The sequence below is a fragment of the Hyla sarda genome, chromosome 4, assembly GCF_029499605.1.
Source record: "Hyla sarda isolate aHylSar1 chromosome 4, aHylSar1.hap1, whole genome shotgun sequence".
In the NCBI taxonomy this organism is placed as follows: Eukaryota; Metazoa; Chordata; class Amphibia; order Anura; family Hylidae; genus Hyla; species Hyla sarda.
In genome coordinates this window covers 172,240,091-172,528,448 of record NC_079192.1, presented here as the reverse complement: position 1 = coordinate 172,528,448, position 288,358 = coordinate 172,240,091, and the positions used below count along the sequence as shown (strand labels likewise).

Here is a 288,358-nt window from a genome sequence, read left to right as displayed (position 1 = left end):
GGCGGAGCTCCAGACGCCATCCGGAAGAACGCATGTCAATGCGAGTGGCAAGATGAATGAGTTCATGTAGGTTAGCAGGAGTTTCTCGTGCGGCCAGAACATCTTTAATGTTGCTGGATAGGCCTTTTTTAAAGGTCGCGCAGAGGGCCTCACTATTCCAGGACAACTCGGAAGCAAGAGCACGGAACTGAATGGCGTACTCGCCAACGGAAGAAACACCCTGGGCCAGGTTCAGCAGGGCAGTCTCGGCAGAAGAAGCTCGGGCAGGCTCCTCGAAGACACCACGGACCTCAGCGAAGAAGGACTGGACTGTGGCTGTGGCAGGATCATTGCGGTCCCAGAGCGGTGTGGCCCAAGACAAGGCCTTTCCAGAAAGGAGACCACGGCAGAGTCTAGAGTCCCCATCAAATTTGTCCGGCAGGGACAAGCAGGGGTTAGGAGCGGCCGGACGCTGCGGAGGAGTTGCAGGAGCCGGCGGAGGAGATTGTTGTTGCAGTTGCAGCTGCTGTGTCAGTGACAGCAGCTGCTGTAACTGTGACTTCAGTTGCTGTGTCACGGTGGTCAAGTATGCCAGCTGGTGATTTCGTTGGGTGATCATCGTGGAAATGTCGGCAAGACTTGACAGCGGCACCTCAGCGGAATCCATGGCCGGATCTACTGTCACGATGCCGGCTGGCAGGAGGTGGATCCTCTGTGCCAGAGAGGGATTGGCGAGGACCGTGCTAGTGGATCGGTTCTAAGTCACTACTGGTTTTCACCAGAGCCCGCCGCAAAGCGGGATGGTCTTGCTGCGGCGGTAGTGACCAGGTCGTATCCACTAGCAACGGCTCAACCTCTCTGACTGCTGAAGATAGGCGCGGTACAAGGGAGTAGACAGAAGCAAGGTCGGACGTAGCAGAAGGTCGGGGCAGGCAGCAAGGATCGTAGTCAGGGGCAACGGCAGGAGGTCTGGAACACAGGCTAGGAACAAACAAGGGAACGCTTTCACTAGGCACAAGGGCAACAAGATCCGGCCAGGGAGTGCAGGGGAAGTGAGGTATATACATGGAGTGCACAGGTGAACACACTAATTAGAACCACTGCGCCAATCAGCGGCGCAGTGGCCCTTTAAATCGCAGAGACCCGGCGCGCGCGCGCCCTAGGGAGCGGGGCCGCGCGCGCCGGGACAGGACCGACGGAGAGCGAGTCAGGTACGGGAGCCGGGGTGCGCATCGCGAGCGGGCGCCACCCGCATCGCGAATCGCATCCCGGCTGGAGGCGGTACCGCAGCGCACCCGGTCAGTGGATCTGACCGGGGCGCTGTAGTAGTGAGGATGAGGCGAGCGCTCCGGGGAGGAACGGGGACCCGGAGCGCTCGGCGTAACAGGGGCTTTATTATTTTGTCATGTTACATGGATACCTTCCTGTTTTACCATGGCACAGCAGTTTCTCAAGATGCCTGAAGATGGCGACCAGTTCTTACTTTCTTGTGTCCTGTGTCATGCATGCATTTTTTCATATTGTGTAGTGCAATGTGATTTCTGTTTATAGTCTATGCAGTACATGAATGTTTAGATAGAAGGAATCCTGTACAGTGTAGCGGACATCTAGTTTACCATCTGCAATGGTTGTAGGGTCTGCACGCACTGCTCTCCCAGTGGACTGCATTCCAAGTTAACGAAGATAATTAAAGAGTGATTTTGCTGGCTGGGAATAACATGAAATGCCTTTGTTGGTTTATGTTGGCCTGAACTTGCATTTGAAGTATTTTTTATAACCATCATCATATAATGAGATACATGCCATTAATTGCGAGATCATTGCATTGTTAAACATATAACTGTTCAATGACTCTAAGCTTTATAATCCACAGCCATGAGTGGACCAAGCTGGCATTGAAAGGGTTATCCTGGTAACATTCCTCACATTACCTCATTCCAGCTGTTTCCAGCCCCCAGGGCAAAGCTAAGGAAAGCATGAGGGGAGGGGCAGACTGTATGTGAGGGGTCCTACTGCCAGCCTGCTAACCACTCCTGGTTCTGCTAACCCCTTGACTGCCACATGTTGCTTACATGTAGATACATTTCTTTGATAAGTTACTGAAGTTCTGAGAGTTTGCACTTAAAGGACCCCCAGACTGAAAGAAACAAGATTCTATGGTCTGATTAAACCAAGATTGAGCTTTTAGGCCTCAGTTCTAAGGGTTATGTCTGGAGGAAACCAGGAAATGCTCATCACCTGCCCAATACCACCTCTACAGTGAAGCATGGTGGTGGTAGAATCATGCTGTAGTGGTATTTTTAAGTAGCTAAGGCTGCTTTAACACTACCTTTGTGCCTCGTCAAGAGCAGCCATCAAACTCTTTTTCTTCGATTTTGACGGCCATCATTTTGACAGGGTGCAATGGGCAACAGCGGGTTCTGATAGACCCCATTATAGTCAATGTCTGTTTTTCAGCGGGAGTAGCAGGAGAAAGACGGCGCAAGCTGTATCTTTTTCTCTCGCTATTTTCCCTGGCGGCCTCAATGGCCGTCCCACTACCATGTACAAATGGTGGTGTGAATGAGGCCTGAGCCAGGCAGACTGGTCAGGATTGAAGGGAAAGCTAAATGGAGCAAAGAGATATTCTTAATGAAAACCTGATCCAATGTCCTCTGTACCACAGACCAACAAGACAATGGGGAAGATTTATCAAAACCTGTGCAGAGGAAAAGTTGCTGAGTTGCCGAGAGCAACCAATCAGAAATGAAAGAAGCCATCTGATTGGTTGCTATGGGCAACTCAGCAACTTTTCCTCTGGACAGGTTTTAATAAATCTCCCCCAATGACCCTAAGCACACAGCCAAGACAACGCAGCACTGGCTTAGGGACATCTCTTTAAAAGGGTACTCTGGCGCTAAACATGTTATCCTGTATCCTGTGTCAAAAGGATAGGGGATAAGATGTTAGATCGTGGGGATCTGGCCCCTGGGGACCCCCGTTATCTCTCCTGCAGCACCCCCATTTTTCATCGAAGATCGCTCTGAGACTGATGACAGGCAGTGCAGGGGACGGAGTATTGTGACATCACGTCCCGCCCCCTTAATGCAAGTCTATGGGAGGGGGCGTGATGGCTGCAAATTATGTTTTTATATTAATATTTTATTTTTGTTTTAAAGGGGTACTCCGGTGGAAAACTTTCTTTATAAATCAACTGGTGCCAGAAAGTTAAACAGATTTGTAAATTACTTCTATTAAAAAATCTTAAAGGGGTTATCCAGGAAAAAACTTATTTTTATATATCATCTGGCTCCAGAAAGTTACAGATATGTAAATCACTTCTATTTAAAAAAATCTTAATCCTTTCAGTACTTATGAGCTTCTGAAGTTAAGGTTGTTCTTTTCTGTCTAAGTCCTCTCTGATGACACCTGTCTCGGGAAACGCCCAGTTTAGAAGCAAATTCCCATAGCAAACCTCTTCTAAACTGGGCGTTTCCCGAGACAGGTGTCATCAGAGAGCACTTAGACAGAAAAGAACAACCTTAACTTCAGAAGCTCATAACTGAAAGGATTAAGATTTTTTAATAGAAGTAATTTACAAATTTGTTTAACTTTCTGGAGCCAGTTGATAGATATAAAAAAGTTTTTGCCTGGAATACCCCTTTAATCCTTCCAGTACTTATTAGCTGCTGAATACTGCAGAGGAAATTCTATTCTTTTTGGAACACAGAGCTCTCTGCTGACATCACGAGCACAGTGCTCTCTGCTGACATCTCTGTCCATTTTAGGAACTGTCCAGAGCAGCATATGTTTGCTATGGGGATTTTCTCCTACACTGGACAGTTCACAGTTCTTAGGTGTCAGCAGAGAGCACGGTGCTCGTGATTCAGCAGAGAGCTCTGTGTTCCAAAAAGAAAAGAATTTCCTCTGCAGTATTCAGCAGCTAATAAGTAATAGAAGGAAAAACAACAAAGACGTGGTCTCAAATGGTAGGAGGTGCTCAACCCCAAATGCAGTTGTGCATATATATTGGTGGAGCAGATCCTGCCCTTGTGGTCTATTGCTAAGGGTGATCCCCAGCATAAAAATGCATGCAATGGAGGATGCCTGCAACAGACTACAAGTGCCACAATGGCCTCCTACACCAGATAAATGGTGTGGATGTGTAACAATTTGAAGTATACAATGCAGGAATTTAAGTGCACTACTGTGGTAGATGTATACAATGACACTGGCTATCCCTCAACACTGATGTTAAAATTGAGACATTCGCCAGTATATCCTTAGATGAAGGACATACCAGAGCCCACACACCAGGGGCCAATTACAGTAGCATTAGGCCGACTCGAAGCTTGCTCCCAGTTACCTCCAGTGTGACTGAACACACATACAATGGTAGGAGGGAGGCAGACCACAAGCCCCACCTAAGTTGGCTGATATGTGTTCCGGCCTCACAGGTGAACCTTAATGCTTCCTTAATAGTGATCAAGGCGCATTAAATGTGGAGTTTATACACCTCCAAGTTTAAGATTTAAACAACAGAGACATGGTCTCAAATGGCAGAAGGTGCTCAACCCCAAATGTAGTTGTGCATATATACTGGGGGAGCAGATCCTGCCCTTGTGGTCCGTTGCTAGGGGCGATCCCCAGCATAAAAATGCATACAATGGAGGATGCCTGCAACAGACTACAAGTGCCACAATGGCATCCTTCACCAGATAAACGGTGTGGATGTGTAACAATTAGATTAATACAATACAGGAATTTAGGTGCACTACTGTGGTAGATGTATACAATGACATTGGCTATCCCTCAGCACTGATGTTAAAATTGAGGCATTTGCCAGTATATCCTTCTAGTACTTTACATGAATTTAAGTGCACTACTGTGGTAGATGTATACAGTGACATTGGCTATCCCTCAGCACTGATGTTAAAATTGAGACATTTGCCAGTATATCCTTCTAGTACTTTACATGAATTTAAGTGCACTACTGTGGTAGATGTATACAGTGACATTGTATGCATTTTTATGCTGGGGATAGTCCTTAGCAACAGACCACAAGGGCAGGATCTGCTCCCCCAATATATATATACACAACTGCATTTGGGGTTGAGCACCTCCTGCCATTTGAGACCATGTCTTTGTTGTTGTTTAAATCTTAAACTTGGAGGTGTATAAACATCACATTTAATGCGCCTTGATCACTATTAAGGCAGCATTAAGGTTCACCTGTGAGGCCTGCACACATCAGCCAACTTAGGTGGGGCTTGTAGTCTGCCTCCCTCCTCCCATTGTATGTGTGCCCAGCTACACTGGAGGTTACTGGGAGTAGGCTGAAAGTCAGCCTAATGCTGCTGTAATTGCCCACTGGCCTCTGTTTTTGCTTATCACGCACAGGTAGGTTTAGTGTTAGGTCCCGTGCCACTTGAGAAACCTTGGTGTTGGTGTGCGGGCTCTGGAATGTCCTTCATCTAAGGATATACTGGCAAATGTCTAAATTTTAACATCAGTATTGAGGGATAGCCAATGTCATTGTATACATCTACCACAGTAGTGCACTTAAATTCCTGTAAAGTACTAGAAGGATTAAGATTTTTTAATAGAAGTAATTTACAAATCTGTTTAACTTTCTGGCACCAGTTGATTTAAAAAGAAAGTTTTCCACCGGCGTACCCCTTTAACCTCTACTTGTTACTTGTAGGAGTTCCAAGAGAGGGAGGAAACATGCAAGATGGATGTCCGAATTTGGATAATGTATGGGGGGCTACAGTTTTGCTGAGGCATTGGGTGGATGCCTCCCACCTCTTCCGGGATTTTGGGTTTTTAATGTGGGAGGGTCTCTTGTTGCTTAAAGGAGAACTCAAGCCAAAATTAACTTAACCGCTATCCACAGAATCTCTTTGGCACTCCCTTAGAAATGAATGAAGAGTGTGCTGTTTGCAGCAAGTGCTCCACACTGAGAGCTAGGTCCCGTTCTGAAGATCTTGGGGGTCCTGTGCATAGGGGTTAAGTTAATTTTGGCTGGCGTTCTCCTTTAATTGAACTTAATAGACATTATTTATTTTTCCATTCGACGAAGTGTTTTGTGGGTAATGCACCTTTTGAACTAACTTACTGTTACGCCGAGCGCTCCGGGTCCCCGCTCCTCCCCGGAGCGCTCGCAACATCCTCGCTACTGCAGCGCCCCGGTCAGATCTACTGACCGGGTGCGCTGCGATACCGCCCCCAGCCGGGATGCGATTCGCGATGCGGGTGGCGCCCGCTCGCGATGCGCACCCCGGCTCCCGTACCTGACTCGCTCTCCGTCGGTCCTGTCCCGGCGCGCGCGGCCCCGCTCCCTAGGGCGTGCGCGCGCCGGGTCTCTGCGATTTAAAGGGCCACTGCGCCACTGATTGGCGCAGTTGGTCTAATTAGTGTGTTCACCTGTGCACTCCCTATGTATACCTCACTTCCCCTGCACTCCCTCGCCGGATCTTGTTGCCATTGTGCCAGTGAAAGCGTTTCCTAGTGTGTTCCTAGCCTGTGTTCCAGACCTCCTGCCGTTGCCCCTGACTACGATCCTTGCTGCCTGCCCCGACCTTCTGCTACGTCCGACCTTGCTCTTGTCTACTCCCTTGTACCGCGCCTATCTTCAGCAGTCAGAGAGGTTGAGCCGTTGCTAGTGGATACGACCTGGTTACTACCGCCGCTGCAAGACCATCCCGCTTTGCGGCGGGCTCTGGTGAATACCAGTAGTAACTTAGAACCGGTCCACTAGCACGGTCCACGCCAATCCCTCTCTGGCACAGAGGATCCACCTCCTGCCAGCCGAATCGTGACAGTAGATCCGGCCATGGATCCCGCTGAAGTTCCACTGCCAGTTGTCGCCGACCTCACCACGGTGGTCGCCCAGCAGTCGCAACAGATAGCGCAACAAGGCCACCAGCTGTCTCAACTGACCGTGATGCTACAGCAGCTACTACCACAGCTTCAGCAATCATCTCCTCCGCCAGCTCCTGCACCTCCTCCGCAGCGAGTGGCCGCTTCCGGCCTACGACTATCCTTGCCGGATAAATTTGATGGGGACTCTAAGTTTTGCCGTGGCTTTCTTTCGCAATGTTCCCTGCACTTGGAGATGATGTCGGACCAGTTTCCTACTGAAAGGTCTAAGGTGGCTTTCGTAGTCAGCCTTCTGTCTGGGAAAGCTCTGTCATGGGCCACACCGCTCTGGGACCGCAATGACCCCGTCACTGCCTCTGTACACTCCTTCTTCTCGGAAATTCGAAGTGTCTTTGAGGAACCTGCCCGAGCCTCTTCTGCTGAGACTGCCCTGCTGAACCTGGTCCAGGGTAATTCTTCCGTTGGCGAGTACGCCATCCAATTCCGTACTCTTGCTTCCGAATTATCCTGGAATAATGAGGCCCTCTGCGCGACCTTTAAAAAAGGCCTATCCAGCAACATTAAAGATGTTCTGGCCGCACGAGAAATTCCTGCTAACCTGCATGAACTCATTCATCTAGCCACTCGCATTGACATGCGTTTTTCCGAAAGGAGTCAGGAGCTCCGCCAGGATATGGACTTTGTTCGCACGAGGCGTTTTTTCTCCCCGGCTCCTCTCTCCTCTGGTCCTCTGCAATCCGTTCCTGTGCCTCCTGCCGTGGAGGCTATGCAAGTTGACCGGTCTCGCTTGACACCTCAAGAGAGGACACGACGCCGCATGGAGAATCTTTGCCTGTACTGTGCCGGTACCGAACACTTCCTGAAGGATTGTCCTATCCATCCTCCCCGCCTGGAAAGACGTACGCTGACTCCGCACAAAGGTGAGACAGTTCTTGATGTCAACTCTGCTTCTCCACGCCTTACTGTGCCTGTGCGGATATCTGCCTCTACCTTCTCCTTCTCTACTATGGCCTTCTTGGATTCCGGATCTGCAGGAAATTTTATTTTGGCCTCTCTCATCAACAGGTTCAACATCCCGGTGACCAGTCTCGCCAGACCCCTCTACATCAATTGTGTTAACAATGAAAGATTGGACTGTACCGTGCGTTACCGCACGGAGCCCCTCCTAATGTGCATCGGGCCTCATCACGAAAAAATTGAGTTTTTGGTCCTCTCCAATTGCACTTCCGAAATTCTCCTTGGACTACCGTGGCTTCAACGCCATTCCCCAACCCTTGATTGGTCCACAGGAGAGATCAAGAGCTGGGGTACTTCTTGTTTCAAGGACTGTCTTAAACCGGTTCCCAGTACTCCCTGCCGTGACCCTGTGGGTCCCCCTGTAACCGGTCTCCCTAAGGCTTATATGGACTATGCTGACGTATTTTGCAAAAAACAAGCTGAGACTTTACCTCCTCACAGGCCTTATGACTGTCCTATTGACCTCCTCCCGGGCACTACTCCACCCCGGGGCAGAATTTATCCTCTGTCCGCCCCAGAGACTCTTGCTATGTCTGAATACATTCAGGAAAATTTAAAAAAGGGGTTTATCCGCAAATCCTCCTCTCCTGCCGGAGCTGGATTTTTCTTTGTGTCCAAAAAAGATGGCTCCCTACGTCCTTGCATTGATTACCGCGGACTTAATAAAATCACGGTAAAGAACCGCTACCCCCTACCTCTTATCTCAGAACTCTTTGATCGCCTTCAAGGTGCCCACATCTTTACCAAACTGGACTTAAGAGGTGCTTATAATCTCATCCGCATCAGGGAGGGGGACGAATGGAAAACTGCATTTAACACCAGAGATGGACACTTTGAGTATCTAGTCATGCCCTTTGGCCTGTGCAACGCCCCTGCCGTCTTCCAAGACTTTGTTAATGAAATTTTTCGTGATCTCTTATATTCCTGTGTTGTTGTGTATCTGGACGATATTCTGATTTTTTCTGCCAACTTAGAAGAACATCGCCAGCATGTCCGCATGGTTCTTCAGAGACTTCGAGACAATCAACTTTATGCCAAAATGGAGAAATGTCTGTTTGAATGTCAATCTCTTCCTTTCCTAGGATACTTGGTCTCTGGCCAGGGACTACAAATGGACCCAGATAAACTCTCTGCCGTCTTAGATTGGCCACGCCCCTCCGGACTCCGTGCTATCCAACGTTTTTTGGGGTTCGCCAATTATTACAGACAATTTATTCCACATTTTTCCACTATTGTGGCTCCTATCGTGGCTTTAACCAAGAAGAATGCCAATCCTAAGTCCTGGTCTCCCCAAGCGGAAGACGCATTTAAACGGCTCAAGTCTGCCTTTTCTTCTGCTCCCGTGCTCTCCAGACCTGACCCATCTAAACCCTTCCTATTGGAGGTTGATGCCTCCTCAGTGGGAGCTGGAGCGGTCCTTCTACAAAAAAATTCTTCCGGGCATGCTGTTACTTGTGGTTTTTTTTCTAGGACCTTCTCTCCGGCGGAGAGGAACTACTCCATCGGGGATTGAGAACTACTGGCCATTAAATTGGCACTTGAGGAATGGAGGCATCTGCTGGAGGGATCAAAATTTCCAGTTATCATTTACACCGATCACAAGAATCTCTCCTATCTCCAGTCTGCCCAACGGCTGAATCCTCGCCAGGCCAGGTGGTCGTTGTTCTTTGCCCGTTTTAACTTTGAAATTCATTTTCGCCCTGCCGACAAGAACATTAGGGCCGATGCTCTCTCTCGTTCCTCGGATGCCTCGGAAGTAGAGGTCTCTCCGCAACACATCATTCCTCCTGACTGTCTGATCTCCACTTCTCCAGCCTCCATCAGGCAAACTCCTCCAGGGAAGACCTTCGTTTCTCCACGCCAACGTCTCGGGATTCTCAAATGGGGTCACTCCTCCCACCTCGCAGGCCATGCGGGCATCAAAAAGTCCTTGCAACTCATCTCTCGTTTCTATTGGTGGCCGACTCTGGAGACGGATGTTGTTGATTTTGTGCGGGCCTGTACTGTCTGTGCCCGGGATAAGACTCCTCGCCAGAAGCCTGCTGGTCTCCTTCATCCTCTGCCTGTCCCCGAACAGCCTTGGTCTCTGATTGGTATGGACTTTATTACAGACTTACCCCCATCCCGTGGCAACACTGTTGTTTGGGTGGTCGTTGATCGATTTTCCAAGATGGCACATTTTATTCCTCTTCCTGGTCTTCCTTCAGCGCCTCAGTTGGCAAAACAATTTTTTGTACACATTTTTCGTCTTCACGGTTTGCCCACGCAGATCGTCTCGGATAGAGGCGTCCAATTCGTGTCAAAATTCTGGAGGGCTCTCTGTAAACAACTCAAGATTAAATTAAACTTCTCTTCTGCTTATCATCCTCAATCCAATGGGCAAGTAGAAAGAATTAACCAGGTCTTGGGTGACTATTTACGGCATTTTGTTTCCTCCCGCCAGGATGACTGGGCAGATCTTCTACCATGGGCCGAATTCTCGTACAACTTCAGAGTCTCTGAATCTTCTGCTAAATCCCCATTTTTCGTGGTGTACGGCCGTCACCCTCTTCCCCCCCTCCCTACTCCCTTGCCCTCTGGTTTGCCCGCTGTGGATGAAGTGACTCGTGATCTTTCCACCATATGGAAAGAGACCCAAAATTCTCTTTTACAGGCTTCATCTCGCATGAAAAAGTTTGCCGATAAGAAAAGAAGAGCTTCCCCCCATTTTTGCTCCCGGAGACAAGGTATGGCTCTCCGCTAAATATGTCCGCTTCCGTGTCCCCAGTTACAAACTGGGACCACGCTATCTGGGTCCTGTCAAAATCTTGTGCCAAATTAATCCTGTCTCTTACAAACTTCTTCTTCCTCCTTCTCTTCGTATTCCCAATGCCTTTCATGTCTCTCTCCTTAAACCACTCATCATCAACCGTTTCTCTCCCAAACTTGTTTCTCCCACTCCTGTTTCCGGTTCTTCTGACATCTTCTCCGTGAAGGAGATACTGGCCTCCAAGACGGTCAGAGGGAAAAAAATGTTTTTGGTTGATTGGGAGGGCTGTGGTCCTGAAGAGAGATCCTGGGAACCTGAGGACAACATCCTAGACAAAAGTCTGGTCCTCAGGTTCTCAGGCTCCAAGAAGAGGGGGAGACCCAAGGGGGGGGGTACTGTTACGCCGAGCGCTCCGGGTCCCCGCTCCTCCCCGGAGCGCTCGCAACATCCTCGCTACTGCAGCGCCCCGGTCAGATCTACTGACCGGGTGCGCTGCGATACCGCCCCCAGCCGGGATGCGATTCGCGATGCGGGTGGCGCCCGCTCGCGATGCGCACCCCGGCTCCCGTACCTGACTCGCTCTCCGTCGGTCCTGTCCCGGCGCGCGCGGCCCCGCTCCCTAGGGCACGCGCCGGGTCTCTGCGATTTAAAGGGCCACTGATTGGCGCAGTTGGTCTAATTAGTGTGTTCACCTGTGCACTCCCTATGTATACCTCACTTCCCCTGCACTCCCTCGCCGGATCTTGTTGCCATTGTGCCAGTGAAAGCGTTTCCTAGTGTGTTCCTAGCCTGTGTTCCAGACCTCCTGCCGTTGCCCCTGACTACGATCCTTGCTGCCTGCCCCGACCTTCTGCTACGTCCGACCTTGCTCTTGTCTACTCCCTTGTACCGCGCCTATCTTCAGCAGTCAGAGAGGTTGAGCCGTTGCTAGTGGATACGACCTGGTTACTACCGCCGCTGCAAGACCATCCCGCTTTGCGGCGGGCTCTGGTGAATACCAGTAGTAACTTAGAACCGGTCCACTAGCACGGTCCACGCCAATCCCTCTCTGGCACAGAGGATCCACCTCCTGCCAGCCGAATCGTGACACTTACTATGATGTAATAATAATAATAATGATAATTATGATTTAATATTAATAATTAAACTTTTTGGGCACCACTTTCACTTATGTCTAGAACCACCCTTTGTATAAATTCATCTCTGTCCGCTTCTTAGAGGAGGCTATATGACTCAATTTAGCTCTATATTAAAATACAACACAAGAAAAGACAATAGTGAAATGTGACTAGGCACTGCAGATGTAAACTAAGCTCTGTAATACACTTATTAGCCACCGTAGGAATAAACTGTCAGCCAGACAGGGGTGCTCTATGCCATAAGTTACAGTTCAACAGACAAATGGATCCAAAATAGGGCATATGAAAGACATGACAACCACCACACTGTTGTCTTGAGCAGAATATTTATTATTGTTTTGCTGGAACAGACATCAGATCAGTTAAGCTGACATGCGAGAGAGAGGGGCAGGTGCGGGGGCAAGGCTAGCCTAAAAGTGTATATGGGGGCTTATGGGGCCTAAAAGTATATATATATATGCAGGCACAGGGGGCCTAAAAGTATATATGCGGGTACAGGGGGCCTAAATGTATATATGGGGCGCAGGGGGCTTGCAATTATATAAGGGGGCACAGAGCGGTCTACAGCTATATAAGGGGCCCTGAGCTGTGTAAGAGGCCCAAAAATTTATGACGGCAGCCCTGTGTGTTGTAACCAGTGTGCCTCCAGCTGCTGCAAAACTATGATTCCCTGCATGCACACTGGTCGGGAAACACTGTCCTGTTAGGATATGTTCACACTACGTATTTTTAACTGAATCTCTACTCGCAGATTTCCACTGCTTAAATACTATATTTCGGTGGTAGGACCGTTCGACACTGTGCTGTCACATTTCAGCGCAAAATTGTCCACCGCTGAAATTCAGCAGTGTGAATGGGTCCATGGAAGACCCAATCACACTAATGTTAGGAGTTCACACCGTGGAATTCCGACGCGCAAAATAAGTAGTATGAACATACCCTTACGGTAAATGACACAAAACAAACATTGTAACATATACAATTGAATTTATCAGTGTCTGCACTAGGCACGGACTGAAACTTTTCTGGTCGGATTACTTAACCGTACCGAAGTTCCGGAGATTTTCCCTGTAACAATCCTAGCAACTGATGAAGGACTTTCACCGGGCACCAAAGATTATTAGTGGGATAAAAGTTGACTTGTATCTGTTGAGTTTTAGTACGATCAAGCAATAAATTGAACCCCGACCCAGTAGGAAGTAAGTGTCTAACAGTGTGTTGGAATTATAGTTGGTTTTAGTGAACTCACCTGGCCTAAGAAATCCATACTAACCCAGATAGATTGCTGCATTGATGAATATGCTAGCAGAAACACCAAACGGGTAGTTATCTAGTGTGAGACTAAATTGCTGAAAATTAGCTGCGGATAACGGAACTCTGGACGGGGGCCTGGGTTTCTCCATTTTCTGAATACCTTTGAGGGCTGCTCTCACCGGGTGTGCACTAACAATGGAAGGGAGACTAGGATAGCTGTGGGAACATTAATGCTGTATGCCTGCTAAATATAACCGGATGGACTTGTGAGATAACTTGAGGGATGAGTGGCAAAAGAAAACGAAAGCTAGGATATATTGTATGTCAAAGGGGCAGGGAGACGGGTGTTTGTGTTGGAAGTTGAGGAAAGCTTTCCATGCAACTTTGCATGATCTGGCGGTAGTATTGGCAAGAGAATGATTGATCAGACTTAAAGTTACGGTATAATAGCTGCTTAATCCAACATCATTGTGTTGAATGGGAGTGTTGGTGTGACCATCCTGTCTGCTTCCGGCATGACTTGATGGAAAACCTGGAGATTGAAATGTGAGAGCGCGTCAGCTGCAACATTCTCTTTCCCCTCAGTGTGAACGCACTCTACATGGAATTTGTGTAACAGAGCTGTATGTGTAAGTCTCCCGAGAAAAGACATGAAATGTAACAGTTTAGACCTGCCCTTACAAATGATGTCCCGAGTGGCCATGTTATCAGTATGAAAAACCACAGTCTGGCCCTGCCAAAGATGGCCCCATGTCTGAGCTGCTGCCACTATTGGAACAATTTCAAAAAGAGCTGATGTAGTTGAGAATTCTGGCCAAGCTAATATATCAGATGGCCAAGCTCCTGACAACCAATGTGGGCCGAAAATAGCTGAATAGCTTGCTGATGCTGCTGCATCCGAGATTACGACTGGGGAGAACTGATTAGCTTTGGGAATAAACATGGAGACCCCGTTCCATTCGGACAAATATTGATCCCACATGACTAAGTCCACTTTAGTTGCCTGATCGAGAACCACAGGGGAATCTGCATAAGGGGCTGATGGTAGCAAAGCCAATAGTCTAGAAACAAAAGCCCTCCCCTGAGGGATGATCCTCGTGGCAAAACTGAGCATCCCTAACAGGCTCTGAAGTTGCTGTCTATTGGTCACCATGGAACATTGTGAGTAACCACCCAAATATGATTCAGTTTCTTCAGTAGTAGACTAGCCTCCATGCTGATGGTATCTGGAACTACTCCTAAAAAGGTAATGGATGTTGCAGGACCTTCAAACTTCTTGTCTGCTACAGAAACATTAAGACACCGGAAGACTGACTACAGCGTCTCCAAATCCTTAGGCACACAAGAAGGATCCTCTAGCAGAAGAAAATCATCCAGATAATGCAGTAAGTTTGAACAAGACCAGGGGTTGGTTAAAATCCATTCTAAAGCTGAGGCAAAGGAGTCAAACAACCAAGGACTGCTTTTTGACCCGAAAGTCAGACAGGTCGCAAAGTTGTATTGTCCACACCACTTGATCCTGTGCCATTGCCACAGGTGTGGGCGAATTGGCAGTAATTTAAAAGCATCAGAGATGTTAGCTTTAGATGCAGGATCCGTTGAATGGCAATGTCGACAGAAGTGTATTTCAGGGTGACTTCTTCTGAGGGAATGAGAGAGTTGAGACTAGGTATGGTGGAAGAATGAGATGCGGACAAGTCGTAAATTAACCGATATTTATTTGAGAATTTACCTCATGCTACCCCAATCGGACTGACCCTCCACTGGTTGAAGAGGGCCCCCGAAAAAGGGCCAATCACAAACCCCTTAGAGACCTCTCTTCTCAACAACTAGGTTACAACCTCAGGATTGTTGGCTGCAGACTGAAGATTCCTGCATTCGAATGTATCATGTGGCAAGCATACCAGCCCTGTGTTAAAACCTTTAGCAAATCCTTTATACAAAAACTCCATGAAGTCCCGAGAAGGGTGACCACTCAAATAAGCCCTGAGGACCTCAGCATTAACCCCTCCTAGTCATGCTTCCGATCCTGACCTTTTAGGACACTGACTCTTCAGGTGAGCTCTGTGGCAAATGCAACAAATGTGCAACAACCTGCACTGGCTAAAGCGGCAAGATGAAAGGTTGAAGTTGTTGCAAATCTGAGCATTGCCCAGATAGTGGACCGGTCTGCCCAACTTATCCACCGAAGGGCCTGGCTGTGCCTTGGCAACTGTCCCACCTTCTGTGGCCGGGGTGCCATTGACTGAGCTTGAACACCAGTTTGTGGCATGAGTCGACACTGCAAAGTGGTGCCCTAAGTCCGGCAAAGTGCCTACAAAATAGCTCAGTATCCAAAACTGCCCAGTTCATACCTTGTTGAAATTGAGAAAGGGTGGCAGTTGCTTTGGCCGAAAAAGACCGATGGTAATCATAGAACGAGTATCCCCCATACTTGTACCCCAGATCTACAAATTTATGAAGATACTGATCAAGTTCAATTCTTCTATTAGGATGAGCTGTACAAATAACATCCCTGAAAAGGCCAAAGACTAACACAAATACAAGGATGTTCAATTTCCTGCTGAGCCTGAGATCCCTTGCTTTAACTGTAACGGACACTTCCCCGCAAGCAAAAGTTTTATTATCTAACACGTCTTGAGGCCACCAGGAGGGATGCCAAATTTACATCCTTTCCATCAAGGATGTCTTTCCTGATGGCCTCGGGGATGAAGTACATAGGAATAAGCCTCACAGCAGGAGGTGATGTGAAGAAGTCTCAGGAGCAATGGTGGCTACAGGAGCCGTAACCTCAGGCAACGGGGAAACCGCAGGTACCGCGGGAACCGTGGTAGTAATGGGGTTAAGAGTAATGGCTGACCCAGAAGGACCAGCAACCTCGGTGGAGGCCGCCGGTATAGAAGCACCAGTGGACTCAGAACCAACCGCCGGAGGGACTGGGCTGGCCCGAGCTTGCAATGCTACTAGCCTGCCTTGCATTTCTTGCATAGATGTAGATGTTCCATAAATTCACAGTTCTTATGGTAAAGAAGGCGTGTCGCCCCTTTAGACTAAACCTTTTCTTCTCCAGACGGAGGGAGTGCCCCCTCGTCCTTTTGGGGGGGGGGGGGGGGGGGTTAACCTGGAACAGTTTTTCTCCATATTTTTTGTATGGGCCATTTATATACTTATATACGTTTATCATATCCCCCCTTAAACGTCTCTTATCAAGACTAAACAATTGTAACTCCTTTAATCGTTCCTCGTAGCTAAAATGTTCCATGCACCATATTAGTTTAGTCGCACGTCTCTGCACCCTTTCCAGCTCCGCAGTATCCCTTTTATGGACAGATGACCAAAACTGAACAGCATATTCCAGGTGAGGCCATACCAATGCTTTATAAAGGGGGAGAATTATGTCCCTGTCCCTTGAGTCCATGCCTCTTTTGATACATGACAATATCCAGCCTGACATTGCATGCTATTCTGTAGTCTGTGATCTACAAGTACACCCAGATCCTTCTCTACCAGTGACTCTGCCAGTTTAATCCCCCCTAAGACATACGACGCATGCAGGTTATTAGTACCCAGATGCATAACTTTACATTTATCCACATTGAACCTCATTTGCCAAGTGGATGCCCAGACACTTAGTCTATCCAAGTCATCTTGTAACTTATGCACATCCTCTATAGACTGTACCGTGCTACAAAGCTTGGTGTCATCTGCAAAGATAGAAACAGAGCTGTTAATACGATCCTCTATATCATTGATAAATAAATTAAACAGCGGGCCCAGTACAGAACCTTGGGGTACACCACTGATAACCGTGGACCAATCAGAGTACGAATTATTGACCACCATTCTCTGGGTACGATCCATGAGCCAGTGTTCAATCCAGTTACAAACTAAAGTTTCCAAGCCCAAAGACCTTAACTTACCTGTCAGACGACTATGAGGGACAGTATCAAATGCTTTACCAAAATCCAGAAACACTATATCCACAGCCATTCCTCTGTCAAGGCTTCTACTCATTAGCAGAGAATGGTAACGCCTCACAAGTAGTGATAATTCGAGCAAATGCTGAAACTGCGTTGAAGAGGAAAGCAAGCGTAGATTACAGTGAGAATGAATGAAATGCTACCGACGTGAGCTTAGAGTGATAGAAAACGTAATGTAGCTTAACCTTATACGAGCTGGTGGACCCTAAGCTGCCACCGGCTATAATCCCTAACACTAGCCGACATCCACAAGCCTTAGTGATATACGTAGCAGGAGTCTACTGAAGCAGAGAACAGGGAGCTAACATAAAATAGGCCATAACCAAAAACCCCTTACTAATCCTTGAATAACATGAAATCACCAGAAACCTGACACCGGAGGAATAGGTTAACACATCACCCCTAGTAATGCTGTGTCATTGCTGAGCAGAGCGCCGGGGTATACGCCGATCACGCTGCCCTGCAAAGACACCGCGCATGCACGCGTTCCCTGTAACCATGGTGCCGCTGACAACAATACCTCCGTAGCTGAGCCGCCTATCGTGCGGCTGATTGGTGCTGCCGAGCTCCGGACCACGTGGGTAAGTAACGAGCTTATGAGCACATCACAAAAGACGCCGGCGGGTATCCCGGCACCTGAACTGAGCCGCCCACTGAACTTGGGTAAGGCTGGGGGGCGGCCGTGCTGATGCCACCAATGAACCGAAAGTAAAATAAAACCACAGCGCAGACTAGCTGCGCGCTTACCTAACCCAAGAGGGGAACGGAAATCATGGACCTCTGAAAACAGCAGACTAGAATGCCAGCACTGTCAGAAACCTAACCCCCCGAGGTCCCGCCTGATAAAGTACCAGACTCCTCCCACGAATTTGGTTAACTACTTCAGCTAACCATCACTTGTGCAAACCTCAAATTTGTGCAATAAAAAAAAATAAAAATAAAATTCTGTTCTGCAAAGCTGTCTGTGAATTGTTTTGTAGTTTTGTGGATTATGCACATAATTTGTGCTGAATTTGTGTCCGCCCAACACACAGATTCTGGACGGAAATCAAAGTCCCATTGTCTTCAATGGCAATGAATTTCCGAGCGAAATCCGCAAAAACAGGTTCAATGTTTCTTTGGACACGGGAATCAGCATTATCTGCTGAGGAAATGTGAACATAGCCTTAGAATAAGGCATGATTTATGCTTGCTTGCTTGCAGCAAGCATACATTTCAGAAGTATCCCTTTCACTGCCTGATATATTGACCCCTTTAGGACTGAGCCCTTTTTCCCCTTAAGGACTGAGCCCTTTTTTGCAATTCTGACCAGTGTCACTTTATGCATTAATAATTCTGGGATACTTTTATCGATTATTCTGATTCCGAGATTTCTTTTTTTGTGACATATTATACTTTAACATAATGGTAAATTTTCGTCGTTACTTGCATCCTTTCTTGGTGAAAGGAAAATGGATATTCGAAATAAATTTTATATTGATTCACAAATGCAATGTCTATTTTATGTTGACATCATAAAGTTGACATGTTTTTACTTTTTGAAGACATTAGAGGGCTTGAAAGTATAGCAGCAATTTTCAAAATTTTCTCAAATTTCAAAATCTGAATTTTTCAGGGACCAGTTAACTTTGAAGTGGATTTGAGGGTGCTTTCTGTGAGAAATGCCCCATAAATTACCCCATTATAGAAACTACACCCCTCAAAGTATTCACAATGACATTCAGAAAGTGTTAACCCTTTATGTGTTTCACAAGAATAGCAGCAAAGTGAAGGAGAAAAATCTAAATCTGTATTTTTTACACTAACATGTTCTTGTAGCCCCATTTTTTTCATTTTTAAAAGTATTAGGTGAACTAGCCCCCCACAATTTGTAGCCCAATTTCTCTCGAGTATGGGAGTATGGAAATGCCTCATATGTTGACATAAAGGGCTCTGGGGGCTCAGGACATGGCTTAAGAGGGAAATAGAAGCTGTGGGATTTTTTTAAAACTAATTTTGCTCTCATGGTTTTTGGGGGCAATGTTGCATTAAGGATGCCCCCATGGTGCCAGAACATCAAAATAACCCCCACATGGCATACTATTTTGGAAACTACACCCCTCAAGGAATGTAACAAGGGGTATAGTGAACCTTAACACCTCACACAGGTGTTTGACAACTTTGCGTTGAAGTTGGACATGAAAATGGAAAATTTGATTTTGAACACTAAAATGATGGTGTTAACCCAAATTTTTCTTTTTTACAAGGGGTAGTAGGAGAAAATGGACCCCACAATTTGAAGCCCAATTTCTCCCGATTAAGAAAATGCCCCATATGTGGATGTTAAGTGCTCTTCTAGCGCACTACAATGCTCAGAAGAGAAGGAGCAAAAGTTGGCTTTTTGAAAGAATTTTGCTGAAATGGTTTTTGGGGGGCACATTGCATTTAGAAAGTCCGCAGGTTGCCAGAACAGCAAATAAACCCCACATGGCATACTATTTTGGAAACTACACCCTTCAAGGAACGTAACAAGTGGTATAGTGCACCTTTAACACCTCTCAGGTGTTTGACGACTTTGACGAAGCCCAATTTCTCCTGATTAAGAAAATGCCTCATATGTGGATGTTAAGTGCTCTGCTGGTGCACTACAGGTCTTAGAACAGAAGGAACGACATTTGTCTTTTGGAGAGAGAATTTTGCTGAAATTGAAGTCGGGGGCCATATGCATTTTCAAACCTCCTTTGATGCCAGAACAGCAGAAACCCCCCACATGTGACACCATTTTGGAAACTAACGTAACAAGGGTTAGAGTGAGTCCTTACACCTCACAGGTTTTTTGAAAAATTAGATTTTTAATACTAAATTGCTGGTATTAACCAAATTTTTTTTCGTTTCACAAGTAGTAAGAGAAAAAAGCTCCACAAAATTTGTAGCCCAATTTTCTCCAGAGTAAGTATATACCCCATATATGGCGGTAAAGCACTATGCGGGTGCTAAACAGGGCTTAGGAGTGAGACAGCACCGATGAGATTCGAGGCCTAAAGTGGTGATTTGAACTGCAATGGTTGAGGGTCTGATGTAAAATCTAAAAAAAAAAATGGCAATTTTGAAACTACACCCCTCAAGGAAAGTAATTAGGGGCAGTGGCGTTGCTAGGGTTGGTGTCACCCGGTGCGGTAGAAAATGGTGTAACCCCCATACCTTCCCCCCCTCAGTAAGTTTTTAGCCTGTTGTGACAGACACCACTGTTGTAGCGCATTGTGAGAAATTCCAGTATAATAATCAGATATACCAGTTGCCACAGAATGGGAAAGTGTTAAAGAAGTTTTCACCATTTAAATATACAGCTCCCAGATTTACTTAAAGGGGTACTCCACTGGAAAACATTTTCTTTTATATCAACTGGTGCCAGAATGTTAAACAGATTTTTAAATAACTTCTATTTAAAATCTTAATCCTTACAGTACTTATAAGCTGTTGTATTCTCCACAGGAAGTTGTGTAGTTCTTTCCAGTCTGTCCACAGTGCTCTGTCTGTCCATGTTAGGAACTGTCCAGAGCAGGAGAGGTTTGCAATGGGGATTTGCTCCTACTATGGACACTTCTTGACATGGACAGAGGTGTCGGCACAGAGCACTGTGGTCAGACAGAAAATAAATTAAAAAAGAAAAGAACTTCCTGTGAATCACTTATACAGCAGCTAATAAGTACTGGAAGGATTAAGATTTTTAAGTAGAAGTAATTTATAAATCTGTTTCTGTAGCACCAGTTGATTAAACATTTTTTTTTCCAGTAGAGTAACCCTTTATGCAGTGGTGAGGTTATGCTGGGAGTTGTAGTTTCACTCATCATAACTGTAGAACTGACAAGCAACTACAGCTCTGATGGGACATAGTGAGGAGAATGTACAATGATATCAGTGACTACAGGTGACATCTTCTCTATAGTGAGGAGAATGTACAATGATATCAGTGACTACAGGTGACGTCTTCTCTATAGTGAGGAGAATACACAATGATATCAGTGACTACAGGTGACGTCTTCTCTATAGTGAGGACAATACACAATGATATCAGTGACTACAGGTGACGTCTTCTCTATAGTGAGGAGAATGTACAAAATCAGTGACTACAGGTGACTTCTCTATAGTGAGGAGAATACACAATGATATCAGTGACTACAGGTGACGTCTTCTCTATAGTGAGGAGAATACACAATGATATCAGGGACTACAGGTGACGTCTTCTCTATAGTGAGGAGAATACACAATGATATCAGTGATTACAGGGGACATCTTCTCTATAGTGAAGATAATACACAATGATATCAGTGATTACAGGTGACATCTTCTCTATAGTGAGGAGAATACACAATATCAGTGACTACAGGTGACGTCTTCTCTATAGTGAGGAGAATACACAATGATAGGGACTACAGGAGAAGTCTTCTCTATAGTGAGGAGAATGTACAATGATATCAGTGACTACAGGTGACGTCTTCTCTATAGTCTTCCCTTATCTAATTAAGATGATACATACTGCCTGGACTTGTTCCAGCTAAAATTTCTGTCTGCAGAATGTGATGCCCAGACGTCTCCTCACTATGTCAGCGCATTCTCATCCTCTATATGAAAACAATAATTATTATAAACCTGCCAGACACTGTATCCTCTAAATATAATACTACTATACACTATACTCTTTGATTATAAACCTTCCATACACCATACCCACTGAATATAATACTACCACACACTGTACAGTCTGAATATAATACCAACACATACTGTACACTCTGAATATAAATCTGCCACATACGGTACCCTCTGAATATAATACCGCGACACACTGTACCCTCTGAATATAATACTATCACATACTGTACCCTCTGAATATAAATCTGCCACATACTGTACCCTCTGAATATAAATCTGGTGGTGTTGCTAGTGGATGATGGGGGTGCTAGTACTGGGGAGGTGTTGCTGGAGGATGAATAGGGTGCTACTGGCCATCCCCCCTGGCAGTATCACTGCCATCATCCATTGGCAGGATCATTCTCCTGGCAGGAGCACCCCCATCATCCACCATCAGGATCTGCTGATGGAGGTGCTGCTGTTGGGGGGGTTTGCTGGTGGATGATGAGGGTGCTACTGCCAGGGGGGAGCATTAGGTAGGCAGCAGTTCCCCCACTTAAGGTAGGTAGCAGTTCCCCCACATTAGGTAGGAAGCAGTTCCCCACATTAGGTAGGTAGCAGTTCCCCCACATTAGGTAGCATAGATTCCCCACATTTGGTACCGGTTACCCCACATTAGGTAGCACAGATTCCACACATTAGGTAGCATAGATTCCACACATTAGGTAGCAGTTTCCCCAAATTAGGTAGCACAGATTCCCCACATTAGGTAGCAGTTTTCCCACATTATGTAGCAGCCTTCGCACATTAGGTAGCAGTTTTCCAACATTAGGTAGCAGTTTCCCCACATTAGGTAGCATAGATTCCCCACATTTGGTAGTAGTTTCCCCCCATTAGGCCGCAGGTTCCCATGCTTGTTCCCCACAATAGGTCAAAGTCTCCCGACATTAGATCGCTGGTTCAAACAAACCCCCCCTCCCCCCACACACAAAAACACACACACACACACACAGATAGAGAGAGAGACACACACACACACACACACACAGTCAGAGAGACACACACTCACAGAGACACACACACACACACACACACAGTCATACACAGTCACACACACACAGTCACACAAAGACAGCTACACACAGACAGAGATAGCGACAGACACACACACACACAGTCACACACACAGAGTCACACACAGACAGAGACACACAAACAGAGAGAGTGAGACAGACGCACACTCACCCATCAAGCGCAGCGCTCCTTCTCTCCGGGCGCTCTGCGAGTGACGTCACGTCCTCCTGCGCCGACCCTGCGGAGGGACGTCGGACCGGCGCAATAGAAGACGTGGGGGCGCAGGTCGGTTCACTGTGCAGGTGAACGGGGGGGGGGGTGGGGTGCTAGTACGGAGGCGCAACAAGTGAGGACCGGGGGGGGGTGCGGGGGATGCTATTACAGAGACAGCGCAATTGGGGGCCGGGGGGGGGGGGGGTGCTGCTAGTACGGAGACAGGCAGCGCAACTGAGGACCCGCGGCGTACCTCGTGTCACCCCATCAGGATGGTGTCACCCGGTGCGGGCCGCATCCCCCGCACCCCGGTCGCAACGCCACTGATTAGGGGAACAGTGAGTACTTATATCTCACAGGTTTTTTGAACAGTGGGCCGTAAAATGAAAAATTAGATTTTTTTTTTAAACAAAAAATGCTGGGGTTACCCAATTTTTTTTACATTTTCACAAGGGGTAATTGGAGAAATGGGGTTACAAAGTTTGGAGGGCTTTTTCTCCTGACTATGGAAACACATCGACATAAGGAGTAACATGCTGGGCGGGCGCACAACAAGGCTCAGAAGTCATAGAGGTCTGTTTGCATTTAAAGCCTATGGCAAATCAGTAGCCAACAGTTACATACATTCAGAGGAAAATGCAAAAATGAAACACCCACATGTGACACCATTACAGAAAGTACCCACCCTGAGGAATGGGTATAGGGATAAAGAGGACATTTTGAACGCACAGGTGGAAATACGACAGATCATGAGGGAGAACTCTTGGCATTTGAGGCTGATGTTTCTTACGGACCTAACAGTTACATACATTCAGAGGCAAATACATGAAAGGAACACCCACATGTGAGCCTATTACAGACAGTACACCCCCTAGGGAAGGTGTATAGGGGTGAAGTGGAGATATGGAACAGACGGGTGTTCTCTAAATTTATTTTCCCTGGGGGGGAATTTTAATACTGATATGCCAATTCCCAGAATGATGACCCAGAGTATAGCCAAAAGTAAAAATGATGCCCGCCCCAAACCCTATGCTCTGAATTATTATTCTGGGTATGTGATGTGTGTGGCCATCCCTAACTTGTTACCTCAAATGCGCACCCCGCTCAGGTGGGGAGAGAGCTGCGCATTTGAGGCACCTGCAAACCCCCAATGCTGTTGACTCTGTGTCCCATGACCCATTTTTTTGGGGGGGAAAAAAAAAATATCGGGGGTATTGGGAAAGAGGTTCATTTATTTTTATTTTTTTTTATTTTTTTTGGGGGGGGGGGTGTTTGGTTTTAAAATCTGGAAGACTATGTACTCTGGAGTCGAATTCTGGGGAATTAAAATTAGGGAAAATGATTAAAAATGTAGTGCTCCATGGAAGTGTGATATTACCTGAAGCAGTTTTAATGCAGAGGCCCGAATGATCGGGGCAAGTGTCACATTGAGTGGTGGTGTCCTTCCGAATCCCCCTCCTGTGACACACTGCATATTTTTCTGCGATCGTCCCTTCTTTCCAGTGTAAGGGATCTCACCTGGAAAGTGTTGGCCGGGGACAATCCAGGGGCCCACAGTTCCAGAAGTGCTCTGACCCTCTCCTTGGTTGCCACCAAAGATGAGGGCCTTTAGAACTACCTCTTGAAACTGCAGGAATGTCCCTGTGTTGCCAGCGTACTGGGACAGTACAAAAGAGTTGTACAAGGCAACCTGTACCATGTGGACCACAACTTGTTTTCCGCATGGGCATGTATGGCTTGAGGACTTGATCAGAAAGTTCAACTCCCCCCATATACTGATTGTAGCCAAGAATACAATCAGGCTTGAGGACTGTTGTTGTGGTACCTCACACAGGGACAGGGGTGCTGCTGTTCCCATGAATTGTGGTGAGTATAAGGATCCCTCTTGTACTTATACCTGACCAGCAAAAGGTTTTCATGGGAAAAGGCACGGGACTCGCCCTGGGGGATAGGAGCATGTAGGCGATGGGGCGGAAGGCCTCTTTGATTCTTCCAGACTGTCCCACAAGCGACCGTAGATCTGGGGGCGAGAGATACTAGCATAAAAGTTATCAACGTAAAGGTTGCAATCTCTATCTAGCAATGGGTGCAAAAGGCCCCAAACAATTTACCCGCTAACACCCAGAGTGGGGGGACATTCTGGAGGTTCAATACGGGAATGTCGTCCCCCATACACCATAAACTTGCAAGTGTACCCTAAGGTACTCTCGCAAAGTTTATACATCTACACACCATTCCGCGCTCGCTTGGTTGGGATGTATTGCCGGAAACTGATGAGAGACTCATCAATAGCGACCTCCCGCCCAGGGACATGGGCTTCCCCAAAATTTGGCCCTGAACGGATTGATGACCGGCCTGATTTTACACAGGTGGTCATACGCACGATCAGTGCGATCAGGGACACATGACGCATTATCAGCATTATGCAAACCTTTCCGAATGGCCTCGAACCGGGGACGTGCCATGGCCATACTGTAGAGCGGGGTCTGGTAAAGAATGTCCCCACTCCAGTATTGCCTAACACTGTTTTTTTTTTAACTAGACCCATATGCAACACAAGGCCCCAAAATGTCCTCATTTCGGCTGCATTGACTGGGTACTACTCATTGGGTCTAGCTAAAAATGAGCCCTGGGTTTGCGGCAACAAACTCTTGGGCGTACAGATTCATCTGCTCAACCATCAGATTGACAAAGTCGTCACTGAAAAAAAACTGAAATAGTCCATTTCAGTGAACCCGACGATGTCAATCTTGATTCCGGAGTCGCCAGCAAACTCAGGAATCACGGGCTCGTGGTCCACTGGCTGAGTCCAGACAAGTTTGCCGGTACGGGGCACCGATAAACTTGGCTGGGGGGCTTGACTAGTATGAGTGCCAGGGGGCCCGCCACACGTTTAGCAAAAAAAAGATCTATGCCTTTTGGGGGCAGACCGTAGCGACCCTGTAGGGCCAGAGTAACGCAACTAAAGGTGCTGCAGACCTGCGGACACCTACAGATAGTATGCTGGAAAAAAAGGTCTGCGCTCCCCAAAAAAAGCTGGGGCAGACCACAGCGACCCTGTAGGGCTGGGGTCACACAGATAAAGGTGCTAAGGACCTGTGGACACCTACAGATGATACGCAAAAAAAAAAAAAAAGCATTTTTTTTAACCCCTAACTGTCCCTACCTAATCGAATGCTTTTCCTGACTGCTTTCTGTGCCAGGGGGCCACAGAAAGGGGGCACTTAAACTTTTTTAGAACTCAGGGGGGAGATGGCAGTACGGGGCTCCATCCTGCACACCAGATCTCTAGGAAATGGTGGGCAGAACGGAGCAGCGTGCTCCTGATCCCACCTCCCCCCCAGTGGTGTCGCTGGGGGGGGGGGCAGAGGGGGCCAGCCCCCTAGATCAGGCCGTGCCCCCCCTTGGGCCCCCCCCCAATTTAAAATAAATAGGGATGTCCCGATGCATTGATGGCTCCGCCCCAGCACAGGAGAGGATGGGCCGAGAGCTGACAGGTCACACAGCAGAGCGGCCGCTTCATGTGAGGTGAGTGATGTCCCGTGTCCTCCCTCTCCCCCCCCTGATCAGCAGTATAACTTGGGGCTGAGTAATGTGTATGGTAGCAGTCCTGAGGGGTCACTTTCCCTCCTCCAGTGTCCACAGGTCACCAACAGGCCAGATTATCACAAAAATTTTTGGGAAAAATCGCTGCAAAAATTGCGCGTAAATCGCGGTAAAACAGCGCAATTTTTTGCCGCAATTTTTCCATAAATTGTTCTGGTAATGGGACCTGTTGGTGACCTGTGGACACTGGAGGAGGGAAAGTGACCCCTCAGGACTGCTACCATACACATTACTCAGCCCCAAGTTATACTGCTGATCCTCTGGAAGGACAACATGTGAACACACTGCTAGTTTATCATTAACCCCTCAAGGGTACATTCACATGTACAGGATCTGCTGTATATTTTTTCTGCATATTTTGTGCAGCTGATTTTGCAACCCATTAGCTTCAATAGGTAGCAAAATCAGCTGCAGAAAATATACAGCAGATCCTGTACGTGTGAACATACCCTAAGGGCTCATTCAGGGGTGGATCCACAGTGTATTTTACGCTTTTGATGTGTATACTCGCCCACATCATGGCCGCTCCTCCTGCTCTCTGAGCTAGGCCGAGAGCAGCCGCGATGTGTGCGAGTATACACATCAAAAGGTGTCTGCTCGTAGCGGAGGATTGCCGTTATGAGCAGGCACAGATGGAGGCAGCACTGTAGGGTCCATTGTCGGCGTATCCATAGCGTAAAATATGCTGGGGATCCATCCGTGTAAATGAGACCTAAGGACACAAGGCGTATGTGTATGCTCAGTGCCTGCTCCCACTGTGTTGTATAAATCATTAGCTAGAACCCTCAGCTAATGCCAGACATCACCAATCAGGCTGATGTCCGACATTAATCCTTTAGATGCCGCTATCAAAGTTGATGGTAGTGTCCAAAAGTTTTAACGCCTTAAGGACCGAGCGTTTTTCCGTTTTTGCACTTTTGTTTTTTCCTCCTCAACTTTTAAAAATCCTAACCCTTTCAATTTTGCACCTAAAAATCCATATGATGGCTTATTTTTTGCACCACCAATTCTACTTTATAATGACATCAGTCATTTACCCAAAAATCTATGGCAAAAACGGGAAAAAAAATCATTGTGTGTGTGTGTATATAAATATATATATATATAATATATATACATGCACACATGTTTTAAAATTGCCCCCCCACTTTTGTCACTGGCCCCCCTAAATATGAATGCTGGAGACGCCACTGCTCCCCCCTCGCCATACTGCAGTGATTGGTGCGGTCACTACAGCCACCCAATCACTGCTGTACTGGGGGGTGGCAACAGTGCCGCCCCCCAGTACTGTACAGATGATTGGTGGTGTATATTACACCACCGATCATAATCATTATCCGGGTCATCGGGTCACACGTGACCCAGATGACCCGGAACCGCCGCAGACCGCCGGTTAGTATTTACCAGCAATCAGTGGCAATCGCCGATATGGGGGATCCTCAGGATCCCCCATATCGGGCCCTTCAGATGTTGCCGAACTATAGCTCCTAACATGCCTGGGCAGTCTGGGCATGCTTGGAGTTGAAGTTTTGCAACATCTGGAGGGCTACAGTTTGGAGACCACTACACAGTGGTCTCCAAACTGTTCTCCTCCAGTTGTTGCATAACTACAACTCTCTACATGTCCTTGGCATGCTGGGAGTTGTAGTATTGTAACAACTGGAGGCACACTGGTTGGGAAACATTGTCTTTTTCCTAACTCAGGGTTTCCCAACCCGTGTGTCTCCTGCCATTGCAAAACTAGAACTCAAGAACTCCCAGCATGCACTGACAGACCATGCATGCTTGAAGTTGTAGTTTTGAAACAGCTGGAGGCACACAGGTAGGGAAACACTGAGTTAGGAAACAGACAGTGGTGCGGAAACACTGCGGTAGTTACCTAACTCAGTGTTTCCCAATCCCAACCAGTGTGCCTCTAGCTGTTGCAGAACTACAACTCCCAGCAAACAGTTTGTCAGTGCATGCTGGGAGTTGCAGTCCCCCCCCCCCATGTGAATGTACAGGGTACATTCACATTTACGAGGGTTTTCAGCAAGTTTCCCGCTTCAAGTTTGAGATTCGGCAAATTTTCTGCTGCAGCGGGAAACACACTGTAAACCCCAGCCCGTGTGGAGGTACCCTAAAAACCTCTACACTACACTAACGCATAATAAATAGTAAAACACTACATATACACTACACCCTTACATTGTGCCCCCCAATAAAAAAGTCTTGTACGTCAGTTTTTCCATAACTGAGCCTCCAGCGGTTGCAAAATAACAATTCCCAGTATTGTCAGACGTACAGTATTTTTGATGGAGGAGCGCTTGTAACACGCAGGACACTCCCGTGCTAAATTTGTCAGCCTGTATACTGACAGAGAGTCAAATATCCCTTCTCAGTAAGGGTTTGAATTTTGTTCCAACCCATAGATTCAATTTGTTCAAGACCATATTAGATGTTAATAAATTTGCAAGAGAACTGACGTTGCGGAGACACTTTTTTTTCCAACAGCATAGAGGAGAGCTTATCTGATGATGGGAGTAATCATATTACAGATTTAAATATGTGTGTAAATTTTACAAATTTTACAGATCAGAACAATATGCTTAGTCTTAGGTTGTTGGAGGGGGAGTCTCTTAGCACGTCAGATAAAATTGAAGGACGTCAGTATCATACCACCAACCCTGATTTCTATCCTGTGGCTTCCCGCACTGAAGCCCTGGATAGATATCAGGAGTTGGTGGAAAGGGATTTGGTAGATTTGCATGGATCTAGCATCGAGAAAAATGGTACGGGCAATCTAAACAAGGCGGAAAAGATAGCGCTCAAACAATTCACTGATAACAATTACATAGTTGTGCGCAATGCTGATAAGGGGGGCAATATCATAGTTCTCGATGCTGATCTTTATGCCAAATTGAACCTCGAAATGTTGGAAAATGTGAACATCTATAGGAGATTGAAAGAAAATCCGACACAATGGATTAAATGCAAATTAAAAAAGGTACTGAAAGAGGGGGTGGAGATGGGTGTTTTGACTGAAAAACTGGAAACATTTTTGTATGTAGAAAATCCGACAGTTCCCGTGTTTCACTCATTGCCCAAGGTCCACAAGGGACTCTTCCCCCCACCTTTAAGACCCATAGTGGCGGGGATAGGGTCCCTTGTGGAAAGGTTGGGCGAGTGGGTGGATTTTCACCTCCAACCCTTAACCAAAATCACCCCGACGTATATAAAAGACACGGGGCACACAATCATGATGCTGGAAAACATGCAATGGGATGAAAGTTTCACTTGGGTGACATGTGATGTGGTCGCTCTGTACCCTTCCATACCATGGAACAAAGGATTGGATGCACTCATTTTTTGTTTAGATCAATTTAGTACATACTCCCCTGTCCTGAAGGAATTTCTCGTATTGGCAGTAGATTTTTTATTAAATCACAATTTTTTTATGTTTGATGAGAAGTTTTTTCTTCAGGCCAGGGGAGCACCGATGGGGGCAAAGTACTCGCCATCGTTGGCAAATTTGTATATGATTTTTTGGGAAATCAATTATATTTTTACAGAAAATAATCCCTTTCATGAGTGCATCCAATGGGTGGGTCGTTATATAGACGACCTACTCATGGTATGGAAGGGTACAGAAAGACAGTTTGAACAATTTGTTCATTATATTAACAATAATGATCTAAATCTACAGTTCACTGTACAGTTGGACAAGGAAAAAATAAATTTTCTGGACGTAACCTTATATGTAGAAAATGATAGGGTCATGTTCAGACCGTATCGTAAAGATACTGCGACTAATTCTGTACTAATGGCAACATCGTGTCACCCGAAACATGTGGTACGGAACATCCCATATGGAGAACTGTGCCGTACTAAAAGAAATTGTACGTCCAATACCATCTTTTTAGATGAAATGAAACAGCTCAATCAAAGAATGGGTGAAAGGGGCTATACAAAAAATTATCTGGATAAAGCTAATAAGCGAGCACAGGATAGAGATAGGAATACCCTAGTAACCAGTAAAAATAAAAATAGGAATGGGAACAAAAACTCTGTTAAGAAAAAACCCACGTTTGTAACTGCATATAGTGCACAGTTTTTTACCATCAAACAGATTGTAACAAAATATTTACCGGTTCTTGAAGTAGATACAGTATTAAGAGAAGTCATCACAGGTGGCATTAATGTAACCCCTAGAAGAGGTCCAACATTGGGGTCGGTACTTTCACCCAGCTTATTTAGCAGTAAACCCAAGTCTGAACAGGGTAATAAAGGTTGGCTGAGATATAAAGGAAATGTGGGCTGCGGACACGGCTGCGGACACATGTAATCATATGGAAAAAACAGACCATTTTACATCCTATACTACCAATATATCATATCCAATAACAAGCTACATTAACTGTAGTACGGAATATGTAGTATATCTTGCAGCCTGTACACAATGCAGACTGCAATATGTGGGATCCACTAGCAACCAATTAAAAGTCCGTGTCCGCAGACACATCTCGGATACCAAGGGTATGAAAATAGGGGTATCTGCCTTAACCAAACACTTTATTGAATCTCATGGAGGTAACACTAATACCCTGAGCGTTAAAGGTATAGAGAGGGTTAATAAACACCCAAGAGGGGGAGATCTCAGAAAACACTTATTAAACAGGGAAACTTTCTGGATGTTTTGTTTGAAGACGATACATCCAGATGGATTGAATCGGAGATTGGATTTAATCACTGTTTACAAAATTTACTGTTTATTGGGTTTACAGTATAAGTATAATCTATCAACCCACTTGATAAAGAATGTTTTATTAGAAGAGTTTTTTATTAAAAAGTTTTTCATTAATAATAATAATAATATATCAACAACAACATGAAGACAACCATCCCAAAGCATGTATCTCCACTATATTTCCTCGGTGTGTGTTTTTCCTTAAAAGTATATTTATATAATAAAGTGATGGACTATAATGTGGATAAATTCCGGAGCAAATATCGGAGAGAATCCGGACCACTTTTTCCAACATATCTGATTTCTATCAGTCACGTGATTGTTCGCAAATACTATTTTAATGTGTCTTTAGTGTGAAGTCTTTATTCTATGACTAAGCGCATCTAAGCGCGAAACGCGTCAGAAAGACTACTTGTACCTGTTTGTCCTGTGCAACTTCAATAAACAAAAAGATTTTATTCGCATACCCAGTGCTGGACATTCGTTTGTGTTGGATCTATTGTGGAAGCCGGGGGCGGTGCCGGCGGGTCCGTGACACAGGTGTGCGCATTGCAGGAGTGAGCTGTATCTTGCTTGGATACTTCAGAGCGCTTGCATGTGGGTACACCCCATTGAAAATTCCTAATTTAAGCCTCAAATGCGAATGGTGCTCTCTCACCTCAGAGCCCTGTCCTATTTCAAGGCAACAGTTTAGGTGTATTTTTTACACTAACATGCTGGTATTGCCCCATACTATTCATTTTCACAAGAGTAAAAGGGGAAAAAAAACTCCCACAAATTTGTAACACAATTTCTCCCAAGTACGTAAATACCCCATATGTGGACGTAAAATGCTCTTCGGGTGCACAACAGGGCAAAGGAGTGAGAGCGCACCATGTACATTTGAGGCCTAAACTGGTGATTTGCACAGGGGTGGCTGCTGGTTACAGCAGTTCTGACATAAACGAAAAAAAATAAACACCCACATATGACCCCATTTCGGAAACTACCTACCTAATGGAATGTAACAAGGTGTACAGTGAGCATTTACACCCCACAGGTGTCTGACAGATTTTTGGAACAGTGGCCCGTGAAAATGAAAAATTTAATTTTCATTTGGACAGCCCACTGTTACAAAGATCTGTCAAACGCCAGTGAGGTGTAAATGCTCACTGCACCCCTTGTTACGTTCCTTGAGGGGTGTAGTTTCCTAAATAGTATGCCATGTGGGGTGTTTTTTGCTGTTCTGGCACCATGGGGGCTTCCTAAATGAAACATGCCCCCCAAAAACCATTTCAGCAAAATTCGCTCTCCAAAAGCCCAATGTCGCTCCTTCTGATCTGAGCCCTCTAGTGCACCCGCAGATCACTTTACATCCACATATGAGGTATTTCCTTACTCAAGAGAAATGGGGTTTCAAATTTTGGGGGACATTTTTACCTATTACCCCTGTGTGAAAATGAAAAATTTGACGTAATATTAGCTTTTTAGTAAAAAAAAATAAAAAAAATGTCATTTTCACGTCCAGCTTCCACGCAAAGTCCAACTTTATTGAAAATTCGTCAAACACCTGTGGGGTGTGAAGGCTCACTGTACCACTTGTTACATCCTTGAGGGGTGTAGTTTCCAAAATAGTATGCCATGTGGGGTGTTTTTTGCTGTTCTGGCACCATGGGGGCTTCCTAAATGTGACATGCCCCGCAAAAACCATTTCAGCAAAATTCGCTCTTTAAAATCTCATTGTCGCTCCTTCTCTTCTGAGCCCTCTAGTGCGCCCACAAAGCACTTTACATCCACATATGAGGTATTTCCTTACTCTAGCGAAATTGGGTTACAAATTTTGGGGGGGCTTGTTCTCCTTGTAAAAATAAAAAATATGGGTCTACAAGAACATGTTAGTGTAAAAAATGCAAATTTTGATTTTTCTCCTCCACTTTGCTGCTATTCTTGTGAAACACCTAAAGGGTTAACAAACTTTCTGAATGTCATTTTGAATACTTTGAGGGGTGCAGTTTCTTTAATGGGGTCATTTCCATGGTATTTCTCACAGAAAGGCCCCTCAAATCCACTTCAAACTTAACTGGTCCCTGAAAAATTCAGATTTAGAAATTTTCGTGAAAATTTTGAAAATTGCTGCTATACTTTGAAGTCCTCTAATGTCTTCAAAAAGTAAAAACATGTCAACTTTATGATGTCAACATAAAGTAGACATATTGTATTTGTGAATCAATATATAATTTATTTGGAATATCCATTTTCCTTACAAGCAGAGAGTTTCAAAGTTAGCAAAATGCAAATTTTTAAGATTTTCATGAAATTTTGGAATATTTCACCTAAAAAGGATGCAAATAACGACGAAAATGTACCACTATGTTAAAGTAGAATATGTCACGAACAAACAATCTCGGAATCAGAATGAAAGGTAAAAGCATCCCAGAGTTATTAATGCATATTTGCATATGTGAATATTCGCATATTCCTCCTTTTCACTTGTGGGCCAATTAGAATGATGCAAATACACTTGTCAGAGGTTATCAACAACATCCCTAGCAACCAATACTCACTGTTTTCTTCCTCGAATATGCAAAGCAGAATTCATCAGTTTTGATAAATTTCCCCCCATAGTTTATAAGTCTGGTGTATCCATGGAGACCATGTCCAATATCTGTTCCCACCCTATTTAGGGGCGATTGACAGATAACATACATAGCAGTCTGTCCATTCAAGGGCAGATGGAGTGTTCTGTTTATGTATAAACCATAAAGGACATTAAGTTAGCCACAACAGTTGCATATTTGCTTAAAAGTTGCCGATTTATTTTATTTTTACAAATAATTTGCGACTTATGAACAAATATGCTGCTTGTGCCCTATCCAAAGGATAGGGAATAAGTGTCTGATCGCAGGGGATCCGACCACTGCGACCCCCCGCGATCTCCTGCACGGCACCCTGGCACTCCCTAGGAACATGGCGTGTTGACCCCCGCATGAAGCGGTGGCTGACACGCCCCCTTCATGTATCTCTATGGGAAAGCCGGAGATACGTAGAGATACATGGGGGGGGGGGGGGGGTCGGTCGCTGCTTTGTGCGGAGGTCAACATGCTCAGTTCCTGGGGACTGCTGGAGTACCGTGCAGAAGATCAGGAAATCAGACACTTATCCTCTATACTTTGGATTGGGGATAAGTTGTCCTGCATGATAGTTCTCATTTAGGGTACGTTCACACAAGCGGATCCCCAGCGTGTATTATGCTGCGGATTCGCCTCTGAAGGACCGCTATATGCTGCCTTTTACAGGTGCCTGCGCGGAACGGCAATCCGCCCCTACGAGCAGACACACTGCGATGTGTGAGTTGCCGTGCGCTTGCGCAGTATACTCGCACATCGTGGCAGCTCTTGGCCTAGCTCATAGAGCAGGGGGAGCGGCCACGATGTGTGCAAGTACAACGCACATGCGCAGCGACTCGCATGTCACTTAAGTGTGAGCAGGCACCTTTTAAGGCAGCATACAGCGGTCCTTCAGCGGCGGATCCATGCTGGGGATCCACTCGTGTGAACGTACCCTTAGGCTAGGTTTCCACGCAGCTTTTTTTTTCTGTTTTTTTTTTTTGTAATACAGCCACTGCAGTTTTTAGCTGAAGTCAGATGTGGATCCAGCTGGAAGTGTAAGTCAGTCCTTTATATTTCCTATTCCTTTTGAATACACTTTTGGCTTTGGCTCAAAAATTGCAGTGGCAGTTTTCCAAAAAATGCCAGGAAAAAAGCCTTAGCCTTACTGAAGGACTCTAGGAAATATTTTTATAAGTACTGGAAGGATTAAGATTTTTTAATAGAAGTAATTTACAAATCTGTTTAACTTTCTGGCATCAGTTGATTTAAAAAAAACTAAAAAATAAAAGTTTCCACCGAAGTAACCCTTTAACCTCTTAAGGAGCCAGGGCGTATGGATAGGCCCTCACACCCTGGGCCTTAAGGACCCAGGGCGTATCCATACGCCCTGGCGTTTTCCGGTCCCTGCCGCGCGCCGGGCAGAGATCGGAAGCGGTTGCCTGCTGAAATGCTTCAGCAGGCATCCAGGGCAAACGCCGAGGGGGGCCAATCGCAAGGGAAATTGCCCTTGCGATCTTGCGATCTGCGGCGATACCGGGCTGATCGGGTCTCTGGGACCCGACCGCCCGGTAATTTTGCATGATCCCGGTTGTCATAGACAGCCGGGACCATGCTGAAGAATAGGAACGAGGTGGCAAGCCTGCCACCTCCTCCTATCCCCTGCGATCCGTCGGTTAGCTAACCGACCAATCGCAGGGGGGGGGGCGGTTACTTCCTCCTGCCCTGCCGGCCCCTGGAAGTCCGGAGAGGACGGGAGGAAGACCGGAGGACACGGCGGGGGATGGGGGAGTGCTGGGGCCTGGCCCCGGTACTTACCTCGTCCCTGAAGACCCGGATCCCGGCGATGAAGGCGGTGGCGACAGGTGAGTTCCTCTTCAGCCGCGGTCGGGCCCTTTACAGCAAAGCACGTCGCCGTAAAGCGACATGCATTGCTGTAATGGGGCCCTGTATACTACAACTCCAAGCATGCCCCGACAGCCCTTGGCGTCTGGGCATGCTGGGAGTTGCAGTTTTGCAACATCTGGAGGTCCACAGTTTGGAGACCACTGTGCCCTTCCAGATGTTGCAAAACTACACATCCTCAGCATGCCCTTACTGTCCAGGCATGCTGGAAGTTGTAGTTCTGTAACATCTGGCCCTTCAGATGTTGCAGAACTACAACTCCCAGCATGCCTGGACAATTTTGGCATACTGGGAGTTGTAGTTTTGCAACATCTGGAAGGGCACAGATTGGGAACCACTGTATTAGTGGTCTGCAAACTGTAGTCCTCCAGATGTTGCAAAACTACAACTCCAAGCATGCTGGGAGTTATAGTTCGGCAACATTTGGCTCTAAAGATGCTGCCGAACTACTACTTCCAGCATGCCTGAGAATGTTTGGGAATAGTGGTTTTGCAACAACTGGAGGCACACTGATTGGGAAACATTGTCTGTTTCCTAACTCAGTGTTTCCCAATCCGTGTGCCTCCAGCTGTTGCAAAACTATAACTACCAGCATGCACTGATAGACTGTGCATGCTGGGAGTGGTTGTTTTGCAACAGATTGAGGTCCCCCCCCCCTGTGAATGTACAGGGTACATTCACATGGGCAGGGGGCTTACAGTGAGTATCAGGCTGCAAGTTTGCAATGCAGCAAATTTTGCGCGGCAGCTCAAACTCGCAGCAGGAAACTCTCTGTATTCCCCCGCCCGTGTGACTGTACCCTAAAAACACTACACTACACTAACACAAAATAAAATAAAAAGTAAAAAAACACTACATATACCCCTACACAGCCCCCCTCCCCTCCCCAATAAAAATGAAAAACGTCTGGTACTCCACTGATTCCAAAATGGAGCCTCCAGCTGTTGCAAAACAACAACTCCCAGTATTGCTGGACAGCCGTTGACTGTCCAAGCATGCAGGGAGTTTTGCAACAGCTGGAGGCACCCTGTTTGGGAATCACTGGCGTAGAATACCCCTATGTCCACCCCTATGCAAATCCCTAATTCAGGCCTCAAATGCACATGGCGCTCTCACTTTGGAGCCCTGTCGTATTTCAAGGCAACAGTTTAGGGCCACATATGGGGTATCGCCGTACTTGGGAGAAATTGCCTAACAAATTTGGGGGGGCTTTTTCTCCTTTCACCCCTTATGAAAAGGTGAAGTTGGGGTCTACACCAGCATGTTAGTGTAAAAAAAAAAATTGTTTACACTAACATGCTGGTGTTGCCCTATACTTTTCATTTTGACAAGAGGTAAAAGGGAAAAAATCACCCCAAAATTTGTAATGCAATTTCTCCCGATTACGGAGATACCCCACATGTGGGTGCAAAGTGCTCTGGGGGCGCACAACAAGGCCCAGAAGGGAGAGTGCACCATGTACATTTGAGGTGATTTGCACAGGGTTGGCTGATTGTTACAGCGGTTTTGACAAAGGCAAAAAAACAAAACCCCACATGTGACCCCATTTCGGAAATTACACCCCTCACAGAATGTATTGAGGGGTGCAGTGAGAATTTACACCCCACTGGTGTCTGACAGATCTTTGGAAGAGTGGGCTGTGCAAATTAAAAATGTCGTACAGCCCACTGTTCCAAAGATCTGACAGACACCAGTGAGGGTAAATGCTCACTGTACCCCTTGTTACATTCCTCAAGGGGTCTAGTTTCCAAAATGGTATGCCATGTGGGGGTTATTTTGCTGTCCTGGCACCATAGGGGCTTCCTAAATGCGACATGCCCCCCCGAGCAAAATTTGCTCTCAAAAAGCCAAATATGACTCCTTCTCTTCTGAGCATTGTAGTTCGCCCATAGTGCACTTCAGGTCAACTTATGGGGCACCTCCATACTCAGAAGAGATGGGGTTTCAAATTTTGGGGGGTATTTTTTGCTATTAACCCTTGCAAAAATGTGAAATTTGGGGGAAACACACATTTTAGTGGAATTTTTTTTTTTATGTATGCAAAAGTCGTGAAACCCCTGTGGGGTATTAAGGCTCACTTTATTCCTTGTTACGTTCCTCAAGGGGTCTAGTTTCCAAAATGGTATGCCATGTGTTTTTTTTTGCTCTCCTGGCACCATAGGGGCTTCCTAAATGCGACACGCCCCCAAGCAAAATTTGCTCTCAAAAAGCCAAATATGACTCCTCTTCTGAGCATTGTAGTTCGCCCGTAGTGCACTTCTGGTCAATTTATGGGGTACCCCCATACTCAGAAGAGATGGGGTTACAAATTTTGGGGGGTATTTTCTGCTATTAACCCTTGCAAAAATGTGAAATATGGGGGGAAACACACATTTTAGTGAAATTTTATTTTATTTTTTACATATGCAAAAGTCGTGAAACACATGTGGGGTATTAAGGCTCACTTAATTCCTTGTTGCGTTCCTCAAGGGGTCTTGTTTCCAAAATGGTATGGCATGTTGTTTTTTTTTGCTGTTCTGGCACCATAGGGGCTTCCTAAATGCAACATGCCCCCCAAAAACCATTTCAGAAAAACGTACTCTCCAAAATCCCCTTGTCGCTCCTTCGCTTCTGAGCCCTCTACTGCGCCCGCCGAACACTTTACATAGACATATGAGGTATGTGCTTACTCGAGAGAAATTGGGCTACAAATATAAGTATACATTTTCTCCTTTTACCCCTTGTAAAAATTCAAAAATTGGGTCTATAAGAACATGCGAGTGTAAAAAATGAAGATTGTGAATTTTCTCCTTCACTTTGCTGCTATTCCTGTGAAACACCTAAAGGGTTAAAAGGCTGACCGAATATCATTTTGAATACTTTGGGGGGTGCAGTTTTTATAATGGGGTCATTTGTGGGGTATTTCTAAGATGAAGACCCTTCAAATCCACTTCAAACCTGAACTGGTCCCCTAAAAAAGTGAGTTTGGAAATTTTGTGAAAAATTGGAAAATTGCTGCTGAACTTTGAAGCCCTCTGGTGTCTTCCAAAAGTAAAAATTTGTCAATTTTATGATGCAAACATAAAGTAGACATATTGTATATGTAAATAAAAAAAAATTCTTTGGAATATCCATTTTCCTTACAAGCAGAGAATTTCAAAGTTATAAAAATACAACAATTTCAAATTTTTCATAACATTTTGGGATTTTTCACCAAGAAAGGATGCAAGTTACCAAACAATTTTACCACTATGTTAAAGTAGAATATGTCACACAAAAACAATCTCTCAATCAGAATGATAACTAAAAGCATTCCAGAGTTATTAATGTTTAAAATGACAATGTTCAGATGTTCAAAAAATGGCCGGGTACTAAGGTGTAAAATGGCCTGGTCCTTAAGAGGTTAAGCACTGATTTTCTGTGGGTCAGACTTGTGGTTACATGACCTGGTTACAGTAATGAAATGCATGGATGCAGCTTTGCTGTAGGACGAGTGATGGTGAGTGCTTCTTTAATGTAGAAATAGAGAAGGCAGTTGGGAACCTATTTATAAAGCATAATAATAATAACAATAACAACTGATTAGTATAACTAAATTGCATTATATATAGGTTAAAGAGGTAGGCTACCTATCTGCATTGGTTTCCATTTAGTGGGCTAAAGGAGGCAATGTAAAATCAGGTAGAGTGGATTGTGTTAGAAAAGGTGACCTGCACACTCTCCTCCTTCACCCTAATCCTCCTACTCCAGTGGTCTTCAACCTGCGGACCTCCAGATGTTTCAAAACTACAACTCCCAGCATGCCCGGACAGCCGATGGCTGTCCGGGCATGCTGGGAGTTTTAGTTTTGCAACTTTTGGAGGTCCGCAGGTTGAAGACCACTGGAGTAGGAGCATTAGAGGAGGCAGCATGCCCACTTGCCTTCTCCAGGTTACATTATAGGCGGTTTAATGGAAAGTCAATATTAGTGGAGTGGGTTACAAAAAACAGCCTGTATACTCACACTCTTCAGCTGAATATAAAGTTAGCTAGAATAGAGTCAGTTAGGGAATGCAGTCTGCTCACTCACCTCTTGTAGCCCCACTACATTGTGGCCAGTCCACTGTAGTGAGAAAGGTTGGAGTGGGTTAAAGAAAGCAGTCTCCACACTTACCTACCTCCTTCAGTCCACTACATTCTAGCCAGTCTACTATATAGTCAGAGAGGTTGGAAGGGGTTAAAGGAAGCAGTCTGTACACTCACCCCCTGTAGCCCCAGTACATTATAGTCAGTTTATGGTGGACAGGATTATAGGAGGTAACGCACACACACAACTTCGTAAAATCCATGTAAAGCAGTTTCCCTTACTATTGAAGGGTTGATCGTCCCATACGTGTAATCTTGCAATAATATCCTTGTAATATGCATGTATATTATATTATGTGACGGATCCCCCCATGTAAGAGATGGCATGACTGTTTAACGCTATGTTATAAATGTCTTTTATGCTTATGTTTTGAAAACCCAATAAAAAGATTGTAAAACTAAATAAGAATACTGTGTATAAGCCACCTACACCCTCCAGCTCATTGGCTATTCTACCATCTCAGCCTACTCCATTCTAGTCCGAACCCTGCTTACATGTTGTGTAAGTGTACAGTGTGGATAATAGGGGCACTGCACAGGACAGACGAGGGAAAGTTTGGGAAGGGGCAGTGAGGAAGGAAAGGAGGGCGGAGAGAGGGGAAAGTGAGGGAGAGGGCGATGAACAGGAAGTTATAGGAGAAATGGATACAGAGAAAGGATGGAGTGACGGAGGAGACAGATAAGGAGGAGGAGGACAGGGGACCCGATCAGACTGCAAGGTTCTGCAAGTCACTGACAGACATGAACAGAATAACGGGACCTGGAGAACAAAGGATGTGACTATTAACTCCTCCTGTGCTGGAGAGCTTGAGAACCATCTGGCTGGGACCTGCAGTCTTGCCTGACTGAACCATCTTTTGCTGACCTGTAGGGCACTGTTGATCAGTCACTGGTCTGTATGACAGGAACCTGCAGCTGGACCTCCCTGAACTCTCTGCTATACATCTGTACTAAATTCTTTTACAAGACCTCAGATTTGCTCAGAGATTTTTCCTCTCACCACCTTTAAAGCCAGGAAATTCCAGTCACTGGAGTCTGTGCTCACCAAAATGTGTGTGTTCATGTGAACATTCAAGGCAAGCTGCTCTAATTCCCTTGTCTAGCTTGGCACCTTAGTACCACATTCCTCAGTCCGTCTCTGAAGAGAGGACACTAACATGGCTCTGCTAGTTCAACTGGGTCTATGTCTGTCAGGATTGTCCTTATGCTTAGGTCAGGATGGGGCAGGATGGGGACAAATGATCCAGTGGGAAGAAAGTGGAAGACGCTATCGACTGCTGAATTCAGGGTCTGAATACCAGGCTGCAGGAGAGGGCACAGGAGGAACTAGAGTTGTAGTGGATGGAGTTCGAAGTGGCGTTGACCTCCGCCGTCAAGCACCCACTTTACCACGCACTGGATCTCAGACAGTCAGGGGCAATACTCGTCACCCATTTGGATTTGGACAAGTGCCAGATAATTGGCAAGGGGGAGGAGAAACAGCTAGCACAGGTCGTTTTACTGCTTCCGCAGGGGCTGGTGGTGGAAGAGGAGGGGGTACTAGAACACGTCAGTCATCGACACAGAACTCTGTAGGACAGTCTTTTGTTTCAAGACCCCAGCCACCTTTTGTACCCCAGGCCCAGCCTGAATATTATCCCCAGACCTATGAAGAAAGCTATGGCTATTCCAGAGGTGGAGGTGGAGGGGGCTATGCAGCACAACCTCCATGGGGAGGAGGTTATGAAGATTTCTACGAGGAGCCTTCTCCACCTTTTGCCCAACCACCATATTTTGCATCCCCAGCTTTGCCTCCTCGGCAGCCAGCTCCAGTAAATCCTGTAGTGCCCCAGGATGGGCTTGACAGACGTTTTTCCCACAGTCTATTCAGAGGAAGTGATACCCCTGTAGAAAGTGATCCAGTACAACCAGCTGTAGCAGGTGGAGGTGGTGATGCCGGATTCCCCCCATATGGTGGAGTAGGTCAGGGAGAAAGCTACTACGGAGCACAAAGACCAGATTATTTCCAACCACAAAGTCGTGCAGCTAATACTCCAGTCAATGGCGGGGAGTCTCAGACTGGGCAACAAGGAAGAGCCAATGTTGGGAATGTTTTCCGTGGTGGTCAGAGAGGTGAGTTTACTACTATATCTATTTAAATTACTAGTTGAGGAGGGTGGGATTTTATTGTGGGAACTTTTGTTGAGCAAGAATTTCATATGCCATTATGCCAAGCCATATTTTTATGATCTCTTACTTAAAAGCCAACTTAAAGGAGTTGTGTGGCTTAGTACACCTATTTCAAATGCTCTATTAGGGAATTCTAATAGAGGGGTTCATCTATTAGCAGAAACCTACATTTCCCTCTGGAGGGTCCTGCATGTCTATGCATTACACAGACAGACCATTCATAGGTCTTGTGTATTCTCCATGTTCTTTATAGCACTATAGGAATATTAAACCTTTGTTGCACAGTTCCTAGATAGATTGCAACTGATCAATTGGGGTCCTAGCAGTGGGATAATCTGCTATCTGCTTAATTTTGAGGGACATCTGTAATAAAACAGGTTTGTGAAATTGAGTTTTTCTTATCCTGAGACACTGACACATGTAAACCTGTTTTCTGTTTTAGGGCTTCCTGATTTGGTTCCGGATCCAAGTTATGTTCAGGCTGCAACCTATGTCCAGCGAGCCCATCTCTATTCCCTACGTTGTGCAGCAGAGGAACGCTGCCTCTCTAGGTTTGTGCCACCAAAATAAATTTAAGTACAATTGTTTTCTTACATGCATCCAATTGTTGCAGGATTTTGCAGGAAGGCCTGCTGCATTAAAGGGGTTATCCACCATAAGGTGATTTTAGTATGTACCTGCCAGACAGTAATGAACATGCTTAGGAAGGATCTGCGTTTGTCTTGGGGCTAAATGGCTATGTTGTGAGATTACCATAATACTGTGGCTAGCTTTTTGTGAACTGGTATTTCCTGTTTGACTTTCCTTCTTTGCCTACAAATCCCATCATTCAATTTCCCTCCCTCCCACACATCAGCCACCCCACCCATTGAAACATAAATGATCTGCATCCATTCAAAAGACCTGTGGTTTTCAATCAGGGTGCCTACAGCTGTTGCATTAGTTGCAGATTGATCTCTCCACCCATTGAAGCAGACAGGCTCCCTGTCATCAGCTGACTAGTGATGTCAGGTCTCTGCCGCATTTGCAACCTAAGAAAAATCGGAGACAACGGTAACTTTGTATGCTGTTAAAAAGAAATATTCAGATGAAAATCACATAAGAATTGTGAGAAAACCGTCACACACAGGTACAGACACTATATTATGAACTACACTAACTTTACAGCCCCTGTAGCATAGTCAAATAAAAGAACTTTCTGGAATACCCCTTTAACCTGTTGGGGACGAAGGACGTATGCATACGCCCTTGCATCCTGGTACTTAAGGACGAAGGGCGTATGCATACGCCCATGGGAATTTCGGTCCCTGCCACGCTTTGGGCGGGGACCGGACCGGGGTGACTGCTGATATCGATCAGCAGGCACCCCGCGCAAATGCCCAGGGGGGTCATCCGACCCCCCCCCCCCCCCATGTCTGCGATCGGCGCAAATCGCAAGTGAATTCACACTTGCGATTTGCGGCTATTCCGGGTCATACGGGTCTATGGTGACCCAGCGACCCGGAATATAAGGGGGATCGCGATTGTCTAAGACACCCACAATCCCCTTGAAGAGATAGGAGTGAGGTGGCAGGGGTGCCACCCCTCCTATCCCTGCTATTGGGCGTCTAGAAGCTACGTCCAATAGCAGATCGGGGGCGGGGGGTTAACTTTCATTTTCCCCGTTCTGTCCACCCACAATAGGCGGGGCAGAACGGGGAAACCGAAGGGGAACAGCGCCGAAGTCCGCTTACCCTGCGGTCGAGGCTGCGGGCGACGATCGGTGTCGGAGATCGACGGGCGGCGATGTCGTGCGGCTGGCTCCCTGGATCCGACGGAAGCCGGTAAGTTGCCTAGCAACATCTAGAGAGCTACAGTTTGAGACCACTATACAGTGGTCTCTACACTGTTGCCCTCCAGATGTTGCAAAACTACAACTCCCAGCATGCCCAGACAAGCTGTTATGCTGGGATTTGTAGTTTTGCAACAGCTGGAGGGCTACAGTTTGGATATCACTGTACAGTGAACTGTGGCCCTCTAGATCTTGCAAAACAACAACTCCCAGCATGCCCACATAGCAGTTTGCTGTCTGGGCATGCTGGGATTTGTAGTTTTGCAACATCTGGAGGTCCACAGTTTGGACATCACTGTGCAGTGGTCTCTAAACTGTAGCCCTCCAGATGTTACAAAACTGCAAATCCAAGCATGCCCAAACAGCAAACAGCTGTCTCGGCATGCTGGGAGTTGTAGTTGCGTACTGTATCTCCATCTCCCAGCATGCACTTCGGCGATCAGTACATGCTGGGAGTTGTAGTTTTGCAATAGCTGGAGGGACACTGGTTGGAAAATACTGAATTAGGTTAACAAAACGCAACTGAAGGTTTTCCAACCAGTTTGCCTCCAGCTGTTGCAAAAGTACAACTCCCAGCATGCACGGTCTGTGAGTGCATGCTGGGAGTTGTAGTTTTGAAACAGCTGGAGGTTTGCCCCCCCCCCCCATGTGAATGTACAGGGTACATTCACACGGGCGAGTTTACAGTAAGTTTCCTGATTCAAGTATGAGCTGCGGCAAATTTTTCGTAGCGGTAAGCTCACTGTAAACCTCCGCCAGTGCGAATGTACCCTAAAAACACTACACTACACTAACGCATAATAAAGGGTAAAACACTACATATACACCACCTTACACTGCCCCCCTCAATAAAAATGAAAAACGTATTCAGCAGTGTTTCCAAAACGGAGCCTCCAGCTGTTGCAAAACAGCAACTCCCAGCATTTCCGGACAGCCACTGACTGTTCAGGCATGCTGGTTGTTTAGCAACACCCGGAGGCACCCTGTTTGGGAATCACTGGCATAGAGTACCCCTATGTCCACCCCTATACATCCCCTTATTTAGTCTTCAAATGCGCATGGCGCTCTCTCACTTCGGAGCCCTGTTGTATTTCAAGGACACAGTTTAGTGCCACATATGGGGTATTTCCGTACTCGGGAGAAATTGCACTACAAATTTTGAGGGGCTTTTTCTCCTTTTACATCTTATGAAAAGGAAAAGTTGGGGTCTACACCAGCCTGTTAGTGTGAAAAAAAATTTTTTTTTACACTAACATGCTGGTGTTGCCCTTTACTTTTTATTTTCACAAGAGGTAAAAGGAAAAAAAGACCCCCAAAATTTGTAACGCAATTTCTCCTGAGTACGGAAATACCCCATATGTGGGCGTAAAATGCTCTTTGGGCGCATAACAAGGCTCAGGAGTGAGTGCGCGCTATGTACATTTGAGGCCTAAATTGGTGATTTGCACAGGGGTGGCTGATTTTACAGCGGTTCTGACATAAACGCAAAAAAATACCCACATGTTACCCCATTTTGTAAACTACAATCCTCACGGAATGTAACAAGGGGTATAGTGAAATTTAACACCCCACAGGTGTTTGACGAATTTTCATTAAAGTTGAATGGGAAAATAAAAAATATATATATATACTTCACAAAAATGCTAGTGTTACCCTAAATTTTTCATTTTCACAAGGGAAAATAGGAAAAAAGCCCCCCAAAATTTGTAACCCCATTTCTTCTGAGTATATAAATACCCCATATGTGGATGTAAAGTGCTCTACGGGCAAACTACAATGCTCAGAAGAGAAGGAGCGCCATTGGGTTTTTGGAGAGAAAATTTGTCCGGAATTGAAGGCCACGTGTGTTTACAAAGACCCCATAGTGCCAGAACAAGGAACCTCCCCCACATGTGACCCCATTTTAGAAACTACACCCCTTACGGAATGTCATAAGGGGTACAGTGAGCATTTATGCCCCACAGGTGTCTGACAGATTTTTGGAACAGTGGTCCGTGAAAATGAAAAATTTAATTTTTCCTTTGCACAGCCCACTGTTCCAAAGATCTATCAAACACCAGTAGGGTGTAAATGCTCACTGTACCCCTTATTACATTCCGTGAGGTGTGTAGTTTCCCAAATGGGGTCACATGTGGGGGGGGGGTGTCCACTGTTCTGGCACCTCAGGGGGCTTTGTAAATGCACATGGCCCCCGACTTCCATTCCAAACAAATTCTCTCTCTAAAAGCTCAATGGCGCTCCATCTCTTCTGAGCATTGTAGTGCGCTTGCAGTGCACTTGACATCCACACATGGGGTATTTCCATACTCAGAAGAAATGGGCTTAAAATTTTGGGGGGGCATCTTCTCCTATTACCCCTTGTAAAAAAGTAAAATTTGTGGGAAAACCAGCATTTTAGTGAAATTTTTTTTTTCATTTACACATCCAACTTTAACAAAAAGTTGTCAAACACCTGTGGGGTGTTAAGGCTCACCGTACCCCTTGTTACGTTCCTTGAGGGGTGTAGTTTCCATAATAATATGCCATGTGTTTTTTTTTTTGCTGTCCTGGCAGCAGGGGCTTCCTAAATGTGACATGCCCCCCAAAAACCATTTCAGAAAAACTCACTCTCCAAAATCCCATTGTCGCTCCTTCCCTTCTGAGCCCACCGAACACTTGACATACACATTTGAGGTATTTCCTTTCTCGAGAGAAATTAGGTTACACATTTTGAGGATTTTTCTCCTTTTACCCCTTGTAAAATTTCAAAAACTGGGTCTACAAGAACATGCGAGTGTAAAAAATGAAGATTTTGAATTTTCTCCTTCACTTTGCTGCTATTCCTGTGAAACACCTAAAGGGTTAACACACTTACCACTTACTGAATGTCATTTTGAATACTTTGAGGGGTGCAGTTTTTATAATGGGGTCATTTATGGGGTATTTCTAATATGAAGACCCTTCAAATCCACTTCAAACCTGATCTGGTCCCTGAAAAATACAGATTTTGAAAATTTTGTGAAAAATTTTAAAATTGCTGCTGAATTTTGAAGCTTGTCTTGATGTCTTGATGTCTTCCAAAAGTAAAAACATGTCAACTTTATGATGCAAATATAAAGTAGACATATTGTATATGTGCATCAATATATAATTTATTTGGAATGTCTATTTTCCTTACAAGCAGAGAGCTTCAAAGTTAGAAAAAAGTTTAATTTTCATTTTTCATCAAATTTTTGAATTTTTCACCAAGAAATGATGCAAGTATCGACGAAAATTTACCACTACCACAAAGTAGAATATGTCACGAAAAAACATTCTCGGAATCAAATTTATAAGTAAAAGCATCCCAGAGTTATTAATGCTTAAAGTGACAGTGGTCAGATTTGCAAAAAATGCTCCCGTCCTTTGGGTCATAATGGGCTCCGTCCCCAAGGGGTTAAAGGGCATTCATGCCTCCCCGCCTCTTCCATAGAGCTTTATGGAGGGGGGCATGTCCGTCGAGCTTAATAAGCTCGATGCTATACGCATTAGCCGGCCCACAGTGCGGCAAGGCCGGTGGTGGGACCCCAGCAGTCAGGCCGCCCGTGATCAGACACTTATCCCCTATCCTGTTGAAAAGGGATAAGTGTTTTTCCGCTGCAGCTGTCCTTTAAGACTTTTAATAGAAGTAATTTACAAATCTGTTTAACTTTCTGGAACCAGCTGATTTGAGAAAAAAAAAATTCCACTGGAGTACCCCTTTAAGATTGTTTAGATATAAATGTCAGTGTTACCCATAACAACCAATGATTTTCACTTTGGAACCTGATTTGAAAAATAAAACCCAACATCTAACTGGTTGTTATATGCCACACTGATCAATGTCTCTTCTACAATGTCTTTATACATGAGTAAAATTCACATACGTAAACATCTGTAGTATGGAAGGGATCCTGCTGGTCTTCTCAAGAACTTGAAGATAGGGTGTGGTCAACATGGTAGTAGGCCTGTTGCTTGGCTGCTCCTTATTTTGTTTCCTCTTAGCTATACTTGCAGTAACTATTTGTCTCAAAGGCTAATTCATACAAATGTTTTCTTTTAGGATAGGTTCACATGTGCAGTATTGTGGCATGTGTGACCCTACCCTTAATGACATTTTCTGGAACCTTAGTATTTACCGCCTTTGCAGAGAACATTGCTGCAATACTCTGCTCAACCTCTACTAAATGCAAACTCCTCCTCAGATGTATCTAGTGATGTAAATAATGAAGAGACCACAGAACCATCCTAGCACTGCAACCCTTCAGACATGGACCAACCATCAGTTTTTTTTGTTGTCCCTTTTAAAACCTTTTTCTCCTTAGTGAACGCTAATACCACTTTTTATGATGGTCACTAAGGGGCCTTAAGCTGACCCATACACCTTTTTACAGTGATGTGGGAATAAGCCAAAACAGGTCTTTCATGCCATATAGCATGGGAGCTCAGCTATTGCATAATAGGCAGACTTCTGCTCTATCGGGACCGGAGAAGCCTCCGATCTTGGTAGATTAACCCCTTACATGCCATGGTCAAAATGTGACACTGACTGCATTTTGTAAGGAGTTTTTGGGAACCTTTTAGCCCATCGTCAAAACCTGGTGACATGATCACCAGATGCTGATAGATTTCCATGGTAATTGGGAGCCTTATGAAGACCCATGTACATGCCTCTATTTAGCCCTATATATTCAATAATGCAGTGTTTTATATACAGCCATGGCCGTAAATGTTGACACTCCTGAAATTTTTCAAGAAAATTAAGTATTTCTCACAGAAAAAAGGATTGCAGTAACATATGTTTTGCTATACACATGTTTATTCCCTTTGTGTGTATTGGAACTAAACCAAAAAAGGGAGGAAAAAGCAAATTGGACATAAGGTCACACCAAACTCCAAAAATTGTCTAGACGAAATTATTGGCACCCTTAACTTAATATTTGGTTGCACACCCTTTAGAAAAGATAACTGAAATCAGTCACTTCCTTTAACCATCAAAAAGCTTCTTACACTTCTCAGCTGGAATGTTGGACCACTCTTACTTTGCAAACTGCTCCAGGTCTCTCTTATTGGAAGGGCACCTTTTTTCCCAATGGCAATTTTAAGATCTCTCGACAGGTGTTCAATGGGATTTAGATCTGGACTCATTGCTGGCCACTTCAGAATTCTCTAGCGCTTTGTTGCCATCCATTTCTGGGTGCTTTTTGACATGTGTTTGGGGTCATTGTACTGCTGGAAGACCCAAGATCCCGTACGCAAATCCAGCTTTCTGACACTGGACTGTACAGTGCGACCCAAAATCCATTGGCAATCCTCAGATTTCATGATGCCTTGATACACATTCAAGGCACCCAGTGCCAGAGGCAGCAAAACAACCCCAAAACATCATTATAACTCCACCATATTTCATTGTAGGTACTGTGTTCTTTTCTTTGTAGGCCTCATTCCGTTTTCGGTAAACAGTAGAATGATGTGCTTTACCAAAAAGCTCTATCTTCGTCTCCTCTGTCCACAAGACGTTTTCCCAGAAGGATTTTGGCTTACTCAAGTTCATTTTGGCAAAATGTAGTTTTGGTTTTTTATGTCTCTGTGTCAGCAGTGGGGTCCTCCTGGGTCTTCTGCCATAGCGTTTCATTTCATTTAAATGTTGACAGATAGTTCGCTCTGACACTGATGCTCCCTGAGCCTTCAGGACAGCTTGAATATCTTTGGAACTTGTTTGGGGCTGCTTATCCACCATCTGGACTATCCTGCATTGACACCTTTCATAAATTTTTCTCTTCTGTCCATGCCCAGGGAGACTAGCTACAGTGCCATGGGTTGCAAACTTTTTGATAATGTTTCTCACTGTGGACAAAGGCAAATCTAGATCTCTGGAGATGGACTTCTAACCTTGAGATTGTTGATATTTTTCCACAATTTTGGTTCTCAAGTCCTCAGACAGTTCTCTTCTCCTCTTTTTGTTACCCATACTTAGTCTTTGCACTGTGTCTGTGTGTGCCACACTAAGTGAACTTCTCTCCTTTTTACCTGCTTTCAGATGTGATTTTTATATTGCCCATACCTGTTACTTGCCCCAGGTGAGTTTAAAGGAGCATCACATGCTTGAAACAATCTTGTTTTTCCACAATTTTGAAAGGGTGCCAATAACTTTGTCCAGCCCATTTTTGAGTTTAGTGCGATATTATGTCCAATTAGCTTTTTTTCCCCTCCCTTTCCCCTGCACTTCCTTGCTGGATCTTGTTGCCATTGTGCCAGTGAAAGCGTTTCCTTGTGTGTTCCTAGCCTGTGTTCCAGACCTCTTGCCGTTGCCCCTGACTACGATCCTTGCTGCCTGCCCTGACCTTCTGCTACGTCCGACCCTGCTCTTGTCTACTCCCTTGTACCGCACCTATCTCAGCAGTCAGAGAGGTTGAGCCATTGCCGGTGGATATGACCTGGTTGCTACCGCCGCTGCAAGTCCATCCCGCTTTGCGGCGGGCTCTGGTGAAAACCATTAGCAACTTAGAACCGGTCCACCAACACGGTCCACGCCAATCCCTCTCTGACACAGAGGATTCACCTCCAGCCTGCCGAATCCTGACATGTTGGTTACATACTAATTAATCCTATTAATTAGATTCTAATGCAAACATAGGGTTAGGCTTACCAACTGTACTCTCTTCTGATCTACTCAAATACATGCATGTTAAAAAGTAATGAGTGACTACTAGATTTCTGTGCTGCCACTTTTCTCAGAAGAAAATAATAAGCTATTAGCCAACACGGTCAACCCTCTCCGCTCCCTCAAACATGAAAGGCCATTGAGTTCTTCCTAAGCCAATGCCATTGTAGGTGAACCTCACATTGAATTTATTTAGAAAAAAACTGTTAAATGTGGAATAATTTCAAGCAACTGAACAGGACATTAATGAAATTTTGTAATACAAAGTTTCATTTACAGTGACAACCCTGAACTTTTAGGAGCATCTAGAGAAGTGGAGCAAATGTTTCAGGAAATACAGATAACAAAGCTTGCATACCCTTTCACCGCTGAAGGACTTTATGTTCCCAAACACATCAGCCAGTAGTTACTGAACAGTATGTACTCTTCATTATTAATTTGCAAGCAAATAGTAACTTTACTCCATTGCACTCTAATCTAATGACTGCAGTTTTACCCCAAATCCACTTTACATGTTTGATCTTTTTATTAGATATAGCTATTGGAGCAACAAATTGAAATAAACTGTATTCTTTACCAATGAAAAACATTGCTTCAAGATTTTTTATTTCTTAAAGTAGGAACACCAAGAAACTATCTTCTAAAGATCATCCCTTTCAGATGTTGCCCAGCAGACACTATAAGTCAAATTGATCTGTCAATAAACAGTGCCATTTGTCCATGAAGCTGTGAGAACCTAGTATTGTTCATTACTTTAATGAGTATGACCATCTTTGAGAACCAGTTTGATTTATATATAGATATAATAGCTGGACAAACAATAGTGCAGTACTCCAAAAAAAAAAATTGAGGTACATTTTTTGGCTCATGTTACAGCAATTTATTTGAGATATAATAGTTGGATATATAGGTAGCAACAGGAGAATACAGCAGCACACTGCTAGCACAAAGATATAGATAAAACATGAGTATATAGATAAAACATGAAAAGCTATACAGCTGTAGTGCAACAAATGAAAATATGAAATTATGAAACAGTGAGGTACTTAGCTTGCAAATTTGGCGACCAAATAGCTTGGACCGTCCCACCACAGTAAGGTGACCTCATTTTGGGACGGACCCTACACTATGAATATGCATCTGTGTGAACAGTTCAGAAGAAAGAAGAGGTGACAAGAGGTTATCCCACTAGGAGGATCCTACCGGAATGCAGGAACTCTTGACTTTGGGGACTTAACACACAAGGTACGGTACAACGTACGGTATCGGGACACCACAGAGACAAACCACCACATGTGACAATAGATATGCACAACTAAATCTTGGACTGGGTTCACACTGCATTTTTATCTCTGTTTTACAGTTTCTTTTATAGTACATTCAATTTTGCTGTATGCAAAAACATTGGCAAATGGGAAATGGATTCTGCTGTATGGCATACAGCAACATAACCCCATTGTGTATAAAATGTAATACAGTGTGGATATACATGTCTATCTATCTATCTATCTAAAGAATGTGCTGGCCAACTTATTCTTTGGTTGTATACATACGGGGGAGTGGCTACCTCCATGTTGTCTCTTGCACCCCACCCACCTCTATCAGGTGTATATAAGGTGCCTCGGATGTTTCAGATCCTGCAATGCCTGCTGAACTGTTCACACAGATGCATATTTATAGTGTAGGGTCCGTCCCAAAATGAGGTCACCTTACCGTGGTGGGACGGTCCAAGCTATTTGTCCGCCAAATTTTCAAGCTAAGTACCTCACTGTTTCATAATTTCATAATTTCATATTTTCATTTGTTGCACTACAGCTGTATAGCTTTTCATGTTTTACCTATATACTCATGTTTCATCTATATACTCATGTTTTATCTATATCTTTGTACTAGCAGTGTGCTGCTGTATTCTCCTGTTGCTGTATATTTAGCCCAGCAGCCTGCACCTGTAAGCCAGGTCCATATAATAGTTTGGAATCAATAGTGCTGGCCAACTTATTCTTTAGTTGTATTACACATACGAGGGAGTGGCTACCTCCATGTTGGCTCTTGCACCCCACCCACCTCTATCAGGTGTATATAAGGTGCCTTGGATGTTTCAGATCCTGCAATGCCTGCTGAACTGTTCACACAGATGCATATTTATAGTGTAGGGTCCGTCCCAAAATGAGGTCACCTTACCGTGGTGGGACGTTCCAAGCTATTTGGCCGCCAAATTTGCAAGTAGAGATGAGCGAACTTACAGTAAATTCGATTCGTTACAAACTTCTCGGCTTTGCAGTTGATGACTTATCCTGCGTAAATTAGTTCAGCCTTCAGGTGCTCCGGTGGGCTGGAAAAGGTGGATACATTCCTAAGAAAGAGTCTCCTAGGATTGTATCCACCTTTTTCAGCCCACCGGAGCACGTGAAAGCTGAACTAATTTATGGAGGAAAAGTCATCAACTGCCGAGCCGAGAATTTCGTGACGAATCGAATTTACTGTAAGTTCGCTCATCTCTATTTGCAAGCCAAGTACCTCACTGTTTCATAATTTCATAATTTCATATTTTCATTTGTTGCACTACAGCTGTATAGCTTTTCATGTTTTACCTATATACTCATGTTTCATCTATATACTCATGTTTTATCTATATCTTTGTACTAGCAGTGTGCTGCTGTATTCTCCTGTTGCTGTATATTTAGCCCAGCAGCCTGCACCTGTAAGCCAGGTCCATATAATAGTTTGGAATCAATAGTGCTGGCCAACTTATTCTTTGGTTAGATATATAAGTAGATATATAGGAAACCTGTCACATTAAACATGCAGTTAAATCTGTAGGCAAGATCATATAGAGCAGGCAGAACTGAGCAGTTTCAAATATAGTTTTGCTTAAAATGTTCCAGGATAACTTGTCATTTATTCATGTATACCTCTGCTCATTCTGGGCTAAATAGTCAAGTGGGTGGTCCTACTCAGTGATTGGCAGCTCTCTCTAAATGCACATTTTTATATACAGATAGCTGTCAATCACTGAGGAGAACCGTCCACTTCTCTACTTAGCCCAGAATAAGCAGAGATATACATGATTAAATGACAAGTTATCCTTTTAGGTTTCTCATAAAACTACTGTAGAAATGAATCTGCCCAGCTCCTTATGTTGCTTATTTGAGTATGTTCACATTACGGAATTTCTGTGCATGGAAAATTAACCATAACATTGGTGTAAATAGGCCTTCTGAGCGGAATTCCACATGCGTAGAATCAGTAGTGAGAACATAAACCTTTTACATATTTTTCATAATTTTTTTTAATGTGTATTTATTAAAGGTTTTCAACAAAATATGATACAATTAGGTCTATGATAATATGATAGTCAAACTGGGTAAAACCAGCAAAATGGCAAAGTCATAATATACAATTACCAAAAATCTAACTTCAACACAAAGGAGTAAAATCCTAGAAACATAACAACTCACAAAACAAATGGCAATGTATCAGTCAAATGAGACCTAAAGGTATTAAAGGGATTAACCAGCATTAAGGTTTTTTTCTAGAACTATTCTTATTTTGAAGCACACTAAAAAAAAGTTATAGGGGTCAAAACTTGGCGATGTTTAAACCAATATTATATAACTTTGTTATAGTGGAATCGTAGTGACTCATGTAATAAACTTAGCATGTCATTGTTTTTTGTTATAAACCCATAAAATTGCGTAATTTTGTCTTACAACACATGTGTGAACATACCCTTAGAATGTGAAGAGGAAAAATATGTAAGTGAAAATGTTACATTTAGGGTAGTGGTGTGGGGTCTGGAATGGGTTACCAGGCTGTGTTTTTGTTTTGTTCTAAATGTTTCTTGCTCAGTTATGCTTTTCCTTATTGGGTAAAGGAATTGTACTATTAACTGTTTGGAGAAATTATAAAGTGCCTATGGGAATCATTATATGCCATCTAAAACCACATGGCTGAGGCAATTCATAAGAACTAGGTTTCCAACAAAATGCGGGACAGATTAGGACAATTGCTGCATGTTTAGTGTTTGTTCTTTTACACCGCACAATAGTACACAGTCATTAACACATCAATTACCCTAGATTCTTAAAGGAAAACTTCTAATCTCTTTATGTAAATGGCAGAACAAAGTGGTGTGGGAGTGGTGGAAAGAAGCTGGGGAGAGCTTCACTTATGACTAAATATAGGCTTGCTATATTCTTTCAGGACTAAGGTTTTAGGTACTAGAAGTTCAGGATTGTTATATAGTGCAGCCTATTCAGCTGACACGTCTACTTTAAGATGTTTATATACTATCTTCTGATCTACTGCTGTACTTTAAATAAAGACAACATTTAGCATGTACAGAACCTCTTTAAAACACCTGTTGACCTACTTTTAATCTTCCTCTTTTGCTACATCCACTCTATATTTAGGTAAACTGATTACCCTATGGAAACGCGTTCCAGCAGTCTAAGACACACACCTCTGCCCGTGCATTTCTTCTGCATATAATATGATTTTTTTTCAGAGAATCAGACATTTACTGTATTTTACCTTCAGCATTTAATGTTGCGTTTAATGTATTTTATATATCTTGGCTTTGGCAACACATTGTATAAAACATAAAACCTATTTTCACTGCTCCCGTTTTCTTTATACTCTCTTCTCAGCTCTGCATATGCGGCAGAATCTTCAGATTATGATGTTAGAGTTCTACTTCGCTTCCCTCAAAGAGTGAAGAACCAGGGAACTGCTGATTTTTTGCCTACACGACCTCGCCAGGCATGGGAGTGGCACAGCTGCCATCAGTGAGTATAAGACATTTATTGCGTTTAAATGATTCACCTTATTATACTTTTAAAGTGTTTTTTATGGCCACTAATGCTAGCCTTAGCTACAATAATAAATGTTAACGATCCAACCTTTAAAGACGGCAGCAATTATTTTTATGTTTATTGGACTAATGTGATTTATTCAAGCCTTTGTTCTAATTATTTAGGTCTTGTTCTAATCTGTTTGGCCCTTATTGATACAATGCTATGGTATTTCCTCTGGTCTCATGAGAAAATACATATTTGGGTTGATTTACTAAGCAAATTACTTCAGAATTTTGACTTCCAGCGCACAAAAAAATGTGCTAGATTTATTCATGACATGCACAATTGTTTTGGCATAATATATTGTTATAAAGTAAGTCAGCCAAGAGTTGGCATGAAGAAAAGTGTTTAACATGTCTAGCAACATGGGGTAATATTTCCACACATCTGCTTGACAGGAATAGTTACTTCAAATCTGATTTCCCTGTCTCTTACTTTTTTAGACAGTTCCTGGCTGCAGGGTTTGTTTTTTGGAGTATTGGTCCATGTTTTTGCCTGGTTTTGGGTACACCATGAATGTTGAGTCTATTATGTTACGTCTGCCACGTGCCTTTTGTGTCTGCCCAGTCTATCTAAATGATATATTGTAGTTCTGCCTGTAGATTTTTTATGGGCCTATTGTCAGATATCTCCTCAATCTGTGTTGTGTGTTTGTCATTGTGCTTAATAAGAGCCTTTCTGCAAGACAGCTACTCATTCCTACAGGACTACTTCTGTTGTCTTCAAGACGTCACAGTCGATTGCAAAGTAAAGATCACCCATGATCCAAATAGGGCTTCAATATAACTTAAAGGGCACCACTGTGACAGGTAATAGTCCAAGGTAAAAACAAACAAACAAAAAAAAAACATCAAAACCTTGCAGAAGAATAAACACAGAATCCAGAACTAAGACTATAAATTCAAAACTAGCAAGAGGGCTTGCTAGGGGTCTACAAAATACAGTACATATAACTGTGGACATGGTTTGTATACATCACACACCAAACGTCAGGGAGGTGTGCATTGCTGGGTTGGGATTTAGGTATCAGGCTAATAAGATACTACTGTGAATTAAAACAGAAAAAGAGAGGGAGACCGGTAGTGATCATGAAAGGGACTAACGCTTAAGAAAACAACAATAAAAAGGTATAAAGAGAACTAGCCAGAGAGGAAGATAAATATGGGAATATCAGAACAGGCACATAATAGATGTTAGGTACCGCAGCTAGAAAGGATACCACAGCTTCAGAGTTCCATTCCAGTCCTAGCATTGCTTCATGGTGGATGCCATGGATGCTAAGGAAGTGATGAATGGCTCAGACGATGCATTGGAAGACTTTGCTAGCCACAGGTCACCACTGGAGTATACAAATCTTAAAGAAATGCAGAACACTTAGAGCTCGACTTGGCAATTATATTTCTTCCTGTCAGGAGATCTTAGATCTTAGACCATGCGGGGAGAGTTTCCGAGTGGTCCTCTGCTCCAGCATGTAGAACAAATGGAACCCCCAATGATGAGCGATGTTGCAATCCAGAAGAACTTTCATTAGAGGTTTCAGCAGAATGCACTGTCGGAATGTTGTATAGGACAGGTCCTGATACAATTGAAGAATATCTCTATCAAAGATGTGCTGGGAAGTCAAGATACTAGAGGCAGAGAGCTCTCTGGAGTTCCCAGCACATCGCCGAAAGTGTGTGAAGAGTGAAGTGGAGAATGGCCACTATTTTACTGGAAGTATCGGGAGAAAGTGCTTGCAGAAGGAGCGAGCTCTCGCTGTGACAGCTTGTTGCGTGCTGGAGATGAGACTCCAATGGCACATGCGCTAAGGACCTGTGTGTAAATCACACAGCGGCCCAATCACTGACTTAAAAAAGAGAGGCGTGGAGGCTCTGCAGAATTGTGTGCCCCTGGCCACCTCTACCAGACTGTTGCTAACTCCCAACAAAAGTCTGACCTTGTTGGCATCTAAGGGACTAAAGAGGACCTGTGATAACCCCCCCCCCCCAAAATTATATTTTACTGTGATTAAATAGCTTAGAGTACCTTAATTCTGATATGCCCTTCCATTCCCTAGATATGTGGGTTCATAGTTTGACAATTCAGGGAATCTGTAACACTCACGTTTCAGAAGACAGGAACCCCGGTGGATGTGGATCTGCTGGACCTGTGTGGCAGATGACCCCGACATACCAGGGAGTGGAGTTTTCACCAGAGCCCACTGCAAAGCAGGATGGACTCGCTGCAGCAGGCAGCACCCAGATCGCTACCCCTGGCACGGCTCGACCACACAGGTGGCTGAGGAGATGCAAGGCACAGGAGGGATAAGATAGCTCGTAGTCAGGATAGCAGAAGGTCAGGGCAGGCGGCACAGTAGCTTAGTAAGGACATAGCAGGGGGTCAGTAGGCAGGCGGCAGAGGAGCAAGGTCAGGTCACAGAGCAAAGGATCAGATACACGTCAAGGCAACTCTCAGGAATGCTTTCTCTCAGGCACAAGGCAACAAAGATCCGTCAGGGAAGTGTGGGAGGAGGAAGAATTTATCAATGAGCCACAGATGTACTACACTAATAGGCGCAATGGCCCTTTAAATCTTAAAGCTCCAGTGCGTGGGCACCCTATGGGACTGGGAGACGCACACTGGAGCATAGAGGCAGGAGCAGGAGAAGCACCTAGTGAGTGACGGACTGGGATTCGCATGCGGACGTGTCCCGCGCTGGGAATCCCAGCCTCGCCAGCAGCAGCAGGTAATGGGGCCATGTACTCATGGCCAGCGTGTGTGGCCGGAGTTCATAACGTAACAGAATCATCAGATAGGCATGTACTTAATTTTTATAATGGGAGGGAATATCAGGTGATGGGCAGGATTTATACAGTCCAGGGATGTGTATTAGGCATATACCCTCCTCAATGTAAAGCATTCACACCCCATCAATTTATAACCACTCCCATACCTGATATTAATGCCCTTTACTAAAATAAAGTTTTACTGTCAATTAAAAATACTTCTGACATGTCACTCAGATATGTCAATAGTTTGATTGTTGGGGTCTCAGTACTAAAACCACCATTGATCTCTAGATATAGCTGGAAAAAGTGCATATGGTGCACTTGATCTGACTTGTTGCATAAGATAGGCTCCATTGTAAGCCAGGGATGGGTTTTTTAGCTATAATATCTAATTCCCCACTGAAATTATTTCCTGATGATGCCTACTTTTCCCATGGTGCTTCTGGCTGATTAACTGTAGTTAATCTATCTAGACTGCTGGTGCTGGAGTTTACCCAGGTAAACTGATTACTCATAAGGGAGTTGAGGTCAGTTTACAGTATGTGCAGTTTTGATTTGTTTTCTTATTTAAAGTGTGTTTTTAGAGAAATATTGCCATAACGGCAAAGCGATTTGACCTATAGTCACAATTGGGGTGTTTTATGAAGATCTTCAGGCTGGGATCACACGTTGCATTTTACCACCTTTTTGAATAGTTTTTACCACGTTTTGTTTCAGTTTATCACTTTTTGGGAAAAAATGATGTGTTTTTTACCACAGTTTGTGAAATTGCAGTACATGGTGCCATTTTGCTGCAATTCATGAAAATAAAAAATAAAAAAAAAGCAGCAAAAATTCAACAAGTTAGCAGCAGCATACAGATGTAAGTGGGGAGGGGTCTATGAGCAACCAGAAGGGATCTGATAGATGATGGGATCCTGACTTTCTGTGGGTCAGGCTGGTGATCACATGCCCCAATTACAGCATTGAACTGTATAGATACAGCTGTGCTGGAATAAAACAGGTGACACTGAAGCTTTTGTGATGGTGAGTGCATGATATGAGCAAAACAAACAAAATACCTGGAATGATTCTTTAATGCAGCAATAGAGACTGAAGCCTTGACAAGAAAGTAAGTGATTATATTACAACAGCAGCTTTGGGAAGTGAAAATTTAACTTTCCTCTTGTATGGAAAATTAAAGTGATATATAAAAACTGACCTGTGATCTGAAAGGTATGGCAGCTTTTCTTTTTTGTGTTTTGTAATTATAAGAGAATTGTTTAGTGAATCCTCAGGGTATATTCATATGCTGCAGATTTGTTGCAGAAATGTCTTCTTTTTTTCTCCTTTAGCTAAAAGGGGTTTGCAGAAACCTATGTGCTTCTAGGTAAAACAACCCCACTCAAATAATTGTAATTTTGAGAGGCAGGAATTTCTGCAACACATCTCCCACCTGGGGATTTATCATACTCCCTTTGTAACAATTTTGTTTGCTAAATTATGTATTATAATCCATTCTCATGTTAAACCATAGTCAGAGCGGAATTACTGTCATTACTGTCTCTCCTGACACGGCTGTATTAGCAAAAACCTGCAATCTCCATAAAATTACCCTGCTGCAGCATCATACTCCTGTTATTCTTCATAGAAATGTATGAATAAATTGACAACCGGGTGTCTTTTTTTCCCTTTTCCATGGAGTGTGTTTCTAGTCAATGTCAATTTATTGCTGACTTTGTCAGACTGTCTGAGATTGACTGTGTTAACTTATTCCTACATGTCCCAAAGAAATAATTCAACACTAAGCACCAAAAATATGCTTCAGAATTGTTCTCTTATGGGAAATACAAATATTCACTAAGGGAACATTCACGCATACAGGATCCTGTGCAGATTTGATGTGCAGTATTTGTAACAGCAGATTAGAAACTGTGCTCAATCATTTAGTTTACATTGAAATCTGCAACAGAATATCCTGTGCATCAAATCCATGAAATGCATGAAATCTGCGTACGTGTGAACACACCCTAAAACAGACATATCAGGAAAGCTGACATGGCAAATGAAGTTATATTTATTTACTTATACTCGCTGAGTACCCGGCGTTGCCTGGTTTTTCCTTCCTAATCCCTTTCGGGGAGGAAAATAAACAAAGGAGGAAGCTTTTCACTTCATATGCAGTCCTCATATATTGTTGTCATATCCCGACCCCACATACCGTCCTCCTATCCCGTCCTCCTATCCCGACCTCCTATCCCGACCTCCTATCCCATCCTCCTTTCCCGTCCTCCTATCTTGACCTCCTATCCCATCCTCCTATCTCGACCTCCTATCCTGACCTCCTATCTAGACCTAGTATCCCGTCCTCCTATCCCGACCTCCTTTCCCGTCCTCATATCTCGACCTCCTATCTTGACCTCCTATCCCGTCCTCCTATCTCGACCTCCTATCCAAACTTCCTATCCAGACCTCCTATCCAGACCTCCTATCGCGTCCTCAAATCCCGTCCTCCTATCTTGTCCTCCTATCCTGACATCCTATCCTGACATCCTATCCTGACCTCCTATCCTGACCTCCTATCCCGACCTCCTATCCCGACCTCCTATCCCGACCTCCTATCCCGACCTCCTATCCCGTCCTCATATCTTGACCTCCAATCCCGACCTACTTTCCCGTCCTCCTATCTTGACCTCCAATCTCGATCTCCTATCCCGACCTCCTATCCTGTCCTCATATCTTGACCTCCTATCCCGACCTCCTATCCCGACCTCCTATCCCGACCTCCTATCCCGACCTCATATCTCGTCCTCATATCCCGACCTCCCATCCCGTCCTCATATCACGACTCGTAATATGTGTACCAGGTAATGAAATAGCTCCAGCCTAACGGAAATTAGATGGGAACATACATTTCCCATTGATTTGCATAGGACTTTAAAAAAAAAAACCCTGACCCTCACAAATGGGGGTAGTTAAGGGTTAAATGAACTATACTATATTTTAAGTGAACATATAAGTAACATGTGACCAAGTATTATCGAAATATCTCCAGCCGTTTGGAAGTTATGCAGTAACATATTTCCCATTGACTTGCATGGGACTTTAAACATAAGCCCTGGCAAATGGGGGTGAGTGAGGGTTAAATTACCTATCCTATGTTTGTTGTTGACATATAAGTAACATGTGTGCCAAGTTTCATGTTAATATCTTTAGCCGTTTGAAAGTTTTTGTGGAACATACATACACACATACATACATATATATGCACACACACACACACACACACACACACACATGTTGAGTTTTATATATATAGATTGGTCATCTTGCTTACACAGTGCAATCATATTCCATAGCACATACTTGGCTGAAAAAGCTAGGGCTGGAACTAGCTCTGGCTGGGGCTGAAAAGGTTTAAATAACTCCAAATTGTCAGCTGTGGGTGGATATGTAATACAGTGACCTCTGGGGGTGCAAACCAAAAACCAAAGAAAGGCAAGATTCACAATCATAGGAAAAAATACATCAGGTTGCACTCACCCAGTGACAGGACAAACTTCTTTATTTACAGTTAATGTCCGTTCATACTCGGTGCAGTGGTAGGGAGGAGCAGTCAGCAGTACGCCGACTGAGCGGCAGAGGCGGCGCTCCTTTCGCGGTCTTGTCTTCTTTCTCAGACCTGCTGGATGTCACCTGGATGCGCCGTTTTATCTGGTGCCTTCAGTGGTGTCATAACACCTGCCATTCACAAAAAACTTGGAAAGTGCACTAATAAACTGAAAAATAAAATGTGTTATGCAACATAAAGACATAATATAACTCATGCAGATAGGAATGCATTAAGCTCTTTAAGTCCTAATCTGCCCAGAGCATTAGGGCAGACTATCCAGGCTGCTTCATGCCTGCACAGAATGTTCACTTGATCATTGCTCTCCATGATGCTCTCAAGTCCTATGAATTTCAGAGCTTTGGTGTCATTCATGTGTTCTTTATTCATATGGTCATCGATTCTGCTTGCTCCAGTCCCTGCCACTAAAGAACGGAGATGTTCACGATATCTTGTGAATAAACACCTAGTTGTGGAGCCAATATAGAAGCGTCAGCACTTACACTAGAGACAATAAACTACGTTGTTTGAGCGACAACGTATGAACCCTTTATACTTGGTTCATAGCCTCCTATTCTAAAGAAGCTATTTTTAGTAGTTTGGGGACAGAATGCAAATGACCGCAGCGAAAATTACCCACTTTTTGGCTCTTTGTAAGCCAATGTTTGTTTTCTTTGGGGGTGAAAGCACTCTTTACTAATTAATTTTTTAGACTTTTTCTTCATCTGAACGCAATGATAGGTTTGTTAGCAACCTCTAGACCTATCTCAGTATCATATGCCAGTACGTCCCAAAACTAGATGGTTTTTTTATTTATTTATTTTTCAATAAAATCTGCCATTGGGCTGTATTTGAAGGCGATTTTTTTGCTTCTATGTTTGTAAATTTTTTTAATCAAAAGTTCTTGCCTCTCAACCTTCCTGACTTTCTCTAAACTTTTCTGTAGAATCTTTTTCGGATACCCTCTCATACTGAGCTGGGTTAGCAGTTCACTTGCTTTTTCCTTGAACACCTTGTTTTAGCTATTGCACCCAGTATGAATGGACGTTAACTGTAAATAAAGAAGTTTGACCTGCCACTGGGTGAGTGCAACCTAATGTCTTTTTCCCTATATTTCATAGCATTGTAGAGATTATGAGGGAGATTTATCAAAACCTGTGTAAAGGAAGAGTGCTGCAGTTGCCCATAGCAACCAATCAGATTCTTTCACAGGCCTCTTCAAAAATGAAAGACGCAATCTGATTGGCTGCTGTGTGGGCAGCTGCACCACTCTTCCTTTACACAGGTTTTGATAAACCTCCGCCATTGTCACCATTTAAGTGGACATAGGGACTCAGAACCTATAGCCTATTCAGAGAAATTACAAACATATCTACTGTGCTCATACACACCTATTTACAATCCTATGGGTCAGGGGACAAAAAGAAACTTAAGTGGCAATCCAATTGGGGTGTCAGTAGAATTTACTAACTAACCATATTCCCCTTGTGACCTGAAGAGTAGGTAAGTGCAGTACTATTTGTATAGATACATGTAAGCTAGAGAAAGGAAAGTGTGGAGCACCAGGAATGTGCACAGACATTTTGAGGGGCAGGGGCTCAAAGGAAAAAAGGGCACTCCCATGCCCCTAAGGCAGGACCAGTATACATATATAAACTTCCTCCCACCATGCAGCGCCAATGTACATACATAAATCCCTCCTCCATATGCAGGACCAATATATATATATACTCATGCAGGGTCAATATACATAAATACCCCCACATGCAGTTTTACTTTACAGTTGTTCTAAGGGCATCGTAATCAAAAGGCATCAAAAGGACAGGGGTCAGGCCTACTTTCTACACAGTGTATGCTCGTCCCTGTGGAGCATGCTCTGGATTACATGTATTACAAAGAGAACATGCATAGTAGTGAGCATAAGATGTTGCACACCAAGTTGATTTCCGCCTTATTTTGATTGGTTTATTTTTGTCCTCTAGACCATGAGAGATATAGTAAATAGGATGTCAGGGCACAGTTGTTATATTTGTTGTTCTTCTTCTAGATCTGTATTTTTGGCAGGTAGAGTTCTGCAAAAACTACATTCTATTAAAATAAAATCCCGTGAGTAAAAGCCCTATGGATTTATATTGTTTTGGTTTCCTTAGTTCCACTGATACAGTCTATCATTTTGTTTATTATTTTCAGTGTGGGAGGAATACTGAGTATCTGGAGGAAAGCCATGCAAGCACAAGGCAAACAGAACTGAATGCAGATGTTTCCTTTAGCTGGAGTCACCAGGACCCCAGTGCTGCAAGATGATAAACATAGGGAGATTTATCAAAATCTGTGCAAAGGAAGAGTTCCCCAGTTGCCCATAGCAACCAATCAGATGGCTTCTTTCATTTTTCAGAGACCTTTTTAAAAAAAAAAATACAAGAAGCTATTTGGTTGCTATGGGCAACTGCACCTCTGCACAGGTTTTGAAAAAAATCTTCCCATGAGCCACCATACTGCTGGTGCTATATATAAGCAACATAAATATATCAATATGTATCTTGCAGCTTTGCTGACAGATTCCAAGTGACAACCACTAGCATTTTTTGTAAGGCTGTGGATGAGAATAAGTAAGGCCATAGGTAAAATATGACATAAATAAAAAGATGAACAATGGCATGATACTTCAAAACCTAACCAGTTAATTACTATATATTTATCAATCACAAAATGTCTTTATACCAGTGGAAGAGATGACAATTGACTTTGGAATTTTCCATTAAAGGCACTATCACAGTATGGATGAATTCAGTCATTATGATCTGCTGGATGCCGCAACAGGACGGAAAGTGGCAGAGGGACATAAGGCCAGCTTCTGTTTGGAGGATACAACATGTGACTTTGGAAACCTCAAGAGATATGCATGTACCTCGCACACTCAGGTAGGAGACCATGTTCAATCCTCCCAGGTGAATAGTTCTACAGTACTGCCTCCAACTTATTTGCTAGAATGCAATTTCAGTTTTATATTAATTCTCTCATTTTTAAATTTTAGCCTGTGTCACTGTATGTGTCACTTTATGGCCTCTTTCACACTACCGTTATCACACGGTAGTGGGACCGCCGTTGGGGCTTGCAGGGAAAATAGCGGGAGAAAAAATACAGCTTGTGCCGTCAACGGCCGTCAAACTCAGAAAAAAAAAAGTTTGACGGCCGTTCTTGACTGGGCACAGTGGCAGTGTGTAAGAAGCCTATGTGGTAATAACTTTGAAATGCTTTTACTTAGGCTTGGTTCACACTACGATTTTAGCAATACGGGACCGTATACGGCTGGGGGGGGGGACCAAAAACCGGGCGCTCCCGTATTCCAGCCGTATCAGACCCGTATGTAATGTATTTGAATGAGCCGACCGGCATCAAACGCTGACTCCGGTCGGCTAATTTTGGCCCCATGTACGGTTTTCCCACCGGACCTAAAACCGTGGTATACCACAGTTTTAGGTCTGGATAGAGAACCGTATACAGGGCAAAAATTAGCCGACTGGAGTCAGCATTTGACGCCGGTCGGCTTATTTAAATACATTGTTGTTTGGTGTGTGGACTCCGCAGAAAGACTATACATGTTTATTCTTTCTGAGGACTCCAGAATTGAGATTTCGCTGTGTGCACGCCACAGCAGTATTCGATCAATGGGACTCCGCTGCTGCAAAATCTCTGTGCGGAATTCTAATGCTGAATTCCGCACAGAAATTCCATCCTGTGAACATACCCTCAAGGGACAAGGAGGAGAAAATGAAAATGCAAAAATGAAAATTGTCTGCGTCCATAAGGCCAAAACAGGCTGCATCCTTAAGGCTAAGTTTCCACTTGGGTTTTTTTCTGCCAGTTTTTGGAAAACTGCCACTGCAGTTTTTGAGCCAAAGCCTGAAATGTATTCAAAAGGAATAGGACATATAAAGGAAGGACTTACACTTCTCCTCCTTTATGGATCCACTTCTGACTTGGGCTCAAAAACTGCAGTGGCAGTATTCCAAAAACTGCCAGAAAAGAAAACAAGTGGAAACTTAGCCTAAAGGTTCATTACTTTTATGGTGTTCACAATGCAGTATAAATATGTTAGCTGTTGTCTGTGGGTCGATATGACTGCAGTGATAACAGATTTATATTTTTTCATATTTTATTACTTCTACACAAAATGTTATTGCCTTTTAAAATCGGTGTCTATCTTTTAGGGTCTAAGTCCTGGTTGTTATGACACATACAATGCAGACATTGACTGTCAATGGATTGATATAACAGAAGTAAAACCAGGAAACTATATACTCAAGGTAAGTTAACTAAACATATCTTCTTCTAGGTTATTATTGTATCTCATCTGCACCTATATACTGTACATGCATTAATCGATATCACTTGCCTCATAGGTAGTAGTCAACCCCAAGTACATTGTTTTGGAGTCCGATTTTACCAATAATGTGGTGCGGTGCAATATCCACTATACTGGAAGATACGTGTCAGCCACAAACTGCCGAATTACACAGTAAGAAGCCCATTTTATATTCTTCACATTTATCGTCATTACCTCCTTAATTGTCATTTGCTTGTATTTTTCACTCCTATGTATTTTGCATTCACATGGACATCATTCATTCCTCTTTATCTGCATTGCTTCATTTGTTTTCTGTTTATATGGAAATACTTCATGAAATATCTCTTCTCAACACTAGACTTTGACTAGCATTTAAACAATGTATTTTGTCGAGAAAAAAAGAATAATCCGCATGTAATAAGTAGTGCATTCCTGTCAAGCAATCCATTCCTACTCCAATTGCTTAGGCAATTTATTTACCCACTATAACAGTGTTTATCACTAAATATGTTTCAATATGATAGCAAAGTATGAGAGCAGAAAATGAATCATGGCTGCTGTAGGAAGACCAGCTAATAATCAATATTCAGTGTGCTTCTACAGCCCCTTACAGATATCATGGAAGCACCACAGGAAATGTTAAAGGGGTGCTCGGGTGGATAAAAATGTTTTCAAATCACCTGGTGCCAGAAAGTTATACGGATTTGTAAATGACTTCTATTGAAAAATCTTAGTCCATCCAGTACTTATCAGCTGTATACTACAGAGGAAGTTGTGTAGTTCTTTCCAGCCTGACCACAGTGTTCTCTGCTGACACCTTTGTCTGTGTCAGGAACTGTCCAGAGCAGGATAGGTTTGCTATGGGGGTTTGCTTCTACTCTGAACAGATCCTGACACTGACAGAGGTGTCAGCAGAGAGCACTGTGATCAGACTAGAAAGAACTACACAACTTTCTCTTAGTATACAGTAGGTGATAAGAACTAGAAGGATAAATATTTTTACATTTTTTTAATTAGAAATTATTTACAAATCTATTTAACTTTTTGTCCCCAGTTGATTTGATTTTTTTTTTGTTTTTCCTAATCAAGTAAAAAATTTATAAAATAATAGAATCACTGAAAGTTAAAGGAAAACTGTCATCAGTGTCACCACACTTACCTACTGCTACAGGCAGGTAGTGCGTGAGACACTGATGACAACCATATATACGTGTCCACGATCCGTGCTCCTGTTGTCCCGGTATCTTCATCTGTTCCCTCCATTAGGCCAGCAGGCTTGGGGCATGGGCGGGGCTACGTTACATCACTGCGCCTTTTTCTCTGCAGGGCCCTGCTGTAAATAGTGGCAGTATGACACATTGGACACAAAGTAATACCTCAAAAAATCTGGACATCATGAAAGCAAAGGGGGAGATTTATCAAAACCTGTCCAGAGGATAAGTTGCTGAGTTTCCCATAGCAACCAATCAGATCACTTCTTTCATTTTTGAAAAGGCCTCTAAAACATTTACGAAGCAATCTGATTGGTTGCTATGGGAAACTCAGCAGCTTTTCCTTTGGACAGGTTTTGATAAATCTCCCCCTACGGCTAGGTTCAGACTATGGAATCCCCGGGCAGAAAATTTCCGCCTGGAGATTCCGAGTGCGGCCAGTCGGTGCTAGAACCGCGCAGACACTGCAGTCTCCAATAGACTGCAATGTGTTCCGTGAATATTTCCGCCTGAAGAAAGAGCAACGCCATTCTTCAGGCGGAAATTTCCAAGCGGATTTTCCGTTCACAAATTCACACTTCGGAATTTGTGAAGCGGAATTTGTAAACGGAAAGCCATTCACTACACTATACATTTTAGCAAACGGAATTTCCGCCTGCAGTTTCAACTTCAAGTTTGGAGATTCTGTAATCTTTGTGAAGGGTTGCAGTGTTGTATGTGTCTAATGTTGCTTCTATCGTTTCTTCCATTGTTTTCTGTTATTACATTTAATTTATATATATCTTTTTATTTTTTTTCAAAGGTTCTGAGCAAAATCTGTAAGAAAATGATTATATATGGAAATTTTCAGACAATCCTATTTTGACAGCAAGTCAGCAACCTCCCCACCATTCCCTGTCTTGATAAGCACACTAGCAATCTTATTAATACTTGTGTGAAAACCCTCACTTTGTATACCCATGAAATAAATTCTATTATTGCCCTCCACGTAACTCAACTAGTAAAAATGTGTGGTTTACCTCTCTGTCTGTTTCTTTTGTTACCTTCCCAGTAGGTAATTTGCCAAGTAGCAAGATGTAGTCGCGCTAAAAATGTTGGCATTCTTTCATTAAAGGGGTACTTCAGTGAAAACCTTTTTTTTTTTTTTTTTTTAAATTAACTGGTGCCAGAAAGTTAAACAGATTTGTAAATTACAAAGTTAGACGAAGAGGAAAGAAGTAGCACTCACCACTGGAAGCAGTATAAAAAGTCTTGTTTGGCCGGAAGAAGCGTCAGGTCTGTGACGCGAAACTAGTTGCCGTTGGTGGTGTGCCCCCGCATCTTGAGAGCGGCTGCTCTCAGTCCCCGCGTGTGTGACCGCATTTTACCTTTCCACTCTGCCGGTGTGAATAAAGGACAAGACTTTTTATACTGCTTCCAGTGGTGAGTGCGACTTCTTTCCTCTTCGTCTAACTTTGTTATTTGAACTACTTACCTGTTTGGTCTGCACCTCCACGTAGCTAGGAAGATCTGACTTTAAGGTCACAGCAGCGCTTTTCACCCCATGCATTGAGGCTGATATATTGGACTAGCAGTGCCTGGTGCTAAACTTGTTTTTGCAAACTTCACAGATTTGTAAATTACTTCTATTAAAAAATCTTAATCCTTCCTGTACTTATTAGCTGCTGAATACCACGGCTGTCCGGGCATGCTGGGAGTTGTAGTTTTGCAACATCTGGAGGTCCGCAGGTTGAAGATCACTGTTGGGTGCAGAATCTTTTTTTTCTAGATTTTGCACCTTTAAAATTGGGTGCGTCTTATAGGGCGAAAAATTCTGTATATGTTTTAATATGTCAGTTTTTATAAATTGACCTAAATATATTGCTAATGCTAACCATCACATGTCACTGTCTTAGTGCTAGCAGGATGGAAGAGGCCAGGAAGAAGGTTATAAGGAAAAGTGTCTGTTAAGAAATTGCCTGTTTAAATGGATGAGGGAGACTGTAAAACAAAAGAAAAATTACAATGCATTCACTTTTTTCACATTTTGTTATGTTGTGACCTTGTGCGAATGTAAAATAATTTAATTTTGCCCCATCATTCTGCACTCAATACACCATAATGAGAATGTATACATTTTTGCAAACTTATAAAAAAAAAATGAAAATCTAAAATTTTACTTGAACATAAGTATTCAGGCCCTTTGTTATGACACTGGAAATTTAGCTCTGGCTCCTCCCATTCCTCTTGATCTTTAAGATGTTTTTGCACCTTGATTGAAGTTTTTTACTGTGGTAAATTCAGGTGATTGGACAAGATGTAAAAAGACACACCCCTGTCTATATAAGTTTTTTCATAGCTGATGATTATAACAGCCAAATCCAAGCCATGAGGGAAGAGAACTACTCAAAGAGCACAGGATTGTGTGGCACAGATCTGGAGGAGGGTACAAAAAAATTCTGCTGCACTGAATAACCAAGAGCTGGTTGCCCCACAAAACCAAGTAATTTGGAGGCAGCTGCCGAAACATCCACAATCCTTAGAGTATGTTCATACAGCAGAATTTCCACATAGATTCTATAATTCCACATGCGCATCTTTCAAACCTTTGTGGAATTTGTGTCGAATTCCGTACAGTTTCCTGACGAATTCCGGTGATTCCCCAGTGTACTTAAAAGGTGGACTTTATTTAATACAAAAGTTCAATTCAGTGCGAATTCTGCATGATTTCCACATGCATTCGGTACACATTCCACATAAATTCTGCATTTTGAACAGAAATTCAAGCCCCATTCACCCAAATGGGATGCCGCAGCTGAATTGTGCAAAAATATAAGACATGACTTATATTTTTGCTGAGTGCGGAATTTAGCATTTCAGTTGCGGAAAAAACTATGCGAAAATTCTGCAATGTGAATGGGACTGTGGAATCCCATTGAAGTGTATTGGCTAGAAATTCCTGTGGAATTAAAATGCGGAATTACATGCGGGAATTCTGCCCTGTGAACACACCCTTAGGGTACGTTCACACGTGCGGATTTCCGCAGCATATTTCGCTGCGGATCCGCCGCTGAAGGACCTCCTATGTGCTGGATTTACATTTGCCTGCTCAGAGTGGCAATACGCCGCTATGAGCAGACACACTGCGATGTGTGAGTCGCCGCGCACAGTATACTTGCACATCGCAGCAGCTCTCGGCCTAGCTCATTGAGCAGGCGGAGCTGCCGCGATGTGTGCGAGTACACCGCGCATGCGCGGCCACTCGCACATCGCAGTGCGCCTGCTCGGAGCGGCACATTGCTGCTCAGAGCAGACACATATAAAGACAGCAGATAGGAGGTCCTACAGCGAAATACGCGGCGAAAATCCGCACGTGTGAACGTACCCTTAGAATGGAGCCACATAACATACTAAAGCTCCTTTAGGGTGCGATCCCACACGGCGTATACGCAGCGTATTTGACTCTGCGGTAAATGTACGGCAGCAGCGGGAAATACACTGTGTATTCCTTGCTCACTATACACACAGGGCTTTCCGGCGGCAGCCCTATGCGTGTAGAGAGTTTTAGAGGCGGGGCCGTGTGCCAGCGTGACTGTGACGGGCTCCACCTCCAAAACTCACAGCACACATAGGGCTGCCGCCGGAAACCCCTGTGTGTATAGTGAGCAAGGAATACGCAGCGTATTTCCCCCTGCTGCCCTACATTTTGCACAACGTCAAATACGCTGCATATATGCCGTGTGGGAACGCACCCTTAGGCTAGGTTTCCACACAGGATTATTTTTTCTGGCATATTTTTTAAAACTGCCACTACAGGACTTAGATTTTTCCTTCCTACTGGATCCACTTCTGACTTTGGCTCATAAATAGCAGTGTCAGTTTTCCAAACAACGCCAGAAAAAAACCTATTTTTTGCAAAAACGCAAATAAAAACGCCCAATCTGCCGCATGGCCCTTTCTTTTTTTTTCTTTTTTTTTATGTGAAAAAACACTGCAGACAGATGTTATCTGCAAGTCAATAGGGAACTGCAAAATGCCATATCCACTTGCCGTTTTTCAGTTTGGTGTTTTTTTTTTTTTAAATCCTTTTGGCAGTTTTTCAAACAGACCTCTTGTTGAGACTTTGGCGTTTTTTTCAGAAAGTCTGTGGGAGTTGAAAAACGCTGTGCGGGATTTAACTTTGGTGTTTTTGCAGGCTGTTTTTATTCTTTTTTTGAACTTTATCCAAAAAAGGGATGGAGATACCTTTTTATTATATAAATTAGCAGGACGCTGGCACATGGCCCCTTCCTTTGGGGCAGCCTCCCAGTCTGATTGGGAGCACATGGTAAGTGAGCTTTTACACCTTGTTCACACTGGTGTGGGGCTGTACGGTGTCCGTTGCTGCCATGGCACCGTGTCTATGGGGAGGCGCGGCCCTGGAACTGGTCTGAGTGGCAATGGGGCTGCTCTGCCAGTGGATCATTCCCCCTGTGGGCACTGGTGTTGCGGCGGTGGTGGTCGCTGCCCAATGCTACGCCATTTTATGCTAGGGATGTTAGGGACCCACTCTAGGTGACCTTGACGACGTGGCGAGTGGGCATGTACTTTTTGATCAAAATGTATACTAACAACCTGTTACTTTTTGAATTTATGCTGAGAAGCAAGTAGATCAAAATACAAATTGTGGATGTGATCCCATGTCTGTTTTCTCAACTTGAATTTACCTTTTTTCTAAAAATGTCATAGGGTATCAAAAAAAGAGATACTGTAGTGATGGAAAAAATTGTATTTAACAATGTATATTTGTAATAATTTTTAAACAGGGATCAGTTTATGTGGGCGGGCAGGGAACTAAAAATGTAGCCGACAATAATAAAAATGTAGAAAGGGGCCATTTAAATGTAAAAATATATATTTTTTAATTATATTAAACTTTATATTAGTAATGTATTTTAATAGTGTGTGTGTGTGTGTTTAACTTTTTTCACTTTTTTTTTCTTTATTTATACATTTTTTTTAGGTAGTACTACTACTGGCCGGCCAGTGATGTGAATAAAATTCACATCACTCATTCATATTTTTCTCCCAGAGTGATGATTGGCTGGATGGTGGCAGCCAATCACTGCTCTTAGCGTGAAATATGAATCAGTGATGTGAATTCTATTCACATCACTGGCTGGCCTGAGTGTAGTGCAGAGATGCGACAGCAGGATAAAGCCACTCTGCATCTTTGCAATAGATCAGAAGTGACACCCACTGTGATCTTTCCATAACTGCAGGTACTACTGCTCCCAACATGGACCACACTCTGCTCCATGCTGAGAGATGTAGTACCTGCATTAAAAGACAGATCGCGACGGGTGTTACTTCTGACACCTGTTGCGATCTGTCTTTTAATGCATGTACTATGCTCCCAGCATGGAGCAGAGTGTGCTCCATGTTTGGAGCATTAGTACCTGCAGTTAAGGACAGATCGCAGCGGGTGTCACTCCTGATTTTCTATTGCAGAGATGCCCACCCCACCATAGCATTGTTATTGGAAAATACTAATGAGTGATGTGAATTCAATTCACAGCACTGGCCGGTTGGAGTATAGTGCAGAGATGCAAGTGCTGTATAGAGCCACAATAGATAGGATGATTGCATCGGGTGTCAGGAGTGACACCTGGGGCATTCTGTCTATTAGTACAGGTACTACTACTGCCATCATGGAACAGTCTGTACTACCTGAAAAATGTAAAAAATAGAGAAACAAAAAGTTAAACACACACGCTTTATTAACCCCTTCCCGCAGAATGACTTATATAAACGTCATGATGCGCGAACTACCAGCATAACATGACTTTTATATAAGTCATTCAGGTAACCTGGCGATGCGTGGCATCACACGGGTTAACAAGCAGAATTGCAGGTGTTAACAGCGGGAGACCACTTCTGCAAGCCCCCTCAGGACCATCTGTGAATGGTCCTGGTCAGCGATCACTGTGATTGGTCCACAGGGACCAATCACAGTGTCTCAGCTGACTTGGGGGGGCGGGGGGGGGGGGGGGTTAAAGTTAATTTCCCCCGCTCTGCCTGCCTCTAGAAGTCCAGGCAGAACAGGGGAAGATGAGAGCTGTGGTGGGGACATACTGCAGGAAAGGCACAGGGAATGGGGACTAGGGATCGGCAGCAGGCAAGTGGAGGAGGCAGCGTCGGCATCAGACAGCAGTGAAGAATGCTGTAAAGTGATCTTCAATGCTGCTTCTAGGAGTTTAAAAACTACAACTCCCAGCATGCACAGACAGCCTTTGGCTGCCTGGGCATGCTGGGAGTTGTCGTTTTGCAACATCTGAAGGGCCACAGTTTGGAGACCATTGTGCAGTGGTCGCCAATCTGTGCTCTTCCAGATGTTGCAAAAATACAACTCTCAGCATGCCCAGACAGTCCAGGTAGGCTGGGAGTTGTAGTTCTGTAACATCTGGCCCTTCAGATGGTGCTGAACTACAACTCCAAGCATGCTTGGGCAGTCTGGGCATGCCTGGAGTTGAAGTTTTGCAACATCTGGAGGGCTACAGTTTGGACACCACTACACAGTGGTCTCCAAACTGTTCTCCTCCAGTTGTTGCAAAACTACAACTCCCAGCATGCCCTTCGACTGTCTGGACATGCTGGGAGTTATAGGTTAGCAACAGATGGAGGCACACAGGTTGGGAAACACTGAGTTAGGAAACAGACAATGTTTCTCAACCAGTGACCCTTCAGTTGTTGCAAAAGAAACTCCCACATGCATGCTGGGAGTTGTAGTTAAGTAACAAACAGTGTTTTACAACAAGTGTGCCTCCAGCTGTTGCATAACTACAACCCCCAGCATGCACAGACAGTAAGGTATACACATACCCCTACAGTCCCCTCCCCAATAAAAATGTAAAACATCTGGTACGGCACTGTTTCCAAAAAGGAGCCTCCAGCTGTTGCAAAGCAACAACTCCCAGTATTGCCGGACAGCCATTGACTGTCCAGGCATGCTGGGAGTTTTGCAACAGCTGGTGGCACCCTGTTAGGGGTATTCTACTCCAGTGATTCCCAATGTCCACCCCTATGCAAATCCCTAATTTAGGCCTCAAATGCGCATGGTGCTCTCTCACGTCGGAGTCCTGTCGTATTTCAAGGCAACAGTTTAGGGCCACATATGGGGTATTTCCATGCTCGGGAGAAATTGCCTAACAAATTTTTTCACCTTTTACCCCTTATGAAAAGGTAAAGTTTGGGTCCACTCCAGCATGTTGTTGTAAAAAAAAAATTAATTTTTTTACACTAACTTGCTGATGTTGCCCCCATCCTTTTTATTTTCACAAGAGGTAAAAGGAAAAAAGTGACCATTAAAATTTGTAACGCAATTTCTCCTGAGTATGGAAATACCTCATATGTGGATGTAAAATGCTCTGCGGGCGCACAACAAGGCGCAGGAGTGAGCGCCATGTACATTTAAGGTGATTTGCTGACTTGCACAGGGGGGATGATCGTTACAGCGGTTCTGACAGAAGCACAAAAAAAAACACCCACATTTGACCCCATTTTGGAAACTACACCCCTTAAGGCTCGCTATACCCCTAACACCCCACAGGTGTTTGAAAAATTTTGGTTGAAAATAATTTTTTCACTAAAATGTTGGTGTTATCCCAAATTTTTCATTTTCACAGGGGGTAATAGAAAGAAGAAATGGTGTTACAAATTTTGGGGGGCTTTTGAGTATATAAATACCCCATATGTGGTTGTTAAGTGACCTTCTGCTGCACTATAGGGCTCAGAAGAGAGGGAGCGCCATTGGGCTTTTGGAGAGAGAATTTGGCTAGAGAGATTTGCAAAAAATGCTCCCGTCCTTAGGGTCATAATGGACTCCGTCCCCAAGGGGTTAAAGTGACAGTGGTCAGATGTGCGAAAAATGACCTCTGTTCTTAAGGGGTTAAACAAATTATTAAAATACATTACTATTAAACATTTTGAAAAAAATGTATTATAGAAAATACATTTTACATTTAAATGGCCCCTTTCTGGATTTTTATTATTGTCAGCAAAATTTTCAGATTCCTGCCGGCCCACATAAATTGATCCCTGTTTAAAAATTAATTAACATTTCATTTAAAATAAATGAATTTTGAAGGAAAAAAAAAAAAAGCCAAAAAGTAGCCAAAAAAATGCAATTTCCACTATAAAGTAAAAATGCAGGGAAAATCAGTGGCAGTTTTTTAAATAAGTAAGTGGAAACCTAGCCTTATAAAGGACTTTTTAATAAAACTTTACTTGTCTGCACTGCAGTCACCTACACCATAGGAAGATAAGGATGGTTGTACTTCAAACAGAAGATCCATTGTGCAGGGAATACAAAGTCAAAGGGTTCTTGATCACTTTGTAGTACTAAATGTTATGCAGCATATGATCATAATCCTAGAAATTTATCCTAGCAATATACCTTAATACTACAGGAATGGAATACTCCTTTAATGTTAGTTATATATGTAAAATGAAATGTAACATAGCTTCAACATAATTGTTTATTATGGTATTTGTACTATATCTGGTTGGATGGAATTTATAACAACACAAATACAACTGGAAATTTTAGTTGTATTTACACGTGTAACTCTAAGCAATACCACCTTCTTTCCTTTATTAGCAGGTTAGGTGTAAATGAAAACAATTTACAATGAATTTGTAATTAACTGTCTGAATCGGTTGTTGCAGATACCTTTTCCATTAGCCTGAAAACATTGCTGCTCTTGCTTTGTAATTTTCTCATGAGGTGGAATGTCACAATAAGAAAATAAAAAGAATGCTTTGAGTGTGCATTGATACTGTGTGTATGGTAAAGTCCACCCCTTTGTTTCATTTAGGCTAGGTTTCCACTTGTTGTATTTTTTATTTTTACAAAAAAACTAAAGATAGAAACACTGCCACAGCTTTTTCCTGTTTTGGCAGTTTTTCTGGCATTTTTTCCGGCGTCTTTCCTGGTGTGTGGAAACTGTCAAATTTGTCCCCTGTGTCAGTTTTCTCACTGCCTTCTGGGTACCACTCTATGGGTTGGATGCTGAGCGCCCGGTCCACAGTGTGTAAGGAGATGAGTGATGTACAGCATCACTACTTACCTTCCCCGGCCGTATAGCATACAGGGGTGCATAGTGTACCCGTGTATACTATACAGGAGCCGGGAATCCTGTCACCAGATTGACAGGAATCCCTGATCCTATAGCCTCTTTGGACGGTATACAGAATATACAGCTAACTATAGATAGCTGTATACAGTGTATACAGAAGATGAGGTCCACTTACCTCCCTCGCTCCCTGTCAGGTCTGTGTAGCTTCCGTCTCCTAGTGATGACGTTATTAGGGGACGGAGCTACAGACGGGAGCCAGGCTGGTAAGGGGGTGAGGCTATGTTCACATTGTCTGTTTTGTATAATGTGAACAGACCCTTCTGGCAGTGTCCTCCCATACAGGGAGACCTCAGCTGTTGCTAAACTACAACTCCTAGCAAGCCTAGACAGCAAAAAGGCTGTCTGGGCCTGCTGGGAGTTGTAGTTTTGCAACAATTGTAGGCTTTCTGTTTGGGAAGACATTGCATTATGAGCGCTCTCCGCAGTAGACAGCACCAAAAATGTCCAAACTTATTTTTTGTGTTTCTTTTTTCTTCTCGTTTCAGATTCGTGTAGGCAGATTCGGAGGTCTACTGTGAATGAACTGGATTTATTTTCCTTTTAATAAAATGGCTAACGAGGGCTGTTAAATAAAAATTTTTTTCCAATGTGTCTCGTGTTTTTTTTATTTTTTATTGAAATTTCAGGCTAAGTAGTGGAAGCTGTCTAATAGACGGATTTCATTACTAAGCTGGGGCTTAGCGTTAGCCCCCAAAACAGCTAGTGCTAACCCCCAATTATTACCCCGGTACCTACCGCCACAGGGGTGCCGGGAAGAGCCAGTTCCAACAGGCTCGGAGAATAAAAAAATAAAAATAATGGAGCTCCTAGGCCTAGGTGGTAACAGACTGGCATTATTTAGGCTGCAGAGGGCCAGTAACAATGGCCCTCACCCACCCTGGGAATGTGAGGCTGTTGCTGCTTGGTTGGTATCTGGCTGAGAATAAAAATATGGGGAACCCTATGTGTTTGTTTTTTTTACCTGTTCCTGGCACCCCTGTGGCAGTGAGTACCGGGGTAATAATTGTGGGTTAGCTCTAGCTGTTTTTGGGGTTAACGCTAAGCCCCGGCCTAGTAATGGATTCCGTCAATTAGACAGCTTCCACTACTAAGCCTGAAAACTCAATAACAAAAAAACACAACACATTGGAAAAATTATTTTATTTTAAAAAACACTCCCCCACAGCCCTCGTTAGCCATTTTATTAAAAGAAAAAAAAATCCAGTTTATCCGCAGTAGTCTTCCGAATCTGCTGTAAATCCTCTGCATATACGGATTTGAAACGAGAAAAAAAAAACACAAAAAATTAGAACAATAATGCAATGTCTTCCCTTCGGCTGTCTGGGCATGCCGGGAGCTGTAGTTTAGCAACAGCTGGAGTCTCCCTGTCTGGGAAGACACTGTCAGATGGGTCTGTTCACATTTTAGAAAATGTACAATGGGAACAGAGCCTGGCACCTGTCTGAAGTTCTGCCCCCTAACATCATCACTCGAGGGCGGAGCTACATGGACCCAGCCGGGACTGGAGGGAGGTAAGCAGACTTCGTCTTCTGTATACACTATATACAGCTATCTATAGTCCAGCAGTGTAAGTTAAATGTCACAAACCATTTTTTTTTAATATGTTGTAGTACTTATGTACTACAACATATCTCTAATATACCGTATTTATCGGGGTATACCACGCACCGGCCTATAACACGCACCCTCATTTTACCAAGGATATTTGTGTAAAAAAAGTTTTTTACCCAAATATCCATGGTAAAATGAGGGTGCGTGTGTGCGTGTGTATACCCCGATATACCCCCAGGAAAGGCAGGGGGAGAGAGGCCGTCGCTGCCCGCTTCTCTCCCCCTGCCTTTCCTGGGGTCTAGAGCCCTGCTGCCGGCCCTTTTCACCCCCTGGTTATCGGCGCCGCTGCCCGTTCTGTCCCCCTGACTATCGGTGCCGGCGCCGATAGCCAGGGGGAGAGAAGCGGCGCCGACAGCCAGGGGGAGAGAAGGGGCAGCGGCACCCATTGCCGGCGCCGCTGCCTCGTTGCCTACCCCCATCCCCGGTGGCATAATTACCTGAGTCGGGTCCGCGCTGCTGCAGGCCTCCTTCTTGCGTCCCTGCCGTCGTTGCTATGCGCTGAACGGTGCGGCGCACTGACGTCAGTGCGCCGCGCCGTGCATAGCAACGACGCTGGGGACGCACGACGGAGGCCTGCAGCAGCGCGGACCCGACTCAGGTAATTATGCCACCGGCGCCGATAACCAGGGGGTGAGAAGGGCCGACAGCAGCGCTCTAGACCCCAGGAAAGGCAGGGGGAGAGAAGCGGGCAGCGACGGCCTCTCTTCCCCTGCCTTTCCTGGGGGTGTATCGGCGTATAACACGCACACAGACTTTAGGCTAAAAATTTTAGCCTAAAAAGTGCGTGTTATACGCCGATAAATACGGTATATAAATTATTTATTTTTTGTTTAAAATATTTTACATTTGAAAACCTCCCTCCTAGTGGCCGGCTACAGCCTGATGTGATGTCACAACTTAATTAGGACCGATGTTGGCTGGGCAATCAGTCCTAATTCAGTCAGCCTGCGCTCACTCCTAGCCTGTCTATCAGACAGGCAGGAGCGAGCGCTGTTAATGCCGAGGCTGCGCGCATTGGCTCACTGGCCTCGTGCGCAGGCCGTGCCCGCCCCCAGCTGGGATGTCTTGCATGGCAGGTCGGCTCCTATACTCCTCCTCCCTGGGTAGCACATGCTGGGCCGAATCATCATTGGCGCTCATGGAGCGCCTTCTCCGGGCCCGAAGCGGGCCCCCCGTCACATTTGGGACATCCCCGTGTGCACCGAAAAATCTTTTCAGGACACAAGGATGCCCCAGTTACCTCTCTGCGGCCCCTGAAGCTCATGAAGGGACATCACTGACTTCCCGTGCATGCGCCCATAGAAGAGCGGAGCGGAGCATCAAGGAGGAGGACGCGCGCATGGTAATTCACCATTCACCAGCGGCACATCATCTTCAGTGTTCCGACCACCCCTCCTCTCTGGTCCCCTGACCTACTGCTATGGCCCATAGGCTATAGCAGTAGATCGTGACCCCGGACCAGAGGAGTGGTGGTCGGAACACTGGGGCATTAAACAGGCATACAGCCTCCAGCCATACACTGTATATGGCTGAATGCTGTATGTCTGTGGGGGAACTGTACTGCACCTAATGTGGGTAACTGTACTGCACCTAATGTGGGGGGAACTATACTGCACGTAATGTGGGGGGAACTGTACTTCACCCCAAATGTGGTGGAACTGTACTGATCCCCTAATGTGCGGGGAACTGTACTGCACCCCTAATGTGCGGGGAACTGTACTGCACCCCTAATGTGTGGGGAACTGTACTTCACCCCTAATGTGTGGGGAACTGTACTGCACCCCTAATGGGGGGGGACCGTGCTGCACCTAATGGGGGGGGGAACTGTACAGCACCCCTAATGTGCGGGGTCTTATACTGCACCTAATGTGGGGAGCTATACTGCACCTAATGTGGGGGAACTGTCGGGGGGGGGGGGGCCATCATAATGAAGTGCGCCGTCTACCAGACAGCCTTAATCTGGCCCTGAGCACAAGATCTGCTAAACAAGGAGGAGGAGACCCCAGAGCAGCCTGCCGTGCTATTGGCCGCTCATCTATGCGTGCTCCTGACAGGAATGCAGCATAGATGAGGTGAGGGCAGAAGTTGGCACCCAGCAGGCGTGAGTGACGTCGCGCCTGCTGGGGAAGTCGACTTTCGGCAGAGCTACAGCCGGCAGCAGAAGAAAAGACATTTCTAAGGTAGAAAACATTTTTTCAAAAGGCAGGGAGGCAGTTGGGGATAGATTAGCAATAGGTAGGGACAGAAAAAAAAAGTAAGATGGTGGGAGCTACTCTTTAACTCTTTCCTTGCTGGGCTGGCACATAGCGCACAGCTCAGCAAGAGGTTAAGTGAGCCAGCAATGTGTATACTGTATACACATTGCAGGCTCACTGTAAGTTCTTGCTGGGCAGTAGATATATGACCAGATCGCAGCAAGTGTCACTCCTGACACTTGCTGTGATCCCCATGTATAATGCATAAATGCAGGTAACCGCTCTTCTATGGTCCCCTGCACTGACACCTATTCATATTTCCCACAGAGAGTTGTGATTGGCTGGAACCATCTGGCCAATCACAGCTCTCTGCGGGAAATATGAATAGGTGTATATATACGGCAGTGCAGGGGACTAGTGTTGCTCACGAATATTCGCAATTCGAATATTATTCGCGAATATCGCATATTCGCGAATTCGCGAATTTCGCGAATATAGCGCTATATATTCGTAATTACGAATATTCGGGGTTTTTTTTGTTTTTTTTTTCACAGTACACATCACAGTGATCACCCCTCTCTGCTTCCAGCTTGTGTGGTGTAAAGAAGGCTCTAATACTACTGTGTGAGACTGGCGTGCGATAATTCGCATATGCGAAAATTCGCATATGCTAATTTTCGCATATGCGAATGTACGCGTATGTTAATTTTGTATATGCTAATATTCACATATGTTAATTTTCGCATACGCGAATGTTCGCATATGCGAAAATAAAACTGGAATATAACGAATATGCGAATATTCGCGAATATATGACGAATATTCGTCCATATATTCGCGAATATTCGCGAATTCGAATATGGCCTATGCCGCTCAACACTACAGGGGACCATAGAAGAGTGGCCGGCCGCATCTATACATGAGGATCGCAACGGACCTGGGGGGCGATCTGTCAATTAGTACAGGTACTACTACTCCCATCATGGAACAGTGTGTTCCATGCTGGGAGTAGTAGTACAACCGAAAAAATGTAAAAAAACACACACACATACTCCATTTTTATTATTGTGGGCTTAATTTTTAGTGCCCTACCCGCCCACATAAATTGATCTTTGTTTAAAAATGTATTAAAATGTTGTTATAAAAAAAGATACATTTCGTTAAATACAATTTTTTCCATCACTACTGTATCTTTTTACATTTTATTTAATGGTACCCTACGAAATTTTATATAATTGTACCCTCCATCACTTTTTTGGATCGCTAAAAAAGAATAAAAACCACCTGCAAAAACACCAAAGTTAAAACCCACATGGTGTTTTTCTTGGCGATTTTTTACTTCCATAGACTTCTATGGGAGGAAAATGCCAAGATTTTCTCGAAAAAACGACAAACTCTCTACAAGAGGTCGTTTTTGAAGAACTGCCAAGGAGCTCAAAATAGCCAAAAATTTATAAAAATAAAAATGCCAAAAGGATAAAAAAAAAAATGTCAAACTGAAAAACGCCAAATGGATATGGCATATTGCAGTTGGGCGTTGGGCAGAATGGGCGTTTTTATTGGTGTTTTTGCAAAAAAAAAAAAAAAACAAGTGGAAACCTAGCCTCAAGGTGGTTTAACATTTTATGAGCATGTTTTTGGTCATGATCAGCAAGAAAAAATTATGGCCGAAAATGCGCAAGTAAAATAAAATGTTCTGGAAATTTTTACGAAGTGTGAACCTGGGCTTAGAGAAAGGTGGTCAGATAAGGTAAGTGTATGTTCACACTGCAGAATTCCCGCCAAATTCCGTGAGCGGAATTACGCGCTGTGAACATCAGTGTGAATGGGTCTTCCGCGAGACCCGTTCACACTGAGGAATTTCGGCGGCAAACAATTCCGCCGCTGAAATTGTTCCGCGCAAAGAAAGAACATGTCCTTTCTTTGTGCGGAATTCCGCGAGCACTGCATAGCCGTCAATGGTGAGAGCGCAGTGCTGCGCAGTCCAGATCCCTATATCCGGTCGCCAGATGGAATCTCCGCAGTGTGAACATACCCTAAAGGAAAGGAGTTTGTTAATGGTGCATAGAAAACGTGTACATTGGTAGCTGAAGATAAATCTCATCTCCCATGTTCAGCAGTTATATTTCTGTGGCACCTAGGCTACCTGCAAGCTTGTCTGAAAAAAAAAAATAAATCTGCTTTATAGGTGGGAATATAAAAATGGACGTAACATATTTATCACTCCAGCTCATATGCAAAAAAGACATTAAGAGACAGCATACATTTTTATTTGCCAGGGCAACCCTAGCTTGTATCAATAAGAAAGTCATTTTGTGTTATTTTAACCTGGAGAAAAAGTACTGTAGAGTGCTTAGCATAAACAGTAGGAATTGTTTGTCTTAAGTCCAATTGCTTAAGTGGAGAATGCTTCAAGTCACATATCTTTTTTAAGCTTTTGGCATTTTTGCATTAATATTAGACATTCTAGAACAACTTCAAATATGGAATGCTGTGACTGCATATAAATATGGGAATTGCAAAAACAAAAGAGCTATGACAGCCACATCATGTACTAAAGGGTAGATATGTTGTTTGTGTATAATTCAATACAATACAATGATAATAAAATCTTGATCTACTATGAACTAACTATACTTGCATTATACAACCAAATAATAAGTTAGCCAGCACTATTGATTCCAAACTATTGTAAAGACCTGGCTTACTTGCATCATAGGAATAAAACACTGAACATACAAATGACAATACGTTTGCATATACCTTAGCTGCATTCATTAAAACTATATATTCCTAGTACTATACTACAGGCAATGGTTTGTTTTAGCATATTTTTTTCATCACATTCCTAGTGGCTCAGAAGTTTACATAAAAGTGGTTAGTATTTGGCAACATTGAGGGGTATGTATGAAGGCTTTTACACAGTTTTTTTACTGTGTTTTGTCACTATTTCCTTTATATATTACTTTTTGCGACAAACAGTTGCGCCAAATGGTTTAGAACATTATCACTGAATTGACGGTGTTAGTCATGATTTCAGTTAAAATCATGCATTGGTTTTGAATTCGTTAATTGCGACTTTTCGATTTGGCACAAATTTTGGCCCAAATACCTTCATGAACAATAAAAGAAGCAACCTGATTGGTTGCTAGTGGAAAATGCAACACTTTTCCAAGGCATAGGTCTGGATGAATATCCCCCCCTAATGTACAAATTAAAAACACCAAAAAAGCCCCTGGCTGTGCGAGCTTTACCTCTGTAAACCAGCCAAAGTCCCAAGGTCAGATTTAACTGCCACACAGTCAGAAAGTTCTGCTTGGAATTCTCGGGCAGGACGTGTGTGCGACAATTAATATTTTGGCGCAACTACGCTCCATTTGATGTAAAAAAAAAACATACATAAAATCACACATTAACACCATTATTGATACTTACCCCCCCCCCCCCTTGCCTTTATATTGTCCAACTTGGTTCAAATGTTTTGGGTAGCCATCCATAAGAATCTCACAATAAATGTAGATACTTTTGGCACATTACTTATGAAAGACCTGGTGTAATTCAGGGAGGATTGTAGGTCTCCTAATAATATATCTATTTTCCAGCAAGCCGTGCAAATGACTGGACAGAGCTATAGAATTGACTGTGAACAGACTTTGCCACATAATCCAGGTAGTCTTAATCCAGGTAAACCTACTAAATCTATAGAAACTATCGCCTGCAAAAAGTTGGATCCAGCAGCGAGCCAAGAAGTGAAGCACTATAGCGGCTGTATCTGGTGATCTGTGGGGTCTCAGCACCGAGACCTTGACCGATTTGACGTGTGTAACCGTATAGTTTTTTTTCCCAGTAAATAATAATGGACACAGCTACACATCAAAGCATATACAACATATTGTTTGTTGCATGTGATAAAGTAATTTCCAAAGTTTCCTGTTGATGCTGCTACCTGACTGTGCCATTTTATTACATAATTTGACACTTCATTCTCCTCTGGATCACCACATGTGCCATTTAATTCTCCTCTCCCTTGATACCTCCCTGTCCCACTTCATCTCCCCCTTGATCCCCTCCCCTGTGCCATTTTTTACCTGGCTTGTGTCTCTCAGTGGCTCAACAGGCTCAGATGTAGGCTCAGTGGCTTGGTGGGTTTGACAAGGAACGTTCTCATGGCGGCACTGATAAAACACATACTCCCGCTCCTCGTCACAACGTCAGGGGCATCACATCAGAAATCCCAGCAGTATGCTCAATGATTTAAAGTGGTCGTGGTGATGGCTGCAAGTTCAAGATCATGCACCCTGGACCGTGACCACTAAAGAACAGTGACCAGAGGCTGCTGTGGCACGGGATGGTTCTGTGACACCCTTGGGGGCTGCCGCCAACATACTAATGTGTTGCAACACAGTGTTTGAAAAAACGAACGTCGTTAGGGCTGGCTTAGCCAAAATATTATATGAAAAAGGATGCTTCCTGATGTAACTAGCTAAGAACTAATACACCCAGTAGAAACAAGACACCCTAATTAGTGATGAGCAGCATTGGCCATATTTGAATTAGTGAATATATAGACGAATATTCGTCGTATATTTGCAAATTTAGCATATTCATTATATTTGCATATTCGAGGAAGAAAACAGTGAGGGGGTGGGCAACTTTAATATTAGTTGCTAGGGATGTTGTTGATAACCTCTGACAAGTGTAATTGCTTTATTCTAATTGGCTCACAAGAAAGGAATGAATTCAAAGAAGGAATATGCGCATATGCGAAAAAGCCAATATTCATAATTTCGAATACATAGCGAATATATTCGCAATATTCGCGAATTTGCGATATTCGTGATAAAAATTTGAAATGCGAATATTCGTGCCCAACACTAACCCTAATATGGATGCAAACATACAATTATATCAAACAATATACTTTATTCAGTACAAAAACAAATTGTATAACACGACATGTTTAAAAACAAACTCTAAAGGCACAAAAAAATATGATGACAGATCTCAAAATAATCACATCAAATAACCACATATGGCAAAGGTAGTTGTACCTCCATACAAATCACAATACTGCTGTAATAGCAAAATACACAGATCCAAATGCACCCCAGGCCCCCAAAATGTGTAATATACACGTAATACAAAACTCTCCGAACTCCAGGGTAGAAGACCAGACACAAGGATGTAGTCTGACATGTCCCCCACTGAGTACCACACATTCTGTCTCCTGTGGGTGACTTCCTCATGAGTGTTATGGATTTCCAGAATCAAGAGTCATATATTTACCCATGTCCTGCTTAATGAGTGAATGAATGGGTAATGGTCGGCACTGCGGCTAGGGTCCCGGTGCACGTGTATACAAAATATCACAAATGGAAGAAATTCCCGGAACACGGTAATTGTTTTCTTTAGCTTTATTGCAGTTCACAGCTTAGCATCTGAGCTTAGCGTCTGCATGCGTTGTGGCTCCACCTGAGCCTTTCTCAACAGCTAATTACATCTTATAACATCACAGAAAGTAGGCGTACATCACTTTTAACATGATCGGCTAAGGTAGCTGCTACACAAATGGTTAACTTAAATCCAATACAAAAAAATCACATGTATATGTGTATATAAATTGATCGTTTTGTTCGGGTTTTCTTAAGGTATATTTTTTCAAGGTAAATAATTCAAAAAAGCCTCTGTTCAATCTGGAAACACAAAAATATTCCAATTAGAAAAATATTAAATGAGATGCAAAGTTTCATAGTCTCGATTGTGACCTCTAGGAGACAATGTGTCGAGGATATGTATCCAATATGCTTCTCTATGGAGAAGTAACTTTTTTATGTCACCACCGCGTCTGGGATATTGGATCTGCTCCAGTATTTGAAACCTTAATTGGGATACTGTATGTCCTTTTTGATGAAAATGATGGGGTACAGGGAGTAATAAATTATTGCATCTAATGCTAGATTTATGTAGAATTTATTCATGTGCCCATCTGTTGTAACAAAAACTCTGAATGCTAGAAATAAATTAGTCCATGCCGACATAAGCAGTGATTTGAAAATCACACACCAAAATTTTTTAGCTGCCCGCAGAAATGGCACCTTCCCATGCCTACATTGCACTCACTGCTCCAGTGTTATAAAGGGAGATCAGATCTTTCATCCACATAGAGGGACACCTTTCAAAATTAAAGGACGCTTCACATGTGATTCGTCCAATGTCATTTATGCTTTAAAATGTCCATATGGACTCATATATATTGGTGAAACCTCACAATGGATGAAGGATCGTTTGAGCAAACATAAATCTACCATGCAATAAATTATTACTCCCTGTACCCCATCATTTTCATCAAAAAGGACATACAGTATCTCAATTAAGGTTTCAAATCCTGGAGCAGATCCAATATCCCAGACGCGGCGGTGACATAAAAAAGTTACGGTACTTCTCCATAGAGTCAAATAACGTAGTGGGAACGTCTGGATACACGGATAAGGCAATATGGAATGCTTAATCTCAGGCTAGGGGCACTGAAGATCCGGCAGGGAAGTGTGGGAGGTGCAGGGACTTTATAATGTAGTGTCTGGTGTAACAACTAATTATGGGCCTACTGGCCCCTTAAATTTTAGAGCTCCTGCACACACACGCGCGTCCCCGTCTCCTAGGAGCTGAGACACAGAGGAGGAGGTGGCAGCGGATTGTGGTGAGTGATGGGCTGGGATTCACATGCGGGCATGTCCCGTAATGCGAATCCCAGCCCCCCTGGCAGTCAAGGACACAGGGACAATGCACTCATGGCCGCTGCTTGCGGCTGGAGCGCAGAGTGTGACAAGGGGTCGTGAAGCCTCTTGTGTACTCATGCTGCTGCCAGCTCTAGTCTGTGTCATTCAGTAACTACATGCTTTAGTGATGCTGCTGGTCCTAGGACATTACCTATATATATGTCTATGGTAGCACTAGGTACCATACATCTTCAATGGGAATTTCAAATTCATCTTTTATTCTTAGAGATTGTGAGGCCCTATTGTCTCCTCATCTGCCGCCAACTCCAGGCTGTGCCATTTAGACACTATATGGTCTCCTCATGCTTCAGCCATGTCCAGGCTGGCTCATTCAGCCAATATATGATTTACTGATGCTGCTGAGCCTTGGCCTGGGCCTAAAAAATTTTATGGTAGCACTAGCTATCATAAATCTTCAATTTACATTTCAAAATTCATATTTTAATCTTATGGATTTTGAAGCCCTAGTGTCTACTCATGCTGTTGCCAGCTCCAGCTTGTGTCATTCAGCAACTATATGGTCTTCTTATACTGATGCCACCTCCAGGCTCTGTCATTGTGCTGCCATGTGACATGTGACACCTTGTTAGATTTGGTCCTTTGTACCCACATGCCGGGGCCCGGGACACAAAAACTTGGGAGTTAAAATTTCTATTTCAAAATCCTCAATTTCAATTTCAAAATCTTAAATTTCTATTTAAAAATCTTAAATTTCAATGGTCTCCTCATGCTTCTGCCAACACCAGGCTGTGCCATTTAGCCACTATATGGTCTCCTCATGCTGCCAACACCTCCACGCTAGAAGAAAGTTCATCCAGCACTCAAGGTATGCAGATAAAATCAGGTCTTGCTTTATTGAATCTTCGGACAAGTCACAAACAGAGAATGTGTCTGACGCGTTTCGCACCTATGTGCTTAATCGTAGACTAACATGAATTACAAACCACACAAGTTAAAATACATGTAAAGGGGTCACATGACCCATTACGTCATTAATCAAAAAACACATACAAGACAGATAGGAAAACCAGGGATGGATGTGTCCATTGCGTCCTTCAGGGTGGCCACAGCATTATGGGGAAACTTTGTAAATACAATGAGACCCACGAAACAGCTATACATTTATGGAGTATTTCTTTTTGGGTGAAGATGGAACAGTGGGTACCCCTTCAAATTTACTTGTATTGTTGTGATTCATACATCCTTCCATATCTTCTTGTTTCATTGCTCTGGGTTACCACCTGTAGGATGCAATGCTCACATCCTCCTTTTTCTTCACATAAATAGCTTCAAATATAAAGGAAGAAAGAAAAATACAAATAATAAATGGTCAACAACAAAATCATGAATAAGATAGGGATAACATAAGAATACCATATCATTGAAAATCTATGATAATGATTACATAAAAGTTACGGACATGTTATAATTAGATCCAATCTTTTATTCAATCTTTTTGGATGTCTGGTTTCCAGAAGAAACATTCAAAATGTTCCCCTGTTATTTAGTTTTCTCCTAAGATCTCCTCCTCTAGGACCTATTTTAACCTTTTCTATCCCAGATACTTTCAGGGATCTGACATCCCCTGCATGGACGTCCCTGAAGTGCCTGGATAACATAGAGATGCCCACTCCATTATTTTTAGCATCGGATACATGTTTCCTAAACCGTGTTTTCAATAAATCACTTGTACATCCCATGTACTGTAAATTACATGTGACACAGGTGGCCACATACAACACAAATTTGGAATTACAATTAATGTAATCCATGGTGTGTACGCCACCTGTGTGACATCAGGTCAAGCTCTTGGTGATGTCCATGTGGTTACATGTCAAGCATCTCTTGTGCCCACATTTCCAGTTACCTGTGTTATTTAACCAAGTACGATGTTGGTCCTTGTTCACATTTCTATTGCTTGAAAAAAGACTTGCAGATACCGTAGATCCTATAGAAGGACCTCGCCTAGACACATTAACTATGCCATCAGATACTATTTCTATCAATATGGGGTCTGACTGCAACACAGGCATGTATTTCCATAGGCGTGCACAGCCTATTGCATTAGGGTGTGCACCCTAAAGCACAAACTCACGCCGCGCGCGTGGGTATATATATATATATATATATATATATATTTGTGCTCAGGGCTTACATTCATGCTTGTGGTTGCAACATTTGAATACAGATTATACATGACCACACATTGACTTACCAAGCGGTTGAAGTTCTTTCGTACTTGAGACTGCACCTTACATACAAACCTGTACACCTATAATAAATGAGAAAGACTAACGAAGCGGTTGAGTTGTGTCCAAAACTGCATATGAGGGCACGCCTATAGAGGGCATGCCCTATAGTGAAATGATGAAAATAAGGGCAGGTTGGGAGGGTTCCGAAAATGACTCGTACGCCCCGCCTGCATGGTGGAGGGGCTTTTTATAGTCGTGCCTCCGTCATGGCTCCGCCTAGAGGTGCGGGGGGCATGGGAATTCACGCCCCCTCACACAAATTCAGCCTTAACAGGCTTCCCACTTGTGCTCAGGGCTTAAATTCGTGCTTGTGGTTGCAACATTTGAATACAGATTATACATGACCACACATTGACTTACCAAGCGGTTGAAGTTCTTTCGTACTTGAGACTGCACCTTACATACAAACCTGTACACCTATAATAAATGAGAAAGACTAACGAGGCGGTTGAGTTGTGCCCAAAACCGCGTATGAGGGCACGCCTATAGAGGGCAAAAAAATCAAGAAGTAGAATTAATAACATTATTCCTAACCATGATGACCAAAGCCACACACTAGTCATATCTAACTCTCCTAACTGTACTAACTGAACTAGAGAAACATAGAGAGTTATGCCTGCTGGCTAGCAACCACAAGAGGCAGAGCTTGATTCTGCGAAGCCATGGTAGTCATGCCTACTACGAATGGCCCGACACTGGAAACGGGACCTGACTATGTACTAGCTGACTCGTGCCTGTTGACATACTTACTGTGCCATTGCAGAAAGGGGAAACCAATAAAGCTTGTCAGGCATGACGTGTCCTCCACTCCCTGCTAAATAAGTGGCAACAATTTCACTGTTAGTTAGTGACGCACAACCTAACTATGTGACAGACCCTCGGTAGATTTTGACAGAAAGGGGAAACCAATAAAGCTTGTCAGGCATGACGTGTCCTCCACTCCCTGCTAAATAAGTGGCAAAAATGTCACTGTTAGTTAGTGACGCACAACCTAACTATGTGACAGACCCTCGGTAGATTTTGACAGGTATTTAAATGCCCTCGTGCCTGTAGATGTGACAGTTCTTTGCGTAGACGTTTTGCCTTTGACGAGACAATCCTAATTCGAACCTCGTACCTGTAGGTGTGACAGGTCTTGAGTAACCCTTGTGTCTGTGGATGTGACGGATGTTTGCGTGATGCTGACATGCGTGGACGAGACCGGTTGATTCGAGACAGTGACCACTTGTGCGTCGTGAAATTTATAAACTCTATGACTTGTGTAAGGGAGACATTGACTATGCTGTAAATCCCCTGCAGACGTGGCAGGAGATGATGGTGTGGAACTCCTAAGTATCATGGTGTCATTGCTCTGAAGACGTGTCAGTAACAACAACCAAGTAGTGCATCCCCCTGCAGACGTGGCAGGCAATGACGGGTCTACGACTACCTATGTGTCATGATGTAGTTGCTCTGAAGACATGTCAGTAACAACTATGCAGTGCATCCCCCTGCGGACGTGGCAGGCATGACAGGTATAAAACTACCTATGTGTCATGATGTAGTTGCTCTGAAGACGTGTCAGTAACAACTACTAAGCAGTGCCTCCTCCTGCAGACGTGGCAGGTATGACGGATACAATCACCTATGTGTCGTGACATTGTTATTTTGAAGACATGTCATTATGCATAAGAATATGTCAATGATGATGACTTTTGTGCATGCCCTTGGACAAGTTGAAAGGTAACTAGTGAGTATATTACGAGATACGGACGCTTGAACTGTGACTATGTGCAGTTACTATAGTATTGTATGTGAATCATATCGACTACGGGAACCAATAGCCGGTACATCAGCTGTAGTGCAGAGCAAAATAAGCGTAGTGAAACTAATGTGTGCATGGTATGTTACCTATGGTAGTGAGAGCTTGTGAGTGACAACACTATGTAGATGAAGATGATAAGAAGCCGTCTCGTATGTGCTGACTTGTAACAGTGTACGCGAGTAATGGAATGTAACAACATGACACTGATTACTACTATACAGTACACTAAGGACAAGTGATATAATAACTATGGTCATGCACAACTAACTTAGTGAAAATACAACATGCGTGCTATGAGCCCATACACAGTGTAACTGGAGAATGCTGTAAAATGTGATTATATTCTATAGGTATGTTTAGTGTAAAACAACATACAGCAATTTGCTATGTACCGGGAAACACAATGTGATAACCAATACTACAAGCGTATGAACCGTAGAATGCTACAAGCGTATGTTCAGTGAAAACACAACATATGTATGTGTAATGGCCCAGACGTATGTGCAGAGTAACTGTTTGTGACTCTACCGTACAAGCAATGAACATCCGAACAGTATGAAGCTATGAGCTTATGTGTAGTGTACACCGTGTGAAGCTATGCGTGTATGAACAGTATGAGCTATGATCATGTGTACGATAACACAGTATGAAGCAAGATACATCAACAATTATGAGCGTACGCCCCATATAGCTACACAAGCGTATGAAATGGAAGTCACATGTGAGTGCAATACCACAACGACGAGCACATAAGCGGTGCTAGTGGTATGAGCGTTCAACCCTATGACTGTACTTGCTGTATGTGACGCAATGAGCGTATGTACTATATACAATACTGACCATGCCTGGAGTATATGACACTATGAGCGTATGTACTGTTATACAATGATGTGACCGTACCCACTGCACATAGCACTGTGAGCGTGTGTACTGCATGCCATGCTGTAACTGTACCTACTGCATATGACCCTAAGAGCGCATGTACTGTATCCAACACTGGCCATACCTGCTGCATATGACACTATGATCGTGCGTACTGTGCACAACAATAACTGTATCTACTGCGTATGATACCATGAGCGTATGTATTGCATACTACACTGTAACTGTACCTACTACATATGCCACTCTGAGCATATGTACTTCATACTGTACTGTTACTGTACCTACTGCAAATAACACCATGAGCGTATGTGCTGTACACAACACTGAACTGTAACCCTTGCATGAAACACTATAAGCGTATGTACTGTATGCAATGCTGTAACCTACCCACTGTATGTAACACTACGAGCGTATGTACTATATACGACACTGACTGTACCCACTGCATGTAACACTATGAGCGTATGTACTGTACACAACACTACAACTATACAACACTGTAATTGTACCTACTCCATGACAGTAAGAATGTATATACTGTGTACAATACTGACTGTTACCCACAGCATGACACTACGAGCGTATGTGCTGTATACAACACTGACTGTACCCACTGTATATGACACCATGGATGCACACACCACGCTCAACACTGACAGCACGCGCCGCATGCCTCGCTAAGAGCACATGCAGCACGCACGCGCAGAGCAAACGCTGCGAACGCCCCCATGCAGTGTGAAATGCTGTGACTGTATATGCGTTGTAACCTACGTGTGGTATAGAACTGCTATGTCGTAAGAGCTGTTACAGAGATGTTACAGATATGAGCGTAGGAAGCGTATAAGCAATATGCAGCATGAATGCTAAAAGTGATTATACGGTATGGATGCTATGAATGACTGCACGGTATGACAGCTATGAGTGACTGCACGGAATCACGGCTATGGGTGACTGTACGTTATGAAAGCTACGAGTGGCTGCACGGTATGAAAGCTACGAGTGACGGCATGGTATGAATGCTTATGAGTAAAAGCACAGTATGAAAGCTTATGAGTAACTGCACGGTATGAATGCTATAAATGACTGCATGGTATGAATGCTATAAATAACTGCAACGGTATAAATGCTGTGAGTGCTATGGGACAAATGATGAGGCACGGACTTTGTAATTCATGCAGGCACATGTGATGAATGTTATGCAGTGAACTCAAGGTACAACAGGACAACCAGTGTGAGCTTCCCCTGTATGGTGACACCGAGCACGCGGCCCAGAGCCACGCGACGTACCGGGGAGATCCCCGCAACATAACGGGTAAGGGATTGGCCCGGATCAACCAGAGGCCGGGGCCACAGGGGCTCTGCCCCCTCGTGCCCCATGGGAGGCAAGTGGAGGGGTGTCAGCCGGAACAACAGCGGCCAGCCCATATAGCTGGAACCGGAGGTAGCTCCGGCTGATCGGGACTGCTGACGGGGTAGGCCCCGGCCCCTTAGCACCATGCGGCCCGGCGGCCGCAGGAGCTCGGGGAGCCCAAAGGCTGCAGCAGGGCCTACAGCCCTGCTGCTATTGGCTGCCCGAGCTGTTTACCGGGAAAACTCCGCCCCCCGCAACATCTCGTGGCACGGCGGCGTCACCCCCGGCAACCGGGAGGGACGCTGGGCACGCAGCCCAGCCACAGGGAGCTAGAGGAGGAGATCCCCACAGCACCAGGTAAGGGATCGGCCCAGACCAACCAGAGGCCGTGCCACAAGAGGTCCGCCCCCTCGTGCCCCACGGGAGGCGAGCAGACGGGTCTCAGCCAGAACCACCACGGCCAGCCCGTGTAGCTGGCACCGGAGGTAGCTCCGGCTGATGGGGACTGCTGACGGGGTAGGCCCCGTCCCCCTTCACCATGCGGCTCGGCGGCCACAGGAGCCGGGGGAGCCCAAAGGCTGCAGCAGGGCCTACAGCCCTGCTGCTATTAGCTGCCTGAACGGCTTACCAGGAAACTCCGGCCTCCGCACACCACGTGGCCCGGTGACGTCCCCCCGGCAACCGGGAGGGATGCCGGGCATGCAGCCCAGCCATGGGAAGCGAGAGGAGGAGATCCCTGCAAAGGTACCAGGTAGTGAATCGGCCTGGTCTAACGGAGGCCGGTGCTACTGAGGCTCCAACCCCCTCGGCCCCCACGCATCCCGGTAGTGTTACTGCGGCTTGGGGGAGGTGGTGTGGGATGGAGCACCAGTGAGCCGCCCCGACAAGCCTGGAGGAGCCCGGAGCGGGGGAAACCTGGGGTGGGGAAGCTCCCGTCCACACCTGTGACCCCTATGAGCCGGTGCAGTGAAGGAAGGGAGGTGAGGATGAAATGAAGGCCGGGGACCCGGGCTTACCGTACTGGAACCACTCCGCCCCCTGCACACACACTCCTTCCGAAAATGACTCGTACGCCCCGCCTGCATGGTGGAGGGGCGTTTTATAGTCGTGCCTCCGTCATGGCTCCGCCTAGAAGTGCGAAGCCTTAACAGGCTTCCCACATATATATATATATATATATATATATATATATATACACACACACACACATATACACACACATACACACAAATACACTCTTGTTGCATGCGCACATACATAAACAGACCTGCACAATTTGCTCATGATCTCCATGTGAATTGCACTCAGTAAACCAGCCCAAGTCAGGTGCTCTGTGTGAACAATATGTAGTATCATGCAAGTTTAAAACAATACATCAATATTTGAATCTAAACTATCTGTATTTGAATCTAAACTATCAGTAGGTAGCCATTTTCCCCTTTAATATGTGACACAGATGGGTCTGACTGAGGCTAAACGAATGAGTAAATTAAATAAAAATGCAGCATGAAGGAAGAAGAATTAAACTCTTAGTATACATGGCTGAGGAAAAAAAATGAAATCTGAAAAATATATATAAAATAAATAAATAGCTGTTTATCATTAAAGCTGTTAAATTAAAACATTAGGGTGACTAACTAACTTGAGAATCCATAGAAAGATGGTAGCGCTAGTGTACACTATCATAATAATAATAATTATATAACCAATAAATTACACAATTTATTATAAATTGATGATTTAAAAATGAAAAAATCATCTCTAGCAGATATTTGCTGCTGTAAGCCGTTCTGGGAGAGTGGGATAACGAGAGTAATGCCGCTGGTATTGCGCAGTAACCACCTGGCCGTGCCGCCCTCACCCTTGCGTTGCCATGACACCGCCTCTGCGGGACGTTACGGAACGCTCTGCGCATGCTACAGGGGAGGTCTGGAGCATGTCCGTCCTACACTGTGCCGCAATATCGCTCGCATAGTGTAGGAGGATTGGATCGGCAGGGATACAAATGCACGGCAAGGCAGTGCAGTACGGAGGGGATAGAGCCTCAAGTTTGAGGCTTGATTAGAACAGGGACGGTTTTAGGCTTAGCGTTGTCCTGGGCAAAATCAAAAGTGGGGCCCCAAAAGTCGTAATAGCGCACTACCAGATTTGCACATTTGCACATAAAAAATATCTAAAAAGCAATTGAGAAGTCCCATCAAAACAAAAATGGTACCGATAAAAACTACAAATCACAGCGCAAAAAATTAGCCCTCATACATCCCCATATAGAGAAAAATAAAAGAGTTACAGGTATCAGAATAGTACAATTTTATATTTTTGTATAGTTCCCCCACATTAGGATGGCAGCATAGTTCCCCCACATTAGGTTGGCAGTATACCTCCCACACATAAGGTTGGCAGTATAGTTCTCCCACATTAGGTTGTAGTTTCCCACATTAGGTTGGCAGTATAGGTCCCCCCACATTAGGTTGGCAGCATAGTTCCCCCACATCAGGTTGGCAGTATAGTTCCCCCACATTAGGTAGGCAGTATAGTTCCCCACATTAGGTTGAAATTCCCCCACATTGGGTTTGCAGTAAAGTTTCCCCACATTAGGTTGGCAGTATAGTTCCCCCACATTTGGCTGTAGTTCCCCACATAATGTTGGCAGTATAGTTCCCCCCACATTAGGTTAGCAGTATAGTTCCCCCCCACATTAGGTTGGCAGTATAGTGTCCCCACATTAGGTTGTCAGTATAGTTCCCCCACATTAGGCTGTAGTTCCCCACCTAAGGTCGGCAGTATAGTTCCCCTACATTAGGTTGTAGTTCCCCCACATTAGGATGGCAGTATAAGTCCCCCCACATTAGGTTGTAGTCCCCCCACATTTGGTTGGCAGTGTAGTTCCCCCACATTAGGTTGTAGTTCTCCTACATTAGGTTGGCAGTATAGGTCCCCCCACTTTAGGTTGGCATTATAGTTCCCCCACATTAGGTGCAGTATAGTTTCCCACATTAGGTGCAGTATAGTTTCCTCACATTAGGTGCAGTATAGTTTCCCCACATTAGGTGTAGTATAGTTCCCCCACATTAGGTGCAGTATAGTTCCCCCACATTAGGTGCAGTATAGTTCCCCCACATTAGGTGCAGTATAGTTCCCCACATTAGGTGCAGTATAGTTCCCCACATTAGGTGGAGTATAGCCCCCCCCACAGACATACAGCCTTCAGCCATATACAGTATATGGCTGGAGGCTGTATACCTGTGTACTGCCCCACTTCAGTGCTCCGTCCACTGCTCCTGAGCAGCCCGCAGGGGGCCCCCTGGGGTATGGGGGCCCTGGGCAATTGCCTGGATTGCCCTGCCCTAACGCCGGCCCTGGATTAGGGTGTGACGGGGCAAACCAGGCACACCCCCTGCGCACGCCTATGTGTATTTCCTTATGATTCATTTTATTGAACTGGACACTGTATGGGGTGACAAAAAAGGGTCTTCTATTCCTCTTGTTTATATTGCCCGCTATTGTTCTCCCCATTTGTGATTGAACACTGCCTCTGTGTCTCCTGGAGTACGACACGAGTTCCATTCTGTCTATTCTGTTGTCACGATGCCGGCTGGCAGGTAGTGGATCCTCTGTGCCAGAGAGGGATTGGCGTGGACCGTGCTAGTGGATCGGTTCTAAGTCACTACTGGTTTTCACCAGAGCCCGCCGCAAAGCGGGATGGTCTTGCTGCGGCGGTAGTGACCAGGTCGTATCCACTAGCAACGGCTCAACCTCTCTGACTGCTGAAGATAGGCGCGGTACAAGGGAGTAGACAGAAGCAAGGTCGGACGTAGCAGAAGGTCGGGGCAGGCAGCAAGGATCGTAGTCAGGGGCAACGGCAGGAGGTCTGGAACACAGGCTAGGAACACACAAGGGAACGCTTTCACTGGCACAATGGCAACAAGATCCGGCGAGGGAGTGCAGGGGAAGTGAGGTATACATAGGGAGTGCACAGGTGAACACACTGATTAGAACCACTGCGCCAATCAGCGGCGCAGTGGCCCTTTAAATCGCAGAGACCCGGCGCGCGCGCGCCCTAGGGAGCGGGGCCGCACGCGCCGGGACAGGACCGACGGAGAGCGAGTCAGGTACGGGAGCCGGGGTGCGCATCGCGAGCGGGCGCCACCCGCATCGCGAATCGCATCCCGGCTGGAGGCGGTATCGCAGCGCACCCGGTCAGTGGATCTGACCGGGGCGCTGCGGAAGCGAGAGTGTAGCGAGCGCTCCGGGGAGGAGCGGGAACCCGGAGCGCTCGGCGTAACAGTACCCCCCCCCCTTGGGTCTCCCCCTCTTCTTGGAGCCTGAGAACCTGAGGACCAGATTTTTATCTAGGATATTGTCCTCAGGTTCCCAGGATCTCTCTTCAGGACCACAGCCCTCCCAGTCAACCAAAAAGAAGGTTTTTCCTCTGACCTTTTTGGAGGCCAGTATCTCCTTTACGGGAAAGATGTCAGAAGAACCGGAGACAGGAGTGGGAGAGATAAGTTTAGGAGAGAAACGGTTGATGATGAGTGGTTTAAGAAGAGAAACGTGAAAGGCATTAGGAATACGAAGAGAAGGAGGGAGAAGAAGTTTATAAGAGACAGGATTAATCTGGCACAAAATTTTGAAAGGACCAAGATAGCGTGGTCCCAATTTGTAGCTGGGAACACGGAAGCGGACATATTTAGCGGAGAGCCATACCTTGTCTCCGGGAGAAAAAATGGGGGGAGCTCTTCTTTTCTTATCAGCAAACTTCTTCATGCGTGATGAAGCCTGTAAGAGAGAATTTTGGGTCTCTTTCCATATGGTGGAAAGATCACGAGATATTTCATCCACAGCGGGTACACCAGAGGGCAAGGGAGTAGGGAGGGGGGGAAGAGGGTGACGGCCGTACACCACGAAAAATGGGGATTTGGAAGAAGATTCAGAAACTCTGAAGTTATACGAGAATTCGGCCCATGGTAGAAGATCTGCCCAGTCATCCTGGCGGGAGGAAACAAAATGCCGTAAATAATCACCCAGGACCTGGTTAATTCTTTCTACTTGCCCATTGGATTGAGGATGATAAGCAGAAGAAAAGTTTAATTTAATCTTGAGTTGTTTACAGAGAGCCCTCCAGAATTTAGACACGAATTGGACGCCTCTATCCGAGACGATCTGCGTGGGCAACCCGTGAAGACGAAAAATGTGTACAAAAAATTGTTTTGCCAACTGAGGCGCAGAAGGAAGACCAGGAAGAGGGATGAAATGTGCCATCTTGGAGAATCGATCAACGACCACCCAAACAACAGTGTTGCCACGGGATGAGGGTAAGTCTGTAATAAAGTCCATACCAATCAGAGACCAAGGCTGTTCGGGAACAGGCAGAGGATGAAGAAGACCAGCGGGCTTCTGGCGAGGAGTCTTATCCCGGGCACAGACAGTGCAGGCTCGCACAAAATCCACAACATCCGTCTCCAGAGTCGGCCACCAATAGAAACGAGAGATGAGTTGCACGGATTTCTTGATGCCCGCATGACCTGCGAGATGGGAGGAGTGACCCCATTTGAGGATTCCGAGGCGTTGGCGTGGGGAGACGAAGGTCTTCCCTGGAGGAGTTTGCCTGATGGAGGCTGGAGAAGTGGATATCAGGCAGTCAGGAGGAATGATGTGTTGCGGAGAGAGCTCTACTTCCGAGGCATCCGAGGAACGAGAGAGAGCATCGGCCCTAATGTTCTTATCGGCAAGCCGAAAGTGAATTTCAAAATTAAATCGGGCAAAGAACAGAGACCACCTGGCCTGGCGAGGATTCAGCCGTTGGGCAGACTGGAGATAGGAGAGGTTCTTGTGATCGGTGTAAATAATAACTGGAAATCTTGATCCCTCCAGCAGATGCCTCCATTCCTCAAGTGCTAATTTAATGGCTAGTAGCTCTCGATCCCCGATGGAGTAGTTCCTCTCCGCCGGAGAGAAGGTCTTAGAAAAAAAACCACAAGTAACAGCATGCCCGGAATAATTTTTTTGTAGAAGGACCGCTCCAGCTCCTACTGAGGAGGCATCAACCTCCAATAGGAAGGGTTTAGATGGGTCAGGTCTGGAGAGCACGGGAGCTGAAGAAAAGGCAGACTTGAGCTGTTTAAAGGCGTCTTCCGCTTGAGGAGGCCATGACTTAGGATTGGCATTCTTTTTGGTTAAAGCCACGATAGGAGCCACAATGGTGGAAAAATGTGGAATAAATTGTCTGTAATAATTGGCGAACCCCAAAAAACGTTGGATAGCACGGAGTCCGGAGGGGCGTGGCCAATCTAAGACGGCAGAGAGTTTGTCTGGATCCATTTGTAGTCCCTGGCCAGAGACCAAGTATCCTAGGAAAGGAAGAGATTGACATTCAAACAGACATTTCTCCATTTTGGCATAAAGTTGATTGTCACGAAGTCTCTGAAGAACCATGCGGACATGCTGGCGGTGTTCTTCTAGGTTGGCAGAAAAAATCAGGATATCGTCCAGATACACAACAACACAGGAATATAAGAGATCACAAAAAATTTCATTAACAAAGTCTTGGAAGACGGCAGGGGCGTTGCACAGGCCAAAGGGCATGACCAGATACTCAAAGTGTCCATCTCTAGTGTTAAATGCCGTTTTCCATTCATCCCCCTCTCTGATGCGGATGAGATTATAAGCACCTCTTAAGTCCAGTTTGGTAAAGATGTGGGCACCTTGGAGGCGATCAAAGAGTTCAGAGATGAGAGGTAGAGGGTAGCGGTTCTTTACCGTGATTTTATTAAGACCGCGGTAGTCAATGCAAGGACGTAGGGAGCCATCTTTTTTGGACACAAAGAAAAATCCGGCTCCGGCAGGAGAGGAGGATTTGCGGATAAAGCCCTTTTTTAAATTTTCCTGGATGTACTCAGACATAGCAAGAGTCTCTGGGGCAGAGAGAGGATAAATTCTGCCCCGGGGTGGAGTAGTGCCCGGGAGGAGGTCAATAGGACAGTCATAAGGCCTGTGAGGAGGTAGAGTCTCAGCTTGTTTTTTGCAAAAAACATCCGCAAAGTCCATATAGGCCTTAGGGAGACCGGTTACAGGGGGAACCACAGGGTCACGGCAAGGAGTACTGGTAACCGGTTTAAGGCAGTCCTTGAAACAAGAGGGACCCCAACTCTTGATCTCCCCTGTGGACCAATCCAGGGTTGGGGAATGGTGTTGAAGCCAGGGTAGTCCAAGGAGAATTTCGGAAGTGCAATTGGAGAGGACCAAAAACTCAATTTTTTTGTGGTGAGGTCCGATGCACATTAGGAGGGGTTCCGTGCGGTAACGCACGGCACAGTCCAATCTTTCATTGTTAACGCAATTGATGTAGAGAGGTCTGGCGAGACTGGTCACTGGGATGTTGAACCTGTTGATGAGAGAGGCCAAAATAAAGTTTCCTGCAGATCCGGAGTCCAAGAAGGCCTTAGTGGAGAAGGAGAAGGTAGAGGCAGATATCCGCACAGGCACAGTAAGACGTGGAGAAGCAGAGTTGACATCAAGGACTGTTTCACCTTTGTGCGGAGTCAGCGTACGTCTTTCCAGGCGGGGAGGACGGATAGGACAATCCTTCAGGAAGTGTTCGGTACCGGTACAGTACAGGCAGAGATTCTCCATGCGGCGTCGTGTCCTCTCTTGAGGTGTCAGGCGAGACCGGTCAACTTGCATAGCCTCCACGGCGGAAGGCACAGGAACGGATTGCAGAGGACCAGAGGAGAGAGGAGCCGGGGAGAAAAAACGCCTCGTGCGAACAAAGTCCATATCCTGGCGGAGCTCCTGACGCCTTTCGGAAAAACGCATGTCAATGCGAGTGGCTAGATGAATGAGTTCATGTAGGTTAGCAGGAATTTCTCGTGCGGCCAGAACATCTTTAATGTTGCTGGATAGGCCTTTTTTAAAGGTCGCGCAGAGGGCCTCATTATTCCAGGAAAGTTCTGAAGCAAGAGTACGGAATTGCACGGCGTACTCGCCAACGGAAGAATTACCATGGACCAGGTTCAGCAGGGCAGTCTCAGCAGAAGAGGCTCGGGCAGGTTCCTCAAAGACACTTCGAATTTCCGAGAAGAAGGAGTGTACAGAGGCAGTGACGGGGTCATTGCGGTCCCAGAGCGGTGTGGCCCATGACAGAGCTTTTCCAGACAGAAGGCTGACTACGAAAGCCACCTTAGACCTTTCAGTAGGAAACTGGTCCGACATCATCTCCAAGTGCAGGGAACATTGCGAAAGAAAGCCACGGCAAAACTTAGAGTCCCCATCAAATTTATCCGGCAAGGATAGTCGTAGGCCTGAGGCGGCCACTCGCTGCGGAGGAGGTGCAGGAGCTGGCGGAGGAGATGATTGCTGAAGCTGTGGTAGTAGCTGCTGTAGCATCACGGTCAGTTGAGACAGCTGGTGGCCTTGTTGCGCTATCTGTTGTGACTGCTGGGCGACCACCATGGTGAGGTCGGCGACAACTGGCAGAGGAACTTCAGCGGGATCCATGGCCGGATCTACTGTCACGATGCCGGCTGGCAGGAGGTGGATCCTCTGTGCCAGAGAGGGATTGGCGTGGACCGTGCTAGTGGACCGGTTCTAAGTCACTACTGGTATTCACCAGAGCCCGCCGCAAAGCGGGATGGTCTTGCTGCGGCGGTAGTGACCAGGTCGTATCCACTAGCAACGGCTCAACCTCTCTGACTGCTGAAGATAGGCGCGGTACAAGGGAGTAGACAGAAGCAAGGTCGGATGTAGCAGAAGGTCGGGGCAGGCAGCAAGGATCGTAGTCAGGGGCAACGGCAGGAGGTCTGGAACACAGGCTAGGAACACACAAGGGAACGCTTTCACTGGCACAATGGCAACAAGATCCGGCGAGGGAGTGCAGGGGAAGTGAGGTATACATAGGGAGTGCACAGGTGAACACACTGATTAGAACCATTGCGCCAATCAGCGGCGCAGTGGCCCTTTAAATCGCAGAGACCCGGCGCGCGCGCGCCCTAGGGAGCGGGGCCGCGCGCGCCGGGACAGGACCGACGGAGAGCGAGTCAGGTACGGGAGCCGGGGTGCGCATCGCGAGCGGGCGCCACCCGCATCGCGAATCGCATCCCGGCTGGAGGCGGTATCGCAGCGCACCCGGTCAGTGGATCTGACCGGGGCGCTGCGGGAGCGAGAGTGTAGCGAGCGCTCCGGGGAGGAGCGGGAACCCGGAGCGCTCGGCGTAACATATGCTCTCTGTTCTATTGCATACACTAGTTAGCACTTTTGCAGAGTAACCCCTGTTCTTGAACCTATTAACCCCTTAACGACGCAGGACGTAAATGTACGTCCTGGTGCGGTGGTACTTAACGCACCAGGACGTACATTTACGTCCTAAGCATAACCGCGGGCATCGGAGCGATGCCCGTGTCATGCGCGGCTGATCCCGGCTGCTGATCGCAGCCAGGGACCCGCCGGCAATGGCCGACGCCCGCGATCTCGCGGGCGTCCGCCATTAACCCCTCAGGTGCCGGGATCAATACAGATCCCGGAATCTGCGGCAGTGCGCGATTTGAATGAATGATCGGATCGCCCGCAGCGCTGCTGCGGGGATCCGATCATTCATAACGCCGCACGGAGGTCCCCTCTCCTTCCTCCGTGCGGCTCCCGGCGTCTCCTGCTCTGGTCTGTGATCGAGCAGACCAGAGCAGAAGATGACCGATAATACTGATCTGTTCTATGTCCTATACAGTATTAGCAATCATGGTATTGCTATGAATAGTCCCCTATGGGGACTATTCAAGTGTAAAAAAAAATGTAAAAAAATGTAAAAGTAAAAGTAAAAAAAAAAGGGAAAAATCCCCTTCCCCAATAAAAAAGTAAAACGTCCGTTTTTTCATATTTTACCCCAAAAAAGTGTAAACATTTTTTTTATAGACATATTTGGTATCGCCGCGTGCGTAAATGTCCGAACTATTAAAATAAAATGTTAATGATCCCGTACGGTTAACAGCGTGAACGAAAAAAAAAAAGTCCAAAATTCCTAATTTTTAATACATTTTATTTAAAAAAAATTATAAAAAATGTATTAAAAGTTTTTTATATGCAAATGTGGTATCAAAAAAAAGTACAGATCATGGCGCAAAAAATGAGCCCCCATACCGCCGCTTATACGGAAAAATAAAAAAGTTATAGGTCATCAAAATAAAGGGATTATAAACGTACTAATTTGGTTAAAAAGTTTGTGATTTTTTTAAGCGCAACAATAATATAAAAGTATGTAATAATGGGTATCATTTTAATCGTATTGACCCTCAGAATAAAGAACGCATCATTTTTACCATAAATTGTACGGCGTGAAAACGAAACCTTCCAAAATTAGCAAAATGGCGTTTTTCGTTTTAATTTCCCCACAAAAATAGTGTTTTTTGGTTGCGCCATACATTTTATGATATAATGAGTTATGTCATTACAAAGGACAACTGGTCGCGCAAAAAACAAGCCCTCATACTAGTCTGTGGATGACAATATAAAAGAGTTATGATTTTTAGAAGGCGAGGAGGAAAAAATGAAAACGTAAAAATTAAATTGTCTGAGTCCTTATGGCCAAAATGGGCTGAGTCCTTAAGGGGTTAATAAGGTCACTAGTTGCTTTTTTAAATGGCACATTTCAACAAACGGGATGTTATGTAAAACATGTCTGGGGTGACATGAGGAAGCCAACAAGACAGAATTGGTTGCTGTCTCTTTCCTGAATGGGGCGATCTCAATCTGGCTTACATTATTATAAAACATGATGTGCAAAAAATTCACTGAAGATCCACCGTAGTGGTATGTGAAACCCAGGTTGAGATCGTTGGAACTGATGTAGTGTATAAATTCCTGAAAATGACCCTCTGTACTCTTCCAGATTATTGACAGGTCATCTATAAATCACCCAATCCAATGGATTTCCTCAAAGAAAGGGTTGCTAGGGGTGAAAACAAATAGTTGTTCCCAATGAAACATAAAAATATTGGCAAAGGAAGGGGAATATTTTGCCCCCCTTGAAGCTCCCCTCGTCTGAAGAAAAAAATCGCCATCATGACGATAAATTCCTTCAGGCCAGGGGAGTTGCTACTGAACTTGTCGAGGTATATGGATAGGGCTTCCAGACCATTGTCCCACGGAATAGAAGGGTAAAAACCGATCACATCACATGTGACCCACAAAAAACCCTCTTTCCATGTAATGTTATTCAAGATGTTAATGACATGCTTAGTGTCCTGTAAGAAGGTAGGGGTCACAGTGGTGAGAGGCTGTAGGTAGTGATCTACCCTCTCCCCAAGTTTCTCCACAAGGGATCCTATTCCCGCTACAATGGATCTCAGGGGAGGTGGAAAAATACCCTTGTGGAGTTTAAGGAGTGAGTGAAACACTGGCAGGAAGGGGTTAGGAACAAGCAAATACTTTTCCAATTTATTGTCAATAGCTCCCAATTTTACTCCTTCCCTTAAGATTTTTCTTAAACCCTCCTGAAATGCTTTAGTAGGATCACCCCTTAATCTACGGTAGGTGCTTTCGTCTGAAAGAATGTAATTATTCAGTCTATGCGGGACTTTAATTCAGCAATCTGATGTCTCAGAGTCCCGTACTGTTCCGGTTCCTCACAGCTTTCAGCCCGTTGTCGCACTCTGTGCCTTTTCCCGTGCTGAGCTGTCTCTCTTTGTTGGTTTCTGGCACTAGGCTCCGACAAAATGGCCACCTCGGCACCGAGAGCTTCGGTGGGCGGGGTCTCTGGATCACGTGCGCCAGGATGTCCCGCGCTAACTTGTAGCTCCGCTGTACTGTTCGCCTCCCCCTTACTTTACATGCGCACTTCCTCCACACAGCATCGTGTGCGCAACCCCTTACTCTGGAGTATAAATCACAGTACATTAATAAAGTTCACTTCTTAGGGGGGAGTACACTTTCATTAGTGGCAATAGCAGGCACACACCCGAATCCTGTTCGTGCAACGCCAAAAAGGCTTTATGGTAGCCCTTGGGGGGGTGTATGGTAGTGGTGGCATGGTATCGGTATATGAGGGGTTAATGTTAACCCTATAGTTCGTAATGCCAGGCTGAGGGCTGGTATGCTGAGACAATGCTCCGGCCTATCGCCGCCCTTCCCAGTAACGATAGGTGCATGAAATGACTGAAGGTCCACAAGGAGATTGAACTTGAACAACTTTACTTAAGTGCTTGCGATACATCCAAGGCACAGTAACAGTCTCATACAAACAGTCCTTATATTGCTCAGTGACTGAGAGTTGTTGCGGACCTTGAGCTATCTAGAAAGTCTCTGAATTTAGGGTAGATATTTGCAGATCCGTCCGGATTTAGGGGTTATATTAGGTCCGGTGATGCTGCAGAGTGTCTGGGAATTGATACACTCTATATTCTGAATTACTCAGCCGTTGCCGCAAGGCTCGGGCCTAACTCACTGCGATAGCTGCTGCACAGGTCCTTCTCGTTTGACAGCCCAGGAACAAGAGAGAGAAAAGATGGCCGCCGCTCCCTTATATGGGCAGGGGGCGGGGTGAATCCGATTGGTCCAAACATCTGTCACTCACCATTACAGGGAGTAATGGGATTGCATACGTCACAGGGCCTCCAAAGGTCCTTAAGCAAAATACCATAGAGTTTACCTAGTCACGTGACCTGCAGGTCCTGCAACGCTATGGAACCGGTAATTAACCATTTATTTACATATATATTACTATATTTACATTACCCTTACATAAATTACTAGGCTATTAGTTGGAATAGAGGCGACAAGGGGTAGGCTACACAACAGGGATTCCTACGTCCTAGGGACTCTGGCTATGGGGACCCACACATAAATAGGTACCGTATAAGATGCGGTACCGGGATACCACACTTGCATAAGGAGAACTTGACTTTTTATGTACTCTCTCCTTTTACTTCTCCTCTATTTCTTGGCCTAGCATGGTTGCAACTCCATGCCCCGCAGTTGGATTGGAAAACTGGAGAAGTTCTTGCACCCGCATTGCAACAACCACTGTATTCAAATACATTTGGCTAAGTTGGAATCATCTTCTTGTCCTCTGCCCGGTTTGCCTTGGTTTCTTCAGGACTTTGCTGATGTCTTCAGTGAAAAACAAGCTGAAGTCCTACCACCACATCATCCCTGTGACTGTCCTATTGATTTAATGCCCAGCTCCACACCTCCCCGGGGCAGAATCTACCCTTTGTTGGTCCCTGAAACTCAGGCTATGTCTAATTACATCCAGGGGATTCTTCAGAAGGGATTTATCAGGAAGTCCTCTTGCCCTGCTGGAGCCGGGTTCTTCTTCGTGGAAAAGAAAGACGGGTTTTTGCGACCTTGCATCAACTACCGAGGCTTTTATAAATTTACAATAAAGAACCGCTACCCACTTCCTTTAATCTTTGAATTATTTGACCGTCTACGGAGTGCCAGGATCTTCTCTAAACTAGGCCTTTGTGAGGCCTATAATTTGATTTGTATACGAGAAGGGGACGAGTGGAAGACTGCGTTTAATACTCGTGATGGACATTTTGAGTATCTGGTGATTCCATTCGGACTCTGTAATGCTCCAGCAGTCTTCCAGGAGTTTGTTAATGACATTTTTTGTGACCTCCTATACACCTGTGTTGTTGTCTATTTGGATGACATTCTTGTCTACTCGCCCAATCTCCACACTCATTGTTCTCACCTCTGCCAAGTTTTATAGCGCCTCCGAGACAATCATCTCTATGCAAAATTTGAGAAGTGTACTTTTGAAAAGGCCAGCCTTCCATTTCTGGGGTATACTTTTACCAGTCAAGATCTACAAATGGATCCTAACAAGTTGTCCGCTGTACTGGATTGGCCTCGACCTCCTGGCTTGAAAGTGATTCAGCGCTTCCTCGGCTTTTCCAATTATTATTGGCAATTTATTCCACACTACTACACCTTGGTTGCCCTCATCATTTCTCTTATCATGAAAACTGCTAATCCGAAGGTCTGGACTCCTGAGGCCGAAGAAACGTTCAAATAGTTAAAATCCGCCTTTGCTTCTGCTCCTGTGTTGTCACAACCTTATCCAGGCAAGCCATTTATTTTGAAAGTGGATGCTTCTTCAGTTGGTGCAGATGCAGTTTTGACACAAAAATCAACCAAAGGAAGAACTGTAACCTGCGGATTCTTCTCTAAGACTTTCTCTCATGCAGAGAGAAATTATACAATTGGAGATGGCGAGCTCTTGGCTATTAAGTTGGCCTTGGACGAATGGCATCATCTCTTGGGTTCCTATAAAGTCAAAAAATGACTTATTCCCTTAGCTTATTCCCTCCATCTGCCCTCCTCTCTCCGGATCCCAAATTCCTTCCATGTCTCCCTCTTGAAGCCTGTCATTCACAATCATTTTTCTCAAAAGGACATCTCGCCTTCCTCCATCTCTGGTACCTCTGATGTTTTTGCTGTTAAGGAAATCCTGGATTCAAAGTTGGTCAGAGGGAAAACGCTTCTTTCTTGTGGATTGGGAAGGATTCGGTCCAGAGGAAAGGTCTTGGGAACCACAGGACAATATCTTGGACCATGACCTTCTCAAAGCTTTTCAAGCTCCGACCGTGAGCGCAGTGTCCCTGTGCCCCGTCTGCCGTTGGGGCTGGGATTCGCATCGCTGGACACCGCATGCGAATCCCAGCCCGTCACTCACCACGCTCTGCTACCACCTCCTCCTCTGTGTCTCAGCTCCGGCGCGCGCTTCCCCGTCTCCTAGGGCGCGTGAGCCGGAGCTCTGAAATTTAAAGGGCCAGTGCACCCATAATTAGTTGTTGCACCTGACACTACATTATAAAGTCCCTGCACCTCCCACACTTCCCTGCTGGATCTTCAGTGCCCCTAGCCTAACGTTCCATATTGCCTGTTTGCCTTACCCGTGTATCCAGACCTTCCCGCTATGTTATTTGACTGCACACCTTTGCCGCCTGCCTTGACCTTCTGCTATGTTTGATTACGCTACTTCCTTATGCTTTGGGACCTCGTCTTGCCCAGCTACCTGTGTGGTCGAGCCGTGTCGGGGATACCGACCTGGGTGTTGCCTGCCACAGCAAGCCCATCCTGCCTTGTGGCGGGCTCTGGTGAAGACCAGTGGTACCTTAGACTCCGTTCCCTGATATGGTCCGAGTCATCAGCCACACAGGTTAGAGGATCCACATCCAGCTCCGTAACACTCCTCATGCTTCAGCCACATCCAAGCTGTGTCATTCAGCCACTATATGGTCTCCTCCTGCTGCCAACACCTCCACGCTGTGTCATTTAGCCACTATATGGTCTTCTCATGCTGCCAACTCCTCCACGCTGTGTCATTCCGTCACTATATGGTCTCCTCATGCTTCAGCCTCATCCAAGCTTTGTTATTTAGCCACTATATGGTCTCCTTATGCTGCCAACACCTCCACGCTGTGCCATTCAGCCACTATATGGTCTCCTCATACTGATGCCACCTCCAGGCTCTGTCTTTGTGCCGCTCTGCTGCAATGATTCTAAAAGCAATGCCTATAATCTGCATGTCATTCTGAATAACAATATTATTTCACTACCCCACCACACTTCATATGCGTGTTAGAACAAAGCAAAGTGTTCTAGACCCCTATTGAGGCTCTCTGTAGTCCAGAAATAGCCGTTTTTAATATAGATTTGTGCAAATAAATTCGGATCAAAGCAATTTTTTTAGAAAAATTCAGCGAATTGGCCGAATCAAATTTTTCAAAAATTCGTTCATCTCTAATAATAACCATAGTTTTTGTATATTTCTGGTGCAGAAATATCTTTTTGCGATTTGCAAATGTCACATGATTCAGTAGAGGGGATTTTTTTCTATTGGGTTTGAAACATTTTAATTTTCAGGGATCTGTAGAGCAGGAAAACACTTACCTGGACATTGTTTATGAATCAGGTCCCATATGAGCACAGAGGTACATTAAGATGCTTATTGCTCTAGTGATAAGGCATAACTGACGACAAAAGCTTCAAATTATTAAGCTAAGATGATTATGTGTCTTAATTTTTTTTAACACAATAAACGCGTTGAAAGAATAGTCAGTAAATCTAATAATAGGTGGAGAAGGGAAGGTGACATTTTTATGCCTTGTTGTGCACATCATTGGGTTTGTTCTTTATAAGCTCTCATTCAGTATAATTCTCCTTATCTGGTCTTTCTACGCACTTGTAGCCAGTGACCTTGTTTCTCATGCTTTTATGTTAGAAAGAGTATAGGGAACGATTAGGAAAGAGAGATGTATCCTGTAGGAGGTCATACAGAGAAAGGAATTTCAATAATGTGTTTAATTGAAGTAAAAGAGCCAAGAGGAGGAGTAAAGCAGGGTCACAGATAGTTTCAGGGCTGAGGTACCAGGGGGTAGATATTCTGGCAATTGCATGTGAAATAGCTCCAATTATTATGTATATGTGAAGATTTAAAGTTCTTTTTATAAAATACTTCCCACTGGTTAGAATACATTTGCATGTAAGTATATTGCTTAAGTACCTAAGTTTGATGATAATAGATGATTTGTGGATTTTTAGACTTATTTCAATACTTTACAAGCATCCTTCTTGAATAGCTGTATATGTCATGTTTATCATTGTCCTTGAAAAATGTTTATATGACTTTGGCTGAGTTCGCACGTAGAATTGTGGTCAGTATTTTTAGCCAAGACCAGGAGTGGAACTAACACAGAGAAAAAGTATAATTAAAGGATTTGCCTACTACATACACTAAATGGATTGAGTATGATTACCTATTCAATAACAGATTGGTTCAACTTTTAGGTTGATCATAGCTTGCAGACATTGGGGAACAGATTTCACAAGGTTGCGACCTAGATCCCTAACTTCTGTAGCAGCTTCATTAGTTGAAACACATTTCATGAATGAGTGGGAGCTAAACTTACATTCTGTTCCAACATATCTCAAACATGTTCTATAAGCTTACAGTCTGGTGAAAGTGGAAGCAAAGGTAGTATGGAAAATTAATTGTCATATTTCTCCAATAACTTCTTATGGATCTAAGCCTGATGACATAGAGCATTGTCCAGTTAGATATGCGAGCAAATCGTTATCTAACAGGCCCCTATAGTACTCATCATTTCAAGGATTGTGATGTGATAACCAACTGTCCTATAGCAGATAAATGCCCCCTAGATGATAACACTGCATCACCAGCACGATGAACCACAAGAGTCCACCCATGGGATATGGCATTAAGCTTCTTATGCAAGATGTGGACCTTTCATATGATTCAACAGGAAATGGGACTCTATAGACTATAGAGAACATTCTGTCATGTGTCCAAGGTTCATTGATGTCTTTCCTTGGCCCCTGTGGAGTGTTGTTTGCAATAATGTTGAGTCAGCTGGGGCACCCTTGTCAGTCTTCACCTATTCAACCTCAGTTGACACTTCAGATGGTTATTATGCAAATTTGTCTTACTTTTCCACTATTGTACTGCTGGGTCAGTTGGTCCACTGAGGAATGTCGTTGCCGAGATAGAAAACATTTCACCTGAAACTCCCCTCTTGAAACATAGAATGTGTCAGCAGATAATAACCATTTGGCTCATCCAATATTTCTGAATACTCCTGAATAGTCCTTGTCCCTACCTATCTTATATGAAGGATGGCCTTATGCCTATCCCATGCATGCTTAAACTCCTTCACTGTATTTGCAGCTATCACTTCGAAAGGAAGGCTATTCCATGCATCCACTACTCTCTCAGTAAAGTAATACTTCCTCATATCACTTTTAAACCTTTGCCCCTCTAATTTCAAACTATATTCTCTTATGGTAGGATGAACCACATTTGATTTGCTGCTGTGTAGTCTTCTGTTAGACGTTTGTCCATTGTTCATCCAGTCTTGGTACACTATACTGTAGGTCAGATTTAGACATCAAATGTACTGTATTTTTCGCCATATAAGACGCTCCAGCATATAAGACGCACCCAATTTTAAAGCCATTGGGTGTCCGGGCATTCCAGGAGTTGTAGTTTTGCAACATCTGGAGGTCCGCAGGTTGAAGACCACTGGTATAGGAGGTAATACTCACGTGTCCCCGCCGCTCCGGACCCGTCACCGCTGCCCTGGATGTCGCCCTCCATCGCTGTTGCCGCGTCCCCGTGGTGTCCCCGTCGCTCTGGAACATCTCTGCTGCTGGGTATCTTTGCTCTCCATCGCCACCATCACGTCGCTATGCACGCCGCTCCTATTGGATGATGGGACGGCGTGCGCGACGAAGTGATGACGACTAAGGCCGAGGAGGCAGGTAAGGTCCCTCACGGTGTCCTGTAAGCTGTGCGGGACGCCGCGATTTCACCGCGGCGATCCCGAACAGCCCGGCTGAGCAGCCGGGTTAGTGTCACTTTCGCTTCAGATGCGGCGGTCAGCTTTGATCACCACGTCTGAAGGGTTAATACAGGGCATCACCGCGATCGGTGATGTCCTGTATTAGCTGCGGGTCCCGGACGTTGATGGCCACAGGGACCGCCGCGATAGGACAGGTTTTAATGTGTATTTGCCGTATAAGACGCGTCTTATGCAACGAAAAATACGGTAATTGTTTCAGAACTACTGGCACCACACCTCTGGACCCGAACAATCTGCCTGCGGTTAACCACTTAAGGACCTAGGGCGTATGGATATGCCTTGATGTCCTGGTACTTAAGGACCCAGGGCGTATCCATACGGGCTGGGACCGGGCCGGGGTGACAATAAACAGGCACCCCGCGCAAATGCCCAAGGGGGGTCATCAGACCCCCCCCTCCCGTCGGCGATCGGCGCAAATCGCAAGTGAATTCACACTTGCGATTTGCACCGATTCCGGGTCATACGGGTCTATTGTGACCCGGTGACCGGGAATAGAAGGGGGATCGTGGTTGTCTAAGACACCCACGATCCCCCTGTAGGCATAGGAGTGAGGTGGCAGGGTTGCCACCCCTCCTATCCCTGCTATTGGTCTGCTATTGATCGTCAGAGGCGACGACCAATAGCAGACCGGGGGCGGGGGGGGGGGGGGGGGATAACTTTCGTTTTCCCCGTCCTGCCCACCCACAATAGGCAGGGCAGAACGGGGAACCGAAGGGGACCGGGCACCGACGTCCACTTACCCGTCCGGAGACTGCGGCGACGTTGATCGGCGGGTGGCATGACCTGCGTCTGAAGAGGACGGCTCCCAGGATCCTACGGAAGCCGGTAAGTTGATCTGGAGGGCTACAGTCTGAGACTGTGGTCTTTAACTGTAGCCCTCCAGATGTTGCAAAACTACAACTCCCAGCATGCCCAGACAGCTGTTTGGGTATGCTGGAATATGTAGTTTTGCAACAGCTGGAGGGCTGCAGTTTGAGACCACTATACAGTGGTCTCTAAACTATATCCCTCCAGATCTCCAACCTCCAACTCCTAGCATGCCCACATAGCTGTTTGTTGTCTGGGCATGCTGGGAGTTGTAGTTTTTCAACATCTGGAGGTCCACAGTTTGGAGATCACTGTACAGTGGTCTAAAAACTGTAGCTCTCCAGATGTTGCAAAACTGCAATTCCCAGCATGCCCAGAAAGCAAACAGCTGTCTCGGCATGCTGGGAGTTGTAGTTGCGATCCCTCCCGCTGTTGCATAACTACATCTCCCAGCATGCCCTTCGGTGATTAGTACATGCTGGGAGTTGTAGTTTTGCAACAGATTGAGGCACGCTGGTTGGAAAATACTGAGTTAGGTAACAGAACCTAACTGAAGGTTTTCCAACCAGTGTGCCTCCAGCTGTTGCAAAAGTACAACTCCCAGCATGCACGGTCTGTCAGTACATGCTGGGAGTTGTAGTTTTGAAACAGCTGAAGGTTTGCCTGCATGCTGGGAGTTTAGCAACTAGTTTGTAACTGGATTGAACACTGGCTCATGGATCGTACCCAGAGAGTGGTGGTCAATGATTCGTACTCTGATTGGTTCCCGGTTATTAGTGGTGTACCACAAGGTTCAGTACTGGGCCCGCTGTTGTTTAATTTATTTATCAATGATATAGAGGATGGTATTAACAGCTCTGTTTCTATCTTTGCAGATGACACCAAGCTTTGTAGCACGGTACAGTCTATAGAGGATGTGTATAGGTTACAAGATGACTTGGATAGACTAAGTGTCTGGGCATCCACTTGGCAAATGAGGTTCAATGTGGATAAATGTAAAGTTATGCATCTGGGTACTAATAACCTGCATGCGTCGTATGTCTTAGGGGGGATTAAACTGGCAGAGTCACTGGTAGAGAAGGATCTCCGTGTACTTGTAGATCACAGACTACAGAATAGCATGCAATGTCAGGCTGCTGCTTCCAAAGCCAGCAGGATTTTGTCATGTATAAAAAGAGGCATGGACTCAAGGGACAGGGACATAATACTCCCCCTTTATAAAGCATTGGTACGACCTCACCTGGAATACGCTGTTCAGTTTTGGTCGCCTGTTCATAAAAGGGACACTGCAGAGTTGGAAAGGGTGCAGAGACGCGCGACTAAACTAATATGGGGCATGGAACATCTTAGCTATGAGGAGCGATTAAAGGAATTACAATTGTTTAGTCTTGAGAAGAGACGTTTAAGGGGGGATATGATAAATGTATATAAGTATATAAATGGCCCATACAAAAAATATGTAGAAAAACTGTTCCAGGTTAAACCCCCCCAAAGGACGAGGGGGCACTCCCTCCGTCTGGAGAAGAAAAGGTTTAGTCTAAAGGGGCGACACGCCTTCTTTACCGTGAGGACTGTGAATTTATGGAACGGTCTACCTCAGGAACTGGTCACAGCAGGAACAATTAACAGCTTTAAAACAGGGTTAGATACATTCCTGGAACAAAATAACATTAATGCTTATGCAGAATTAGAAAACAACATCCCTTCCCCTTATCCCCTTACACCCTTCACTTCAATTCCCTGGTTGGACTTGATGGACATATGTCTTTTTTCAACCATACTAACTATGTAACTATGTAACAGCTGAAGGCACCCTGTTTGGGAATCACTGGTGTAGAATACCCCTATGTCCACCCCTATGCAATCCCTAATTTAGTCCTCAAATGCGCATGGCGCTCTCTCACTTCGAAGCCCTGTCGTATTTCAAGGAAACAGTTTAGGGCCATATATGGGGTATCTCCGTACTCGGGAGAAATTGCACTACAAATTTTGGGGGTCTTTTTTTCCTTTTGCCGCTTGTGAAATAGAAAAGTTGGGGGCTACACCAGCCTGTTAGTGTAAAAAAATAAAAAAATTTACACTAACATGCTGGTGTTGCCCCATACTTTTTATTTCCACAAGCGGTAAAAGGAAAAAATACCCCCAAAATTTGTATTGCAATTTCTCCTGAGTACGGAAATACCCCAGATGTGGGCGTAAAATGCTCTGCGGGCACACAACAAGGCTCAGGAGTGAGAGTGCACCATGTACATTTGAGGCCTAAATTGCTGATTTGCACAGGGGTGGCTGCTTTTACAGCGGTTCTGACAAATGCAAAAAAAAAAAATACCCACATATGACCCCATTTTGGAAACTACACCCCTCACCGAACATGACAAGGGGTATAGTGAGCCTGAACACCCCACAGGTGTTTGACGAATTTTCATTAAAGTTGGATGGGAAAATGAAAAAAATTATATTTTTTCACTAAAATGCAGGTGTTACCCTAAATTTTTCATTTTCACAAGGGAAAATAGGAAAAAGGCCCCCCAAATTTGTAACCCCATCTCTTCTGAGTAAGAACTTACCCCATATGTGAATTTAAAGTGCTCTGTGGGCGAACTACAATGCTCAGAAGAGAAGGAGCGCCATTGGGATTTTGTAGAGAAAATTTGTCCGGAATTGAAGGCCACATGTGTTTACAAAACCCCCATAGTGCCAGAACAATGGACCCCGACACATGTGACCCCATTTTGGAAACTACACTCCTCACGTAATGTAATAAGGGGTACATTGAGAATTTACGCTCCACAGGTGTCTGACAGATTTTTGGAACAGTGGTCCGTAAAAATGAAAAATAAAAGTTTTCATTTGCACAGCCCACTGTTCCAAAGATCAGTGCGGTGTAAATACTCACTGCACCCCTTATTAAATTCTGTGAGGGGTGTAGTTTCCAAAATGGGGTCACATGTGGGGGGTTCCACTGTTCTGGCACCACGGGGGGCTTTGTAAACGCACATGGCCCCTGACTACCATTCCAAACTAATTCTCTTTCCAAAAGCTCAATGGCGCTCCTCCTCTTCTGAGCATTGTAGTTCGCCAGAAGAGCATTTTACGTCCTAACATGGGGTATTTCCATACTCAGAAGAAATGGGGTTACAAATTTTGGGGGTCATTTTCTCATATTACCCCTTGTAAAAATTTAAAATTTAGGGGAAAAACTGACTTTTTGGTAAAAAAATTTTTTTTTTCATTTACACATCCAACTTTAATGAAAAGTCGTCAAACACCTGTGGGGTGTTAAAGCTCAGCGGATCCCTTGTTACGTTCCTTGAGGGGTGTAGTTTCCAAAATAGTATGCCATGTGGGTATTTTTTGCTGTTCTGGCACCACAGCGGCTTCCTAAATGCGACATGCCCCCAAAAAAACATTTCAGCAAAAGTTGCTTTCAAAAAGCCAAATGTGACTCCTTCTCTCCTGAGCATTGTAGTTCGCCCGCAAAGCATTTTACGTCCTAACATTGGGTATTTCCATACTCAGAAGAGATGGGGTTACAAATTTGGGGGTGCATTTTCTCCCATTACCCTTTGTAAAAATGGTAAATTTGGGGGAAAAACTGCACTTTAGTGTGAAATTTTTTTTTTCATTTACACATCCGATTTTAACGAAAAGTTGTCAAACACCTGTGGGGTGTTAAGGCTAACTGGACCCCTTGTTACGTGCCTTGAGGGGTGTAGTTTCCAAAATGGTATGCCATGTGGTGTTTTCTGCTGTTCTGGCACCATAGGGGCTTTCTAAATGTGACATGCCCCCCAAAAACCATTTCAGAAAAATTCACTCTCCAAAATCCCATTGTCGCTCCTTCCCTTCTGTGCCCTCTACTGCGCCCGCCGAACACTTGACATACACATATGAGGTATTTCCTTACTCGAGAGAAATTGGGTTACAAATTTTGGGGGCTTTTTCTCCTATTACCACTTGTAAAAATTCAAAAACTGGGTCTACAAGAACATGTGAGTGTAAAAAATGAAGATTTTGAATTTTCTACTTCACTTTGCTGCTATTCCTGTGAAACACCTAAAGGGTTCAGACACTTGATGAATGTCATTTTGAATACTTTGAGGGGTGCAGTTTGTCGTTTGTGGGGTATTTCTAATATGAAGGCCCTTCAAATCCACTTCAAAACTGAACTGGTCCCTGAAAAATTTCGATTTTGAAAATGTTGTGAAAAATTGGAAAATTGCTGCTGAACTTTGAAGCCCTCTGGTGTCTTCCAAAAGTAAAAACATGTCAACTTTATGATGCAAACATAAAGTAGACATATTGTATATGTGAATCAACGTATAATTTATTTGGAATATCCATTTTCCTTATAAGCAGAGAGCTTCAAAGTAAAAAAAAATGCAAAATTTTCAATTTTTTCATCAAATTTTTGAATTTTTCACCAAGAAATGATGCAAGTATTGACAACATTTTACCACTAACATAAAGTAGAATATGTCATGAAAAAACAATCTCGGAATCAGAATATAAGGTAAAAGCATCCCAGAGTTATTAATGCTTGAAGTGACAGTGGTCAGATGTTCAAAAAATGGCTGGGTCCTTAAGGTATATTTGGGCTGGGTCCTTAAGGGGTTAAAGACACTCAAGTCACTACATTTCTGAATGACTGGCAAATGTTGCCTTCTCCTGTCCAGAGGAGAAGTCAATACATTATCTAGGTGCTGGTTGTGACAGGGCCAACATGTGATATTACGTTGTTGATCATAAGATTTCAGGTGCCAGTGTGCAATTGGTGGTCATATAAGGTAGAATTTTTGGCAAGAGTAACATTATATTAGCAAGAGAAATATGATATTAGTTTTATATAATCTTATATGATATATACAGCATATATATAATTTTACAGGCCAATATCATATACTCGATGGATATCTAAGGAAGGGGCAGAAGATAAACCTAGCTATCAAATTAACAGTCCTCATGTTTGCCCATTATTGCCTATTGAATGAAGAACATTCAGAAACTGTTAAGGCCCCATGAGTGACTTTTGGGAGGTGGGTGGCAGCCAATAAACTAATTTGGACCACATATTTTGTACACATTAACCCGAGTTTCTAAATACAGTACAGTTTTGTCTGCCTTGAAAGTGGCCATGAAAATCAACAGAATGCTCTGATTTTCTGGCAGGTTTTGTTGCTATGTTTGGATTGTGTTAATTGTACCGCAAGTCTGTTGCAATTCTGCTATGTCTCCAAAACAATAAAATTCCCAAAGGCTCAGGTTTCTCCATAGCTGCATAAATTTAGAAGCAATTTCCTGAACATGGTGTAAAGCATGGTTCTATGGAGTAGAGTATTACTTTAAAAGGGTTGTCCAGGGAGCAGAAAAGGTCCTACCTGTTTTGTTACCCAGTGCCACTCCCTGGTCATCTCTGAAGTATACTGTTCCAAGACAGGGGTGGGGGGGGGGGGGGGGGGGGGTGCTTGTCTCAATAATTGTGTGTGAGACAAGCATGATATTGCCACAACATTGGTAGCATCATGCAGCTATTGGGTTTACCCACATGCGATGATTGGGCTCTCTCCCATCTCTGAACAATATACTTCCAGGGATTTGGAATTTGGAATTTGTATCGCCCAACACCAGGGGCATGCAGTATCGGGTACGGGGGCAGGTGATTTCAGGCATTTAGCCCTGCTTCGGGCAAAGCAGTGATAAATGGCGGAGGACTTCACACACTTTGGCAAACACTGCTACATGGGACCCGGCACACATATTTAATGGGGCAACCAGTAACTAACCAGTCACTAAACTGCTACTTACATTTGCCTGCGGGTACTTCCTGGTGGAGGTACGGGCAATGAGTGAAGACATAGCATGCGCCGCGCAGGGACGTCGACGTTTTGCACAGCGCATGTGATGACATCACTTATAGTGTGCACCTCCACCAGGAAGTCCCAGCAAGCAGATATAAGTAGTGCTGTCAAGGTGGGGAATCTGTGCTACAGCTACCTAATGTAGGGAATCTGTGCTAAGGCTACCTAATGTAGGGAATCTGTGCTAAGGCTACCTAATGTGGGGAAACTGTGCTAAGGCTACCTGATGTGGGGAAACTATGCTACCTAATGTGGCAAAACTGATACTTTCCTAATGTGGGGAAATGGCTGCCTACCTAATGCTTCCCCCCCAGCAGTAACACCCCCATCATCCATCAGCTCATGCTATTACCACAGGGGGGTAGGGGGGAATGGGGGGGGGGTGTTGTTGGTGGATGATGGGGGTGCTACTGCTGGTGGGGGGTGTTGCTGGTGGATGATGAGGGGCGCATGATGGGGCATTGTATGTGAGGGGCACATGATGGGGGAATTATATGTGAGGGGGCGCATGCGGGCAAGCCTCACCCAGATGCTACCTCCAGTGGCCCCCAGATAATTTGAGTTGGAGACCCCTGATTTAAATCAACCCCTTTAAATCAAACACTGTTTTCTTGCACCATTTCATGACACATTTTCACTGGGTTGAATGTGTGCAACATAGTTACAGCTTGCAATAACATACATTTTAAAGAATTAAGATAACCCCGATTAATTTCCACAGTGTACATCTGGATACAATTTCAGAGACATTTGCTTTAATGTATGTTGCAATGGTTAACAATTCCAAATGTAGAGTTCCACACCCCTGTACCATGACATAATCAGTGAATGTGATCACAGTACAATGGTATTTTATATTCTAAAACATTTAACAAAATAGGAACAGATACTTTCTGTGTATGTGGGAAACTCTCAAGAAGGAATACATCCAAGACAAATATTTAAGACATGAAACTATGCCTGTTTCTCAGAATGACTCAATACACTAAAATATACAGCTTGCAGTTTAAATTATGACATTAATAGACTGAGGGAGTTGTACAATGCATTAGGAAAGTCTTCAGACCCCTTCAGTTTTTTCACATTTTATGTTCAAGCCTTGTGCTAAAATCAGAAAAATTCTGGTTTTCCCTTATCAATATGTACATGATATGCCATAATAAATGAAAATATGAAAACAGAATTTGAGAAAATTCATTACATTTCTGGACATAAGCATTCATACCTTGTGCTACGACACTTAAAATATAGCTCTGGGGGCCTTCCTTTTCTTTTGATCATCTTGGAGATGTTTCAACACATTGATTGAAATTTGCTAACACAAAGGCTCAAAAGGGGCCCACAAAACCCTTTCCTTAATTCCCTAATCCATAAAATGTAACTTTTACTTCATCCATATAAATAAAAAAATAATAAATATTTAATTGCACTGTACACAACAGACAATTACTGTCTAAATCTGGTGAGTCACTGTCTGCAGTACAGCGACACTAAATCTGGTGATTCTTGGTTTAAAATCCAAACACACATAGCCCCCCTGACATGTTTCACTCCTTAGAGCTTCTTCAGAGGTCTGAGGCTAATGTTTACTAGCCCAAGACTCCTGAAGAAGCTCTATGGAGCCGTAAGAAGCGCATCAAAGCGTATTATGGCCCGTTGCCGCATTGTATCTCCCCTCCACTCCCTTTTTATGTTTATGTATGCTATAAATATAAAGGAATAAAAGAAGAATTAACAACAGTTTGGTAAGTGCCAATTTTTTGGGTTATTTTCTCTTATTTTCTGACTATATAGATTGCTGCTTACTGAAGAGGAACTACAGGGACTTAACACTATACTGATCCCTGCTCCTGGCTGTGTCCTGGATGGCATCTTTGTTTGAACTGCAGTCTCTAGGGATCACCTGATGGTCACTAAAGGCTGCAGTGCAGAGGAGGCCGGGGCACAGCCAGGAGTGAGGAGGGGTGAGTGTTAAGGCTGTATTCCCACATTATGTTTGCATTGCTTTTTACCATTCATTTTTTCAGAAAAAAGGGTTAAAAAATAAATAAATAAAGTGTTAATAAATGTGATTTAACGCTTGCACAAAGACACAGAAGTCAGCACTTCAACCCCACGTATACTGGAAATACGTGTACAGCACAGACAGTGGCAGCAGAAAACCTTCATGTGGGGTGCGTGTATGGAAAATGCAGTACAGGTAATATCCAAGAGAAGAAATAATGAATCGCACTCACCGCTCCGGTATGGACAAAGCCGGTTTATTCACAAATGCAAAGACAAGGTGCAAGGTGCAGACATGGACAAGACGTGGCAACTTTCACTGAATGGGTGACAGCTGTTGCGCGTGCGCACCGGCACGCTTCCTCAGACCCTCTGGGTCTGAGGAAGGGTGTCGGTGCGCACGCGCAACAGCTGTCACCCATTCAGTGAAAGTAGCCACATCTTGTCCATGTCTGCACCTTGTATTTGTGAATAAACCGGCTTTGTCCATACCGGAACGGTGAGTGTGATTCATTATTTCTTCTCTTGGATATTAAATGTAATTTAACCCCTAATAAAAGTCTGCATCACCCCCCTTTTCCATAAAAAAACTATATAAATAAAAATAAAAATAAACATATGTGGTATCGCCGCGTGCGTAAATGTCCAAACTATAAAAATATATCATTAACTAAACCGCACGGTCAATGGTGTACATGTAAAAAAAATTCCAAAATCCGAAATAGGGTATTTTTGGTCACTTTTTATACCATAAAAAAATGAATAAAAAGCGATCAAAAAGTCAGATCAAAACAAAAATGGAACCAATAAAAACTTCAGATCATGGCGCAAAAAATGAGCACTCATACATCCCCATATGCGGTAAAATAAAAAGATTTTCCTGCATGTTGTTATGATTTTTTTCAGAAGTATGACAAAATCAAACCGAAATAAATAGGGTATCATTTTAACAGTATGTACCTATAAAATAAAGATAAGGTGTCATTTTTACTGAAAAATGCACTGTGTAGAAACGAAAGCCCCCAAAAGTTGCAAAATTAAAATTTTTTTATCAAATTTTGTCGCACAATTATTATTTTTCTGTTACGCCATGGACTTTTGGGTAAAATGACTGTCACTGCAAAGTAGAATTGGTGGCACAAAAATTAAGCCATAATATGGAATTTTAGGTGGAAAATTGAAAGGGTTATGATTTTTTAAAGGTATGGAGGAAAAAAATGAAAGTGCAAAAACTGAAAAACACTGAGTCCTTAAAGGGGTACACCGGTGGAAAACTTTTTTTTTTTTTTTAATCAACTGATGCCAGAAAGTTAAACAGATTTGTAAATTACTCCTATTAAAAAATCTTTCCGATCACCACCGCTCGCTAGGCGGTGATCGGTCCGGGATGACTGCTGATATCTATCAGCAGGCATCCCGTAGCAATGCCTAGGGGTGTCCTGAGACCCCCCCATGTCAGCGATCCCCCCCATGTTGTCAATGCAGACCGGCGATTTGCGCCGATTCCGGGCGAATTGGGTCACTGGTGACCGATTGCCCGGAAAATAAGAGTGATCGGAGCTGTCAGAGACAGCTCCAACCATTCTAAAGGATAGGAGTGAGGTGGCAGGGGTGCCACCTCCTCCTATCACCTGCCATTGGTCGATCTGGACTGACCAACCAATGGCAGTTGGGGGTGGGGGGGATGTTGTTAAAGTTAATTTCCCCAGGTACATTCACACAGGCGGGGGTTTACAGTGGCTTTCCATCTACAAGTTTGAGCTGTGGCAAATTTTGGCAAACTCACTGTGAACCCCCGCTTGTATGAATGTACCCTAAAAACACTACACTACACTAACACAAACTAAAAAGTAAAACACAACATACACACCTTTACACGTTGCCCCCCCCCCCCAATAAAAATGAAAAACTTCTCATATGGCAGTGTTTCCTAAACAGAGCCTTCAGCTGTTGCAAAACAACAACTCCCAGTATTGCCGGCCAGCCATTGACTGTTCTGGCAGGCTGTGGGTTTTGCAACAGCTGGAGGCACCCTGTTTGGGAAACACTGCCAGAGGGTTTTGGTGGAGACAGGCGCCATCCTTGTATCCGGGTCCGCCCCTATTGCAAATTCCTAATTTAGGCCTCAAATGCGCATGGTACTCTCTCACTTCAGAGCATTGTCGTATTTCAAGGCATCAGTTTAGTGCCACATTTGGGGCATTTCCGTACTCAGGAGAAATTGCGTTACAAATTTTGGGGGGATTTTTCTCCTTTTACCCCTTATGAAAAGGAAAAGTGGAAAAGTTAGAGGCTACACCAGCATGTCAGTGTAAGAAAATTTAACATTTTACACTAACATGCTGGTGTTGCCCCATACTTTTCATTTTCACAAGAGGTAAAAGGAGAAAAAGACTCTCAAAATTTGTAACACAATTTCTTCCAAGTACGGAAATACCTCATATGTGGACGTAAAATGCTCTGCGGATGCACAATACGGCTCAGGAGTGAGAGAGCGCCATGTACATTTGAGGCCTGTATTGGTGATTTGCACAGAGGTGGCTGATATCAACGCAAATAAAAAAAACACCCACATGTGACCCCATTTTGGAAACTACGCCTCTCAAGGAATGTAACAAGGGGTATAGTGAGCCTTAAAACCCCACATGTCTTTGACGAATTTTCAGTAAAGTTGGACTTGAAAATTTTAATTTTTTAATTTTTTCCCCTGAAATGCTGGTGTTACCCCAAATTTTTCATTTTCACAAGGGGTAATAGGAAAAAAACCTCCCTAAATTTGAAATACCATTTCTTCTGAGTAAGGACATACCCCATATGTGGATGTAAAGTGCTCTGTTGGTGCACTACAGGGCTCAGAAGAGAAGCGCCATTGGGCTTTTGGAGAGAGTATTAGGCTGGAATTGAAGGCCATGTGCGTTTACAAAGCCCCCATGATTCCAGAACAGTGGACACCCCCCCCAGATGTGACCCCATTTTGGAAACTACACCCTTCAAGGAATGTAACAAGTGGTGCAGTGAGCATTTACACTCACAGGTGTCTGACAGACTTTTTGAACAGTCTTCCGTAAAAATGAAAAATTTAAAGGGGTATTCCAGGAATTTTTTTTATTTGACTATGCTACAGGGGCTGTAAAGTTAGTGTAGTTCATAATATAGGGCCCGTACCTGTGTGTGACGGTTTTCTCACAATTCTTCTGTGATTTTCACCCCAATATTTATTTTTATCAGCATACAAAATGACTGTTGTCTCAGATTTTTCCCAGGTTGCAATGCGGCCGAGACCTGACTCACTAGTCAGATGATGACAGGGAGCCTGTCTGCTTCAATGGGTGGAGCAATTGCTTGGTGGGAGAGAGATCAATCTGCAACTAATGCAACAGCTGTAGGCTGTTTGAAAACCACAAGTCTTTGAATGGATGCAGCTTATTTATGTTTCAATGGGTGGGGTGGCAGATGTGTGGGAGGGAGGAAAATGGAATTGTGGGATTTGTAGTAAAAAAAAAAAAAAGAATCAAACAGGAAATACCAGTTCACAAAGAGCTAGCCACAGTATTATGGTAATCTCACAACATAGCCATTTAGCCCCAAGACAAGAAGCGCAGATCCTTCCTAAGCATGTTCATTACTATCTGGCAGGTACGTACTAAAATCACCTTATGGTGGAGAACCCCTTTAATTTTTCATTTGCACAGCCTCTTGTTCCAAAGATCTGTCAAATGCCAGTGGGGTGTAAACACTCACTGCACCACTTATAAAATTCTGTGAGAGGTGTAGTTTCCAAAATGGGGTCACATGTGGGGGGGGGTCCACTGTTCTGGCACCATGGGGGCTTTGTAAACGCACATGGCCTCCAACTTACATGCCAAACAAATTCCAAATGCCCAATGGCGCTCCTTCTCTTCTAAGCATTGTAGTTCACCTGCAGAGCACTTTATATCTACATATGATGTATTTCCGTACTCAGAAGAAATGGGGTTACAAATTTTTAGAGGGCTTTTTCTCCTGTTACCCCTTGTGAAAATGAAAAATTTGGGGTAACACCAGCATTTATTGAAAAAAAATATATATATTTTTTTGTCCCATTTTACTGAAAGTTCGTCAATCACCTGTGGGGTGTTAAGGCTCACTTTACCCCTTGATACGTTCCTTGAGGGGTGTAGTTTCCAAAATAGTATGCCATGTGGTTTGTTTTTTTTACTGTTCTGGCATCTTGGGGGCTTTCTAAATGCGACATGCCCCCCAAAAACCATTTCAGCAAAATTCTCTCTCCAAAATGCCATTGTTTCTTCCTTCCCTTCTGAGCCCACTAGTGCAGCCACAGAACACTTTACATCCACATATGAGGTATTTCCTTACTCGAGATAAAATGACTTACAAGTTTTGTGGGGCATTTTTACCTTTTACCCCTTGTAAAAATGAAAAAAAAAAATGGGGCTACAATAACATGTTAGTGTAAAAAATGGAGATTTAGATTTTTCTCCTCCATTTTGCTTCTATTCCTGTGAAATGCCTAAAGGGTTAACAAACTTTTTGAATGTCATTTTGAATACTTTGAGGGGTGCATTTTTCATAATGGGGTCCATTATAGGGGATTTCCAACATGAAGACTCTCATATTCACTTCAAAAGTTAACCGGTCCCTGAAAAATTCTGATTTTGAAATTGCTGCTATACTTTGAAGCCCTCTGATGTCTTCAAAAAGTAAAAACATGTCAACTGTATGATGCCAACATAAAGTTAACATATTGTATATGTGAATAAATATGTAATTTATTTGACATGTCCCTTTTCCTTATAAGAAAAGTGCTTCAAAGTTAGAAAAATGCAAAATGTTCAAATTTTTCCTGAAATTTTGGCATTTTTCACCAAGAAATGATGCGAGTATTGACGAAAATTTACCACTTACATAAAGAACAATATGTCCCGAAAAAACAGTCTCAGAATCAAATTTATAAGTAAAAGCATCCCAGAGTTATTAATGCATAAAGTGATAGAGGTCAGATTTAAAAATAATAATAATAATAATAATGCTCCCGTCCTTAGGGTCATAATGGGCTCTGTCCCCAAGGGGTTAAGGGGTTAAATATGCAATGTCGAAACACAGTCTTCCAATACATTTTGACCGCTCTTTCCTGCCATGGATCTGCACTTGCCTTGTTAAGATTTGCAAGTCCAGGTCCCACTTGCAGTTCACTGCCTCAAATGCTGCCTGCCAACACTAGCACAACAGGGAAGAGCCCTTTATAACAAATTTCCCAGTTTTTTTCCCAGTTTTTTTTCCAGATTTCTGCACACTGGGGACTGCGTCACATTCGATAAACTACATCAAAGACTGGCAGATTATTATTTATTTTCAATAAAATTGTCAAAAAGGGGTTGTGGGGGTATTTTTATTTTAGTAAACATTTTTTTTTTTTTTTTTTTATTCACTTTGCAGCCTTAATAGTGGGGTTGTCTAATAGATGTATCAACAATTTGACCCCATATGGGAGTCAACTAAAGCCTCTATCTAAATATGTGTTCAAATTAAAATACCTTTATTTAATTCGGGTAAGCGGTGAGTCAAAAAAACACACACTCAAAATCACTAACCCAATCACATCAGATTAATATAGGCTATGTAAATCTATACTTGTAAGTCCCTATAGACTGTTATTCTAGCCAGTCTAGTTGAACATCAATTGATGCTGTTCTCATGCACCTAAGGGGTATTATATCTATATCAAAGATCACAATAGGTGTGCCACTAACCCTTCAAGGGTGGAATACAGCTCAATATCCGGTGTTGAACTGTAACTGACACCACCAAAGTGGTGTAAACTGTGAGCCGGTCAGACAGATATTACTGTCCAGGTGACCTCGTATATAGGGACTGCCTCTTTTGTATCTATGCATCACAATACTAACACGTGTTGCACTCTCCCTGCTGTGCACCACAGGTCTGGTGCTGGTTAGGCTTATTCCACCCACTGATACATGTTTAGTGTTAATGGTTCCATGGTGTAATGGTTAGCACTCTGAATCCAGCGATCTGAGTTCAAATTTCGGTGGGACCTTTCTTTACATTCCTCTCATTACGCAGCACTGTATAATGCTTCCATGGTGTAATGGTTAGCACTTTGGACTCTGAATCCAGTGATCCAAGTTCAAATCTCAGTGGTACCTGTCTTTACATTCCTCTCATTACTCAGTACTGTTCCATGGTGTAATGGTTAGCACTCTGGGCTCTGAATCCAGTGATCTGAGTTCAAATCTCAGTTGGACCTGTCTTTACATTACTCAGTACTGTTCCATGGTGTAATGTTTAGTACTCTGAATCCAGCAATCTGAGTTCAAATCTCGGTGGGACCTTTCTTTACTTTCCTCTCATTACTCAGTACTGTACAATGGTTCCATGGTGTAATGGTTAGCACTCTGGACTCTGAATCCAGCAATCCGAGTTCAAATCTCGGTGGGACTTTTCTTCACTCTCCTCTCAGTACTGTATTAATAATGAATCCAGCGATCCGAGTTCAAATCTTGGTGGGACCTTTCCTCTCATAATATTAATGGTTCCATGGTGTAATGGTTAGCACTCTGGACTCTGAATCCAGCGATCTGAGTTCAAATCTTGGTGGGACCTTTCTTTACTTTCCTCTCATTACTCAGTACTGTATTAATATTGGCATCACTAAACACATATCAGTGGGCGGAATAAGCCTGACCTGCGGTGCACAGCAGGGAGAGTGCAACACGTGTTAGTATTGTGATCCCTATATACGAGGTCACGTGGACAGTGATATCTGTCTGACCGGCTCACAGTTTACACCACTTTGATGTTGTCAGTTACAGTTGAACACCGGATATTGAGCTGTATTCCACCCTTGAAGGGTTAGTGGCACACCTATTGTGATCTTTGATATAGATATAATACCCCTTAGTAGAGATGAGCGAACTTACAGTAAATTCGATTCGTCACAAACTTCTCGGCTCGGCAGTTGATGACTTATCCTGCATAAATTAGTTCAGCCTTCAGGTGCTCCGGTGGGCTGGAAAAGGTGGATACATTCCTAGGAAAGAGTCTCCTAGGACTGTATCCATCTTTTCCAGCAGACCGGAGCACCTGAAAGCTGAACTAATTTATGCAGGAAAAGTCATCAACTGCCGAGCCGAGAAGTTTGTGACGAATCGAATTTACTGTAAGTTTGCTCATCTCTACCCCTTAGCTCCATATGGTGCATGAGAACAGCATCAATTGATGTTCAACTAGACTGGCCAGAATAACAGTCTATAGGGACTTACAAGTATAGATTTACATATCCTATATTAATCTGATGTGATTGGGTTAGTGATTTTAAGTGTGTGTTTTATTTGACTCACCGCTTACCCGAATGAAATAAAGGTATTTTAATTTGAACACATATTTAGATAGAGGCTTTAGTTGACTCCCATATGGGGTCAAATTGTTGATACATGATGCATACCTCTGTATGTGTTTAGTGGCCCGTTGTTGTTTGTAGTCCAATAGATGGACTCCATTTCTAAACTGGGGCCTAGTGTTGGCCCATAAAATGGCTAGCACTAATCCCCCATTATTACTCTAATACCTAATACAACAGGGGTACTGCGAAGAGCATGGATATACTAGTGATACATGTCTGGGATGGTAGCAGGGTATTGCTAGGCTCTTTTCACTTTGTTAGTGCTGCTGATTGCTTTTTTTCTGTTTTTGTTTAATAAACAAATGAATTAAGAATGTGGGTTCCCTCCTCTTTTCCAATATTAGCCAGGTAAAAAAAAAAAAAAAACAAGCAGCAGCAGCAGCCTAGTACTACCAATGTGGAAAAGAGCCATTTATTAATACAGGCTTGCTACTGCCCCAGAGCTTCGGACCTGACAGTACTAAGCTATTCCCAATACCCCTGTGCTGGATGGTATTTGGGTAATAATTGGGGGTTAGCTTTAGCTTTTTCATGGGCTTACTCTAAGCCCGAGGTTAGAAAATATTTTGACAGATGTTTTGCTCCTCTACAGTAAGCCCCAAAGTTAGATGACAGCTCTGTACATCACCACTTAACCCCTTGCTTGTTGAGCTGGGTAGATACAAGTACTATGTAGGCTCTGCAGCTCGTATAAGTAATTAAAGTGCGGATTCATCCATGACAGGTGACGTCTCTTCTGGTCATCATTCTCCCAATTTCTTCTTCATCTGACTCAGATGACTATGAAGACTTTTCCCAAATGCGCTTAATGTCGCCATACTGTAATAATGTCCTTACTAATAATGCCCCAACTGTGTGCCTCACTTGCTAATAATACCTCAATTTTGCCCCCACTCATTAATAATGCCCAAACTGTGCTCCCATTCACAAAGAATGACCCAATAGTACCCACTCAGTAATATTGCTGCCTGCACCCCATGTAATGGCACTACAACGCCCCATACAGTAATAATACTCCCTGTGCTTCCATGCATGCAGTAATAATACCCTTGTTCCCACAAAAATGATGCCCACCTGCATACAATAATAATGCTTTTGTTTCTACATACAGAATGCGCTCTTTCCTCCCATGCAGTAACAATTCCCAATGTCCCTCCATGCATTATTAGTGCCTTACATTCAAACATACTGACCCCCCCTGTACCTCTATACAGTAATATTCCCCCCATACCTCCATACAGGAATAATGCCCCTATGCCTCCATACAGTAATAATGTGCTCCCATGCACTATTAATTCACGCAGTGCCCCATACAGAAATAATGCCCATTGTGCTTCCATAAACTAATAGTGCCCTCCTTGTACCTTTATACAGTGATAGTGCCCCATTCTGCATGCATAAAGTAATAGTGCCCCCTTGTGCCTACATACAATAATAATGCCTAAAGAATATGACCATATCTGCATTTTCCTGACTCCTAGGCTGTACTATTAAAAGCTATATTCAAGACTCAAGACTGTGTTTTTCTGGAATTCCAAAAGGTGTTAAGTAAAGTTTACAAGTTGTTTAATGGAATTCTAGCTTCAGAGGTCTCATATCTGGACTTTGCATGCAAGAAAATATTTCTTTTAAAAAGGACATTTGTGGGGTTTACAGAGGAACATGGGGTTAACACCACTCAGCTATGTGATATAAATCAGAAGGGTTGGATCAAGAGCATCATGGGCCTGTCGCTGGGGATTTTGGTGGGCTGCAGCGTGATAAACTGGTGTTTACTTATACTGTAAGGCCTCCCCTTTTCTCCTGTATGAAATAAGGCCTTCCCTGTGCTCCTATATAATGTAAGGCCTCCTCTCTGTTCCTATGTACTATAAGACCCCACATATGTGGCAACATGAAAAAAAAAAAAAAAAAAAACAATACTCAGCTGTCACAACCCTCCCCCATAGCTAGTCTGTGCACTGTTTCTCTGGTCCTTGCTGGTCCTCTGGTCTTCTCTCCTACGTAGGCAACGTGGGATACAAATGCTGATTATGCCAGAAGTCCTGGCAGCCAGGTGCATTAGTGTAGTTTAACTCTGTGTGCGTCTATAGGCGCACATAGAGTTAAAAAAGCTATGCTTGCTCAGAAAACCAAAATGTGTGTCCCTGATCCCCAAGCGCAGCACCCCTTTTTTTTCTGCTTCCCGAATTGGCTCTGCAACTGGACCTATTTCAGGTAGGGGCCTGGAGCAGCAGCTTCTTCAGCTCCTGTGTTTATCCAATTCTGTACATAAGGGGCTACTACCCTCATCATAGCCCACATTAATTGTTCCTGTAGCCACAACATATATATATATATATATATATATACATAAATATATATATATATATATATATATATATATATCTCCCATGCTCTACATGGATGAGGGAGGAAGGTTTTTGTGCAAGTAAGATATTAGGAATTACTATCCATGATGTCACACTTCATTACTGGTAGCTGGACAGGTTAGTAACCACCTTTCATTGACCTCTTCAGTCTTCGTCCCACATTTTTTTAAGGCAGTGTGTGGTAGCGTACTTTGTGGTAAAGCCTTGTGGGGGTGTAGGGTAGTTGGGGTGTTCCTGTTCAATATAATAAAGGGCGCTGTTAATCCTTGTCACTCGTGACGCCAGGGTGGGGGTTAAAACTCTGTAGTGAGGCTGGGCCTATCGCCACACTTCCCAAGAGCGATAGGTGAGTGTAAAATAAATGGATTGTCCACAGCAGTGCTGAACTTAAAACTTGCAGGAACTTTACTGAAGATTTTATATACATGCAGTATCGGTAACAGTCCAGATAACAGAGTCTATATAGACAGCACAGCATTGACTGACAGTGGCTTAGGACCGGAAAGTTCTCTTAAGATTAGGAGGATTGAATTTGCATAGATCCGCTGGATTTAGAGGTTGGATTGGGTCCAGAGATCTTGCGGAGATAGCGGGGAATTGTAAGAACTATCTGTCTCTAGCGCAGACCAAGGCCGCAAGGCTTTGGCCTAGTGATTGAAAGCTGCGGAGGTCCTATCTCATCCAGTGTCAGCAACCCAAGAGAGCGATCAAGATGGCGCAGCTCCCTTATATGGGCAGGGGCTGGCCATTTTGGTTTGGTCCATATCAGCTGTCACTCACCGTTACATTGCATTGTGGGTGATCACCTGACTAAAACCACCAAAGGTCCTTTAGCAAACCATAGAGTTCTGAACTAAGTCACATGACTCGCAGGTCCTGCAACGCGAAACAAGGTAGGAATATTTAATATACATCATTACATTTGTATTTACATAAATTCTAGCTTACTGAGGGGTGACTAGGGGTTAACTAAGGAAGAGGACCCCTACCGTTCCTAGGGACTCTGACTTTGGGAACTTCACCACAAGGTAACGTATGTAATACGGTACCGGGACACCAAAAACCCCCTTACTTAAAACAAGTCGACCCCGACGCCTGTCCCCTAAGGCAGAGGGACTAGGACTAGGACTGGATTACTAACTAAAATACACATCCTAACAAAATCTGAGGAAACATTAGACACCTTTACATTCTCTTGATACTCTGACTAGCATTTCGACTAGACAATTATGAAGCTATCTAGACATTTTGAAGCTATCTAGACACTTTGAAGCTTACTATACATTTTGAATCTTACTAGACATTTTGAAGCTCACTAGACATTGATGAAGCTATCTAACCTTTAGTTTCTAACTCCTTGGACATTTTTATAGCTCTCTATACATAGGCTAACTAGACATTAGTACAGCTCTCTATACCTTTAGTTTCGAGCTGGCTAAACAATTTTGAAATCTCACCACATTTTCGTTTGTTTTGCCATGATGAGTCACCTGTTAGTACACAGAAGGGTATATTGGCTTGCCTGAGGCTCTCTACCAATAAGGTTAGCTACTAGGGTCTATCGGCTACACGCTACTTACCCTTAGAACACAACAGTGTAACCTTACCTAGGTTACCTTTAGAAATACGTGTTTAATTTTAAGCTTGCAAGAGCATCTACTGGCCAGGTAGAGCATCTCACACACGTAATAAAAAGAAAAGATTAGTGTACCTAACAGTGGCAGGAATTGGATATCAATAAGCTACAATTCCTAAAATATTTTCTTGAGTGTGAGACACATTTTTTATTTTGTGTATGTACTGAGGTAGTACATTTAAGTGAGCTATTTGGTGTACTGAAAAGATAGAGGTATTACATTTAAGTGAGCAACTTGAGGTACTATGTGTGCAGGGACTGAATGTGAATCTTGATATCTTAAGAGTATTTTATTTTGTGACAGGTGCTAGCGATTGGCGACTGGAATGCTACTCTCGGAGGAGCCAGGACTGTCACCTATTTAGCAACTACTAAAACACCTTTTTAGTATTTTTATACATTTGTATGTACATGTATACAAGATGTATTTATTTACGTTTTTGTTTTTAGTTTACACGTGTATCTAGCGGACATTTCTTTCGAGTACAACACTTACTGACTTTTTATGTACACAGACACAAAGCTATCTTTTCTGTGTACAAGAACCATATACATTTTTATTATACAAGTTTACACATTTATTAACTCTCCAACAAGGTTCAGGCGCATACACCTGATAAGTGCAATTTTTAGCAAGAAAGTCTCATGCATATAGAGGTATGTACACAAAACTGGCATGTAAGGATCTGCAGTCCACCTATACTAGGAGTCTATGTTTCACGGCTGCCACAAATCATCCGGGCACAAAACTTACGAATCTCCTACTGGCTAGGAGTCTCTTGACCTGATGGTCAGGTGCAAAGCTTAATGGTTACGTTGCTGAACTTGGAACTGGAACAGTCTTCGCATAGTCCTGTTAGGCAGCCTCTCTTAAACTTGGTTACTGAAAAACAAAAGTGGTTAGCAAAGAAGAGCAATAGTCATTACTTTACAGTCCTTTTAGAAAACATTCTTCCGTACTCTTCTTGTGCCTCTTGTAGACCCCCTAGCCCTTCCAACATCAGGGGCTGGCTGGGAGTTAATGTAACTCTCCCACATCACATTGGTGAGAGTAGAATGGGTAACAGTGGGATTCAAAGTGACCAGGGGCTTACTGGTCGGGATCAAGGTTGGTGCATAAGGTTTTAGTACCATCTCCATGCCAGGAGTGGGCCAAAGCACTTTCGTCGGTACCCTGGAAGCAGGCAAACTCTCCACGTCGGAAGAGGGTCTTGGTACATATGTTGGTACCCGTGCAGGAGCCAAACTCTCATTGCTCCGAGAGGGCCTAGGTACGGTCTTTGGTGCCCGCAATTTGGGCTTACTTTCTTGGTCTTGAGCAGTTTTTGGCACTGTGCTGCAGAAAACAGATGACTGATGCTGTAGAGGCTCCTCCTCCTTGAGTACTTGGGTGGAGGCATTAGGAGCAGACCATTTCGGCCTCAGGTTAAAGGGATCCAATTCCCAATCTGTAGACGGAAAATATTTGAAGGGAAGCTGTGTTGGGGCTGTTGGTCTTGTGACCGCAGCAGCCCATTCTCCACGCAGGCTCTGGAAGGGGGTGTACTCCACTATCTCACCCACCTCCAGAGAGTAGAACTTTTTATGAAGATATGGCCTCTGTACTGCTCGCTGGTTTACGAGGATGGTTTGCCCTGTGTGGCAATCTAGGAGTGTCCCATAACCTCTGACCTTGTCGAACTTGGTCACAGTTGCTCTTCGTCGTTCTAAAGGTTCCTCCCCTTCTTGGGGGTGATCCCACTTGCGGATGTAGAGTGCTTCCATTTCTTTGGTATTCTCCTGATAACGAATTCTTTCCTCAGCAGGCAATTGCACATGCTTATGGGCGTACAGTTCTCTGTGTCGGGCCTTTAATTTGTCCATCAACTCAGGCAGCTCAGCTTCCTGACGGGCCTTTTCTCTTTGTGCGGTTGGAATCAATGGGAGTGGCTTCCCAGGTATGGGTTGTAGTACCGCGTGCATATACTCGATGAGTCCCGGTTCATCCCCAAAAATCCACTGGGGCAGATCTGGTGAGCGCGGTCGTGCACTTGGCAAGTTAGACAGGGGTATTTCAGGCTCAGGGCTGGAGGAGGAAGAAAAGGCCGCCTCTGGCGGGGTACTCACTGTAGACTCCTCCAATGGGATTTCGGCCCACGAGCCCCAAGTCCTGTGGTGAGGGGACAATCTCACCGACGATGTACCTCCAGGTGTCCCTGCGCTCTCTGCTGGAGGTGTGTCTGGCCAAGCGTTGTCATCTTCAGGCAGCGGGGGAAGATTGCAGGCCCCCTCTTTGTCTAATGACAACCGCTGCAGATGGTCGGCAAGTTCTTGGAACAGTTGGGCTGCAACCGCCACAACTTTCTGTTGCTCCGGTGCCATTTTGCTGTTCTCACCACGTGGAACGCTGCTCTGCTCCATGTCTGTACTCTCCGGCTCTCTGTGCAGACTGAAGAGGTCGCTGTGCAGGGTGTCCTTTATACTGGGCTTCCCCAAAATGGCGGCCGGCAGGAAGGATGTCATCGGTGCAGCCCCAACTTCCTGTCCTCCTAGAAACAGCTCCTCTGCTTCCAAGTTCCCTTTCGGCTGCGATTCAGCAACTTGGCAGCCACGCCCAGAGGCTGGGCGTGGTGCAGCGCGGGCCTTTTTCGCGTGCTTCTCCGGCAGCAGGTTAACTCTTTCTGTGCTGACTGGACCAGAGGATCGTATTCAGGATGTATTCATTTCGCAGTTTACACATTCTTGCTGCGAATACATTTTCGCCTCCCCCCTTACTTTTCGCTTGGCCCCCTTGTAATGCACACCACGCGCACCGCTCTTGTACACAGAACTGCGGCCTGTGACACATAAATAAAGTCTGTTATCTTGGGGGGAGTACAATTTCACTAGTGGCAACAGCAGCAGGCACACACCAGAATCCTGTTCGGACGCCAAAAAGGCTTTGTGGTAACGTACTTCGTGGTAAAGCCGTGTGAGGGTGTAGGGTATTTGGGGTGTTGCCAGGGTTAGGGTTAAAACTCTGTAGTGATGCTGGGCCTATTGCCACACTTCCCAAGAGCGATAGGTGAGTGTAAAATAAATGGATTGTCCACAGCAGTGCTGAACTTAAAACTTGCAGGAACTTTACTGAAGATTTTCTGTACATGCAGTATCGGTAACAGTCCAGATAACATATATAGACAGCACAGCATTGACTGACAGTTGCTTAGAACCGGAAAGTTCTCTTAAGATTAGGAGGATTGAATTTGCATAGATTCGCTGGATTTAGGGGTTGGATTAGGTCCAGAGATCTTGCGGAGATAGCGGGGAATTGTAAGAACTATCCGTCTCTAGCGCAGACCTAGGCCGCAAGGCTTTGGCCTAGTAATTGTCTTGAAAGTTGCGGAGGTCCTATCTCATCCAGTGTCAGCAACCCAAGAGAGCGATCAAGATGGCGCAGCTCCCTTATATGGGCAGGGGCTTGCCGTTTTGGATTGGTCCATATCAGCTGTCACTCACCGTTACATTGCATTGTGGGTGATCACCTGACTAAAATCACCAAAGGTCCTTTAGCAAACCATAGAGTTCTGAACTAAGTCACATGACTCGCAGGTCCTGCAATGCGAAACAAGGTAGGAATATTTAATATACATCATTACATTTGTATTTACATAAATTCTAGCTTACTGAGGGGTGACGAGGGGTTAACTAAGGAAGAGGACCCCTACCGTTCCTAGGGACTCTGACTTTGGGAACCTCACCACAAGGTAAAGTATGTAATACGGTACCTGGACACCAAAAACCCCCTTACTTAAAACAAATCGACTCCGACGCCTGTCCCCTAAGCAAACCATAGAGTTCTGAATTAAGTCACATGACCCACAGGTCCTGCGACGCAAAACAAGGTAAGAATATTAAATATACATTAAATATACATTAAATATACATTTGTAACAGAGAAAATAGCAAATTTCCCCAACCTCAAGGTAGGTGTTTGTATAAAATTGCAATAAGACCGTACTTCAATTATTCTATTGGTTTATTAAAAATAAATAATAACAAATTCCACTATCACAGGGCCCTTGTAGGAGAGAAAAATGTATTAAAAATACAATAAAATACAATCAATACACCACTGGATTGCTATAATAAATACTGGTTATTATGCAAAGTGATGTTCATTGAAAAATAGCAAAGGCTTTGTTGGATAAAACAGTCCTTGATAGTGTAACAATATTAGTCGTAGCACTGCTATATTGTCTCTGGTTGGATCCTTCTACATCAATTGTATCAAATGGTATTGTAAACAGAATAAATTCTTTTACCAGTTCCTTTGATGCTCCGTTACATTCAGCAATGTTTCACTGAACTGCAGATGCACTTGCAGAGAATAGGTGCTGGCGTGCACAAACGGCGGCTGGTCCTGACGGCGCAGGGACCGGGTGATGCCACCCGATGGAATCGATGGAATGTATGCAGAACCTCGTGGTTTCGGCGTCTGACGTCAGAGCTGATGCGGCCTTGAGGAGCTAGGACTGGTTGAGTGAAGACATAGATGTAGGTAAATGCTGGAGATGAATCGCTCGTTCAGAGCTGTAGGTGCTATTCAGATGATAAGTGTCCAGAGTCGTTCACCAGTGGGTATATAGCAATAAAAGTCCTTTTTGCAATAAGTGGCGTAAATTTAAAAGCAACTAGACGCGTTTCAGGGTGCTAATGTTATCCGACCCGTTCTTCAGTAGTCACTACTGCGACTGTCGCAGTTAATAAATACCAGACTACCCGTAGTCCATTTTAAAATTATTACTACGTAGTTAAGTTTTGGAAAACTTGCTTTCTCGCTTTCCAGTCAAAATGTCGCATGAAAAATCGCTTAGTCGCAGGTGCAACACTTGTGCAACATTTTTAGTAACTAAATCGCTTGATAAATGTCTGTCATTGTCTATAAACAAAAACATAGTTGACACAAATTTCATGTACAACCATATACATAGCACACATGCCATGCATACATACGCATAAGCATACACAAGCATACATTTTACATTATATATGCATATATATCCAAAAAACAATATAAACAGTGTAATGTAAAGTCATACATGCACACTGCATATTCAGTATATATACATACAACATATTGTTTAGACATATGAATACTTTAATATGTAAAACATTGTACATACACAGCATATACACAGAGTATGGTTATGGTTATGTCTGTACACTGTACATAAAGCCCAGATTTATCAAACTGCGCGAGAGAAAACATTTAGTGATTTTTCCCAGCAACCAATCACAGCTCAGCTAAAGAGCTCTGGTAAAGTGAAAGCTTAGCTGTGATTGGTCGCTTTGGGAAAATCACTCTATTTTTTTCTCTCACACAGTTTAATAAATCTGGGCCAATATTTATAATTATTTCATATACCGTACAAGCCAAATATACATACAATACAACATGCATTATACAGCCAGGAGGATAACAGTTCAGTCTATGAAGTTGCAAACTGACATCACAGGCAAGGAGCCAGACCCCCAGCACCCGCACTGCCTCCACACTACAGCAGGGGTCAGGACCTGCCTCTTTCTATGAGGAATGTCTTGCTGCTGCAAAACCAGCAAGGAACAGTATGGTCATGTGACTAAAGAGGGCAGGATACTTCTAGGAAGTGCCCCTGCGAAGGCAGCCAACGTGTATCGGCACTGCAGGCTCCAGGTAGGGCTGCCACCTTTCCCTCAGAAAAATACCGGTCATGGGTGTGGCTATGTGGGGGGGTGGAGTTACAAAAGGGGAGGGGCCAGATTGCACAGGGGCTGAGGGATCAGGGGTTTAAGAAATGGCATGGGGAATGGGAGGGGGGTTTAAGAAATGGCATAGGGGATTGGAGGGATACAATATATATGAAGGGGGAATTTTCCTATATCGCACAAAAAATTTACATTTAGAGAATACCTACCAAAACCCTATTTATGCCAGCGGCGGCGGTAGTGGTGGTGCGCGACAGCAACGCTGGCTCTCTCTGATGACGAGTGACGTCCCCCAGCGCAACGTCAGATAAACAGGCTAATCAGACAGTATCACACATGACAGATTTAGATACACAGGCTCAGCAGATAGTATCCCAAATGACAGATATAGATACACAGGATCAGCAGACAGTATCACACATGACAGAATTAGATACACAGGCTCAGCTCACAGTATCACACATGACATGATTAGATACATAGGCTCAGCAGACAGTATCGCACATGACTGGATTAGATACACAGGCTCATCAGGCAGTATCGCACATGACAGGATTAGATACACAGGCTCATCAGGCAGTATCGCACATGACAGGATTAGATACACAGGCTCATCAGGCAGTATCGCACATGACAGGATTAGATACACAGGCTCAGCAGACAGTATCGCACATGACAGGATTAGATACACAGGCTCATCAGGCAGTATCGCACATGACAGGATTAGATACACAGGCTCATCAGGCAGTATCGCACATGACAGGATTAGATACACAGGCTCATATCCCACATGACAGATTTGGATATACAGGCTCAGCAGACAGTATAACACATGACAGGATTAGATACAGAGCGCAGCAGATAGTTTCACACATTAAAACATTAAATCAGTGTTTCCCAACCAGGGTGCCTCCAGCTATTGCAAAACTACAACTCCCAGCATGCCCGGACAGCGAAAGGCTGTCTGGGCATGCTGGGAGTAATAGTTTTGCAACAGCTGGAGGCACCCTGGTTGGGAAACACTGCATTAAATACACAATTTTGCAGAGAGGTCTCACCAGTCTCTTGTCTTCACTTTCTCCTTTCCCCGGGCGGCTCCAGGTTAAGGAATGTCCGGGGTTGAGGAGGAATGGGGTGGGCAAATATTCATCCCATGGGGCCACATGAGAAACTAAAAATATTGTGGAGGGCCGGGTAGTTTTTCCCCAGATTAGGCAGCATAGTTGTCCCCCAGATTAGGAGCACAGTTGTCCCCCAGATTAGGAGCATAGCCGTCCCCCAGAGTAGGCAGCATAGTTGTCCCCCAGATTAGGCAGCATAGATGTCCCCCAGATTAGGAGCATAGTTGTCCCCCAGATCAGTATAGTTGTCCCCCAGATTACGAGCATAGTTGTCCCCCAGATCAGTATAGTTGTCCCCCAGATCAGTATAAATGTCCCCCACATTACGAGCATAGTTGTCCCCCAGATCAGTATAGTTGTCCCCCAGATCAGTATAGTTGTCCCCCAGATCAGTATAGTTGTCCCCCAGATTACGAGCATAGTTGTCCCCCAGATTACAAGCATAGTTGTCCCCCAGATTACGAGCATAGTTGTCCCCCAGATTACGAGCATAGTTGTACCCCAGATTAGGCAGCTTCCCCCCCCCACACACACACATATATACACACATATACACAGACACACATATACACACACACACACATATATACACAGACACACAGAGACACATGTACAGACACATGTAAACACAGACATATATATATACACAGACACATATATACACACAGGGGGAGATTTATCAAAACCTGTGTAGAGGAAGAGTGGTGCAGTTGCCCATAGCAACCAATCAGATCGCTTCTTTCATTTTTCACAGGCCTCTTTAAAAATGAAAGAAGCGAGCTGATTGGTTGCTATGGGCAACTGCGCCACTCTTCCTCTGCACAGGTTTTGATAAATCTCCCCAACAGACACATATAAACACAGACACATACACACACAGACACATATATACACAGACACATATACACAGACACATATATACACAGACACATATATACACAGACACTCACCCGCCCTGCGCAGCAGAGGGAGACAGGACACACGGCCTCTCCTCCTCTCCCCTCCCTGCTCTGCCTATGGAGGGTTGTAAGACTGCACGGCAGAGAGAAGGCGGGGGAGGGGGAGAGAGGAGACAGGAGGTGCACGCCCCCTCCCCAGCACTGTACAATCTCTTCCTGTCATCGCATGGAGCTCTCCCTGTCACAGGCTGGTGGTGTCAGACCTGGGCATTGTACGGCCCGACAGTCAGTGGGCTTTGTGTCGGGGGCTGAAACTGTAGTCACAGGCAAAATTTAGTTGCCTGTCATGAAAGAAGTGCTCTTCTGGGGATGCTGCTCAGTCCGCCCCTGTCAGTGAATCAAAAATACCGGCCATTGCATGGCCGGTATTTTTCATCCAAACTTACTGGCACAGCCCAGAATGTAGATGAAAATACCGGCTGTGCTGGTAAAATACCGGCAGGGTGGCAACCCTAGCTCCAGGCCCCAGCAGTAAGTCAGGCAGGGAGAGAGAAAAGGACAATACTTTCTCTTTCTCTCCCTGCTGTTTTGTTTAGTGTAAGAGAGCAGGGCACAGCTGGGCCAAAACATTCAGGGCACTTATTGTTTTATGTTTATGCCTACCAATCCTCTCTGGTATTATGTATAGGTCTATCAAAAGTCTCAACTAACATTAGATGGATATGTGCTCATATCCTAACAACTACCTGAAAGGTAATAGCCAAAAACTGTAAATTACCGAACACTCCTATCTTCACCGAGGTAATAATCTAGGTTAACCAATAAATCACAAGCTTATATACACCAGAATAAAAACACAAACTCATTGGAAAATGTGGTCATCTAGCCCACACCCCCATAGCACTGTCCAACAGTATAATATAAAAAAGGCAGATCTTTCCGACTTTCCCAAATGGAGCTGAGAAGACCGTCCTTCCTTAGTTCACAACCCAAACATCTTAACATGTAAGTGTCACAACCTCCCACCAGTACTGCACTTTGAGACAAACCACCACATGTAACAATAGATATGCACAACTAAATCTTAGGCTGGGTTCACACTGTATTTTTTATCTCTGTTTTACTGTTTCTTTTATAGTACATTCAATTTTGCTGTATGCAAAAACATTGGCAAATGGGAAATGGATTATGCTGTATGGCATACAGCAACATATTTTATTTTTAGCATCTCTTGCTGTATATGTTTTTTTCCTTTTCATGTGTATAAAATGTACACAATACAGTGTGTGTATACATATCTATCTATCTATATATATATATGTGGTCAGGACAACTATCAGAAATGAGCCCCGTAAAATTGAGGTAGACAGAGGAACCCCAGATATAGATAATAAAGGAGAATTGGGACATACATGATCAATAACCTTAAACCACTCTTGAATAGCCTTTATTGGACACCGATTATTTCCGGAAGGAAAATATTTAATGACATCAACTTTCCAAAAATAAACCAGAGGTATTGGCCTACCATGTCCAGATCCGTCCAGCCGTTCACCCGTTATCTTCATTTTTCAATATATGCAAATCATCTTCTAACTGGCACGGGCGGGGTTACTGCCTTCATCTGGAAATGTGAAGTCAGCATCGCCCGGCCCGCAGCACCGCCCAGCTTATGCATATTCATGCCCTCCCTCCGCATCTCCCTCTCCTCCCTGCTCTGTATGTGACTGCAATGCGCATGTGCCGGCTTACTGCACCTTTACTTACTACACCCTTACTGCAGCTCCACTCCGCTGGAATGAAGCTGCGCTGAAGTCGCTTCCGGGTGTACACAGGAAGCCAGCACATGCACAGTGGAGACACATACAGAGCGGGGAGGAGAGGGCATGAATTTCCTTAAGCGGCGCTGATGTCCCAGTGCCAGATGAAGGCAGTAACCCCGCCCGTGCCAGTTAGAAGATGAATTGCATGTATTGAAAAATGAAGATAACGGGCGAACGGCTGGACAGATCCGGGCATGGTAGGCATCATATTGATCCCCCCCCACTACCAGCCAGTACCTCTGGTTAGTGTGAGACCCACACCAGACCATCTTACTTTTACGAAGATAAACACCCTTGACATTATTACAACAGAACTCACTAGGTCTTAAAAACCCATAGAATGTTAAATATGTAGCTGTTTTAAAAAGCAAAATATCAAAAAACCCAAAAGGCGATCTGGATAATGCATCTGACATAGATCTAAACAACTGACCTGACACAGGTTGCTGTGTAGTGCCAACCGTATTACTGCTTTTGAATATACCTTTCAAGATAGACCAGACAGGATGGGCAGAAAACAATGATGGCTGGTCTGGATTTTCAAGAGAATAGAAATGTTGTATCCCGGAAAGATATAACTTAATGGTGTAGTGTGAGAGGTTACAATTTGAGTGGCAGAAGGCAACAAAAGAAATTAGGTATTTGACATGACCAGAGCCCTCGGGTGGATATGTAGGTCTGAAATCATTAACCTCTTGGGGACACAGGGTGTATGCATACGCCCTGCATCCCAGCTCCTTAAGGATCCCGGGTGTACGCCTGTGGAAACTCCGGTCTCCGCAGCTCACTGCGCGGGGACCACACCGGGATGCCTGCTGAAATTATTCAGCAGGCATCCCATGCCAATGCCTGGGGGGTCCTGAGATGAACTAGCCTGTGATGTAGTGAGACTAATAGTAACCTGTGAAACAGAAGCAGTGGTAGAAGGCCTATCCCTGTTTTCCATAACCTCCATTCTAGACTGAAAATCTGATACAGAAGATGACATAGAAGTAAACATAGCATGCAATTGAGTCAGAGATGTTTGGATAAAGTCTAAAGAGGCAGTCTCTTGACTAGGGCCTGCATCGTCAGAGGACAGAAGATGGAACAATTCTGCCTTCTTGGCAGAAGCTCGGTATGGAATATGTCTTCTCTGTAACTTTGTTGTGAGTTTCGGAATAGTCCACACTCTGTATGATAGTATACTGTCATGTTCTGATCATCAGGGAGAGAAGCAGTCTAGTCCATGTCCGAGGTGTGTGACATAATGCTATAAATCATAAACCCAACATAAGCCGAACTAACCCTGCACCAAAAGTCACCCAGCTTAAGAATAATGTGCCTACCGAAAGTGTTTGAGCTGCTGGTAACCAGCAATAACAGCTTGTAAATCGAGGGCAGAAATAACAAAACAATAGGTAAATGAAACATATACAGTATATACGAACCATAGTGCCTGAAGTCGTGACAGGACTTAACACCGAGTGCCTGTAGTCGTGACAGATAACAAAGAATACGCATAGTCCGTAATTGACATAGTGCCGAGCGTGACCACCGTGCCTGTAGCCGTGACAGGTAACAACCCAATTATACCCCCTGAGACCGTAAGGAAATCAAACGTAACCATCGTGCCTGTGGTCGTGACGGGTCACCTTGTGAGCGTATCGTTTATTAAAGAGAAAAACATGCAACACCATAACACCTGTAGTCGTGACAGGTAATGAGTAATGACTCAGCATGCAACCTAAAACCAGAAGCAAGCGTAACTATAATGTCTGTAATTACGTCAGGCAAGTGTATTGTACCATGATGCATTACCGTCGTGCCTGTAGTCGTAACCGTGTATTGTCTATAAAAAGAAATTACAGGTTACCCCACTGTACCACAGAGCCTATAGTCGAAATAGGTAACTGCTGATAGCATGACCATGTATCCTGAAAATGTATACCATAGCACCTCAAGATATAGTAGGTAATAGCATGACCGTAGGGCCGAAACAGCGTGACTGTGGACTCAGACTAACGCTCCGTGAACAATACCCCAAATCAGTATAACAAAGTACAGTGATCACGGATGCACCGCATACAGGCTTGAACGAAGCCCCAAACCGACCCTGCACCCCCCTTCCGCAGATTGCCCCGATCTTACTTGAAAGCCGAACACTACTATCAGAGCCCAAGTGTGCTGGCTGTAACATGCTGTTGAGAAGTGGCGTCTCGCAAGTGGAACCGGAAGTCCGGTAAATCCGCCTGATGACATGGTAGGAGGGGAAAACTAGCAGCTTATATGGAGGGGAGTTGTCCCTCCCACAAATCCGGCTAACTTAGCCTAAAACATATACATACACACTGCTCAAAAAGTTAAAGGGAACACTTAAACAACACAGTGTAACTCCAAGTCAATTCCACTTCTGTGATCTCACACTGTCCACTCAGTAAGCAACACTGATTGACAATCAATTTCACATGCTGTTATGCAAATGCAACAGTCAACAGGTGGAAATTATAGGCAATTAGCAAGACACTCCCAATAAAGGAGGGGTTTTGCAGGTGGTGACCACAGACCACTTCTCAGTTCCTATGCTTCCTGGCTGATGTTTTGGTCACTTTTCAATGCTGGTGGTGCTTTCACTCTAATGGTAGCATGAGACAGAGTCTACAACCCACACAAGTGGCTCAGGCAGTGAAGCTGATTCAGGATGGCACATCAATGTGAGCTGTGGCAAGAAGGTTTTCTGTGTCTGTCAGCGTAGTGACCAGAGCATGGAGGCGCTACCAGCAGACAGGCCAGTATATAAGAAGACCTGAAGGAGGCCGTAGGAGAGCAACAACCCAGCAGCAGGACCGCTACCTCCGCCTTTGTACAAGGAGGAGCAGGAGGAGCACTGCCAGAGCCTTGCAAATTGACCTCCAGCAGGCCACAAATGTGCATGTGTCCACTCAAACGGTCAGAAACAGACTCCATGATATCCACAGGTGGGGGTTGTGCTTACAGGACGTTTGGCATTTGCCCACAAACCCCAAGATTGGCAAATCCACCACTGGCGCCCTGTGTTCCTCACAGATGAAAGCAGGTTCACACTGAGCACATGTGACAGACGTGACAGAGTCTGGAGACACCATGGAGAACATTCTGCTGCCTGCAACAGCCTCCAGCATATCCGGTTTGGCGGCGGGTCTGTAATGGTGTGGGGTGGCATTTCTTTGGGGGGCTGCACAACCAAAGGTAGCCTGACTGCCATTAAGTACCGAGATGAGATCCTCAGACCCCTTGTGAGACGTATATAGGATAAGGTTTATTGTGACGCATTTCGGAAGGCTTACAAGATCGCCTCCTTCCTCAGGCATACAACCTACATACAGGTTGTATGCCTGAGGAAGGAGGCGATCTTGTAAGCCCTCTGAAACGCGTCGCAATAAACCTTATCCTATATACTCACGGGCTGCCCGGCCATTCTGTAAGACTCTCCTGGAAGGGGATGATGTGAAAGGCAATGCTATCCACACATCTCCCCTAGTGAAGTAAGTCTACCTCCATGTCAATTTACCTTAATTTGGTTTGACTGTTATTTTCTTCTGAACCGTCCCCGAGCGCTGATTTTTCTGTTTGTCTTTATCCACTGTTCCTGTGATGTAGATGTATATGAAGTAAAACAGTTATGATAAACATATGGAGGCAATTGATAGAACCTAAATGCTGCCTTGTTTGGTAGCTAGTAAATAGAATTGCTGATCCAAGACATGTCTAAATAAACTGTTATATTTAATACTGATTATTACTTTCTTTCTAGGTTAAAACTCTAATATACATTCGTATTTAGAAAAAGCTCTCCCCCTTCTGTGAGTACAGCTGTAACCCTGAAATCTCTCTCTGCTCAGGGCCATGTCCCTCATTCTCCTCCTTGTGTCCTTCATGTTTTCAACAGCTCTATAAGAGAAGCCCCCTTGCCCTATGACCAACAGACACCATGTTGCTCTCTCGAAGACTGTTTGTTCTTCCTTCTTTCTCTAGGCTACAGAACTACCACTCAGTGGTGAGTGAAGGCTCTGCTGTGGTCAGTTCTCAAACATCAGCAACTCCTTTGCCCTATGACCAACTGCCTGGTGACTGGAAGAAAGGATGGAGTGGCTTGTACCAGTTTTGGAAAAAGGGTGGATTCTACAACATTCATCATCTCATGGTGGAAAATTACCAGCGCTTTGGACCTATATACAGGTATGAGAGAAAGATACCACCTATTGTTATTACACCATAAATTTGATGACACAACATTACTGTTAAAGAGCCTACAGATGACAAACCACATGATAATTGCTAAATGAACCTTGTACAAACTGGAAAGATTAATACAAAGGGAGTTAACTTTACTTATGAGAAGCAAATGTTTTCATATTTTATAAAGAATCATGACTGCTGTCAGAGAATACAGATAATAGGAAACTGTTTATATTACAGACCTAAGTGAGAAAGTGAGAGATCACTGCCCAATTATTATTATTATTATTATTATTATTATTAATAATAGTAATAATAATAGAGAAGAAACAGCCATAGCTTATGTTGCATATATTAATCTGTGCAGGATATTTTAGTAAGCAAGAAGACTACTACATCACAATAATTGTACATTGAGCTAGCTGCACATAACTTACATAATTTTGACCTTTGTAACTATTATCATACAATTGACTACATCTCAAATTACACGGAACAAGTATTTCAGAGGGGTGATTCTCTTCTAGAAATTACCAGTCTGTATAGTATAGAAAAAACTGTCACAGATAAGCTAGCTGAGTATGTCAGAACAGGGTCTACAGATGTTTATTCTAATGACCTTTCCCTGCAAACATTAAAGGGGTTATACTTCACAAATGTAGAAAAGGTAATTCAAGCGTATCTAATCTGACAGGGATCTGTATTTCAAAGCCAAATTTCTTAAAACACAATTTGATCAACATATATAAGCACCCGCTCTACTTCGTAGCAACTGCTTTAAAGTGGATACTTATTTTATTGTGCAGCACTGCATGGCATCACAGCGCCTGCAGCAACCCAGCGGTTCAACAGCATAGCTGCTGTCAAGATAAGCTCACTTGACTCTGGGCCACAACCCAGCCTGACATAGCATACAGAGAGGACACCACACAGCATCAGTACCAGGTGAAAAGATTGTGTGGCCTCAGTCAGTGAACTGAGAGCGAATAGGTAGATACCCTTGTGCCATCTCCTGTGTTGGTATTAAGTAAAAAAAAAAAATATATGGGCTCCCTGCTAGTCTCCCCCAAATAATCCCTGGGTGGAGCTAGTTTATCTCTTCTCTCTTAGCTCTTGCTTCCTGCTGAGGTCCAGTGTAGTCGTGCCTAGTGTGTGTGTCCAGAGTGTTGGAAACCTCAAAGTCCAGTCCTGCAGCCACCATCATTTCAAGCAAGCTAAAGTCACAGCTTTATAAGTCAAGTCAAGTCAGTCCCTGTCATCTGTCAAGTCAGTGTGGTCTTCATTTAATTGTCCAGTCCTACTACAAGTCCCAGCAAGCCCTTAAGGTCTCTGCATGCATCACTGGTCACCTCCTTGGGCCCTGGCTGAACTGTATAGACTTTACCAACTGTTTACCCTCAGTAAAGCTACCATTGTCAGTAACTTGGCATCAGAGTCTTTATTGCCCCCGTACCTAGCCCAGGATCCAGCGGTATACCTTCGGGTGGTTATAGGCTAAACCATGCCCTGGCGTCACAAATACAAGGGGTTAATGCCATCTTCCCCTAGGGTAACAACATCTGCCCTTTCCCACACACCCCGTCACCATACAAATATATCACAACAGTCAGGACATTCATTTTACATTGATCTATTGTAGAAACATTGCTTAAAGGGGTTGTGCACCGCCCTGCCTTTCAGAGCTCCGCTCGCAGTGTCTGGAAGTTCATTACTCCGAACGCCGTGTGCGGGCTTCCATGTTTGCGGACGCCGGGCGTGACGTCACGCCCGGCCCCTCATGACGTCACGCCCGTCCCCTCAACGAAAGTCTATGGGATGGGGGCGCGACCACTGTCACGCCCCCTTCCCATAGACTTTGATAGAGGCGGTGGCCGTGAACACGGAAGCCCGCACACAGCATTCGGAGTAATGAACTTCCGGACACTGCGAACTCCGAAAGGCAGGGCAGCGCACAACCCCTTTAAACATGAGGTTCTTAGTACACATTAGCCCTGATTTACTAAGAATGGAGTGTTTATCTTGGAGTGATTTCAGGTTTACTCCGAGTATTTTTCTCCGATTTACTAATCTGACGCCCATCTCTATATTTTTTTTGTACCGCACGGACTTATAAAGCAGGGGAGCAGGTGGCATGCTCCTCCCCAGCCATATACAGTGTACTTTTACTTTTATTTTTAAATTCCCCTCCGGGAGCCTTGAATGGCCAGTACTGAGGAGCCATTCAGGGCTCCCGGCGGGTTTTCAAATAGAATCGCTGGGGGAATGTATATGTCTGGCCCCCCACAGCTTCTATATATCTTGCCCCCTGCGGCGCTATATGTCTTGTCCCCCGGCAGCGTATGTGTAAGTATACATTCCCCCTGGCAGTGCATGTGTATATATGCATTCCGCGCAGCTCATGTATATATATATATATATATATATATATATTCCCCCCCGCAGCACTATCATATACCCCCTGCAGCGCATGTATATATATATATATATATATTCCCCTCGCAGCGCTTTCATATGCCCCCCGCAGCACATGTATATATATATATATTCCCCCCGCAACGCTATCATGTCTCCCGCAGCGCATGTATATATATATATATATATTCCCCCCGCAGCACTATCATTTGCCCCCGCAGCACTATAATTGACAAGCATTCTATCAGAAGCGCATCTGGCCGGGAAGCTGGCTGCCCGATGCGCTGCTTAAAGAATACTTGTTATTCATAGCGCTGTGGCGGCATATGTGTATAGATGCACTGTGGGGCCAGATAATGTTATATGTCTGGCCCCCATAGTGCTTCTATATACATATTCCTCTGCAGCACTATGAATGACAAGTATTCTTTTAGCAGTGCATCGGGCAGCCGGCTTCCCGGCCAGATGCGCTGCCAATAGAATGCTTTTCATTCATAGCGCTGCAGAGGCATATGTATATAGAAGCACTGTGGGGGCCAGACATATAGCATTATCTGGCCCCCACGGTGCTATTGTACCCATATGCCGCCACAGCGCTATGAATGACAAGAATTCTTTAAGAAGCGCATCGGGCAGCCGGCTTCCGGGCCAGATGCGCTGCTAATAGAATGCTTGTCAATCATAGCGCTGCCGGGAGCTCATGATTGCGCTGCGGGGGTATGTATATACATGCACTGTGGGGGGCATATGATAGTGCTGCGGGGGGAATATATATATATATATATATATATATATACATGCGCTGCGGGGGGGGGGCACATGATAGCGCGGGGGTAATATATATATATATATATATATATATATATATATACATGCGCTGCGGTGGGTATATGATAGCGCAGCAGGGACAAGATATATAGAAGCTGTGGGGGGCCAGACGTATACCCCCCCAGTGATTCTATATATCTTTCCCCACCGCAGCTCTTCTATGTGAGAACTTCGCCAGGAACCCTGAATGGCTCCTCAGTACTGGCCATTCAGGGCTCCTGACGGGGAATTTAAAAATGAAAGTAAAATACACCGTAAATAGCTGGGGAGCGGAGCACGCCGCCTGGTCCCCTGCTTAATAACTTCTGATCGGATCAGGTCTCAGAAATGAGGCCTGATGCGATCAATCCCTCAGCCCCTGTACTACAACCCCCATCATGGAACACATTCTTTTCCATGATGGGGGTAGGATTCACTTGGTTTTGTGTAATTTCCTGACAGCTCAGAGCTGGCGGGTTTTGGTGAAGCAAAATTCACAGGTTTTCCTGTGTGTTTTTCATCACACTCACATTTTTGGGCTAACCCCGCCTGTTTTGAAGGGTTTAAAAAACTCTCTGTATGATGATATCTTTTGTCGGGAAATTGTGTCGCACAAAGTGTCGCATGGGTTATGCGACACAAATTTGGTCGCACAACCCGAGAAAAAGAGTCGGGTTGACATTAGTAAATCAGGGCTATTTTGTACTAACTGTAAAAGACCACTGGCCACTTCATGGCTACTTAAAGCATACCTGTCATAGTGCAACAACAACAAAAAAATTATCCATTGAAAAAGTGATATATTACTCAGTACCTAATCCTGATCATGTACCCACCTAATATTGGAACTACGACTAAATGTGGTGGAACAATACTGTCAACATAATGTTGGGGAACTACAACCTAATGTGGGGGAACTATACTGCCAACCTAATGTGGGGGAACTACAACCTAATGTGGGGGAACTATACTGCCAACCTAATGTGGGGGACTTATACTGCCAACCTAATGTGGGGGACCTTTACTGCCAACCAAATGTGGGGGAACTACAACCTAATGTGGGGGAACTATACTTCCAACCTAATGTGGGGAACTATACTGCCAGCCTAATGTTGGGGAACTACAACCTTATGTGGGGGGAAACTATTCTGCCAACCTAATGTGGGGGACCTATACTGCCAACCTAATGTGGGGGAACTATACTGCCAGCCTAATGTGGGGGAACTACAACCTAAAGTGGGAGAACTATACTGCCAACCGAATGTGGGGGAACTATAACCTAATGTGGGGGACCTATACTGCCAACCTAATGTGGGGGAACCATACTGCCAACCTAATATGGGGGACCTATACTGCTAACCTAATGTGGGGAAACTATACTGCCAACTTAATGTCAGGGAACTACAACCTAATGTGGGGCAACTGCAACCTAATGTGGGGGAACTAGAACCTAATGTGGGGGAACTATACTGTCAACCTAATGTGGGGGGAACCATACTGCCAGCCTAATGTGGGGAACTACTACCTAATGTGGGGGAACTACAACCTAATCTGGGGGAACTATACTGCCATCCTAATGTGGGGGAACTACAATCTAATGAGGGGGAACTATAATACCAACCTAATGTGGGTGACCTATACTGCCAACCTAATGTGGGGGGAACTATAATGCCAACCTAATGTGGGGGAACTACAGCCTAATATGGGATAACTATACTGCCAACCTAATGTGGGGGACCTATGCTGCCAACCTAATGTGGGGGACCTATACTGCCAACCTAATGTGGGGGAACTATACTGCCAACCTAATGTGGAGGGACTTATACAGCCAACCTAATATGGGGAGACCTATACTGCCAACCTAATGTGGGGGAACTGCAACCTAATGTGGGGGAACTACAACCTAATGTGGGGGAACTGCAACCTAATGTGGGGGAACTAGAACCTAAAGTGGGGGAACTATACTGCCAACCTAATGTGGGGGAAACCATACTGCCAGCCTAATGTAGGGGAACTACAACCTAATGTGAGGGAACTACAAACTAATGTCGGGGAACTATACTGCCATCCTAATGTGGGGGAACTATAATGCCAACCTAATGTGGGGGAACTACAACCTAATGTGCGGGAACTATACTGCCAACCTAATGTGGTTGACCTATACTGCCAACCTAATGCGGGGGAACTATAATGCCAACCTAATGTGGGGGAACTACAACCTAATGTGGGGGAACTATACTGCCAACCTAATGTGGGGGACCTATGCAGCCAACCTAATGTGGGGAAATTATACTGGCAACCTAATGTGGGGGAACTATACTGCCATCCTAATGTGGGGGAAATACAATCTAATATGGGGGAACTATAATGCCAAACTAATGTGGGGGAACTACAATCTAATGTGGGGGAACTACACTGCCAACCTAATGTAGGGGACCAATACTGCCAACCTAATGTGGGGGAACTATATTGCTAACCTAATGTGGGGAAACTATACTGCCAACCTAATGGGGGGAACTACAATCTAATGTAGGAGAACTATACTGCCAACCTAATGTGGGGGAACTACAACCTAATGTGGGGGAACTGCAACCTAATGTGGGGGAACTAGAACCTAATGTGGGGGACCTATGCTGCCAACCTAATGTGGGGGACCTTTACTGCCAACCTAATGTTGGGGAACTATACTGGCAACCTAATGTGGGGGAACTATACTGCCATCTTTATGTGGGGGAACTACAATCTAATGTGGGGGAACTAAAATGCCAACCTAATGTGGGGGAACTACAACCTAATGTGGGGGAACTATACTGCCAACCTAATGTCAGGGAACTACAACCTAATGTGGGGGAACTGCTACCTAATGTGGTGGAACTAGAACCTACTGTGGGGGAACTATACTGCCAACCTAATGGGCTAATGGGGGGGGGGGGGGAACCATACTGCCAGCCCAATGTGGGGGAACTACAACCTAATGTGGGGGAACTAAAACCTAATGTGGGGGAACTATACTGCCATCCTAATGTGGAGGAACTACAATCTAATGTGGGGAAACTATAATGCCAACCTAATGTGGGGAAACTACAACCTAATGTGGGGGAACTATACTACCAACCTAATATGGGGACCTATACTGCCAACCTAATGTGGGGGGAAATATAATGCCAACCTAATGTGGGGTAACTATACTGCCAACCTAATGTGGGGTAACTATACTGCCAACCTAATATGGGGGACCTATGCTGCCAACCTAATGTGGGAGACCTATACTGCCAACCTGATATGGGATAACTATACTGCCAACCTAATGTGGGGGACCTATGCTGCCAACCTAATGTGGGGGACCTATACTGCCAACCTAATGTGGGGGAACTATACTGCCAACCTAATGTGGAGGAACTTATACAGCCAACCTAATATGGGGAGACCTATACTGCCAACCTAATGTGGGGGAACTGCAACCTAATGTGGGGGAAATACAACCTAATGTGGGGGAACTGCAACCTAATGTGGGGGAACTAGAACCTAAAGTGGGGGAACTATACTGCCAACCTAATGTGGGGGAAACCATACTGCCAGCCTAATGTAGGGGAACTACAACCTAATGTGAGGGAACTACAAACTAATGTCGGGGAACTATACTGCCATCCTAATGTGGGGGAACTATAATGCCAACCTAATGTGGGGGAACTACAACCTAATGTGCGGGAACTATACTGCCAACCTAATGTGGTTGACCTATACTGCCAACCTAATGCGGGGGAACTATAATGCCAACCTAATGTGGGGGAACTACAACCTAATGTGGGGGAACTATACTGCCAACCTAATGTGGGGGACCTATGCAGCCAACCTAATGTGGGGGACCTTTACTGCCAACCTAATGTGGGGGAATTATACTGGCAACCTAATGTGGGGGAACTATACTGCCATCCTAATGTGGGGGAAATACAATCTAATATGGGGGAACTATAATGCCAAACTAATGTGGGGGAACTACAATCTAATGTGGGGGAACTACACTGCCAACCTAATGTAGGGGACCAATACTGCCAACATAATGTGGGGGAACTATATTGCTAACCTAATGTGGGGAAACTATACTGCCAACCTAATGGGGGGAACTACAATCTAATGTAGGAGAACTATACTGCCAACCTAATGTGGGGGAACTACAACCTAATGTGGGGGAACTGCAACCTAATGTGGGGGAACTAGAACCTAATGTGGGGGACCTATGCTGCCAACCTAATGTGGGGGACCTTTACTGCCAACCTAATGTTGGGGAACTATACTGGCAACCTAATGTGGGGGAACTATACTGCCATCTTTATGTGGGGGAACTACAATCTAATGTGGGGGAACTAAAATGCCAACCTAATGTTGGGGAACTACAACCTAATGTGGGGGAACTATACTGCCAACCTAATGTCAGGGAACTACAACCTAATGTGAGGGAACTGCTACCTAATGTGGTGGAACTAGAACCTACTGTGGGAAACTATACTGCCAACCTAATGGGCTAATGGGGGGGGGGGGGGAACCATACTGCCAGCCCAATGTGGGGGAACTACAACCTAATGTGGGGGAACTAAAACCTAATGTGGGGGAACTATACTGCCATCCTAATGTGGAGGAACTACAATCTAATGTGGGGAAACTATAATGCCAACCTAATGTGGGGAAACTACAACATAATGTGGGGGAACTATACTACCAACCTAATATGGGGACCTATACTGCCAACCTAATGTGGGGGGAAATATAATGCCAACCTAATGTGGGGTAACTATACTGCCAACCTAATGTGGGGTAACTATACTGCCAACCTAATATGGGGGACCTATGCTGCCAACCTAATGTGGGGGACCTATACTGCCAACCTGATATGGGGGAACTATACTGCCAACCTAATGTGGGGGGACCTATACTGCCAACCTAATATGGGGAGACCTATACTGTCAACCTAATATTGGGGAACTGCAACCTAATGTGGGGGAAATGCAACCTAATGTGGGGGCAACTATACTGCCAACCTAATGTAGGGGAACTATACTGCCAACCTAATGTGGGGGAACTATACTGCCAACCTAATGTTGGGGAACTAGAACCTAATGTAGGGGACCTATACTTCCAACCTAATGTAGGGGAACTACAACCTAATGTGGGGGAACTATACTGCCAACCTAATATGGGGGAACTGCAACCTAATGTGGGGGAACTATACTGCCAACCTAATATGGGGGAACTACAACCTAATGTGGGGGAACTATACTGCCAACCGAATGGGGAAGACCTATACTGAAAACGTAATGTGGGGGACCAATACTGCCAACCTAATGTCGGGGGAACCATATTACCTACCTGCGGGAACTACAAGCTAATGTGGGGGAACTGCAATCTAATGTGGGGGAAACTATACTGCCAACCTAGTGTAGGAGACCTATACTACCAACCTAATATGAGGGACCTATACTGCCAGCATAATGTGGGGGAACTACAACCTAATGTGGGGAAACTATACTGCCAACCTAATGTGGGGGAACTATACTGTCAACCAATGTGGGAGAACTAGAACCTAATGTGGGGGAACTATACTGCCAACCTAATGTGGGGGGAACTATACTGCCAGCCTAATGTGGAGGAACAACAATGTAATGTGGGGGAACTACAACCTAATGTGGGGGAACTATACGCCCAACTTAATGTGGGGGACTTATACTGCCAACCTAATGTGGGGGAACTTCAACCTAATGTGGGGGTACTATACTGCCAATCTAATGTGGGTGACCTATACTGCCAACCTAATTTGGGGGACCTATACTCCCAACCTAATGTGGGGGAACTATACTGCTAACCTAATGTGGGGAAACTATGCTGCCAACCTAATGTGGGGGAACTACAACCTAATGTGGGGGAATTATACTGCCAACCTACTCTGGGGGAACTATACTGCCAACCTATTGTGGGGGAACTATACTGCTAACCTAATGTGTGGAAACTATACTGCCAACCTAATGTGGGGGAGCTACAAGCTAATGTGGGGGACATATACTGCCAACCTAATGTGAGGAACTATACTGCCAACCTAATGTGGGGGAACTATACTGCCAACCTAATGTGGGGGAACTATACTGCCAACCTAAAGTGGGGGATTTACAACCTAATGTGGGGGAACTATACTGCCTACCTAATATGGGGGACCTATACTGCCAACCTAATGTGGTTGAACTATACTGCCAACCTAATGTGGGGGAACTATGCTGCCAACCTAATGTGGGGGAACTACAACCTAATGTGGGGGAACTATACTGCAAACCTAATGTGGGGGACTTATACTGCCAACCTAATGTGGGGGACCTATACTGCCAACCGAATGGGGAAGACCTATACTGACAACCTAATGTGGGGGACCTATACTGACAACCTAATGTGGGGGAACTACAACCTAATGTGGGGGAACTATACTTCCAACCTAATTTGGGGGACCTATACTCCCAACCTAATGTGGGGGAACTATACTGCTAACCTAATGTGGGGAAACTATGCTGCCAACCTAATGTGGGGGAACTACAACCTAATGTGGGGGAATTATACTGCCAACCTACTGTGGGGGAACTATACTGCCAACCTATTGTGGGGGAACTATACTGCTAACCTAATGTGTGGAAACTATACTGCCAACCTAATGTGGGGGAGCTACAAGCTAATGTGGGGGACATATACTGCCAACCTAATGTGAGGAACTATACTGCCAACCTAATGTGGGGGAACTATACTGCCAACCTAATGTGGGGGAACTATACTGCCAACCTAAAGTGGGGGATTTACAACCTAATGTGGGGGAACTATACTGCCTACCTAATATGGGGGACCTATACTGCCAACCTAATGTGGTTGAACTATACTGCCAACCTAATGTGGGGGAACTATGCTGCCAACCTAATGTGGGGGAACTACAACCTAATGTGGGGGAACTATACTGCAAACCTAATGTGGGGGACTTATACTGCCAACCTAATGTGGGGGACCTATACTGCCAACCGAATGGGGAAGACCTATACTGACAACCTAATGTGGGGGACCTATACTGACAACCTAATGTGGGGGAACTACAACCTAATGTGGGGGAACTATACTTCCAACCTAATTTGGGGGACCTATATTCCCAACCTAATGTGGGGGAACTATACTGCTAACCTAATGTGGGGAAACTATGCTGCCAACCTAATGTGGGGGAACTACAACCTAATGTGGGGGAATTATACTGCCAACCTACTGTGGGGGAACTATACTGCCAACCTATTGTGGGGGAACTATACTGCTAACCTAATGTGTGGAAACTATACTGCCAACCTAATGGGGGGGAGCTACAAGCTAATGTGGGGGACATATACTGCCAACCTAATGTGAGGAACTATACTGCCAACCTAATGTGGGGGAACTATACTGCCAACCTAATGTGGGGGAACTATACTGCCAACCTAAAGTGGGGGATTTACAACCTAATGTGGGGGAACTATACTGCCTACCTAATATGGGGGACCTATACTGCCAACCTAATGTGGGGGAACTATACTGCCAACCTAATGTGGGGGAACTATGCTGCCAACCTAATGTGGGGGAACTACAACCTAATGTGGGGGAACTATACTGCAAACCTAATGTGGGGGACTTATACTGCCAACCTAATGTGGGGGACCTATACTGCCAACCGAATGGGGAAGACCTATACTGACAACCTAATGTGGGGGACCTATACTGACAACCTAATGTGGGGGAACTACAACCTAATGTGGGGGAACTATACTTCCAACCTAATGTGGGGAACTATACTGCCAGCCTAATGTGGGGGAACTACAAACTAATGTGTGCGGAAACTATACTGCCAACCTAATGTGGGGGAACTATAACCTAATATGGGGGAACTATATAGCCAACGTAATGTGGGGGACCTATACTGCCAACCTAATGTGGGGGAACTATGCTGCCAACCTAATGTAGGGGAACTATAACCTAATGTGGGGGAACTATACTGCCAACCTAATGTGGGGTCCTTTACTGCCAACCTAATGTGGGGGACATATACTGCCAATCTTAATGTGGGGGACCTATACTGCAAACCTAATGTGGGGGAACTATACTGCCAACCTAATGTGGGGTAACTATAACCTAATGTGGGGGAACTATACTGCCAACCTAATGTGGCGGACCTTTACTCCAAACTAATGTGGGGGACCAATACTGCCAACCTAATGTCGGGGGAACCATACTACCTACCTGCTGTGGGGGAACAACAACCTAATGTGCCGGAAATATACTGCCAGCCTAATGTGGGGGAACTACAAGCTAATGTGGGGGAATTGCAACCTAATGTGGGGGGAAACTATACTGCCAACCTAATGTAGGAGACCTATACTACCAACCTAATGTGAGGGACCTATACTGCCAGCCTAATGTGGGGGAACTACAACCTAATGTGGGGAAACTATATTGCCAACCTAATGTGGGGGAACTATACTGTCAACCAATGTGGGGGAACTAGAACCTAATGTGGGGGAACTATACTGCAAACCTAATGTGGGGGAACTATACTGCAAGCCTAATGTGAAGGAACAACAACCTAATGTGGGGGAACTACAACCTAATGTGGAGGAACTATACTCCCAACTTAATGTGGGGGACCTATACTGCCAACCTAATGTGGAGAACTACAACCTAATGTGGGGGTACTATACTGCCAATCTAATGTGGGGGACCTATACTGCCAACCTAATTTGGGGGACCTATACTGCCAACCTAATGTGGGGGAACTATACTGCTAACCTAATGTGGGGAAACTATACTGCCAACCTAATGTGGGGGAGCTACAACCTAATGTGGGGGAACTATACTGCCAACCTAATGTGGGGGAACTATACTGCCAACCTAGTGTGGGGGAACTACTCCCTAATGTGGGAGAACTATACTGCCAACCTAATGTGGGGGAACTATACTGCCAACCTAATGTGAGGAACTATACTGCCAGCCTACTGTGGGGGGAACTACAACCTATTGTGGGAGGAACTATACTGCCTACCTAATGTGGGGGACCTATACTGCCAACCTAATGTGGGGGACCTATACTTCCAGCCAAATGTTGGGGAACTACAACCTAATGTGGGGGAACTATACTGCCAACCTAATGTGGGGGGACTTGTACTGCCAACCTAATGTGGGGGAACTATACTGCCAACCTAATGTGGGGGGACTTGTACTGCCAACCTAATGTAGGGGAAATATACTGCCAACCTAATGTGGGGGAACTACAACCTAATGTGGGGGAACTATACTGCAAACCTAATGTGGGGGACCTATACTGCCAACCTAATGTGGGGGACCTATACTGCCAACCGAATGGGGAAGACCTCTACTGACAACCTAATGTGGGGGACCTAGCTGCCAACCTAATGTGGGGGAACTACAACCTAATGTGGGGGAACTATACTTCCAACCTAATGTGGGGAACTATACTGCCAGCCTAATGTGGGGGAACTAAAACCTAATCTGTGCGGAAACTTTACTGCCAACCTAATGTGGGGGACCTATACTGCCAACCTAATGTGGGGGAACTATACTGCCAGCCTAATGTGGGGGAACTACAACCTAAAGTGGGAGAACAATACTGCCAACCTAATGTGGGGGAACTATAACCTAATGTGGGGGAACTATACAGCCACGTAATGTGGGGGACATATACTGCCAACCTAATGTGGGGGAAATATACTGCCAACCTAATGTGGGGTCCTTTACTGCCAACCTTATGTGGGGGACCTTTACTGCCAATCTTAATGTGGGGACCTATACTGCAAACCTAATGTGGGGGAACTCTACTGCCAACCTAATGTGGGGAAACTATAGCCTAATGTGGGGGACCAATACTGCCAACCTAATGTCGAGGGAACCATACTACCTACCTGCTGTGGGGGAACTACAACCTAATGTGCAGGAAATATACTGCCAGCCTAATTTGGGGGAACTACAAGCTAATGTGGGGGAACTGAAACCTAATGTGGGGGGAAACTATATTGCCAACCTAATGTAGGAGACCTATACTACCAACCTAAAGTGAGGGACCTATACTCCCAGCCAAATGTGGAGGAACTACAACCTAATGTGGGGAAACTATACTGCCAACATAATGTGGGGGAACTATACTGTCAACCAATGTGGGGGAACTAGAACCTAATGTGGGGGAATTATACTGCCAACCTAATGTGGGGGGAACTATACTGCCAGCCTAATGTGGAGGAACAACAACCTAATGTTGGGGAACTACAACCAAATGTGGGGGAAATATGCTCCCAACTTAATGTGGGGGAACTACAACCTAATGTGGGGGTACTATACTGCCAATCTAATGTGGGGGACCTATACTGCCAACCTAATTTGGGGGACCTATACTGCCAACCTAATGTGGGGGAACTACCCTGCTAACCTAATGTGGGGAAACTATACTGCCAACCTAATGAGGGAGAGCTACAACCTAATGTGGGGAAACTATACTGCCAACCTAATGTGGGTGAACTATACTGCCAACCTAGTTTGAGGGAACTACTCCCTAATGTGGGAGAACTATACTGCCAACATAATGTGGGGGAACTATACTGCCAACCTAATGTGAGGAACTATACTGCCAGCCTACTGTGGAGGAACAACAACCTAATGTGGGGGGAACTATACTGCCTACCTAATGTGGGGGACCTATACTTCCAACCTAATGTGGGGGACCTATGCTGCCAACCTAATGTGGGGGAACTATACTGGCAACCTAATGTGGGGGAACTATACTGCCATCCTAATCTGGGGGAAACTATACTGCCAACCTAATGTGGGGGAACTATCATGCCAACCTATTGTGGGGGAACTATACTGCCAACCTAATGTGGAGGAACCTATACTGCCATCCTAATGTGGGAGAACTCTACTGCCAACCTTATGTGGGGGGGGGGGGGGGGGACCTATACTGCCAACCTAATGTTGGGGAACTATACTGCCAACCTAATGTGGGGGGGACCTATACTGCCAACCTAATATGGGGGGACCTAAACTGCCAACCTAATGTGAGGGAACTATACTGCCAACCTAATGTCGGGGAACTACAACCTAATGTGGGGGAACTGCAACCTAATGTGGGGGAACAAGAGCCTAATGTGGGGGAACTATACTGCCAACCTAATGTGGGGGGAACCATACTGCCAGCCTAATGTGGGGGAACTACAACCTAATGTGGGGGAACTATAATGCCAACCTAATGTGGGGGAAACACAACCTAATGTGGAGGAACTATACTGCCAACATAATGTGGGGGGACTTGCACTGCCAACCTAATGTGGGGGAACTATACTGCCAACCTAATGTGGGGGGACCTATACTGCCAACCTGATATGGGGGAACCTAAACTGCCAACCTAATGTGGGGGAACTATACTGCCAACCTAATGTCGGGGAACTGCAACCTAATGTGGGGGAACTGCAACCTAATGTGGGTGAACTACAACCTAATGTGGGGGAACTATACTGCCAACCTAATGTGGGGGGAACCATACTGCCAGCCTAATGTGGGGGAATTACAACCTAATGTGGGGGAACTATAACCTAATGTGGGGGAACTATGCTGCCATCCTAATGTGGGGGAACTACAATCTAATATGGGGGAACTATAATGCCAACCTAATGTAGGGGAACTATACTGCCAACCTAATGTGGGAGACCTATACCACCAACCTAATGTGGGGGAACTATAATGCCAACTTAATGTGGGGGAACTACAACCTAATGTGGGGTAACTATAGTGCCAACCTAATGTGGGGGCCCTATGCTGCCAACCTAATGTGGGGGACCTATACTGCCAACCTAATGTGGGGGAACTATACTGCCAACCTAATGTGGGGGCACCTATACTGCCAACCTAATATGGGGAGACCTATACTGCAAACCTAATGTGGGGGAACTATACTGCCAACCTAATGTGGGGGAAACTATACTGCCAACCTAATGTGGGGGAACTATCATGCCAACCTAATGTGGGGAACTATACTGCCAACCTAATGTGGGGGAACCTATACTGCCAACCTAATGTGGGGTAACTATACTGCCAACCTAATGTGGGGGACCTATACTGCCAACCTAATGTGGGGGACCTAAACTGCCAACCTAATGTGGGGGAACTATACTGCCAACCTAATGTCGGGGAACTACAACCTAATGTGGGGGAACTGCAACCTAATGTGGGGGAACTAGAACCTAATGTGGGGGAACTATACTGCCAACCTAATGTGGGGGGAACCATTCTGCCAGCCTAATGTGGGGGAACTACAACCTAATGTTTGGGAACTACAACCTAATGTGGGGAAACTATACTGCCAACCTAATGTGGTGGAACTATAATGCCAACCTAATGTGGGGAAATTACAACCTAATGTGGGGAAACTATACTGCCAACCTAATGTGGGGGACCTATACTGCCAACCTAATGTGGGGGAACTATAATGCCAACCTAATGTGGGGGAACCACAACCTAATGTGGGGTAACTATACTGCCAACCTAATGTGGGGGACCTATGCTGCCAACCTAATGTGGGGGACCTATGCTGCCAACCTAATGTGGGGGAACTATACTGCCAACCTAATGTGTGGGGACCTATACTGCCAATCTAATATGGGGAGACCTATACTGCCAACCTAATTTGGGGGAACTATACTGCCAAACTAATGTGGGGGAACTGCAACCTACTGTGGGGGAACTAGAACCTAATGTGGGGGAACTATACTGCCAACCTTATGTGGGGGACGTATACTGCCAACCTAATGTGGGGGAAACTATACTGCCAACCTAATGTGGGGGAACTATCATGCCAACCTAATGTGGGGGAACTATACTGCCAACCTAATGTGGGGGAACCTATACTGCCAACCTAATGTGGGGGAACTATACTGCCAACCTAATGTGGGGGGACCTATACTGCCAACCTAATATGGGGGGGACTTAAACTGCCAACCTAATGTGGGGGAACTATACTGCCAACCTAATGTCGGGGAACTACAACCTAATATGTGGGAACTGCAACCTAATGTGGGGGAACTATACTGCCAACCTAATGTGGGGGGAACCATTCTGCCAGCCTAATGTCGGGGAACTACAACCTAATGTGGGGGAACTACAACCTAATGTGGGAGAACTATACTGCCAACCTAATGTGGGGGACCTATACTGCCAACCTAATGTGGGGGAACTACAACCTAATGTGGGGGAACTATACTGCCAACCTAATGTGGGGGACCTATACTGTAAACCTAATGTTGGGGAACTATAATGCCAACCTAATGTGGGGGAACTACAACCTAATGTTGGGTAACTATACTGCCAACCTAATTTGGGGGACCTATGCTGCCAACCTAATGTGGGGGACCTATCCTGCCAACCTAATGTGTGGGAACTATACTGCCAACCTAATTTGTGGGGACCTATACTGCCAACCTAATATGGGGAGACCTATACTGCCAGCCTAATGTGGGGGAACTATACTGCAAACCTAATGTGGGGGAACTGCAACCTACTGTGGGGGAACTAGAACCTAATGTGGGGGAACTATACTGCCAACCTAATGTGGGGGACGTATACTGCCAACCTAATGTGGGGGAACTATAATGCCAGCCTAATGTGGGGGAACTACAACCTAATGTAAGGGAACTAAAACCTAATGTGGGGGAACTATACTGCCAATCTAATGTGGAGGAACTACAATTTAATGTGGGGGAACTATAATGCCAACCTAATGTGGGGGAACTACAACCTAATGTGGGGGAACTATACTGCCAACCTAATGTGGGGGACCTATACTGCCAACCTAATGTGGGGGAACTATAATGCCAACCTAATGTGGGAGAACTACAACCTAATGTGGGGGAACTATACTACCAACCTAATGTGGGGGACCTATGCTGCCAACCTAATGTGGGGGAACTATACTGCCGTCCTAATGTGGGGGAACTACAATCTAATGTGGGGGAACTATAATGCCAACCTAATGTAGGGGAACTACAATCTAACGTTGGGAACTATACTGCCAACGTAATGTGGGAGACCTATACTGCCAACCTAATGTGGGGGAACTATACTGCCAACCTAATGTGGGACCTATTCTGCCAACCTAATGTGGGGGACCTATACTGCCAACCTAATGTATGGAACTATACTGCCAACCTAATGTGGGGGAACTACAACCTAATGTGGGAGAACTATACTGCCAACCTAATGTGGGGGATCTACAACCTAATGTGGGGGTACTATACTGCCAACCTAACGTGAGGAAACCGTACTGCCAACCTAATGTGGGGAACTATACTGCCAGCCTACTGTGGGGGAACTACAACCTAATTTGGGGGAACTATCCTGCCTACCTACTGTGGGGAAACTACAACCTAATGTGGGGGAACTATACTGCATACCTAATATGGGGGAACTACAACCTAATGTGGGGGAACTATACTGCCAGCCTAATGTGGGGAAACTACAACCTAATTTGGGGGAACTAAACTGCCTACGGAATGTGAGGGAACTACAACTTAATGTGGGGGAACTACAATCTAATGTCGGGGAACTACAACCTAATGTGGGAGACTATACTGGCAACCTAATGTGGGAGAACTATACTGCCAACCTAATGTGGGGAACTATATTGCCAACCTAATGTGGGGAAACTGCAACCTAATGTGAGGGAACTATACTGCCAACCTAATGTGGGGTAACTATATTGCCACCCTAATGTGTTCTAAGATTTAAAGGGCCAGTGCACCGTTAATTGGTGCCTGGCCCAATCAGTGTAATCACCACCAAACACTACATAAACCCATTTCCCCTTCCTGTCCATGCCGGTTCTTGTTGCCTAGTGCCCTGAGAAAGCGTTTAGTGTGTTCCCTTGCCTGTGTATCCAGATCTTCTGTCGTTGCCCCTGACTACGAACTTTGCCACCTGCCCTGACCTTCTGCTATGTCCAACCTCGCCTCTGTCTAGTCCTTGCGTACTGTGCCAGTCTCAGCTGCCAGAGAGGTCGAGTCACTACTGAGGGACACGACCTGGTAGTTACCACTGCAGCAAGTCCATCCCGCTTTGCTGCGGACTCTGGTGAACACCAGTAACTACTTAGAACCGATCCCCCAGTACAACCCGCGCCATCGCCTCTCTGGTCTAGAGGATCCACCTCCAGTGTCTTCACCAGCCGCCAGTCCGGATCCTGACTGCTGCCAACCTAATGTGGGGAAACTACAACCTAATGTGAGGGAACTTTACTGCCAACCTAATGTGGGGGAACTATATTGCCCCCCTAATGTGGGGGAATTATACTGCCAACCCAATATGGGGGAACTATACTACCAACCTAATGTGGGAAACTACAACCTAATGTGGGAGAACTATACTGCCAACCTAATGTGGGGGAACTACACTGCTAACCTAACGTGGGGGAACTATACAAAATAATAAAATTGTACTATTCTGATCCCTATAACTATTATTATCAGTATATGGGGATGTATGAGGGTAATTTTTTGCTCTGTGATTTGTAGTTATCTGTACCATTTTTGTTTTGATAGGACTTTTCAATTGCTTTTTAGATATTTTTTAATGGTATTTGAAGTGACCAAAAATGTGCAAATCTGGTTAGTGCACTATTACGACTTTTGTGGCCCCACTTTTGATTTTGCCCAGGGCCACGCTAAGGCTAAAACCGGCCCTGTTTATAACCCTGTTAAAGGAGTTGTTCGCTGCCCTGCAGTTCGGAGCTCCGCTCACAGCGTCCGGAAGTTCATTACTCTGAATGCTGTGTGCGGGCTTCCGTGTTCGCAGCCACCGGGCGTAACCTCACACCCGGCCCCTTTGTGACGTCTCGCCCGCCCCCTTGTGACGTCTCGCCCGCCCCCTCAACGAAAGTCTCAACGGACCGCTGTCACGCCCCCTTCCCATAGACTTTGGTAGAGGGGGCGGGCATGACATCAAGAGGGGGCAGGCGAGACGTCACGAAGGGGCCGGGCGTGACGTCACGCCCGGCGGCTGCGAACACGGAAGCCCGCACACAGCGTTCGGAGTAATGAACTTCCGAACGCTGTGAGCGGAGCTCCGAACTGCAGGGCAGCGCACAACCCCTTTAAGTGTTATATGCTTTACCGCTGGCCGCCAAATCAAACTCATTCACTGCATTAGAGTCTATAGGGGAGATTTATCAAAACCTGTGCTGATGAAAAGTGAAGCAGTTGCCCATACCAACCAATCAGATTGCTTCTTTCATTTTTCAGAGGCCTTTTTAAAAAGGAAAGAAGCAATCTGATTGGTTGCTATGGGTAACTGGTCAACTTGTCCTCTGCATAGGTTTGATTAATCTCCTCCTATGTGAATTAGTCAGGTTTGAATGACAGCCTGACTGTAAATTGCGATCGCAGCTTGACTCAGGACTAAAGTCCCAAGAAGGTCGGCACTGCAATCAATAGTTGGTGCCCGAGGACCAATGTAACGATAATCCAGAAGAAGAAAGGGTCCCGGCACTCAGAAGCTTATGAAATCTCAAAGGTTTTATTTATGCAACATGCATAGCATACAGGGTAGGTACGCGTTACGGCACAATAGCTTTTGTCAACCAGTACAGGTAACTGTTAGAATGCAGCTTATATAATTACATCCGGTTCACAGGTACCACGTCATTAATTACTATCATTCAAAGCACATGATGTACTGTGAAGATGTATACATATTGAAAACAATATAGAAAGAAAAAAAGTGAGAAAACGAATCATTAATAGAAAACTTTCATAGCGGAGATTTCTGTAGAGTGCAGATTCATTTCCCGCTCTGTAAAAAAATTAGCAAATATATACATTAACTCATGCCATTCAGGTCAACATATATCTATAATAATCGTGAAAGTTCATAATCGCGGTTCATACCGCGCGGCTCCAGAGTCCCTATCGGTGTATCCAAAACGCTTCCTTCTGGATGAGCAATTTTTTAATATCACCACCTCTCCGTGGTTGCACGACCTCATCAATCACCTGATACTGTAATTGAGATATAGAATGGTTTTCATTACTGAAATGTGCAGGGATAGGAAGAAGAAGGTTTTGGCATCTGATACTCGATTTATGGCGATTGATGCGATCTCCTACACGCTGGGTGGTCTCCCCAACGTATAGGAGACCGCACGGGCATTTTATTATGTATATGACATTGCGAGATTGGCATGTGAAAAATTTGGTAATGGGGAATTTTTTTCCGGAATATGGGTGTGTAATTTGATTACCTTTGATCACATTGCTACATTGGGCGCAGTTCAAACATGGATATGTACCGGTGCGTTGTGTTCCTAAAAAACTTTGACGACTTTTTTGTTTTCCACCGATGTCTGCTCTTATTAAGGTATCTTTGATGTTTTTAGATCGTTTGTTGCAGATCAACGGTGGGGTTTAAATTCTTCTATTTGGGGGTAAGACTTCTGAAGTATGTTCCAATAATTTTTTACAATCTTGTCTATTTTGAATGTGAGGGGATGGTATGTCCGAATAAATGGAATAATTTTAGTTTGCTTGTTACGTTTTTCTACATTATGAGGGTGGGAGGTAACGGTGGGTTGGAATACTTTTTTGGGGTAACCCCTTCTGCTAAATTTGTCCTCCAATTCTTTACATCTCACAGCACGTAATTCGGGGTCCGTCACTATCCTCTCTATTCTTTTTTTCTGGGAAATGGGAATAGATTTTTTCATGGAAGGGGGGTGGGCACTGGTGTAATGAAGTAAGCTATTTTTATCGGTGGGCTTACGGTATAGGTCTGTACAAAGGCCTCCTTTTCCATCTTTCTGAATGAGTGTATCCAAAAAACTGACCTGTCGTTGGTCAGCCATCATAGTAAATTTTAATTCTGCTCCAGTGTCGCATGTGGCCCCTCCCAAATGCATACAATGTCGTCAATAAATCGTCGCCAAATAATGGCATGTTTTTTAAAAAGGTCATGTGAGTACACAAATATTGATGTTCAAAATGCGACATGTATGCATTTGCATATGGAGGGGCCACGTTCGCTCCCATCGCCGAACCCCTGCATTGCAAATAGTATGTATCTTCAAACAAAAAGTAGTTCTCTCTCAGAACAATATTCAACAGGTCAAGAAAAAAGTTTTTTTGCAACTCATTATAATCACTTTGATCAAGGATCCACTTAGTGGCCTCACAACCCCTATCATGTTCAATTGCAGTGTACAAACCAACTACATCAATGGTAACTAGCCATGTTTCACCTGTTATGTTTGTTACCCCTGACAACACATTCAAGAAGTCACCGGTATCCAATAAAAATGCAGGAGTTTTCTGGATCAAAGGAGTTAACATCTTCTCCAACAAAACAGAAAGTGGGGAAAGTACAGAGTCCATGGAGGAGACAATAGGGCGTCCCTGGGGATCGACCAAACTCTTATGAACCTTGGGCAAGATATAAAATACAGGTGTTATTGGATTCTGTATTTGTAAATAAGTGCACATCTTTTCATCAATCACCCCAAGGTCCCGATGTCTCTCTACCATGGACTTAATCTTTTTTTGAGTTTTTCCCAGAGGGTTATTCTCAAGTGGTAAGTAAGTATCTGTATCGGACAGCTGCCGCATCACCTCTTTTTTGTATGAAGTGGTATCCATAATGACAATGGAACCTCCCTTGTCACCGGGTTTTATAGTAATGCTGCGGTCAGCTGCCAGATCAGATAGAGCTCGTCTCTCTAACACAGAAATGTTACCACGGACTCTGTAGTCCCCTCTCTTTATTTCTTTTACCAAATTATCAATGTCAGTTTTCACCAACTTACAATAGGTCTCCACAGGATGATAATATTTAGGAGGCATGTAATGACTTTTTTGTTTAAGATTGAAATCCTCCAATTTGAGGATTCCTGGCGATGGCACCGACTCCTCAAGTCTAGCCGAGGAGTCCTGTTGAGGTCTATCTGTGGAGAAATGGGCTTTTAAACGGATCATGCGAAAAAATCGCTCCAAGTCAATGTCCAGTTGAAAAGTATCTAATTTGTCCGTAGGACAAAATGAAAGCCCCTTTTGTAATACCCCTATCTCCACAGATGACAAGCATTTAGATGAAATGTTAATAACAATATTCTCAGAGGTTAAAGTCTCGGTATTACCTGTGACCTCGTTATCACCGGTCCGGTTGGTGCGCCGATGATGGCGGCCTCCCCGCCTCCCTGGCGTCCTCGCCTTCGCTGAAAAAAAGGGGGGCGTCGATCTCGGCGTGCCTGGAACTCGCTTCCCGAGCTGGAGGAGGAGTATCCTCCCCTGCTTTGAGAGGAGGGTCCCCGTTGTGCATATCCGGAGGTATCCCGCCATCGGTAGACTCGCTTGGCTAAGTAATCTTCTGCATCCCGTAAGAATTTCTTTCTCTTTCTTTCCTCTATATCTTTCCTCAAGGTAGTCAGTTGCACATCAAGGTTTTCTTTAAGTTTCAAAAATTCCTCCCTGTTCAAGGTGTCCCGCAATTGTTGTTCAGTCGCCTCGACTTCTTTCTTAATTTCCGTAATAGCTTTTTGCAGGCGATCAACTGTCAGTACAATTATGTCCATTGAACATTTGTTCAGAATTCTCTCAAAATCTTTGCAATAAAGCTCATCATCAGCAAATAAAGTTGGTCGTAAATTTACTCTCAAGCCGCGCGGAATCCGTTCCGTGCGAAAGTATTCTGTAAGAGTCGTATTATGCAATTCATAAGAGAGTAGACGGCGTGTATCTTTTTCCCAGGCTCGTCTCCTCAATTCATGGGAAGGTGTCTGCAGGAAATCCGCTGAAGTGGTTGTCTGTTCAATTATCCTGGAGGCTTCATCCTCGTTATAGCAATTTTTTAATATCACCACCTCTCCGTGGTTGCACGACCTCATCAATCACCTGATACTGTAATTGAGATATAGAATGGTTTTTATTACTGAAATGTGCAGGGATAGGAAGAAGAAGGTTTTGGCATCTGATACTCGATTTATGGCGATTGATGCGGTCTCCTACACGCTGGGTGGTCTCCCCAAAGTATAGGAGACCGCACGGGCATTTTATTATGTATATGACATTGCGAGATTGGCATGTGAAAAATTTGGTAATGGGGAATTTTTTCCCGGAATATGGGTGTGTAATTTGATTACCTTTGATCACATTGCTACATTGGGCGCAGTTCAAACATGGATATGTACCGGTGCATTGTGTTCCTAAAAAACTTTGACGACTTTAGCAGAAGGGGTTACCCCAAAAAAGTATTCCAAGCCACCGTTACCTCCCACCCTCATAATGTAGAAAAACGTAACAAGCAAACTAAAATTATTCCATTTATTCGGACATACCATCCCCTCACATTCAAAATAGACAAGATTGTAAAAAATTATTGGAACATACTTCAGAAGTCTTACCCCCAAATAGAAGAATTTAAAACCCCACCGTTGATCTGCAACAAACGATCTAAAAACATCAAAGATACCTTAATAAGAGCAGACATCGGTGGAAAACAAAATAGTCGTCAAAGTTTTTTAGGAACACAACGCACCGGTACATATCCATGTTTGAACTGTGCCCAATGTAGCAATGTGATCAAAGGTAATCAAATTACACACCCATATTCCGGGAAAAAATTCCCCATTACCAAATTTTTCACATGCCAATCTTGCAATGTCATATACATAATAAAATGCCCGTGCAGTCTCCTATACGTTGGGGAGACCACCCAGCGTGTAGGAGATCGCATCAATCGCCATAAATCGAGTATCAGATGCCAAAACCTTCTTCTTCCTATCCCTGCACATTTCAGTAATAAAAACCATTCTATATCTCAATTACAGTATCAGGTGATTGATGAGGTCGTGCAACCACGGAGAGGTGGTGATATTAAAAAATTGCTCATCCAGAAGGAAGCGTTTTGGATACACCGTTTAGGGACTCTGGAGCCGCACGGTATGAACCGCGATTATGAACTTTCACGATTATTATAGATATATGTTGACCTGAATGGCATGAGTTAATGTATATATTTGCTAATTTTTTTACAGAGCGGGAAATGAATCTGCACTCTACGGAAATCTCCGCTATGAAAGTTTTCTATTAATGATTCGTTTTCTCACTTTTTTTCTTTCTATATTGTTTTCAATATGTATACATCTTCACAGTACATCATGTGCTTTGAATGATAGTAATTAATGACGTGGTACCTGTGAACCGGATGTAATTATATAAGCTGCATTCTAACAGTTACCTGTACTGGTTGACAAAGGCTATTGTGCCGTAACGCGTACATACCCTGTATGCTATGCATGTTGCATAAATAAAACCTTTGAGATTTCATAAGCTTCTGAGTGCCGGGACCCTTTCTTCTTCTGTCTCAGGACTAAAACTTGGTGTGATCTAAACTTTTGACTGATTGACATGCCAAAAGTTTTTACAAATGAGTGTTATATTTAAATATATTTGAAGGTCTCCTCCGCTCTACATTTTACTAGCCTGACTTATACAGGGTGTGTCATTTATATGGATACACCTTACTAAAATGGGAATGGTTGGTGATCTTAACTTCCTGTTTGTGGCACATTAGTATATGTGAGGGGGAAACTTTTCAAGATGGGGTGTGACCATGGCGGCCATTTTGAATCCAACTTTAGTTTTTTCAATAGGAAGAGGGTCATGTGACACATCAAACTTATTGGGAATTTCTCAAGAAAAATAATGATGTGCTTGGTTTTAACATAACTTTATTCTTTCATTAGTTATTTACAAGTTTCTGACCACTTATAAAATGTGTTCAATGTGCTGCCCATTGTGTTGGATTGTCAATGCAACCTTCTTCTCCCACTCTTCACACACTGATAGCAACACCGCAGGAGAAATGCTAGCACAGGCTTCCAGTATCCGTATACACTGCTATATACTACTATATACACCGCAGGAGAAATGCTAGCACAGGCTTCCAGTATCCGTAGTTTCAGGTGCTGCACATCTCGTATCTTCACAGCATAGACAATTGCCTTCAGATGACCCCAAAGATAAAAGTCTAAGGGGGCAGATCGGGAGACCTTGGGGGCCATTAAACTGGCCCACGACGACCAATCCACTTTCCAGGAAACTGTTCATCTAGGAACGCTCGGACCTGACACCCATAATGTGGTGGTGCACCATCTTGCTGGAAAAACTCAGGGAACGTGCCAGCTTCAGTGCATAAAGAGGGGAACACATCATCATGTAGCAATTTCGCATATCCAGTGGCCTTGAGGTTTCCATTGATGAAGAATGGCCCCACTATCTTTGTACCCCGTATACCACACCATACCATCAGTTTTTGTGTTCCAACAGTCTTGGAGGGATCTATCCAATGTTGGTTAGTGTCAGACCAATAGCGGTGGTTTTGTTTGTTAACTTCACCATTCACATAAAAGTTTGCCTCATCACTGAACAAAATCTTCTGCGTAAACTGAGGGTCCTGTTCCAATTTTTGTTTTGCCCATTCTGCAGCACCTGAAACTACGGATACTGGAAGCCTGTGCTAGCATTTCTCCTGCGGTGTTGCTATCAGTGTGTGAAGAGTGGGAGAAGAGGGTTGCATTGACAATCCAACACAATGGGCAGCACATTCAACACATTTTATAAGTGGTCAGAAACTTGTAAATAACTCATGAAAGAATAAAATTACGTTAAAACCAAGCACATCATTGTTTTTCTTGGGAGATTCCCAATAAGTTTGATGTGTCACATGACCCTCTTCCTATTGAAAAAACAAAAGTTGGATTCAAAATGGCCAACTTCAAAATGGCCGCCATGGTCACCACCCATCTTGAAAAGTTTCCCCCCTCACATATACTAATGTGCCACAAACAGGAAGTTAATATCACCAACCATTCCCATTTTATTAAGGTGTATCCATATAAATGGCCCACCCTGTATATTAGAGATATGTTGTAGTACATAAGTACTATAACTTATCAAAAAAAAGTTTGATGACAGTGCCCATTTAAAACTTAAATGTAAATCAGAAGTCATCATCTTTTCACTGTCTTTATCAAGCAAAACTAATATTGTTTCCCACCTCCTCCCTTTTCAGGATAAAAACATGTTTAGGGATTTATTTTTTTTTTTTTTCTTACGAAAGTCGCACAAAAATTTGCACGTGCGCCTTAGCAATTTTTTGCTAAACTTTTGTGGGTATACATAATGTACCACTCAGCCCTCCCTAAGTCATTTTCAATTTTCACTTTGCAGTGCAATTAAAAATTGCAGGTGTAAGCCAGGTCGCAACTACGACTTTTGTGCAACCTTTTTTGCAGCCTCACTTCCCAGCCACCTGCCCGCATCTATCACCCACCTGCTAGCTATTTCGGGACTACAACTCCCAGCATGCCCTTACAGTGAGGACATGCTGGGAGTTATAGCTCCAACAGCTTGCCAGTGGGGGGTAGATACGGGCGGGTAGCCGTTGAGTGGAGCTGGCCGACAAAAATATGAAACTACTACACTGTCATTTCATTTTCCCCGCTGGAAAGTCAGGGAGGGGAACACAAGCCGCCCAATTCCCTGGCTTCCTTGTCAGCCACCCGCGCCGCACAGCAACTACTCCCAGCATGCCCTTACAGTAAGGACATGCTGAGAGTTGTAGGCGTGCAGCGCTGGCGGAAGATGCGTTGGTGGGTGACAAGCTTGTCACCCGTGTGTGCAGCACGACTACAACCCCAAGCATGCCCTTACATTAAGGATATGCTAGGAGTTGTAGTCGTGCGCCGTGGGCGGGTGACAAGCTTGTCACCTGCCCCCGCTGCTCAACTACAACTCCCAGCATGCCCTTTCAGTAAAGACATGCTGAGAGTTGTAAGGCAGGTGACAAGCTTGTCACCAGCACCCGCCGCACAACTACAATTCCCAGCATGCCCTTACTGTACGGGCATGCTAGGAGTTGTAGTCGTGCGGTAGGGGGGCAGGTGACAAGCTTGTCACCCGCCCACACATCTCCCGCCCACACCGCATTACTACAACTCCCAGCATGTCTTTACTGTAAGGGCATGCTGGGAGTTGTAGTCATGTGGCGCGGGCGGCAGGAGATGTGCGAGCGGGTGACAAACTCCCCTGGCTTGCTTGTTCCCCTCCTGCACATCTCCCACCAGCCCACTGTCACATGACTACAACTCCCACCATGCCCTTACAGTGAAGATATGTTGGGAGTTGTAGTCGTATGGTGCAGGTAGGAGATGTGCGGGAGGGTTACAATTAATGTACTAACCTATTGTCTGTGTTTTATTTCTTCTCATTTCAGATCCCTGTATCCTGTGGACTACTTCGGATTCAGTGAACTATGCCGATGACCAGCGTTTTTTGTTGGTTTAATGTTAATAAAATGGTTAAAGAGGGCTTGTGGGGTAGTGTATTTTGGAATGAACGTTTTTCAAATGTGTTTAGGCTTAGTAGTGGAGGTTATATTATAGATGGAGTCCATTACTAAGTTGGGGCTTAGCATTAGCCACAAAAACAGCTAGCGCTAACCCCCAATTATTACCCCGTTACCCACCGCCACAGAGGTGCTTGGAAGAGCTGGTACCATCAGGCCAAAATGGCGCTACTGGGCCTAGGCGGTAACAGGCTGGTGTTATTTAGGCTGGGGAGGGTCAGTAACAATGGTCCTCACCCACCCTGGTAACTTCAGGCTGTTGCTGCTTGGTTGGTATCTGGCTGAGAATAAAAATAGGGGGAACCCTATGCATTTTTTTTAAATATTTAATTATTTATGCAAAAAATGTGTGAGGTTCCCCATATTTTCATTCTCAGCCACCAACCCTCCCCAGCCTTAAAAATGCCAGTCTGTTACCGCCTAGGTCCAGTAGCGCCATTTTTGATGCTCTGGGCCAGTTGGTACGGCTCTTCACGGCACCCCTGTGGTGGTAGGTAATAATTGGGGATTAGTGCTACCTCTTTTTGAGGTTGACGTTAAGCTCTGCTTAGTAATGGACTTTGTCTAATATATGGCTTTTACTACAAAGCCTGTAAAGTAAATAAAAAAATTAAACACAACACATTTATAAAACTTTTATTTATAAAAACACTCCCCCACAAGCCCTCGTTAACCATTTTATTATTATTAAACCAAAAAAATGCTGGTCATCGTACTCCACCGAATCCGAAGTAGTCCACAGGGTACACAGATCTGAAATGAGGAGGAAAACTAACAAACAAAAAATGGGTTGTTACATTTAGGGGGGGAAAAGTTGTAATTTTTTTTTAATAAACATATATATATCTTGCACATTTTTTCACAGCTGCAACTTGAGGTGGGGTTACAAAGTGTTTGTAAATACTCATGGCAGTAGGCAGGACTCACACTGTGGTAGTAGATCCACTAGACCTGTGTGGCAGATGACGTGGGCCATGCCAGGGAGTGGAGTCTAAGGTCAGGAATACGGCAAGGCAACTCAGAAAACACTTTCACTAGGCACTAGGACAACAAAGATCTGACAGGAAGTGATGGGAGGTGCAGATATTTGCAACCAACAGTGCAGGTGCATGTACTTAATAATGCACCGGCCCTTTAAATTTTAGGGCTCCGGTGTGCACGCTCTAGAAGACGGGAGCCCGCGCGCCAACGCTGCAAGAAGACAGAAAGGACGGAGGAGGTCGGAGGTGAGTGACGGACTGGGATTTACATGCGGGCGCATCCCGCAATGCGAATCCCAGCCCCGCCAGCAGATGCAGGAAGGGAGTGCTCACAGCCAGGGTGTCTGGCCGAGTGCAGAACGTGACAGTACTCTCCCCCTTTGGTCTCCCCTTCTTTTTACGAGAAGTTCCTGAGAAGGTCACGGTCCAGGATATTCTCCTCAGGCTCCCAAGATCTTTCCTCTGGACCATAACCTTCCCAGTCAACCAGGAAGAATTGTCTCACTCTCGTGGTTTAAGTGGCAAAATTCTCCTTGGCTTTGAAAACATTTGTAGAACCAGAGACAGGCGTCGGAACAGGATTTTTTTTTTGTGAAAACAGGTTGAGTACCAGAGGTTTAAGGAGGAAGACATGAAAAGAATTGGGAATATGTAAAGAAGAAGGCAAACAGAGTTTATCTGAGACTGGATTGATTCTTTGCAAGACCTCGAATTGACCCAGGAACTGAGGACCCAGCTTATAGCTGGGAATCTTGAAGCAAATGTACCTGGAGGATAACCAAACTTTATCACTGGGAGAGAAAGACGGAGGAGGTCTTCTTTTCTTATCTGCCTGGGCTTTCATGCGTGAGGAGGCAAAAATGCTGAGTTTGTTGCTGTCACGATTCGGCTGGCAGGAGGTGGATCCTCTGTGCCAGAGAGGGATTGGCGTGGACCGTGCTAGTGGACCGGTTCTAAGTTACTACTGGTTTTCACCAGAGCCCGCCGCAAAGCGGGATGGTCTTGCAGCGGCGGTAGTAACCAGGTCGTATCCACTAGCAACGGCTCAACCTCTCTGACTGCTGAAGATAGGCGCGGTACAAGGGAGTAGACAAGAGCAAGGTCGGACGTAGCAGAAGGTCGGGGCAGGCAGCAAGGATCGTAGTCAGGGGCAACGGCAGGAGGTCTGGAACACAGGCTAGGAACACACAAGGGAACGCTTTCACTGGCACGATGGCAACAAGATCCGGCGAGGGAGTGCAGGGGAAGTGAGGTATACATAGGGAGTGCACAGGTGAACACACTGATTAGACCCACTGCGCCAATCAGCGGCGCAGTGGCCCTTTAAATCGCAGAGACCCGGCGCGCGCGCGCCCTAGGGAGCGGGGCCGCGCGCGCCGGGACAGGACCGACGGAGAGCGAGTCAGGTACGGGAGCCGGGGTGCGCATCGCGAGTGGGCGCCACCCGCATCGCGAATCGCATCCCGGCTGGGGGCGGTATCGCAGCGCACCCGGTCAGTAGATCTGACCGGGGCTCTGCAGTAGCGAGGATGTTGCGAGCGCTCCGGGGAGGAGCGGGGACCCGGAGCGCTCGGCGTAACAGTACCCCCCCCTTGGGTCTCCCCCTCTTCTTGGAGCCTGAGAACCTGAGGACCAGACTTTTGTCTAGGATGTTGTCCTCAGGTTCCCAGGATCTCTCTTCAGGTCCACAGCCCTCCCAATCAACCAAAAATAACTTTTTTCCTCTGACCGTCTTGGAGGCCAGTATCTCCTTCACTGAGAAGATGTCAGAAGAACCGGAAACAGGAGTGGGAGAAACAATTTTGGGAGAGAAACGGTTGATGATGAGTGGTTTAAGGAGAGAGACATGAAAGGCATTGGGAATACGAAGAGAAGGAGGAAGAAGAAGTTTGTAAGAGACAGGATTAATTTGGCACAAGACTTTGAAAGGACCAAGATAGCGTGGTCCCAGTTTGTAACTGGGGACACGAAAGCGGACATATTTAGCGGAGAGCCATACCTTGTCTCCGGGAGCAAAAATGGGGGGAGCTCTTCTTTTCTTATCGGCAAACTTTTTCATGCGAGATGAAGCCTGTAAAAGAGAATTTTGGGTCTCTTTCCATATGGTGGAAAGATCACGAGTCACTTCATCTACAGCGGGCAAACCAGAGGACAAGGGAATAGGGAGGGGGGGAAGAGGGTGACGGCCGTACACCACGAAAAATGGGGATTTAGCAGAAGATTCAGAGACTCTAAAGTTGTACGAGAATTCGGCCCAAGGTAGAAGATCTGCCCAGTCATCCTGGCGGGAGGAAACAAAATGCCGTAAATAGTCACCCAGGACCTGGTTAATTCTTTCTACTTGCCCATTAGATTGAGGATGATAAGCAGAAGAGAAGTTTAATTTAATCTTGAGTTGTTTACAGAGAGCCCTCCAGAATTTTGACACGAATTGGACACCTCTATCCAAGACAATCTGCGTGGGCAAACCGTGAAGACGAAAAATGTGTACAAAAAATTGTTTTGCCAACTGAAGGAAGACCAGGAAGAGGAATAAAATGTGCCATCTTGGAAAATCGATCAACGACCACCCAAGGCTCAGAGACCAAGGCTGTTCGGGGACAGGCAGAGGGTGAAGGAGACCAGCAGGCTTCTGGCGAGGAGTCTTATCCCGGGCACAGACAGTACAGGCCCGCACAAAATCAACAACATCTGTTTCCAGAGTCGGCCACCAATAGAAACGAGAGATGAGTTGCAAGGACTTTTTGATGCCCGCATGGCCTGCGAGGTGGGAGGAGTGACCCCATTTGAGAATCCCGAGACGCTGGCGTGAAGAAACAAAGGTCTTCCCTGGAGGAGTTTGCCTGATGGAGGCTGGAGAAGAGGAGATCAGACAGTCAGGAGGAATGATGTGTTGCGGAGAGACCTCTACTTCCGAGGCATCCGAGGAACGAGAGAGAGCATCGGCCCTAATGTTCTTGTCGGCAGGGCGAAAATGAATTTCAAAGTTAAAACGGGCAAAGAATAACGACCACCTGGCCTGGCAAGGATTCAGCCGTTGGGCAGACTGGAGATAGGAGAGATTCTTGTGATCGGTGAAAATGATAACTGGAAATTTTGATCCCTCCAGCAGATGCCTCCATTCCTCAAGTGCCAATTTAATGGCCAGTAGTTCTCGATCCCCGATGGAGTAGTTCCTCTCCGCCGGAGAGAAGGTCCTAGAAAAAAAACCACAAGTAACAGCATGCCCGGAAGAATTTTTTTGTAGAAGGACCGCTCCAGCTCCCACTGAGGAGGCATCAACCTCCAATAGGAAGGGTTTAGATGGGTCAGGTCTGGAGAGCACGGGAGCAGAAGAAAAGGCAGACTTGAGCCGTTTAAATGCGTCTTCCGCTTGAGGAGACCATGACTTAGGATTGGCATTCTTCTTGGTTAAAGCCACGATAGGAGCCACAATAGTGGAAAAATGTGGAATAAATTGTCTGTAATAATTGGCGAACCCCAAAAAACGTTGGATAGCACGGAGTCCGGAGGGGCGTGGCCAATCTAAGACGGCAGAGAGTTTATCTGGGTCCATTTGTAGTCCCTCGCCAGAGACCAAGTATCCTAGGAAAGGAAGAGATTGACATTCAAACAGACATTTCTCCATTTTGGCATAAAGTTGATTGTCTCGAAGTCTCTGAAGAACCATGCGGACATGCTGGCGATGTTCTTCTAAGTTGGCAGAAAAAATCAGAATATCGTCCAGATACACAACAACACAGGAATATAAGAGATCACGAAAAATTTCATTAACAAAGTCTTGGAAGACGGCAGGGGCGTTGCACAGGCCAAAGGGCATGACCAGATACTCAAAGTGTCCATCTCTGGTGTTAAATGCAGTTTTCCATTCGTCCCCCTCCCTGATGCGGATGAGATTATATGCACCTCTTAAGTCCAGTTTGGTAAAGATGTGGGCACCTTGAAGGCGATCAAAGAGTTCAGAGATGAGAGGTAGGGGGTAGCGGTTCTTTACCGTGATTTTATTAAGTCCGCGGTAATCAATGCAAGGACATAGGGAGCCATCTTTTTTGGACACAAAGAAAAATCCAGCTCCAGCAGGAGAGGAGGATTTGCGGATAAACCCCTTTTTTAAATTTTCCTGGATGTATTCAGACATAGCAAGAGTCTCTGGGGCGGACAGAGGGTAAATTCTGCCCCGGGGTGGAGTAGTGCCCGGGAGGAGGTCAATAGGACAGTCAAAAGGCCTGTGAGGGGGTAAAGTCTCAGCTTGCTTTTTGCAAAATACGTCAGCATAGTCCATATAAGCCTTAGGGAGACCGGTTACAGGAGGAACCACAGGGTCACGGCAGGGAGTACTGGGAACCGGTTTAAGACAGTCCTTGAAACAAGAAGTACCCCAGCTCTTGATCTCTCCTGTGGACCAATCAAGGGTTGGGGAATGGCGTTGAAGCCACGGTAGTCCAAGGAGAATTTGGGAAGTGCAATTGGAGAGGACCAAAACCTCAATTTTTTCGTGATGAGGTCCGATGCACATTAGGAGGGGTTCCGTGCGGTAACGCACGGCACAGTCCAATCTTTCATTGTTAACACAATTGATGTAGAGGGGTCTGGCGAGACTGGTCACAGGGATGTTGAACCTGTTGATGAGAGAGGCCAAAATAAAATTTCCTGCAGATCCGGAATCCAAGAAGGCCTTAGTAGAGAAGGAGAAGGTAGAGGCAGATATCCGCACAGGCACAGTAAGGCGTGGAGAAGCAGAGTTGACATCAAGAACTGTGTCACCTTTGTGCGGAGTCAGCGTACGTCTTTCCAGGCGGGGAGGACGGATAGGACAATCCTTCAGGAAGTGTTCGGTACCGGCACAGTACAGGCAAAGATTCTCCATGCGGCGTCGTGTCCTCTCTTGAGGTGTCAAGCGAGACCGGTCAACTTGCATAGCCTCCACGGCGGGAGGCACAGGAACGGATTGCAGAGGACCAGAGGAGAGAGGAGCCGGGGAGAAAAAACGCCTCGTGCGAACAAAGTCCATATCCTGGCGGAGCTCCTGACGCCTTTCGGAAAAACGCATGTCAATGCGAGTGGCAAGATGAATGAGTTCATGTAGGTTAGCAGGAATTTCTCGTGCGGCCAGAACATCTTTAATGTTGCTGGATAGGCCTTTTTTAAAGGTCACGCAGAGGGCCTCATTATTCCAGGATAATTCGGAAGCAAGAGTACGGAATTGGATGGCGTACTCGCCAACGGAAGAATTACCCTGGACCAGGTTCAGCAGGGCAGTCTCAGCAGAAGAGGCTCGGGCAGGTTCCTCAAAGACACTTCGAATTTCCGAGAAGAAGGAGTGTACAGAGGCAGTGACAGGGTCATTGCGGTCCCAGAGCGGTGTGGCCCATGACAGAGCCTTCCCAGACAGAAGGCTGACTACGAAAGCCACCTTAGACCTTTCAGTAGGAAACTGGTCCGACATCATCTCCAAGTGCAGGGAACATTGTGAAAGAAAGCCACGGCAAAACTTAGAGTCCCCATCAAATTTATCCGGCAAGGAAAGTCATAGGCCGGAAGCGGCCACTCGCTGCGGAGGAGGTGCAGGAGCTGGCGGAGGAGATGATTGCTGAAGCTGTGGTAGTAACTGCTGTAGCATCACAGTCAGTTGAGACAGCTGGTGGCCTTGTTGCGCTATCTGTTGCGACTGCTGGGCGACCACCGTGGTGAGGTCGGCGACAACTGGCAGTGGAACTTCAGCGGGATCCATGGCCGGATCTACTGTCACGATTCGGCTGGCAGGAGGTGGATCCTCTGTGCCAGAGAGGGATTGGCGTGGACCGTGCTAGTGGACCGGTTCTAAGTTACTACTGGTTTTCACCAGAGCCCGCCGCAAAGCGGGATGGTCTTGCAGCGGCGGTAGTAACCAGGTCGTATCCACTAGCAACGGCTCAACCTCTCTGACTGCTGAAGATAGGCGCGGTACAAGGGAGTAGACAAGAGCAAGGTCGGACGTAGCAGAAGGTCGGGGCAGGCAGCAAGGATCGTAGTCAGGGGCAACGGCAGGAGGTCTGGAACACAGGCTAGGAACACACAAGGGAACGCTTTCACTGGCACGATGGCAACAAGATCCGGCGAGGGAGTGCAGGGGAAGTGAGGTATACATAGGGAGTGCACAGGTGAACACACTGATTAGACCCACTGCGCCAATCAGCGGCGCAGTGGCCCTTTAAATCGCAGAGACCCGGCGCGCGCGCGCCCTAGGGAGCGGGGCCGCGCGCGCCGGGACAGGACCGACGGAGAGCGAGTCAGGTACGGGAGCCGGGGTGCGCATCGCGAGCGGGCGCCACCCGCATCGCGAATCGCATCCCGGCTGGGGGCGGTATCGCAGCGCACCCGGTCAGTAGATCTGACCGGGGCGCTGCAGTAGCGAGGATGTTGCGAGCGCTCCGGGGAGGAGCGGGGACCCGGAGCGCTCGGCGTAACAGTTGCCAAATGGAAAAGAAGTATCGGACAAGTTCATCAACAGCAGGCACATCGGATGAAACTGGAACAGGAAGAGATCGGAGATGATGTCCATACACAACAAAAAAAAGTCCTTGTGGACTCAGAATCCTTATGATTATAGGAGAATTCAGCCCAAGGAAGAAGGTCGACCCAATCATCCTGACGAGCAAAAACAAAATGACGGAAATAAGTCTCCAGAATGTGATTTACCCTCTCCACCTGACCGTAGGACTGAGGGTGGTAGGCAGAGGAGAAGTCCAGATTGATGTCATGACGAGAACAGAGAGCACGCCAGAACTTGGAAACAAACTGCACTCCACAATCCGAGACGATATGATTAGGAAAACCATGTAGATGAAAAATATGTTGAAGAAAGTGCTTTGCCAGCTGTGGGGCAGATGGAAGATCCGGTAGCGGAATGAAATGAGCCATTTTGGAAAATTGATCAACCACCACACAGATGACTGTGTTATTACGAGAAGGAGGCAGATCGGTAATAAAGTCCATAGCTATGTGGGACCAGGGAGTCCCCAAGTTTTTTTTCGGGCACAGGTGATACAGGAACGGACAAAATCAGAGACATCGCGTTCTAGAAGCGGCCACAGTAATGCCGGGAAATAAGTTGAAAGGTCTTCCGTATTCCAGGGTGACCAGCCAGAAAAGAAGAATGACCCCAATTCAGGACTTTCCGTCTCAGTTTGACAGACACAAAGGATTTCCCAGGGGGAACTTGCTGGAGATCGTCAGGAGCTGCAGAGATCAAATGTTCAGGAGGAATAATGTGTCTAGGAGTGGAGTCCATTTCAATGACATTGGAGTATCTGGAAAGACCATCGGCTCTGACGTTTTTGTCAGCGGGATGAAAGTGAATGGAGAAATTAAATCTGAGCAGACTGGAGGTATATGAGAATCTTATGGTAAGAATAAATGCTGACCGGATGAGAAGACCCTTCTAACAAATGTCGCCACTCCTCCAGGGCAAGATTAATGGCAAGGAGTTCTCAATCTCCAATGAAGTAGTTCTTCTCAGCAGGCAAGAAAGTCTTAGAAAAAAAAACACAGGTTACAGTCTTGCCCTTGCAGTTTTTCTGGGTAAGAATGTCACCGGTTCCTACGGAAGAAGCATCCACCTCCAAAGCAAAGGGTTTCTCCGGATCAGGTCTTGTGAGGACAGGGGCAGAGGCAAACACAGTCTTTAAGCGAGTGAAGGCCTCTTCGGTCTCAGGAGGCTATGACTTAGGGTTAGAGTTCTTCTTAGTAAGGGCCACAATCGGAGCAACCACAGAAGAGAAAGGAGGCATGAACTCACAATAATAATTGTCGAATCCCAAAAAGCGTTGAATGGCACATAGACCAGTAGGATGAGGCCAATCCAATACCACAGTCAGTTTGTCAGGATCCATCTGTAGACCTTGATGAGAAACAATGTAACCGAGGAAAAAAAGGCTTGATTCTCCAGTTTTGCATAAAGATGATTCTCCCGGAGGTGCTGAAGAACCAGATGGACATGTGAGCAGGCCCAGACTGGCCTACCTGGATACCGGGAAATTTCTTGGTGGGCCGCCGGACCTGAGGCCGCTTTGAGATGCGGTTGCGTCACATTAGGGACATCCCTGTGTCCTGAAAAATCTTTTCAGGACACAAGGATGCCCTGGTTACCTCTCTGCGGCCGCTGGCCCCGCGTTAACTTTAAAAACGCAGGGGCTGCCGGGAGGTAGCGTCACTAACGTCCCGTGCGTAAGGCCATAGTAACAGAGCCTAGTGGAGCGGTGAGGAGGACACGCGCGCATGGTAAGTGACCAGTAGTGATGTCGCGAACATCGAACGCAAACGTCCGCAAAAGTTCGTGAATCGGGCGAACCGCAATTGACTTCAATGGGCAGGCAAATTTTAAAACCCACAGGGACTCTTTCTGGCCACAATAGTGATTTAAAAGTTGTTTCAGGGGGACTAACACCTGGACTGTGGCGTGCCAGAGTGGGATCCATGGAAAAACTCCCATGGTTGATGCAGAGTCTGGTTTTAATCCATAAAGGGCATAAATCACATATTATTCCTAAATGGTTTGGAATAACGTGCTTTAGAGCCCTTTAGGCAGCACATAGAGCCCCCTTTAGGCATCGCATAGTTAGATTCCCCCCTTTAGACAGCACATAGATTCCCCCATATTAGGCAGCACATAGTTAGAGCCCCCCTTGAGGCAGCACATAGTGGGATTTGAACACAAGGCCCCAGCGCTGCAAGGCAGCAGTGCTAACCTCTGAGCCACCATGCTACCCTTAGCATACATCTAATATCCACGGTTGCAAAAATGGACAGAGATGTCAGCAGAGAGTACCTGAAAAATTAGGCATGTACACATGCCTGAAAAATGTGGTATTGTTGCAGCCGCTTCTGTAGCAGCGGCCATAAAAATTGCAGCACTATAACAATTGCAGCAGCAGAGGCCAGAAAAATTAGGCATGTACACATGGATGAAAAATTGGGTATTGTCGCAGCCGCATCTGTAGCAGCAGCCAGAAAAATTGCAGCACCAGAAAAAGTGCAGTAGCAGAGACCAGAAAAATTAGGCATGTACACCTGGCTGGAAAATCTGGTATTGTCGCAGCTGTAGCAGCGGCCATAAACATTGCAGCACCATAACAAGTGCAGCAGCAAAGGCCAGAAAAATTAGGCATGTACACATGGATAAAAAATTGGGTATTGTCGCAGCCGCAGCTGTAGCAGCGGCCATAAAAATTGCAGCACCATAACAAGTGCAGCAGCAGAGGCCATAAAAATTAGGCATGTACACATGGATGAAAAATTGGGTATTGTCGCAGCCGCAGCTGTAGCAGCGGCCATAAAAATTACAGCACCATAACAAGTGCAGCAGCAGAGGCCAGAAAAATTAGGCATGTACACCTGGCTGGAAAATTTGGTATTGTTGCAGCGGCTGCTGTAGCAGCAGCCTGAAAAATTTCTGTTTGTTTTGCCAGGCAGAAAGTGCCCTAAAACATTGCGGCTTGAACCCTAGTTAGTGGCGGATAAGTCACGCAAGTCATCCGGCATTCAGAGTTCAAATACAGCAGCGTGTGGACCATTTTTAGGCCAAGGCAGGTCATCTGATCAGGCCTTGTTCAGTCAAATGTATCGCCCAGTGTCAGTCCCTTCGGGATCCATCCCTAATTCATCTTAACCCCTTAAGGACCAGGCCATTTTACACCTTAGGACCAGAGCGTTTTTTGAACATCTGACCACTGTCACTTTAAACATTAATAACTCTGGAATGCTTTTACCTATCATTCTTATTCCGAGATTGTTTTTTCGTGACATATTCTACTTTATGTTATTGGTAAAATTTTGTCGATACTTGCATCGTTTCTTAGTGAAAAATTCCAAAATTTGATAAAAAAATAGAAAATTTTGCATTTTTCGAACTTTGAAGCTCTCTGCTTGTAAGGAAAATGGATATTCCAAATAATTTTTTTTTATTCACATATACAATATGTCCACTTTATGTTTGCATCATAAAATTTACGAGTTTTTACTTTTGGAAGACACCAGAGGGCTTCAAAGTTCAGCAGCAATTTTCCAATTTTTCACAAAATTTCCAAAATCACAATTTTTCAGGGACCAGTTCAGGTTTGAAGTGGATTTGAAGGGTCTTCATCTTAGAAATACGCCATAAATGACCCAATTATAAAAACTGCACCCCCCAAAGTATTCAAAATGACATTCAGTCAGCGTTTTAACCCTTTAGGTGTTTCACAGGAATAGCAGCAAAGTGAAGGAGAAAATTCACAATCTTCATTTTTTACACTTGCATGTTCTTGTAGACCCAATTTTTGAATTTTTACAAGGGGTAAAAGGAGAAAATGTATACTTATATTTGTAGCCCAATTTCTCTCGAGTAAGCACATACCTCATATGTCTATGTAAATTGTTCGGCGGGCGCAGTAGAGGGCTCAGAAGCGAAGGAGCGACGAGGGGATTTTGGAGAGTACGTTTTTCTGAAATGGTTTTTGGGGGGCATGTTGCATTTAGGAAGCCCCTATGGAGCCAGAACAGGAAAAAATACCCACATGGCATACCATTTTGGAAACTAGACCCCTTGAGGAACGTAACAAGGAATAATGTGAGCCTTAATACCCCACAGGTGTTTCACGACTTTTGCATATATAAAAAAAATTTAAAAAAAATTTCACTAAAATGTGTTTCCCATCAAATTTCACATTTATGCAAGGGTTAATAGCAGAAAATACCCCCCAAAATTTGTAACCCCATATCTTCTGAGTATGGAGGTACCCCATAAGTTGACCTGAAGCGCACTACGGGCAAAATAACCCTCACATGGCATACCATTTTGGAAACTAGACCCCTTGAGGAACGTAACAAGGGGTACAGTGAGCATGTACCCCCCACTGGTGTCTGTCAGATCTTTGGAACAGTGGGCTGTACAAAATTTTTTATTTGCACATCCCACTGTTCCAAAGATCTGTCAGACACCAGTGGGGTGTAAATTCTCACTGCACCCCTCATTACATTTCGTAAGGGGTGTAGTTTCCGAAATGGGGTCACATGTGGGGTTTTGTTTTTTTTGCGTTTGTCAAAACCGCTGTAACAATCAGCCAGCCCTGTGCAAATCACCTCAAATGTACATGGTGCACTCTCTCTTCTGGGCCTTGTTGTGCGCCCCCAGAGCACTTTGCGCCCACATATGGGGTATCTCCGTAGTCGGGAGAAATTGCATTACAAATTTTGGGGGGCATTTTTCCCTTTTACCTCTTGTCAAAATGAAAAGTATGGGGCAACACCAGCATGTTAGTGTAAAAAATTTTTTTTTTTACACTAACATGCTGGTGTAGACCCCCCAACTTCACCTTTTCATAAGGGGTGAAAGGAGAAAAAGCCCCCCAAAATTTGTTAGGCAATTTCTCCCGAGTACGGCGATACCCCATATGTGACCCTATTCTGTTGCCTTGAAATACGACAGGGCTCCAAAGTGAGAACACCATGCGCATTTGAGGCCTGAATTAGGGATTTGCATAGGGGTGGACATAGGGGTATGCTACGCCAGTGATTCCCAAACAGGGTGCCTCCAGCTGTTGCAAAACTCCCAGCATGCCTGGACAGTCAACGGCTGTCCGGCAATACTGAGAGTTGTTGTTTTGCAACAGCTGGAGGCTCCATTTTGGAAACAGTGGCGTACCAGACACTTTCATTTTTATTGGGGAGGGAAGGGGAGCTGTGTAGGGGTATGTGTATATGTAGTGTTTTTTTACTTTTTATTTTATGTTAGTGTAGTGTAGTGTTTTTAGGGTACAGTCACACGGGCGGGGGGTTACAGCGAGTTTTAGCTGCCGCGCAAAATTTGCTGCATCGCAAACTTGCAGCCTGATACTCACTGTAAGCCCCCTGCCCATGTGAGTGTACCCTGTCCATCAGTGCATGCTGGTAGTTATAGTTTTGCAACAGCTGGAGGCACACGGGTTGGGAAACACTGAGTTAGGAAACAGACAATGTTTCCCAACCAGTGTGCCTCCAGATGTTGCAAAACCACAACTCCCAAACATTCTCAGGCATGCTGGGAGTAGTAGTTCGGCAACATCTTTAGAGCAAGATGTTGCCGAACTACAACTCCCAGCATGCTTGGAGTTGTAGTTTTGCAACATCTGGAGGACTACAGTTTGCAGACCACTAATACAGTGGTTCCCAATCTGTGTCCTTCCAGATGTTGCAAAACTACAACTCCCAGTATGCCAAAACTGTCCAGGCATGCTGGGAGTTGTAGTTCTGCAACATCTGAAGGGCCAGATGTTACAGAACTACAACTCCAAGCATGCCTGGACAGTAAGGGCATGCTGAGAATGTGTAGTTTTGCAACATCTGGAAGGGCACAGTGGTCTCCAAACTGTGGACCTCCAGATGTTGCAAAACTACAACTCCCAGCATGCCCAGACGCCAAGGGCTGTCTGGGCATGCTGGGAGTTGTAGTATACAGGGTCCCATTACAGCAATGCATGTCGCTTTACGGCGACGTGCATTGCTGTAAAGGGCCTGACCGCGACTGAAGATCAACTCACCTGTCGCCACCGCCGCCGCCTTCATCGCCGGGATCCGGGTCTTCAGGGACGAGGTAAGTACCGGGGCTGGTCCCTAGCACTCCCCCGTCCCCCGCCGCGTCCTCCGGTCTTCCTCCCGTCCTCTCCGGACTTCAAGGGGCCGGGCAGGGCGGGGGGAAGTAACCCCCCCCCCCCTGTGATTGGTCGGTTAACTAACCGACAGATCGCAGGGAATAGGAGGAGGTGTCCGGCTTGCCACCTCGCTCCTAGGCTCCAGCATGGTCCTGGCTGTCTCATGCGAAATTACCGTGCGGTCGGGTCCCAGAGACCCGATCAGCCCGGTATCGCCGCAGATCGCAAGGGCGATTTCCCTTGCGATTTGCGGCGATCGCCGACATGGGGGGCCTACATGGCCCCCCTCGGCGTTTGCCCTGGATGCCTGCTGAAGGATTTCAGCAGGTATCCAGTTCCGATCTCTGCCCGGCGAGCGGCAGAGACCGGAAAACGCCATGACGTTGTGGAACGTCATTGGTCCTTAAAGCCCAGGGTGCCATGACGTTCCACAACGTCATTGGTCCTTAAGAGGTTAAGAAAGGTGAGGTAATCCAGACTTTTTTGACCAAGGCGACTCCTCTTCTCAGTGACAATACCTCCTGCTGCACTGAAGGTCCTTTCTGACAGGACACTTGAAGCGGGACAGGCCAGAAGTTCGAGCGCAAATTGGGATAGCTCAGGCCACAGGTCAAGCCGGCACACCCAGTAGTCAAGGGGCTCATCGCTCCTCAGAGTGTCGATATCTGTGGTTAATGCCAGATAGTCTGCTACCTGTCGGTCAAGTCGTTCTCTGATGGTGGACCCCGAAAGGCTGTGGCGATGCGTAGGACTTAAAAAGCTCTGCATGTCCTCCATCAACAGCATGTCTGTACAGCTTCCTGTCCTTGCCGGCGTGTTCGTGGGAGGAAGAGGATTACTTTCACCTCTTCCCCTGTTAGATCCCTGTTGTGCTGTGACATGACCCTTATACGCTGTGTACAGCATACTTCTTAATTTATTTTGGACCTACTGAATCCTTTCCGCCTTGCTGTAATGCGGTAACATGTCAGGCACTTTATGTTTATACCGGGAGTCTAGTAGCGTGGACACCCAGTACAGGTCGTTCTCCTTCATCCTTTTTATAGGAGGGTCCTTCAACCGGCACGACAGCATGAAAGACCCCATTTGCACAAGGACGGATGCCGAGCTACTCATGTCCCGTTCCTCGTCCTCAGTGATGTCAGGGAATGTATAATCTTCTTCCCCCCAGCCACGTACAACACCACGGGAACCAGATAGGTGACAAGGAGCACCCTGGGGTTGGTCTTCCTCCTCCTCTTCAAAGCCACATTCCTCCTCTGACTCCTCTTCCTCACAATCCTCTTCCAGCATTGCCGCAGGTCCAGCAAGCGATGCTGATAAGGCTGTTTCTGGTGGTGATGGTGTCCACAACTCTTCCTCTTCACGCTCATCTACTGCCTGATCCAGCACTCTTCGCAGGGCACGCTCCAGGAAGAAAACAAACGGTATGATGTCGCTGATGGTGCCTTCGGTGCAACTGACCAGGTTTGTCACCTCCTCAAAAGGACGCATCAGCCTACAGGCATTGCAAATGAGCCTCCAGTAAAGTGGCAAAAAAATTCCCAGCTCCGCAGATTATGTCCTAGCACCCCGGTCATGCAAATATTCGTTGACGGCTTTTTCTTGTTGGAGCAGGCGGTTGAACATTAGGAGTGTTGAATTCCAACGTGTCGGGCTGTCGCAAATCAGGCGCCTCACTGGCATGTTGTTTCGCCGCTGGATGTCTGACAAGTGCACCATGGCCGTGTAGGTACGCCTGAAATGGCCACACACCTTCCTGGACTGCTTCAGGACATCCTGTAAGCCTGGGTACTTGAGCACAAAGCGTTGTACAATCAGATTACACACATGTGCCCTGCACGGCACATGTGTCAACTTGCCCAACCTCAATGCCGCCAACAAATTTGTTCCGTTGTCACAAACCACCTTGCCGATCTCCAGTTGGTGTGGAGTCAGCCACTGGTCCACCTGTACATTCAGGACCGACAGGAGCGCTGGTGCAGTGTTACTCTCCGCTTTGAGGCAAGTCAACCCCAAGATGGCGTGACACTGCCGTATCCGGGATGTGGAATAGCACCTGGGGAGCTGGGGGGGGGGTGCCGGTGATGTGGAGTAAGACGCAGCAGTGGAAGAGGACTCTGCCGAGGATGTTATGGAAGAGGATGGAGTAGGAGGAGTAGAGGAGGTGGCAGCAGGCCTGCCTGCAAGTCGTGGCGGTGTCACCAACTCCTCTGCAGAGCCACGCATTCCATGCTTGGCAGCCGTCATCAGGTTTACCCAATGAGCAGTGTAGGTGATATACCTGCCCTGACCATGCTTTGCAGACCAGTTATCAGTGGTCAGATGGACCCTTGCCCCTACACTGTGTGCCAGACATGCCATAATTTCCTTTTGCACAATGGAGTAAAGGTTGGGGATTGCCTTTTGTGCAAAAATTTTTTGTCCGGGTACCTTCCACTGCGGTGTCCCAATGGCTACAAATTTTTTAAAGGCCTCAGACTCCACCAGCTTCTATGGTAAAAGCTGGCAGGCTAGCAGTTCCGACAAGCCAGCTGTCAGACGCCAGGCTAGGGGGTGACTTTGAGACATTGTCTTCTTGCGCTCAAACATCTCCTTGACAGACACCTGACTGTGGGCAGATGAGCAGGAACTGCTCAAGGCGAGAGATGGAGAGGCGGAAAGGGGGCAAGGAGGGCAGCAGTGGTTGACCTGGCTGAAGATGCTGGATCAGGAGGAGGATGGCAGCTTTGACTTTGTGTGCTGCTTGTACTAACGTGTTGATCCCATAGGCGTTTGTGATGTGACATCATGTGCCTTCGCAAAGCAGTTGTGCCTAGGTGGGTGTTGGACTTCCCACGACTCAGTTTCTTCTGGCACAGGTTGCAAATGGCCTCGCTGTTGTCAGAGGCAGACACACAAAAAAAATGCCACACTGCTGAGCTCTGCGATGACGGCATTCTGGTGGTGGCAACAGCATGCGTTGATTGGTGTCCCGTCTGGCTGACCCCGGGTGCCGATTGCTTGCTGTCTGACTGTTCCACTAGCTCCTTGCGACGACCTCCCCCTGCTTCCAACTCGTCTCCTCCTCCTCTCTGTCTCCCCATCTGAACTTTTCCCCTCTTCTTCTCTTCTAGCGGGCACCCACGTGGCATCCACGGACACATCGTCATCATCAACACCTTCACCGCTATCTGACACCTCAAGAAAGGAAGCAGCAGCGGGTACAACATCATCATCACACCGTACATCCATGTGTGTAATGCTGCCTGACTGAGACATATCCCTGTTAACTACATCCTCTGGCAATAAGGGAATACAAACTGATGTGTAAATAACTCCTCTGACGGATCAAGTAAAGCTGCTGTGGTGCTAGTGTTGGTGGTGGCGGCAGGCGGGCAAGTGGTAGCATGAGAGGTGCCCGAAGCTAAGCTAGAGGAGAAGGATGGTGCGTCAAGGTTCCGAGAGGAAGCTTTAGTAGTAGATTGGGTGTCTTGTGATTGCCAACTAAGTCCTCAGAACTTTTGGGGTTCAGGGTACGTGGCCTCTGAACACTGGCCATTCTAGCGCCAAAGGGAATCCCAGCACCACGACGGCCCCTGTGGGGAGGCCTTCCTCTGCCTGTCATTTTTTTGGTTAAATTTGCACAAGTGTCACACCTAATGTGATTTGCACTAGGGTGACACAATTTGCCCTGCAGGCAGGAAAAATGGCAACTGTGACGTGAACTAACAGTGACAGCTGATTTTATTTAACAGCCAAAAAAGGTATTTTGTTTTAATTTTCACAACTGTCACACCTAATGGGATTTGCACTAGGGTGACACAATTTGCCCTGCAGGCAGGAAAAATGGCAACTGTGACGTGAACTAACAGTGACAGCTGATTTTATTTAACAGCCAAAAAATATATATTTTTTTAATTTGCACAACTGTCGCACCTAATGGGATTTGCACTAGGGTGACACAATTTGCCCTGCAGGCAGGAAAAATGGCAACTGTGACGTGAACTAACAGTGACGGCTGATTTTATTTAACAGCCAAAAAAGGTATTTTTTTTTATTTGCTCAACTATCACACCTAATGTGATTTGCACTAGTGTGACAATGAGCAAAAAAACTTGCCAGCAGAGTTCCCCTTTTATGCAGTGGTCCCCAACCAGGGTGCCTCCAGCTGTTGCAAAACACACGGACTGATATATTTCAGCCCTTTGAATACTGTAGTAGTTAGTTGCTTTAAAGAAAAAAAGCTTGTTGCTTGAAGGAACTTAAGTTTGATTCTGGAGTACTCCTTTTAACCAGCGGTTCCCTCCCAACCAGGGTGCCTCCAGCTGTTGCAAGACTAACGGACTGATATATTTCAGCCCTTTGAATACTGTAGTAGTATGTGGGGGAACTATAATGCACCTAATGTGGGGAACCATACTGCACCTTATGTGGGGAAACTTTACTGCACCTAATGGGGGAGAGTATACTGCACCTTATGTGGGGAAACTATACTGCACCTAATGGGGGGAGTATACTGCACCTAGTGTGGGGGAACTATACTGCACCTAATGTGGGGGACTATACTGCACCTAATGTGGGGGAACTATACTGCCAACCTAATGTGGGGAACTATACTGCACCTAATGTGGGGGAACTATACTGCTCCTAATGTGGGGGGAACTATACTGCACCTAATGTGGGGAACTATACTGCACCTAATGTGAGGGAACTATACTGCACCTAATGTGGGGGAACTATACTGCACCTAATGTGGAGAACTATACTGCACCTAATGTGGGGGAACTATACTGCACCTAATGTGGGGAACTATACTGCACCTAATGTGGGGAACTATACTGCACCTAATGTGGGGAACCATACTGCACCTAATGTGGGGAAACTATACTGCACCTAATGGGGGGGGGGGGAGTATATTGCACCTAATGTGGGGAAACTATACTGCACCTAATGGGGGGAGTATACTGCACCTAATGTGGGGGAACTATACTGCACCTAATGTGGGGGACTATACTGCACCTAATGTGGCGGAACTATACTGCCAACCAAATGTGGGGAACTATACTGCACCTAATGTGGGGAAACTATACTGCACCTAATGTGGGGGAACTATACTGCACCTAATGTGGGGAACCATACTGCACCAAATGTGGGGAACTATACTGTACCTAATGTGGGGACTTTACTGCACCTAATGTCGGGAACTATACTGCACCTAATGTGGGGGAACTGTACTGCACTTAATGTGGCGGAACTATACTGCACCTAATGTGGGGAACTATACTGCACCTAATGTGGGGGACTATACTGCACCTAATGTGGGGGAACTATATTTTACCTTTTATGAACAAGAAAATGGCGAAGTGCTGGTATAATGATGCAACACTATGGGGCTGGTATGTAATTTTTTCCAGGGCTGGTTTTCATACCCAGTCCGGCCCTGCATGTGAGCAATGGTCCTCCAAGTTGGGTGAGTAGATCAAAATCTCATCAAGATAAATGACAATACAGGTGTCGAGTAGATCTAGGAAGGTATCGTTGAGCGCTAGGAGACGGGGGCACACGCGCTGGTGCTGCAAGAAGATAGAAGGGACGGAGGAGGGCGGAGGTGAGTGACGGGCTGGGATTCGCATGGCCGGAGAGCAGACCATGACAGTGTTGTTCTGATTAAATTTATTGTTTTTTCCTAATGTGTGCTAAAATATGGTATTTTTAAATAATGTATTGTTTTTTGTGCTTATGTGAGCCAAATTTATCACCCCCTGGGATATTATGATAAATATGTCCCATATAAGCAAAACTAAAGCAAAAATTTAAAATTACTACAGAACTTGTTTACCAAAGCAACAATGATAAATGTCCCTCTATATCTTTGACAAACGCTAGTGCATGTGCCTATGATATCCTACATATACAACCTCCTCAGCAGGCTGCCATAAAAAAAACAAAAAAAAACTGGCACCACCTCAATTTATATTAAACTCCACTGTATGAGAGCCTTCAGATTCATTATTATTGGCCACACATCACCTGGTTACACAGGGAGATGTGCAGCTGAGAACAATGATTTTATTGGCTGACAAATCAGCTTCAGGGTGCGTTCAGAGAACGCTCCATCCAGATAATCATCCCCTGTAAGGGTATATTCACACGTGCATATTTTTTGCTGCAGATTTGCTGTAGAAGATTTTGCTACACATTAAAGTCTATGGGCAGCAAAATCTGCAGCAACAAATACGCCCTGCGCCTGCTCCCGCGATATAACACGGGGTCAAGGCCTGACCCCACGTCATAATGGGTCGGTTCCGGCACCTAGCAACAGCCGTGACCCGGTGGCCAATAACGGACATCACCGATCGGTGATGTTCAGTATTAACCCCTTAGAAGCCGCTGTGTCCTGATCAGCTAAGGACACACGAGGAAGGTCCTTATCTTCCTCCTCGGCGTAAGATCGGCAATTTACTGCCCCATGACTGAGATCCAGGCTGGAGCAGCAGAGCGCCAATAACACTGATCAATGGTATGGTATGGCAGAGCATTGATCAGTGTCTGCAATCAGAAGATAGCATGTTATAGTCCCCTATGGGGGCTATACAAGTCTAAAAAAAAAGTTTATAAATGTGATTTAACCCCTCCCTAACAAAAGTTTGAATCACCCCCCTTTTCCCATTTAAAAAAAAATATGTAAACAAAATAAACATAAACAAATGTGGTATCATCGCGTGCGTACATGTTCGAACTGTAAAAATATAATGTTAATTAAACTGCATGGTCAATACTGTGTATTTTTGGTAACTTTTTATACCATAAAAAATGTATAAAAAGCAATCAAAAAGTAAAATCAAAACAAAAATGGTACAGATAAATACTTCAGATCACGGCGCAAATAATGAGCCCTCATACCACCCTATATGCGGAAAAATTAAATAGTTATAGGGGATCAGAAGAGGACATTTTTAAAAGTACTAATTTTCGTGCAAAAAGTGCACTGTGTAGGAACAGAGTGCACTTTTGTCCCACATACAGTGACCCCCCGACCTACGATGGCCCCGACATATGATGAAATCGACATACGATGGCCTCTCAGAGGCCATCGCATGTCGATGTCAGCATCGACATACGATGCTTTCTTATGTCGCGCCATCGCATTAAGTGCTATCCGGCAGCGCCAAATGCTTAAGCTGCTGCCGGATAGCAGCTTAATGTTCCCCGTGTGGTGCGGTAAGTATTACTTACCCCCCCCACGATGCTCCGGGGTGCCCTCCGGGTCCAGCGCTGGCGTCTTCCGGTGTCTTCTCGGCCCTCTCCGATTACATCAATACGCTGCTGCGCACGCCATCCAATAGGAATGGCGTACGCAGCGGCGTAATGATGTCACTACGCAGGCCCAGTAAGGCCTTGCGGAAGACAGAAGAGGACCGGAGACGACAGAAGAGGACCGGAGAAGACAGCGGAGAACCCAGCGGAGGCCGGGGTCACCATCGGGAGCGGCGGGGACACCATCTCGAGCGGCGGGGACAGGTGAGTACAGCTTCCTATACTTTACATTGCACGAATCCCTCAACATACGATGGATTCGACAAACGATGGCTCGTTTGGAACGAATTACCATCGTATGTTGAGGGACCACTGTATATATATATATATATATATATATATATATATATATATGTATATTTGGTTTCGCCTTAAATTTTTTGGTAAAATGACTGATGTCATTACAAAGTATAATTGGTGGCGCAAGAAACAATCCATCATATGGGTCTGTAGGTGCAAAATTGAAAGGGTTATGATTTTTAAAAGGTGAGGAAGAGAAAACAAAAGTGCAAAATTGGAAAAACCCTCAGTCCTGAAAGGGTTAAGAATACTCAGACAGAGTATGAGGTGATGTGGCAGCCTTAGCTGTTTTAGAAAATTTAGTTTACTAATGTGGTGTAGTGAATTACCTCTGCTACTTTGGTATTGCCGATTGCCCTTCCTCAGTTTGTTTTCTCTTTTGTGTCAAGACTGACACCAATTGTTATGGACAGGGTTATAGGTAGGTTAGGTGGGTGCTAAATGAGAAATTGATTGCACTGTTTAGGGGACTTTCATCATTTTTAGGTCCTCTTTGAGTTTTATATTTACCTTTCATGATGTTTTGCATGCATTGTGCATTGTTCTATACTGCTTACATTTTGACATAATTCATGTATTGTATTATTGTAAAACTTTAATAAATCTTATAAGAACAAAACCTTTCACATGTCTCCGTGATAAGTCAGAAGTTTTATTAAAAGACAGGGACACTGTAAGCATTTTTTTTAATGTCTCGTAGAGTAAGTGTAGATGAGCAAATGAAAACATTGTTGTGAAGTATTCTTTGTATTTATTTTTTATTTGAAATCTCTGCTTGTTCTTGGATTAGGAGTGCAGTAGGTGGTCTTATCAATGACTTACAGATTACTTTTAATGTGATCTTATGGAAGGCTGTCAGTCATTAAAAGGTTTATCCATGTTTTACTGTTTTTAAAAAAGTTCCCAAATACATTTAAATAGTAAACAAGCAGTTACTTAGCTAACTTAGCTCCTGTGTTGATATCCTGGCCTTCCAACGGCAACCTGGTCTTCCTTTTTGGAGTGGTAATCATGTGATCGCTGCAAACAATCAGTGTCCTCTGCTGTCACATACTATACTCCAGGCATCATGGCTCCCATCACTGAGTGGTCATGCCAACAATATGGCACCTGACTGCCAAGGCTCGCTGATTGGCAGAAGTGGTCACATGATGTCTGTTTCAACAGGAAGACCGGAGTGCTGACGGGAGCCTGAATGGGTAATCAGCGCGGGATCAAAAGAGGTAAGTAACTGCTTAAAAAAAAATTGTAAAACATAGATAACCCATGGAGAACCCATTTAAGTAAGACCACTCATTGGACTCTTACACCCAGAGTGAGCAGGGAATTCAATCAATAATTTGCAAGTTACACTGAATAATTTGACACAAATCCATAAAGCAATCTGCTCAGCTTCTCCTGCTCTATAATGTGATGCTTATAGATTGGACTGTAATTTCATGGTGTTGGGTTCCCCTTAAGATAGTGAGCTCATATGTTCTGGGTTCTTTTTCTCCTCAGTACTATTTTCATCTTGTTTTCTTATGTGTTCTCATACATATGGTTTAGTCTATTTTATATATTGCTCATAGTGGAAGTAGTCATTCATCCTATATAGAGATGAGCGAATTTACAGTAAATTCGATTCATCACAAACTTTGCGGCTCGGCAGTTGAAAAATTATCCTGCATAAATTAGTTCAGCCTTCAGGTGCTCCGGTGGGCTGGAAAAGGTGGATACAGTCCTAGGAAAGAGTCTCCTAGGACTGTATCCCCCTTTTCCAGCCAACGGAAGCACCTGAAAGCTGAACTCATTTATGCAGGATAAGTCATCAACTGCCGAGCCGAGAAGTTTGTGACGAATTGAATTTACTGTAAATTCGCTCATCTCTAATCCTATATATCAGTAGTTTTTATTATGTCATCAAGGGATGGACATCTATGAAGCATGTATTATATCTGTGTATTATGGTGTTCTGCATGTGTTCTTTATACAGAGAGACTCTGGGAACGTATGACAGTGTTTATATTCAGAATCCAGAGGATGCTGCTGCATTATTCATGGTGGAAGGAATGTATCCTGAGCGCCTTCGTGTTCAGCCGTGGTATGAGTATCGTGATTACCGCAATAAAAAATATGGAGTTCTACTAAAGTGAGTTTTTTTTATATGCTAATATTAATATTATATTACTCACATTAATATTGCTTTATTAGAATTTTCTATGAACCTTTGTCACATAAGATAATTATTGGATATAGTTGTGTTTACATTTCTTGTCAAATCTGTTTTAAGAGTCCTGCCTATGAGTTACCAGTCATCCAGATTCTTAAAATTTACGCCATATGCCATATTTCTTCTCTCATGTGGATGACAAGCTTGTGGGCTATTTCACAGCTGGCCTAGATCTAGATAATAATTTACATTTAGGGTCACTTCTACGGGGAGCATTAGGTCAAAATAAGGTAGTAACTGTACTTTACCAAAATTAAAAAGAATGTCCATCTTTAAATTTGGCAAATAAGAGACCAGGCTGTTACTTGTTGTTAGAGTGCACTGCTTACAATTTAATGCAGACCTGTAGGCATAAAACATCAGTGTAAATCCCCTAGGATAGGCGATAAGATGTCTAATTGCTGGAACCCCCTGCGATCTCTGGACCAGCACCCCAGTAATCCGCATGCACGGAGCGAACTCTGTGCATGCAGAATACGAGCGACCACGGACATCATGCCCCCTCCCATAGAGATGAATGGAGAGGGTGTGACGACAATGGCCGCCCGAAGCGTAGCACAGCTGGTGTTCTGAACCCCCCCCACCATCAGACATCTTATCTCCTATCCTTTGGATAGGGGGTAAGATGTCCAGGGGGCAAAGTACCCCTTTAATCCCATTTTCACACCTGCTCCCCCCCTTTTCTCATCCTTATCTATGTAGTCTATCATTCTTTAGCAGGAAGGTTTATAGCCCAACTTAGTGTGAATTCTCGACATGTTAACCCTTGTATAGTTGTAAGATGTAGCCATTGTGTTTTCTGCTTATAAGCTCTGAAATGCTTTTGACCTGATAAAGGGAGGACTCCCAAATACTTGTCTCTACAAAATACAGTATATATATATATATATATATATATATATATGAACACACATGCACACACATGAACTCACATACTGTATAATCATTGATCTATCTCATCCTTCAAAGTGGGAAATAACAATGGAGTACCCCACTATGTACAAGATCTGATTACACCATAAAGTCCCAGCGAACTTTTGACATTTGATAAGTATCCATATACAGTATGTTATCATGAGTACACTTTAGTTTCTTAGAACACCATAATGCATATGACAAAACACTCCAAACCAATATTGTATACAAAAGAAAAAAAAACTGAGTCTGCACCAACTGCTTACCGTATATACTCGAGTATAAGCCGACTCATGAACGTCCCTGTGCGTCGTTGTCAAGGCAACGTGACTATTCCAGGGCCGGGCCCGAAGCGCAGCCCCCCGGTGAAGATGGACAGCCCGGAATGACTATCCCTCTGCACCGGACTGTCCCTGCAGCACAGATGGCCCGGACCAGCGCACCCTAACGTCCCGCCGAGCGGAGGTGAGTACAGAACTAAAGGGGGTGAGGGGGGGGGGGGGCTGGATGATGTCGAAGACCGCAGTGGTCTTCAACCTGCAGACCTCCAGATGTTTCAAAACTACAACTCCCAGCAAGCCGATGGCTGCCCGGGCTTGCTGGGAGTTGTAGTTTTGAAACATCTGGAGGTCCGCAGGTTGAAGACCACTGGGGGTGGAGAGTTCACTTGAGTATAAGCCGAGGGGGGTGTTTTCAGCACGAAAAATCGTGCTGAAAAACTCGGCTTATACTCGAGCATTTACGGTAAATCAGTATACATTGTTAAATAACAAAAATAATTTAATTTAAAAATAGTCACTCTCAGAGGTGTTCAGAAAATTCACAAAATTCCACCGAGGTAAACATCAACCCCTGATACAGTGCACGGTCTATCCAGGGTCCTTGTTATTCATGTAATCCACATTGATGCCCCATGTCAAAATAGTCTGGTGTATCCTAGTAACTGAGAACAGGAACTGCTTGTAGCTTTCACATGACTGGATGGGATTTTAGATACATCCCTTCCGCTCTAAACTTACTCCCAACCGATTATAACCCCTTTTCCCCCAAAAAGGACACTGACACAAGTTGTGGAAAAATTGGGCCGTGTGGCCCATTTATTTAACAAACAAATAAATAACAGTTAAATATGTTATACATATAAACATAACCAAAGTTCATTGGAGGGCACTCCCCTCCCCCAATCAGACTTGTGTACCATGCTCTTACCTCTGGCCTCGACCACGTGGCCCAGGGGCACCCAGATAACCTTCTGCACCATCCTTCAAACTCCTGAGGCCCAGAACCACCACCAGGAGGCCCAATTGAACAATCACAAACATTCATTTTTGAAACTACTACCTCCCCCGGGACCCTTTCACACGTCACACCACCTATCGCTACCCAACCAACCAAACAACAATAAAATAGGGCGGGTGGGCGGACCTTCTTCCTGCTTCCACATGCCGACTGGTGAGTACCCTCCCCCATGGAAACCTCTTATATACACTCCCCCCTCCCCTCCAGATGACCTCCCTGTCACCCCACTTTCAAGCCACCTGCTGCCGTCCCTTAAAGGGGCAGCAGTAAATTAACCCCTTATACCCCCCATTACCTTGCCATCCCTCCTGCAACCCAAATTACCTCTTATTTTATATGGAAGGGCCACTAAAACCCCCGTCAAGGCGCCACTACGCCAGGGGTTCCCCCCGCTCTGTTTGCTCCCAGTTCTGCAAACAAAATAAGGAATCCCAAATTACAGAGGTGCCAATTGCAATCCTATGGATAGGATGCTCTTTCTGAAAAAAAAAACTTGGTGGATTTACAGACAATGGCACTTAAGGGGTAAAAGAAGAAATATCATGTAAGAAAACATATCTCCTATCCAAAGGAGCGCTGGGGCCCCCACGATCTCCTGTTTGAAGCCCCTGCTCTCCTTCACAGCGGCGCGTCATGACCACCGCCCAAAGCGGGGGCAGCCACGCCCCCTCTATATAGCTTTATGGGAGAGCCGAAAATTGCCGAACGGCTCTCCCATAGAGCTATATGGAGGGGTCGTGGGGTCGTTACGCACTGCTATGAAGGAGAGCCAGGGCTCCAAACAGGAAAGGATAGGGAATACGTTTTCTTACATGATACTTCTCCTTTAAATAAGCAAGTTATGACCATATCAATTGAAATTGATGGCAGTTAGATAGTGAAGAAGGACCTTAGTAGGCCATAGGGGGTCTACTATAGGGCAGTGCAGGGAAGGCAAGGAAAGGTTCCTGTACGAGACTCTGGGGAAATAACTCCCCCTAGGTCTAGGGCCCTAGACCATGGGATAATAGATTGACATTAGACCCCTTGTATGTTTAATGTACTTATATATTTTAAAATATCATAACCCTCTCATAATACTAAACATGTCATAGATTATATAAGTGATCTATACATAGTTATGTGGACAGCAGGAACTGGGATTATCTTATTCTTGTAAAATCACTGTCATCCTATTTGGAGAAGGTGATCTGACTGCTGTAGATCGCACTGATCGCACGTTATCCGAGCGATTGACAACACATGCACACACATAGAACCTGACAATGGGGACAGTAAGAAGCTGCAATGGGTATTTACCAGTCTTTTGGACATGAGATGGCAAGTTTCACCTCTGTAATTGTGGATTGGCAAAAACCTTGCACACTTGCAGACAAGATCTATTTACGATCTATGAAAGACAGTGTCGTAGTGGCCCAGAGGGCCCACAGAGATTAAAGCGATTCCTATACCAGATGTCAGGACTGCTTAGAAGGACAGTAGTTAATACATTTCTTCTGCTTTAGAACTTCTATGTATCAGAAATCATTTGCCAGGGATACAATATCACATACAAACTGGACTGCACCACTGCACACACTCTTGCTAGAAAGTATGCTAATACAAAGTGGAAGAAGATATGAAGATATTGTCAGGAACTTAATTCAGATAATAGAACACATGAATGACCAGGAGGAAGGGACAACACAAGGTTAGACAAGTATAGCACAGAAACTAAGGGCTGAATTTCAGCAAAATGCTAAAGTTCAGGTAAGTTCCGGAATGCCCAAGTTTATGTAACCTGCTGCATGATTATGTGTGGTCATGGGTTTGAGATGTAGGGGCAATACTGGTAAATGAGGTGAGATAAGGGAGAATTACAGTATTATAACAGAAATTAAAAAAAACCTAAATATGATCAGTGCTAGATAAAAATTGTAAGGAGTAGAGAATGTTGGGGTAATATACAGTGATCCCTCAACTTACAATGGCTTCAACATACAATAGTTTCAACATACAATGGTCTTATCTGGACCATTGTAACTTGAAACCGGACTCAACATACAATGTTATGGAATTTGCAAAACGTGTCAATGGCTGGAAGAACTGTCCAATCAGAATGGATATTTCACTGGTAAAACCACTGTATTCCTAAAGTGGATGCATTGACTGGTGTCTGATAGCGCCCCCTACAGTACAGGGAGGTATTACATGTTCTGCACTCTTTACCTGTGCCAGGGTTAGCTTCTCCTTTGGGCATCAGATGAGGGCGGCTCCATTTTCCTTTTTTTAGGACACTGCGTGTACTGTACAGGACCTTGAAGAAGCTTCTGTCCTCTGCATAGACCAGTGTTTCCCAAAGAGGTTGCCTCCAGCTGTTGCAAAACTACAACTCCCAGCATGCCCGGACAGCCTTTGGCTGTCCGGGCATGCTGGGAGTTGTAGTTTTGCAACAGCTGGAGGCAACACTGAAATAGACAGTGATTTACAGCTCCCAGCAGATCTTTCTTACTTTTATGTGTAAGGATTTGCTTTATCTATATTAGTTATCTACTTATTTATGTTTAATCCTCACTTTTTCCTATTTTTGGATGACATTTTGGGGCTTCAGAACCAATTACCAGGTTTCCATAGAGTTATGGTCTCAACATACAATGGATTCAACATACAATGGTCATCCTGGAACCAATTAATATTGTAACTTGAGGGACCACTGTATATTGAACAGTATGGCTCAAATGAAACCCACATTGTGTCAAATGAACTGTTTTATGAAATACCATATATTTCTCAGGTCCAACATGATGATAAATAAAGCATTTATAAAGAGACATGGTTTTAGTTTTCAATATGTGATGCAAGACTTTGCTTAGTTTAATGCATTGTAATGTCCAAGTACAGGACATAGATGGGGAATTGATCAAAGCTGTTAAGGGACTTTTTTTTGCTTATTCTATGCGCATATATTGTTGCATGTGCGACAAAGCAACTTTCCATGCAACTTTTTCAAGGTTGTGACTTTTAAGCACATTTTTTTAAAAACCCAAGGTAAGCAAGTTTTCAATATTTCACTTTGCAGTAGTAGTGAATTTATTATAGCATAAAAATTTATTTTTGCAAAAAAAGTCGGAAGTAAAAAATACCACAGAGCAAAGCAAATAAAATCCTGTGTTTTGAAAACCCCTTATGTATACAATATCAATGGGCCTGGTATTCCGTTTCCAAATTAATGGAAATTTTATTTGAATTTGTGTTATTTAACTCCTTAACAACGCAGGACGTATATTTACGTCCTGTGCTGGCTCCCGCGACGATCGGGACCCACGGCTAATACAGGACATCACCGATCTTGGTGATGCCCTGTATTAACCCTTCAGACGCGATGATCAAAGCTGAACGGCGCCTCTGAAGTGAAAGTATCCCGACAGCTCAGTTGGGCTGTTCGGCCTGCCGCGATGAAACCGCGGCATCCCGTACAGCTTACAGGACACTGGGAGGATCCCTACCTGCCTCCTCGGTGTCTGATTGGCGAATGACTGCTCCGTGCCTGAGATCCAGGCAGGAGCAGTCAAGCACCAATAACACTGATCAATGGCATGTTAATGCCATTGTGTGTGCAGTGGGGGCTATAAAAACTGCAAAAAAAAAATATTGAAAAATAGTGTTAATAAATGTGATTTAACCCCTTCCCTAATAAAAGTTTGAATCAACCCCCTTTTCCCATTAAAAAAACAACTGTTTAAATAAAAATAAACATATGTGGTATCGCCGCGTGCGTAAATGTCTGAACTATAATAATATATCATTAATTAAACCGCACGGTCAATGGTGTAGACGTAAAAAAATTCCAAAGTGAAAAATAGCGAATTTTTGGTAACTTTTAATACATTAAAAAATGAATAAAAAGTGATCAAAAAATGTGATGAAAATAAACTGGTACCGATAAAAACTTCAGATCACGACACAAATAATGAGCCCTCAAACCACCCCATAAGTGGAAAAATTAAAAAGTTATAGGGGTCAGAAGAGGGTATTTTTAAACAAATACATTTTCCTGTATGTAGTTATGATTTTTTCCAGAAGTCCGACAAAATCAAACCTATATAAGAAGGGTATCATTTTAACCATGTGGACCTACAGAATAAAGATAAGGTGTCATTTTTACCGAAAAATGCACTGCGTAGAAACGGAAGCCCCCAAAAGTTACAAAATGGCGATTTTTCTTCAGCTTTTGACATGAATCATAGATAATTTTAAATTTTGGACTCACATAATTTACAATGCTAATTTGGTCTCTGTTGACATGATTGTCCATAAAATAACTGCGATTGTTGCTGGCGGAGACAGTAGTAGTAGTTGTAGTCCTGTGCTACACTTAGGCCCTGTCAGGTTGATTCCCTCATTGTCCTGGGGGCTCTCCTGCAGTGTCTCCCCCATAATGAAGTTAGTGCTACTATGTCTAGCAAGTACAAGGTTATGTATTATGGGGGAGATCTATCAAAACCTGTCCAGAGGAAAAGTTGCTGAGTTTCCCATAGCAACCAATCAGATCGCTTCTTTCATTTTTTAAAAGGCCTCTGAAAAATGAAAGAAGAGATCTCATTGGTTGCTATGGGCAACTTAGTTTTGATAAATCTTCCCCTATGAGTATATAAAGTATAAAGGACCTTTGGAGGACCAATGTAAATGTCTAAAGGACCTTTGGAGTTATCACATGTTATGTTATCACATTTTACCCAGAGAGCACCAATTAAACACATGACCTGCAGCTTGATCTATGAGCTTCTTGCTCAGCCCCCCTTTATAAGAGGGGGAGCCATTACAATCGCGCTCTTTTTTAGAACCTGAGGAACAGCAAAGCACAGACCTCACAGATCCTGTGTCCAGTACACCTGGAGGCCATAAAGCCTGCACAACAGCCACATTGTCAGTAAGTCAACTCATCTATGTCAGCTGTCTCTACCAAAGTCGAGTCACTAGTCAAGTCCATTATAGTCAGAGTGGCTGTATTGAAGTCTGACCCAAAAGTACTGCAAGTCCCAGCAAGCTGCAAGGCCCTTTCCGTGTTACTGGTCGACTCTCTGGGATTCTGGCCTAGCTGTAAAGACTTTAATAACTGTCTAACCTTTGGTGGTCCAGTGGGGTGGAGGTGGATGGCCCCCCTGCAGCGCAATCGCGCGCACGCGAGGGGGGGGGGGGTGATCCACTGTGGAGGTAGCCTGAGGGCTTACCTCTCCTTCCATGCTGGCTCCGGCGCTCAGAATGATAAAGCCTGGCAGGACCAGGCTTTATCAATCGAGTTCAGAGTACACAGATGAATGTGGTTTTATAGAACCATATTCATCTGTATGAGGAATCAAATGATTCCTACTAAAAGTCCCCTAAGGGGACTAAAAGTGTAAATAAAAAAGTTTAAAAAAAAAGTTTAACCCCTTAAGGACGCAGCCCTTTTTCACCTTAAGGACTGAGCCCTTTTTCGCAATTCGAATTTCGAATTAATAACGCGGAAACGCTTTAACCGAATATTCTGATTCTGAGATTGTTTTTTCGTGACATATTCTACTTTATTTTGGTGGTAAATTTTCGGCGTTACTTGCATCCTTTTTTGGTGAAAAATCCCAAAATGTCATGAAAATTTTGAAAATTTGGCATTTTTCTAAATTTGAAGCTCTCTACTTGTAAGGAAAATGGATATTCACAAAAAAATTTAATTTTTCTTCACAAATACAATATGTCCACTTTATGTTGACATCATAAAATTAACATATTTTTGCTTTTTGAAAAAATTAGAGGGCTTCAAAGTAGAGCAGCAATTTTCAAAAATGTCATGAAAATTGCTAAATCTGAAGGGACAGATGTTACAGAACTACAACTCCCAGCATGCCTAGGCAGTCGAGGCATGCTGAGAGTTGTAGTTTGGCAACATCTGGAGGGCTACCGTTTGGGCACCACTGTAACAGTGGTCTCCAAACTGTTACCCTCCAGATGTTGCAAAACTACAACTCCCAGCATGCCCAGACAGCCTTTGGCTGTCTGGGCATGCTGGGAATTGCAGTTTGGCCTTCCTAGTGGTTGCCACAGTAAAGATCATTTTACTTTCACTTTCAATTCCCCACCGTCGATTCCCTACCTGAGCAAGTATCCAGCAGGCTCCAGCGAAGATCCCGGGTCCCCAGGCATCTTCTCCTGCAGGTACGGCCTCCATCTTCTTCCCAGATCCCCTCGACATCGAGGGGCGGGCAGAACGGGGGGTTGCCATGGCAACCCCCTGTCCTGCGCTGCCATTGGTCAGAACTCCGTTCTGACTAATGGCAGGGGATAGGAGGAGATCGCAGCTCTGCGACCTCACTCCTATCCCTTAGGCTGATCGGGGCTGTTGCTGACAACTCCGATCAGCCCTATTTTCCGGGTGATCGGGTCACCAGAGACCTGATCAGCCCGGAATTGGAGAAAATCGCATGTCTGAATTGACATGCGATTTTCTCCGATCGCCAACATGGGGGGGGGTCCCCCTGGGCGATGTGCCGGGGTGCCTGCTGAATGCCGGCTAGCGGTGGGGACCGGATTTCCCACGGGCGGATGGATACACCCTCAGTCCTTAAGGACTCGGAATGCAGGGCGTATCCATACGCCCTGTGTCCTGAAGAGGTTAAAAACACACACATTAACCCCTTCCTTATTAAAAGTTTAAATCAACCTCCTTTTCCCAAATTACACATAAAAAATATATAAACATAATAAAAATAAACATATGTGGGATCGCCGGATGTGTAAATGTCCAAATTATAAAAATACATCATAAATTAAACAGCACGGTCAAGGGTGTACGCGCAAAAACATTCCAAATTCCCAAATAGCATATTTTTGGTCACTTTTTAAAGTAAAAAGGAATAAAAAGCGATCAAAAAGTCAGATCAAAACAAAAATGGTGCCGATTAAAACTTCAGATCACGGCGAAAAAACCCCAGCCCTCATACCGCCCCATACGCAAAAAATTTAAACAGCTATAGGGGTCAGAAGAGGACACTTTTAAATGTATAAATTTTCATGCATGTAGTCATTAAAATCAAAATCAAACCTATAAGTAGGGTATCATTTTAATCGTATGGACCTACAGAATAAAGGTAAAGTGTCATTTTTACCGAAAAATGTACTGCGTAGAAACGGAAGCCCCCAAAAGTTACAAAATTGTGTTTTTTTCTTCAATTTTGTCGCACAATTATGTTTTTTTCCCACTTTGCCGTAGATTTTTGAGTAAAATGACTCATTACAAAGTAGAATTGGTGGCGCAAAAAATTTATGGATTTTTAAGTTCAAAATTTAAAGGGTTATGATTTTTAAAAGGTAAGGAGGAAAAAACAAAAAATGCAAAAACAGAAAAACGCTTGGTTTAAAAAGACATTGGGGCAATTGTGCTCAACTCATGTTTCAGCTTGAATACTGTATAGTTGTTAAGTTATTTCTAGTTCTCTAGGTGTGAACAAACAACAAAGAACGTGGTCTCAAATGGCAGGAGGTGCTCATCCCCAAATGCGGTTGTGCATTTATACTGGGGGAGCAGATCCTGCCCTTGCTAAGGGCGATCCCCAGCATAAAAATGCATACAATGGAGGATGCCTGCAGCGGACTACAAGTGCCACAATAGAATCCTACACCAGATAAACGGTGTGGATGTGTAACAATTAGAATATAATACAGGAATATGGGTGCACTACTGTGGTAGATGTATACAATGACATTGGCTATCCCTCAACACTGATGTTAAAATTGAGACATTCGCCAGTGTATCCCTATATGAAGGACACACCAGAGCCCGCACACCAATGCCAAGGTTTCTCAAAATGGCGTGGGACCTACGCTAATCCTACCTGTGCTTGATAAGCAAAACAGGGGCCAGTGGGCAATTACGGCAGCATTCGGTCGACTCACAACTTCCTCCCAGATACCCTCCAGCGTGACTGAGCACACATGCAATGGAAGGAGGGAGGCAAGCTGCAAACCCCTCCTAGTGCACCCATAGTCCTGTATTATATTCTCTAGGTGTGAACCTTACTTTTTTTTTAAAAAACAAAACACTAGCGACACTATTGAACAAATATCTACTGCCTGAATAATGGAAGGGGTACCTCTGAGGAAATAAATATATTTTCGAAACAACTGGAGCAACTGGAGCCAAAAACAGATTTATAAATTACTTCTATTTAAAACTCTTAATCCTTCCAGTACTTATCAGCTGCTGTATACTACAGAGGAAGTTGTGTAGTTTTTTCCAGTCTGACCACAGTGCTTTCAGCTGACACCTCTGTCTATGTCAGGAACTGTTCAAAAGGGGAGAAGTTTGTTATGGAGATTTGCTCCTACTCTAGACAGAGGTGTCAGCAGAGAACACTGTGGTCAGACTGGAAAGAACTACACAATTTCCTCTGGAGCATACAGCAGCTGATAAGTACTGGAAGGCTTACAATTTTTTTAATTAAATTAATTTACAAAAATTTCCTCTGGAGTACCTCTTTAATATTATATCTAAACAAAAAGGAATCTGTTGCACAATGTAGCAGATTCACATTAATTCCGATGTAGCGGGCAACACCACATGCAGGGAAGAAGTCAACCGAAGTCAAGTCATGAGCAGGGGGGCGTAAAACAAGACGGCAGGATGTTTTGTTCTTAGCTACATTGCATTTCTCTTCTTACATACATGGATCTTTCTTTAAGCACTCGGTTACGGCACACCTTTGCTCCTTGAAGTAAATTCATACCGTGACTATTAGCTGATCTTATACCTACAATGCCTGTCTTGGCTCTCCAGATGTGACAATGTAAAGATTGCTGAAACCTAGTTTTTTAAGATCTCAGTTCACACCACTGAGTGTCACTGTTTCCTTCCGTATTTCTTCATGACTCATTTTCTAAAGACATCTTTCCAACCAGCATGCCTTGAGGGTTACTTATGAAGAGCAATTGTACAACTAGCAAAGTAGAAATGTCTATTTTTCTGTTTTGTTTTATTTTGGACAAGAATTCCCAGTTGTGTTTAAGTGTGCAGGAGTTTTGAGTTTGCAGAGTCACAGAACACAGCACAACCAATTTAGAAGAGTACGATGAATCCTGAGCGGTTCTTTGTAACCATGGATTAGGCCCATTAACACTATACTTCCAATTATGTAATAAAGTTAAAGTGGTACTCCGCCCCTAGACATCTTATCCCCTATCCAAAGGATAGGGGATAAGATGTCAGATCGCCGGGGTCCCACTGCTGGGGACCCCGGGGATCGCTGCTGCAGCACCCCACTATCATTACTGCGCAGAGCGAGATCGCTCTGCACGTAATGACGGGCAATACAGGGGCCGGAGCATCGTAACGTCACGGCTCCGCCCCTCGTGACGTCACGGCCCGTCCCCGTCAATACAAGTCTATGGGAGGGGGCGTGGCGGTCGCCACGCCCCCTGCCTTAGACTTGCATTAAGGGGACAGGCCGTGATGTCATGAGGGGCGGAGCATTGACGTCACGCTGCTCCGGCCCCTGTATCGCCCGTCATTGCGCACAGAGGGAACTCGCTCTGTGCAGTAATGATGGCGGGGTGCCGCAGTGGCGATCCCCGGGGTCCCCAGCAGCGGGACCGCGGCGATCTAACATCTTATCCCCTATCCTTTGGATAGGGGATAAGATGCCAGGGGCGGAGTACCCCTTTAAGAATGTATATAATTCTGCCCAATAAAAAAGTAATTTAAATATGATGCTTTTAACATTGAAATTATGGAAAGAACTACACAACTTCCTCTGGGGTATACAGCAACTGATACTAGAATGATTAAGATTTTTACAAATCTGATTAACTTGATTAGAAAACATTTCTTTCCTATGAAGGACACCTTGAAGACTGCTTGAGAGTTTTCTTCAGTTATATGTTTATACAAAATAGACATATTTGCTACAGCTACATGCAGAATTGTTTGAACAAATAAATAAAATATTTATGATAGTGCACTTTTATGGCTAAAATTGCTGATTTTTTTTGTCACATGATCCTCATATATCAGAAAGATTTTATCAAAAGATACAATTGTTTAAAAGATAACTTTTAAACAAAAAATACCATATAAAAAGAAAATGGTACTGATACTGATAGATTATGGCACAAAAAAAAAATTAGCCCCCACACAGTTCCGTAGATGGAAAATAAAAACATTATAGGGGATTTTAAATTGTGTTGAGCCACGGGGTGCAATGTCAGGTGTAGGGGCAGATGGTGTTGCCCCAGGGTAGATGTTGTTTACCCCTAAGTGTTCGTGACTCATGAACATGGTTTGCTATGTAATCACCCGAATGTAATCCCGTTATTCCTAGGTTAGGCAGAGGTAAATAATAGTCCAAGGCCAGGTTAAGGTTAACGGTAGCTTTACTTAAGTTGAACAAGTATAACAGTCTTTACATGGTAGTAAGGTTCCCAGAGAGGTGACCAGTAACACGAGGGACCTCGCAGCTTTCTGGGACTTACAGTGACTTGACAGACTCTAGTGAAGCCACGCTGACTATAACTGACTTGACTTGACTGAAGATAGTGACAGCAGACAAAGATGACTTGACTTACTGACTTGTGGCTGCAATTTAGGCTTGAGGCGTCCAGATGTGCTGGACACTGACCCTGAGACGTCTGGACTGGACTTGACCTCAGAAGAAAGTGAAACACAAGAGAGATTGTAGTACCTCCCCCTCTTATAAAGAGGGCAGTGGCGTCTCCAGCATTCATATTAGGGGGGCAAATTTAAAACATGTGTGTAAATATATATATATATATATATATATATACATACATACACACACCATGCAGAACATGTTTAATTTACCTTACTTGTTCATCCCCCTTATTTGCTCAGACTTCCCCCCTTATTTGCTCAGCTCCCTCTTATTAGCTCAGCCCCCTTACTTTCTCAGCCCCCCATTTTTGCTCATCCCCCTCTTACAGCTTCCCCCTTATTTGCTCAACCCCACTTACTTGCTCAGCTCCCCCTTACCTTACTTGCTCATTCCCCCTTGTTAGCTCAGCCCCACTTAAGTTATTTGCTAAGTCCCCCTTTATTAGCTCAGCCCCCCTTACTTGCTCAGCTTTCCCTTACCGCACTTGCTCAGCCCCCCCTTATTAGCTCTGCCCCCTTATTTGATCAACCTCCCACCTTATTTGTTCAGCTCCCCCCCCTTAAGTTATTTTGTCAGACCCCCCTTATTTGCTCAGCCCCCCAGACCCCCTTACTTGCTCTTCCTAACTGTCCTAGCTGCTCTTGGCTCTTCTCACTTTACTCCCCTTTCCTTGCTCAGTTCTCCTTACTTTACTTACTGCTCTTGCTGTGTCTTGCTCTTCAGGTTCTAACTTCTACTCACTCAGGGGTCAAGTCCTGGGGGAAAAAAAGTGCAGGAACTCACCCAAGATTTTCATTCAAGGGCTGGTCCTGCATAACTCCTGCTAATGGGAATAGTGTTCCTGCTGTGGAAAAAGTGCAGGAACTCAGTTCCCACGCATTCCTTCAGGACTTGAGCCCTATACTCACTGCTTACACTCTGTCTCTTCATCGTCCCCAATGTGCGCTCCCGCTCCTCTGCCTCTCTTTCTGTCCGCCGAGTCCGACTGCTAGAAAGCACGGGTCGCGCACACGTGACCCTGGCCCCACTCAGCCACATCAAAATAATCAGGTGAGAGGGAGGGGAAAAGGAAGCAGTGCCCCCTTGCGGTGCTGCCAGAGCGGAGCAAATGCCGCCAGAGCAGAGCAAATGTCGCCAGAGCGGCGCCGGCTGAGTTATTAGAATATAACCAGGGGCGGATCCAGAGTCTACTCTCGGGAGGGGCACTATTAGAGTATTTTGTGTTGGCGGACAGAAAATAAGATGTTGCTTACGGAACTTACAATATTATTAAATGTATCATACAGTCCTAACCTTGTTTAAGACTCTTAGGCCGTGCTCACATGTCAGAATAATAATCAAATATACCAATTGCCACAGAATGGGAAAGTGCTAAAGAAGTTTTTACGATTTAAAACTACAGCTCCCAGTATGACCTAAGTAGTGGTAAGGGGATGCTGGGAGTTGTTGTTTCACCCATCATAACTGTCACGATGCCGGCTGGCAGGTAGTGGATCCTCTGTGCCAGAGAGGGATTGGCGTGGACCGCGCTAGTGGACCGGTTCTAAGTCACTACTGGTTTTCACCAGAGCCCGCCGCAAAGCGGGATGGTCTTGCTGCGGCGGTAGTGACCAGGTCGTATCCACTAGCAACGGGTCACCTCTCTGACTGCTGATGATAGGCGAGGTACAAGGGAGTAGACAGAAGCAAGGTCGGACGTAGCAGAAGGTCGGGGGCAGGCGGCAAGGTTCGTAGTCAGGGTGGATAGCAGAAGTTCTGGTACACAGGCTTTAGACACACAATACGCTTTCACTAGGCACAAGGGCAACAAGATCCGGCAAGGGAGTGCATGGGAGGAGGTCAGATATAGTCAGGGACCAGGTGGAAGCCAATTAAACTAATTGGGCCAGGCACCAATCATTGGTGCACTGGCCCTTTAAGTCTCAGGGAGCTGGCGCGCGCGCGCCCTAGAGAGCGGAGCCGCGCGCGCCAGCACATGACAGCAGGGGACGGGAACGGGTAAGTGACCTGGGATGCGATTCGCGAGCGGGCGCGTCCCGCTGTGCGAATCGCATCCCCAACGGCCATGACAGTGCAGCGCTCCCGGTCAGCGGGACCGACCGGGGAGCTGCAGGGAGAAAGACGCCGTGAGCGCTCCGGGGAGGAGCGGGGACCCGGAGCGCTAGGCGTAACAGTACCCCCCCCCTTAGGTCTCCCCTTTTTTTTGTCCGGTGACTGCCTCCCCTGGGATGAGGACACCGGGAAGGAATGGATGGTTTCCTCAATGTCAGGCAGTACAGCAGGAGTAGGAATGGGGAGGGAGGGCAGAGGGTGAAGCTTGGCACGGGGCAGGGAGACACAAGGACGGGAGCCATGAGGGGACACAGAGGCTTGCCTGAAGGGACTGGGAGGGGAGGAGAGGCATTTTCTGTGGCAGGCAGAGTCCCTAACGACCTTAGGGGGACCGGATACAGGAGGAACCACAGGGTCACGGCAGGGAGTATTGGGAACCGGTTTAAGGCAGTCCTTGGAACAAGAGGGACCCCAACTCTTGATCTCCCCAGTGGACCAGTCCAGGGTTGGGGAATGGTGTAGAAGCCAGGGTAGTCCAAGGAGAATTTCGGAAGTGCAATTGGGAAGGACCAAAAATTCAATTTTCTCGTGATGAGGTCCGATGCACATTAGGAGGGGCTCCGTGCGGTAACGCACGGTGCAATCCAACCTGGCTCCGTTGACCGCGGAAATGTGGAGTGGCTTGACAAGACGGGTCATCGGAATGCGGAATTTATTCACCAAGGACTCCCGAATAAAATTCCCAGAAGCACCACAGTCCAGGCAGGCCACGGCTGAGAGGGAAGAGCTGGCTGAAGTAGAAATCCGTACAGGCACCGTGAGACGTGGAGAAGCCGACTTAGCATCCAGAGACGCCACATCCACGAGAGCTGGGTGCGAGCGTGCGTTTCCCAGACGTGGAGGACGGATAGGGCAATCCACCAAAAAATGTTCGGTACTGGCACAGTACAGACAAAGATTCTCTTCCTTGCGGCGATTCCTCTCTTCCAGGGTCAGGCGAGACCGATCCACTTGCATGGCTTCCTCGGCGGGAGGCCTAGGCGCAGATTGCAGTGGAGACTGTGGGAGAGGTGTCCAGAGATCTAAGTCTTTTTCCTGGCGGAGCTCTTGATGTCTCTCAGAAAAACGCATGTCAATGCGCGTGGCTAGATGAATGAGTTCATGCAGGTTAGCAGGAGTTTCTCGTGCGGCCAGAACATCTTTAATGTTGCTGGATAGGCCTTTTTTAAAGGTCGCGCAGAGGGCCTCATTATTCCAGGAAAGTTCAGAAGCAAGAGTACGGAATTGTATGGCGTACTCGCCAACGGAAGAATTACCCTGGACCAGGTTCAGCAGGGCAGTCTCAGCAGAAGAGGCTCGGGCAGGTTCCTCAAAGACACTTCGAATTTCCGAGAAGAAGGAGTGTACAGAGGCAGTGACGGGGTCATTGCGGTCCCAGAGCGGTGTGGCCCATGACAGAGCTTTTCCAGACAGAAGGCTGACTACGAAAGCCACCTTAGACCTTTCAGTAGGAAACTGGTCCGACATCATCTCCAAGTGCAGAGAACATTGCGAAAGAAAGCCACGGCAAAACTTAGAGTCCCCATTAAATTTGTCCGGCAAGGACAGGCGGAGGCTAGGAGTGGCCACTCGCTGCGGAAGGGGTGCAGGAGCTGGCGGAGGAGATGATTGCTGCTGAAGTTGCGACTGAAGTTGCTGCACAATGGTGAATACTTCCGACAGCTGGTGGGTTAGATGGGCGATCTGTCGGGATTGCTGGGCGACCACCGTGGTGATATCAGAGATATAAGGCAGAGGGACGTCAGCGGGATCCATGGCCGGATCTACAGTCACGATGCCGGCTGGCAGGTAGTGGATCCTCTGTGCCAGAGAGGGATTGGCGTGGACCGCGCTAGTGGACCGGTTCTAAGTCACTACTGGTTTTCACCAGAGCCCGCCGCAAAGCGGGATGGTCTTGCTGCGGCGGTAGTGACCAGGTCGTATCCACTAGCAACGGGTCACCTCTCTGACTGCTGATGATAGGCGAGGTACAAGGGAGTAGACAGAAGCAAGGTCGGACGTAGCAGAAGGTCGGGGGCAGGCGGCAAGGTTCGTAGTCAGGGTGGATAGCAGAAGTTCTGGTACACAGGCTTTAGACACACAATACGCTTTCACTAGGCACAAGGGCAACAAGATCCGGCAAGGGAGTGCATGGGAGGAGGTCAGATATAGTCAGGGACCAGGTGGAAGCCAATTAAACTAATTGGGCCAGGCACCAATCATTGGTGCACTGGCCCTTTAAGTCTCAGGGAGCTGGCGCGCGCGCGCCCTAGAGAGCGGAGCCGCGCGCGCCAGCACATGACAGCAGGGGACGGGAACGGGTAAGTGACCTGGGATGCGATTCGCGAGCGGGCGCGTCCCGCTGTGCGAATCGCATCCCCAACGGCCATGACAGTGCAGCGCTCCCGGTCAGCGGGACCGACCGGGGAGCTGCAGGGAGAAAGACGCCGTGAGCGCTCCGGGGAGGAGCGGGGACCCGGAGCGCTAGGCGTAACAATAACTGCAGAACTTACAAGTGACTACAGCTCTGAGGAGAATACACAATGATATCAGTGACTACAGGTGACGTCTTCTCTATAGTTTTTCCTTATCTAATTCTGCTAATACATACCGCCAGGATTTGTTCCAGCCAAATCTTCTCTCTGCAGAACTTGATGCCCAGATGGCTCCTCACTATGTCAGCGGATTCTGATCCTCTATATTCTGACACACTGTACACCCTGAATATACAACACACTGTACCCTCTGAATATAATACCGCCACACACAGTACCCTCTAAATATAATACTACCACACACTGCGCCCTCTAAATATAATACTATCACATACTGCACCCTCTGAATATAATACTACCACACACTGCGCCCTCTAAATATAATACTATCACACACCATACCCTCTGAATATAATACTACCATACACTGTGTCCTCTAAATGTAATACTACCACACACTACGCCCTCTAAATATAATACTATCACACACCATACCCTCTGAATATAATACTACCATACACTGTGCCCTCTAAATGTAATACTACCACACACTGCACTCTCTGAATATAACTTGCCGTGCAGTGCACCCTCTGAATAAAATACCGCCACACACAGTACCCTCTAAATATAATACTACCACACACTGCGCCCTCTAAATATAATACTATCACATACTGCACCCTCTGAATATAATACTACCACACACTGTGCCCTCTAAATATAATACTATCACACACCATACCCTCTGAATATAATACTACCATACACTGTGCCCTCTAAATTTAATACTACCACACACTACGCCCTCTAAATATAATACTATCACACACCATACCCTCTGAATATAATACTACCATACACTGTGCCCTCTAAATGTAATACTACCACACACTGCACTCTCTGAATATAACTTGCCGTGCAGTGCACCCTCTGAATAAAATACCGTAATGTATTGTGGCCCATAAAAACTGCACCACCCCAGAAATTCCTCACAATATACACTATACGTCTAAAATGCAAAACAAAACAAAAAAAGTAATAATGCCCCATCTTGTGCCCCTACATATAATAATTATGACCCGTCCTGTTCCCCCCACATAATAATAATGCCCTCAGTCCTGTGCCCCTAACATATAATGCCCCCTGTGCTGTTCCCTTTACATATAATGCCCCCGTTCTTTGCCCCTCACATATAATGCCCCCGTTCTTTGCCCCTCACATATAATGCCCCCATCATGCGCCCCTCACAGATAATGCTCCCATCATGGGCCCCTCATATATAATGCCCCCATCATGCGGCCCTCACATATAATGCTCCCATCATGCGGCCCTCACATATAATGCTCCCATCATGCGGCCCTCACATATAATGCCCTCTGTGCTGTGCCCCTCACATATAATGCTTCTGTCATGTGCCCCTCACATATAATGCCCCCTGTGCTGTGCCCTTCACATATAATGCCCCCGTTATTTGCCCCACACATACAATGCCCCCATCATGCGTCCCTCACAAATAATGCCCCCTGTGCTCTGCCTCTCACATATAATGCCCCATGTCCTGTCCCCTCAGGGGGCATTATATGTGAGGGGCACAGCACAGGGGGCATTATATGTTTGGGGCATATGACAGGAGCATTATATGTGAGGGGCACAGCACAGGAGGGGGCATTATATTTGTGGGGCACAGCACAGGGGGCATTATATGTGTGGGGCACAGCACAGAGGGCATTATATGTGTGGGGAACAGCTCAGGGGGCATTATATGTCAGGGGCACAGCACAGGGGGCATTATATGTGTGGGGCACAGCACAGGGGGCATTATATGTGTGGGGCACAGCACAGGGGGCATTGTATGTGAGGGGCACAGCACAGGGGGCATTGTATGAGAAGGGCACAGCACATGGGGCATTATATGTGTGGGGCACAGCACAGGGGGCATTATATCATATAATGCCCCCTGTGCTGTGCCCCACATATATAATACCCCCTGTGCTGTGCTCCTCACATATAATGCCCCCAGGCGCCGGCTCAATGATGTGACATCATTGCGCTGGCCTGCAGTGGATCGCGTCACCGCAGCTCACACGCTGTGTACTCACAGCGTGTGTGCAAGGTAAGTGAATGGTGGAGCGAGAGCTTACAGCTTCGGCTCCACCATGCTAGGGGGCGGGGGCAGCAATCTCGGCGGGAGGGGGGGGGGCAATTGTCCCATTGCCCCCCCTGGACCTTATCTAGGGGGGGCCCCCCTAGCAACGCCACTGAAAGGGGGGGCTGAGCAAGTAGCCCATAGGCCAACTGCAGGTCACCTGGTGCTCTCTGGGTAACAACCATATGACTTAAACATGTGACAAACATTATCATGTGACTAACAATCATGTGACCCACTTCAAAGGTCCTTTGCACTTAATATACAACCTATTCACATTATGGGGGAACACTGCAGGAGAGCCCTGAGGACGTACAGGGACTCAACCTGACAGGACTGTAGGAACATATCCCATACTGGGACATCACAATATATATGTGTGTATATATATATATATATATATATATATATATATATATATATACACTTGATAGATGGAGCAGCACACAAACGCTGGTGAGTGGGTGCAAGCTGTGGTTGGACCCTGGTCCTAGGTCCCTCTGGATGCAGCAGAATAGAAACATGGCAGCACTCCAAAAAGTACAGTGAATGGTGGCTTTATTATCACCAAAGTGTACAGCAAAGTTTCGGCCACCTCATGTGGCCATCATCAATGCTTGATGATGGCCACTGTTACGCCGAGCGCTCCGGGTCCCCGCTCCTCCCCGGAGCGCTCGCTACACTCTCGCTACTGCAGCGCTCCGGTCAGATCCACTGACCCGGTGCGCTGCGATACCGCCTCCAGCCGGGATGCGATTCGCGATGCGGGTGGCGCCCGCTCGCGATGCGCACCCCGGCTCCCGTACCTGACTCGCTCTCCGTCGGTCCTGTCCCGGCGCGCGCGGCCCCGCCCCCTAGGGCGCGCGCGCGCCGGGTCTCTGCGATTTAAAGGGCCACTGCGCCGCTGATTGGCGCAAGTGGTTCTAATCAGTGTGTTCACCTGTGCACTCCCTATGTATACCTCACTTCCCCTGCACTCCCTCGCCGGATCTTGTTGCCATTGTGCCAGTGAAAGCGTTTCCTTGTGTGTTCCTAGCCTGTGTTCCAGACCTCCTGCCGTTGCCCCTGACTACGATCCTTGCTGCCTGCCCCGACCTTCTGCTACGTACGACCTTGCTTCTGCCTACTCCCTTGTACCGCGCCTATCTTCAGCAGTCAGAGAGGTTGAGCCGTTGCTAGTGGATACGACCTGGTCACTACCGCCGCAGCAAGACCATCCCGCTTTGCGGCGGGCTCTGGTGAAAACCAGTAGTGACTTAGAACCGGTCCACTAGCACGGTCCACGCCAATCCCTCTCTGGCACAGAGGATCCACCTCCTGCCAGCCGGCATCGTGACAGTAGATCCGGCCATGGATCCCGCTGAAGTCCCTCTGCCAGTTGTCGCCGACCTCACCACGGTGGTCGCCCAGCAGTCACAACAGATAGCGCAACAAGGCCACCAGCTGTCTCAACTGACCGTGATGCTACAGCAGCTACTACCACAGCTTCAGCAATCATCTCCTCTGCCAGCTCCTGCACCTCCTCCGCAGCGAGTGGCCGCTTCAGGCCTACGACTATCCTTGCCGGATAAATTTGATGGGGACTCTAAATTTTGCCGTGGCTTTCTTTCTCAATGTTCCCTGCACTTGGAGATGATGTCGGACCAGTTTCCTACTGAAAGGTCTAAGGTGGCTTTCGTAGTCAGCCTTCTATCTGGAAAAGCTCTGTCATGGGCCACACCGCTCTGGGACCGCAATGACCCCGTCACTGCCTCTGTACACTCCTTCTTCTCGGAAATTTGAAGTGTCTTTGAGGAACCTGCCCGAGCCTCTTCTGCTGAGACTGCCCTGTTGAACCTGGTCCAGGGTAATTCTTCCGTTGGCGAGTATGCCGTACAATTCCGTACTCTTGCTTCTGAACTATCCTGGAATAATGAGGCCCTCTGCGCGACCTTTAAAAAAGGCCTATCCAGCAACATTAAAGATGTTCTGGCCGCACGAGAAATCCCTGCTAACCTACATGAACTCATTCATCTAGCCACTCGCATTGACATGCGTTTTTCCGAAAGGCGTCAGGAGCTCCGCCAGGATATGGACTTTGTTCGCACGAGGCGTTTTTTCTCCCCGGCTCCTCTCTCCTCTGGTCCCCTGCAATCCGTTCCTGTGCCTCCCGCCGTGGAGGCTATGCAGGTCGACCGGTCTCGCCTGACACCTCAAGAGAGGACACGACGCCGCATGGAGAATCTCTGCCTGTACTGTGCCGGTACCGAACACTTCCTGAAGGATTGTCCTATCCGTCCTCCCCGCCTGGAAAGACGTACGCTGACTCCGCACAAAGGTGAGACAGTCCTTGATGTCAACTCTGCTTCTCCACGTCTTACTGTGCCTGTGCGGATATCTGCCTCTACCTTCTCCTTCTCTACTATGGCCTTCTTGGATTCCGGATCTGCAGGAAATTTTATTTTAGCCTCTCTCATCAACAGGTTCAACATCCCAGTGACCAGTCTCGCCAGACCCCTCTACATCAATTGTGTTAACAATGAAAGATTGGACTGTACCATACGTTTCCGCACGGAGCCCCTCCTAATGTGCATCGGACCTCATCACGAGAAAATTGAGTTTTTGGTCCTCCCCAATAGCACTTCCGAAATTCTCCTCGGACTACCCTGGCTTCAACACCATTCCCCAACCCTGGATTGGTCCACTGGGGAGATCAAGAGTTGGGGTTCCTCTTGTTTCAAGGACTGCCTTAAACCGGTTCCCAGTTCTCCTTGCCGTGACCCTGTGGTTCCCCCTGTAACCGGTCTCCCTAAGGCCTATATGGACTTTGCGGATGTTTTTTGCAAAAAACAAGCTGAGACTCTACCTCCTCACAGGCCTTATGACTGTCCTATTGACCTCCTCCCGGGCACTACTCCACCCCGGGGCAGAATTTATCCTCTCTCTGCCCCAGAGACTCTTGCTATGTCTGAGTACATCCAGGAGAATTTAAAAAAGGGCTTTATCCGCAAATCCTCCTCTCCTGCCGGAGCCGGATTTTTCTTTGTGTCCAAAAAAGATGGCTCCCTACGTCCTTGCATTGACTACCGCGGTCTTAATAAAATCACGGTAAAGAACCGCTACCCCCTACCTCTCATCTCTGAACTCTTTGATCGCCTCCAAGGTGCCCACATCTTTACCAAACTGGACTTAAGAGGTGCTTATAATCTCATCCGCATCAGAGAGGGGGATGAATGGAAAACGGCATTTAACACTAGAGATGGACACTTTGAGTATCTGGTCATGCCCTTTGGCCTGTGCAACGCCCCTGCCGTCTTCCAAGACTTTGTTAATGAAATTTTTCGTGATCTCTTATATTCCTGTGTTGTTGTGTATCTGGACGATATCCTGATTTTTTCTGCCAACCTAGAAGAACACCGCCAGCATGTCCGCATGGTTCTTCAGAGACTTCGTGACAATCAACTTTATGCCAAAATGGAGAAATGTCTGTTTGAATGTCAATCTCTTCCTTTCCTAGGATACTTGGTCTCTGGCCAGGGACTACAAATGGATCCAGACAAACTCTCTGCCGTCTTAGATTGGCCACGCCCCTCCGGACTCCGTGCTATCCAACGTTTTTTGGGGTTAGCCAATTATTACAGACAATTTATTCCACATTTTTCTACCATTGTGGCTCCTATCGTGGCTTTAACCAAAAAGAATGCCAATCCTAAGTCATGGCCTCCTCAAGCGGAAGACGCCTTTAAACAGCTCAAGTCTGCCTTTTCTTCGGCTCCCGTGCTCTCCAGACCTGACCCATCTAAACCCTTCCTATTGGAGGTTGATGCCTCCTCAGTAGGAGCTGGAGCGGTCCTTCTACAAAAAAAAAAATTCTTCCGGGCATGCTGTTACTTGTGGTTTTTTTCTAGGACCTTATCTCCGGCGGAGAGGAACTACTCCATCGGGGATCGAGAGCTACTAGCCATTAAATTAGCACTTGAGGAATGGAGGCATCTGCTGGAGGGATCAAGATTTCCAGTTATTATTTACACCGATCACAAGAACCTCTCCTATCTCCAGTCTGCCCAACGGCTGAATCCTCGCCAGGCCAGGTGGTCTCTGTTCTTTGCCCGATTTAATTTTGAAATTCACTTTCGGCCTGCCGATAAGAACATTAGGGCCGATGCTCTCTCTCGTTCCTCGGATGCCTCGGAAGTAGAGCTCTCTCCGCAACACATCATTCCTCCTGACTGCCTGATCTCCACTTCTCCAGCCTCCATCAGGCAAACTCCTCCAGGGAAGACCTTCGTCTCTCCACGCCAACGCCTCGGAATCCTCAAATGGGGTCACTCCTCCCATCTCGCAGGTCATGCGGGCATCAAGAAATCCGTGCAACTCATCTCTCGTTTCTATTGGTGGCCGACTCTGGAGACGGATGTTGTGGATTTTGTGCGAGCCTGCACTGTCTGTGCCCGGGATAAGACTCCTCGCCAGAAGCCCGCTGGTCTTCTTCATCCTCTGCCTGTCCCCGAACAGCCTTGGTCTCTGATTGGTATGGACTGTATTACAGACTTACCCCCATCCCGTGGCAACACTGTTGTTTGGGTGGTCGTTGATCGATTCTCCAAGATGGCACATTTCATCCCTCTTCCTGGTCTTCCTTCTGCGCCTCAGTTGGCAAAACAATTTTTTGTACACATTTTTCGTCTTCACGGGTTGCCCACGCAGATCGTCTCGGACAGAGGCGTCCAATTCGTGTCAAAATTCTGGAGGGCTCTCTGTAAACAACTCAAGATTAAATTAAACTTTTCTTCTGCCTATCATCCTCAATCCAATGGGCAAGTAGAAAGAATTAACCAGGTCCTGGGTGATTATTTACGGCATTTTGTTTCCTCCCGCCAGGATGACTGGGCAGATCTTCTACCATGGGCCGAATTCTCGTATAACTTCAGAGTCTCTGAATCTTCCTCCAAATCCCCATTTTTCGTGGTGTACGGCCGTCACCCTCTTCCCCCCCTCCCTACGCCCTTGCCCTCTGGTTTGCCCGCTGTGGATGAAATATCTCGTGATCTTTCCACCATATGGAAAGAGACCCAAAATTCTCTCTTACAGGCTTCATCACGCATGAAGAAGTTTGCTGATAAGAAAAGAAGAGCTCCCCCCATTTTTTCTCCTGGAGACAAGGTATGGCTCTCCGCTAAATATGTCCGCTTCCGTGTCCCTAGCTACAAATTGGGACCACGCTATCTTGGTCCTTTCAAAATTTTGTGCCAGATTAATCCTGTCTCTTACAAACTTCTTCTTCCTCCTTCTCTTCGTATTCCTAATGCCTTTCACGTTTCTCTTCTTAAACCACTCATCATCAACCGTTTCTCTCCCAAACTTGTTTTTTCCCACTTCTGTTTCCGGCTCCTCGGACATCTTCTCCGTTAAGGAGATACTGGCCTCCAAGAAGGTCAGAGGGAAAACTTTTTTTTTGGTCGATTGGGAGGGTTGTGGTCCTGAAGAGAGATCCTGGGAACCTGAGGACAATATCCTAGACAAAAGTCTGCTCCTCAGGTTCTCAGGCTCTAAGAAGAGGGGGAGACCCAAGGGGGGGGGTACTGTTACGCCGAGCGCTCCGGGTCCCCGCTCCTCCCCGGAGCGCTCGCTACACTCTCGCTACTGCAGCGCTCCGGTCAGATCCACTGACCCGGTGCGCTGCGATACCGCCTCCAGCCGGGATGCGATTCGCGATGCGGGTGGCGCCCGCTCGCGATGCGCACCCCGGCTCCCGTACCTGACTCGCTCTCCGTCGGTCCTGTCCCGGCGCGCGCGGCCCCGCTCCCTAGGGCGCGCGCGCGCCGGGTCTCTGCGATTTAAAGGGCCACTGCGCCGCTGATTGGCGCAAGTGGTTCTAATCAGTGTGTTCACCTGTGCACTCCCTATGTATACCTCACTTCCCCTGCACTCCCTCGCCGGATCTTGTTGCCATTGTGCCAGTGAAAGCGTTTCCTTGTGTGTTCCTAGCCTGTGTTCCAGACCTCCTGCCGTTGCCCCTGACTACGATCCTTGCTGCCTGCCCCGACCTTCTGCTACGTACGACCTTGCTTCTGCCTACTCCCTTGTACCGCGCCTATCTTCAGCAGTCAGAGAGGTTGAGCCGTTGCTAGTGGATACGACCTGGTCACTACCGCCGCAGCAAGACCATCCCGCTTTGCGGCGGGCTCTGGTGAAAACCAGTAGTGACTTAGAACCGGTCCACTAGCACGGTCCACGCCAATCCCTCTCTGGCACAGAGGATCCACCTCCTGCCAGCCGGCATCGTGACAGCCACGTGAGGTGGCAGAAACGTCGCTGTACATTTTGGTGATAATAAAGCCACCATTCACTGTACTTTTTTGGAGTGCTGCTGTGTTTCTATTTTGATATATAAATATATATATATATATATATATATATATATATATATATTTATATATATATTTATAGATTTTAATCTTTTAGTAACAAAAGAATAAATAAAATATATATAAACTGAGCACCACTGTAATCACAATGACCTAGAGAATATATATAAAATGTAATTTTTACCATAAAGTGCCCTGAGTGAAAACTAAACTTCCCCAAATTTGTTTTTTGTTTCACCTCAGAAATATTTATTGTTTTGTTTTGCTGTAGATTTTGTGGTAAAATAAGTGATCTCATTACAAAGTACAATTGTTCCTGCATAAAACAAGCCCTTAAATGGCCCTGTAGATGGCACATTGAGGTTTTTTTCTGGCATTTTTGTAAAACTGCCATTGTAGTTTTTGAGCCAAAGTTAGAAGTATATTTAAAAGGAATGAGAAATATGAAGGAAGGATTTATATTTCTTCTTCCTACTGGATCCACTTATGACTTTGGCTAAAAAACTGCAGTGGCAGGTTTCCCAAAAATGCCATAAAAAACCTGTGTGGAAACCTAGGCTCACACTCAACGGATCTACATTGTGCCTCCAGCTTTTCCTGCTCGTAGCAGAAATCCCCCACTACGAGCAGACAAACATGGACCTGCAAGTTGCCATGTGCACACACAGTGTACTCGCAGTAATTGCGGCCGCTCTTGGCCTAGCTCAGGGAGCAGGATGACTGTGAATACTCATGTGTGCGGCAACTTGCAGGTCTATGTTTGTCTGCTCGTAGTGGTGGATTGCTGCTACGAGCAGAAAGGCACTGCAGGAGGCATACTATAGGGTCTGGTCATCCACGGATCCACAGCGTAAAATAAGCTGTGGATTCGTTTTGTGTGACCCGACCTTAAAAGAGTTATGGCTTTTAAAAAGTAAGGAGTAAAAAATGAAAACGCAAATGTTTTTAAGTGTGCTACAGCGTGCTTATGAGTACATACGTTTCTGTCTTTATTTCTGTCCCTTATACCCTCAAATCATGGGCAAACATGGAATTATGGGTAACAAAACCTAAAACCTTATACATTTAGGAAATTATTTGTTTTTCCAAATATTATTTATTTTTACGTAAATTATGATTAAACTATTATGTACGCATGCAAGGACTAAGAGTCAATTTTGTGTGTGACATTTCCTGTGTCAAGTCCTGTTATTTTGCCAGGCTCCAGGGTCCGTTCATCACTATAATAATTACTCATCGCACATTCAATGTTGTGTTGTCACACTTCTTCTTGGACCTTTAGTTAGGCAAAGACATTACATGACACGATATTACAAAGTATAAAGTATTGGCTTTGTGCTACATGGCTAAGGGCAAATTCCACTTTTAGGCTGATATCACACACATAGCAGACAAAGCCAGAAGAAGATCCAGCAGGAAGGAGAAGTATAAGTCCTTCCTTTATATTTTCCATTCCTTTGAATCCACTCCTGGCTTTGGCTCAAAAACTGCAGTGGCTCCAGCAGTAATGGTACATTCACATGGAATTTCCACACAGAAAATCTGCAAGCTTTGCAGCAGACCGAAATATGCAAGCATAATTTCCTCTGTGGAAATCCTGCAGTGTATTATGTCTGCATCCAAAGTAAAAGTCAAACGTTTGCTGGACACGTCAGGAACTGAGTCTGCTCCATACAAAGTGGATGCCATTTGTTTGACGGCTCGGTTGTATCAGTTTGCATCCATTTGTATTAATTATTAGGGTATGGTTACACGTAAGTACTGAATATGTTGTAGATTTCACGCTGCAGATTTCATGCTGTGGATTTTATGCTGCATTTCATATGCTGCATATTTTGTGTATGTTTTATCAGTGTAAAATCGGTAGCATAAAGTCTGCAGCAAATACAGTACATTTGAACATACCCTTATACTGACCATTTTTTACAGCCTGTCCTTTTTAGTCTAGGCTCACACTGTGTTTTTGCATTCTTTTGAACAGTACTGTTTTTTGTTGGGTGAATTGACCAATAAAACAGAATGCAAGTGGACACAAAAATGAGGGAAGGTATAAAGCAGATACACCTGCTTTTTGGCATACAAAAAATTTTAAAATGCAATTTTTGTTTTATGCTAGCCATGCCACTTTTCAAAAAGTGGGCAGGGCTTGGCATAAATAGGATGTGTCCTGCCTCACCTGCGGAATTTAATACAACTTACACCAGTATGTTTAGAAACAAGGTATTCTGACATACCCCAACCACACATGTGCCAAAAGGACACATATGTGCATATCAGCATATAAGTAACAATACTATGTAAGTATTGTGCGGTGCCTATACATTTAAAGGGGAACTCCGGTGGAAAACTTTTTTTTTTTTATATATCAACTTATTCCAAAAAGTTAAACAGACTTGTACATTACATGTAAAAAAAAGAAAAGGGCAGCAGCACACTTGGTCAACAAAATGGAGGCTCTTAGCATACTTTTTGATCAAAACTTGTCCCCCCATCCACCACGCGGAGGTGGCCTCATATCGGATGTGACCCTAACACAAATACTGAGCCTAACACTCATAATACTCACCTCTGCTGGGCATATAGCCTCTGACTGGGTGACATGTTGTATCCACTATCAATCCAAACCACCTCCTGTGAAATAGGGGAGGGGATGCACGGCTACAGAGGGAGCCACTCCCTCCAGATGCACAGCAAAAACGAAATAAATAAATAAATAAATAAAATGTAGCCAGCACCTATACCCAATACACGGGTGCACGCTGCTGTGGCAAGTACAAAACATGTAAAAAAAAAGAAAATGGCAGCAGCACACTTGGTCAACAAAATGGAGACTCTTAGCGCACTGAGGCCACCTCCGTGTGGTGGATGAGGGGGACATGTTTTGATCAAAAAGAGCCTCCATTTTGTTGACCAAGTGTGCTGCTGCCATTTTCTTTTTTTTTACAGATTTGTAAATCACTTTTATTAAAAAAATCTTAATCCTTCCAGTACTTATTAGCAGCTGTATACTACAGAGGAAATTATCTTCTTTTTTGATTTCTTTTCTGTCACGACCACAGTGCTCTCTGCTGACACCTCTGTCCATGTCAGGAACTGTCCAGAGCACAAGCAAATCCCCATAGCAAACATATGCTACTCTGGACAGTTCTTAAAATGGACACAGTAGTCAGCAGAGAGCACTGTGATCGGGACAGAATTTTTTTTTGAAAAGAAAAGTATGTTCTCTTTAGTATACAGCCACTAATAAGTACTGGAAGGATTAAGAATTTTTAATAGAAGTAATTTACAAATCTGTTTTCTGGCACCAGTTGATTAAAAAAAGAAAAGTTTTCCACTAGACTACCCCTTTAACATTTCTGCCATTGATATTATTGTTATTATCAGATTGCAATTTCTTTGTAACTTATTGTAACTTAGAAATTTTTAATTGCAAGAAAAAACAAATATTTTATGGAACTATACAAAGTAAAGGTATAAGAAATGTTAACTATAATACAAAACTATAATTTATGTGGAGGTAAAATATTTTTCTAGAAAATGAAGTATTTCTCACAAAAACACGATTGCAGTAACACATGTTTTGCTATATACAGTGGGGATCAAAAGTTTGGGCACCCCAGGTAAAAATTTGTATTAATGTGCATAAAGAAGACAAGTAAAGATGGGAAAATCGCCAGAAGGCATGAAATTACAGATTAGACATTCTTATAATATGTTAACAAAAGTTAGATTTTATTTCCATCATTTTCACTTTCAAAATAACAGAAAACAAAAAAAATGGTGTCTGCAAAAGTTTGGGCACCCTGCAGAATTTATAGCATGCACTGCCCCCTTTGCAAAGCTGACACCTGCCAGTGTCATGGATTGTTCTCAATCATCATCTGTGAAGACCAGGTGATGTCAATCTCAAAGGTTTTCAATGCCCAAACTCATCTGACCTTGCCCCAACAATCAGCACCATGGGTTCTTCTAAGCAGTTGTCTAGAAATCTGAAACTGAAAATAGTTGACGCTCACAAAGCTGGAGAAGGCTATAAGAAGATAGCAAAACCTTTTCAGATGTCAATATCCTCTGTTCGGAATGTAATTAAGAAATGGCAGTCATCAGGAACAGTGGAAGTTAAAGCAAGATCTGGAAGACCAAGAAAAATATCAGACAGAACAGCTTGCAGGATTGTGAGAAAAACAATTCAAAAGCCATGTTTGACTGCACAATCCCTCCAGAAAGATCTGGCAGACACTGGAGTTGTGGTACACTGTTCCACTATAAAGAGATACTTGTACAAATATGGTCTTCATGGAAGAGTCATCAGAAGAAAACCTCTTCTACGTCCTCACCACAAACATCAGCGTTTGAACTTTGCAAATGAACATATAGACAAGTCTGATGCATTTTGGAAAGAAGTTCTGTGGACCGATGAGGTTAGAATTTAACTTTTTGGCCGGAATGAGCAAAGGAGTGTTTGGAGAAGAAGGGGAACAGAATTTAATGAAAAGAACCTCTGTCAAGGAAAAATGGATTCAATAAAATTTTAGCATATTTTGGATGCTAACTTGATGCCATCTTTGAAAAAGCAGAAGCTAAAGAGAGGATGGCTTCTACAAATGGATAATGATTAGTGTTGATCGGCATAGGCCATATTCGAATTTGTGATATTTCGCGAATATATGGAGGAATATTCGTCATATATTCGCTAAATTCGCATATTCGTAATATTCGCAGCATATTTTCGCAAACTGCTCCAGTTCTCTCTTATTGGAAGGACTCCTTTTCCAAACAGCAATTTTAAGATCTCTCCACAGGTGTTCAATAGGATTTAGATCTGGACTCATTGCTGGCCACTTCAGAACTCTCCAGTGCTTTTTTGCCATCCTTTTCTGGGTGCTTTTTGATGGATGTTTGGGGTCATTGTCCTCCTGGAAGACCCAAGATCTCGTACGCAAACCCAGCTTTCTGACTCTGGGCTGTACAGTGCGACCCAAAATCCGTTGGTAATCCTCAGATTTCATGATGCCTTGCACACATTCAAGGCACCCAGTGCCAGAGGCAGCAAAACATCTTCAAAACATCAATGAACCTCCATATTTCACTGTAGGTACTGTGTTCTTTTCTTTGTAGGCCTCATTCCGTTTTCAGTAAACAGTAGAATGATGTGCTTTACCAGAAAGCTCTATCTTGGTCTCATTTGTCCACAAGACATTTTCCAGAAGGATTTTTGCTTAGTCAAGTTCATTTTGGCAAAATGTAGTCTTGCATTTTTATGTCTCTGTGTCAGCATTGGGGTCCTACTGGTCTCCTGCCATAGCGTTTCATTTAATTTAAATGTCGACTGATAGTTTGCACTGACACTGATGCTCCCTGAGCCTGCAGGACGGTTTGAATATCTTTGGAACTTGCTTGGGGCTGCTTATCCACCAAACGGACTATCCTGCGTTGACACCTTTCATCAATTTTTCTCTTCCGTCCATGCCCAGGGAAATTAGCTACAAAGCCATGGGTTGCAAACTTCTTGGTAATGTTGCGCACTGGGGACAAAGGCAAATCTAGATCTCTGGAGATGGACTTGTAACCTTGAGATTGTTAATATTTCTCCACAATTTTGGTTCTTAAGTCCTCAGGGAATTCTCTTCTCCTCTTTCTGTTGTCCATGCTTAATGTGGCACACACAGACACACAATGCAAAGACTAAGTGAACTTCTCTCCTTTTTATCTGCTTTCAGGTGTGATTTTTACATTGCCCACACCTGTTGCTTGCCCCAGGTGAGTTTAAAGGAGCATCACATGCTTGAAACAATCTTATTGTTCCACAATTTTGAAAGGGTGCCAATAATTTTGTCTTGCCCATTTTTGGAGTTTGATGTGACATTATGTCCAATTTACTTTTTTTTCCTCCCTTTTTTGGTTTAGTTCCAATACACACAAAGGGAATAAACATGTGTATAGCAAAACATGTGTTACTGTAATCCTTTTCTGTGAGAAATACTTCATTTTCTAGAAACATTTCAGGAGTGCCAACATTTACGGCCATGACTGTCTCTATAAGTCTAATGTAGAGCTAGAATACTTTTCTTACACAGTTACAATCTAGTACAAATCTTTTTTTTTAAATGTTGTCAATGTATTTACTACAAAATACACTATGTTTTATGGTCTTTTAGGAGTGGAGAAGAATGGCGCTGCCAAAGACTAATATTGAACAAAGAAGTCCTTTCTGTAGCAGGAATGAATCGCTTCCTGCCTCTTCTGGACAATGTCGGACAGGATTTTATTCGCAGAGTTTACACTCAGGTGGAGAGAAGTGGTCGGGGAAAGTGGACAGCTGACCTGACCAATGAGCTCTTTCGATTTGCATTGGAGTGTAAGTATGAGAACAATACTGGTTTACTACGTATACATTTCAACTGTTGAAGACTAATAACTTAAAGGGGTTTTCCAGGAAGAAAACTATTGATCAGCCCGTGGATAGGCTACCAATTGTTTTTTCCTGGAAAACTTCTTTAACCCCTTAACGACGCAGGACGTATATTTACGTCCTGCGCCGGCTCCCGCGATATGAAGCGGGTTCGCATCATATCGCGTCGGTCCCGGCACTCATCAACGGCCGGGACCCACGGCTAATACCACACATCGCTGATCGCGGCGATGTGCGGTATTAACCCTTTAGAAGCGGCGGTCAAAGCTGACCGCCGCTTCTAAAGCGAAAGTGAAAGTGACCCGGCTGCTCAGTCGGGCTGTTCGGGACCGCCGCGGTGAAATTGCGGCGTCCCGAACAGCTGACCGGACACCGGGAGGGCCCTTACCTGCCTCCCCGGTGTCCGATCGGCGAATGACTGCTCCGTGCCTGAGATCCAGGCAGGAGCAGTCAAGCGCTGATAACACTGATCACAGGCGTGTTAATACACGCCTGTGATCTGTGTAAAAGATCAGTGTGTGCAGTGTTATAGGTCCCTATGGGAGCTACAACACTGCAAAAAAAATGTAAAAAAAAAGTGTTAATAAAGGTAATTTAACCCCTTCCCTAATAAAAGTTTGAATCACCCCCCTTTTCCCATAAAAAAATAAAACAGTGTAAAAAAAATAAATAAACCTATGTGGTATCGCCGCGTACGTAAATGTCCGAACTATAAAAATATATCATTAATTAAACCGCACGGTCAATGGCGTACGCGCAAAAAAATTCCAAAGTAAAAAAAAAGTGCATTTTTGGTCACTTTTTATACAATTAAAAAATGAATAAAGAGTGATTAAAAAGTCCGATCAAAACAAAAATCATACCGATAAAAACTTCAGATCACGGCGCAAAAAATGAGTCCTCATACTGTCCTGTACGTGGAAAAATTTAAAAGTTATAGGGGTCAGAAGATGACATTTTTAAACGTATAAATTTTCCTGCATGTAGTTATGATTTTTTCCAGAAGTGCGACAAAATCAAACCTATATAAGTAGGGTATCATTTTAACTGTATGGACCTACAGAATAATAATAAGGTGTAATGTTTACCGAAATATGCACTGCGTAGAAACGGAAGCCCCCAAAAGTTACAAAATGGCATTTTTTCTTCGATTTTGTCGCACAATGATTTTTTTGCCGTTTTGCCGTGCATTTTTGGGTAAAATGACTAATGTCACTGCAAAGTAGAATTGGCAACGCAAAAAATAAGCCATAATATGGATATTGGATTTTAGGTGGAAAATTGAAAGGGTTATGATTTTTAAAAGGTAAGGAGGAAAAAACGAAAGTGCAAAAACTGAAAAATCCTGAGTCCTTAAGGGGTTAATAGAGTTGAGCGAACTTATAGTAAATTGTCTCGTAGCAAACCTTGTGGCTTGGCCGTTGTATCCTTTAGTCTGCATAAATTAGTTCAGATTTCCAAGGGCTCTGATTACCTGAAAAAATCTGGGATGGCAGTCTTAAGTCTCCTAGGACTGTATCCACCTTTTCCTGGCAGCAGGACCACTTGAAAAGCTGAACTAATTTATGCAGACTAAAGGAATCAACGGCCAAGCAATGAGGTTTGCTAAGAGCCAATTTACTGTAAGCTCGCTCAGCTCTATTCTTTAACCTCTAAGGGACACGCGATGTACATGTATGGTGCTGCCACCTGGGCTTTGGTGCCCAACAGTGTACGTCACATTGTACAGTTAGTCTATGAAGCTCCTGTGCTCACTTTAAAAATGATGAGTGACAGCTTCCACTTAAATTACCAATATCAGCGATCATGCTAATGCCCATCATTAACCTCTTAAATGCTCTGGTATATTTGAGGTACATATTTCGACACATGTTGTGCAGGTTACCTGATCAATTGGCTTCATAGACGGTGAATGACGGCTGCAATCAGCACCCACCACTCACAGTGAGTGACCAACTTATTGTAACTTATTGTAACTCAGCCAACCACTGGCTGAGACGGAACCCTGTCCTGGCCGATGATTTGCTGTTTGGGTCGTCACCCCTGTGCAGCAAGAGAGCGTCTTTAAGGGTGGGGGCTTGAGCAAGCAGTGTAAAAGTAATGGGGTCTGCATTAGGAAGTAAGAGGTGGGATGCCATACAGGAAATCCCGGGGTTTCCAGAGGCCAAACCCCCCCCCCCCCCCCCCCCCCATGATCAGACACTTAGAAAATATAGATCAGAAAATATAAACAGATTTAAAAAAATAATAATAAAAGAAATATATGTTTCAGTATCTGTCTCTTATCTGTAAAAGAAAAAGAAAAAAAATCTAGGTGATAAATTAACTTGCAAGTTCATTGTATGGTGTACCTACTCTAGTGTAAATGGTCTGTCCTGGTAGCAGGCTTATATTTAGTGGTTCCCTGTAATAATTGACAGCTGTAATATGTTCTTCTTACAGCTGTGTGTTATGTGCTCTATGGACAACGTCTTGGTCTGCTGCAAGATTACATAAACCCTGACTCTCAAGAATTCATAGATTCTGTAACTGTCATGTTCCACACCACCAGCCCCATGCTTTACATTCCTCCACGACTCCTTAGGTTAATCAACTCCTCCATTTGGAAAGACCATGTAAAGGCTTGGGATTCTATCTTCAACCATGGTAGGTGCAAGTAATGTAGTTAACTTACTTTCTGTTAATAAAGTGTGTTAAAGGGTACCTGTCATCTGTTTTTTCTGCCCAAACGAAGGGAAGAATCAAACAAGTGCAGGGAGCAGGGTCACACAGGCGTTTCAGAGAAATCATCATTTAAAAAAGCGTCTGGGACCTGGGTAACCAGTCATTGGGGTGCTTCCTGGTGGTTGCTCTCCTTGCCTTGGCATGTCTCTTCCTATACACATACTTAGTGAGAGATGCGTCACTTAGGGCCGATGGGACATAGGGCTAGGCCTGCCCACATGACACTTCTCCCCCTAACCTGGGTTCCAACGCCTTTTTTAAACTACGATTTCTCTGAAATGCCTGAGCCCCCTCTCATTGCATCTGTTTCATGCTGCCAGTGGTTTGGCCAGCATAAAACAGGGAACAGGTTCCCTTTAAAGTTATATAGCATATTACCAGTTGTAATAACCTTCAGCAACATTCATAGCAAAATAGTTGTACTTTTTTCTTTATTCACACATAACATTTTGCTATACAAAAAATTGTTGCAAAGCTAGCAAACAATGGCCCCATGCTTCCTATATAGTGTATAGTACAGTGCAATTTAGTCTTTTTTAGACTGGTCTTAGTCAATGTAACATTGACACATCAGGAGCTATGATTCTTTCAGATGCTTTTATCAGGCCCACACTTTGGCCAGGACTTTTGTCTACAATATAGACACAATTGTGTCTGATTTATGGTTATCTTAAACTGGCCTTCGAGAGAAAGGCACATGTTGTGACTATTGTGCATTTTTGTGCAAATTTATATGTGAGAAGACATAGTAAATGTCACCAAAAAAATAAATAAATGAATATAGATTGCTGGAATATAAAATAATCAGACACCTAAATAAAGTTCAGCAATACCAAGAAGTATCAAAAAATGCTACATTTTTTATTGAGTACATCTATTAACAAAGATAAAATCCAAATTGATAAGCATGGTGCACAGGACTGAGAAAATACAAGGGGCATAGGCTAAAAGAACATTGGAATGCCTAGTTTTAACCTGCAGATGGCATTTGGCTCTACATTGGGTTATTTCTATTCACTTACCTAGGCATTTTGTAGTACTTATTATTGTGATTCATGTATACTTTACTATTGTTATGTAACTTACTACATGTATGTGGTTAAAACTAGGCATTCCAATGTTCTTTTAGCCTATGCCCCTTGTATTTTCTCAGTCCTGTGCACCATGCTTATCAATTTGGATTTTATCTTTGTTAATAGATGTACTCAATAAAAATTTAGCATTTTTTGATACTTCTTGGTATTGCTGAACTTTATTTAGGTGTCAAGACATAGTAAATACAAAACCAATTGTGATAAATTATTTGAAAATATTGGGGAGAAGTCATCCCAATGCTGTGGCAATTGGGCATTGACATAACCACTCTGAAATGTGACAGGTGTGGTGACAAGAGATAACTATATTTACTCAAGGAGCCAGTTGTATAGCGCTACCAGATTTCAGGAAACACATATCTCATCCAGGAAAAGCTGAGTGAGAAATTGTCAAAATCCCTGGCAAGACTTAGCTTGCTAAGGACTTTAGTATGTCCTATTTTCGAGCATGGATGTTTTTGGGATGACAGGCAGGTTGGTAGTAGGTCATTTCATTCCCTTTTTGAGCCAGTCAAGGTTTTTAGTGTGGTCCAGATCAGCACAGATGCTGAAGACAGCATATTACTATGCTTCAGTAACTGAGGCTGTAAAGAACCTTGACCCCCTGATCATAGATTGAATCCTAAAGGCTGCAGCCTCAATAAGAGGGCATTGTGAGTAGTGTAAGTAACACACTTTTATCTAGTTTGATTGGCCCTGATTTACTAAGAGTGGACTGTAGCTTTCTTTGTGTTTTTTTCCCTACAGGTATTTTTCCACGGTATTTACTAAGGTTTCCCTACATTTTGTGCTTTTCCTCACATTTTGCTATTTTTTTTACACATGCTCTGATCTGTGGGGTTTCCAGAGCTCAAATCCACAACATTTTCTGTGGAAAACGTAATAAATATGTTAGGATTTAAAAAATAATGTGAGGACACGCCCCCTTTCCCACAACTGCCACACACCCCTTTTCGGGTTTTTACGGTAAAATTAGAGAGTTGGTTGGATTTTTGATATTTTTGGCACACATTCTGGTGCAAATTCTGTCGCAGACAGAAACTGAAGCACAGATTCTGGCGCAAACATAAACAGGTGAAAGTGTACTTGATGTGCATAAAACTTAACGTTTAATAATATTGATAAAATAACGCCAATAGAAAAAAGGTTGCACAATCAGCAACCATAAACACAATGGTGCCCCAATCAGCATCCACATATAACCTGTATGGAGACTAAACCTCACACTGTTATGTCTACAGTCTGGTTTGAGGAATAACAACTACAAGTCCACTAGGGTAAAGCATACATAGATTTTTTTTTGTGGCTCATTGCAATACCCCTAGAACACCCAACGCGTTTCTGACACCAAGTCACTGGTGGCTTCCTCAGGGGAGAAACCATTTAGGGATTGTGAGCAAGAAATGATAGGATAGATGTATAGAGATGAATACAATTATAAAGAGATGCTTATACTGTATGATCCCCTGGTAAATAACAAGAGTACAATGGTCCCTCAACATACGATGGTAATCCGTTCCAAATGGACCATCGTTTGTTGAAACCATCGTATGTTGAGGGATCCGTGCAATGTAAAGTATAGGACAGTGGTCTACAACCTGCGGACCTCCAGATGTTACAAAACTACATCACCCAGCATGCCCAGACAGCCAACGGCTGTCCGGGCATGCTGGAAGTTGTAGTTTTGCAACATCTGGAGGTCCGCAGGTTGAAGAACACTGGTATTAAAGGTTGTACTCACGTGTCCCCGCCGCTCCGGACCGTCCCCGCTGCCCTGGATGTTGCCGTCCATCGCTGTCGCCACGTCCCCGACGCTCCGGCAAGGCCTCTGCTTCCCCTGCATCCTTGCTCTCCGTTACCGCCATCATGTTGTTACGCACGCCACTCCTATTGGATGATGGGACGGCGTGCGCAGCAACGCGATGACGACGATGGAGAGCGTCGATCATGCAGGGGATCCTGAAGAGGACGCGCCAGAGCCCTGAGGACACGTAAGAGACCATCACCGGAGCTCACGGGGCACCGTAAACGGCTATCCGGTGGCAGCTGAAGCAGTCTGTGCCGCCGAATAGCCGTTTATGCGATGGCCCCGACATACAAAAGTATTGTATGTTGATGCTGCCTTCAACATGCGATGGCCTCTGAGAGGCCATCGTATCTTGAAATGATCGTATGTTGGGTCCATCGTAGGTCGGGGGTCACTGTACTAGTCATGGCATATAAGCATCCCAAGGTCAAAAAGGCCCATTAAACAGCATCAGATTTGCCCCATATGTTATGTGGGCGCTATTTTTTCACAATGGCCGATGACCTGCATAAGAAAGTCCCTCTGAATACTGTGAATCCATGGGATATATCATGCAGTATGTGACCGGGGATCCTTATGGTGTGCATCTCCTGGCTGCAGGGGCAAATACAAACAGGTCAGGTTTACAATAGTATATCAGGGCCATTCTGCGACCATTTAACCCAAAAAAGGTAAAACCAATGACAAATTTGCTCTCTCTCCCCATCTCTGACTGCTAATTTGCTTAGCTCTACAGAGCTAATCTCCTACAACACATAGGGAGACATTTATTATTGTGTTTCTTCCTTTTTTTTAACAACAAAAAGGCGCATCTTTACCCTTTAAAAATGCTGCAAATTCATACCATGTCGAGGCAACCTTTTCATTGTTGCTGGAGCCAGCGAAATCAGAGCTAAATTTCAAAAGACGCAATAGTTATTGAGGCCGCGCACCTTTATAGTAAATTTGGCGCTAGTTAGCCAAAAACCTACAGCCAATGTTGATAAATGTCCCTCATAGTTTTCTAAATATGGCTTTACAATGGCAGCAGCATATGGCCTCAACTATACATCTTAGGTTATAGTGCAAGAGTTTTTTTAATTTAAAAAATTATAATGTTTATTAAGGATAAGTTATTCACTTTATATGCAAATTCATTTAAGATAATTGTAACACTTGTGATTCTTTATTCCTATAATGTTAAGTGCTTGTTCAAGTATCATTAAGTATTAAATAACAGGATTATAAGCAGACATTCTGGCTGTGATTTATTGATTTTGTGCCTTCAACCTCAGTGGTTTCACAGAGCAGATTTGGATGGATATTTCTACTTGCTTCTTGGTGTAAAATGTTACAAAAAGTACTAATGCATCTTGCAGTTTGTACTGAAACTTCATTCATTTTTTACAGGGCCTATATTATGTGCTGAATTTATTAAATGCAACTTTTTAAGTTTTACTGCCAAAATGTTGCATTCCAATGCCACACAAGAGGTGGGTTTTTTTCAAGCTTAAGGGGGGTTTACCATGAATGAAATTGAACATCATTTCCCAGCAGTCATTAGTGCAGATGCTTATTCCTCTGCTGCATCGAGAATCTAATCTCTATGAGCGGTATTTACTAATCTTTTACTATGTAGTCTTGTTTTTACCCTGTTTTTTTCTACTTAATTTTTGACTATGTGCGACAAATTTACTAAATTGTTGCACGGCATTAATAAATTTGGCACACGTAGGCAAAAGTGGGAAATTTACTTCATGTAGTAGAAAAAATAGTCTGTTCCTCTTTCCTGCTGTCTGAATAGGTTTGGCTGCTAGGTTTCCTTCTGGATCTTTTTTTTTTTTTTTTTTTTTTTTTAGCTTTTTCACCACATCTAAATAATTCAATAACTAAATTGTAGTCATGGCTCAGAATAGTGGTAAATGGCGTTTAGTGTGTGTGTGTGTGTGTTTATTACATTTTTTTAACACAGTTTTTTTCTCCCTTAATGTACTTACACTTTTTTTTTTTTTGTTACTTCTTCTACAGATCCGTGTATCCTGTGGACTCCTTCGAATTCGGTGGACTACTTCAACGACCAGCGTTTTTCTTTGCTTGATGTTAATAAAATGGTTAACGAGGGCTTGTGGGGGAGTGTTTTTTTGTAATAATTTTTTTTTTAAACCTGTTGTGTTTTTTTTTTTTTTACTTTACTAGACAGGCTTAGTAGTGGAAGCTGTCTTATAGACGGAGTCCATTACTAAGCCAGGCTTAGCGTTAGCCACAAAAACAGCTAGCGCTAACCCCCAATTATTACCCCGGTACCCAACACCACAGGGGTGCCGGGAAGAGCCAGTACCAACAGGCCTGGAGCATCAAAAATGGCGCTCCTGGGCCTAGGCGGTAACTGGCTGGCGTTATTTAGGCTGGGGAGGGCCAGTAACAATGGTCCTCGCCCACCCTGGTAACGTCAGGCTGTTACTGTTTGGTTGGTATTTGGCTGAGAATAAAAATAGGGGGGACCCTATGTGTTTTTTTTTTAATATTTAATTATTTATTTAAAAAAAACGCATAGGGTCCCCCCTATTTTCATTCTCAACCAAATACCAACCAAACAGTAACAGCCTGATGTCACCAGGGTGGGCGAGGACCATTGTTACTGGCCCTCTCCAGCCTAAATAATGCCAGCCTGTTACCGCCTAGGCCCAGGAGCGCCATTTTTGACAGGCCTGTTGGTACCGGCTCTTCCCGGCACCCCTGTGGCGTTGGGTACCGGGGTAATAATAAGGGGTTAGCGCTAGCTGTTTTTGTGGCTAATGCTAAGCCCAGCTTAGTAATGGACTCCGTCTATAAGACAGCTTCCACTACTAAGCCTGTCTAGTAAAGTAAGGAAAAAACACAACAGGTTTTAAAAAAAATTTATTACAAAAAACACTCCCCCACAAGCCCTCGTTAACCATTTTATTAAAATCAAACAAAGAAAAACGCTAGTCATCGAAGTAGTCCGCCGAATCCGAAGGAGTCCACAGGAAAAACGGATCTGAAATGAGAAGAAAAAAAAATCACCTGCTCACACATCTGCCGCCCCACACGACTACAACTGCCAGCATGCCCTTACAGTAAGGACATGCTGGGAGTTGTAGTTGTGTGGTGCAGGAGATGTGTGGGCAAGTGACAAGCTTGTCCCCTGCCCCCAGCTGCAGGACTACAACTCCCAGCATGCCCTTACAGTAAGGTGGGGCGGAGTGTTTCCCAACTAGGGTGCCTCCAGATGTTGCAAAACTACAACTCCCAGCATGCCTGGACAGCCAAAGGCTGTCCAGGCATGCTGGGAGTTGTAGTCTTGCAACATCTGGAGGCACCCTGGTTGGGAAGCTTGGGCAACTTACCGGCTTCTGTAGGATCCAGCGCCGCACGACATTGCCGCGCGACAGTGCCGCCCGACGATCTCCCTCACCGATCGTCGCTGGAGCCTCGGAAGAGTAAGTGAACGTCTTCGCCGGTCCCCTTCAGCTGTATAGTTTTGCAACAGCTGGAGGACTACAGTTTACAGACCACAAACCAGTGGTCTGCAAACTGTGGCCCTCCAGCTGTTGCAAAACTACAACTCCCAGCATACCTGGACAGCCAAAGGGTGTCCAGGCATGCTGGGAGTTGTAGTCTTGCAACATCTGGAGGCACCCTGGTTGGGAAACAGTTTTAGGACTTGGGCAACTTACCGACTTCCGTAGGATCCAGCGCTGCATGACACTGCCGCGCGACAGTGCCGCCCGACGATCTCCGTCAGCGATCGTCGCTGGAGCCTCTGAAGGGTAAGTGAACATCTTCGCCGGTCCCCTTCAGCTGTTTAGTTTTGCAACAAACCAGTGGTCTGCAAACTGTGGCCCTCCAGCTGTTGCAAAACTACAACACCCAGCATGCCCTGAGAGCCAAAGCTTTTGGCTCTCCGGGCAGGAGCCCGGGCTGACATTACAGTGCAGCTGCCCGGGCTCCTCATATGGCCTCCCCGCTACCCTCACACTGATATACATCCCCTTGTCTCCCGCCCGCGCCGCTCAGCTCCCGCTGCTACAAGACTACAACTCCCATCATGTCCTCAATGTAAGGGCATGCTGGGACTTGTAGTCTTGCAACAGCAGACAGATGGGAGTTGTGTGGTGCTGGCAGGTGAGAGGGGGGGGGGGGGATGTAAATCACTGTAGTGTCCCGGTAGCGAAGTGAGGGTAGCGGGGAGAAAGTATGTCGGAGCCCGGGTGGCAGTAGCTTTTCCTGCTCCATGTTGGAGCTGGAGTAAATTTAGTCAATTTTTACGGCCGTTGCGACAGTTTATTGCGCAACTGCGACTGTCTCAGTTAATAAATACCTGACCACTGCAAGTCAAAAATGAAAACTTGCGTAAATTAAGCGGGGAAAAAAATTTGACTTTCTAGCTCTTGCTAGAGAAAGTCGCACAAAAAATAGGGTAGGCGCAATTGTGACAATTTTCAATAGTCAGAAAAAAATGACTAAACCCCTTAGTAAATGCCCCTCTATAACGGTAAAGTTATCTCTTCTCACAAAGCATACACTGTTATTATAGTGAATAATATCTCTCCCCTTCCCTCCAGCCTAGTAAATTTAGTGTTACAGACTGTAATATTGACAGTTATAGCAGTTAATAATATTATATGAGGTATATTTACCTCATCCTGGCCAGTGAATATTCAGCCAGGCAACCAGACTCCCCCATACATACGGTAGGTATATACGTTAAATGTAGTAGCTGTATGCTAAAGTCTATGTGGCGTGGCTGTATATTCACTGTAAGCAGTTAATATACAGCCGCATAGAGAGGGCGAGCCACACACATACAGTTGAAAGCTTTCTCTTGAAAGTGTAAGTTGCAGAACCTATGGCCTACACTGAGAGGAGACTGTGACTCTGCTCTGAGGCAGTGAACACACTATGCCTGCAGGAGAAAAAAGATGCAGACAGGCTGTACTGCTGAGGAACTGAGTGGGACATGAGGTAAGCATTAGTTGTTTTTTTTTCCCTTTATGGAAGGGTTTGACTACCTTCCTGGCTATGTACCTAACTAGCTAGCTAGTGACTTATTTACCTATGGGGGGAGGCACACCTACCTGAAGACATACCTGCCTATGGTGAGAACTTTCTAATAAGGGAACTGTGGGACATACCTACCTATGGGGGAACACTACCTGTCTCCTGTGAGGAATATACCTACTTAATGGGGGCATACTAAGCCACTAACTTTTATTGTGCTAGGCACCAGGGGAGGGGGGGGGGCATTATTACATTTTGGTGGCTTGATACAGCTCCTTGCCAAGGACGCAAGGGGAACAGGTATGCCTCTGACGGTAAGTGAGGAGAACTGAGCAACTGAGTATGCCTGATCCAAAGAGAAAACTACAGGATGTATGCAATGACAATGAGGGGGACACAGAATATGTAGAAAGAAAAAAACAGAGAGTGGTGGCGCTGCCTTGTGCCGTTACCCTGGGCAACAAAGAGTTAGTTTTCACACATGAATGCCCAAGTACATGATCATGTTGGGCTTAAAGCTCAACACCTGTATGCGCATATAATAAAGATGGAAAGTGGCAGCCTGGACCTGAATCTGTCTTGGTCACGGAATAGGCAAGGAGAGCTTCATACAGTTGAATGGATCAACCTAGGAGGAGAAAAAACGTGTTTGTTCAGGCGCGCACCGCTCCGACGCATTTCGAGAGCCACCTGCTCTCTTTTTCAAGTCTTACAGATGAGACTTGAAAAAGAGAGCAGGGGGCTCTCGAAACGCTTTGTCTGTGTAACAATAAACTCAACCTTTACTATTTTCTCACGGTGTCCACGGTTGTAACATATACCGTATTGGTGCATGCCTGAACAAACCCGGTTTTTCTCCTCCTTGGTTGATCCATTGAACTGTATGAAGCTCTCCATTACAACAGGGGGAGTATCCAGCCTATATTGGTATGGCCGCCTTTTAAAAAAACGATTGATTTCTGATAATTACTTGTACTTGCAAATATGTTTAATTTCACCTAATACATCAGTTTAGACCTATTTATCATCATGGTAAAACTTTTTTTTAAATCAAAGAACCGTGCATATGGTTTATGTACTCTTGTCACACAGGCCATTAAATTGAATAGATATCCAACTAATGATAAATGACACACTAGGGAAACCAGTCTATCAATAGCTTTAGCAACATACATGTAGAACAAGAAACAGAGAAAATCATAGATCCCCTCATGAAGTATATCTTATTTGATGTAATGTTTATGGCTGGGTCCATCCTTGTAAGTTTATTGACCATTAAGTTCTTTCCTCCTGACAATTTGCCTGCGTTAAGGTTCGAGGTTTGCCATAACTGAATGGACACTGTCACATAGAAAAACGTTTGACATGTCAGAGGGAGTGCTGAGGAGAACGCACCATTGCTGGTTTCTCGCTGGCTCATAGCGATCTTTGTCCTACTGCTCCATAGACTTATATTGGAACAGTGAAACATGTCAAAAGTTTTTCTTAGTGACAGTGACACGTTAAACTGTCCTTCAGATTTGTTTTAGTGTGTGCTTAATTACACACATATGTAAATGTTGTCTCTTCCAGCTGATCGCTGTATACAGAGCATCTACAGTTCTTTAAGGCAGCGCTCAGACGATACATATGCAGGAGTCCTTTCCAGTCTTCTTCTTCAAGATAAGCTTCCTCTTGAGGACATTAAAGCTAGCATTACTGAACTGATGGCAGGAGGTGTGGACACGGTAAGACACTGTGAAAGACATTGTTGTTTCCTATCAAATCCAGCAATGCTGTATTCTCTTAAGTCCTACCAGCAGCACAAGATGGGGGTAATTCTGCCCCGTGCCCTGGTAGAACAGGTGAAAATTCCAATCAATTAAAAAAAAAAATGTTGGCTTAAATGTCTATAAATCCCCCCATACCCCCTGCTCACCTTACATTTTTTTTGTCCTTGCCAGAACAGGAAAGGTGGTGCTGGTTAGGGCCTCTCATGTGGCGTCCTCTGTTGCTCCATGCCTGGCACGCTTTCCTCCATGTTGACACTACAAACTTTAAGTCTTCTCTACTGTAACTTTCTTGAAATCTTGTCGCTTTTCAAATGCCATCTTCGGAACCAGGTGGCGGCAGCTGTCAAAATTGTCGACCTCACCATACTCTCTTCACAGGATTTAGTAGTCTTGGTGAAATACTACATGCAAAGTTCAGTGCAGGAACTGAGAGACACGTTTGATCAGGCTTGCAAGAAAGCCAAGCATTGCTCTCATCCAAAGACGAAGATAAAATGATAAATCTACAAATGATAGATGGGACCCATTCTTCCTCTGAATATGAAAAGTAAGATAAAAGGTTTTGTTTAGCCCATCTGATCAAGGGACCAGGATATTGACCCCATGGAAGCCTTCATGTTAGCCACTAGGGGCCTAAGGCCTTCTAAGTGAACCACTGAAACGTCTGTCCATGTCAGGAACTGTCCAGAGCAGGAGCAAATCCCCATAGCAAACGTATCCTGCTCTGGACAGTTCCTTACATGGACATAGGTGGCAGCAGAGAGCACTGTTGTCAGACAGATTTTTTTTTTGTATAAGAAAAGAACTTCCTCTGTAGAATACAGCATCTGATAAGTACTGGAAAGATTAAGATTTTTAAATAAGAGTAATTTACAAATCTCACACAAGCAAAGGGAAAAGGAGAGGGAGGGCACATATAGGAGCAATATCACCTTGACATGTATATGAAGCGGTCCTCAGCGACCTCTGACAGCCTGTCCTGCGGGGTGCATGTACAATAGTGTGAAGTATACCATATGAATACAAAAAGAAGCGCATACGTGCACTTGCCGCAAAGCTGGGACAGTCGAGCCTGGAAGTCCGGTGGCTGTAACGGGATGCCGAGTCTCGGCGTCGGCGCTGGTGTGTGGCGCTCGGAGGTTACGCCGGCTGTTTCGCAAACTAGTGCGTGCCTCTTCCTGCCTCTAACATGCCCTCTACTGCGCCCGAAGAACACTTCAGATACACATATGAGGTATTTCTTTACTCAAGAGAAATTGGGTTACAAATATTTTGGAGGGCTTTTTCTCCTATTACCCCTTGTAAAAATTCAAAAACTGGGTCTACAAGAACATGCGAGTGTAAAAAATGAAGATTTTGAATTTTCTCCTTCACTTTGCTGCTATTCCTGTGAAACACCTAAAGGGTTGACACACTTATTGGATGTCATTTTGAATGCTTTGAGGGGTGCAGTTTTTATAATGGGGTAATTTGGGGGGGTATTTCTAATATGAAGGCCCTTCAAATCCACTTCAAAACTGAACTGGTCCCTGAAAAATTCCAATTTTGAAAATGTTGTGAAAAATTGGAAAATTGCTGCTGAACTTTGAAGCCCTCTGATGTCTTCCAAAAGTAAAAGCTTGTCAACTTTATGATGCAAACATAAAGTAGACATATTGTATATTTGAATAAAAATATACTTAATTAATTTTTGAATGTCTATTTTCCTTACAAGCAGAGGGCTTCAAAGTTAGAAAAATGCAAAATTTTCAATTTTTTCATAACATTTTGGAATTTTTCACCAAGAAATTATACAAGTATCGACGAAAATTTACCACTAACATAAAGTAGAATATGTCATGAAAAAACAATCTTGGAATCAGAATGAAAAGTAAATGCATCCCAGAGTTATTAATGCTTAAAGTGACAGTGGTCAGATGTGCAAAAAACGCTCTGGTCCTTAAGGTGAAAATGGGCTTGGTCCTTAAGGGGTTAAGGATAGTAGTACAGATCAAAGATAATGAAAACATTTCCATTTTACAGCTCTTCATGTTCAGAATTTCCCCACACCCTTACAAAGGTGGTATCGGCAGTTACAGCTGCTCTCAGATTAGAGGAGCTAACCATAGTCCCCTATTCAGATGGACTGGTTAATAAAGGCAGATTCCGCAGAAATTCTACTGGTACATCTACATAAAGCTTTGAGTTTACGCTATTGGCTGGGCTAAATCATAAATTGGCAAAATTCTCAGATCAAACCTTTCACTTCTATAAAGCATTTTGGGGTTTATATTAGACCCCCAGCTCTTCAGTGTACCTCTCTAAGAACCAGAATGAATGTTCCTGGGCTTATGTCAGCAACCATGGATGTGATTCGTTGTTCTCTCCAGATGGAAGTTCTGGCCAAATGGGATTGGTTCTCCTTGGGCCTAGACAAGAAGTGCTCCCTGTCCCACAATACACATCACCACATAAAGTGCTAGAGTCAGTTAGGAGATAGCAAATCTATAGTCCAGCTTCAATGAATTCTGCTGACAACAGATACATCCCCTCCAGGATGGGAGCCCATCTGGACCAGATACTAGTACAGGACGAATGGACTACCAAAGAGAGACTAATGTCCTCCTACTAAACAGAGCTATCCATCAGCTTCTAATAAATTGTGTTCCTCAGATTAAGGGCCATCTGGATTAGACAGGACAATATTACGGCTGCCCATTACATTAACAAACAGAGAAGCACAAGATTTCAACCTCTTGGATTGAATTAACAATGGATTGGGCAGGGAAGAACTTGACCCATCTGTCTGCAGTCCACATTTGTGGCATTCTGAACATTGTGCCAGATTGCCAATAAGATTCCCAGAGAAAAAGCCACAATATGCACAAGTATTTCTCGAGATGCCAGGGGTGGATCTCATGGCAACCAGATTAAATGCCAATATAGAGTGATTTTGTTCCATTTATGGAGAGGACAACATTTGGCTGTGGATACTTTTCATCTCTTGGAGATTCATGCTGGCCTACATATTGCCTCAGAGGAGATTCAACATTACAGCCTGCAAGCTTCTTTCCGTGGCAATCTTGGAGACTATGTCCCATTAAAGAGCAAATTCTTCTAAAAGGGCTTTTACTCCAGTTAAACAATTTTTTTTAGCATTGTGTCAAAGGAAGACTAGGGATCATTCCAACTCTTAGTTCAATTCTATATTGGATTTCTTAAAAGATTAACTTTACAAGGGACTAAGCCCTGCTCCTTTGAGAGTCCAGATTGCAGCCATTTCTGCCTTCTTAGGTAGACCTTTTTCACAGGATTCTCTGATAAACAGATTTTTAAGGGCCTCTGAAAGAAGAAGGTTTTCAGTTTTCAGACCAGAGTCTCAGTGAGATCTGTCAATGGTCTTAAGGGGGTTGTTATGTTTCCACTCCAAACCAACAAAACTTTTCTTCTTGCTGTAACCTCAGCAATGAGAATCGGGGTGCTTCCGATTTTCTTGGCTTACATTAACATTACATTAACTTTCTGTCTGATGGAGTTCTACCAAGATGCCTACCTTCACTCTCTCTTAAACGGACATTGATTAAGTGATTTCACTCCTCGATTCCCCGACTACTTGGAACCCTTGAGTAAAGAATAAGAACCTTTTCACTCCTTGGACCTTGTAAGATGTCTTTAACGCTATCTTGCCAGATCTTTACATTTTAGAGGGGATTAAAACCTTTTAATTCTATTATCGGCAAGAATAAGGGCCTAAAAGCTTCAAAACTAACTCTGGGATGTAAATTCGCACATATCTCTCATTAGTTATTTGAGCCCTTCAGTGCAGAAATGTCAGAGTTTAAAAAGATATGTAAATTAGGCTTTTGGGACCACTGACATTTCACTCAGCTGCTTGAGCCCAGCAAAGTTTGGCCTCTTCACCAGTTAGTCACACCAAGCTCTGACAGCCACTAGAATATACTGTAATCCTTGCCTTTCCGCTTTCATCTAGCAGCCAATGGACCAAGGGATGTCCCCAGTGGGCTCTAAAGCTTAATTTACATACATTTTTTTACTCTGATATCTCTCCACTGGAGGGGTCAATTAACTAATGAGAGGTACGTATGATTCTGAGGTTAAAAGGTCCTATACAGCAATATCTTTACCGTATTCCATAAAAACCTGCTGACAGGTCAGTTTTAAGGTTTTGTAACCCCTCGAAATAGAAGGGTAGCCTTTTCAACTTTTGAAAATGTGATGGTCTCCACCCATCTTGTGAAATCACAGGAAGTTATATAAGAGATACAATACATATGTGGGGGAAATTTTCCATCTACAGACTCTTTGATCTACAGAAATCTACAAATTTGGATTTGTTGCTTAACCTCTTAAAGGGGTACTTCCGGCTCTAAGACATCTTATCCCCTATCCAAAGGATAGGGGATAAGAAGCCTGATCGCAGGAGGTGGCGCGTGATGCCACACGGGGGCGGAGCCGTCACGTCACGATTCTCCGGCCCCTTGATCGTAATTCATTAGACCCGGAGCGATGTTTGCTCTGGAGGCTGATGATAATGGAGTGCTACATGAAAGATTGTTGGGGTCCCCACATGGATAAGGGATAAAAAGTCTTAGGGCTGAAGTACCCCTTTAAGGGCACAGACAATTTTATTTTTGCATTTTTGTTTTTCCTCCTCGCCTTCTAAAATCCATAACTCCATACATATCCATATATTTTCATCCACAGACCCATATGAGGGCTTGTTCTTTGCACAACCAATTGTACTATGTAATGATACCTCTCATGTTACCATAAAATGTATGGCAAACCCAAAACATGATTTGTGTGAGGAAATTAAAATGAAAACTGCAATTTTGCTAATTTGGAGGGTTTTGTTTTCACACTGTACACTTTACAGTATCAAATACATGTTTTTTTCTTTTATTCTGTGGGTCAATACGTTTAAAATGGTACCCATGATTACATACTTTTCTATTATTGTACTGCTTTTAAAAAATCTCAAACTTTTTTTTACAAACTGAGTATGATCGGTAACATTATGTATTGATAGATCGGACATTTACGCATACGGTGATACCAGATATGTTTAATAATTTTTCTTTTTTATGCTTTTTTGAGTAAAATGGGGAAAAGGGGTGATTAAATTTTTATAGGGGAAGGGGCTTTTTAATTAATAATAGGCATAGCACTGATCAGTATTATTGGTGATCTTCTGCTCTGGCCAGCTGGAAAGCAGATCAGAGGGACTGATTAGAAGACTTGGGAGAGAGGCAAAGGCAAGTGAAGGGAACTCTATCCTCCATCTTGGCAGATCTGATTCCAGTGGCCATGCCGCGGGCATTCAGATCAGCCATTACAATCGCCGCACTGCCGCAGATGCCGCAGATGATCTGTATTTATCACAGCATTTTAGAGGTTAATGGTGAACATGTTGACATGCTGATGTCTGCCATAACCAACAGGTCCCTGGCTGCTGATAGCAGCCTGTACCTGCCGTTCATGATGCAAGCACTGCTCCGGTGCTTGGGTCATATACAGGACGCAAATGTACGTCCTAGTGCGCGAAGTACCAGCGCATCAGGACGTACATTTACGTCCAATGTCATTAAGGGGTTAAGTCACTAAGCCTACAAGCATTGCAGGTTTCTATTTCATGACACCACTGCAAATAAGGGCAATTGTGGTTGGCTGTCAATGGCAGGACATATGAGCACATTGGCACCAAATTTCCTTCTGCTAAGTGCCTGAAAACGATCCAGGCACAGACAAGTATGTAATGAAGGTGCCACCTGTGTCTGGATGGTAGACAAGGAAGGAAACTGGAAGCTGCTCTGGGTGCATAGCCTCATGCAACTAATGCTTTGAGTATGTGCCGTCATGAAACTACTGCTCCCAACACCTTGTCAGCCTCGTCATAATGGCCTAGATGGCAGGCAATTTAACGAAAAAACTTTCCTGCTTTTCTCAGTCCAATGATGCACCCTCCTTAAAAGTCTATATTCTTGGCAAACCTTATTTGATTGCATTGTAGAGACATGTCTAGCAGTCAACATTTTTTCACCAAGAGCTACACAATCCAAAGTGGCCTCTGAGAGCCTTTCTATAGGGCTGCGGGGGAAGCATTTTTATGCCCTCTTGTGGCAAGACCAGTGTCTAATCAAATAACACCAGTAGTCATTTAGGCTAAGTTTCCACTTGTTTTTTTTTCTGGCAGTTTTGGAGCCAAAGCCAGAAGTATATTCAAAAGGAATAGGACATATAAAGGAAGGACTTCTTCTCCACTTCTGACTTTGGCTCGAATACTGCAGTGGCAGATGTCCAAAAACTGCCAGAAAAAATAAACAAGTGGAAACTTAACCTTAGAAAGCTGCCAGAGACATAGCTGCATGCCAAGTTGGTAGGAATCCAACATGTTTATCTTCTATATATTGCCTTTTTTCTCCTATGAGCAACATGAACACAAAAGCATCTTTCACATGTCAGCAGTTGACATGGTACCACTTTATAAATGCTGTAAACTTGTGCTTGCCACAGTTAACTCCTTAAGGACATAGGGGGAGATTTATCAAAACCTGTGCAGAGGAAAAGTTACTCAGTTGCCCATGGCAACCAATCAGATTTCTTCTTTCATTTTTAACAAGGCCTCTACAAAATGAAAGAAGCGAGCTGATTGGTTGCTATGGGAAACTGGGCAACTTTTCCTCTGCACAGGTTTTGATAAATCTCCCCCATAGGGCGTACCTGTACGCCCTACGCCCGGTCCCGGATCACGCAGTGACCCCGCATCACACCGGGTCGGTCCTGGCTGCTAATCATAGCCGGGACCCTGGGCTAACAGCACGCGGCATCGATCATTGTGCCGCGTGCTGTTAACCCTTCAGACACGGCGATCAAAATTGACCGCCGCGTCTGAAAACGAAAGTAAACGCTTCCCAGCAGCTCAGTCGGGCTGATCGGGACATCGCGATAAAATCGCGTTGTTCCAATCAGCTGGGATGCAGGCGGAGGTCTCCTTACCTGTCTCCGCGGCGTCCGATCGTCGATTGATTGCTCCAAGCCTGAGCTACAGGCTTGAGCAATCAAGCCCCTATCTGACTGATCTGTGCAAAGCTATGGCTTTGCAGGGATCAGCATAGGAGATCAGTGTGTGCAGTGCTATAGCTCCCTATTTGAGCTATAGTACTGCAAAAAAAAAGTGAAAAAAAAAAGTTATCAAAGGTCATTTAAAGTAGTACTCCGCAGGAAAAACATTTTTTTTTCTTTTTTAAATCAACTGGTGCCAGAAAGTTAAACATATTTGTAAATTACTTCTATTAAAAATCTTAATCCTTCCAGTACTTATTAGCTGCTGAATGCTACGGAGCAAATTCCTTTCTTTTTGGAACACTGATGACATCACGACCACAGTGCTCTCTGCTGACATCTTTGTCCATTTTAGCAACTGTGCATAGCAGAAGTATGCTAAGGGCAGCATGGTGGCTTAGTGGTTAGCACTGCTGCCTTACAGTGCTGGGGCCTTGGGTTCAAATCCCACTAAGGACAACAATAAATAGAGACTTATTATTATTATAATAACGTCAGCAGAGAGCAGTGTGTTCGTGATGTCATCAGAGAGCATTCCAAAAAGAAAATAATTTCCTCTGTAGTATTCAGCAGCTAATAAATACAGGAAGGATTAAGATTTTTTAATATAAGTAATTTACAAATATGTTTAACTTTCTGGCACCAGTTGATTTAAAAAAGAAAAAAAAAATTGTTTTTCCACCGGAGTACCCCTTTAACCCCTTCCCTAATAAAAGGTTGAATCACCCTCCTTTTCCCATAAAAAAAAACTGTGTACATAAAAATAAAAATATGTGGTATCGCCACGTGCGAAAATGTGAAAGTGCGAAGCATAAAAATATATTGTTGATTAAATCGCACGGTCAATGGTGTGCGCGCAAAAAAATTCCAAAGTCCCAAATAGTGTATTTTTGGTCACTTTTTATAATGAATAAAAAGCGATCAAAAAGTCCGATCAATACAAAAATTATACCGATAAAAACTTCAGAACACGGCGCAAAAAATGAGTCCTCATACCGGCCCATACACGGAAAAATAAAAAAAGTTATAGGGGTTAGAAGATGAGAATTATTAACATATACATTTTCCTGCATGTAGTTAGGATTTTTTTCCGAAGTATGACAATATACAACCTATATAAGTAGGGTATCATTTTAACCGTATGGACCTACAGAATAAAGATAAGGTGTTATTTTTACTAAAAAATGCACTGCGTAGAAACAGAAGCCCCCAAAATTTACAAAATGAAATTTTTTCTTCAATTTTGTCGCACAATTAATTTTTTTTTCCCGTTTCGCCGTGGATTTTTGGGTAAAATGACTAATTTCACTGCAAAGTAGAATTGGTGGCACAAAAAAGAAGCCATCATATGGAATTTTATGTGCAAAATTAAAAGCGTTATGATTTTTAGAAGGTGATGAGGAAAAAATGAAAATGCAAAAAAGAAAAAACCCTGCGTCCTTAAGGGGTTAATCACACTAGTTTTACAAGAGATTGCAATAGCAACACTATATTCTAGGTTACTATCAGTGAGTGACCTGTAGTGAGTTGGCCCATTGAAAATAAATTATGTGCACCTGTTATTAAATCGGCCCTGTCAGGCTGTGTGATATAGTCGAAGGCAGGACAGACACCGAATTTGTCCTATATTAGTGTCATCAGCACCTAACTGTTGTCTGTCATTTCCAATAGATACCATTGGGCATTAAATATATGTATATATATATATATATATATATATATATATATATGTTAGAGATGAGCACATTTTTTGAAAAATTCAATTCAGCAGTTCTGCCAAATAAAAAATAAAATTCGATTCTATCTGAATTACTTTTCGCCGAATTTTCAATAGTAATGTATTTAATAATGTGTTTAATAAGGATTGCGTGTGTGTGTTTCAATTATTTTTTCTCTATTTTTTTAAAGCATTTTTTAGGTAGTACTACTTCTCCCAGCATGGAACAGACTGTTCCATGATGGGAGTATTACTTATGCTAATAGACAGATTGCCTCGGGTGTCACTCCGCAATTGTCCTGTATAATGAATAGATGCGGGTGGCTTTCTCGCATCTAGATAGGACGATCGGATCAGGTGTCAGGAGGGATACCTGCTGTCATCTGTCCTCAACTGCAGGTACTACTGCTCCCAACATGGAGCACACTCTGCTCCATGCTGGGAGCTGTAGTACCTGCATCAATAGATCGCAGCGAGTGTCACTTCTGACACCCTATGCGATCGTCCTGTACAATGTACAGATGCCGGCAGTCGGCCGCTCTATACCTATTATTCATATTTACCGCAGAGAGCTGTGATTGGTTGGAACCATCCGGCCAATCACAGCTCTCTGCGGGAAATATGAATAAGTGATATTCACATAACTGGCCGGCCAAAGTATAGTGCAGAGATGCGAGCTCAGTATCCATCTCTGCAATAGAAAGGACAATTGCATCTGGTGTCAGGAGTGACACCTGCTGTGATCTGTCTATTAGTACATGTACTACAGCTCCCATCATGGAACAGTCTGTTCCATGCTGGGAGTAATAGTACTACCTAAAAAAAAAATAGAGAAAAAAAAATTAAACACACACTTTATTTAACACAATATTAAAAGACATTACTTAGAAAAAATTAATTATAAAAAATATATTATTTTTACATTTAAATGGCCCCTTTCCACATTTTTATTATTGTCGGCTACATTTTTAGGTCCCTGCATGCCCACATAAACCGATCCCTGTTTAAAAATTAAAGGGGTATTCCAGGAATTTTTTTTATTTGACTATGTTACAGGGGCTGTAAAGTTAGTGTAGCTCATAATATAGTGTCTGTACCACCTGTGTGTGACAGTTTTCTCACAATTCTTATGTGATTTTCACCCCAATATTTATTTTTAACAGCATACAAAATGGCTGTTGTCTAAGAATTTTCCCAGGTTGCAATGCGGCCGAGACCTGACCTAACTAGTCAGCTGATGACAGGGAGCCTGTCTGCTTCAATGGGTGGAGGGATCGCTTGGTAGGAGATAGATCCATCTGCAACTAATGCAACAGCTGTAGGCACCCTGATTGAAAATCACAGGTCTTTTTGAATGGATGCAGCTCATTTATGTTTCAATGGGTGGGGTGGCTGATGTGTGGGAGGGAGGAAAATGGAATTATGGTATTTGTAGTCAAAAAAAGAAAAGTCAAACAGGAAATACCAGTTCAGAAAAAGCTAGTCACAGTGTTATGGTAATCTCACAACATAGCCATTTAGCCCCAAGACAAATGCAGATCCTTCCTAAGCATGTCCATAACTGTCTGGCAGGTACGTACTAAAATCACCTTATGGTGGATAACCCCTTTAACAGGGACCAGAAAATTCAGCGCTCAATATTAAAAATGGGACTAAAAAAGTAAAGTGAAAATAAAAAAGAAATTATGATTTAGAACAAAAACTAGAAAAAAAGTTATGAAATGCACTTTTATATTGAGCGCTGAATTTTCTGGTCCTTGCCCGATCCCGAAAATTGAAAGACAAAAAAATAAAAAAACAATGTTAATAACAAATAATGTTAATTTTTAAACAGGGATCAATTCATGTGAGCGGACAACGACCTAAAAATGTAGCCAACCATAAAAAAAAAATGTAGAAAGGGGCCATTTAAATGTAAAAATAATTTTTTATAGTTAATTTTTTAAACTTTTTTTTATTAGTTATGCATTTTAATATTGTGTTTAATAAAGTGTGTGTGTGTATGTGTATTTCACTTTTTTTTCTCAATTTTTTATTTTTTTTACATGTTTTAGGTAGTACTACTACTCCCAGCATGGAACAGACCTGTAGTACCTGTAACTAATGCAGGGCACTAATATTACTAGATAGGTAAATCTAGTATATACTCGAGTATAAGCCGAGTTTTTCAGCACGATTTTTCGTTCTGAAAACACCCCCCTCGGCTTATACTCGAGTGAACTCCCCCACCCGCAGTGGTCTTCAACCTGCGGACCTCCAGAGGTTTCAAAACTACAACTCCCAGCAAGCCCGGGCAGCCATCGGCTGTCCGGGCTTGCTGGGAGTTGTAGTTTTGAAACCTCCGGAGGTCCGCAGGTTGAAGACCACTGCGGCCTTCAACATCATCCAGCCCCCTCTCACCCCCTTTAGTTCTGAGTACTCACCTCCGCTCGGCGCTGGTCCGGTCCTGCAGGACTGTCCGGTGAGGAGGTGGTCCGGTGGGATAGTGGTTCCGGGCTGCTATCTTCACCGGGGAGGCCTCTTCTAAGCGCTTCGGGCCCGGCCTCAGAATAGTCACGTTGCCTTGACAACGACGCAGAGGTGCGTTCATTGCCAACGTACTTCTGCGTCATTGTCAAGGCAACGCCTCTATTCCGGGCCGGAAGCGCGGAGAAGAGGCGCCCCCGGTGAACATAGCAGCCCGGAACCACTATCCCACCGGACCACCTCCTCACCGGACAGCCCTGCAGGACCGGACCAGCGCCGAGCGGAGGTGAGTACTCAGAACTAAAGGGGGTGAGAGGGGGGCTGGATGATGTTGAAGGCCGCAGTGGTCTTCAACCTGCGGACCTCCGGAGGTTTCAAAACTACAACTCCCAGCAAGCCCGGACAGCCGATGGCTTGCTGGGAGTTGTAGTTTTGAAACCTCTGGAGGTCCGCAGGTTGAAGACCACTGAGGGCGAATGATGAGAAGAGGATGATGAAGGGGGGGTGTGGGGATGATAAAGGGGGGTGGGGATGATGAAGGGGGGGGTGTGGGATGATTACAAGGGGATGATGAAGGGGGGATGTGTGGGATGATAAGGGGATGATGAAGGGGGGATGTGTAGGATGATAAGGGGATGATGAAGGGGGGATGTGCGGGATGATAAGGGGATGATGAAGGGGGGATGTGTGGGATGATGACAAGGGGATGATGAAGGGGGGATGTGTGGGATGATAAGGGGATGATGAAGGGGGGATGTGTGGGATGATGACAAGGGGATGATGATGAGGATGTTAATGACGGGTCTGGATGATGACAGGGGGGGATGAGGTATTTCCCACCCTAGGCTTATACTCGAGTCAATAACTTTTCCTGGGATTTTGGGTTGAAATTAGGGGTCTCGGCTTATACTCGGGTCGGCTTATACTCGAGTATATACGGTATATAGAAAAATAGTGACTGTACAGGGAAGCTTAAAACTTAGCTTTTATTGTGCTAGTATAAAAATAGCAATAATGTGTCAAAAATTTAAATTTTTTTGCAAAAAACAAAAAAAATACATATTCAGTTGGGTTATTTTAAGTATTCTGAGGTTATAGAAGTATTCACAATCACTGTTGTTGAATTTTAAATACTTACAGTATTTAAAATTCACCAACAGTGATAACCTAATCTAAATATTTTTTTGTAGGTTTTTTCGCAATTTTTTCGCTATTTTTTACACATTATTGCTATTTTTATTCTAGCATTAAAATAAAAGCTAAGTTTTAAGGTTCCCTGTAAAGTCACTATTTTTCTATTGCCATATTTTTCGCCGTATAAGACACACTTTTTCTTCCCCAAAACTGGGGGGGGGGGGGGGGGGGAAGTTGGTGCGTCTTATACGGCGAATACACACCTATCGCGCCGCTCCCTGCAGCCATCAACGGACGAGACCCGCGGCTAATACAGGACATCACCGATAGCGGTGATGCCCTGTATTAACCCTTCAGACGCGGCGATCAAAGCTGACTGCCGCATCTGAAGCGAAAGTGACACTAACCCAGCTGCACCGGGAGGGACCTTACCTGCTTCCTCGGTTTCTGCTCCGTGCCGGGATCCCCTGCATGGCCGGCGCTCTCCTTCGTTGTCATCACGTCATCGCGCACGCCGCCCCGTCATCCAATAGGAGCGGCGTTTGTAGCGATGTGATGGCGGAGACAGAGAGAGAGGATACTGGGCAGCAGAGACGTTCCGGCGCGACGGAGACACCCCGGGGACCCGGCAACAGCGATGGAGGGCGACATCCAGGGCAGCGGTGACGAGCGGTGACGGGTCCGGAGAGGCGGGGACACGTGAGTATTACCTCCTATACCGGTGGTCTTCAACCTGCGGACCTCCAGATGTTGCAAAACTACAACTCCCGGCATGTCCGGACAGCCAACGGCTGTCCGGGCATGCTGGGAGTTGTAGTTTTGCAACATCTGGATGTCCGCTGGTTGAAGATCCCTGTGACCTATACTTTACATTGTATTCTAGATTTTCCTCATTTAAAATTGGGTGCGTCTTATATACCGGAGCGTCCTATAGGGCGAAAAATACGGTACTTTTTTAATTTACCTATCTAGTTACATCAGAGGCCCTTCGGGTCTATACATTATACAGGACGATCGCAGGGGTGTCATTAATGAAGAAATTGTTGCTTTAGGCTCTCTTCACACGTACAGTATTCTGCGAAGATTTGATGCGCAGATTTGATGCCCAGGATTTTCTGCTGCAGATTTCAATGTAAACTGAGCACAGCTTTAAATCCTGTGCATCAAATCTGCGCATCAAATCTGCGCAGAATACTGTACGCGTGAATAGACCCTAAATTTTTTGATCTCAGGATTGTTACCCAGGAGGCTCCAGTGACCAGGTCACCCCGCAAGTCACCTATGGGCTCCTTGCACAGCCCCCCTAAATAACCAGAGGAGGGGCTGCAATCTCTTGTTTCTTGCTGAGGTCCAGTGCAGTCAAGTTGTTCCAGTGTCTGTGTCCTGAGCATTGGAGGCCTCAAGCCTAAAGTCCTGCAGCCACAAGTCATCTTATTGTCAGTCACCATCTCTGTCAAGTCAAGCCCATCTGTAGTCACCATGGCCTGCACTAAAGTCAGTCTAACTACTGCAAGCCAGCAAGCCTGCGAGGTCCCCCTGTGTCACTGGTCACCTCCCTAGGATATCTGGCTTTACTTTGTAGTACAGCCAGATATCCTAGGGAGGTGACCAGTGACACAGGGGGACCTATATCACCTGTCTTGCCTCAGTAACGCTGCCGTTATCCTTAATCTGGCATTGGTGTCTTCATTGCCCCTGCCTAAACCAGGAGCAGCGGTATTACCTTCGGGTGGTTAAGGTGAAACCAGCCCTGGCATCACGACAAGAAGGGGTTAATACCATCTGCCCCTTGAGCCATAACATCTACCCTGCATCTACCTGGCACCTCACACCCCGACACCACAACTTTTTGGTGTCCAACGAACAGGATACGGATGTGCGCCATTTACCACAAGCCACAAGTCCTCCCCCCGAATCTGAACTGTGTCGGAAACTGTCTGTAAAAGTCACAAGCAGATGTGACAGAATTTGTGCCGTAAAAATTGTCCAGGACTGTTGTTATTGCAAAGTGTTACTAGCGGCGATTGTGAAATAGAGGGGGAGGTGAAGGAAAGACTGTTAATTGTCAATGTGGAGTGTAAGAAGTCAGTACCTGAAAGGGTTAATGTAGTCTGGTGTTTCACGCTCGCACGAGCGGTCACAGCTCTGCCCTGTCGGTTCCCATCAGTTTTACGAGGAGGAACTGAACATTGGCAACGTGTTGCACGGGGGAAGACTTTACCAACCGGACCACAACAAGAAGTTCCTTGGGCGCAGCCATATTGGAGGTTCCGGCGGCTGCGTTCCGGCGCCACTGTCCCCAGTCAAGCACCCGCTGCAGCGCAGACTCAGCATATACTAACGATCATCATTAGCAAGTCTCCGGTACCGGTGGCGAGTTCCATTAACCCACTAGTGTCCAGCAGCATTACCGGGTACCTGCCACATAGTGGGGGAGAGTCATCAAGGGTGTTCCCGTCAGCCAAGACTAAGCCGCTGCAGCACCTCACCTAGCATATTAAAGGGACAGCGCATTAAAGTCATTTTAAAGCGACAGCGCACTCAATTCCTCTTAAAGCGACAGAACACTTAATTCATCTTAAAGTGATCACGCGCTCAATTCTTCTTAAAGTGACCGCATACTCAAAAAGTCTACAAGATGTCAGCACCCAGCTCTCCAGATCAACCAGGCGACAGTGCCCCTTCATCTCCAGCAGCTAGATCAGCTGCTGCCCCAGCAGCTGGAATGCTGTCCTTCCTTCAGTCCCCATCAACAACCTGGGTGTTCCAGCGTCAGCACCAGTATTCATGGGAACCCTGTCCTCCCTACCTACAATGGAGACCCCTTCACCCTGAGGGATTTCAAGTAAAGTATCCAGAGTCTGTTTGTCTTTTACTCTCTCCCTCCTAAGCAACAGGTGCAATTGCTCACAGGACAACTATGGGGAACAGCGTTAGAAGAAGTCCGTACCTAGCCAGCCTCCGAGAAGGTGACTGTAGAGCAGATCTTTGAAGGGCTGTACCAGTTATTTGAGTCACATTCTCAATCAGAGGTACATCTCCGGCTGAAAAAAAGGCGACAGAAGCCAGGTGAGACATTGAGAGCGTATGCTGTAGCCTTACAGAATGCCCTAGAGACTGTCCAAAAATTAGATGGTCTAACTCCCGAGCAGGGCAACAAATTATTAACCCCTTAAGGACCAAGCCCATTTTCACCTTAAGGACCAGACCGTTTTTGCACATCTGACCACTGTCGCTTTAAGCATTAATAACTCTGGGATGCTTTTACTTATGAATTTGTTTCCGAGACAGTTTTTTTGTGACATATTCTACTTTAACACAGTGGTAAATTTTTGCCGATACTTGCATCATTTATTGGTTAAAAATTCCCAAATTTTATTAAAAATTTGAAAATTTTGCATTTTTCTAACTTTGAAGTTCTCTGCTTGTAAGATAAATAGATACACCAAATAAATTATATATTAATTCACATATACAATATGTCTACTTTATGTTTGCATCATAAAGGTGACATGTTTTCACTTTGGAAGACATCAGAGGGCTTTAAAGGTCAGCAGCAATTTTCTAATTTTTTAAAAAAAATTCTAAATCTGAATTCAGTTCAGTATTGAAGTGGATTTAAAGGGCCTTCATATAAGAAATATCCCATAAATGACCCCATTATAGTACCTGCACCCATCAAAGTATTCAAAATGACATTTAGAAAGTTTATTAACCCTTTAGGTGTTTCACAGGAATAGCAGCAAAGTGAAGGAGAAAATTCAAAATCTTCATTTTTTACACTCGCATGTTCTTGTAGACCCACTTTTTGAATTTTTACAAGGGGTAACAGGAAAAAAAAGCCCCCCAAAGTTTTTAACCAAATTTCTCTTGAGTAAGGAAATACCTCATATGTGGATGTGGAGTGTTCAGAGAGCGCGGTAGAGTGCTCAGAAGGGAAGGAGCGACAATGGGATTTTGGAGAGTGCATTTTGCTGAAATGGTTTTTGGGGGGGCATGTCGCATTTAGGAAGCCCCTATTGTGCCAGGATTTAGGAAACTGCACCCCTCAAGGCACGTAACAAGGGGTCCAGTGAGCCTTAACACCTCACAGGTGTTTGACGACTTTTCGTTAAAGTCAGATGTGTAAATGAAAAAAAAAATTCCACTAAAGTGCAGTTTTTCCCCCCAAATTTACCATTTTTACAAAGGGTAATGGGAGAAAATGCCCCCCAAAATTTGTAACCCCCTCTCTTCTGAGTATGGAAATACCCCATGTTGGGGCGTAAAATTCTCTGCGGGCAAACTACAATGCTCAGAAGAGAAGGAGTCACATTTGACTTTTGGAAAGCAAGTTTTGCTGACATGGTTTTTGGGGCGCATGTCGCATATAGGAAGCCCCTATGGTGTCAGAACAGCAAAAAGAAAAAAAACACATGGCATACTATTTTGGAAACTACACCTCTCAAGGAACGTAACAAGGGGTACAGTGAGCCATAACACCTCACAGGTGTTTGATGACTTTTTGTTAAAGTCGGATGTGTAAATAAAAAAAAAAAATTCACTAAAATGCCGGTTTTTCCCCAAATTTTACATTTTTACAATGGGTAATAGGAGAAAATGCCCCCCAAAATTTGTAACCCCATTTCTTCTTAGTATGGAAATACCCCATGTGTGAATGTAAAGTTCTCTGCTGGCGCACTACAATGCTCAGAAGAGGAGGAGCGCCATTGAGATTTTGGAGAGAGAATTTGTTTGGAGTTGAAGTCAGGGGCCATGTGCATTTACAAAGCCCCCCGTGGTGCCAGAACAGTGGAACCCCACACATGTGACCCCATTTTGGAAACTACACCCCTTATCGAATTTAATAAGGGGTGCAGTGAGTATTTACACCCCACTGGCTTTTGACAGATCTTTGGAACAGTGGGCTGTGCAAATGAAAAATTAAATTTTTCATTTTCACGGACCACTGTTCCAAAAATCTGTCAGACACCTGTGGGGGCATAAATTCCCATTGTACCCTTTTATTACATTCCGTGAAGCGTGTCATTTCCAAAATGGGGTCACATGGGGGGGGGGGGTTCCATTGTTCTGGCACTATGGGGGCTTTGTAAACACACGTGGCCTTCAATTCCGGACACATTTTCTCTCCAAAAGCCCATTGAGCATTGTAGTGCACCCGCAGAGCACTTTACATCCACATATGGGGTATGTTCTTACTCAGAAGAAATGGGACCATTTTCTTTTTCTAATTTTCCCATCCAATTTTAACGAAAATTCATCAAACACCTGTGGGGTGTTAAGGCTCACTATACAACTTGTTACGTTAGGTGAGGGGTGTAGTTTCCAAAATGGGGTCACACGTGGGTATTAGTTTTTTGGGGTTTATGTCAGAACCGCTGTAAAATCAGCCACCCCTGTGCAAATTGCCAATTTGGGCCTCAAATGTACATCGTAAACTCTCACTCCTGAGCCTTGTTGTACGTCTGCAGAGCATTTTACACATATGGGGTATTTCCATACTCAGGAGAAATTGCGTTACAAATTTTGGGGGTCTTTTTTTCCATTTACTGCTTGTGAAAATAAAAAGTATGGAGCAACACCAGCATGTTAGTGTAAATTTTTTAATTTTTTTACACTAACAGGCTGGTGTAGACCCCAACTTTTCCTTTTCATAAGGGGTAAAAGGAGAAAAAGCCCCCCCAAATGTGTAGTGCAATTGCTCCCGAATACGAAAATACCCCATGTGTGGACCTAAGCTGTTTCCTTGAAATGCGACACAGCTCCGTAGTGAGAGAGCGCCATGCACATTTGAGGACTAAAGTAGGGATTGTAAAGGGGTGGACATAGGGGTATTGTATGCCAGTGATTACCAAACAGGGTGCCTCCAGCTGTTGCTAAACTCCCAGCATGCCTGGACAGTCAGTGGCTGTCCAGAAATGCTGGGAGTTGTTGTTTTGCAACAGCCGGAGTCTCCATTTTGGAAACACTGCTGTACAATACGTTTTTCATTTTTATTGGGGGGGGGGGACACAGTGTAAGGGTAGTGTATATGTAGTGTTTTACCCTTTATTATGTGTTAGTGTAGTGTTTTTAGGGTACATTCGCACTGGCGGGGGTTTACGGTGAGTTTCCCCGCTAGGAGTTTGCGCTGCAGTGAAAAATTTGCTGCAGCTTGAACTTGAATCAGCAAACTCACTGTGAACCCGCCCGTGTGAATGTACCCTGTACATTCACATGGGGGGGAACCTCCAGCTGTTTCAAAACTACTACTCCCAGCACGCACTGACAGACCGTGCATGCTGGGAGTCTTACTTTTGCAAAAGCTGGAGGCACACTGGTTGGAAAACCTTCAGTTAGGTTCTGTTACCTAACTCAGTATTTTCCTACCAGTGTGCCTCCAGCTGTTGCAAAACTACAACTCTCAGCATGTACAAATTGCTGAAGGGCATGCTGGGAGATGTAGTTATGCAACAGCTGGAGGTATGCAACTACAACTCCCAGCATGCCGAGATAGTTGTTTGCTGTTTGGGCATGCTGGGAGTTGTAGTTTTGCAAGATCTGAAGGGCCCCAATTTAGAGACCACTGCACAGTGATCTCCAAACTGTGGCCCTCCAGATGTTGCAAAACTACAAATCCCAGCATGCCCAGACAGTAAACTGCTGTCTGGGCATGCTGGGAGTTGTAGTTTTGCAAGATCTAGAGGGACACAGTTTAGAGACCACAGCACAGTTATCTCCAAACTGTAGCCCTCAAGCTGTTGCAAAACTGCAAATCCCGGCATGCCCAAACAGCAAACAGCTGTCCGGGCATGCTGGGTGTTGTAGTTTTGCAACATCTGGAGAGCTACAATTTAGAGACCACTGTATAGTGGTCTCAAAACTGTAGCCCTCCAGATGTTGCTAGGCAACTAATCACCAGCTTCCGTAGGATCGCTGCACCATGTTGCTGCACCAGGGAGCCGCATCGCTGTCCTCTGCCACCTGCCGCCGATTGCCGATGATAAGTGGACCTCCGGCACTGGTCACCGTCGGTTCCCCCGCTCTGTCCCGACTACAGTGGGTGGGCAGAGCAGGGGAACCGAACTTTAAACCTGCCCCTAATCTGCTATTGGTCGGTCGCTTCTGACCGACCAATAGCAGGGATAGGAGGGGTGGCACCCCTGCCATCTCACTCCTATCCCTTCAGGGGGATCGGGGGTGTCTTGGACAACCCCAATCCTCCTTATTTTCTGGGTCACCGGAGACCCATATGAACCAGAATTGCCCCCTGGGCATTGGAATGGGATGCCTGCTGATAGATATCAGCAGTCATCCTGGTCCGGTCCCGGCCTGGAACGCGGTGGGGACCGAAGTTCCCACGGGCGTAGAGGTATGCCCTTGGTCCTTAAGTACCAGGGAACGAAGGCATACCTGTATGCCCTTGGTCCCTAAGTGATTAATGGACAGATTTATTGATGGGGCCCATAACAAGTGGGACAAGGCCCAATTAAGAATGTTAGCAGTCCAAAACTCCAACTCCAAGCAGAAAATACATTTTCTGCTTTTAAAAGACTAGCTATTCAAGTAATTGAGTCCGGGACTGAGTCTAAAGATGTTTGTAGTCCCCTTGCACCTGCTCAGGCCTATACCGCCCCAATTGCAGTCCAAGTAACCCTGTCAGTTACTACAGATTTAAACCTACAGAGTGTTAGACAGGACATTGAACAATTGACTAAGCCTCACTCCACCTGCTCCACTCTCCCATGAGAAAATCCTCTTCTACTCCTGCCCCATGTTATTCCAGTTACGGTGCTCCTTCACCCACTAGGTATTCTGGGAGTAAAAGACCCTTCTGTACTTACTCTAACAAGTCCGGCCACTGGACAATGTACTGTTGGGGTTTAAACGGGATTCCCTCTGGGGTCACGGACCAGCCCCCAGGAAAACAGCCAGCAATCCCAACTTCAGACCGACCTAAGTCAGGACTCACACTTTATGTCGCCTCCTGCCCCTATGTAAAAATTGTTGTAGAAGGAGTACAGTTGGAGGCGCTGGTAGATACAGGGTCGCAAGTGTCTACTTTACCTAAAAATGTTTATTAAAAGCAGTGGGATGCTAGTTTGTTGTGTGAGCCTAATGATGTTGACTTTAGAGTAGTGGTGGGTAACGGGCTACCAATACCCAGACATGGATATTGGGAGCCAACCATTCAGTTGGGAGAGCATGTACTTAGAGGACAGGGAGTGATTGTAACTAATGTGTCAGATAAAGGATCTGCTGAATTTATATTGGGGATGAACTTTATGAGAAACTGTATTGCATGCCTCTCTCCCCTACATGTCTCCTTCAGGCCAGCAGGCTGCGCAGCACCACTTGAAAGTTCTACAGGTAGAGCAGAAATTTGACAACAAGCAAGGTGAAATCGGCAGAGTGCGAGTACAAGACATCAGGTCGGTGACCTTGCAACCTACCACAGAGATCATCATCTGGTGCCGTGCATGTCTTGGAGTAAGGAACAAGGACTATACAGCCCTGTTGGAGCTTACGCAACTGGAAGATCATCCCCTTGTCCGAGCTGCGAGAAGCATTGTCACAGTTACCAACGGGAGAGTCCCAGTCCGGTCAGTCAATCTGTCTGATGCTGCTACTGTGTTACCTAGATAGACCCCAGTCGCCTAGCTGTATCTCATAGTCGAGTTACATCCTAACAGAATGCAAGGTGGCCCGACAACGTGCAGCCCAAGTGGCTGAAGGATCCAGTGCAAGTACTCCTGAGCCCTGGTGGGCGCAACTTCAAGTAAGAGATGATACTACCCAAAGGAATCAAGTCAAGGGAGTCGTCAACATCGCCAAAAGGTACCACGAGGGGCTTAGTAAACATCCCACAGACTTTGGACATACGTCTATGATTCAACACAGAATTCTCAAAGGTGAAAGTCCACTTATTAAAGAAAGACACCATCCGGTCGCACCAAGCATGTATCAGACTGTCAAGAAGATGCTGGCTAACATGAAAGGGGCGAACGTCATTCAAGAAAGTCAGAGTCCCTGGGCAGCGCCCTTTGTTCTAGTCAAGAAAAAGGATGGAACTATCCGCTTTTGTGTTGACTACAGGAAGCTGAACAATGTCACACATAAGGATGCTTATCCTCTGCCAAGAATCGAAAAGTCACTCACAGCCCTCGGGTTGGCTGCTTACTTCTCCACCTTTGACTTAACCAGCGGGTATTGGCAAGTACCTATGGCCGTGGCAGGAGAGGGGATCCACCCATCCATGGATGTCCCCATGTTCTCTCCCAGCCAGCCTGCAGTCTTCTGTGTCGTGCCATCCAAGGGGCTGGTGCAACCAACCCTAGTCGCCTCACCAGCTCCAGTTCTGTCACCATTGGCACCAGTCTACTCCCCGGTTTCAAGCTCTCCAGTATCCCTGCCAGCCAGCCCGAGTCCTAATAGTCCAGAACCAGTTCCAATTATGGAGTTTGACAACAGTGAATCCCTCGTAACTCCCATGATGACAAGAGCTCCTGAAGAGGTAGCCATTCCTGACTCGCAAGGAGTAGTGCTGCGTAGGTCCCAGAGGTCTACACAGGGCCAACTGCCAGCAAGATACCAATATTAAAGTATCAAGTAAAGTCTAGTACTACACATAGAGTTACTCAGTAAATTTGTAGTCCAGTACACATATCTGTCCCTCCACTAGGGCTGTAGCATTGACCATAGAGCAGTCCACACAAATGTCTTTCATAAATTGTCATGTCTAATGTATAATATTCTCTTGTGTCTACGTGCTCAGGATGCTTTCCTGGCCAGACGGTATTCCTGTCTACCTGCTATGCACTGTTATGATTCGGCTAGCTGGATGTGGATCCTCTGTGTCAGCGAGGGATTGGCGTGGATCGTGTCGGTGGACCTGTTCTAGGGTTGCTACTGGTATTCACCAGAGCCCGCCGCAAAGCGGAATGGTCTTGCTGCGGCGGTAGCAACCAGGTCGTATCCACCGGCAACAGCTCAACCTCGCTGACTGCTGAGAAGGCGTGGGACAGAAGGACTAGGCAGAGGCAAGGTCAGACGTAGCAGAAGGTCGGGGCAGACGGCAAGGTTCGTAGTCAATAGCAACAGCAAGAGGTCAGGTACACTGGTAAGGCAAACACTGTAATGCTTTCTCTGGCACAAAGGCAACAAGATCCGGCAAGGAAGTGAAGGGGAAGTGAGGTAATATACACAGGGAGCAGGTGGAAGCTAATTAGACTGATTGGGCCAGGCACCAATCATTGGTGCACTGGCCCTTTAAATCTTAGAGAGCTGGCGCTCGCCCTAAGGAGCGGAGCCGCGCGCGCCAGGACGTGACAGCCGGGGACCGGGACAGGTGAGTGACTTGGGATGCGATTCGCAAGCGGGCGCGTCCCGCTATGCGAATCGCATCCCCGTCGGCAGAGTCAGTGCAGCGCTCCCGGTCAGCGGGTCTGACCGGGGCGCTGCAGAGAGAGGAATGCCGCGAGCGCTCCGGGGAGGAGCAGGGATCCGGAGCGCTCGGCGTAACATGCACATATCTAAAAAGTCAAAGGTAACAAGTATCCAATGTTGTCTAGAAATGTCTAGTTTAATCTATATATCTAGTGTTCTGGGGAGTAGCCAAGGCACTGGGCAAAAAGCATCCAGCATCCCAATCTGTCAGAATTGTGTCTAAACTTATATATAATGTCGTAGTCATATATATAATGTCATAGTCATGTGTATAATGTCATAGTCATATTCTTCAGTAGTCATACAGTTAATACGTTTCTACGTAAGTCTTCAGAGCATGTATGGGCAATTTATACAAGGACTCTTTATCTTAAGTTCAGCCTGGAAATGGACACTAATTGAAATGCCCCAGGACTGCATGTGGCCCCTGTGGTCCTTTCGCTCCTCTGCCCTCCAGGACTGGGCATCAAGGGCGACTTCATTAAAGTAAGGGAGTTTGTGGTATCATAGTACGGGATGATGTGGCCCCATACTGTCCTCCTGCCATGTCAGGCAGAGTCCTTGCATGTCCTCAGGGCCCCCCTTACAGTTCACCATGTTGTACATAGGTATTGTCTTTCTAATGTACTGTTGCTTTAATGTTTTGATCACATGATTGTCACCCAGGAGGCTCCAGTGACCAGGTGATCCCCCAAGTGACCTATGGGCTCCTTGCATAGCCCCCTATATAACCAGGGGAGGGGCTGCAATCTCTTCTTTCCTGCCGAGATCCATGCAGCCAAGTTGTTCCAGTGTCTGTGTCCAGAGCATTGGAGGCCTCAAGCCTAAAGTCCTGCAGCCACAAGTTGGTCATCAGTAAGTCAAGTCATCTTATTGTCAGTCACCATCTCTGTCAAGTCAAGTCCATCTGTAGTCACCGTGGCCAGCACTAAAGTCAGTCTAACTACTGCAAGTCCCAGCAAGCCTGCAAGGTCCCCCTGTGTCACTGGTCATCTCCCTGGGATATTTGGCTGTACTGCAAAAACAGTATCACCTGTCTTGCCTCAGTAAAGCTGCTGCTATCCTTAATCTGGTGTTGGTGTCTTCATTGCCCCTGCCTAACCCAGAATCAGCGGTATTACCTTCGGGTGGTTGAGGCTAAACCATGCCCTGGCGCCACGACAGGAAGGGGTTAATACCATCTGCCCCTTGGGCCATCACGTATTCCCTGCATTTACCCTGCACCTCACACCCCGTCAACACAGACAGGTTACAGCAGGTATCACTCCTGACACCCGATGCGGTCTTCCTATCTATTGCAGAGATGGAGCGGCTTTCTCCTGTGCTTGCATCTCTGCACTATACTCCGGCCGGCCAGTGAAGTGAATAGAATTCACATCACCTATTCATATTTCCCGCAGAGAGCTGTGATTGGCCAGATGGTTCCATCCACTCACAGCTCTTTGCAGGAAATAGGAATAATAGGTACAGTATGGATCAAAAGTTTGGGCACCCCAGGTAAAAATGTGTATTAATGTGCATAAAGAAGGCAAGAAAAGATGAAAAAATCTCCAAAAGGCATCAAATTACAGATTAGACATTCTTACAATATGTCAACAAAAGTTAGATTTTATTTCCATCATTTACACTTTCAAAATAACAGAAAACAAAAAAATGGTGTCTGCAAAAGTTTGGGCACCCTGTAGAAATGATAGCATGCACTTCCCCCTTTGCAAAGCTGAGACCTGCCAGTGTCATGGATTGTTCTCAATCATCATCTGGGAAGACCAGGTGATGTCAATCTCAAAGGTTTTAAATGCCCAGACTCATCTGACCTTGCCCCAACAATCAGCACCATGGGTTCTTCTAAGAAGTTGTCTAGAAATCTGAAACTGAAAATAGTTGACGCTCACAAAGCTGAAGAGGGCTATAAGAAGAGAGCAAAACATTTTCAGATATCAATATCCTCTGTTCAGAATGTAATTAAGAAATGGCAATCATCAGGAACAGTGGAAGTTAAAGCAAGATCTGGAAGACTAAGAAAAATATCAGACAGAACAGCTCACAGGATTGTGAGAAAAACAATTCAAAACCCACGTTTGACTGCACAATCCCTTCAGAAAGATCTGGCAGACACTGGAGTTGTGGTACACTGTTCCACTATAAAGAGATACTTGTACAAATATGGTCTTCATGGAAGAGTCATCAGAAGAAAACCTCTTCTACATCCTCACCACAAAAATCAGCGTTTGAACTTTGCAAATAAACATATAGAGATGCATCTCACTATGTCCTGCTTAATTACCAGCCTCTCCCCTGCTCTCCCCTCCCCCTTTGTCTCATCCTTATCTATTTAGTCTATGTTCCTATAGCAGGACAATTTATGGCCCATCTTAGTGTGAATTCTCCACATCTATTGTCTTAACCCCTGCATATTTGTGAGATGTAACCTGTGTCTTCTGCTTGTGAGCTTAGATTTGCTTTGGACTTGATAAAGGGAGGAATCCCGAAAGCTTTTCTCTACAAAATTCTGTTAGTCCAATAAAAAGAGGTATTACAAGATACTGCAACATTTTTTGATTTGCATCTGCATCACCGGACTAATACGGCTACTCAAATTTACTATGTGTGTATATATATATATATATATATATATATATATATATATATATATATATACTGTAGCTAGAAGAAGGACATGCCCCATAGGCAGTTGTATTATAAGCCAAATAAAAATCCTTTTTTTCTTTCTCAGAATTGTTATATAAAGACATATACTAAAAAGCTTTTAGCGTTGACAGTTCTGCCATTTCCTGTATCTCCTGAATCTTGTGCATTCTGAATATTGAACAGTACGTTTGTCTGAACTATAAATGTATTTTTGTAATTAACCTACACATATGTAATGACATTCACCCAGCACAATGTGTCCAATCTCTGTTACTATGGAAGCAGCTCTTGGAACACAGACATGCCTCTTTTCCTGCATTATGATTAATACGGCTCATGCTGCTTCTGAATAGGTTAAACCACATGCTGGAATAAATAAGTATAAAAAGTGTAAAATAATAGCAGTATAGCCCACCCAGATTGTGCATGTATGTACTTCAACATGATTCCTGTTACTCCAGACGTCTATGACTCTTCAGTGGGCCATGTATGAGCTGGCACGTGCCCCAAGTGTCCAGGAGAAGCTTAGGTCTGAAATTCTCGCTGCTAGGGCAGCTTCTGGAAATGACTTAACAACGTTACTGAAGAGGATCCCATTGGTCAAAGCTGCTTTGAAAGAAACTCTCAGGTAAAAACAGAAATAAACACAGGTACATATAAAGTATGCTTCTGCACTGGGACTGCTCTTCTCATTTCCCTTGTTTCTTACAGAATGCATCCCGTGGCTATCTCATTACAGAGATATACTCAGAGGGACACAGTTATCCGGAACTACTTGATACCACAGGGGGTAAGCACATACACAGCAAAGGGTCACACTTAAAGCCTTGACCAGTGTACAACCCCCAATTTACATGTCCACAGTGAGCCTTTGTCACGTGAAAATACTTGCTTGTTTGTCCTATAGCTGGACTGCAGAGCAATGACTGATTTTCGAGATGGTTTTGGATCTGGTTCTCATTTCAGCTTGTCATTACTAACATCTATCCCTGTCCCCAATGGGACTCACAAGCGTGGGAGGAACCCAGAATACCTAGAGGAAACACCACGCCAATACTGGAAGAACATACCAACTCCTGTCATAGGCGACAACTAGAGTTGTCTGCAGGGACTCCTGTCTTTGACAGTACATACTTTGCAATATTTTGTAATTTCTGCTTTCAAATACAAAGTGAATTTGACAGTCAGATTGGAACCTGAAATGAATCTCAGGAGATTTTTTCTTCATTTCTGGTAACAACTAGAGATGAGCGAATCGAATCGGATGAAGTCGAATTCGTTCTGAATTTCATAAAAAATTCGATTCGGACCGAATCCGGACTTGGACTCGATTCAAAATAACAAATTTCTTCATTAGTGACACCCCTGCGATCGTCCTGTATAATGCATAGATGCGAGCGGCTTTCTCCTGCGCTCACATCACTGTAATAGATAGGAGGATCGCCTGCTGTGATCTGTCCTTAACCCCTTAAGGACCAAGGACGTACCGGTACGTCCTTGGTCCTGCTCTTCTGATATAACGCGGGGTTACACAGTAACCCCGCGTCATATCACGGCGGGCCCGGCGTCATAGTGAAGCCGGGACTCGCCTCTAATAGCGCGCAGCACCGATCGCGGCGCCGCGCGCTATTAACCCTTTAGCCGTGCGCTCAAAGCTGAGCCACGCGGCTAAAAGTGAAAGTGAAAGTTCCCGGCTAGCTCAGTCGGGCTGTTCGGGATAGCCGCGGCTAATCGCGGCATCCCGAACAGCTGACAGGACAGCGGGAGGGCCCCTTCCTGCCTCCTCGCTGTCCGATCGCCGAATGACTGCTCAGTGCCTGAGATCCAGGCATGAGCAGTCATGCGGCAGAATCGTTGATCACTGGTTTCTTATGAGAAACCAGTGATCAACATAGAAGATCAGTGTGTGCAGTGTTACAGGTCCCTATGGGACCTATAACACTGCAAAAAAAAAAGTGGGAAAAAAAAGTGAATAAAGATCATTTAACTCCTCCCCTATTAAAAGTTTTAATCACCCCCCTTTTCCAATAAAAAAAAAAACACAGTGTAAATAAAAATGAAAATAAACATATATGGTATCACCGCGTGCGGAAATGTCCGAATTATAAAAATATATAATTAATTAAACCGCTCGGTCAATGGCGTGCGCGCAAAAAAATTCCAAAGTCCAAAATAGTGCATTTTTGGTCACTTTTTATATCATTTAAAAATGAATAAAAAGCGATCAATAAGTCCTATCAATGCAAAAATGGTACCATTAAAAACTTCAGATCACGGCGCAAAAAATGAGCCCTCATACCGCCCCATACACGTAAAAATAAAAAAGTTATAGGGGTCAGAAGATGACAATTTTAAACGTATTAATTTTCCTGCATGTAGTTATGATTTTTTCCAGAAGTCCGACAAAATCAAACCTATATAAGTAGGGTATCATTTTAATCGTATGGACCTACAGAATAAATATCAGGTGTCATTTTTACCGAAAAATTTACTATGTAGAAACGGAAGCCCCCAAAAGTTACAAAACAGCATTTTTTTTCAATTTTGTCGCACAATGATTTTTTTCCCCGCTTCACCGTAGATTTTTGGGCAAAATGACTGACGTAATTACAAAGTAGAATTGGTGGCGCAAAAAATAAGCCATCATATGGATTTTTAGGTGCATATTTGAAAGAGTTATGATTTTTTAAAGGCAAGGAGCAAAAAACGAAAATGCAAAAACGGAAAAAACCCCGGTCCTTAAGGGGTTAACTACAGGTACTACTGCTCCTAACATGGAGCAAACTCTGCTCCATGCTGGGAGCTGTAGTACCTTCATTTATAGACAGATCGCAGCGAGTGTCACTTCTGACACCTGATGCGATCGTCCTGTATAATGTATAGATGCGGGCGGCCGGCCGCTCTTCTCTGGTTCTACTGTAGTATGAGTATATTCCGTATATATACCTATTATTCATATGTGGGAAATATGAATAAGTCATGTGAATTCTATTCACATTACTGGCCGGCCGGAATATAGTGAAGACATGCGAGCTTAGGAGAAAGCCGCTCCATCTCTACAATAGAAAGGACAATCGCATCGGGCGTCAGGAGTGATACCTACTGTGATCTTGTAAAAGGAAGAAAGAGAGGGCTCAACCTATGTATAATATAGGTAAGGGTTCTACTAACAGCAAAAGACACACAATTGGTAACAGAGAAAAAAAGAATCTACTGTATAAAGTGCACACCCAAATAGTATAATAAATAAATCACATCTTTATTATGTAAACTACATGTAATACAAAAAGGACACATAAACTCTAAAACCAATTAAAAAGAGCTCAAGAGTGACCTTAGCACAACAACTAGGGGAGGGGCCATGAACCCCCTCTCCCCTACCCTGCCCTGCAGATGTTACAATAATAATATACCAATGCTCCAACAAAATACACTTAAGCAAATAATAAATAACAAATAAGTGTGAAGAAAATATATGTACCGCTGCCTAAATACACAAATAATCAATAAACAATATTAATAAGGCAAACCACAGACAGAGGAGTAGATACACAAATTAACACAGGGCAGGGAGGCTGGAACCCCACGCGTTCGGTCACTCTGAGGGGAGTTCCTCTGGGGTAGTCACCTTAAAGTGATGGAACGCATGGGGTTTCAGGTCTCCCTGCCCTGTGTTCATTTGTGCATCTGCTCCTCTGTCTGTGGTTTGCCTTATTAATAAAGATGTGATTTATTTATTATACTATTTGGGTGTGCACTTTATACAGTAGATTCTTTTTTTCTCTGTTACCAATTGTGTGTCTTTTGCTGTTAGTAGAACACTGCAAAAAACATCTATGGTACACACAAATGGTGTACAGTAGTGTGTAAAAATTGTTCTCTGTTAAAAGTCACAAAAAAAGACACAACACAGTTTACTTCAACTTCTTTTTTTAAACAATTTTACACAAAAACGGGTAAAGGGCATGATAAATTTCCCTCTGTGTGACCAATTTTCGATCATACTACATCCCAGAAATGATTAATAAATGATAGTAAACGCTATGCAAAAGTGGTACCGGTAACCGGTAAAAAAAAATTAAATAAATATATATACATTGACCCCCCGACCTACGATGGCCCTGACATACGATCATTTCAACATACGATGGCCTCTCAGAAGGCCTCGCATGTTGAAGGCAGCATCAACATATGATGCTTTTGTATGTCGGGGCCATCGCATAAACGGCTATCCGGCAGCACAGACTGCTTCAGCTGCCACCGGATAGCCGTTTACGGTGCCCCGTGTGGTCTGCTGACGATCACTTACCTGTCCTCGGAGCTCCAGCGCGTCCTCTTCCGTATCCCCTGCATCGTCGGTGTTCTCCATCATCTTTATCACGTCGTTGTGCACGCCGTCCCGTCATCCAATAGGAGCGGCGTGCGTAGCGACGTGATGGTGGCGACAGAGAGCGAGGATGCCGGGGAAGCAGAGGCCTTGCCGGAGCGTCGGAGACACCCCGGGGACACGGCAACAGTGATGAAGGGCGACATCCCGGGCAGCAGTGACATGCGGTGACGGTCCGGAGCAGCGGGGACACGTGAGTATAACCTCCAATACCAGTGGTCTTCAACCTGCGGACCTCCAGATGTTGCAAAACTACAACTCCCAGCATGCTGGGCGTTGTAGTTTTGCAACATCTGGAGGTCCGCAGGTTGTAGACCACTGTCCTGTACTTTACATTGCACGGATCCCTCAACATACGATGGTTTCAACAAACGATGTCTTAAAATATACATTTGTACATATATATATATATATATATATATATATATATATATATAGATATATATAGGGGTTAGTTTGCCTCAGGCAGCAGCGAGGCTAGAGATTAACCCTTGAGTATGTCTCAGGTTACCAGATGACAGCAGAACCATCACTGCTTGCTCAATGCTTACTGAATCTCTCCTCCTTCCTTGTAGACCTTGGTGCAAGTTGGACTGTATGCAATGGGTCAGAATCCAGATATCTTTCCTTCTCCTGAAAAATTCTCTCCTGAGCGCTGGCTAAGGGAAGAATCAACTCATTTTAAAGGCCTAGGCTTTGGTTTTGGACCCCGACAATGTCTTGGCAGAAGGATAGCAGAAATGGAGATGCAACTTTTCCTCATTCACGTATGTAAAGTTTTTAGGAGTGAAAGGGTGCTAACTCTTGAGGCTTACAGCTACATTTTCTTGCATCCATCTCGTGGAAGTACTCTTAAGCAACAGTTACAAACCAGACTTGTTCCATATGTGCAATGGTTATTAAACAATTACAGTGAATTATTCCCAGCAGGAGAGAATGTCTTCCATCATGATGATCTGTTTTCAGTTTTCCAAGTACAGTGCACTTGCTGGAAAATGTTGCTCAGCTTCCTTGGATGTTGTAGAGAGGAGGAAAATGTTTTTTTTTTTTTTATTTATAAAGCATTTTTGAATGTGAAGCCTCTGTACACCTTAAGGGTATGTTCACAAGTACAGGATCTGCTGCATATTTTTGCTGCGCAAAATATTTTGTGCAAATGATTTTGCTACCAATTAACTTCAAAATTAGCTGCAGAAAATATGCCCCAAAAGTATGCAGCAGATCCTGTACATGTGAACATACCCTAACAATGATTAACTTAAAACATGATAATCCCTAACAACCCGTTTAAAGACGTACACTTTAGGCCCCTACTCTTAAAGGGGTACTCCACTGGCCAGCGTTCGGAACATTACGTTCTGAACGATGTGTGCGTGCTGCAGGAGTTGGCCGCATGACATGATGAGGGGGCGTGGCCGACCCCCGCAGCGTGCACACAGCATTTGAAACTAAATGTTCTGAACACTGGTCAGCGGAGTACCCCTTTAATGACATTACCTCCTTACCATCCTTGACTGTGTGTACACATATGTACACTGTCTAACAATTTGAAGTACCAATTTGAGTACAGCTTCTTCAGTCCCTTCTTGTCTTCAGCAGGCTCCAATAGCTCTTTTCCCTGCTCACTAACCCCTCTGTACAATGTGTGCTGTGATGTCAGCATAAGATCAAGTTCACACCTGTGCTGGAGCTCCGTTATAGTGCCCATTTATATCTGCAGAACTCTGCAGGTATACATGGGATGAAATAAGTATTGGACACATCACCATTTTTCTCACTAAATATATATCCAAAGGTGCTATTGATGACATTTTCTACAGATGTTGGTAGTGATCTAAGTAACCCATACATACAAAGACCAAAACAAATAAGCTAAAAAAGGAAGTTATGAAATGACACAGGGAAAAAGTATTGAGCATGCTTACTAATGTTTATTTAGAAGGAAATTTATCAAGCTCCCTGGCAGATTTTTTTTTTGCGTAAAAAATTTGCACGTGCTTGCGCACGTGTGACTTTTCTATACCTGCTGCGAATTTGTAATTTTTGTTTATTCCAAACCACATTTCTGAAATCTGCTCACGTAGTCATTTTTTATTTTTTTTTACTTTGCGGTGGTCATGTATTTATCAAATGCGATATTCGCTATTTATGAAGAAAAGAACTTGCATTTCCATTTAAAAGTCGCATATGTATTCCAGGTCCAACCTGGCTTACAGAAAGTGCATACGTCTGCAGAAAAGGACATTAACACGCACTTTAACAACTGTTCTTGTTCTGCATCATGAAACAAAGCTACTACATTAATGTTAATTATAGAAAAAATGTATTATATGAATAATAATTGTCACGATGCCGGCTGGCAGGTAGTGGATCCTCTGTGCCAGAGAGGGATTGGCGTGGACCGTGCTAGAGGATCGGTTCTAAGTCACTACTGGTTTTCACCAGAGCCCGCCGCAAAGCGGGATGGTCTTGCTGCGGCGGTAGTGACCAGGTCGTATCCCCTAGCAACGGCTCAACCTCTCTGGCTGCTGAAGATAGGCGCGGTACAAGGGAGTAGACAGAAGCAAGGTCGGACGTAGCAGAAGGTCGGGGCAGGCAGCAAGGATCGTAGTCAGGGGCAACGGCAGGAGGTCTGGAACACAGGCTAGGAACACACAAGGAAACGCTTTCACTGGCACTAAGGCAACAAGATCCGGCGAGGGAGTGAAGGGGAAGTGAGGTGATATAGGGAAGTGCACAGGTGTAAACACTAATTGGAACCACTGCGCCAATCAGCGGCGCAGTGGCCCTTTAAATCGCAAAGACCCGGCGCGCGCGCGCCCTAGGGAGCGGGGCCGCGCGCGCCGGGACAGAACTGACGGAGAGCGAGTCAGGTACGGGAGCCGGGGTGCGCATCGCGAGCGGGCGCTACCCGCATCGCGAATCGCATCCCGGCCAGAGGCGGTATCGCAGCGCCCCGGGTCCGTGGAACCGACCGGAGCGCTGCAGTGAGAGGAGTGTAGCGAGCGCTCCGGGGAGGAGCGGGGACCCGGAGCGCTCGGCGTAACAGTACCCCCCCCCTTGGGTCTCCCCCTCTTCTTGGAGCCTGAGAACCTGAGGACCAGACTTTTGTCCAGGATATTGTCCTCAGGTTCCCAGGACCTCTCTTCTGGACCACAACCCTCCCAATCCACTAAAAAGAAGGTTTTCCCTCTGACCTTTTTAGATGCTAAAATTTCTTTGACGGAGAAGATGTCCGAGGAGCCGGAGACAGGAGTGGGGGGAACAGATTTGGGAGAGAAACGGTTAATGATAAGTGGTTTAAGAAGAGAAACATGAAAGGCATTAGGAATACGAAGAGAAGGAGGAAGAAGAAGTTTGTAAGAGACAGGATTAATCTGGCGCAAAATCTTGAAAGGACCAAGATAGCGTGGTCCCAACTTATAGCTAGGGACACGGAAGCGGACATATTTGGCGGAGAGCCATACCTTGTCTCCAGGGGAAAAAATGGGAGGAGCTCTTCTTTTCTTATCCGCGAATCTCTTCATGCGTGAAGAAGCCTGTAAGAGAGAATTTTGGGTCTCTCTCCATATGATGGAAAGATCACGAGAAATTTCATCCACAGCGGGCAGACCAGAGGGCAAGGGGGTAGGGAGGGGGGGAAGAGGGTGACGGCCGTACACCACGAAAAACGGGGATTTGGAGGAAGATTCAGAGATTCTGAAATTATACGAGAATTCGGCCCAAGGTAGAAGATCTGCCCAGTCATCCTGGCGGGAGGAAACAAAATGTCGTAAATAGTCACCCAAGATCTGGTTAATTCTTTCTACTTGTCCATTGGATTGAGGATGGTATGCAGAAGAAAAATTTAATTTAATCTTGAGTTGTTTACAGAGGGCCCTCCAGAATTTAGACACAAATTGGACGCCTCTATCCGAGACGATCTGCGTAGGCAACCCGTGAAGACGAAAAATGTGTACAAAAAATTGTTTAGCCAACTGAGGCGCTGAAGGAAGACCAGGAAGAGGGATGAAATGTGCCATTTTGGAGAATCGATCAACGACCACCCAAATAACAGTGTTGCCATGGGATGGGGGTAAGTCAGTAATAAAATCCATACCAATCAGAGACCAAGGTTGTTCGGGAACAGGCAGAGGAAGAAGAAAACCAGCGGGCTTCTGGCGAGGAGTCTTATCCCGGGCACAGATAGTGCAGGCTCGCACAAAGTCCACCACATCAGTCTCTAGAGTCGGCCACCAATAGAAGCGAGAGATGAGTTGCACAGATTTCTTGATGCCCGCATGACCTGCGAGATGGGAGGAGTGACCCCATTTGAGGATTCCGAGGCGTTGGCGTGGAGAAACAAAGGTCTTTCCTGGAGGAGTTTGCCTGATGGAGGCTGGAGAAGTGGAAATCAGGCAGTCAGGAGGAATGATGTGTTGAGGAGAGAGTTCAATTTCAGAAGCATCTGAGGAACGAGAGAGAGCATCGGCCCTAATGTTCTTATCAGCAGGCCGAAAGTGAATTTCAAAATTAAATCGGGCAAAGAACAGAGACCACCTGGCCTGACGAGGATTCAGCCGTTGGGCAGACTCGAGGTATGAGAGGTTCTTGTGATCGGTGTAAATAATAACTGGAAATCTTGATCCCTCCAGCAGATGCCTCCATTCCTCAAGTGCTAATTTAATGGCTAGAAGCTCTCGATCCCCGATGGAGTAGTTCCTCTCCGCCGGAGAGAAGGTCCTAGAAAAAAACCCACAAGTAACAGCATGCCCGGAAGAGTTTTTTTGTAGAAGGACAGCTCCAGCTCCCACTGAGGAGGCATCAACCTCCAATAGGAAGGGTTTAGATGGGTCAGGTCTGGAGAGCACGGGAGCCGAAGAGAAGGCAGACTTGAGTCGTTTAAAGGCGTCTTCCGCTTGAGGAGGCCAAGACTTGGGATCGGCATTTTTTTTGGTTAAAGCCACAATAGGAGCCACAATGGTAGAAAAATGTGGAATAAATTGCCTGTAATAATTGGCGAACCCCAAAAAACGTTGGATGGCACGGAGTCCGGAGGGGCGTGGCCAATCTAAGACGGCAGAGAGTTTATCTGGATCCATTTGTAGTCCCTGGCCAGAGACCAAGTATCCTAGAAAAGGAAGAGATTGGCATTCAAACAGACATTTCTCAATTTTAGCATAGAGTTGATTGTCACGAAGTCTCTGAAGAACCATACGGACATGCTGGCGGTGTTCTTCTAGATTGGCCGAAAAAATTAGGATATCATCAAGATATACAACAACACAGGAGTATAACAGATCACGAAAAATTTCATTAACAAAGTCTTGGAAGACAGCAGGGGCGTTGCACAGGCCAAAGGGCATGACCAGATACTCAAAGTGTCCATCTCTGGTGTTAAATGCTGTTTTCCACTCATCCCCCTCTCTGATGCGGATGAGGTTATAGGCGCCTCTTAAGTCCAATTTAGTAAAGATGTGGGCACCTTGGAGGCGATCAAAGAGTTCAGAGATGAGGGGTAAGGGGTAGCGGTTCTTAACCGTGATTTTATTAAGTCCGCGGTAGTCAATGCAAGGACGTAGAGAGCCATCTTTTTTGGACACAAAGAAAAATCCAGCTCCGGCAGGAGAGGAGGATTTACGGATAAAGCCCTTTTTTAGATTCTCCTGGACGTATTCAGACATGGCAAGAGTCTCTGGGGCAGAGAGAGGATAAATTCTGCCCCGGGGTGGAGTAGTGCCCGGGAGGAGGTCGATAGGACAATCATAAGGCCTGTGAGGAGGTAGAGTCTCCGCTTGTTTTTTGCAGAAAACATCCGCGAAGTCCATATAGGCCTTAGGGAGGCCGGTTACTGGAGGAAGCATAGAGTTACGGCAAGGGTTACTGGGAACCGGTTTTAGACAGTCCTTGGAACAAGAGGGCCCCCAACTCTTGATCTCCCCAGTGGACCAATCCAGGGTTGGGGAATGAAGTTGAAGCCAGGGAAGTCCAAGGAGAATTTCCGAGGTGCAATTGGGGAGGACCAAAAGTTCAATCCTCTCGTGATGAGATCCGATGCTCATTAGAAGGGGCTCCGTGCGGAAACGTATGGAACAGTCCAATCTTTCATTGTTTATACAATTGATGTAAAGGGGTCTGGTGAGACTGGTCACTGGGATGTTGAACCTGTTGACGAGAGAGGCCAAAATAAAATTTCCTGCAGATCCAGAGTCCAAGAAGGCCACAGAAGAGAAGGAGAAGGCAGAGGCAGACATCCGCACAGGCACAGTAAGACGTGGAGAAGCAGAGTGGACATCAAGGATTGTTTCACCTTTGTGCGGAGTCAGGGTACGTCTTTCCAGGCGGGGAGGGCGGATAGGACAATCCCTCAGGAAGTGTTCGGTACTAGCACAGTACAGGCAGAGGTTCTCCATGCGGCGTCGTGTCCTCTCTTGAGATGTCAGGCGAGACCGGTCGACCTGCATAGCCTCCACGGCGGGAGGCACAGGAACAGATTGCAGGGAACCAGAGGAGAGAGGAGCCGAGGAGAAGAAACGCCTCGTGCGAACAGAGTCCATATCTTGGCGGAGCTCCTGACGCCTTTCGGAAAAACGCATGTCAATGCGAGTGGCTAGGTGAATAAGTTCATGAAGATTAGCAGGCATTTCTCGTGCGGCCAGAACATCTTTAATGTTGCTGGATAGGCCTTTTTTAAAGGTCGCGCAGAGGGCCTCATTGTTCCAGGATAATTCAGAAGCAAGAGTACGGAATTGTACGGCATACTCGCCAACGGAAGAATTACCCTGGACCAGGTTCAACAGGGCAGTCTCAGCAGAAGAGGCTCGGGCAGGTTCCTCAAAGACACTTCGAATTTCCGAGAAGAAGGAGTGTACAGAGGCAGTGACGGGGTCATTGCGGTCCCAGAGCGGTGTGGCCCAAGCCAGGGCTTTTCCAGACAGCAGGCTGACTACGAAAGCCACCTTAGACCTTTCAGTGGGGAACTGGTCCGACATCATCTCCAAGTGTAATGAACATTGGGAAAGGAAGCCACGGCAAAACTTAGAGTCCCCATCAAATTTATCCGGCAAGGATAGTCGTAGTCCAGAAGCGGCCACTCGCTGCGGGGGAGGTACAGGAGCTGGCGGAGGAGATGGTTGCTGGAGCTGTGGTAGTAACTGTTGTAGCATAACAGTCAGTTGAGACAGCTGTTGGCCTTGTTGCGCAATCTGTTGTGACTGCTGGGCGACCACCGTGGTGAGGTCAGCGACAACTGGCAGAGGAACTTCAGCGGGATCCATGGCCGGATCTACTGTCACGATGCCGGCTGGCAGGTAGTGGATCCTCTGTGCCAGAGAGGGATTGGCGTGGACCGTGCTAGAGGATCGGTTCTAAGTCACTACTGGTTTTCACCAGAGCCCGCCGCAAAGCGGGATGGTCTTGCTGCGGCGGTAGTGACCAGGTCGTATCCCCTAGCAACGGCTCAACCTCTCTGGCTGCTGAAGATAGGCGCGGTACAAGGGAGTAGACAGAAGCAAGGTCGGACGTAGCAGAAGGTCGGGGCAGGCAGCAAGGATCGTAGTCAGGGGCAACGGCAGGAGGTCTGGAACACAGGCTAGGAACACACAAGGAAACGCTTTCACTGGCACTAAGGCAACAAGATCCGGCGAGGGAGTGAAGGGGAAGTGAGGTGATATAGGGAAGTGCACAGGTGTAAACACTAATTGGAACCACTGCGCCAATCAGCGGCGCAGTGGCCCTTTAAATCGCAAAGACCCGGCGCGCGCGCGCCCTAGGGAGCGGGGCCGCGCGCGCCGGGACAGAACTGACGGAGAGCGAGTCAGGTACGGGAGCCGGGGTGCGCATCGCGAGCGGGCGCTACCCGCATCGCGAATCGCATCCCGGCCAGAGGCGGTATCGCAGCGCCCCGGGTCCGTGGAACCGACCGGAGCGCTGCAGTGAGAGGAGTGTAGCGAGCGCTCCGGGGAGGAGCGGGGACCCGGAGCGCTCGGCGTAACAGTACCCCCCCCCTTGGGTCTCCCCCTCTTCTTGGAGCCTGAGAACCTGAGGACCAGACTTTTGTCCAGGATATTGTCCTCAGGTTCCCAGGACCTCTCTTCTGGACCACAACCCTCCCAATCCACTAAAAAGAAGGTTTTCCCTCTGACCTTTTTAGATGCTAAAATTTCTTTGACGGAGAAGATGTCCGAGGAGCCGGAGACAGGAGTGGGGGGAACAGATTTGGGAGAGAAACGGTTAATGATAAGTGGTTTAAGAAGAGAAACATGAAAGGCATTAGGAATACGAAGAGAAGGAGGAAGAAGAAGTTTGTAAGAGACAGGATTAATCTGGCGCAAAATCTTGAAAGGACCAAGATAGCGTGGTCCCAACTTATAGCTAGGGACACGGAAGCGGACATATTTGGCGGAGAGCCATACCTTGTCTCCAGGGGAAAAAATGGGAGGAGCTCTTCTTTTCTTATCCGCGAATCTCTTCATGCGTGAAGAAGCCTGTAAGAGAGAATTTTGGGTCTCTCTCCATATGATGGAAAGATCACGAGAAATTTCATCCACAGCGGGCAGACCAGAGGGCAAGGGGGTAGGGAGGGGGGGAAGAGGGTGACGGCCGTACACCACGAAAAACGGGGATTTGGAGGAAGATTCAGAGATTCTGAAATTATACGAGAATTCGGCCCAAGGTAGAAGATCTGCCCAGTCATCCTGGCGGGAGGAAACAAAATGTCGTAAATAGTCACCCAAGATCTGGTTAATTCTTTCTACTTGTCCATTGGATTGAGGATGGTATGCAGAAGAAAAATTTAATTTAATCTTGAGTTGTTTACAGAGGGCCCTCCAGAATTTAGACACAAATTGGACGCCTCTATCCGAGACGATCTGCGTAGGCAACCCGTGAAGACGAAAAATGTGTACAAAAAATTGTTTAGCCAACTGAGGCGCTGAAGGAAGACCAGGAAGAGGGATGAAATGTGCCATTTTGGAGAATCGATCAACGACCACCCAAATAACAGTGTTGCCATGGGATGGGGGTAAGTCAGTAATAAAATCCATACCAATCAGAGACCAAGGTTGTTCGGGAACAGGCAGAGGAAGAAGAAAACCAGCGGGCTTCTGGCGAGGAGTCTTATCCCGGGCACAGATAGTGCAGGCTCGCACAAAGTCCACCACATCAGTCTCTAGAGTCGGCCACCAATAGAAGCGAGAGATGAGTTGCACAGATTTCTTGATGCCCGCATGACCTGCGAGATGGGAGGAGTGACCCCATTTGAGGATTCCGAGGCGTTGGCGTGGAGAAACAAAGGTCTTTCCTGGAGGAGTTTGCCTGATGGAGGCTGGAGAAGTGGAAATCAGGCAGTCAGGAGGAATGATGTGTTGAGGAGAGAGTTCAATTTCAGAAGCATCTGAGGAACGAGAGAGAGCATCGGCCCTAATGTTCTTATCAGCAGGCCGAAAGTGAATTTCAAAATTAAATCGGGCAAAGAACAGAGACCACCTGGCCTGACGAGGATTCAGCCGTTGGGCAGACTCGAGGTATGAGAGGTTCTTGTGATCGGTGTAAATAATAACTGGAAATCTTGATCCCTCCAGCAGATGCCTCCATTCCTCAAGTGCTAATTTAATGGCTAGAAGCTCTCGATCCCCGATGGAGTAGTTCCTCTCCGCCGGAGAGAAGGTCCTAGAAAAAAACCCACAAGTAACAGCATGCCCGGAAGAGTTTTTTTGTAGAAGGACAGCTCCAGCTCCCACTGAGGAGGCATCAACCTCCAATAGGAAGGGTTTAGATGGGTCAGGTCTGGAGAGCACGGGAGCCGAAGAGAAGGCAGACTTGAGTCGTTTAAAGGCGTCTTCCGCTTGAGGAGGCCAAGACTTGGGATCGGCATTTTTTTTGGTTAAAGCCACAATAGGAGCCACAATGGTAGAAAAATGTGGAATAAATTGCCTGTAATAATTGGCGAACCCCAAAAAACGTTGGATGGCACGGAGTCCGGAGGGGCGTGGCCAATCTAAGACGGCAGAGAGTTTATCTGGATCCATTTGTAGTCCCTGGCCAGAGACCAAGTATCCTAGAAAAGGAAGAGATTGGCATTCAAACAGACATTTCTCAATTTTAGCATAGAGTTGATTGTCACGAAGTCTCTGAAGAACCATACGGACATGCTGGCGGTGTTCTTCTAGATTGGCCGAAAAAATTAGGATATCATCAAGATATACAACAACACAGGAGTATAACAGATCACGAAAAATTTCATTAACAAAGTCTTGGAAGACAGCAGGGGCGTTGCACAGGCCAAAGGGCATGACCAGATACTCAAAGTGTCCATCTCTGGTGTTAAATGCTGTTTTCCACTCATCCCCCTCTCTGATGCGGATGAGGTTATAGGCGCCTCTTAAGTCCAATTTAGTAAAGATGTGGGCACCTTGGAGGCGATCAAAGAGTTCAGAGATGAGGGGTAAGGGGTAGCGGTTCTTAACCGTGATTTTATTAAGTCCGCGGTAGTCAATGCAAGGACGTAGAGAGCCATCTTTTTTGGACACAAAGAAAAATCCAGCTCCGGCAGGAGAGGAGGATTTACGGATAAAGCCCTTTTTTAGATTCTCCTGGACGTATTCAGACATGGCAAGAGTCTCTGGGGCAGAGAGAGGATAAATTCTGCCCCGGGGTGGAGTAGTGCCCGGGAGGAGGTCGATAGGACAATCATAAGGCCTGTGAGGAGGTAGAGTCTCCGCTTGTTTTTTGCAGAAAACATCCGCGAAGTCCATATAGGCCTTAGGGAGGCCGGTTACTGGAGGAAGCATAGAGTTACGGCAAGGGTTACTGGGAACCGGTTTTAGACAGTCCTTGGAACAAGAGGGCCCCCAACTCTTGATCTCCCCAGTGGACCAATCCAGGGTTGGGGAATGAAGTTGAAGCCAGGGAAGTCCAAGGAGAATTTCCGAGGTGCAATTGGGGAGGACCAAAAGTTCAATCCTCTCGTGATGAGATCCGATGCTCATTAGAAGGGGCTCCGTGCGGAAACGTATGGAACAGTCCAATCTTTCATTGTTTATACAATTGATGTAAAGGGGTCTGGTGAGACTGGTCACTGGGATGTTGAACCTGTTGACGAGAGAGGCCAAAATAAAATTTCCTGCAGATCCAGAGTCCAAGAAGGCCACAGAAGAGAAGGAGAAGGCAGAGGCAGACATCCGCACAGGCACAGTAAGACGTGGAGAAGCAGAGTGGACATCAAGGATTGTTTCACCTTTGTGCGGAGTCAGGGTACGTCTTTCCAGGCGGGGAGGGCGGATAGGACAATCCCTCAGGAAGTGTTCGGTACTAGCACAGTACAGGCAGAGGTTCTCCATGCGGCGTCGTGTCCTCTCTTGAGATGTCAGGCGAGACCGGTCGACCTGCATAGCCTCCACGGCGGGAGGCACAGGAACAGATTGCAGGGAACCAGAGGAGAGAGGAGCCGAGGAGAAGAAACGCCTCGTGCGAACAGAGTCCATATCTTGGCGGAGCTCCTGACGCCTTTCGGAAAAACGCATGTCAATGCGAGTGGCTAGGTGAATAAGTTCATGAAGATTAGCAGGCATTTCTCGTGCGGCCAGAACATCTTTAATGTTGCTGGATAGGCCTTTTTTAAAGGTCGCGCAGAGGGCCTCATTGTTCCAGGATAATTCAGAAGCAAGAGTACGGAATTGTACGGCATACTCGCCAACGGAAGAATTACCCTGGACCAGGTTCAACAGGGCAGTCTCAGCAGAAGAGGCTCGGGCAGGTTCCTCAAAGACACTTCGAATTTCCGAGAAGAAGGAGTGTACAGAGGCAGTGACGGGGTCATTGCGGTCCCAGAGCGGTGTGGCCCAAGCCAGGGCTTTTCCAGACAGCAGGCTGACTACGAAAGCCACCTTAGACCTTTCAGTGGGGAACTGGTCCGACATCATCTCCAAGTGTAATGAACATTGGGAAAGGAAGCCACGGCAAAACTTAGAGTCCCCATCAAATTTATCCGGCAAGGATAGTCGTAGTCCAGAAGCGGCCACTCGCTGCGGGGGAGGTACAGGAGCTGGCGGAGGAGATGGTTGCTGGAGCTGTGGTAGTAACTGTTGTAGCATAACAGTCAGTTGAGACAGCTGTTGGCCTTGTTGCGCAATCTGTTGTGACTGCTGGGCGACCACCGTGGTGAGGTCAGCGACAACTGGCAGAGGAACTTCAGCGGGATCCATGGCCGGATCTACTGTCACGATGCCGGCTGGCAGGTAGTGGATCCTCTGTGCCAGAGAGGGATTGGCGTGGACCGTGCTAGAGGATCGGTTCTAAGTCACTACTGGTTTTCACCAGAGCCCGCCGCAAAGCGGGATGGTCTTGCTGCGGCGGTAGTGACCAGGTCGTATCCCCTAGCAACGGCTCAACCTCTCTGGCTGCTGAAGATAGGCGCGGTACAAGGGAGTAGACAGAAGCAAGGTCGGACGTAGCAGAAGGTCGGGGCAGGCAGCAAGGATCGTAGTCAGGGGCAACGGCAGGAGGTCTGGAACACAGGCTAGGAACACACAAGGAAACGCTTTCACTGGCACTAAGGCAACAAGATCCGGCGAGGGAGTGAAGGGGAAGTGAGGTGATATAGGGAAGTGCACAGGTGTAAACACTAATTGGAACCACTGCGCCAATCAGCGGCGCAGTGGCCCTTTAAATCGCAAAGACCCGGCGCGCGCGCGCCCTAGGGAGCGGGGCCGCGCGCGCCGGGACAGAACTGACGGAGAGCGAGTCAGGTACGGGAGCCGGGGTGCGCATCGCGAGCGGGCGCTACCCGCATCGCGAATCGCATCCCGGCCAGAGGCGGTATCGCAGCGCCCCGGGTCCGTGGAACCGACCGGAGCGCTGCAGTGAGAGGAGTGTAGCGAGCGCTCCGGGGAGGAGCGGGGACCCGGAGCGCTCGGCGTAACAATAATTCTATAAATTTAAAGGTCGAAAATACACACTGCACACCTTGTTAATTTTAGGACACGTACATGCTGGCGTACCCACTATATTTTAAAATTAATGTTGTGTTAAAATAGAATAAGGCACAAAATAATTGTGTAAGAATTTTTACAGACTACGTAAATAACCCATATGTGGCACAAACATTTTTCCTTAAAAAAAAGAAACATCTATAGTAATACAGCTTCATGCACATTTTGGGATTGGTAACATACCAATTTTTTTTGTTGTTGTTGTGGCTTCGCTATTGTCTATGTGCCTGTTGGTGCTGCTCTGTCTTCCTTCCTGACGTAAACTCTGACCTCAGCGCAATGAGGCAAGGCTCCGCCCACCAACGTCACAAAATGTGGGCTCAAAATTAAACAAAAAAGCCTCCAGAGTACGATATTCATGGTGTGGCATAGTATGTTTTATACGTTCCGTAGGCCTCTTCTCTGAATCATGATCTTCAGTTCTTTACATAGATTTTCAATGGGATTTAAGTCATGTGATTGGCTCGGCCATTATAGCAGCTTTATTTTCTTTCTTTAAGACCATTTGTGAGTTTTCTTGGCTTTGTGTTTGGGATCGTTGTCTTGCTGAAATGTCCACCAAAGTTTCATCTTCAATATCCGAGTAGATGGCAGCAGATTTTTGTCAAGAATGTCTCGGTAAATTTGCCCATTCATCCATCCTTCAATTACGTGAAGTTTGCCAGTACCGTTTGCTGAAAATCTGCCCCACACCATGATGTTCACACCTCCAAACTTCACTACGGGTATGATGTATTTAGGGTGATATGCAGTGCCATTTCTCCTCCAAACATGGTGTGTACTATGGCATCCAAACAGGTCAATTTTGCACTCATCTGAGTTCACTATATTTTCCCAAAATTTTACTGACTTCTTCAAATGTTGTGCAGCAAACTTTAAATGATCTTCAACATGCTTTTAATTCAGCAATGGAGACTTGCGTGGTGAGAGTGCATACAGGCCATGGCGGTGGAATGCATTAATTACAGTTTTCTCTGAGAAACCAGTACCTACTAATTCCAGGTCTTTCTAAAGCTCTCCACAAATGGTCACTGGCTCTTGGACAATTCTGATTATTCTCTCCTGATCTTGCGAGGAGCACCTGCTTGAGGAAAACTTATGGCAAAAGGATTGTTTTCCCACTTCTGTATTATGGCACTAACAGTGCTCACTGGAACATTTAGAAACTTAGAAATGTGCCTGTAACATATATCAGCGTTATGTTTTGCAACAATCAGGTTTGGAAGTTCTTGCTTTTACCCATCATGAGATGTGTCTCGTGTGACACTTTGGCAATAAGATCTTTTTGTAGGCCATCAGTTGGGGCTGAACCATCCTTTCTTCATGTGTTCAATAGTTATCCCTATGTTATTTTACATTATTACACATAACTTAATTTCCGATCTTATATGTTTTGGTTTCTCTACATGTATGGATTACTTGGATTGTTACCAATATCTAGTAAAAATGTTATGTTAATAGCACCTTTAGAAATATATTTAGTGAGAAAAATGGTGACGTGTTCAATATTTATTTTACCTGCATATATGATTAAACATGGTTTGCTAACATTACTTAATAAAGCTTTTCTTAATCTTACAGATTCTGGAGAATTTCAAGATAGAGACTAATCGAATGGTTGAGGTGGGAACAACCTTTAATCTCATTCTCTTCCCTTCCAGACCCATTCAACTAACCTTGTCCCCTTTGTCAATGAATGGTTCTGAAGGACATTCTTAATGATTTCTCGCTTTGACATAGAAGAGGAGGCCATTTTGACCGCTGAATCATTGTCCAAGATAATGTAGTCTATTAATGAATTAAAAAATGTGACATCCCAGGTGCCCTGGTAACTGATATCCAGGTGAACAACTTTTAGATTCTTCTTCTTCTTCAATATTTAAAGCACAACTCTGTTGAAAAATCTAAGTGTCTTAAATTATCATCTGTAACCATTATGTCTGATACCATTATTAGTATGTACTGTAGGGAAACGAGGTAGGAAATGCACTGTGTGATCATTGTAAATCTGCATAACCCTGGGTGCTCTGCAGTTGTCACCGAATGTCCACTAGGCTCCTTACTGTAGATCAGTGGTTCTCAGCCTTTTTCCCCCCGAGTATCCCTTGGTAACCCATTACCAAAAATTGCACTCCTCATATTAGCAACATGTTTGTAATGAATGTAGTTGCTGTTATTTCATGCTGTAATTTCTGTTGGGGGGAATTATTGATCATTCAGTCACTGCATGTCATACAATAAATTATAATCACCCAAAGCATGACAGTGCAATACACAGCAAAGGTTCCCTAAGCTATACATTGCACAGCATGCTACTCTAACACTCTGCTCAATCCTGTAAGAGTAGAGCACCAAAAATAGACCTAACTAAACAACACAATCTGTGATCAGGGGAGGGGTGTGGGGCTATGGGGTGGGGGGCATGGGGATGGGCAGATCACAGGGCCAAACTACTGGGTGATAACTTCAGGGGAGCATAGGGAAGGAGAGGGGTCTTCACTCTTCTCCTGCATTGATGACCGGGCTGTCCAAGATGGCATAGTCTCTCAGCAGGCTCCGGATGAGCCTGCAGCAGTCCTGGATGGACATGCAGAACCTGCCTTTCTGCTGGGGGGAGTACAGAGCTGGGGGGAGTACAGAGCTGGGGGGTGTACAGAGAGGAGGCTGTACAAGCCTCTGCTGGAGGGATCACTGCAGTGCTGAGGGGTAGGGGAGGCTTTCTACACTGTTGGGGGGAGGGGAGGGATGGCTGTACAGGCTCAGGTCTCTGCTGGGGGCTCACTGCGGTGCTGAGTAAGTAGGGAAGGCTTTCTTTACTGCTGGGCAGGCTCTCTCCAGCATCCATCATGACATGAGGAACTTCAGGTAAAATTGAGCAGGCACATGTCACGTGTAGAGCCTGCTCCTTATTGGCTCAGTGTGCCTGCTGTCATCTATTAATACTGCACAGCTGTCCCTGTCTTGTGCCCTTGGAGCACTTTTCTACCTTGGACAGTAGAATTATGAGAATCAACCATAAACTGATTAATCTGATCAGTGGTGCCAGTACTATCTTCTTTGTAAGTGTCTCCTATTTTCCTGCAGAGAAAGGAACATTTAGGAAGAAGGTAAAGATGGCACTGGGCAGCACAGATCAGATGTAAATGTGAAACAGTGCAGGATGCCACCAGGTATGAAGCGGGCTCGCTCCATACACTGTCAACCTTACAAGCATTTTTTCCCTATGCCCTCTTCTCAGTTGAGGGTGGTGTTGTCTCCTCTTCTCACTCCTAAGATTCCTGCATGGGACTAGAGCGCCCTGTGGGGACTGGCCTGGCACCATCACTTTCATGCCTCTAGCTGTGCGGAACCTGTGGCCACCATTACAAATTTCTTTTTTTTTTACGTGTACCCCCAAGAACTGCTGCAACCATTGCTGAATTATGCTGGTATTTTTACGCTGTCTGTGACATGCTTTTTGGAGCTGCAGCGGACATTGAATGATCCTGTGCCTTGCATCTTGTTCTTACTTTGGAATGATCTTTATGGTTGTAGCATTTATTTGTTGCTCACATATTCATTAGCACCTAAGAAAAGTATGATCAAGAAAAATGTACATTAGTTACTAGACCTGTTCGCTACAGACAATGGGAGGGATTTACCATCTCCACATTTGCCTTTTTCTGCCATAAAAAAGTAGACAATTTGAAAGTATGTTGTAAGCCATGTTGTTGCACTGCACTAAACTTTTGCCAAAAAGTATGCAGGGCTTAGTGGTCATGGAATTGCATAGCCTGATGGATTTACCATAATTTTCATCAGAAAGTGTAAACTAGTGTAAACTGTAGTTGAAATCTACTCTAGCTCATAGTTGGTGCAGCTTTCAATATGAGGACAACCACAAATACGACAGATTTATTATGGGGTTTGTGCCTCTTATTGACTTTGTAGCAATTTACTCCCAGTTTAGATAAAGACTGGTTCAGAATAAATGCAGTGATGAAACTCCAACCCCTCTGTCTCTGAAAGGAGGAATCATGAGTAATGTATGACGCATTAAGTAACCATAACTGAGTGAAAACAGAAATCTAGATGGCAAACAATCCACTCATACTACAACAACCAAAATAGGTATACACAAAGAATACTCAAGAGCCTCTATTTTATTAATTAACATCAAAGCAAAGAAAACATTTTCTGGGAGATTTACTTTGTGCTATGATTTCT

At 45.0% G+C, this 288,358-nt stretch overlaps 2 protein-coding genes across 4 annotated transcripts; both read left to right on the top strand.

Annotated features, from left to right (window-relative positions):
* The first annotated feature begins 40,432 nt into the window (after nucleotides 1-40,432).
* On the top strand, nucleotides 40,433-68,380 carry LOXL1 (lysyl oxidase like 1). Its single transcript, XM_056572762.1, has 7 exons — nucleotides 40,433-41,915; nucleotides 42,415-42,523; nucleotides 55,114-55,251; nucleotides 64,442-64,598; nucleotides 65,889-65,984; nucleotides 66,081-66,196; nucleotides 68,039-68,380. The coding sequence occupies exons 1-7, from the start codon at nucleotides 40,961-40,963 to the stop codon at nucleotides 68,043-68,045; spliced, it is 1,578 nt and encodes a 525-aa protein (XP_056428737.1). The 5' UTR covers nucleotides 40,433-40,960; the 3' UTR covers nucleotides 68,046-68,380.
* A 67,744-nt stretch (nucleotides 68,381-136,124) lies between these two features.
* LOC130368706 (cholesterol side-chain cleavage enzyme, mitochondrial) lies at nucleotides 136,125-286,281 on the top strand. 3 transcript variants are annotated; one of them, XM_056572760.1, is made up of 10 exons: nucleotides 136,125-136,254; nucleotides 145,282-145,485; nucleotides 196,386-196,541; nucleotides 228,693-228,892; nucleotides 231,389-231,592; nucleotides 241,145-241,299; nucleotides 267,259-267,425; nucleotides 267,509-267,587; nucleotides 271,760-271,951; nucleotides 285,734-286,281. In XM_056572760.1, coding segments are annotated over exons 1-10 (1,497 nt in total). In that variant the 5' UTR covers nucleotides 136,125-136,252; the 3' UTR covers nucleotides 285,872-286,281. The 3 variants fall into 3 exon arrangements, with proteins under 3 accessions (XP_056428735.1, XP_056428736.1, XP_056428734.1); XM_056572761.1 differs by lacking the exon at nucleotides 136,125-136,254 and adding an exon at nucleotides 137,282-137,413; XM_056572759.1 differs by lacking the exon at nucleotides 136,125-136,254 and adding an exon at nucleotides 140,403-140,470.
* The last annotated feature ends 2,077 nt before the right edge of the window (nucleotides 286,282-288,358 follow it).

Excerpts from the sequence above, each read along its gene's own strand:
- LOXL1 (XM_056572762.1), top strand. The coding sequence starts at position 40,961 with ATGGCTCTGCTAGTTCAACTGGGTCTATGTCTGTCAGGATTGTCCTTA. Across the intron at positions 55,252-64,441 it reads GAGTGGCACAGCTGCCATCA|GCACTATCACAGTATGGATG; the intron begins GTGAGTATAAGA and ends TTTCCATTAAAG. Across the intron at positions 65,985-66,080 it reads CAGGAAACTATATACTCAAG|GTAGTAGTCAACCCCAAGTA; the intron begins GTAAGTTAACTA and ends CTTGCCTCATAG.
- LOC130368706 (XM_056572759.1), top strand. The coding sequence starts at position 140,418 with ATGGAGCTGAGAAGACCGTCCTTCCTTAGTTCACAACCCAAACATCTT. Across the intron at positions 267,426-267,508 it reads GCTTTGAAAGAAACTCTCAG|AATGCATCCCGTGGCTATCT; the intron begins GTAAAAACAGAA and ends TGTTTCTTACAG. Across the intron at positions 271,952-285,733 it reads TGCAACTTTTCCTCATTCAC|ATTCTGGAGAATTTCAAGAT; the intron begins GTATGTAAAGTT and ends TTAATCTTACAG.